General features: G+C 40.4%; 7 protein-coding genes and 2 pseudogenes across 7 annotated transcripts; 3 read left to right on the plus strand and 6 right to left on the minus strand.

The window, feature by feature from the left end:
* Positions 1-8648: 8648 nt before the first annotated feature.
* LOC139454897 (uncharacterized) lies at positions 8649-12614 on the minus strand (annotated as a pseudogene).
* A 9375-nt stretch (positions 12615-21989) lies between these two features.
* Positions 21990-23762, plus strand: LOC139455484 (uncharacterized). Its single transcript, XM_071237036.1, has one exon. The coding sequence runs from the start codon at positions 21990-21992 to the stop codon at positions 23451-23453; it is 1464 nt and encodes a 487-aa protein (XP_071093137.1). The 3' UTR covers positions 23454-23762.
* Positions 23763-66106: 42344 nt separating this feature from the next.
* Positions 66107-71476, plus strand: LOC139456274 (uncharacterized). The gene is made up of 3 exons (XM_071237898.1): positions 66107-66187; positions 66341-66718; positions 70957-71476. Exons 2-3 carry the CDS (start codon positions 66390-66392, stop codon positions 71105-71107), a joined length of 480 nt encoding a protein of 159 aa, XP_071093999.1. The 5' UTR covers positions 66107-66187; positions 66341-66389; the 3' UTR covers positions 71108-71476.
* Positions 71477-81182: 9706 nt separating this feature from the next.
* LOC139455485 (aspartate beta-hydroxylase domain-containing protein 2-like) lies at positions 81183-84839 on the minus strand. Its single transcript, XM_071237037.1, has 2 exons — positions 83820-84839; positions 81183-81947 (listed from the first exon to the last, which is right to left on the minus strand). The coding sequence occupies exons 1-2, from the start codon at positions 84577-84579 to the stop codon at positions 81724-81726; spliced, it is 984 nt and encodes a 327-aa protein (XP_071093138.1). The 5' UTR covers positions 84580-84839; the 3' UTR covers positions 81183-81723.
* Positions 84840-86492: 1653 nt separating this feature from the next.
* Positions 86493-186358, plus strand: LOC139456275 (dynein axonemal heavy chain 10-like). Its single transcript, XM_071237899.1, has 74 exons — positions 86493-86793; positions 87680-87832; positions 88981-89132; positions 89568-89792; positions 90073-90893; positions 92301-92499; positions 93534-93650; positions 95073-95321; positions 96980-97156; positions 97677-97938; positions 98495-98545; positions 102855-103069; positions 105501-105614; positions 106401-106544; positions 107845-108033; positions 110120-110280; positions 111526-111757; positions 112206-112460; positions 118536-118694; positions 120044-120160; positions 120298-120400; positions 121551-121729; positions 122598-122809; positions 123782-123938; positions 126136-126369; positions 127365-127487; positions 129439-129672; positions 129944-130167; positions 131313-131481; positions 133052-133152; positions 134565-134748; positions 135452-135586; positions 136133-136285; positions 136902-137090; positions 138619-138765; positions 139316-139507; positions 140136-140254; positions 141260-141554; positions 142358-142615; positions 143326-143530; positions 143795-144069; positions 144470-144622; positions 145279-145604; positions 147042-147249; positions 148256-148420; positions 151036-151357; positions 152565-152653; positions 153019-153169; positions 154227-154315; positions 155326-155523; positions 157057-157290; positions 157634-157731; positions 158386-158567; positions 159902-160038; positions 160619-160836; positions 161161-161382; positions 162164-162311; positions 163632-163767; positions 164572-164726; positions 165945-166033; positions 167561-167690; positions 169719-169992; positions 171898-172001; positions 172323-172478; positions 174662-175000; positions 177179-177379; positions 177665-177970; positions 178214-178385; positions 178993-179124; positions 180797-181008; positions 181885-182052; positions 183126-183306; positions 183902-184047; positions 185116-186358. The coding sequence occupies exons 1-74, from the start codon at positions 86577-86579 to the stop codon at positions 185260-185262; spliced, it is 14085 nt and encodes a 4694-aa protein (XP_071094000.1). The 5' UTR covers positions 86493-86576; the 3' UTR covers positions 185263-186358.
* Positions 186359-188397: 2039 nt separating this feature from the next.
* On the minus strand, positions 188398-195185 carry LOC139455487 (macrophage migration inhibitory factor-like). The gene is made up of 3 exons (XM_071237038.1): positions 194969-195185; positions 190551-190723; positions 188398-189220 (listed from the first exon to the last, which is right to left on the minus strand). The coding sequence occupies exons 1-3, from the start codon at positions 195074-195076 to the stop codon at positions 189148-189150; spliced, it is 354 nt and encodes a 117-aa protein (XP_071093139.1). The 5' UTR covers positions 195077-195185; the 3' UTR covers positions 188398-189147.
* Positions 195186-203353: 8168 nt separating this feature from the next.
* On the minus strand, positions 203354-205544 carry LOC139455486 (macrophage migration inhibitory factor-like; annotated as a pseudogene).
* Positions 205545-210271: 4727 nt separating this feature from the next.
* On the minus strand, positions 210272-218147 carry LOC139455489 (macrophage migration inhibitory factor-like). The gene is made up of 3 exons (XM_071237039.1): positions 217880-218147; positions 211062-211234; positions 210272-210503 (listed from the first exon to the last, which is right to left on the minus strand). Exons 1-3 carry the CDS (start codon positions 217985-217987, stop codon positions 210425-210427), a joined length of 360 nt encoding a protein of 119 aa, XP_071093140.1. The 5' UTR covers positions 217988-218147; the 3' UTR covers positions 210272-210424.
* A 4924-nt stretch (positions 218148-223071) lies between these two features.
* LOC139455490 (macrophage migration inhibitory factor-like) lies at positions 223072-230018 on the minus strand. The gene is made up of 3 exons (XM_071237040.1): positions 229695-230018; positions 224309-224481; positions 223072-223780 (listed from the first exon to the last, which is right to left on the minus strand). Exons 1-3 carry the CDS (start codon positions 230016-230018, stop codon positions 223702-223704), a joined length of 576 nt encoding a protein of 191 aa, XP_071093141.1. The 3' UTR covers positions 223072-223701.
* Positions 230019-231007: the final 989 nt, after the last annotated feature.

Consider the following 231007-nt stretch of genomic DNA (forward strand, 5'->3'; position numbering starts at 1 on the left):
GACTATTTTAATGTATCTTCAGATCAAGATGAGTAAAATATTGACTACATTGTCGTTAACTTCATTAATCTTGGGTATCATAAAATCATTTTACAGTAATCCCCATACCACCGTTTTGCGATTCATGTACAGTCACAATGCGCCAAACTAATGCACTATAATATTAGTGACAATATACAAATTATTTTGAAATTGATTTTCTACAAACCTGTCATGTTCACGAAACGAGTGCAGGACGAACCGACGAAAAGCACCAAATGACCAACTACATATATGTACATGCGTGCAACGTCCATGGCTCTGGACGTTTATATACCATTTAACTGTAACCCCTATACCATCGTCCAACTGTGGACGTACTAAAGGAAATGAAGGAAAAGTTGGGTTAATTAGATGCTATTATCATTTAAGTTGTATGTTTTATGTACATGGATGGCTAGGTAAATATGAATACCCTGGTAAGCCACATCTCATCGAACTGAGAGAGAAGTCAGCAAATTGTGCATTCGTGGCGAGCTGGCTCGTGCGTTCAATACTTCATCAGTGTGGTGTTTTTGAAAAGGCGAAATCAGCGAAAGGCTAGTATAATCTGGTGAGTCTGTTACTCGATTTACACAGCAAGATATAATGAAAACACGTTAACAAGCAGAAACTTGACACATCCAGAAACACAAAGGCAATTGAGAGATGGGTCAATTAAAAAGAAATGGCAATGAAAGAGTATGCATACTGTATTCCCTAAGGTTAGTGTTGTTCACCATAGTAACTGAAACTATTTCAAATATCTTAATGAAACGAACTACAGGACTTCTGGTGATATGCATCAAAGTAGTTTTGATCGAATACCCATATATGACGTTGTGTATGTGTGTTTCAGTTATCTTTAAATGGATGCCAAACTATTTCCAGAATCTCTTGCATAAAATAGAAAACATTCCTTGTTCTATCGTTACTGAGTGTGTAATGCATAGATCAGAAAACGACACAGATTTGCAGTGTAAATTGTATGTTTACACAGATTCATGTGACGCCACAATCCACACAGATCAATCGATAAATAACAGGTGTTTTTAACTGCAGACATATTTTAAATATTCGAAATGAATAAAACCAAACGATTAATATCATGACATGCGTCACCAATAATGAGGTTAAATATTTTATCATATGATGGTCAAAGGTCTTTGTTTATCTGGCCCCGTGGATAGGTTATTGAATTGTAACCATCAAATAGATAAATCAGTTTTAGCAAATACCATGTCATTAGAATGGTATCATACAGTATGGAACCGTTCAGAGGCAAATACTATGTTTTAGGATCAAAAGAACTACATACATATTCTACTATACCACCGACGTTCGAAGCTTTACCATCGCAGGATCAAATATTTCAAAAACGAAACAAAAGGTGATTCCTTATAAAGAATCATACTGAATGCAGATAGATGCTCTTATGTTATAAACATCAATATTTTAAGATGATTATTTCTGGAAAATGACTGGAAAGTAATCGTGGTGGTCATTCAATGTTCAACGAACCTGCATTTATTCAAGGAAAATGGCACAGACGACCCGGTCTTGTCAGTGGAATGAGTCTCTGTACATCCACGTCTTCCTGAGAGAGGAACTAATGTTTGAGGAAAGCCCATATTAATGCTGGTCCTAATGATTACCAAATGTGGTGAAACTAAGGAGCAGAGGTATGGTAAAATGACAGACTTAGAAACATAATCGGGGCGAACCGGGATACGAACCCATGATCACAGGTACGTGTATGATGCACATAAAACCTACCCTCATTGTGTGTAGGTAAGGCTGAATCTACATTGCAATTTGTTCTGGTGAAGTTATAGGCTAACGAGTCTGAGACTACAGCTTTATGTATATCATCCGTGGCACGAGTAATAATAACAATGTGTTCGCATGGCGTTCTGTTAATAATATTACATTTATTTGATTTGGATACACTTTTACTTATTATTGCTGGATAGCATTTGTAATAGGTGCATTATTTGTCTGTTTAACACATGTGATGTGGAGATAACTTGAGCACTACGTTCCTTCTATTATTGTCGCCATGTTGTATCCAAAGTTGCCCGAATATTTGGCAAATCAAAAAGTGTAATTTGTCGACTGTGGGACAAGTGAGGTCATACGGGCGGAGTTTCAATGAGACATGGGCGTGGCAGGCCTAAAATGACAACATCTAGGCAATATCGTCTCATTACATTAATTTCACTAACTTACAGATTTAAATCTGCTCCGGGGTTCACTTGAGAATTCTGTACAATAACAGGAAGGCGTATTTCAACATCTACCACTAAAATCCGGCTCTATGCAGCCCGACTGAAAGCAATGCGCCCCGTGAAGGGGGTGACCCAAACAGCTTACCAAAAGCGGCAAAGATTGAGGTGGGCTTGTCAACACGAGGGACGGGCTGTGCGCCAATGGCGTTACACCATGATTACAGACGAATGAAGGATTTTGCCTACGGTTCACAGATGGCAGAAACCGTTGCTGGCGACGTAGCGGCAAGCAGTATGCAAGGGCAACACTTCTGTACCATGCTCGGTATTGGTGCGGAAGTGTCATGGTGTGTGGCGGTTTCACCCATGACAGACAAACTGATTTGGTTATTGTGAATGGACATTTGACTGGCCAGCGATATGTTGAAGAAGTATTGCATCCTGTCGTTGTTCCATTAGCTAGAATCATCGGCAGAAATTTTGAACAACAAGATGACGATGCCTGACCCATCGTGCACAGTTCGTCACCGATTATCTCCTAGCCCGCGAGGTCCCCTGATATGTCCACGATGGAGCATCTTCGGGGTGTTCTCGGGCGGAGAGTGTACGCCATAGACCCAGCACCCAGCACAACACAGTTTTGATATTAAAGCTCCTGACATAAAAATAGAATGTTGATCTAATACCACAATAACTCAAACTTTAACATTGAAAACTGTCTTCCTTATGGTTACTACTACTCCAAGTATGATAAATCTGTAATACTTGTGTAAAGTTTTAATCGCTACAGACCAGTCTTAATTTATAAAAAACAATTTGATTAAATCTATTATAAAATGATTAAAATAATCTATGCACATCACTCTTAGCCGGAGTTTTTGATATTTCGAAAATTTGTGAACGCTTTCTTACAACGACATTTATCATGCAACCTATTCCAGTCAAAAATAGCAGAAGTGAAACTATTATTATATAATTAAGTGCGATAAAGAGGATTTTGGAGTATGTTGGATAATCTAGTATTATATCTGGGTCATCATCTTTATATTGGTTCTTTATATTAAAACATTCACTAGTCAGGAAGTACTCTTTATAATTGTATTCATATTATTAATAATATAATTTCTTATCAAAATAAATCCATTGAATTACCAAAAGTTACGTTAATGATCGACATGTTCAGATCAGATAGTTATAATTCGCCAAATATGCCACTGATAAGACAATAACACCTAGGATCTATCGGGAGCATATGTTAACTTTGTTCAGAGGTCTGATATAACTTGACTATCGCCTGTCTGTTAAGTGCGACTCTCATGACGCCGTCATTTATTGGAAATATCAAGGTAATGTTTTAAAATAAGCAAATAAACTAACATCAATATACATGTGATTTCTACTATTACATGTGTTCGTCATTGTGAATATTGTGATTGTGATTGTCCTACTTAAACCACTGGAGTGACTCCGGTTTTCATTTCGTGTGACTGATAATTGCATTGCATCATTTCAAGTACCACAAAGGGTGAGGCATTAATATATTCTTACACCCTTCACGTACTTTGCTGCCTCGTCTCGATTAACAAATCAAAGCAAAGCTTGTGTAATCGGCAACAATGTAGTCTCCCTAACAGACGGGAGAGAAGCTTTGGTGACAATACCCTAATTACTTCATGATATACATGACGATGGATGAGCGGCTGCACTCGGTTCAAAAGTGTGCCTTTGTTGTCTATGCGTACGCTTATAGCACCTGGTCGTGAGAGAGAGAGACAGACAGACAGACAGACAGACAGACAGACATAGAGAGGGGGTGGTGTATTGGCGAGTCACGCGTTACAATGTTACAGATTAATTATATACAAATTCAATATATACACTATTCAAAAAAAGAAACGCACAAGTAGTATGTAGTTTAGTTCATTGCATATGTTACTGGAAAATGTTGGTGGTATATGGTGGATATTCGACAAACGGTGCATCAAAACGCAGCCATTGTCGATTTGTAATGTCTTAAACGGCATTGTTTTCACAATTGTTAAAAAATATCATGAAGGAAAACAGTAAAGCAAAAGGCACGTGCAAGTTATGGCATTCGTAACTCGTGGTAGTGGATATAAAAAGGCAAGCATAAGCCAATAATTTGTCATTAAATTGTCAACATTTTCGAAATGTTCAAGTTCGAAAATGTCGAGACTCAGTGTTGCCGATCGGAACATCGCCATAAGACGTATCCAAAGAGGGGAATCGCAATCTTCTGTTGCACGCCACTTCAAGGTCCACCACAGCACCATTTGCCGCCTTTGTGACCGTTACACACAGTTCAATTCCACTGCAGATCGCCCGAGAACCGGCCGACGAAGAGTTACCACCCCTGCACAGGATCGCTACATTCGACCGTTCCGACTACGTCATCGCAATGCCACAGCTACGGAGACTGCTGGACGCATCCCTGGTTTGAGAGGATTTCGGACCAGACTGTCAGGAACCATCTTCGCGAGGCTGGAATCCAACCCAGAAGACCAGTTATCGTCCCTGTTTTGCAACAGATCCAACGACAGCGACGCTTGCGTTGGTGCCATACCTTACAGCCTTGGAATTTGAGAAACTGGAGACGAGTGTGGTTTAGCGATGAATCGCGATTTCTTCTTCACCGGCGAGATGGAAGACAACGTGTTTATCGACGTCGAAATGAGCGATTTGCCCCACATTGTGTACGTGAATTCGACAAATTCGGTGGCGGTAGTGTCATGCTGTGGATCTGACTTGCTTGTGGTTCAGGGAAATTTAACAGCAAATTGCTACTTGAATCAAATTCTTCAACTTCTTTCAGTCATTGACCGCCAGAGGGAGCTCCACTGTACATAGCTCGTGTCACGGTAGACTACCTTCATAATGCCAACATCAACGGCTTGCCCTGGCCGTCGTGTTCTCCAGATTTCATCCAAATCGAACACCTCTGGGATGAACTCGTTCGACGTGTTTGTCAACGTCTGAACACGCTGCAGACACTCCCACAACTGGCCAACGTGTTACAAGCAGTATGGCGCAGAATTCCGCTGGACAAAATTCGTACACTTATCCAGTCAGTGCCGAGGAGATGGAGAGCCGTGATTGCTGCCCGGGGCGGTCACGCGAGATCTTGAGTTCAGCGCTACCATGTGGCCTTATGTGACATGACACTGGACAGTTTTCGATGCTTCTGTACAACGACCACATGTGACTAGCGAGCTCGAAAATTTCATATTTGTATCTGTGATATTAAATCAAATATATCGACTTCATTAGGGACAATACATTTACTACAAATGTACCTGTGCGTTCCATTTTTTGGAAGAGTGTATGTACACAGTCTATAGTGTCCCCTCTGCTGATTCCCTTTCTTCATAGAGAAGTTGTATGCTCTGAAAATTAAATTCAAAAACATCTCCGGCGATGGAAGTGTGGAGGAGCGGTCTGCAGATAGTGACACACTGGGTACAACGTGTCTCCTCTCACATTTTACTGAAAAGAAAGACTCGAAGTGGTGAAAAGCACCCCACCCCCACCCCCCTGCCACTTCACCAATATTTATCACATTTTTTATTTGTGTATGAAACTCCAGGGCCAACTTGCACATGGTATCTAAGATAGTTATATCCCCAACACGCTTTGACAGTACATTATTGACTGAACATACTGTGGGAAGATTATTAATTCTGCAAGATTGTATTTCAAGTAATATAAAATACCACTGGCAGATGATATCATTAGATTTTGATAATATATGTAAAAAGCAAACAACATGAACAGGATGAAGACATTGTTGTGAGATATCTCAATTATTTAATGGTTAAAATCTAATGGCAATGGCGTAATTTCAATACTTCCTCCTTTAACATGGTATAATATACATTTATGGTATGGAATATATAATTAGTCTTAGATAATTCATTTGGATAATTCACAAACAATGTAATGTTTTACATATATCTAGCTTTAAAGAATGATTGTAATATTTGCATATTTTATTTTACACCTTTATGAAAAAAAAATTGATATTTTTGTTTGGTTACGAGAATTATTAAATCATATATTAATCTGCATGAACTTCCTTATTTCGGGCCCGTGGAGATCCGGGGTAGAATAGGTCCTCAGCAACCCATGCTTGCCTAAAAGGCGACTATGCTTGTCGTAAGAGGCGACTAACGGGATCGGGTGGTCAGGCTCGCTGACTTGGCTGATGCATGTCATCGATCCCAATTGGGTGGATCGATGCTCATGTTGTCAATCCGTGGATTGTCTGGTCAAGACTCGATTATTTAGAGACCGCCGTCATATAGCTGGAATAATGTTGAGTGCGGCGTTAAACAACAACAAGCAAACAAATCATTATTTCGACCAGACACACTTACTGTTACATAGGAGATCTGTTTCACGAACTCTTGTCCTGGAGGTTGTCAAATTTAAGCGTGATATTCCACAATAATTGTGTAATTAATTTTAGTAGTTATAATGTATAAATAGTTTGGTTGGTGGTGGTGTCAGGATCAGTGTCAAAGGAAGATCATGCAAAAGTTTGTCAAAAGACATGTTATATATATTTGTTTGTCACACTTAACTGAAGTGTAACAAAATATATCTACAGACCTAGGGTTTAATTGACACCCTGAAATTAAAGAAATAATTTATTATTATCTTGCTAAATGGGAACCACCAACTTATAATTTTGTTTCCAGTTTGACAGGGGTTGGTATTTAGTTATTAGTTTATTTTGTCTCATTCTATCTACATAATTAATACATTTGTTTTATCTTGGTTTGATTACAGAATGAAGTTGATTCATTTTCATCTTCTATTTGCTATATGTTCCTATATCTGATCATGATATTGTCATGCAATTCAGGATAATTTTATAAGTAGCCTCCTTTTGGTGTTCAGTTCTCTATCATCATAGGGTGTTCAAAACGTTGATTTCTGTACCTGCTCTATTATTTCTTAAATTTCTTGTGATGTTTATTCTTTGTTAATTTTAAGTTTTATTACAACTTATTTTAAACATTCCACACATTCTCACTTGGTAATTCTTACTGCGTCATGCACGATGCAATATTAATCGGTTAAGTGGGTGATGTTTAAAGGAAAAGTAAATGTGTTCATCTGCCATTTTACAGACTGAATAGAGTTATCGTCCCTGAATATATGTTTTAACACCCGAGATATTAGTGAACTATTTTTATTCACATTGTAATTTGTTTGAATGAATCATACCAGGAAACGTGCCTCATGTCTCCTGGACTCACGATACTGGAAACTAGAGAAACAGCTTTCTCGAGCTTTCTCGAGCTTTGCGGTACTCGTTTCAACCTGGCGACTACGCTTGAAATATATGTTGACACAGTTCTCGATTTAAATTTGGAAAACTGAACAAAGGAACATTCAGGAATGTCTAATATATAGTTGAGATTGTATGGCAGTGCTTCCGAAGTACTAAGCAACGCCTCCTGCGTTCAAATTGGTATCCCACAGAAGCGAAAGATAGACGATAATTTTGACGGAATTTCGTACGGACCGTAACTGTCGTTCGGAATACACCGTGTTACCGTTTTCGAGGTTGCATGATTAGAAAACACATTCCGACTGTCACTTTCATGATCTGGTAACCGACGCTTTGATTGGTAAGATGAAAGGTCGTTCTTACTTGACCCGTAATGGGATGTCCTCAGATCTTTGTTTAGCGATAGCGAGAACTAAGATATGATTTTAATGAGTTTGAGTTCGCCACGTCACTCGTTACCTGACAGAATAAGCAAAATATGCGGAAGTGTGTTCTGTCAATTACGACACATACATTCTATCATTTACTATACTCTCACATTGTTTTATCACAACCTCGGCAGCATAGGTGTACAATCTTTTTCGGAAATACGTATCTCGCAATACATCAACTTTACACAAAATGATGTTGCTGTGCATAGAGGATATTCAATGTTTTTTCACAAATACCACTTTTATCTCATCGAGTGAAGTGGGGAGAGTCTAATATTTTCACGAGTGACGCATCCGTGGCAGGATGTAGCCTGCAACCTCGGGGTATCGTGGTACTTGTCATGTACGCTGAACGGAACAAAATGCACTCACCAACCTTTTTGATTATTTGTGTTCTCTGTATCATACGTCATTTATTTTATCCAAATATGCACATTTTACTGATAAAAGTTCATTATTTCCATTCGTAGCGCCGAGTAAAACTAAAGCCAGGCCTCGCGCTCGGTTTGACAAAGGGAAAAGTTGTGTATGGAGGCCCAAATCAGACAAAAATACGACAAATTTTTACCTGCCACAAAGTATGATGATGCCAGACTTCGTGATTTATCCAGACAAGTGCAAAGACAGCATAAAGGAAGAAAATGCATAAAAAGTTCAGTAGTCCCGAAATTTCTCAAAATCTAGAACAATGAAGTAAATAGGTTAACAGTTAAATAGTCACCATGGAAACAGTTTAAACACAGTGTGGGCACTGGAATTCATCATGACGCCTTACAAATGTGGTATTTGTACAAAATGACAGATGTGTCCAGTGTTGACATTTGTCACACTGAGCCCACTTGACAATCACCAGATAAGGGCCCGACCTTAGTCCTGGTGGGGTGTGCTTGCCACAAACACAGCAGTTCCCTGAATCATCATCAGACACATCAGGTGATGAATCTTGTTCTGAGTCAGAACTGTTAACCCAAAATGAAGATGGACCTGGCTGAGGAGTTGGAGGTTTGGAATGCTTGACACAGACAGCGCGTTTAGTCGAAGTAGTAGCAGATCTCTTCAAATGTGTACTTCTTGCTGGAATGTTGGTTTGATTCTGTAGCTTTTTTGTGCTTTTTGAGGACTGCATAATTTCAACATTTTTTGTGCTTCAGAAGATTTCCAGTCAGAAACGGTGGCACAATTTTTTTCTTAGGTTTACAGAAAACTTTTGTGATGCTCCCCTCTTGAAGAAACTGGCTTGTACTGGAAGCTGAAGGAACCTGAACTGGTGGTGTAACATCTGAACCTGGGGTTTCATGCGTGGATTCCAAAGGTGGAGCATCCAGAGGTGCTTCATTTTCCTGATTTCCTTTGTCTGAGTGAGGATATATAGTTGCAGGTGCTACGGACAGATCCTCAATAGTCTTGTTGGAAAAAGGATACATCCCAGATTTCCGGAAAGCTGACGCCAAATTATCTGGAGACATTGCCCTCAAATATGGTTTAGCTGTGAGCTTGGCAACCTCGTATTTGGTGATTTTCACACCTGGATTCCGTTGAAGATACAACTGACGTTCCCTGCTGTACATAGATTTAAAGGACCCAAACACTGCAACATCCAGAGGCTGGGTGATATGACTGGTATGTGGTGGCAGGACAAACAAAATCACGTTGTGCTTCTTGGCCCATTCAACTAGAGTTAAAGACACATGTGATCTATGGCCATCAAAGAGAACTAGTGTTTTCGGTGACATCGGATCTGTGCTTATCCCTGCATGCTTCACAAAGTGCGTTGTGAGATAATTCTGAAATATCTTTGCATTAGACCATCCACTGTCTGACATTTCTCCAGAAGATCCAGGTGGCGCTCCATCCAGGAACTGATCATTCCACCTCTTGCCAGGGAAAACAAAGTAAGGAGGAATGTGGTTACCAATGGCATTACCACCACCGATAATGGTAACTGTAGAAGATCTTGGCGATGTTACTGCTTGTGGTTGGGAAGTGGAGTCACATACGATTTAGGAGGGGCATGCTCAGTACTGATCCCAGTCTCATACATGTTGTAGATCCTTTCTGGATTCTCTCTCAGTTCATTAAATGTCAAAATAGTGGCCAGCTCCTTAAAGTAGGAACGCAGTGCTTTGCGGGAGGCATATTGTGCTCTCAGCATGGATAGCTTCTGGGGTTTGGCAAGCTTAACCTCGGGCCATCGCCTTAGAAACCATTAGAAACCAGTTGTCACTAAGAGGTCTATCACTCTTAGTTTTTCTGCCACATGTCACTGTAAAATCAGCTGCCAGGTATTGGACATTGAGCTTTGTATAGCCATGTCCTATGCTGGACATGTACTTTATGTGAGTGACTAACTGTTGCTCCTCTTTGCAGACAAAAGCGTCTCTCCGCCGGGCTTGGCATGGACAGGAACATTACCCCTTGTTCTGTCTCGAAGAGTTGACTCCGGAACTGTATACAAACGAGATGCACTATATACTGAAATTCCATCGCGAGTAGCATCAAATGCACGCTGCAAATTGGCAGCATCATACTGGCATCTAACTTTAACTGTCTGCTGAAAAGTTAGATGCCTCCTTACTTTAACAGTCTTGCTATCCTGAAAAGAGAAAAGGTAAGTAGAATTCAGTCTGTGCAATAATTAATAGGTATTACATGCATTCTTACCATTTTACCCCAAAAAAAGTAATAAAAAACAAAACAAAACAAATATGAGTAAAATATTGTAAGAGTTTTATTAAAAAAGGATAAACATTATTCGTCCAAAAAGTTGAAAAAATGTGTAAAAAAATGTTTAAAAAAATTATAAATATATACATAAAACGCAATACAGAAAACTATAAATACACATTTTTCGAATTTTACCACTCCTTTTATGACAACATATTGTATTCATCATATTTGGCTCCAAGTCAGGAACGTATTGGTAAATATGGCATTATGGCCCTTATTATGTACCATACATTTCTGACCACTTAGCGGAAACAAATGTGTGGACTACGTCACTTCCGCTACCTTATTTGTCAACATGAATATGCAGACGACCTTGTTCAGGTCGACCGAGAAAGTTTACTTGAGAAAAAGCGGGTTATATCGAAGTCATTTGAAAGATAGGGGTAAGGCACTATTTCAAAACATGCCAGAACTAAGTATCAATCTGTCTATAAATGCTTACTTACCAGTAGACGGAACATTCTGCAGAAATTGCAATTGTTTACGAGGCGAAGACTTCCTGGTTGCTGATTTGCATATGTAAACAGCCGCGAGGAGGCGTGTCCCGCGTGAACTACCGGAAATCACAAATGCCGCGATACGATGAATGCCGCGATACCACGGGGTCCGAGTATACTGATCTCGGACTCAAATGCCGATCCTTGTTTTGTCAACACCATGACCATGCTAGTTAGTTCGACAAAGTGGTAAACGTCAAAGATCTTCATCCCTTCGGGCTTTGCTTCCGCATCAAACCAACACACTGTGTTACATTGAGCTACTGAGTATGATTTTACGCCGCTTTTAGCAATATCCAAGCTATATCACGATGGGGCTTCACGCCAGGAACGGGCTTTACACGTTGTACCCCAATGAAAATTCGAACCCATGTCTAAGCTACCCTACCGCCCCTTATTGTGTTATACGTAAACACTGTCACTGACTGGTGTCCTCACTTTGAGTTAATCCGTTATTTTACATATTTACCTCCATAAAGGTACACAAGAATATTAAAGTCAACATTACTAACTTCACAGACTTGCCTATCTAGTTAGTAACACAAAAGAACGAAGGTGCGAAACTCGTGAAATTATAATGCCACACAAGACCCGTCCATTCTGTTATCAGCCAATTGGGAAACAGCAGTGCTGATGTGCACGTGGCTCTATTCTTTTTGGTATTTGGAAACACAAAAGCAAAAGAATTGCTTGGTTAGCCAAAAAAATGGAATTAATTTGAATTTATCTAATGTAAAGTTAAACACAACTCGCTTAACATTCCTTACCTAGGTAGACTGACAATGATTATTTTCCCTTCCGCAACAACCCATATTGTAATGCTTTAACCCTGAATGAAACAAGTCCAGATTTTTTAAATTAATTGGAGTTGTTTGTTTCTGCCAACATTATATATTTTCAGAGACTAAGGGTTAGTCAACAAGCGACTGTGCGGATTCGAGATAGAAACCAATAGTCGCACTCAAGACGAGTCCTGGATTCGAACCCGCGACTAACGGATCCTGACAGAGTTAAGGGATCGATCATTTTATAGTCCAGGGCTCATGGGAACGTTGTCAGAATGAATGTCATCTTGTCACTGTTCCATAACATACTTTATTTTGTCATGACTTCATAGCATTGTTGTTATAAATCCTGAAATGAAACGATTTTCCACAGCATAGTTCTGGTACAAATACAAAAATCTCCAATATTTATTACATTCACACAAAAATTTCACACTGAATGCAGTTAATGAAACCAACCAGTATAGGTTCTCTTCCGCCATCTTTCGAAACGCATGCGCAATTGCCCGCTGTTCCTCTGTCAGGTGACTGTTGAGGTCAATGTTCAACTTCCGGTTCAGATACTCCACACAGAACTGCGAGTCCTCCACGGCCTTTCCGTCGTATTTCATCCAGGGAATCTTGCCTTTAGACGACTGCGTCACGCTGAAGTCGCCTGGAATGCGTCTTTAAGATGTCATTGAGTGATGTTTTACGCCGCTTTGAACCGTATATCAGTTATATAATGATCAATAATGATCAAAGGTTTAGGTACACAGCCATGCACGGTGAATGTGGGCGTCTTGGACGACTGAGACACCCTTTCCCGAAGTCTTCAATGATTTTGCAGTAGTACAGTGCATGTGTATGTACGTTATGTTATGCGCGTGGTGTACGTAGTCCTGTGCCTCTTGTACCCTTAAATATGCACTACCGGTTTAACCGCGCCTGTTTTGGAGCGAGTTATGCCCAATGCAAGACAACATTAAAACAGAAAGTTCCATTTCTGTACCTACATTATATGAAAGTTAAATGCACTTCCCGTTTAAATATGTCTCTTTCTCGGAAACCCAATGCCAGACAACTTTAAAACAGGAATGCCCATGCCTCCAGCTTCCTTAATAAGAAACTTATATGCACTTCCGGTATAATGACCTTGACCACAGTTTCAGCCAACCGCTTGCTTGATTATTTCTAGTTGAAAACATGGGTATTACCTCTTCCGGACAAACAACACAGGGTTGGTTGAGTACACAAAGATGCAGAACTACCTAAAGTTAGTGAGTGAGTGAGTTGGGTTTAACGCCACTTTTACAGTATTCCAGTTATATTGTTGCGTGTCAGCGTAATGTGGGAGGAAATCCCGAAGTGATGCAGGTCTCAGACATTAACCACTTCGGTGAAACCCACGAGCACGGGTATGGTGCTGACAAACCTAGAAACAATCGGGGCGAACCGTGATTCGAACTGACAATCATAGGTTTCTGGTGTGCCCAAGGGACGCAACTCTGCACAGCGAATCGCAGCGCCTTAGACGACTGGGCCATCCGAGCCCCTACTACCTGAAGAATGACCACTCTGGTTACTGTGGCCTGTCGATCAAAACCACCTCCTTGCCCCTACCCACTCCTGCTACAAGGATTGCTCCTTGAGTTATTGTGAACTTGTGACATTAGCGTATGACTTTGAGAGTGAGTTTGACCTTCAATATCAGTTGAAAGAACTTTTAGGACATACCAATGGACAACAAAGAGTAGGCTTTCCAGAATTTGTCTCACGTTTACAATTTCCATATGTACAAGATTGACACTCTTCACTTGCATATGTGGCTCTAAAAATGTTTACTTACACACTGTTCAAAACTAAATTTGTTTAAACTTTTATAAAAAAAACATGCCACGAAGGACAGTAAAATTACTAGACATATCACAGAAAAAGATATAAAACTTGTACGGGATCATAAAAAAAGGATAGCACTATACATAACAATAACATGATAAAAACGGGTAACAGATCGCCATCCCCTGAAGGTAGATATAGTAGTGGGACCATGGGGACTTACAGTACCTTTGCTACCTGCATGGACCATGGCAGGATTTACATCATCCCTTCAGTGGCTGGCGATTGTACGTAATTTAGCCATCAGTTAAAAGAAACAAATATACTACTTTGAATAAAAGTACTTTCAGGATGTGTGTAGAGATGGGAAGATGGGGAAGAGAATAGAGCAAAGAATATGTCACGTTTGTAAACAGGGTTACATTGAAAATGAATATAATTTTTTATTAGTGTGCATCATTATTTTCGTAAATAGTATATACCTTCGAAGTACTATGTCCATCTTCAAAAATTAAATATAATCATGACTCATGATGAGAAATATCGCTGTATACATTATATACGTCATGCGATGCGCTTATGTTATAGCATCCATGAAGGACAAAGATCTGTATTTACATTCTAAAGTTTGTTCAAGCTGTGTTATGTATATTATTTCATATTATATGTGGACCAAGGTTGTACCATGGACCGATGGCCCATCTACATGCAAATGAAGATATTTTCGCCTAATTTTCTTGTGTCATGTGATAATAACTAGTGAAACTAGTGAATCTATTCCATTATTGATTCATCCCAGTGCCATCCGAGATGACATATGGGATGGAGCTGAACTGACTGCTCTGTGTCATTATCATGGCCTTGGAAAATTCCTGTTTCACAAAGCCATATACTCAGTTAACGAAGGCACCAAAACATGTTCACAATTTGCGGGGCCGTTGACAACAAACATCAACTCCTGCATTAGCGCTTTAACGCCAATCGGTTGAGGGTCAAGGTGACCCGGCCACAATGACATAGCATTACCAAGTCACAACTGTGCGATACTCTCCACAAGCCCGTGTATACATTCACCATACTCACAGCAGCGATATCACAGTTATCGTAGTGACACCATATTAAAATGATTGCTGATGAAAGCTGAATCATGTTATACACCCCTAGAACGTTCAGCATTTCCAGGGCGGTCGGGTAGCCTAGTGGTTAAAGCGTTCGCTCGTCGCGCCGAAGACCCGGGTTCGAATCCCGACATGGGTACAATGTGTGAAGCCCATTTCTGGTGTCCCCCGTCGTGATATTGCTGGAATATTGCTAAAAGCGGCGTAAAACCAAACTCACTCACTCAGCATTTGAAAGACGTATAATTTTTTTTGACTTACCTCATTATTGACTGACGCAGCCTCTCTGCGGGGAACATATGCACTGTGTACTACGCGTATTGCCAAAGATAACTCCCTCTTTCACATCTTGTGACACTCGTACGCCACAATACAATAAAACACACTCGTGCGTGTGCCTCGGTATGGCTTGTGGTGGCATAGGGTATTGCGATTAGCAATCGAACTATTCATACAAATATTTTGCTTTGATCTTTCAGGACTTTAAAGTCCCACGAGCAGGGACACCGTTTGTTACTGACGAACCTAGAAATATGATCAGGGATCCTGGGAATTCAATCCACGCCCAGGGTTTCTGGCAAGCCTAAAAGACGTCAGTCTGCACAACGAATTGAGACGACAGGAGCACCCGTACCCCGAGAAAATATCGTATGTAAGCTTCTGGGAGGGGACTGCCTTGAACTCGGGCCGGGTCGGGCCGGGCCAATAAGTTATATTGGCTAATTACTCCATTATCGACAATCATACCTACATACTATTGATGCAACATACACACATGACATTAATGAACAACCACAAACCAAAATTATAATTATTGCAAAACTTAGCTAATGCGTGTATTCGTTTGTGAAGTCAAAAACTCTATCAGAAATAAGAATCACATCATCGGTGAAGAACAGTAGAAACAGTTGGATACTATCTGGAAGAGATTTGTAATTCTGTTTCCAGGAAGTTTTCTATTTTTTTAGCTCGATCATTAAACAAATACAATTCAAAAGGGCTTAATACACGTGACGTTCAAAGATCACAGACTGGTGGTTATCAAATCTTACACTTAGAAGAAATAACACATCTCATGCTATCTAATCTGCCAACATTGACAACAATCGCTGTTCGCAATCACGGCAGAACTAGTGGAGGCCTAATATTTTATTGTAATGCATTTGGGTGCATTAAAATTTACATCAAATCAAAAGTCATGGAAATTTGAATTTGTTTTATTTGTTGGATTGATATCACAGAACGGCCAGACTCACTTGCTAAAGTATTTCAGTGAAGAGGCCAGATAACAGCCAAATACTTTGTCAACTGAGCTGTTGAATATTTACGTTAAATGTCGCCGTGATTGTATCGATATTGCCAAATAGTTTGTCTCGCTTGTGTGCCCTTTAATGCTGCGTGTGCGCGTATCTGTCTGTCTGTATGTGTGCATGTCTCTCTGTGTGTGCCTCCATGTGTGTATGTGTGTGTTTCTGTGTGCCTGTGTATACGTCTGTATGTCTGTGTGTATATCGCTCTGTGTGTGCCTGCATGTGAGTTTGGGACCGCCTCCGTGGTGTAGTGGTAGAGCGTCCGCCCGAACAGCGGAACGTCCGGGGTTCGATCCCCGACCGTGTTATATCAAAAGACGTTAAAAGATAGTACTTGTTTCCCAGTCGAGCGCTCGGCATTAAGGGTCTAAAACAAGGACTGGTCGGCTCGGAGTCAGTATACTGTGTCTGAGTGGGGTAGTCATGTTAAAACTGCAGCATGGTATCTCAGTGGGCTAGCACTATAAATCGGCATCAGTCCGTCAGTGTGTGTGTGGGAGGGGGGTGTTTGGCCCTCACTCTATGAAGGTTCAAACTCCAATGAACTCACAAAGTGAAAGTCAATTCTTCTGATTATTTATATCACTCTTTTTACATCAAATGACGTAGACCTAGATCCATGCACAATGATATTTAGTACGTGTGACTTCATGCATGTTGTATCGCGGAATGAAAAATTTCCTCAAAACGAGAGGTGACATGAGCGTGTGTATGCTTAACATGCTCTATAGGAACAACTTTCAGTTTCCTTACAACAAAATTATTCAAATAATATCCACATTGGACGAGGAAGATCTGTTAAGAACTACCTCAGTAAGTCAGTCACAATGACAGCGCGTCGTAATACATTGACATCAAGGACAAGACGTCAAAATGGACGAAACGATAAACGTGACGGGAGAGATTTCCGAAGTTGTTAATGAACCTGTGGCTTTTACAAGTGTTACTCGTCACACATCAATTGGCCTATCATAGAAAAATGAATGTAAAGATGTTTCCAATAGATACTCGGGTAAATTGATAGATTGCTGTAGACTGTCAATATAGTCAAGAGACTAGCGAGTCGATACTACGATACTTTGGATGTGCTTTTCTTCGTTTTGTTCTCTAGGATTGGTTGTAGTGAGGATATCCTTGAAAGGGCATGTGGTCAAACTCTCTGACTTATCCCAATGTATGCTAAAACGCGAAGTTCAAGATTAAATGTCCTAAATGACGAGAAACAACGCTTCTGTAGTTATTCGTGCTAGGGTATTCCCAGGGATTTCCCCAGGAATGAGCAAGTAGTCCGTCAGTATTTACGTTATTTCATGAATAAAGTCTCGTGAAAAATGTGTCGTTCATACACTTATGAACTTCAGTTTCGCGGCCATGTGACCGATCTCTCGTCCGTATATCGTGTAACCTTCACATTAAAAAATTATCTAATGATAACCCAGTAAAGGTATACTTGTACCTTACGCCAGCCAATCAGAAGCAGAACATGTCATGTACACGCATACATCTCTCTAAAAGACGTCTGTGTGTGGCTGTGGCTGTGTGTGTTGTGGGTGGGGGGGGGGGGGGGGGGGTGTCTGTCTGTCTGTATCTGTCTGTTTGTGTGTCGGTGTGTTTGATTGCCTTGTGGTGTTTGTGCATGCAGATTCTGCAACTGTCTGTTGTAAACTTTGCATATTTTGGAGAAATATTCAACTGATTATTTCAGGAATGTTGCCAGAAAAAGGCTCATTTACTTCTCGCTGTCATTGTTATCAGCTGACCGAGTAAAGAAGCTGTGTACCGTTTGTTTCCTTCTTTATGGTGGCGCGAAATCGTTTTGTAGATTTTGTAAAAAGTGTGACAATGAGAAAACTGCAGTACACTGATAGAAGGTAACGTGTTACCTGTGCTGCACATATGTCTGTATATTATTGAAATTTGGTACATGTATTCCTACGATAGGGTACAAAACTAAATACATTATCGCTGGCAATAGAAAGAGAAGGTGCAGCATGCAGACAACTGAAGTCAGTGACATGTAAGATTGAACACCTTTTCATCACCTGCCCCGGTGGCTCAGTGGGTAAACAGTCACGAATGTAAACGTGATATGTCAAGTTGCATGTTCGATTCGCGTCACGACATGTGAAAAAAAGTCTAAACCAGTTCAAACCATTATATGCATAAAGAAGGATGTTAATTCACATGTAAAACCCAGTTCTTACACTTTTCATGTAAAACCTACAAGCAGGTCTTATAATTCCTATGTAAAATCTTTGAGCATGTCTGACACATACAATGCGATATGCAAAGGTGGCGTTAGGGTTTATAGATATAGACCACCACACCATGGGCCATGGGGACTTCCGGTACCTCTGGTAACTACATGGGTCCCCGGCAGGATTGACACCATCCCTCTGCAAGCCAAATATCATGAAAACATATATTCTTCTACTAAACAATAGAAGGACCAGTGAAACTAGATAGACGTTTTTGTTTGTAAATTGTTTAACGCAGCACTTTTAGATATATGGCCGTGGTCTAAATAATCGTGTCTGGGCCAGATAGTCCAGTGGTAGAAATCATGAGCATAGATCCATGCAACTGCAATGTGATGATATGCAACAACCAAGTCAGACTGACCTCCCGATCTCGTTAGCCACTTACCACAAACATTGATTGCTGAGACCAGTTCTAACCCGGAACATCATTGGGCCAAGATGAAGGGAGTTGCGGGATTACATAGATGTCTTAACACGTATTTGGGTAGATGAAAACATGTCAAGAAATGTATCATGTGGTATCCCGCATTCCATACACTCGCTGCAAATCAAATTGCATGATGCTCAATGCAGAAATGACTGATAGATGGGCACAAACAATATCTTCAATATGACAGCCGTGGAATTATTCCAACGATATCAGTCTGGAACTGTAAATGACAGTGTATAATCGTTCTACGTAACCTGTAAATGACCGGCTACAGAACAGGCACATTTCCTACGAAATTGTTGTTGATCAGTAGTACGTTCAATACTTCATTGAACTTTCAACGGCTTACCTTGATCAATATGTAACTTGAACTATAGGAAAATATGAAATGAAAGCCATTTAGAAGTGGTACACCTAAGGGAGAGAATATATGGATGTCAACTTCTTTATTATGAGGAACGGTGGCCATCTACCTGTACTCTTAACACTCTAATCAAAATTTTCAAAGAATCAGCAGACTGAATTGATGGAGGGGTTCGCAAGAGACGTATCACTAAGCTAGACTTAATGTGGGCCTCGAGCACATAATGCCTACATCATTTTGTTCATTTGGGTATTTTTTGCACTCAGCAATATTTCAGCTATAGGACGGTGACCTATAAATAATCGACTCAGCACCAGACAAATCCGTGATAGATACGAGTAGTATGACAAACGATCCACGCCACCGGGGCAATTAACCAAGTCACCCATCCTGCCCATCCGATCCATTAAGTCACCTCGTACGATATAAGCACAGGTTGTTATGGAGCCAATCCCCACGGTAGCTATCTACATGCACTCTTAACTCTCTAATCACGGGATTTCTCTGACGCCCTCTTCTTCACATGAACCTTAAATAGAAGTATCATCCTGTATTCAGGCCAGGTTTAGACTCCGAAGTTTGCGTGAAACTGATACACTGACACAATGTCCTAACTGTTTTTGTTACCAGTTAAGATTGATATCAATAAGTCGTACCAAATAAAGAGAGTGATGTTGAAACGACTTTAAATCAAATTATCTCGGACCATCAATGTGCCCGAGCCTTGTCGACATACATGTTTGACCAGTGAAGGTCCGCTTTAGAATAGGTCTTCAGCAAACCATGCTTGCCATAAAAGGCGACTTTGCTTGCTAGAGGCGACTACTGGGATCGAATGGTCAAGCCTGCTTGGACGCTCATGATGTCAATCACTTGATTGTCTGGTCCAGACTCCATTATTTACAGACCGTCGTCATATAGCTGGAATTTTGCTGAGTGCAGCGTTAAACAACAAACATACCAAACCAATTAATCATGGCTATCGTCGGCTATGTGTACACAATACTAATACATTAAGAGTGAATATGAATATGGGTAATTACTAACCGTAAGATTGACAACCACAAATGAAGTGGTTTGAATGACATGATTTTTTTTCCCAGTTTTCCCGAAGCTAGTTCCCATTTGTTCACACGCATACTGCTGTCACCAGGTGAATATTATAAGAGTTGATAAGAGATGACACATAAACTGACTACTCACCGACATGCCCTACCTTCACGTGGATACCCTACTCAGCTACAGTATACCTACCTACTCAGAGGCGACCAGTCCTTGCTTCATCCCTTTAATGCTGAGAGCAAGGCAGGATAACATCAAGTACCATCGCTTAACGTCTTTCGGTATGACGCGGCCAGGGGATCGAACCACCGACCTTCCGCTCGCCGAGGAGACGCTCTATCCACTAGACTACGGAAGCGGCCTCCGCGAAACTCTCTCGTTCAGACACGCTATCCACTAGACCACAGAGGCTGTCTCCACGCAGGAACGCTATCCACTAGACCATGGAGACAGTCCGATTGCAGACACACTATCCACTAGACCACGGAGGCGGTCTCCGTGTAGACACGGCATCCTCCAGATCACGAAAGCTGTATCCGGGCAGACGCTCTATCCACGGATGCGGTTCTGTTTGTTAGGGAGAGTGATAATTATGTTTTCCTCTGTGTGTATCTTTGCCGTGCTCATATTCACAAGGCATGGGTTCGAAACTCATATTCTGCCCGATTGTCACCAGAAACAATTCAAAAGAGCAACAATTCATTAAAATGAGCAGCACTTTCGGCTGACGTCACACTTCAAAACAAACAAAGAAAAGATCAGTTCATCCTGATCAGTCATTAAACAAGGTAAAGTAAAGCATACACCCTAAGGTTCAGCAGACAGGAGGGTCAAACCTTTGTTATTGAAGTGCGTTCAGAAATATAACTACATCCTGAATTGATACCAGACCTCGCTGGAAAACGTTTTACTTTTGATTCAACATGAGCAGCAGTGAGAAAACCGGAAGCATTGGGTTCGAACAATATAAAGTCAAGCTAACAACTCCTCAACAACATGTCCATCTCACTGAGAGCAGGTTGTCTATCTTGTCGATTCTATCCATATTTATCTATATTTTTTATTGAGATTTCTTATGAATATAGAAAGAGTTGTGTCGCTTTTTCAGATTTAATAAGCCAGAAAATGCGAACGTCATCCATAGGTCATTTAAAAGCCCTAATATTTATTACATTATATTTCCATTAACAATTTTTGTTAGAAAATAATGCTGATTTTTAACGACAGCATCCCTTTAATGTACATAAAAGGAGAAGGTGTTTTTCACACAATTCTGTATATTGAGGGTATCACGCGAGTAGAATTTGAGACGGTAAATATCCTCTATTATGAATATACATTGTATTTAGCGAGTTATGTCTGGGTTTATCTGTATTTGTGTGTGTATGTGTTTCTGAGTGTGTATGTCTGTCTCTATGTGTGTTAAATGCTACTTTAGGTACATAGTGATAACGGAGTGTTCTTTACACCCAGGGCATGCTGGCACGCCGATTACGTAATGATAACCCAGTAAATGTAAACTTATGCCTCACGCCGGCCAATCAGTAGCAGAACACTTCGTGTACACGTACACATCGCTCCAGTGGACAAGGGCATCTCAAAGGAGTTTGTACAATCCCAAAGATGGTCGACTTTAAATGCTTCTACTGGTTACTGACATGTACCTCCCTGATCTGTGTGTGTAGCAGCCAGGACTGTATTGTGTCTGTCATACACAAAATGAAACAGTTTGAGGAGGAACTGCTTGATACTAAGGTGGGTATCCTCCGTATAGAAAAAAAGGTACTTAACACTATAGATGTCGCCATTACATCATTGAAAGCTGAGTTAAAGGAGAGCATACAGGAACAAGTGAGAGAAGCAATGGCCGAAATTCTACAAGGAGAGTCTCTTCAGGATATGGTGAAAAGTCAGGTTGTCTCAGATTTGCAGCATCTCAAACAGGGCTACCATCAGATGAAGAGGCAGTTGCGTCATGTCTCTAGATCCCTCAAAGACTTTCAGGACGAGAAGGATGAGTTTCATGAATCTGTGCTGAAGAAGGCAGATGTGTGGAATCGAGAAAACTCAAGTGATACCTGTGTCAGAGATAAACACAGACTGGAAATAGAACTACAGAAGTTTGATGTTACTGCTGCCGAGCTCAAGGCTGACATCAAGCGATACATGGCACTGAATGAAACGTGTCAGTCCCAAATGTTACAGATGAAAACAGCTCTTGGTGCGTCTTCTTGTACCCCCGCCCCTGTAAATTTAACCACAACCTCCAGGCCACCTGTGTCGACAACGTCAGTGATGACTCCGAGACCAGAGGAGGAGAAAAGTAGGATCCTGATTGCTCCAGCCTGGTCAAACACCCAGCACCACTTCCGTCAACTCAACATTCACAGTAACTCACTTAGTGTCTATCAGTATCACACCATGAAGCAGGTGGGATATGTTGCATACATAGCTAAGACAAAGAAACTTCTGATAGGATTACGGATCCCTCCTAAAATAGTGTCATCTCCACTGGATACAAGTCACGTGACGGTGCTAAGAGAAGGTGTAGATACATATGGCATGGCAGTGGATGAAGATCGGGACATTGTATTCATAGCCACAGATCAACCACAAAAGTCAATCAGCCGCATGTCTACACAGGGCAAAGACTTTACAACCATCATTGACTTATCCAAGTACGGAAGCACCCCATGGCAAATAACTCTTGACACAAGGAGAAAGAGGATATATGGGTGTAATACCGGGACACTGTTCACAGTGACCTATGATGGTCAAGGTCTGGCAACATTGGCCACAGGACGTCACATGTATGCTGTAACCCTAGATCAGACAGCTGGTGTGTTGTATTATAGCATTGACAAGAAACTGATGAACATGACAGTGTCCAATAATGTGAGTACAGAGGTGACCACACTGAACGCCAGCCCCTGGAACATGAGACTGTATAGAGACACCATCTACTTCAGTGGCTGGACTACTAATACTGTAGGTGTAGTGGATGTGACATACAACACTGTTGCATCCACTCTCCAGTCAATATCTATGAATGGGGCTCATACTTTGCTTCTGTGTTTGATTCCCTGAATTCTATAACGGATATGTTACCATTAATTCGGGAAATAGTTAATTCTGTTTCAGATCACAATAACAACCTTTGATTTAAACAGCTGATTCAATTACTATATCTAGGCGGGAGCATATATTCATAGACAAAATTTATTTTTTCAATCATTGTTGGTAGAGATCTTGAAATAATGATATTAACAATTATAGGTTAAAACATGCAGGATAGAGTAGTAAGCTCCCTTGTTTGCATTTCGCTTTGTCTCTCTAACAAATTGAAAAATATTGACATCGGAACCTAGGCCAACCTTATCCGGCACTTTTAGACAAAATGGGCGTCTTTATAGACGTCTGGAGCCAGTGTTGGATGTTTTGTACTGCCCCGAGGACACAGGCAGATTGAGAAATTCAATACATGTTTACATATCATATCGAATTCCTGACCGAGGTGGAGTACGCCTGTTTTGTCCTTGTGTATCATTGCTAATACACCTGTCAGGTGATGTTGAATCGAACCCTGGCCCATTTAGTAAGGATTTGGATGATATGAAATCTGCAATTATTCAACAAATCAAGGCATCTGAAGACAAACTATTAAAGGAAATTGGTTCAATGAAAGAAGAATTACAAATATTACTGTGTGACGTCACAGATTTACGACATCAAATGAGTACGAACAAGGGAGAACAAGATAGTATTAGGCTTGATGTGGATGTGGTCTGTCATAAACTAGACAATGTATATTATGACCTGGACAATGTTAATACACGTCTGGAGAATCTAGAGACAAGGGGTCGAAGAAATAATATCATTTTGTATGGTATTCAAGAGGGACCGAGCCAATCCTATACAATCTGCAAAAACAAAAGTTTGGAAGTGTTGAACTATGCCAGGGAAGCCAATAATATAGATCTGCTTGTTCCAAGAGACAATGAGCGGACACGCCCTGTGATCGCTAAACTTGTGCACTGGGAAGATAAGATGAAGTCGCCAAGTTTGAGAGATTCCCTTAGGTCAAAGAGATATGGCATTTCCAATGCCTTAACTTTAAAACAGAGGCAAGAATTAAGGAAATGTAAAGATTAAGACCAATCTAAACATGCTATTTTAAAAAGTGGTAAGATTGTGTCAGCACCCAAACAGGTTACGGATGCCTCAACCAATGTCTCGGATGGGAGAAGAGGTGGGGTCTCTGACAGAATCAACAGTCCACCAAGGAACGAGGGGAGTTCGCGCTCCACTACCCACAGTCAGGCTACCAGCTCTAGGGACAGCCAGCAGGATTGCACTACCTAAGGGTGTGGTCGGGGCCCATACCAAGACTTGGAGGACTTAAAAAGTGATGATTCTCCTACTATGAAACACTTATATTGGAATATATCTGGATTGAAATCTAAATTAGAAGATTTGTGACTTTGTTTCATATTTACATTCATTTGACATTGTAGGCCTCACGGAGACATGGATTCAGTTAGACTTTCGGAACAAGTTGGCTGATTATTTATATTATACTAGACCAGGTGATAAGTTATCAAAAACAGGGAGACTCTCTGGCGGTATCATAGTTATGGTTAGAAAAAAGCTGAAAAAAATTATATAAAACCGGTTTGGATGAAAGAATGTGGTATTTACATTCTATTAGATAAATTACTGTTTGGTTCTGAAACAAATGTGCTGTACTGCTGTACGTATATACACCCAGAAGGCTCAACCTATTGTGATAAACGTGCTACTTCTCGAAATGGTGTACTGATGTTTCAAGACGAACCCCTGGGTACTTTAAATCAGATCGATGACGTTTCCTGTATTTTGGGGGACATTTTAACTCCAGAACAGGGACAGAACCCGACTTTGTGAAAGACGACATTTTGGATTATCTTGAAGGGCGTGATAACTCGTCTTGGGATTTTTTGATAGACCATTTTGATTTACAGAGATACTCTGCTGACAATATTTTGAATAGGTTTGGTAAATGTTTGTTGAACCTATGCTCTGTCTTAAATATTTATATTATGAATGGTCGTTGTGGCATTGACGCTGGTATTGGGGACTATACATTCATTAGTAGTACGGGGAAAGCCGAAATAAGTATATTATCTCCACCGTACATATGTTTGAACTCTGTAAAACATTCGACATAGAAACACGTTACGCGTCGCAACATTTTCCATTGGCGATGACTTTACGTACGTGTACGTTTCACTCGGGCATCGATGGTTGTCATGATATCAATTATGCAAGTACATTGAGATTTAAATGGAGAATTGATAAAGAAGAAATATTTCTTTGTAAATTATCTTCAGACAAGTTTGTATCACTTGTTGAAAATGCAGTTGATGCCGTATTCACAAATATTAATGAAAGTATCGAGTTTTTTAGAGAGGCACTCTCCTGTGCTGGTGAGGAAATGAAGAAAATCGTTCATATGTATAGGAAAACACAACAATGGTTTGATTGGGAATGTCAGTTACTAAAAAAGAGAGATGTACATGCCTCAACAAATTCAGAGGAGATAAAGATTTGCAGTCGTAAAGGGAATATACAGGAATTAGAAATCTTTACAAAACCACGTGCAGGGAAAAGAAGCTTGTATTTCTGAAAAGAAAAAAATATTATCTAGAAGATAACATTAAGTCGTTGAAAGAATTTTGGACAACCTTTGGAAAGCTAAATCCACATTGTGAGTTTAAAAACGATATTGAAATTGATAAATGGTATGATTATTTCAAAAATATGTTTAGTGGTAATGGTGTTAGGGATGATAAATACTTTGAATTATCAGATCAGGAAACATGTGACAATGACATAACGGCTATAATTCTTGACTGGCCAATAACAAGAGAGGAAATTCAAAAAGCTATCTACGATTTGAAAAATTTTATGCAATTTTTGTAGATTTGATTCTGTAAACAGAAATATAATGAGGTCATTGTTACTTTCAAAAGGTGTGAATAACAAAATGGGTAAATTATCATACAATATTTATCAAAATACCAAGTCATGTGTTTAAAATCGGGGAGAATATTCTGATGTCTTCACATGTAACATTGGTGTATGCCAAGGATGTATTCTTAGCCCCTTCCTTTTCTGTTTTTACTATCAGTGAACTGCCTACGCAAATTAAGGATAACTGTACAGATGGTATACAGCTGCATCCAGATATTGTCAAGATATTTCTATTGCTTTTTGCTGATGACATAGTTCTGTTCTCTTTTACGATAAAAGGTTTACAGAATTTGATAGATCAACCGGAGCTGTACTGTTCTAATTGTAAACTCCAAGTGAACACTGAGAAAACGAAAGTTTGAGGTTTTAAAAAGGGAAATAAACTATCAAGTAGGGAAAATGGTTCTTCAACGCACAACCGTTACAAATTGTCACTTCTTATAAATATCTGGGGGTAACCTTCACATGCAGATTATCGTGGAATTACCGGACCAGTAATGCAGCAATGCAGGCAAAAAAGATACTAATGGGAATCTTACATAGTTTAAAAACTTTCCCTGATCACTCATATAAAACCTTTTTAAAATATTTGATACAAAAATTGCTCCAATTCTGTTTTATGGAGCATAGGTCTGGGGTCATACGGAATACAAAACTATTGAACTGGTCCATCTATATGCTTGTAAACGATTCCTTGGCGTAAAAAACTGTACATCGAGTGTTATGGTATATGGTGAATGTGGACGTGTACCACAGTACATATTTCAACATATTAGAATTCTTGGTAAGTATTGGTTCAAGATTCTTAAAACGCCTATTGATAGATTACCTAGAAAATGTGATAATATGATGTTATTATATGAAAAACATGGAATCCGCAATTGGGTATATGATGTAAAGTCGTTATTAAGTGAATGCGGCTATCGGTATGTTTGGCATAATCAATGTGTGCCTAACAGTCCAGATTTGTTTTGAGTATCTATACGCCAGAGACTTAAGATATATACTTACAAAAATGGTCATCGCATGTTTAAAGTTCAGAAAAATGCAATTATGACAAGCTTTTTGTGACAACTATTTCCCCAGAATACTATTTGTTTCATATCAATTTTAAAAGGTTTAGAATAAGTTTAGCACAATTTAGATGTAGCTCTAATAGAGTTAGGATCGAAGTAGGCAGACATAGAAACATAGCCAGAGAATTGAGAATATGTGAGCAATGTGGTTTAAATGTGATTGAAGATGAGTTTCATTTTCTGTTAGTTTGTCCAAAATACGACCACCTAAGAAAACAATATATTGATCTGTCTTTTTATGTACATTCCACTCGACAAAAAATTATATCGATCATGTCAACAACTGATAAAGATACTCTAAAAAATCGATCAATGTTCATTTATCAAGCTATGTTAATTAGAATATAACCTGTTAAATGGCTCTGTAACTGCTCCCGGAAACAGAATTGCACTATGGGCCTGAGGCCTTTCAGTATGGAATAAAACTTATCCTTATCCCTATCCTCATCCTTATCCTTAACATGCAGAGGTTCGGTTACAGCATTGTCGTGATGTGTAGAACTGAACCTTGCAAGGCTTGCTTCATTCTTTAGGGGTGTCAACGTTATGTCAGCTTACGAAGTCGCTCTACTACAGACCTTCAGTGACTGAAACATATGTGGGAATAGCCAAATGATGTCAAACAACAATATTTTTTTTATATTCATAGGCTTGTGGCGGTGTTTCCTTAATTCAGATCGTAAACCCACTCACAACACTGAACTCAACCACTGCTGAGTCGCTAACAGCAAAGAGTGTTCCTGTTTAATTCCTTCACATTTACAGGCTAATTTCCCAAAAGACGAATATTTAAATTTCCATATATGCTCATCATATACTTAACAGCTAAAGTCCCTGTGACATTGAATAAGATTTAATGCAAAGTTAAGTTTTTTACCAAATATGAAACAATTTCGGTTTGCAACAGATAAAAGACTCCTGTAAGTGTTCAAATGGTGTAATTGGCCATACTGACTTCAGAAAATGCGTGGTTTCATTAAAAAAACATGAACATGCCAAAATGTCAATTTACAAATCAACATCTTCGTGTCATGTTTGGACCAAGCGTCTCACAATGTAGTGTGGGATATCTGTTCATATGTGGACATTATGCTATAGATATGAAGATAAATCTCATAAATGCTCATCATATATCTATAACTTATTGGACTCTTTGTTTGAGGTTGGCAACAGCATTTATATATATAGCTGTACATCATTGGTTCCTGATATATATATACAATAGGAAATATGTATGATGTAACAAACGTGATTTCAAAGACGTATCTTGTCACTCCTAGGAAAATGATTTTCAGACTATAGATTTTTGTCAATAAATACCTTTTTTAGTTCCATTGCTATTATCGGTGTTTCCAACATACACAAAGCAATCACTTTTTAAGGTAATCACTGTTTTATATTCTAGTAGGGGACTTGAATTCTTTAGTGTATTTTGAAGCAGTGACAGAAAACATTCTGTTTTTTAAATAAAATATAATCTCAGTCCCAGAATACTAAATGGTCGGTCACTGAAGAGTTCGCATATAGTTTAGAATGGAGATCAACACACTGTGTTTCAATGTTGTGTTACCTTTAGATTCAACAACTCAATCGAACTGTCATTATGTTTTAGAATCAGTTTTGTGGGAAACGGATAAAATTGTGGAGGAAGCAACTGAGCAGTCAGCAGCATATGGACAACTATGTCCAAGTATTTTGTAGATGAGCGCGAGTGCATACACTCTTAGGTTTACATGTGTGTGCATGCATGTGTGCTCGTGTTTGTGTGTGTGTGTCTGCCTGTGCGTGTGTGTGCATGCATGTGTCCTCGTGTTTGTGTGTGTGTGTGTGTGCATGCATGTGTGCTCGTGTTTGTGTTTGTGTGTGCATGCATGTGTGCAGGTGTTTGTGTGTGTGTCTGTGTGTGTGTGCATGCATGTGTGCTCGTGTTTGTGTTTGTGTGTGTGTGTATGTGTCTGTGTGTGTGCATGCATGTGCTCGTGTTTGTGTGTGTGTGCATGTATGTGTGCTCGTGTTTGTGTGTGTGTGCATGCATGTGTGCTCAGGTTTGTGTGTGTGTGCATGCATGTGTGCTCGTGTGTGTGCTCGTGTGTGCTCGAGTGTGTGTGTGCTCGAGTGTGTGTGTGTGTGTGTGTGTGTGTGTGTGTGTGTGTGTGTGTGTGTGTGTGTGTGTGTGTGTGTGTGTGTGTGTGTGTGTGTGTCTGTGTGTGTGTGTGTGTGTGTGTCTGTGTGTCGTTCTTTCTGTTTGTCTATCTGTGTCTGTGTGTGGCTGGTTGTACTAGCCCGTACTATGCCGGGTTTATAGTGCTAGCCAATTAAGATATCATGCCTCAGTTCTTGTTTTTTGCCCCGTAATGCCGAGCGTCAGACAGGGTAACAACAGTTTAACTGGGATATACCACTCAGACACATATTGTACTGACTCCGAGGCTCACCAGTCCTTGTTTTATTCCTTTAATGCCAAGTGCCAGCCAGCGTGACAAGTACCGTCTTTTAACGTCTTTTGGCATGACGTAGCTAGGGATCGAATCACCGACGTTAACTTCCGTGCTCAGGGCAGACTATTCAAATTATATTTTTTTAAAGCATTGGAGAAGAATTTTGTTCCATCTTTGCAACTGTTTCCAATATTAACAGGGACAAAGAAGTGTTTTTTCGGCGATCGACCATACGAGACGGACACTGCTTTGTTTCTGGCAGGCGTGTCAGATTTGCTGGCAGTGTCCAGGAAGCAAAGGAGAACAACCCGTGAATGGTACATATCTTCCAAAAATTGCTCGGCAGTGCCGTCAGGTCGCGCGAGCCTCGCCACTTTGGTGCAGAGTGAGAGTTGAACAGAAGGTTGACATACACATGTTTCGTGATTCCTATTGTGACTGTATGCTGATTTCAAAGAATTCTATGCTCAATGGTTCTGTGGTTATTTCCAGGCTGTTTGAAACTCTTTCACATATATAACTATCAGTAATACTGACACCTTGAAATTTATATACACGTTAAACAGAAAAGACCGAAGGGTTGTGTAAGCAACATGTAAGTGAGTGTGTGTGTGTGTGTTTGTGTGTGTGTGTGTGTGGGGGGGGGGGGGGGGGGGGGGGGGGGTCACCGGAGTTATATGCGCACGAAGTAGTTTTAAGCTTGGGCATTCAGTCGTAGGCATTTGTGGCAATTGGTCATGCACCTTCCCGAGGCAAGGGAGTTTACTGATTATGAAAGTCAAGTTTCCACCCTTGCTGAACTATAGGCTGCAATTTCTAACGAGTCAATAAGAGATCTCGAAACATGACGATTGCCGTACATATTTCGTTCGAACGCAGGATTTGGAAAGGAAAAGCACCGTCCACTAGGCATCGACAGATGTCAATGGAATATGTTTTCAATGAACGCGCTAAAGTAGGACAGTCCAGGTTGTTTAGCTACTCGCGCTGTTCTACCATGATGTCAGCGGTGCGAAACGAACATGTCTTTTCAATCTTGCAAAGATTTGACTGATTGAGGCAGGGAATGTGAAATTTCTTATTTGATCATATCGTCTCGATTGGGCACCGCCATATTGTTTGGAGAAAATGATAATGATGTGAGAGGTGGAATCTGCTTGGTCAATAGGAGGGACATAGAAAGAACATTACTGTGTTTTCTGTCCATCGTGTTGTGACAGCATCATCCCTTTGTTGTCACACCTACCAATGTTATCCCACTCATGTATGCTATTGTTGTTACTGTTAATCCTCTAATGTTAATCCTCCACCTACTATATATATTCTGCACCATGCCCCTCTTTCAGTCTTGCTTGACAACGGTATAAGGATCTGTACCGAAACGTCGCTTTTCACAGTATTAAAGCAGTTGTTATCCATAAAATTGTGTCTATCTTGTCAGTTTCTACTTGGTAAAATTCAGCCCCTCTTTTCTCGACTCGGAAATGTCGATATGAACACAGAACCACACACGCACACGCACACGCACACGCACACGCGCACGCACACGCGCACGCACGCACACACACACACACACACGCACGAACGCACGCACGCACGCACGCACGCACGCACACACACACACACACACACACACACATATATACATACATACATACAACACAAAAACCAAAATGTCCTCCCACTAATATTACATTTCATATGTGATGACATGACGCTCAGAAACGACGGAGTATTATAGCATCGTGATATATACCTGTAATATTGCTTCGGAATTTCGTACATAACGTCATGGACCATTTGTGACGTGACAACAACGGAACGACGTCACATATTTAATACGTCTTTGACGTGACGTTACTGGCAGCGATACCTTTGATCCAAGATGTCAGGGGATAATGTTGGCGGATAATGGGACCAATTAATTAAAACAAAGAAAACATAAATTCTGGTCCCTTAAAATTGAATAAACTTCAGATGGAGGGTGAGGTGAAGAGGGGTTTAACGTCGCGTCCAAGATTATTGCACTTATATAGCGACCTGCATGTACGTGTGTGTGTGTGTGTGTGTGTGTGTGTGGCTGCTTGAACAAGGCGGGCCTGGTGCCGATTTACAGGGCTTGCACTTGCTTGCCTACTGAGATACCATGACGCAGTTTAACATGTATACCCCACAGAATACTGACTACGAGCCGACCAGTCCTTGTTTTAGGCCCTTAATCCCGAGCGCCAGACAGGGTAACAACAAGTACCATCTTTTAACGTCTTTTGGTATTACGCGGCGGGGAATCGAACACCGGACCTTCCAGTCTCCGGGCCGACGCTCTACCACTAGACCACAGAGGCGGTCTTCAGGTGAAAGGAGTACGAGTGGTATAGGAGCAAACTGAAATATGTGTGCATAAAGAAACAAAACATGAACATGGCACAGGTGAACTCAATATTCAGTGATAAAAATAGTATGATTTCCATATCATGCCAGGCCTAGGTGTCTTCCCTCGACCCGCATCAGACCTGGACCTGATCGCCTCTGACTGATATGGGTGTCCCGGGATGAACATGATATCACAGGCTGATAATCTCTACGTAAAATAGGTCATTGCGTCCTGATGTATGCAGGTAAGATAACGCAATTTAATGTCGTGATATATACCTGCAATAGTAGTGCTGACGTCGTGATATATACCTTCAATTGTGCTGACGTCGTGTTATACAGATGTAATAGTGCTGTCGTCGTGTTATATACCTGTAATAGTGCTAACGATATGATATATACCTGTAATAATGCTGACATCATGATGTATATATGTAATAGTGCTGACGTCGTGATATATACTTGTAATAGTGCTGACGCCGTCGTGATATATACTTGAAATAGTGCTGATGTCATGATGTATACCTGTAATAGTGCTGACGTGATGTATACCTGTAATAGTGCTGACGTCGTGATGTATACCTGTAATAGTGCTGACGTCGTGTTGTATACCTCTAATAGTGATGACGTCGTGATGTATACCTGTAATAGTGCTGACCTCGTGATATTTACCTGTAATAGTGCTTACGTCATGATGTGTACCTGTAATAGTGCTGACGTCGTGATGTATACCTGTAATAGTGCTGACCTCGTGATATCTACCTGTAATAGTGCTTACGTCATGATGTATACCTGTAATAGTGCTTACGTCATGATGTATACCTGTAATAGTGCTGACATCGTGATATCTAAATGTAATAGTGCTTACGTCATGATGTATACCTGTAATAGTGCTGACGTCGTGATGTATACCTGTAATAGTACTGACGTCGTGATATATGCCTGTAATAGTGCCGACGACGTCGTGATATATACCTGCAGTAGTGCTGACGACGTCGAGATATACTTTAAATATCGCTTGCAATAGCGTAAAATACAACCTGTGTCGTTTTTTGAACACCACCTCGAAAAGGGATCTTTTTTCAACGAGGACTTTTTTAGAGTTGACAAATTGTCAGATGATATGAAAAGAAGTTCGTGCCACGACAGTGTGTGGATCTTTGGTTATTTCCACGGGCTTAGGTCAACGTTGAGTGACCACAAGCGGCAAAATACATATTCCGCAGTCCTGTAGCGTGTGGAAGGGCTGGTCCGGAATGAGGTATGTTGTGACAGATCGTATACCCGCAGTGTTTACTCTTGATTTCCAGTTCAAAATTAACAAAAAATATAATGTCAAATACCTCTGTGGGTGTGTTTGTGTCCGTGGGTGTGTTTGTTTCTGTGTGTTACCAGCTCGAGTGCTCGTTGCGCCAACGCCAACACATGCCTGTTGTCGACAGCGCAGATGTTATGTACGTAACCTCATTGCTGACAGCTGGGGCAGGTTAACCTCACCTCAGACAGTAGGGCGTACAGGGGTTAAATGAGGAGGCCGTTTTAGGCCGTTTATATATCTTATGCTCAAGCCACGCCTACAGATCACGAATCCGTGTTTAGCACATGTTTTATAAAGTCAATTCAGGTATAGGAATTTTTATGCAAATAATAATAATAACAATTATTATTTTTATTATTATTATTATTATTTGCATAACAATGGGGGGGGGGGGGGGGGGGGTGTGTGCAGACACAGTATACTAACTCCGACCAGTCCTTGTTTCGTCCCCCTTGTACCATCCCCAATTTTTTAACCCCAACGCCTCCAACGCCTCCGGACAGACGCTTTGTCCCAAAGACCCAGAAGGTAGTCTCTAGTCTATGAACGTTTATGAAAAGGTGTGTGTGTGTGTGTGTGTGTGTGCGCGCGCGTATGCGTGCGTGCGTGCGTGCGTGCGTGCGTGTGTGTGTGTGTGCGTGTGTGTGTGTGCTTGTACCAGTCCGTAATAATGACTATTTTATACTGCTTGCCACAGGATAAACCATGCCGCAGTTCAACATGAATACCCCACTCAGACACAGTATAAACTTTCTCCGAGCCGACCAGTTCTTGTTTTAGCCCCTTTATGCCAATCGCCAGGCAGGGTAACAACAAATACCATCTCGTAACGTCTTTTGGTATGTCGCAGCCGGGGATCGAACTCCGGACCTTCCGCTCTGCGGGCGCACGCTCTACCACCAGAAAAGGGAGGCGGTAGTGTCATTTCAGAATAGCTATAGAGGGAGATACACCAAAGGCGAACATACCATAGATGAGATAAATGGGGAACCCGTGGCCGACTCACAGGCCGATCTTGACGCAGGAACAAAGGGCTATTACACATGAGTTCAGGGAGACGGTGGAGGTAAATCTCCACTGGTTGGTTTTATCATCTTGTGTTGCCTTTAATTTATGTAAGTGAGTATTGTCCTACGATATGGAGAGTATTGGCATATTTTTGCCTATCTGGAGAATATAACACGGATCGAAAAACCGGTTATGAAAACGTAAATGGCGTAAACTCGAAACCACTGCTGGTTTTGAATTGGGTCGGTTTTCGATCAGTAGCCCTGATTCAAAGATTATTTAGATGTATACGTGCTTGGAGGCTCATGTTGGTTTTTTTCGGAGGTCATTCATGCGAGACCATGCTGCTTATTTGGTCTGCTGGGTCAGATTTGCTGGCTGTCACCGGGTACAAAAGGGGAACAACTCGTGCACGGCATGCAAGACAGGGTTATGTCCCCTACATCAACATCCGCACGTAATGGTGCGTTTATTACATACATAGGCCCCTATGGTAAAAATGGTATATGACGTCACAATATTTCGTTTTAGAAAATGTGCTGGTAAATGTTAACGAAAATAGAATATGTGAAATAATCGTCCAAAATAAACAAAATTACTAACGCTTTGTTTTCTCTCAGAACAGTTTACAAATCGGACCCCGTGAAGATCTGGTTATATAAGCATATATACAGCAAAACTACAGCAAATAGTCGGGACCAAAAAAGTAAGTTCGTTATATCCGTCAGTTCGTTATAAGGGTGTTCGTTATAACCGTAGTTTACTGTAGGTGATATGTTGATGGCATGTCATCGTACCCCGATGGCGTGGATTGTTTCTCAAGATATCAATCACTGGATTGTCTGGTACATACTCGATTATTTACATCCTGGCTTCTTACTGCTTGAATATTGCTGAATATGCACAACAAACAACAAATTAATGATATATATTCTTAGTCGTATGAACCCTGTGTGTATTCCAGGCCACAGAAGGTATGAAGTTATCCAATGTCTGCATGTGTAAAGAGACGACAGCTACGAGGATCGGATGGTTACAATGGAGGACCTGTTTGAATGTCTTTCTGTTCATGTTATCGGTCACTGGATTCCTTCGAGTTGACTCTAAATAATTATGTACAAGCCGCCGGTGACATCATTAAAATCTCGCTCACAAGCGGCTGAAAATTCATTTTAGACACCTTGTTAATCCTGACGACAGCGTTTTCCTAGAAATCGTCAGGATCACACTTTGATTCAAAAGCTGCATTTGTGTGAAGCGCATTCTTAAGACTTCAAGAGTTACCTCCCTTGACACAGATAAGTACAATCCCCCGACCCGTCTCGTCAGCATCATTCACGGTGAAAATAGGTCCGTCTCCAATTCCCCTGAATCTACAGAATCCCTGCCGAATGCATCTTTATTTCATATGGTAACTGTAGGGTTTCTCTTTACAAACGTGGGGACTCGGGCCCGAAAGTAACCAATGCTTGTCGTAATCTTGATCAGGTGGGCCAGGCTCGCTGCATGTCATCGAATACCAATTGCATGGATCGATGCTCATGATGTCAGTCACTGGATTGTCTGACCCAGACTCGATTGTTTACATACTGTCGTCATATAACTGGAATATTAAAAGACAAACAACCTAATTTCACAAAAGAATTATTTTATCTTCGGAATTATTTTCTCAAAGTGGATTCTAACGATACAATTATAGTGAGTGAGTATTTTTTTACGCCGCTTTCAGCAACATTCCAGCAATATCACAGCGGAGGGCACCGGAAATGGGTTTCATACATTCTACCCATGTGGGGAATTGAACCCGGGTCTCCGGCATACACTTTACCCACCAGACTACCCCACCGCAACCGATTTCTTTTAAAATGACATCAAAATAACGTTTTGAAAGTTTTGAGTCAGTAGGATTTGTTTCGCCAACCTTTTAAATAACCGTGATATTACTGAATAAAAAGTAAAAGTGTAGGACCTCATCAGTGAGAGGGGAGGTCGGGGGGACTAGTTGTTAAAGTGCTAAAAGCGGCGTAAAACCATACTCACTCACTCATTCATCAGTGAGTTAACGTTGACGCCACTCATCACGTGACAGCTGTCGAGGTAAGGTAGGTAGCAGAAGAACATGGCATGTTCCCATTCACATCACAGAAGAAAATAAATTCCGATAAATAATCAAACACATATCCGCAATTTTGCACCATTATAACTTATACACTTTGAGGGACCGGTCATTTATTACAGGGATGGGTGGACCAGAGGATTTGGATACATTGAGATTAATATCATCCCCAGTACTTATCGTATTTTTGGAAAACCCTCCCCATGTCCATTTTTTTCATGACGCTAGAAACATGATTGTGGGTTCGAATCCCGGTTCGCCCCGATTATGTTTCTAGGTTTGTCAGCACCATACCCGTGCTCGTGGGTTTCACCGAAGTGGTAAACGTCTAAGACCTGCATTACTTCGGTCTTTCCTCCCACATTATGCTGACACACCGTGATATAACTGTAATAATGTTATAAACGGGGTTAAACCCAACTCACTCTCTCATGACAAAAGCACTGTATATTTTATTTTAAATGTTCATTTTGTCATGACCCTCAACAAGTATGTGTATTATTTTTTTATGACCCACCCTTATCATAAATGGCCGGTCCTTTTGTGAGAAATATCTGTAAATATTCTCATCATAACGATATCTAGAATCAAATATTTTAGTTCAAATGTCGTGTTTGTTGCGTTGCGTGTAAAGGGAGGTAACTCTTACACCCCTAACCGGACTACAGTGCGTTTGTTCTTCAGCCAGATTCGGGGGAGGAAAAGCATCGAGAATTATTTTTAAACCTGTTGCTTTTAAACCTGAGAACGGCGTGTAAGGGATCAAATGTAAAGATATACCCCTTTCACCACACAACTAAATCATGACATGAGTACTACTTGGAAACATTACTCCTCGTACACGGCGGAGGGACTTCCTACTTGAGGCGTGATTGGTCAGAGGTCATCTGATCTTTGCTATACTTGACACCTGTCATCGCATGGTCGGATACGACGAGAATAAATGTGACCGGCATTCTATCATTTTGGGGTGTGAGTCTGACTTACTCTTAAACTTAAAGTTTGCACGATTATACAAAAGTTTTGAATTACGTTGACACAAGGTATATCCCACGTATGTCAAATTAATGGACACGTAGTCCAAGGTGTGGGTGGTGGGAGAGATATGTCAGTTCAACACTACACAGCTCTTCACCACGGAAAGCACGTAACTAAGCATTATGTCTTGAAAGGAGAGGTTTGGGCGCCATGCTAATTTCTTGTTTTCTGTGTGATTGTGAATACAAAACCAGGGAGTGGGTGAGTATGTTTTTTAGCCGGATCTAGCAATATTCCAGCAATATCCCGGCGGGAGGGGGGGGGGGGGAATACCGGCGGATACAGCTTTTTTTAAGGTGTGTGTGTGTGTGTGTGTGTGTGTGTGTGTGCACAATTAAGATCTATTTATTGTCTTTGGTGGTAATTTATACAGATAAAGATTTTTTCGAAATAAAAAGGAGGGGTCGCGCATCCCCCCTCTGTATTCGCCCATGGGGGGATTGAACCTGGGTCTTAGATGTGACGACCGAACGCTTTAACCACTAGGCTACCCCAACCGCGTTGTGGGGAAATTTAGGGACAATATCCCGCGGCAGACAGACCGTGATATAAAGACAGAGAGAGTGAGGGAGGGAGAGAGAGAGTGTGTGTGTGTGTTATATTCCCCTGGGGCCTGTAGACCAGAAAATCCAGTGATTGACATCATGAGCATCTCTCTCTCTCTCTCTCTCTCCCTCTCTCTCTCTCTCTCTCTCTCTCTCTCTCTCTCTCTCTCTCTCTCTCTCTCTCTGTATATACATGCACGTATGACCTGAAAATGGAAGAACAGACTATACAGAAGTTCTTGTTGGGAAATCAGTATATATGCAGACTGCATCAAAAACTAACAATATAACCGTAGAATGTGGATTGTTAATTGTTGACGAGGGAACTCCATGTGTAGTAATATACTATTCCAGTTTAAATGACCTTCTGGGGTCATGCCTTGTTTTACGTGTTGAGATAACGCATGTATATCGCAGTTAGTCATTATCAAGGTAGGGGGTGTTTTCTTAGTGTACAGCATGCGCAGTCCGGACCAAGATAACAACTACTCCTGTGATTAATCATACTAGCAGCCTCAGTTGGAGTAGGATATAGTCAGTTTCAGGGGAGTAGTGTTTATCTACAGCACTGCGGGGAGGTCGCGATATACCACAGGCTTGTCTAGACACATTGAGAATTCAAAGGCGCCACAAATAAAATGTTGTACATTGATACTACAGTTTATGCTACATGATATAAATATTTAAAATATAGTATACAAGTGAACAAATTTGGAATGCACAATGTTTTTGGAAGATTCTTATATGTACATTTTTTTCACGGCATACACCGAAAAAGCATGTACAGTGGTGTCTCCACCTCCCTATGATAAATTAGTCCCTGAATAATATTCAAATTTAGAACTATAAATTTGAAAAAAAAGAACCGTGTCATTTATTCGTGTCTGGTTGTGTAAACAGTCCTCCGTAGCAGAAATGACGTCATCATCAAGCTTGTATGACAGTTCTTTCTTATAGTTAGGGTAAAGGTGGAACAAGTCGCTCAATAAAATCAGCTGTCCCTGCTTCAAAACGACGCAAATTCTCGCGAGAGGTGATGAGCTCTGACGTCACCAGTATCAAAGGAAAGATCATCATACCCTTAAGGTCTCTCACCTGAGAGTCTTGATAGCGCAGTAGCCAAATTTGTCCATTTGAAACAACAGAGAATGCCTACTAGACACATAATTATAACTTATGCCTGCAGACAAATTCGTTTATTTGTTGTTAAACGCCGCACTCAGCAATATTCCAGCTATATAACGGTGGTCTGTAATTCAAATAATCGAGTCTGGATCAGAAAAAAAACGCGATAGATGTTATGACGGTGACTGACATCATGAGAATCGATCCAAGCAATTAGGATACGATGACATGCATCAACTAAGTCAGCGAGCCTGACCACCCGACCCCGTGACTCGCCTTTTACGACAAGAATATGTTGTGCTTAATTCAAGCGGGGCGGTCGGGTAGCCTAGTGGTTAAAGCGTTCGCTCCACACGCCGAAGACCCGGGTTCGATTCCCGACATGGGTACAATGTATGAAGCCCATTTCTGGTGTCCCCCGCCGTGATATTACTGGAATATTGCTAAAAGCGGCGTAAAACCATACTCACTCACTCACTCATTTAATTCAAGCAAGCTGTTAAGTGTGTACCACCCATTTATTTCAGGGGTGGGTGGTGACATTGGCCTATGGACTATCATTTTCTGCCGCCCCCATTTTTTGTGACAATATTTCATGACAGACACACCTCAATACATGTAACATCGAATTTGTGATATAAATATAATTTTCTTTTATCAATAATAAGTTTATATCATAAATCGAATTGTGATATCAATAATAAGATATTGGTATCATAAAGTAGGTACAAAATAGTAAAACGCCGCCTCAACGGGCACCCCCATATCTACTTTGAAGCAGACTTTAGCTTTAAACCTGCGAGGGAATACCTAGCGATTGTGTAATGACATTGTATGACCGTGGGCTTCTTAATAAACACTTGTTATAACAAGGAACATGTTTCACTGACCTATATTTAATAAGCGTATCAGCAACTCATGTTTGTCGTAAGAGGCGACTACGAGACTGAACGAGACTTAATGATTGGGATGGTCAGGCCCGCTGACTTAATTGATGCATGTCATAGTACCCAATTGCGAAAGATCGATCTTCATGACGTCAGTCACTGGATTAGCCTGGCCCAGACTGGATTATTTACAGGTCGCCGTCATATAGCTGGGCTATCGCTGAATGCGGCGTTGAACAACCAACAAACCAACAAACACAAAATGATTCTTACTGAGTATGTCTTGACGCTACTTGTGTCAATATCAAGACAGGACATGTTGTAAACGGTTTCAGCGAGGCACGAGGTAACACACCACGATAACAACGTATTCGCTGACGTGATGGACGTTCACGATTAGACAACGGCTCGTCGTATACATATATCTATCTGTAGTGTCAAATCCTCCGTCTCCGCTAACATTTTGCGAAAGTCGATCTTTGTAATATGCTGACGAAATTGAAAACGCAACTATACAAATGAGCATCGTAGATATATATTTAGAGTTTGACTGTTTAAAACCGGGCAGGTTTCTGTTCAGCACTGGAACTCCACGGAATGTCCACTGAGGTCAACATGAGGTGAGGTGAAGTGAAATTGGGTTTAACATCGCGTCCAAGATTATTGCACTTGTATAGCCACGTGCATGCACGTTTGTGTGTATGTGTGTGTGTGTGAGTGAATGTGTGTGTGTGTGTGTGTGTGTGTGTGTGGCTGCTTGTACTAGTCCAGACTGATACCGATTTGTAGTGCTAGCTCACTGAGATAGCATGTTACAGTTTAATATGAATATCCAAATCAGACACAGTTTATGGAGTCCGAGCCGACCAGTCCTGTTTTAGCCCCTTAATGCCGAGCGCCAGACAGGGTAACAACAAGTACCATCTTTTAACGTCTTTTGGTATGACGCGGCCGGGGATCGAACCACGGAGCTTCCGCTCTCCGGGTGGACGCTCTACCACTAGACCACGGAGGCGGTCAGGTCAGCATGAAGAACGAGAACGACCAAGGTATATGTTGGTCACAACTCATTCGAACGTCGAGTTTTCTTTGCCGGAGAAATAGTCGTTTCAAAGACTGAAAGAGGTTGACATTTTCTCTGCATTCTTTGGGCCGAGATCCATAAAGGCTGTCAAAATTTGAAAGTGCTTCAACATGCAGGTGAATACTAGAACACTGTATCCAAAGAATCAATGGAACGAACTTTATGTTCTGCTACAAATATGTACTCATTACCGAATAGCGTAACAGTTTGTTGAGGGTCCGATCTGTTGACTATGACGTAATGACATAACTTCCTTTCATTTGTCATATGCACCTAATGATTTTGTTTGTTTGTTTGTTGTTTAACGCCGCACTGAACAATAGTCCAGCTATATGACGGCGGTCTGTAAATAATCGAGTCTGGACCAGACAATCCAATGATCGACGTTATGATCACCAATCTACGCAATTGGGATACGATGACATGCATCAACCAAGTCAGCGAGCCTGACCACCCGATTCCGTTAGTCGCCTCTGACGACAAGCATAGTCGCCTTTTACAGCAAGTATGGGTTGGTGAAGACCTATTCTATCCCGGATCTTCACGGGTCTGCTCCTAATGAAGCTGCATGTAATCGTTTAAGCTGAGTTTCCTTCAATATAGATTATACACAGTATTTTCACATTTTAAATTAACAAAATAATGAAATTTAGGGTTTAAAGTCATATTGTATTTTTTTTTAAAGAAAAGATCGCGTGCATGTCAAATCCACACCCGTTACTTAAAGTGATGTTTTCCTTAAGATGCCTTGTCACTTGAAAGATAGGTCTATATCCAGTCCTTTCTCAGTCCTCACTATCAACACTTACTATCACTGGCAACGTTTAACATCGTCGCCTCCTTGCATTATGCGATTCTCGCAGTTAGAACGTCTGTGGATTTAATGCCTGCCTTCTTACACAAGCGTTTGGTCGAGTTACAATAGAACTTGCTGCATCTCCTCTAGGGGCTTTTGGCAGGTGCAGTTGAGTCGACATGGCATTCCGTATAATGTTAAGTCCTGCGTCTGTCGTTGTTCAACCCTGACCCCCTGAAGATGGTGCAGATGTATGTTATTGTAGACAGCTACGGATGATCGTTGCTTAATAATTGGCTCTTAGGATGTGCAGTTTCAAGCTATCACTGTTCGGTGGCCAAATCGAAAGCAGTTGCAACGAACATTGTTCACACGCCTGTATCTGCCACACAGTCAAGGATACAACAGTCGAGAATCTTTGGTAAAGATAGCCACGCTTTCTCTTGTAGAGCTTCAATAGTAGAACTGACCTGCATGGCAAGGTGACCGTGTCCTGGTGCTGGTGGCTTGGAGTCCTCGTGCTGGTGGCTTGGTGTCCTCGTGCTGGTGGTTAGGTGTCCTTGTGCTAGTGGTTGGGTGTCCTCGTGCTGGTGGCTTGGAGTCCTCGTGCTGGTGGCTTGGTGTCCTCGTGCTGGTGGGTTAGGTGTCCTCGTGCTGGTGGCCAGTTGCCCTTGTGCTGGTGGTTAGGTGTCATCGTGCTATTGGTTAGGTGTCCTGGTGCTGGTGGTTAGGTGTCCTCGTGCATCGGTGGCTAGTTGTCCTCGTGCTGGTGGTTAGGTGTCTTCGTGCTATTGGTAAGGTGTCCTTGTGCTGGTGGCTTGGTGTCTTCGTGCTGGTGATCAGGTGTCCTCGTGCTGGTGGTCAGGTGTCCTGCTGGTGTTTAGGTGTCCTTGTGCTGGTGGCTTGTTGTCCTCGTGCTGGTGGTTAGGTGTCCTCGTGCTGGTCGTTACGTGTCCTTGTGCTTACTCATATTTAAGTGGATTTAGATTGGTTCGATGCACAAGCGAACATACTGGTATGTTGTGTGAACCGATGCTCATAAATGTATAACATGTGGTGTCATAGATCCATGACTCGAGATGCACCATTTGTCTCGTGCAGGATTAGCGTGTGAAGTTTGAAAATCACGTGCTACACATCGCGTAAGAATAAAGACACTCTGTGATAACACTCGACTGATTGTTAGTTTTGCAAATCATTGGTACACATTGGAAACATCTCTTCTTAACGTACATACGTTTCTATATGTTTCCATGGTTTGCGTTTCTTTTGGTGGTGAGTATATAAAAATTATTTGGCTTTCTACATATTGAATAATATACAAGTACCTGCTTTACAAAAGAAATCAATTGTAAAATGAACTGAAGAGATGAGAGGGCATTAATTGTTTCAAACGCAAATCACACTTTGCCATGTATCATACTCCGATAGAGTAATTTGCAAAATTGGCCATGTTTTTATGTTATGTAAACACCATGTCCAAATGAGTTCAGTAACTGTTCAAATTGCAGCTTCGGATATCTTTTAATCAGGATATATTTTAACTGGAACTTAGGTTAGTTACTGATGTCAACCCCATCAATGTTCTTTACAGTGATGACGTAAAGTGTAGTTACAGTACAAATTATAATGACCTCTCCTTTTAAATGCGTCATATTTTGTTTTGTTTCTTTGTTTGTTGTTTAACGCCGCAATATTCCAGCTATATTACGGGCGGTCGGGTAGCATAGTGGTTAAAGCGTTCGCTCGTCACGCCGAAGACCCGGGTTCGATTCCCGACATGGGTACAATGTGTGAAGCCTATTTCTGGTATCCCCCGCCGTGATATTGCTGGAATATTGCTAAAAGCGGCGTAAAACCATACTCACTCACTCACTCACTCACTCATTCATTCATTCATTCATTCATCAGGGTCCACGCTCACGACCAATAATCACAATTAAAATTAAAAAATGTCATATTAAAACCACAACTTACTATAGGGTCCCAGCCGGTGGTTCCAAAGCATCCATTTCCGACGCGAAAAGTTGTCTCCCTTAACCGTGACATGATCCGCTGGTCATGTGTTTAAATCCGATATTTGAATATGACTTGTTAACTGAAGTCGTCATTTATATAACAAGTCATGCAGGTCTTATGTAAGACGATCCTCTTCTCACGTGTAATACGTTATATGTGGAATCACCTCATGTGGATGCCGGGTTATAGAATATGGCCCCAACAATCTATGCTGGTCGTAACTAACAGGTGACTAAATGGATCGGGTCCTCAGACTCGCTGACTTGGTGACGTGCAATCGTGGCGTGGGTCGTTTCTCATAATATCAATCAGTGGGTTTTCTGGTTCAGACTCGGTTATTTAACTTGAATATAGAATAGAATATAGAATAAGGTTACCGCCGTCATTTAACTGGAATGGTGCTAAATGTGGCGTTGAACGACCAATAAACAAGACGGACAATGTGTGTTAAAGGGGTGCTATGCTTGGGTCAGTTGGCAGTACCAGCAAGTTTGATTGAGACATTCAAGACGAACTTTGTCTGCAAACTGACATATAGTTTACGTTAATCCTGCAGTTAATCCCCACAATGTTTCAACTTCGAATTATATTTATGTTTTTTACCAAATGGCGACAATGCGACAAATGGTTAAAATGTCTCGTCATATTGTCGCGATGTCGCGGATTTATTCATTTGACACGGACCCGTGTCTTCAGCAACCCATGCTTACCATAAAAGGCAACTGTGCTTGTCGTAAGACGCGACTAACGGGATCGGGTGGTCAGGCTCGTTGATGCATGTCTTAGTATCAGTCTGGTCCAGACTCGATTATTAACAGACCGCCGTCATATAGCTGGACTTTGCTGAGTGCGGCGTTAAACAACAAACAAACAAACAAACAAACACAAGGAAGCTAAAGTAGTGAATGGTTCCAGGGTGATAGAGGATGGGCGTTGCCTGGCGTACATACAATGAGTGAGTGAGTGTTTGTGAGTGAGTGAGTGAGTGTTCAGTGTTTACTCGAACTTCTAATCGATGAAGCATTACCGTATTCGACATAATAAGCGCCCAGGGCGCTCTTAAAATTAGAAATAGGGGGGCTCTTATTATTATTATACACGAGAGATATATTTTCCAGAATTTAATTGCCCATAATTAAGGGTGCGTATAACACACGTCGAATACGGTAAGTGATGTTACTTTTTTTACAGGTTTAATTTCCATCAGTAATGTGGGTTTTTTTATCGTCACTCCGCTTATTTCGAACTGCTGCTCCATAGATGCATTTTCGAGTGTTTCCATGGTAACCAGCTAACCAGTTTTTGATGGATCTCGAATACGTTGCGTTATATTTATGTGGGAGTTTTCAAAAGACCAAGCTTTACATATTTCTAAAATCCATTTTTTACTATCAGTTAATTATATTTTTCTTTTCTATGGTTTTCATTATTTTTCAGTTTTTCAAGATTGGGTGAAATATAACAGGAAATACAATACCCCATTTATTGTCTTGAGCGTTAGATAGCAGAGCAGTGGGGTGTGTGCGTGCGTGCGTGCGTGCGTGCGTGCGTGCGTGCGTGCCTGTTGAAGACATGCTCTTCTTTCTCTTACATTTTTCCGGGGTTACGGATGGCGGTTCGCTGTGCAGAGTTGCGTCCCTTGGGCACGTCAGAAACCTATGATTGTGGGTTCGAATCCTGGTTTGCTCCGATTATGTTCCTAGGTTTGTCAACACCATACCCGAAGTGGTAAACGTCTGAGACCTGCATCACTTCGGGTTTTCCTCCCACATTAAGGTGACACGCCGCGATATAACTGGAATACAATAGGCGTTAAGAATGTACATTCTTTCCTGAAACAACTCAGATGCATTACAATTCTAAAACTACGATTGCTGTGTTGTACAGAGCCCAGTCCAGACAATCTGTCTGCTGTTAATATCGTGTTCTGATCGGAATTCAATATGGCTGCCGAGACGGCCATATGGAAATCCCATTCACACAATCTCTTCTCAACCATGTTTGCAAGTAATTGTGTTTAAATTGGTGTTCAGTATAATGTTTCTCAGCACATATCCGAAATGTTTGTCGTATTTCGATACTCCGGTCTGAGATTCACTCATCGTTCTGTACTCGCTGTACGAGTACAGCGATATCGTATTCCAGACTGCTTTCAACCCTGTCAGGAGGACAGACACGGCAGATAAAACCCTAGCTATTACGACACTGAGACCTAGATTCAGACCAAGACAGATAGTTTCATCGTGTTAACAGCTGCTGTAGCACAAACTACAAACCATCTTCGATTATCCAGGGTATTAAATCACATTCTGTTATGATAAATATCCTAGTCAATTCGCTACGATAGCCTCGTTTTGAACACGACGCTAAAATAAAGCCGTCCAATGAAACTACTTTCACGAGCGTGAGAAATTTGGTACGGGTTTTAACGTCGCGTCCTAGATTTTGGCACTTATATAACGACATGCATGTGTGTTTGTGTGTGCATGTGTGTGTGCGCGCTACACTAGTCCAGACTGATGCCGATGTATAGTGTTATCCCACTGAGATACTATGCCACAGTTTAACAGGAATATCCAACTCAGACACTGTTTACTGACTCCGAGCCGACCAGTACTTGTTTTTTAGCCCCTTTATGCCGAGCGTCAGACAGGGTAACAACAAGTACCATCTTTTAACGTCCTTTGGTATGACGCGATCCCCGGGCCTACCGCTCTCCGGGCGGACGCTCTACCACTAGACCACGGAGGCGGTTTGGTGGCGGCGTCACTTGCGGACGGAAGTTATGGTGGGGGGGGGGGGTGGGTTCAAGGTATTTAAGCACAAAAGTAGGAAGATATAATACACAGAGATTGCTTTGACACCTTTACCAACATTCGGGGCTGCAGAGGGTCGGGACAGCTTATCTTGTGGACAGATAATGGAGACCATATTGCTGCGCAAAGACATTGTGTAACAAAGTATGTTGTAAGAATACGATATATATACGTCTCGAACAGATTTACTTACATGAGGTAAACAACGAGTCTATACCCTCTGGGGAAAACCTAGCACACAAACCACATAACCACAAGGAAATTATTACTTATCTATAATAACTTAATGACTGGCTTCCATACCATCCCCGCTAATTACTGTAAAGTTTTGGCTTCCATTGTCTATTGCTAATCACCCATCAGCGCCAATCATCTGTTGGCTTCCCTTGTTAGTTTCTACCCTTTGTTATTTTCTACCTTTTGTTATATTATTCATTTTGTCGTCCTTACATGTACATATATATATGCTCTCTGCCTCATGGCATTCATTCACCCGATGAAGGAGTAAACATGTACTCCTAAACGTAGTGTTCCTCATAATAAAGAAGCTGACATCCATATATTCTCTTCCTCAAAGACAATATTATCAATGACCACTCGTCTGTCCACTCTGACAGATATTTGAGGACCCGTGAAGATCCGTGGTAGAATAGGTCTTCAGCAACCCATGCTGGCCGTAAAAGGCGACAATGCTTGTCGTAAAAGGCGACTAACGGGATCGGGTGGTCAGGATCGCTGACTTGGTTGATGCATGTCATCGTGTCCCAATTGCTTAGATAGATGCTCATGATGTCAATCACTGGATTGTCTGGTCCAGACTAGATTATTTACACCGCATTAAGCAATATTCCAGCAATATTCCAGCAATATCACGCCAGAAATGGGCTTCACACACTGTATCCATGTGGGGGAAATTGAGAATCGATATGCAATCAACCAAGTCACCAGTCACCCAGACCACCCTATCCATTTTGTCGCCCTTACAAGCACCTGTATTATTATCCGGAAATCCCACGGGTCTGATGTACCTATAAGGCGGCAAGGGTGACAATCTAATAAGTATTTTTTTATGGACTTAGGAAGTAAATCCTGTTAGGCAATCTCGGCCAACATTGTCAATGTCACTCCATTGTTGTATGACAGTATGTATGTTTCAACGGTCATCAATGTCTGTTTCCTCTCGGCGCATTGTGTACAGCGGGAAGTTAAACTAACAAAGCTGCGTGAAGAACATTTTTTATATTATATATCCTAGTGGTTACGTCTTTCGATTGTAAGGTCGGTACTTGGTCGGCTCAGAGTATCTGAGCGGGGTATCCATGTTAAACTGCGGCGTAGTATCCCAGGGGGGAAGCACTCATTCGTCTTGCATCTAAAAATATACCCAAGACACAGCGCAAACGGGCATACATAAAACAATTGTCAACTCGTTGCGTAATGGTTCACATATATTTCCCCATATTTCAGATGCAATTTAAAGCACATCGGGACATGCGGAATTATACAGTATGATTGGACACATTTAAGTGTGTCTTGGGTATATTTTTAGATGCAAGACATATGTAAAATCAAAAGTTATTTCTGAGGGATTCTTTGACGAAGAACTTGAAATCTTACGCGCATTCTGATTGGTTTGTCGTATTTTCGCACATAACATTCATCGATAGGGGGACGAGTCTTCTTGCAGGTTACGGAAAGGGGCGAGTGGTGACGAATGCCATGAGATGGGCACGAGTTGCTATCCGGCTTGTCCCGGAATAACACGAGTTGGTCACGAATGGGGAAGCGCTATGAAACCGGCATTAGCCCAGACTTATACAAGCAGCCACACGCACGCACGCACACAAGCACATACGCACGCACGCACACATATTATGCACGTTTCCTTAATAAGTGCAATATTTTTTAACACGACGTTAAACCACCTTTTAACCTTCACCTAGTTCAACGTTGAAGCTGAGGACAGACGATTGTGTTAGCAAGTGGGGTGAATAGACGGTCTTATTAAACAGTTGTTTTCTTTCAGTGGTCTGGGTTTTTTCATAACAGAGCCTGCTTTGCACGTATCCCATGGTCTGGGATAATAATAATACTGAGACAGTAACGTCTAAATGGCGACAAATACCACGTTGAGGTAATCGTGCTTCCTATGGGCCGTTAGTTGAAAGGTGTATTCTTACAACATGTGTTGGGGCACGGGTGGTCCTGTCGTCTAAGGCGCCGCGATTCGCTGTGCAGAGTTGCGTCCCTTGGGCCAGAAACCTATGATTGTGGGTTCGAGTGAGTGACTATGGTTTTACGCCGCTTTTAGCAATATTCCAGCAATATCACGGCGGGGGACACCAGAAATGGGCTTCACACATTGTACCGTTGTCGGGAATCGAACCCGGGTCTTCGGCGTGACGAGCGAACGCTTTAACACTTCGCCCTGATTATGTTGCTAGGTTTGTCAGCACCATACCCGTGCTCTTGGGTTTCACCGAAGTGGTAAACGTCTGAGACCTGCATCACTTATGACTTTCATCCCACATTAAGCTGACACGCCATGATATAACTGTAATACTGTTAAAAGCGGAGTTAAACCCTCCTCACTCACTCACTCACTCGCTATAACATTTGTTATATATGTATATCATGGGCGGATACAGCTTTTTTGAAAAGGGGGGGGGGGGGGGGGGGTGGTGTGTGCACAATTAAGATCTATTTATTGTCTTTGGTGGTAATTTATACAGAAATAAGCTTACAATTTGAAATCGTTACAAAAATCTTACTTAAATAAACCTTATTAATAGAGGGTTTCTTTTTTCAGTCTTGTGTTATTGTTTCGTGATCTGGGTTAATTTACAGATTGACCCGGCCACAAGTCAATCTCATTAAAATCAGATCTTAGTTCTCGCTACAGTCAGAGCAACCATTCATCCGACCAATCAAAGTGTCGCTTACCAGATCATGAAAGTGACAGTGGGAATGTGATTTCTAATCATGCAACCTCGAAAACTTAAACACGGGGTATTCCGAACGACAGTTACGGGCTTCACGACTGAATCTATACAATCTCGACCATCCATTAGTATTCCAGAATGTTCTTTTGTTCAGTTTTTAATTTTTTAATCGAGTGTATGTCAAAATATGTTTCGAAGCGTAGCTCGACTAAGCTGCCTTCTTGTTGACTTCTTGTTAGTCATTCCACCCGTAATGGGATGTCCTCAGATCTTTGTTTAGCAGTAGCCAGAACTAAGATCTGCTTGGTTCGATATGATAGTCTTTGTTTGTAGCATTAGCGTTTGAAGTTGTTGGATTTGATCACAATGATCAAACTATGCTTGACTAAAAGTGTGTTGTGTCCAGCACGTGGAACGCGGAATAATAATACAGTAAACTACGGTTATAACGAACACGCTTATAACGAACTGACGGATATAACGAACTTACTTTTTTGTCCCGACTATTCGCTGTAGTTGTGCTGTATATATGCATATAACGAACCACGGCCACAACGAACTAAAATTAGTGGTCCCTTTGAGTTCGTTATAACCGTAGTTTACTGTAGTCCATTGGTAAGGCGCTTTTTTCCACACTGGATAAAGCGTTAGAAATCGGCACTAGTCCTGTTGTCCTTGCAAAACTGGCCAACAGTCAAGGTATCATAAGGACTAGTAGAAATGTGCTATTTTTAAGGGTTTTGCTATATGTTGTCATTGTAAGGACTAGTGGACTAAAAATGTTAATTTCTACCCCTGCTGAAGCGCATTCAATTACATTAACATATTACCCCAGTCAGTGGATCGGTGTGAACTTTTCATTTTCAGCTCCCTGGGGAGTATGCGACCCAATCTGCCCGCGAGACGCTAGGATAACAGCCATATTGCCATCTCATCCGACCAGGTACCCATATTCACATGAATTGTGTAAACTGAAATCAATTACAGCCAAATAAATATTATCGCGCATGGCATCAATATCATTATATAGGAAACTACCAGTGGACTTATGATTCATAACAGAGGCGGATACAGCTTTTTTGAAAAGGGGGTGTGCACAATTAAGATCTATTTATTGTCTTTGGTGGTAATTTATACAGAAATATAAAAAAAATCCCCCCCCCCCCCCTCTGTATCCGCCCATGCATAAGTAGGTACAGTAAACTACGGTTATAACGAACTGAAAGGGACCACTAAATTTAGTTCGTTATAACCGTAGTTCGTTATAAGCATATTTACAACATATATACAGCAAATGGACGGGACCAAAAACAGTGCGTTATATCCGTCAGTTAGTTATAAGCGTGTTCGTTATAAACGTAGTTTACTGTATTTGTGTACGACTGTTTGTTTGTCTGTTGATCTTACTTATCGTCTCTATATATAACCCTGTCCGCTCTTCTCATCAAACACACTAACGTGTCAGTTGTAAATGTAGCAACAGCCTAGCTCGCACCTGCTACAGCAATACGTTGTGATCACCGCGGTTTTTACAATGTATGTAAAACCCAGTTAATGTACGACGGTCAAGGACAAAGATCAAGGCTTTTCATTCAGTCCTCTGTACGCTTATACCGCGAGGGTAACCCGACCTGCGTTCAACCACTTGATAACAGGGGTGATTTGTCATCGGTAAAGTTTAATTCAGCTGGTCAATGCACAAAAAATGTGTCGTGCTCGTAAATGTTGACCAGTCTCCAAGCCGAGGTGACCGAATACCTGGTATTAATGAGGCATGACCGGAGCCGACCGAGGACGTCTGAGTGTTGTGTATGGTGACCTCCCGGTAACGAAGGCTCGTTTCTGGTAGTGTGAACACTGTTGTACTGATAGGTAGCTGTATGAATGAACAGGAAACTCGTCCAGGCAGATGCTTGTCAAGAAAAAAAACGTAGAAAAAAAACACAAGTTCAGGATAGGTTAATGGGCATGTAGATAGATAGAGATGATAGGGAGGTAGGGAGATAGATGACAGGGAGGTAGGGAGATAGATGATAAGGGGTAGGGGGGATAGATGGTAGGGTGGTAGGAAGATAGATGGTAGGGTGGTAGGGAGATATATGGTAGGGAGATAGATGGTAGGGAGGTAGGGAGATAGATGGTAGGGTGGTAGGGAGATAGATACTAGGGAGATAGGTAGATAGATGATGGGTAGGGAGATAGGTAGATAGATGATAGGTAGGTAGACAGATGATTGGTAGGTACACAGATGATAGACAATAGGTAGATAGATGATAAGCAGATGATAGCGGGATAGGTAGATAGATGATAGGTTGATAGATAATAGGTAGACAGATGATAGGGAGATAGATGATAGATAGATGGTAGATAGATGATAGGGAGATAGATGATAGATAGATAGATGATAGGGAGATAGATGATACGTAGGTAGTTGATAGGGAGATAGATGATAGGTAGATAGATGATAAGTATATAGATAAAAGGTAGATAGATGATAGGTAGATAGTTGATACGTAGATAGATTATATGTAGATAGATGATACGTAGATAGATGATAAGGAAATAGATGGAACGTAGATAGATGATAGGGAGATAGATGATACGTAGATAGATGATAGGGAGATAGTTGATACGTAGGTAGATGATAGGGAGATAGATGATAGGTAGGTAGATGATAGGGAGATCGATGATCCGTAGATAGATGATAGGTAGATAGATGATAGGGAGATATATGATAGGTAGATAGCTGATAGGTATAGATAAAAGGTAGATAGATGATAGATGATAGGTAGATAGATGATACGTAGACAGATGATACGTAGATAGATGATAGGGAGATAGATGATACGTAGATAGATGATACATAGATAGATGATAGGGAGATAGATGATCCGTGAGAGATGATCCGTAGATAGATGATAGGTAGATAGATGATAGGGAGATAGATGATAGGGAGATATATGATAGGTAGATAGTTGATAGGGAGATAGATGATACGTAGATAGATGATACGTAGATAGATGATAGGTAGGTAGATGATAGGGAGATAGATGATAGGGAAATAGGTAGATAGATGGTAGGTAGGTAGATGATACGTAGATAGATGATAGGGAGATAGGTAGATAGATGGTAGGTAAATAGATGATAGGGAGATAGATGATAGGGAAATAGATGATAGGAAGATAGATGATAGGGAAATAGATGATAGGGAAATAGGTAGATAGATTATAGATGATAGGGAGATAGATGATACGTTGACAGATGATAGGAAGATGATAGGTAGATAGGTAGGTAGATGAAAGGTAGACTGATGATAGGGAAATGGGTAGATAGATGATAGGTAGGTAGATGATAGGTAGATAGATGATAGGTAGATAAATGATACGGTGTAGATGGATGAAAGGGAAATAGGTAATTGATTGGTAGATAGATGATAGGTAGATGGATGATAGGGAGATAGATAGATGATAGGGAGATAGACGATAGGTAGATAGATCATAGATGATGGATGGATAGATGATTGGTAGGTAGACAGATGATAGATATATGATATAGGTAGATAGATCATAGGGGATAGATGATAGGTAGATGATGAGAGATAGGTAGATGATAGATGATATGTAGATAGATGATTGGTAGGTAGACAGATGATAGATAGATGATAGGGAGATAGATGATAGGCAGATAGATGATATGGAGATAGGTAGATAGATGATTGGTAGGTAGACAGACGATCGGTAGATGATAGGCAGATAGGTAGATAGATGATTGTTAGGTAGACAGACGATCGGTAGATGATAGCGAGATAGGGAGATAGATGATATGTAGATAGATGATTGGTAGGTAGACAGATGATAGGTAGATAGATGAATGGGTGATAGATGATAGAGAGATAGGTAGATTGATGTTTGGTAGGAAGACAGATGATTGGTAGATAGCTGATAGGGAGATATGTAGATAGATGATTGGTAGGTAGATAAATAATAGGTAGATAGATGATAGGGAGATGGGTAGATAGATGATTGTTAGGTGAGGGAGTTGGGTAGAGTGAGGTTGGAACTGACGAGGTGAGGTAGATAGAGTGAGGGGTGAGGTAGATGGTGACGAGGTGAGGTAGATAGTGTGAGGGGTGAGGTAGATGGTGACGAGGTGAGGTAGATAGTGACGAGGTGAGGTAGATAGTGTGAGGGGGTGAGGTAGATTGTGACGAGGTGAGGTAGATAGTGTGAGGGGTGAAGTAGATGTGTGAGGGGGTGAGGTAGATTGTGACGAGGTGAGGTAGATAGTGTGAGGGGGTGAGGTAGATTGTGACGAGGTGAGGTAGATAGTGTGAGGGGTGAGGTAGATTGTGACGGGGTGAGGTAGATAGTGTGAGGGGTGAGGTAGATTGTGACGAGGTGAGGTAGATATTGTGAGGGGGTGAGGTAGATTGTGACGAGGTGAGGTAGATAGTGTGAGGGGGGTGAGGTAGATGTGTGAGGGGGTGAGGTAGATGGTGACGAGGTGAGGTAGATAGTGTGAGGGGGTGAGATAGGGAGTGACAGCGAGTGGCTGACGTAAGCTCCTTGCCACGTTCGAACTGATCTGTGTTGCCTGACAATACCGCTCCGTTGGATGAGTGAATATCGATGCACCAAACTACTTCCTCACATAAGCAGCGTCACACCAGGGGCGTGGCGCAATCACGTGCAACCATGACAGATCACGATTACTCTCGTCCAGGAGGGGATTGTATGATACATATTGTATTTTTGTACTTCGGAGATCGTCTACTGGTTATCACGGGCCTTGGCAGAAAATATAAGTCATCTTCAAAAATATCTTTAAAAATCATATGTTTAAACGCATTCGGGTGTGCCCCAAAACAATTCTAAAATCAATTTCCATCATAAACAAAACTGTACCCTAAGGGGTGATATTACAAAGTGTCCTATACGACATCAGAGTACGACATTTACATGTCATCCTAGTAGGTGTTTGTTTGTTTGTTGTTTAACGTCACACTCCGCAATATTAAGCTATATGACGGAGGTACATAATCGAGTCTTGACCAGACGATCCAATGATTGACGTCATGACAATCGATCTACGCAATTGTGTATATCCGGGTTATTAGTCTTTAGCAACCCATGCTACTATCGGGATAGGGTGGTCAGGTTCACTGGCTTGGTTCATGCATAACATCGTATATCAATTGCCATCTTCCCGAGGCAAGGGAGATAACTGGATAGGGTAGGATTACCAGTCTCGATCGTAGCGCCACCAGTGGCTATTACGAGTTATGTCCCTTCTATGCTCCTCCTCTTGACCAATCAGATTCAATCTCTCATATGACTTGCATTTGCTTCAAACAAAATGGCGGCGCCCATGTAAGGCGATCTGCTCGATAATCAAGATCTATATTGTAATAAAACGGGTCTTACCCCGCGAAGTGCATCAAATCACTAGAACACCTTGATTAAAAACATGAAAGAATGTGTTAAATATCTGTCGACGCCCAGTTCGAAGTACACATAATATGCAAATCCTGCAGTCGACCGAAATCTGCACGTTGAAATCCATGATGTTTACGAACCGAATGTCTAGTTCGTTACGAGATTTTGATTGGATTATTCATAGACTCGTTAGTGCAGCCAAAAAAACATGGCTGCAACCTAGTTCGGCAAGGGTTGAAACTGGACTCCCTTGCCTGGGGAAGATGATCACGTGTACAATGTGTGTGTGTGTGTGTGTGTGTGTGTGTGTGTGAGAGAGAGAGAGAGAGAGAGAGAGAGAGAGAGAGAGAGAGAGTCATTTCTCATCCGTGCATGTGCTGAGCATGTGATTCTTAACAAGGTGATTGATATACTCATATTAGTTCAAAACGTTTGTTTGACTGAGTGAGTGAGTGAGTATGGTTTTACGCCGCTTTTAGCAATATTCCAGCAATATCACGGCGGGGGACACCAGAAATGGGCTTCACACATTGTACCCATGTCGGGAATCGAACCCGGGTCTTCGGCGTGACGAGCGAACGCTTTAACCACTAGGCTACCCTGTTTGACTGGGAGATTGTTCACGACACAAATCAATCCTACACACAACTCTGTCCCCCATGCAGCAGACCAAACATTGTCGATGTGATGCCAGACTATCTCCTTCATGTCGTCCTGTTTCCTGATGGCTGACTTCCGGACAGACAACGTCCCGTTACCAGATCACCTACACGTTCAAGTAGAGATGACGAGTCTTTGTCCTTGATGCAAAGGCTGGCTTATTTCAGTGTATTTACGAATTAATGACTGTGATTTGTTTGAACTAGACCGTGTATCTTAACTTAAAACAGCCAAACATAATGTAATGTTATATTTAATCGGACATCTTCACACCGCCCATCCGGATCCCAACGGTCGTACGTCACAGTCGGGCTCTGACCGACGAACCAATTGCAAGGTACCCGGATGCAGAAGGCTTAGAAGCGTAATGATATAACCTGATGAACGTTAGTTACGCAATATAGTCCGAGAGGATGGTCATTGTCGCCGATCGAGCTATCGATATATGCTACTAAAAAAGTAAAGGACCACCCGACCCTTTCATATTAGTATTGTTATAATCTGTCGCGGCATGTTGTCCTTAACCCTTTTTAGTAGTATACTTAGTCGGGTGAGTGAGTGAGTTTGGTTTTACGCCGCTTTTAGCAATATTCCAGCAATATCACGGTGGGGGACACCAGAAATGGGCTTCACACATTGTACCCATGTCGGGAATCGAACCCGGGTCTTCGGCGTGACGAGCGAACGCTTTAACCACTAGGCTACCCGTGTGTCCCTATATTAAGTCGAATCGAAAGACTAAAATACATGGACTCTTAGCAGGAAACGTGGTTTTTCCTTGGTAATAACACGGAAGCGAAGTCCTTAAGCTACAAGGTTGTATTTTAAAAGGCACGCAATATTGCTAGTGGAGTACTTGTGGCCCGTGAAGATCCGGGGTAGAGTCGGTCTTCAGCAACCCGTAAAAGGCGACTATGCTTGTCGTAAGAGGCGACTAACGGGATCGGGTGGTCAGGCTCGCTGACTTGGTTGATGCATGTCATCGTATCCCAATTGCGTGGATCGATGCTCATGATATCAATCACTGGATTGTCTTGTCCAGACTCCATTATTTACAGACCGCCATCATATAGATGGACTATTGCTGAGTGCGGCGTTAAACAACAAATAAATAAACAAAAACTGGAGTACTGATATAACTGCTTGTTTCAATCGTGAAAGAGCAGTGTCAACCGCTGGGACGACTAATTTTAGAGTCGTGTAATTCGAACAGGACTAAAAACGAAATTTTGGTATTGAGTCGATACATGGTATTTATCATAATAAAATGGATATAAATTTACTGCATAATCGAGGATGCAATACGTTCCGCGTTGCTAACATATTTATGTCAGGTGAGATGAAATCACATAGCGACGTGCACGCTTGTACTAATCAGATACGGTACATCGGCTGCACTCAGTTTATTCCCTTAATGCCGAGAGCCAGGCAGGTTAACAAGTACCATCTTTTAAAGTCCTTTGCTTTGCTTTGATATCCAGCCACTGACCTTCCGTGCTCCGGACATACGCTATATCCACCAGACAACTAAAATAGTATATCAGGGGCATTGTGGGTATGTAAATACACCTTCATCGAATTTAAATCAATAAAACACACACACTAACACACACACACTCGCGTATTATGTTATTGTTTTTTTAATGTACATTGTATACCAACGAACAGCTCTCTCTCTCTCTCTCTCTCTCTCTCTCTCTCTCTCTCTCTCTCTCTCTTTCTCTCTCTCTCTCTCTTGGCTGATTACTAATAAAGGAATAACACACATATCATATGCTTTCAAATGCCCCGTCGCAAGTGATGTTACCCGATTGTTCGCTATTGATTGCGGATCATACCTCACGCACGACGCATTTGCGTCCATTCAACATACGTCCATGGCATAATGCCCGTCAAATAGGAGAATAAATAGACAGTCATTTGTTGGGTCTAACGCTGCCTTCAGGCTCTACCTAAAGGACGCAACTATCTAAAGGGAATTACGCTGTCTTAAATGCCTGGGCCAGCAGTACATAAAGATATTCGTCTGAATGTTTTGACAACATTTATTGACGCATTCACATCAGCCCGTTATTAATTCATAATTCCGAAACGCGGCGGAATCCGGGTTGGAAAGCTATGTTGGTCGTCGTAAGGGGTGACTAAACGGAACGGGTGGTCAGACTCGTTGACTTTTGTGTTCTGTGTAGCGCTCACTTCAGTGACGAGATTGTATATTGTATAGGCTGTTTGTTGTCAACGTTCGGTGATTTCAATGCAGTGCATATCTGTGAAGCACAGGGTGTGCACTATGGTGGCCGAGAGGGGACATCGTTATCTCGCCTGTAACTGAGCCCGCGAGAAAGCGATAGCACGAGACGAGAGAGCGATAGTACGAGACGAAAAAGCGATAGCACGAGACGAGAAAGCGATAGCACGAGACGGGAAAGCGATAGCACGAGACGGGAAAGCGATAGCACGAAACGAGAAAGAGATAGCACGAGACGGGAAAGCGATAGCACGAGACGATAAAGCGATTGCACGAGACGAAAAAGAGATATCACGAGACGAGAAAGCGATAGCAGGAGGCGAGAAAGAGATAGCACAAGACGAGAAAGAGATATCACGAGACGAGAAAGCGATAGCACGAGACGGGATAGCGATAGCACGAGACGAGAAAGCGATAGCACGAGACGGGAAAGCGATAGCGGGAAACGAGAAAGCGATAGCACGAAACGAGAAAGAGATAGCACGAGACGGGAAAGCGATAGCACGAGACGAGAAAGCGATAGAACGAAAGGGTGGTAGTCATGCTGTTGTTTTCTTCCTTTTTGGGTGGAGGTGGGCTGAGGTGAGTTGTTTGCATAAAAATTATATCGATGGAGGGAATGTTGAAATGTTCTCACAAAGTCCATAAACATACTTTAACTGTACAAACGTAGGTGATGTTAAAACAATCCATGGATTCCTGCGTTCATTCAATAGGTAATTGATCAAACTATCTTCGGAAAATAAATTCAATGCGAATGTGGATGGAAAATAGAGTTTGGCTTTCCCGTGAGACTAGAAATCCGATTCTATGGTACAGGCTCTTTGTTCAAGCAGGATATTCATAGTTATGTAACAAGTCTTTATCTATAAAACTGTCTGATTCAGTGCTGATGTGAGTTATGTAATCTACCACATTTATAAACAGACATTTATACAGACAGACGGACACACACACGCACGCGAGAAGGCGAGAAAGCGATGTCCCCTCTCGGATATCATAGCCTCGTGCTATCGCTTTCTCGTCTCGTGTTATCGCTTTCTCGTCTCGCGTTATCCCTTCTCGTCTCGTGCTATCGCTTTCTAGTCTCGTGTTATCGTTTTATCGCTTTCTCGCGGCCGTAATTGAAGGCGAGAAAGCGATGTCCCCTCTCGGCCACCATACAATCAAACTGTCGCTAACTGTCGCTATCAAACTTTCCCTCGAATGATATTTTTTATACGGTATATAATACTAGATATAGAGGAAAAATCTGCATCTGTAAACATGAAAACTATACAACAATTATACTTTGAGGTCTGTTCAAGGATCAGTATAAAACACACGGGTGATGTGAAGTTTTTAAATGACAGTTTAAAATACAAAGCCGATAAAAGGATAGATCGATACACTGACGGCCAAATAGTTTTGTATTATAAAGAAATAGTAGTTAGAAAAAAAAATTGATAGATCGATAATAAAAAGATAGATCACAATCATATCAATTGAAATAGATCGAAACAAATACATGTACCAGATATGTAGATCAATAGAAAGACAGATACGTTGATATCAGATATAGAGATCGATACATTGACAGACAGGTTGATAACATAAATAATGAAGGATACACAGACAGATAGGTTGATATCAGATATAGTGAGTGAATGAGTTGGGTTTAACGCCGCTTTCAACAGTATTCCAGTTATATCACGGCGTGTCAGCTTAATGTGGGAGGAAAGCCCCAAATGATGCAGGTCTCAGACGTTTACCACTTCGGTGAAACCCACGAGCAAGGGTATGGTGCTGACAAACCTAGAAACATAATCGGGGCGAACCGGGAATCGAACCCACAATCATAGGTTTCTGGCGTGTCCAAGGGACGGAACCCTGCACGGCAAATTGTTGCGCCTTAGACGGCTGGGCCACCCGTGCCCCATGATATCAGATATAGAGATCGATACACAGACAGATAGGTTGATATCTGATATGTAGATCGTACACAGACAGATAGGTTGATATCAGATATAGAGATCGATACACAGACAGATAGGTTGATATCAGATATGTAGATCGATACACAGACAGATAGGTTGATATCTGATATAGAAATCGATACACAGACAGATAGGTTGATATCTGATATAGAAATCGATACACAGACAGATAGGTTGATATCAGATATAGAAATCGATACACAGACAGATAGGTTGATATCAGATATGTAGATCGATACACAGACAGATAGGTTAATATCAGATATAGAAATCGATACACAGACAGATAGGTTGATATCAGATATGTAGATCGATACACAGACAGATAGGTTAATATCAGATATAGAAATCGATACACAGACAGATAGGTTGATATCTGATATGTAGATCGATATACAGACAGATAGGTTGATATCTAATATGTAGATCGTACAGACAGATAGGTTGATATCAGATATAGAGATCGATACACAGACAGATAGGTTGATATCAGATATAGAGATCGATACACAGACAGATAGGTTGATATCTGATATAGAGATCGATAAACAGACAGATAGGTAGATATCAGATATAGAGATCGTACACAGACAGATAGGTTGATATCAGATATAGAGATCGATACACAGACAGATAGATTGATATCAGATATAGAGATCGATACACAGACAGATAGGTTGATATCAGATATAGAGATCGATAAACAGACAGATAGGTAGATATCAGATATAGAGATCGTACACAGACAGATAGGTTGATATCAGATATAGAGATCGATACACAGACAGATAGGTTGATATCAGATATAGAGATCGATATACAGACAGATAGGTTGATATCAGATATGTAGATCGATACACAGACAGATAGGTTGATATCTGATATAGAAATCGATACACAGACAGACAGGTTGATATCTGATATAGAAATCGATACACAGACAGATAGGTTGATATCAGATATGTAGATCGATACACATACAGATAGGTTGATATCAGATATATAGATCGATATACAGACAGATAGGTTGATATCAGATATAGAGATCGATACACAGACAGATAGGTTGATATCAGACATAGAAATCGATACACAGACAGATAGGTTGATATCAGATATGTAGATCGATATACAGACAGATAGGTTGATATCAGATATGTAGATCGATACACAGACAGATAGGTTAATATCAGATATAGAAATCGATACACAGACAGATAGGTTGATATCTGATATGTAGATCGATATACAGACAGATAGGTTGATATCTGATATGTAGATCGTACAGACAGATAGGTTGATATCAGATATAGAGATCGATACACAGACAGATAGGTTGATATCAGATATAGAGATCGATACACAGACAGATAGGTTGATATCAGATATAGAGATCGATACACAGACAGATAGGTTGATATCAGATATAGAGATCGATACACAGACAGATAGGTTGATATCAGATATATAGATCGATACACAGACAAAATGATAACAGATCGATACACAGACAGACGGGTCGACAGCAGGTATATGGATATATATACATGAAAAGGGTGCAAATATGTCGATACACATGAAGATATATTAATACATGAAGAAACAGGTTGAAACAGGGACACAGTTCAATCAACGGGAATTATGTACTGACAGATATAGACATATATAATAATACATAGTTTATGTGATCGGTACACGGATAGATACAGGCAGACAGGTAGGCAGGCGGACAGGCACGCACAGACAGACAGACAGATAGATAGACAGGTCATGCGCAGTTGTCCTTCAACTAAATTATTTATCAAGAGATAACATATATGTACGTCATTTCATGCACCTTAATCTGATTGTAAGACGTCGAGGGTCTATTGAAGTTGGGTGTAATCTACGTGATCTGTCAGTTGTTCATAATGACACTTCATTCTCCTTTGTTCATAATTCCTCATTTATAATGACACGAAACAACCGGGAGGTGTTTATTGTTTGATTTACCATGTTTACCTGCTCACACTTCTTATCTGGAGGTATAAATGCAGAACAAAACGTAATTGTTATAAATAAACTAACATCATGACTAAATACAAAACTCATTCATAAGAAAATATTTGCCAACATTTTACCACGCCTTAAAAGGAATTCGTACTAAAACATTCATTGATTGATCACTAGTCCCCGACATGATTATGAATCGAACATATTACTTCCTACTTGCTGATAACATACGGCGATCAAATGTCCATATATGGATCTGCCGGTGGGCGTGTCGCGTCATCGTGCATGTGAGCAAAGATATCCCGCTGCCAATTTGACAGCATGGGATTAAGGTGTGTGTTTGTCGCATATCTTGAGGGCTGCTTAATCGCCGTATATCGCCTTATATGGGTGTAACTATGCAATGATATGTCGACATAGGCGTTCAGCAGCGATTTGATATTCCCGTTGTTCAAGACTCTAGTACAAAAGTGATGGAAAGTCAAGTGACCACTTTACCTTTCTACAACCCTTTGGAATAGTTTAATAAACCGTTCGTATCTAGATTTCTTAGTTTCACTGACTGAATGTTTTACAAAGTCCGTGTTTTTTGTTATTTATAAATACAGAATTAACAAAACAGCGGGAGGAAAATAATTTTAATGCACAGAGCAGTTCAATGCAAGACTACATTCGGGTGTTTCCGGATTCTTCCGAAAGTAACCGAATGTAAACAATTTGTGGAATTTCGTGCAAGAGCTATTTTTAACGCTTGTCCTTGTGGCGTGTCAACACAGGTATGGCTGCAAGTCACCTGTTTTCCTGGTTAACATGATCAGGTAACAAGTTGATCACGAACTATCATGCACGAACGCAATGAATAGGTTTTAAAATAAACTTCAATATGTTTTCGATTAACACCTCATACCAGGTGGATTGTTTATTTTTCAAAACGCCCTTTCATCTTATCAAACAGTTCATATTTGTATTTTCAGATACCAAACTTGGTTAAGATTAATCTACCAAAGATAAATTATAACTATTGTATATAACACAAAAATACAATACAAAAAAAAAATAACAATACGTTCCTTCAATTTCGAAACAAAACTTATTATCCAACACTAAAAATGTTATTATTATGTAAATTATAGATATTATTAAACACATATATCAAGTGTGGTGCCAATTTGAAAATTGCTTAAAGTTTTATATTATATTCATGATTATATCCGTGCAATTATTAGGTTGATATTTGGTTTCTGTTTCACTGCCAATATCCATTGTTTAAACGTAATAACTGTTTCCCTCCCAAATCGAGCATTATATTCACAATTATACCTGCTTTCGAGGCTAGCTTCGTTGCTTTCGTTATCACTTTAAAACCTCAAATAAATGTCATTCTTTTCACCAAGTCGAAGCGCCATCTTACAGATATATATCGCAGGAGAAATCTTGAGAGTTATCCGCTCTTTGCAGACGCACTTAACCCTGCTCAACAAAATAAGCAAACATATTTTAAACACAGGCACATGTGTCGGCCTTCCTGATCAATACGAATACATAATTACACGGAGACTAGTATATACAGTATGCCAATTTAACTATCCCACTTACTTTCTTCATTATGCAACAACGACAATAATTGATCAATATTCTAAAAATATATGCTTATGTTACCTTCGTTTAACAGGGAAGTGTTCGTTAATCAGGAATTTTGTTTCCATGGTAACGGGCGTATAAACAGAATGTACACACGTTCAGCGTATTAGCAGTATCGAATGATGATTCTTTTGGGAAATTCTTGAAAAAATATATTATCTTGGGCCATATGCTATTAGATGAATTTAAAGGATTCGGAGATTTCTCTTGTGGCATCTCAGATTCTTAGGTTGACGTGATACCTTTCAGAAACAGAATGAAGATCGGATAATTAATCTGCATGATTTATATCTGGCCATTCTCTGAATATTTTACGGGACACATTCACAGGCCATTTTTGCCTTAATTGTGTTTGTGTGTGTGTGCGGTGGGGGGGGGGGGGGTGGGGGGTGGTGAAGGGATCATGCAGCACTTCTTTGATATTTCCTTAATATTTGTGATTTTCCCCCAATGCTTGAAGTTCCTGTCATGCCTTACCCAAAATGCCAATTCCTCCAGCACAGGCAGGTACCATGGTTACAGCAGGTTCGCCATCATTGCAGGCTTGTTTTGTCTACGGTTCGAGTTATAAAAAGCTGAAAGGATTCTGAGACAACAATTTAAACGTATCTATTGCAGGTTTAGCTGAAGAGTAGTAAATATTTTGTCACGTGACCGAAAGTGTTTCACTTCCGCCTACATATAGATGGAGTGCGGCGTGTGGCGTTAAACAAGAAACAAGCAAAATAAAATCATATCCATAGAACGCTTAATAGTAAGTTTATGAAGGTGGTATTGTCAGAGACTGAATAAATTATCTGTTATTGGAAAGTCATTATTTCTAAACCAATAACTCATTTTTTTGTTTCTTCAAACGTTTAGCGTTTGGTGTATTTTCTTGTAGACATGTTAACTAATTAGACTAATTAACCGCATAGATCTTCCCGAGGTAAGATTTTGTTTGTTTGTTGTTTAACGCCGCACTTATTCCAACTATATGACGCGGTCTGTAAATAATGGAGTCTTGACTAGACAATCCAGTGATTGACATCATGAGCATCGCTCCACTCATTTGGGATCAATGACAAATCAGCGAGCCTGACCACCGGATCCCGTTAGTCGCCTCTTACGACAAGCATAGATATGCACGCGTGTGTGTGTTGTTTCGTTACTAACGCTGACATTAAATACATACATATTATAACTTTAATGACTTATTAGTCATGTCCTAACATTGTCTATATATGCTTATCATTTCGTTATCAGTAGCCACACACGTTATATCTACCTTATAATGTGTAAATGAAATAATATAATACAGAAATAATACAGAAAACTGTGTTATACATCAGTGTTAAATGTTCAAATGACCAACTCATGGGCGGATACAACTTTTTAAAAAAAAAAGGGGGGGGGGGGGGGGTGTGCACAATTAAGATCTATTCATTGTCTTTGGTGGTAATTGATACAGATATAAAGATTTTTTTCGAAATAAAAAGGGGGTGCACCCCCCCCCCCCCCCTCCCCTTCTGTATCCGCCCATGCAACTTATTACACTTTTCTAATGACAATAAATATCTATGATGATGATGATGATGTTGTTGTTGTTGTTGTCATCATCATCATCATTATTGTCATTGTTATCTATAGAATAATACTTATTTCCGGCATTTTATTTTACTAATAATGTATTTTTTTATACAATTATCTTCGATTATGTAATTTGCTTTTTTTTTAAAAAAAACAGGTTTTCTTTTCAAGCTTTCATGTACTTTTCCGATAGAAAACAAAATGTTTATTTACGATATAATATTAATTTCTATACATAGACTTGACACGCAATATGTTTTGATCAAGGTTTCTAGGAAGTTATGTTGACATAAGGTTGGTCGACTTCAGCATACTCGGTGACTCCCTGTTTAAGCGGCTAATTCAAATTTAAAATATAAGGCATCTTAAATCATTATAAAATAAACGATTATTTGTTAAATAAAATCGGGTGAACACACGTGTAGCCACTGGAATATTGTAGCCGTGTGACATTTTGAACCCCCAGAACTTAATCTGCCAAATATTACCATTTGCAGTTCTCTACTATGCGTATTTACGCCAAATATGGTTTGCGATGGCGACCTCAGAGAGCGTGAGTCACAAAACCATATATGGCGCTTGTGTTGCAATAATGGTATGCGATATGGATATTAGTCGACCAATCAGTGACGAATAAGCTGACCTCGTGGTTTGAGGAGCACCGAAGGGACCCTTCGTCACACCGCGGCTAAGAAATCGCATAAAAGGTACGTAGTGACATTAGGAGACACTTTATTTAGTTTTTAGTCATTATATAAGCGTTTTCTATCCATTTTAGGTGAGATCACTGGTGTCTTACTCCTTATAAATGTGACATCTCGGCGTTGAGGTTTTATTTGTGTTCTCTCATTTTCGAACAGCCCTTCATCAACCTCACTCCTGTAGCTGAAATACAACCAAAGCTTCAAAATGGCGATGTCAGGAATTGCTGTGTCTCAAGAGTGTGAAAAAGCTCACGAAAGGCAACACAAGAAAGAAAAGGACATACAGTGGACAGTGTACCGCATTGACCAGGCCGGTAAAAAGGCTGTGGTTGTAGTTGATAGTCAGAAAGAGAGAGTGTTCTGTGCCAACACGGCATCGCAGCAGCATTGCGATGAGGTTAAAAAAACAAATAAGCAAATATGGCTTGACTTTATTGATTGTTTACCCGACTTGGAAGGTCGATATGCTGTCTTCGATTTCGTACAACCCACATCATCTGGAGCTTACAAAGACGCAATTCGCTTCGTTGCATGGTAAGTAAATAAGATCGAAGTAGGTCGACAAGCCGGAAGAGCCGTCATTCTTGTCGGCAAACGAGACGCATTGTCCTGTCAAAGACACCGGCCACAAAATCGATTATTTTAGGAGAATTTGTGTATGGGACTTTCTGTGTTCTGCTCTGCGCATCAACTTGTTTTGAAATTATATAGGAAAAACCGTCAATTGTCCAGAAAATACCGGTGAATATTCCTATATCACGTGCTTGTCAGATAGATACACCCATTACATGTAGCCTGCTCTCAAAACTGCACGTGGCCCGTCTCAGACTGATAACAAAGTTATAAGATTTTCCTCAATGGCAAGTCCACAAATTTAATGGATTAAAGTTTGAATGTTATATCTCGTGGAAAATATGCGTTGGAAGCCTACTAATATCACCTTTCCTTTGTATGGATAATTGAGGAAGTTGTGTAGTGGGCGTGTTCAGTTTGAATTACTTCCACCCAAAGCGTTATGTAATCGAAAATTAGCAGTTTTTGCTGTACATTCACAGAGCCGAGAAGTTTTGAACCACTACATAAATATTGAGAAATGTCTAAAACGAATGTTTTAATGGAGTTTTCATGAAATTAAATAGAACACATGGTACAAGCATTTGGTGACATTTTCAAATATCAAACGCATAGAGGTTATCACGTGAGTGTGTTTGGGGATAGTAAATATCATGCATTAGGAATAAACATTGAATTTAGCGAGCTAAATACACAGTGTCTATTCCTAATACAGGATATTTACCATCCCCTAACACACAAGTGTGATAACTTTTTTATCATATGATGTCATTCTTTAATTCTGTGCTTGAAAATCGCTTTCCCTCTCTCACAAACATTACCGAAACATTGCGAGTTTTCCTGGAATGCGCACATTAATATTTATTGCGTCAAAGGGTAAGTGATGTGTCAGTCGGACAGTGACAGTAGCCAATATAGTTCCAACTGAAATCCGTTTCTTTAATTGCCTTTCGTGGCAATCCATCGGTCTGTCCGCTAGAGTAACTGCCCTTTGTCAAAGGGAAGCTACTCTAACCCTAGTCTATGAGACGTCACAGCCACGGTCAGACGTTGTTGACAATCGGTCTGTCCTGTCATAACGTTTAGAAGTGTAGTCAGATGTACACACAGTGACAAAACGAAACAAGGTAACAATTCAAACATACTTCGGCCAACTCCAACTATTTTAATTTGTGGAGAAGGTTTCAAGCCGCAGAGGTCTATACTGATCCCGCTTATCATTGTGCATATTTGTTGAAAAGGTTAACATTGGAACTGTATGTGATGTTGACCATTTGTCCAAAGTATAAGTCTGTTGGCCTTGTATTAGCCTCAACTAGTAATAGTCTAATCAATTGAATAATAACATCAAATCTATGAAAGAAAATGATACTTTCAGCCCAGTTAGACTTAGTAGACTAGGATGCCTTTAGCACTCTCTTCAAAGGAGGCTGTGCTTTCCAAATATTAACTAAATCCAACACATGGTAGGTAAAAATACGAAACTCAAGACAAATATATTGGTCAACACTGGGAGAAACAAGGGATGTCACATGAGAATTTACAGAAGTTGTAGTCCTAAAAACAAGTTTCGGTCTCCATAGGAATTGTACTACACTACAATACAATGGGTTATCATGTTTTGCAGCAAAGTATGGATAAGTTGCAAAATTATTTCATCGTGTTGTTGCTCTCACTAGACGTTTTAAGTGTTCATTAGAACTAGTACATTGAAACATGTTTTACTCGTACTACACAAGGTGTTAAAAGTATCTGGTGAAAGTTGGTAAATGATTCATTGTGTTTTATGAATTTGGTGTCAGTGGATCGAAGAAGTAAACTACAGCTTGACTACTTTTTGCAGTATGTTTAGTCAAGTGTGAAGCAACCTGTTTTTGTGAGAATCAGTTGGACGCAAACTCGCAGCCTTCGGAGTGTTGGCCTGACAGCTAACTGAATGGGCTACTTCAACACTGTTAAACTAAGTGCAAATTTACCAAGTCATGCCTATGACATTACAGAACTGAATGTTAGAGTTACGGGTTGCAATGGTTACGGGTAGGCATGATGTCTCATCACTTTAGTCTATGGACACTTATGAGTGATCTTGAGGTCATTTCGTAAACCTGTCCCATTCCGTAATCTACAAGACACTAAAGTAGTAAGGAATAAGCCAAGATGATGCGAACTGAGAACGGCTCCAGACAATATGATTGTAAAGAGGATCCAAGAGCTAAGGATAGTTCTGGGTAACCGACCCTAACACAATTATCTATCTAACCCTAAGGATAGACAATATATAAGGCCACAGTCACAAGAACCGGTGCTTACTAAGGCTGCAACAAATACTCTGAGGCGAATGCGATTCGTATCACGAATATAGAGTAACGAATACGAATATTAATTCATGAATACAATAACAAGTCAGCAGTTGATGTATTATTTGTTATATTCAGTGAAACAAAAAAACACAAATTATTTGACATGGTTTGTTAATCATTAACATATTATACATTTATATACTGTACTTATCCAGGTGCTCGTATCTGCTCAAATGCAACAATGACCAGTGACCACATTACTGTCAAATTAAATGTTATAAGAGTGTTGTCTTTCAAAACATCTATGCATATAATATGTTCTTATGGATATTTTTAGATACAGGGTATGTAAATGAACATGACTGCATATTCATGAATATTTGATTCTATTGGTCACGAATAACAAATTCAATTCATGAATGGAATGGTTTGATTCACCGAATACGTGAGTGAATCAATAACAGCCCTAGTGCTTGATTTATTGCAAAAGATGTCAGTGCTCAGACTGGCGACATTTTGATGTGTGCAGCATCAACATAAGAAACCCAATAAATACTGCAATAGGGCTGCAACGAATATACTATGAGGCAAATATGTTACTACATTCATTCTTCTGTGGATGAGCAGGTGGCCTCTTGAATCACGGATAGTGTATTGTCTATGTTGCTAGCGGGAGACATAATATAAAAAATAAATTATGTTTAGTCTATTTCTTAGTGCTGCTTTTCAGTGGCGGCGGGCCTATGAAACGAAAAATAAAACGTGTGGCCTAAGACATACACTGACAATGTATGGGGTGTGGGGATGCTAAAAAATGAGTGATATTGTATTCTGCCGATAATGAAAACTTCAGTCAATATTGTTACCCGAATGCCAGTTTCACCTGTTTATGGTTCATTCTATTACATGTATGTTTTGAAGCGAGATCAAAGGTGCCATCAGTCATTCATAGACAACAGACAGAAGTGTCGTCCTACTTTTATTCAGAATGTCATGAGTTTGTAGTTTGTTTAATGCCATACTCAGCTGTATATGGCAGCGTCTTTTACGTAATCAAGTCTGGACCAGACAATCCAACGACTTGAGAAGATCCGGGGTGGAATAGGTCTTCTTCCTGTGCTTGCTGTAAAAGGCGACTATGCTTGTCGTAAGAGGCGACTAACAGGATTGGGTGATCATGATCGCTGACTTTGTTGAGGCATGTCATCGTGTCCTAATTGCGTGGATCGATGCTGATGTCAATCACTGGATTGTCTGGTCCAGACTCGATTGTTTACAAATTACAGACTGCAGGAATATTGCTGAGTGCAGCGTTAAACAACAAACAAGCAAACCTCATGCTAGTGCTGAACTGGTGCCATTGATGTTTTAATTATTTCTCCATAGAAATTTTCAAATGTAACAGGCTAGTTTGGCATAACCACAGGCACGTCCCATCTAATCAGCATTTTCTCAGGACAAAAACACATCGCTATATAGGTGCAATATTCTTTGATGCGACGTTAACCCCATTTCACCTCACCTCACCTCACCTCACCTCACCTCACCTAAGGACCAATTAGTTATCTTTAGTCAAAGCTGTGGTTCTCATAAGGATAGATATTAACAAAGAACATCTCCTAGCCTGATTAGTGGTAACGTATAGCAATACTCTCCCCCATCCCCCCCACGACCCCCCAAATCTTTTTGTTTAAAATTGAAATTCTACACGATCTTAGGCTACCTTTAACATGGGTGAAACTAATGTGGGCTAGCGGGCCTGTGATAATTTCTATCCCTGTGACCTTATTTGATGTTTTGAGTTGTATTTTTTAGATGTGTATGTGTCCAGTGAAGCAATATAGTATTTTAGATTGACTAGAAGGAAGCACTGTAAAACAGTCTGTGTTCCTGTTACAGGTCCCCAGAACAAGGTCCAATTAAAAACAAGATGATCTACTCCTCAACCAAGGATACCCTCAAGAAGAAGCTTGATGTCCAAAAGGAGGTCTTCCTCTCCACAAAGAGTACCGAAGATATAGAGGACGCTTTCGCACAGCTGATGGTTTAAATTGGCTATTGTTACTCAAGAACTTAAGTGTCTAATGCCTGGCAACTAAGGAACAGTTTCCTGCAAGCTGTACATTGAAACGATGACCTAAGTTTTTTTGCACATGATCATTAACTAATTGCTGATTATGTTGTTTCACAATGCCGAATAACATTGGCTCTTGAATTACCAAATACTTAACCCTAATCAACACAACAAGAACAGATAACTGATTTCAAATGTATCCACTTTTGTATATTGTAAGTAAATACTTTCAATGACTTGTCAGAACAAATTGTCTGAAGCTATCTTCAATCATGTTGGAATGAACATCCATGTTAGAAGAAACTTTTGATGCAAGTAATAAATATTTCTATGAAAGCTTTATAATTTCAAATCTTATATTTTACTTCAATCCAAGGATGACTGCCCTTGTCTGTTACAAGTTGTCTTTAGGCAATATTTGGTGGAACACAAAAAAATGAGAATGGATCAACAAATGTATTCTGTTTCTTTGTGGCTTTCATGGGGGGGTGTCAGGTTCCTTGGATACCTCAACTGGATTAGAGATTGGATTAGCAGTAACATTTTGTGATCCTACAATGTTGACCAGATTTGGAGGTGGTCACTGTTTTCTCTTCTTCCAGAGGCAAGGGAGTAAACTGAATATTGAAGTCCAGTTTCGACCCTCAGTTATTTTTTGGCTGCACTAATGAGTATGCAGAGTCCAACTTCAAGCTTAAATATTTAGAAAATATCTGTCAAGGCCCAGATGACTGTACAGATGTTTTGCACATCCTGCAATCAACTGAAATCTGCACGATATTTGCAATGTTGTTACAAACAGGATATCGATTTTGTTATGCAATTTTGATTTGTTGTGTAAGACCGCTAAGAGGTGACTAACGGGATCGGGTGGTCAGGCTCGCTCACTTAATTTATGCATGTCATTGATCCCAATTGCGTGGATTGATGCGCGTGATGTCAATCACTGGATTGTCTGGTCCAGACTCGATTATTTACAGACTGTCGTCATATAGCTGGAATAATGCTGTGTGTGACGTTAAACAACCAACAAATAAAAAAATTTCGGAACAAAATCTATATCCTGTTCGTAACAACATGGCGAATATCGTGCAGATTTCAGTTGATTGTATGATGTGCCCATTTTCAGAATTACTTGCTCGCATTCAGATATTGTTAACATGGTTAATATTGAAAAGTCGCCAAAAATAAGAGACAAATCGTGTCTTGATTAAGTAGAAATAATGCAAACAACTACTGGAGAATCTACAAGTAAGTAGTCATAAAGTTATCTGACGGACAGTCGGGGAAAATTTAATGCAGCGTGTCAAACGTCACCAGCCATGTGCAGGCAGTTATGTCCAAGACTGGGACTACTTGTTTCTCCCAGAATCTTAAGTGATACATAAATGAGTTCAATTTGAGCCATGGGGACACAGGTGTCCCAGTCATCATAGGCACCAATGTGCTGTGCAGAGAGCATCCGTTGGGGACACCATAAACTTGTGATCAGGGGTTCGCATCCCAAGTTTGCCCAGGTCAGGAGTCATGGTTTGTCAGCACCATACTCATGGGTTTCACCAAAGTGGTAAACATCTATGACCTGCATGACTTATGGCATTAATCCTACCCAAGGCTGACATGCAGTTTCACAACTGAGATATAGTTCAAAGCAGCATTAAACCAAACACATCACTCAAATATGGCATTAAAGGGCTAAAACAAGGATTGGTCGGCTCGGAGTCGGTATGCTGTGTCTGAGTGGGGTATTCATGTTGAACTGTGGCATGGTATCTGAGTGAGCTAGCACTATAAATCGACATCAGTCCGGACTAGTACAAGCAGCCACACACACGTGCATGCACATCGCTATATAAGTGCAATAATCTTGGACGCGACGCTAAACCCAATTTCACCTCGCCTCACCGTGCTCATGGATTTCGCTGAAGTGGTAAATGTTGGAAATGTGTTTCACTTTGGGCTATCCTCCCAAAGCAAGCAGTCACTCTTTGATATAACTGGCTGGAATGCTGTGGATTGAAAACCAATTAATTCACTCAAATTATTGACTAACATAGAAGTAGAACACAGTAGAAGTGAGCTTTATCCAAACACCTAAATTTACAGTGCACCTATGTAAATATTTGAAGAAGTCTTTGGATAAAATGAGTGTAATTAAAACCTGATTATGCAATGTCTAAAATTGCCATTCTATTGTTATAAGTACCATGAAGAGTCCAGTAGATTCCTATACACGAATGAGAACATGGTATTTATCAAAATAATATGGAGATAAAATACCCTGGATGGAGGATATCCAAAACATGGCTCCCGAGAAAGAACAAAATATCAGTTGCATCAATAGAATGCTTTAATAAATAAAACACACCACATGCATTTACACCAATGTAATATGAACACAAAAAACATGTGCAACTTGGATTAAAATGACTCAGCAAGACTTTGCTCTGAAATGGAGAATACATGATTGATGAGAACACCCTGTTTCAGCAGCAATCCTTCCTTTTAGGATATCAACAAACAGTGAGACCTCTGTATTGTCTCAATCAATGGTCATTCTGAGAGTGAATCAATGAATCATTCTTATCACAATATACATCTGGCATTGTGATCATCATTTTACCCTGTTATTATTATATCTTCATGCACAACACATCGCATGACTATCGGCATTAAATGAAGCATTCATAATAACTGGATGAAAATAACAATTTTTAAATGCAAACAAAATTGGTCATAAACATTCTAACCGTTATAAATAGAACAACAGTAGGTTGTACCACCCTCGTGCAAGGGTTCACACTCCATATGTTAATTTGCCAGTGGAGAAAGAGGTTTCAAAAATGTCCATGAAGAATCCACATGGATTACATATGTCTCATGGTCTGGTTCGAAAGGATATCTGTCAGTTTCTGCAAGGATTTGTAGAAGATTACACCAGTTTACGACTCAAACTTTAGCCAAAGTTAGATTGGATTCTGTTTAGTCCAGTTTGCTGAGCCTAAGATATGACAACACTATTATCTACTGAAAATGAAGCCAGGAGCCAAGTTCATGCAACTACACTCCCAAAAGTTTAACCGACTTGCATGAGGCTGAGGTTGTTTTGACTTCAAGACCAAGACCAATTTAGGAATTGTTGGAAGCTAATGTGAGAATTGGACACAGACGAATGAATCAACTAAGAAATATCCCCAAGCAACTATCACAATGAGACCTGGATTAAGACCTTCAACAGTTGTTCGAGAACTGCTGGTCTAATATCAGATACAGATATGGTGCTCACTAAACTGTCCATCTTCACTTTGAGAGAGTGAGAGCCCTCTTCCATTTCCAGGGATAGCATTTCAGTTTCAGGCATAACACCTGTATCCATTCCTGTGCTTCTGACAACGTTAAATTACTCTCCTTGATTTTTATTAACATTTTACGAACATATCAAATGTCGAGTCAGGAAAAAGGGAGGTAACTCGTATAGCCTAGAAACCAAAGCAACAGCTCGTTTTAATGGACATGAAGACATCCTTTCTTTAAAAAATACTTTTGAGGGCGTTATTTTGTATGTCACTTTTTCAATGTTGAATTCCTTGCCGCCATGTTGTTGATATTGCCAACCATACACTGATGCTGTTTTGTAACTTGCATTCTGATTGGTCCATTAGACTTAGTCTCGTGGCTAATGAAAATCAGGTGCAGGCAATCTGAGATTGTGGGGAATCGATCCAGGGGTTAATGTAGGTTTACTGAAATGCAGTGGAGATACAGAGGATGAGTGTGTAAGCGAATGTTTCTTTAAGCCCATCAGCAATATTTATGTAAATAGTGAATGGGCCAGGCAAACCAGTGATAGAGAACATGTGAGCTATCAACATGTGATGAAACACAATTATTTACAGGCCACACATTGTACCAATGTAGGGAACCAAACTCGGGGTAGCGGTGTGTTGAGACAATGCTTTAACCACTAGACTACCCCACCGCCCATTCCTCATTTGAATAAAGCAATGACGTAGTCAATCACATCAGTCAACAGTTAATGTAACTGCCTTATACAATTCAAACTAGAAATATGCCTTTGACTGAAATACAAACATTTACGAAAATCAAATAATGAATTTATTGTGGACAAAACAAGAAACCAAAAATGGGTGTCATCAACTGTCAGGAGACAAGTGAAAAGTCATCTTTCCGAGGCAAGAGAGTTAACTGACTTTAAAAGTCCAGTTTCCACCCTTGCCGAACTAGGCTGGAATTACTGGGCTCGATTGTAGCGCCACCAGTGACTATTACCAGTTATGTCCCTTCTAAGCCTCTCCTATGGACCAATCAGATGCCATCTCTCGTATCACTTTCGTTTGCTTCACACAAAATGGTGGCACCCGGTCAGGACGATCTGATCGATAATGATAAGATCTATATTGTGATAAATTAGGTCTTACATCTCGAAATGCATCAAATCACGTGGGCACCTTGATTTAAAACATGAAAAGATTTGGAAAATATCTGCTGACAACAAGTTGGCGGTGCACATGCTTTGCAAATCCTGCAATCGACCAAAATCTGCACGACAGTTTATGTGCCGGATTTCGATTTCGGTGCGTGAGTTTAATTGGACTATGCATAGACTCGTTAGTCCAGCCAAAATGTAACTCCATAATACCAGCCTAGTTCGGCAAGGGTTGAAACTAGACTTTTATAGTCGGTTAACTCTCTTGTCTCGTGAAGATGGTGAAAAGTCAGCTGCCAATCATAAGCACCTGTACATTTGAACACAAAACAAACCTGAAAACAGATGACAGAGTGAGACCAGATCTAAATAAAACTATACCGCTCTTATCAACTCTGTAAACTATGAACACACAATGCCATTTAGAAAGTGGTCAAATGTAATATTTGGGATAACTCATAGTCTAGATCAGGTACCATGTGTACCCCTCTGGCGATTAGGTGCCTCACTCTGGCAGTGTCGGTTGGAATCCCGGATAGGACTCTACCCAAAAAAGTACAAGAATCTGTACTTTACACAGAAAGTGTTATCCCAAATATAACATTTGTAATTCCGTTAACATTCTAGAAAGTCATACAAATAAAGAATTGCTTCTGAAAAAGATAACACTGCATTGTTTTATTGTATAACAAAGTATTGCAACTATGCTTCTATAAAAAGAACATGCAAACCCAAGACAGATTCTCATGAAATATTGATTCTCCACAGTCATACTTTTCTGTAAACTGTCAACCCATAACATTATAGCTAACATCTTCAAGGGCCCCGCAAAATTAGTTTCTTTTATCTAATGTTTGTTATATAAATGAATAATACCAATGAATACCATAATCTGGCAATTATACATAACATGTCGGCTGATTATCATATCTGACTGTGTAAACTGCATCACTGACTTTCCTCCCATGAGCTGAAGCAGGGGAGATAACTCACCAAGATTTTGTGACAGTTGATACCTTGAAGTTATTTTTATTGATGATACTGAACTGAGTTGTGATACCATCGATTTTAAGTTTTACGTAATATTCAAAAATATTTCTATCACATTTTGAGGAGTGAAACTGATGAAGATAAGCTGATAGTGATGCTGGTCTTAAATGTTTACCACTTTGGTAAAAGACACAAGTATGGGTATCCTGCTGTCAAAACAAGGATCATCATCGATGAATCAGTGAATCGAACCCATGGTCATCAAATCCTGGCATACCTAAGGGATGCCGTAAAAGGCGACTAACGGGATCGGGTGGTCAGGCTCGGTGACTTGGTTGATGCATGTCATCGATCCCAATTGCGTGGATGGATGCTCATGATATTAATCATCGGATTGTCTTGTCCAGACTCGATTATTTACAGACCGCCGTCATATTGCTGGAATATTGCTGAGTGCGCCGTTAAACAACAAACCAACCAACTACCTGGGTACCCGATCCCCTATTACCCATCCCTACCCGGGTCTCAAGAGCTGGGAACGAAATGTCTGATTGGGACTTGTTCTGTCGCAGCCCTGGCCTAAACTATTTAGATACATGTATCAAATGATCAGTACACTGAAGTTGACTGAAGCTTTATCTTTACTCAAACATATACAAGTCAAAAGGAATGTGTGCATGGTCAGAAAGAAATGCGAACATTAGCGACTTGTGGTGTAACCACTGAGCTATAGTGAGTTTTTTATCAAACAATATATCATGTGACTAACCATGGGTCCGGGTAGTCCTGTGGGTATCTGGGTCCTACTCGGGACCCACCCGACCCGAGTACCCATGTTACCCGTCCCAGCCCTATTGTAAATGTCCAGGTGATCTTACTGTACTTTGTAAGGATAAGATTAATGGTTGAACAACTCGTTTATTACAATTAGGAGCGACGTTTCAGTGTAGGTTCTAACACTGTTATCAAGCAAGTGATGCTCCGAGTATGGCAGTGTTTATACAGTAGAGTAGATGTCAGATGTAGTTACACTGGAGTGGAGAAGTCTGTTATGTACACAAAAGGATAGTATTATAGTAAGGGTTCAATGGTAAGGCTTAAAAAAATAAAAGAATTGGTTCTCAGGCAATGACTTTTGAAAAAATAGTGTGGGCAGTCTGTGTTTTTTTTTTTGCTTGTTCAAACTAGTATGTACTCAAATAAACAGTTATGTACCATCAACCTGGGAAAGGGCCACCCTACATGAACAAGCATGCTGCCATTACCAGAACACAAGATGCGCAGTCAAGCTGTGTGTATGTTAAGGGCAGTAACTGCATGCTTTATTGGATTGCATTGTTTTTAAGTATTAGAATTTTTATATATTTTTTTAAAATGGAAATAAAAACGAAACGTGCGGAAGACTTTTTGATGATGCGGGCTCAGCCTGAGCACCAAGACTATTTTTTTTTTAGCCTATGTGAGTGAGATGTGTTACAATTATTCATGTGATAAGCGAGAAAACTATAAATGTTTTTTTATGAGTCCCAACACACCCAATACGAGGATCCATATTTTCAGAGACTAAGCATTATCATTGGGACCACATCCTACCCATTCCCCAAGGGGGAACACAAAGTTAGAAATCCCTGATATTTCTAAAATTCCAAACTTCCTGACCATTCCCAGAACGAACAAAGAACTTCTGAGGTTCTGACAATGCCAAGGGAAACCATATACAAGTACTGTATTCAACGTAATAAGCGCCCCACTCCAATAAGCACCCACTGCGATATTTGCTAATGTATTGGCTAGTGAACAATCCCAATTAGCACCCCTTCCGATTGATCAATGTACACAAGACTTCTTTATTCGTGTATGATATGTGTGTTATATGCATCCTTAATTATGGGAAATTAAATTCTGTAAAAATATATCTGTCATACATAAACATTTCAGGCTGTCAGCATAAACCACGAAATTTACGGTCTTTCAACTCTGTTGTTTTTCACCAAAATAATATTCTAATGAGAGCCCCCTATTTCAAATTTTGAGAGTGCCCTAGGCGCTTATTATGTTGAAAATGGCATGCACCTTTAAGATTGATGAAAAATACCACTATATATATATATAAATATAGAAATTACAAAAGGTAGAAGAAATATAACTCAGTGCCTGAAGCACACCAAGTTTTTAATGAAAGTATCTTTCATTTTCGATAAAAATATGTTTGAGTTTCACAACATGACATACATAAGAAACTTTTTCATAAACCCATGTAAGATAAATATTCAAAAACACAAGTCAGTTAAATATTCATTAACAAATGTCAGATACATATTCATAAACACAAGTTAGTTAAATATTCATTAACAAATGTCAGGTAAATATTCATAAAACATGTCACTTAAATATTCATTCACAGATGTCAGATAAACAAATCATAAACACAAGTCATTACAGTATTCAAAAACAAGGTTTACTAGCAATATGTGAGTTATATGCACTTCAAATAGAACTGCATTATTACGCCTGAAATGGTTGGAATTATTTTTGGCTACATAAAACGTATTATTTCTTAATTAACGTATACATGGCAGTTGAACCCTTTTGTCTCGCACTCCTGGGGGGGGGGGGGGTAGCCTAGTGGTCAAAGGTCGCTCGTCACGCCGAAGACCCGGGTTCGATTCCCGACATGGGTACAATGTGTGAAGCCCATTTCTGGTGTTCCCGCCGTGATATTGCTGGAATATTGCTAAAAGCAGCGTAAAACCATACTCTCACTTGCACTCCTGGGACCAGGGAAATAGTTTAACTTATCCGGGGTTCAACACATCCACCATGACCTCACTACTGTCTGACGTTGCCATCATGAAGCAAATGCACCATATTGCACATGTTATGTAAACAACATTATATATAAGAAATAGAAACAGGAGCATTCTACATTTAATTTTATGCACCTAAATTTAATTTTGTTCATATCACTGGTTTATCAATTTGGAGCTCAACTTATCCGGGACTACTGGTATAAAATGAGTTCGAGACTACCAGGAATTGAACACATCCAGTTAGACACAGACAGGATTTCCTTAATGACACACTCAGCAATATTCCAGTTATATGATGGCGGTCTGTAAATAATCATGTCTGGACCAGACAGTCCAGTGATTGACATCATAAATATTGATCCATGCAATTGGGATGGATCGATGACATGCATCAACCACGTCAGCGAGTCTGACCACACGATCCCGTTAGTCACCTTTTATGACAAGCATAGTCACTTTTTACAGCAAGAATGGGTTGCTGAAGACCTATTCCACCCCTGATCTTCACGGGCCGACCGAACTGTGAGTTTGACACAAGCAGAGATTCAACACATCTGAGTTCGAGACAATAGGGTTTCGACAGTAGTTTCAAAACGTCATGACAACAGGTCTACTCTTTTGTTTCTTATTTCTAATGTCAACACTGATTTTAAACATAGATCATCATCCTTTAAATATCTCATCAACCGACACTTATCATCGATTTCAGATTTTAGTTTGCTGTTCATCTACATCTCCTAGCACTTCACTAAGCTTGACACATTTCCTTCCAGAATTTCATTAGTAATCGAACTGCCAACTTAAATACACCTTGTAAAACAGGTACCCAATTCTGTCACAACAGATTTGGAAGGAGCTCCTAATTCAGGTGTGAAAAAACAATTTAGTTAATGAAGTAAAATACCATTGCTGAAAAATACAATGTACCATCTCTAAAATATTTTTGATTGATAAATATGGTAACAGCCAAAATACTTAAAAAGATAAAAACAACGGATGAAAGCTGAATTAACAATTACTCACGTAATGTCATAATGATGAAGGAACTACACATCCATAAAGTATAATAAACATGAATATTAACCAAACACAAAGCATTTTACTGGACATTTAAAAAGAAATTTCAAAATGTTATTGAAAACATTGTACAAATACATCATGGGAACTTTAAACACTCCAAGTTTGGGTGAATTGGACTGGTATTTCATCACAAAACATTTGTTTATTAATTTTGAATTATATGATCACTATTGGTGTAACGATACGGCGATACAGTACTGTCACGCGATACGAGGTCTACCATACAATACATCGATTTACGACCCCTGCATCACGGTACATCATACACTTCATTACAAGTTAATATACTGGTGTAAAAACATGATTAAAATAACCTACTGTTCAACCACCAGCTTATGCCGATTCTCTAGTATTTCATGGTTGGCTATAAATAGCATAACAATCACAGTGCCCTCTACCAATTTGTTTCTGCCATACAATATCCCATCTCTGATCTTTGAAACAATTTATTCAGGGTTGTGAGTGAGTGAGTGAGTGAGTTGGGTTTAACGCCGCTTTTAACAATATTCCAGTTATATCGCGGCGTGTCAGCTTAATGTGGGAGGAAAGCCCGAAGTGATGCAGGTCTCAGACGTTTACCACTTCGGTGAAACCCACGAGCACGGGTATGGTGCTGACAAACCTAGAAACATAATCGGGGCGAACCGGGATTCGAACCCACAATCATAGGTTTCTGGCGTGCCCAAGGGACGCAACTCTGCACAGCGAATCGCGGCGCCTTAGACGACTGGGCCACCCGTGCCCCTTCAGGGTTGTGATTCCCCTGCAAAAAGAAAGAATATAACTGCATGGATATACCCATGAAGATCTGGGTTAGAATAGGTCTTCAGCAACCCATGCTTGACGTAAGAGGCGACTAACTGGATGAGGAGGTCAGGCTTGCTGATCCAATTGCATGGGTCGATGCTCATGATGTCAATCACTGGATTGTCTGGTCCAGACTCGACTATTTACAGACCGCCGTCATATAGCTGGAATATTGCTGAGTATGGCGTTAAACAACAGACAAGCAAGCAAGTATGGAGATACGAATTGCATCGCATGCATAGTATCGGCATACATATATCATGACCTCACGTATCGCTGCACCTCTAATGATCACAAATATCCAGCATCGTGATTGCTTTTGGAAAAAAGAGAAACGGCACAAAATCAGAAATATATTTTAATATTTAGATATTGCCATTAAAATTATTCACCTTTTTTTTGTAAAATCCCTTTTGATCAGTGTTGATAGAACCCATAAAATATCAAGTACCCTTGAATCAGAGATCAGAGGAAAAAATGTAGCTGAGCACGTGTTTGAGTTCATCGTCGATGTGAGGGTGCCAGATGTCAATCATCAAGACAGCTCGTATTCCTTCTTCCCTTGCTCCTTTGTGCATGACAGAGTGAGAGAAGGAATCATCAAACAGCACAACATCTCCTTCGGAGTATTTTCTTTCTTCCCCATTGACCATCAACATACAGCCGGGAGGGACCATGATGCCTGGAACATGGGAAACACATGTAGATTACATCACAGTTGTACATCATGTACATTGTACGGCTTACCCACCAATTCCAACACATTCCTCCTGCTTTTGATATTTTTTCGCCTCTGCGTTACGCATGGAAGTTGGCGAAAAACATCGCGTTACGTTGCGTTGTAGTGTTCCTTAAGCATTTGCGATTCTAATGATATAAGTTTTATAACAAAATTCAAAATATGAAGTTGCAGTTACCAGTTGAAAATACCCTACAGTTTTCCATGATTTTTTAAACATTTTACGTCCCCAAAGTCAAGATTACTGTTATATTTTTCAAAAGTACATTAATACAAACATTATGAATGTATGTTACTATTTGTGTCTTTCTTCAGGCAAGTTAATACTTTTTTGATAACAAAAAGGGGAAAAAAATGTAAAAACAGGACAAACTGAATTTCTACACAGAGTTATGGGAATTGAATTGCCGTGCGGGCAAGAGGCCACCCTAACTGTTGTAAGACATTATTAATTCACAGAGCAGTGGTGTAACATTAGTTTTGATAATCTAGATAATGGTATCTGGTGTAATGTGATGATAGCTGCATGCTGATTTGATTGAAAATGGATGAAGCTTATCATATATTCTCCACCTGCCCTATGAATTGTATTTAATTGTATTGAATTGTATTACATTGTATTCTGTCATCATGGTCATGTTCTCATGGTTATCAAATTAAAAAGATGCAAAATTTTGTACATGCAATTCACACATTTTACAATACAAAATATGTCAAACCTTTTTTGGAAACAAAAGATTATGACTGTACCTGAAACAAAGAGATTTAAGCCTGGGACTCGTCAATTCCCATAACATTTGTAATTTGCATAAATCAAATCCATACTAAAACATTTTTAACAGGGTTTTAATGGAAACAAACTTTACACCCATGACACAGACAAATTGAGCATGGAGGAAAACAATGTGCACTGCAAGTGTCTTGGGATGCAAAGGGTAAAGATGTCTGAATCTTTTAAACTATTTCAATAGCAGCATGGACATCAGCATTAACTGATATTCCTTTTCGGATAAGATAATAATCAAAGTTTGGACATGCCATGTCCAATTTTCTTCACTCAACCACTGAGTTGCATATCAACTAATTAATGTGTATACATTTCCCAAAGGAAACCGATGAAAAAAAATTTGTTGAATAAACTGAGTACATTGTGTGAGATGCAATGAGTTTTCACATCTCGCTGTACCATGTGTACACAAGTATGTGGCTGACTACAAGGAAATCTGGGTAGGAATGCTCAGGACTCACAAATAAACAGATCCCTGCCTTAATAAACAAGTGAGAAAACAATTGACAAGTATATTATCAGGTTATAGCTAGCTACCAGTTAGCATGGTTAGTTATCATGCTTTATAATCATTAAAATAGCATGTCCTTTGTTAATTGCGGTTATGGATTAGGCAAGTACATGTTTTGTCATGTTTGTTACCCACACAGACAGCAACCAAACCACTCAAGTTATGATGATACAGTTGAAAATCTGTTTGTTGTTAAACGTCGCACTCAGCAATATTCCAGCTATATGAAGGCAGACTACACGAGACAATCCTGTGATTGATATCATGAGCATCGACCCACGCAATTGAGATATGTTGACATGCAACCATGGCCACCAACTAAGTTACTGAGTACAACTATCTGATCAACTTAGTCACTTTACAACAAGCATAAGTTGCTTCTGGCCGATATTCTTACCCCTAACCCCCACAGGCTAGTTGATAATAATGATAAAATATAGTATTGATGGTATAACTACATTCATGAAGTCACAAATACCAAGATGCCTGGATGAGCATCAGGCCTAAATATACAAACCTATGTGGCACCGAAGTCTAATATTGGTGGGTCCATAATGCGGGGTGATAACAGTACCAGGGACAATTACGGAAAATGCAACATTTCCAAATAGATTGTTCTTCATTAATAAGTGTGACAGTTTATGAACAGCATTCCATGTTTTAGGACACTGTTCTATTGCTTTTGTTGGTCTGCCTTGATCCATCAGGTGACAAATTGACCACATGCCATCAGGAGTAGAATTCACCTTCCATAATGATTGCACAGTATCTTCTGTGTTCGACTTCTTCATCAACTCAAAAAACTCCGCTTTAACATCATCTAAAACTTTGTCACTAAACTGCAGACCATGGAAGTCCTCAATTTCGTGTTCATCCCACCATGGCTTGGCCTCCAGGCCAGACATCTTGAAAACACCTGGCTTCTGATCTTCATCTTCCACTTGTGTAAATCTTTTATGCAAACTGTTTTCAACGTCTGTGCAAAGTTTTAATATATTGTTATCCCTCTCTTCGGCTTTCGGTTTACCAGTATATGCCTGATATGACAGTCTGGTTCTTGCACGCACCAAAATCTCCTTATGAGTTCGGCATCTGACACAAGAGGGTGAATGGCACTTTTCAAAACCATCATCGTCGGTTCCAGAATTGCCTTTGAGATTATCTTGAATTTCTATGAGTCTTGTTTTGAAATAGAACTTCGACAGCATGAAGCATACGCATGTTATAGACAGCACCCAGATATTTTCACAAACCGTTTCATATACCCACTCCAACATGGTTAAAGCATCACTAGTGTATGTATTGGCAGACTCTCAGTACACAATGGCGATAGATCTACAGGTTGCACCGTTGTATGATAATGATATATCTATCAAATTCAGCTGAAAATATGTGCAATGTGAAGTTTAGCCAGTGCACATAAATTTAATTGAAGTTATTTGAAATTAGGCATGCCAAAATTGTTCCATATGAAAACAGTGAAACAAATTCAGAGAAAAACAAATATCACCGATTGACATGACACATTTTTCTTCATTTTGTACCGGAACATACTAAGGGACGTAACTCTTATGGGAAACATTCAAAGAACGGATCAGTTGTTTGTCGAAAATGGAGTTCAGGGAAAAAAACATCACTATTTAACATGTAATGAACACAATGTGGGAATACATTTGAAAAAATAAAATCTACAGTACATGTTGCAATATTTTGAATGTCTTGACTTTGAATAATAATTAAAGAATATGGAAGGCTCTCTTTTCAACCTCAACTCCTTTGCACCGCAATTCAACATCTCTTGACATAGACATTTTATATCAAATCGCTCTTTGAGAAATTAGCACAAATAACTATATAGTCATACATATTTCAAATACATAATTTTCCATATTAAAATATGAACACATCAAGGTCTGAAGTTTTTGTCGGAATATTGTGTCTGCAAGGCTAAACCAAAGACGTATATTGTATATACGTCCGTGGCTAAACCGAATCGCGAAATTATTTTCATATTGTTTAATCAAGGAGTATATATACCATTTACAAAACACTAGAATAGCCTCCATTAATCCGTTATCAGGTTAAGCCTCACGTCTGTAGCAACAGAACCGGGATAAACACTAAATATATTTATATAATAACTTGTGTATCATTCTGTGAACTATATGTTACATTAGTTACACACCATCTTAATCCATTTCAATGAATGTATCATTGTATCATCCATCATGTTGATCCCTTAATCCAGTCACACTCTATTGATGATAAAGTCGGTTTCGCGGCAAATACTCTGCACTTATGTAGGGAATGCCAATGGATGGAGGGCGTGGAGCAAGTCTCTTTGTAAACATTCGAGAAAATTCATTTTATACATATTTGGTTTTTATGTAGTAGAAACTGTTGATAATTGTTTTCTCTCCTTAATTAATGATGATCAAATAAAACTCATCGCCAATGTCTGATAACATTGAGTGAGTGAGTTGGGGTTAACGCCGCTTTTGACAGTATTCCAGTGATATCACAATATATCGAATATTTGTACAAGTATCACTTGTCCCCAACTTGTATTTTCATGATTCAAATAAAAATGTTTTCTATAAAATAACAATGCTTTGAGTGGAAGCATAATGTATCTATCTTTTTGTGTTTGGCGATTTCTTTTGTTTCAACAGAATATATATAACCACGATTAAGATAGAACTTTTCTTCATCCTCAAATGGGCCTCACGTACGCACCGACTCGCCGGAAACCAACGAGTTATCATATTTTTATGATTGGATTAATATTTCAGGAATAATTTATCTCAGAAATGAAAAAAAACTGAAGGTATATTTCTAAGTAAATATTGGAGAAAGTCTACCTATTTTAAACGCATTTTACCTTCGGCGAATTATTGGTTTCCCATAACAACAGAATATAACAACATGGCTGCCACCATGTTTACGCGAAAGTAGTTCCTAGTTTCATCCGCGGACACCTGCTTTTAGCCTAAATTTAACAATGAAGCTTTAAAATGAAATGTCGACATTTTCATTACAATAATCGGCACAAAATAGCAGGTTTCATATGTAAATTGTGATATAAAAGAAACAGATTGAAAAGACGTATCTAGGTGTAGACGGATCTATTTTATATCTCGTATGAATATAGCATTACCGTCGTCAACGCTAGTGTTTATGAAATGTCCGGTAGAAGACCTCAGTTCCCCAAAGAACATTCAACATGAAATAACAATCGGTGACATGCATTTGTGAAACACCTAAACCGATAACTATGGATGACCCTCGAATCGAATGGATTCGTAATCGAGTGCATCAATCACTTGATATCAATGAAGTAGAAGTTTTCGAAGAACTATTGGAACGGGATGACGGCGAAATAGAAAGACAACTTGGAAAATTCTTGAACGACACTCCAGATGACAATGAGTCCTCGATTTTGTTTTACAAAATTGTTCGAGAGGAAGAGGAGGAAGTTGAAGTCGAATGCGGTATATACATTTATCTAACAAATATTTATTAACTCGTGTAGCAAAATTAATAAAAAAAGAAGAATTTTACCTCAATGATTAATGAAGCACTAGAATCTATATCTTGTTATTCTGGTTCATTTGTTGTTGAGTCATAGTAAGAATACCTTTGAGAATCTGTACCAGGCGTGCCGAATGTATTAAAAAAACATATTTGCAATCTTGTATGTTGTAACACCTGTCTTAGTTGTTGGATCAAAAATATCCAAACTGATACAAAAGTTTTGCTACATTTTCTGTTGTCAAATAAATTTCATCATTAAGACTGCATGACCTGCATATGTAAGTCTCCCCCAAACACCTGTTTATTATATCGCCTAGCTGGTCCTGTCTTAATGCAATTTAGGAAATCAACCCTAATTGTTTTTCTTTTAGCAAATGAATAAACCGTCCATGATACCACACCTTTGTATGAATCGGGTTACTATCTTGTAACAGCCAATGATGCTTACAGGCGGCACAACTCCTCATTACGGTCTAGAGATCCTTCATTAATAATATTATACATAACGCAATGACCGAGAGTAATATAACAAGATTGTGTGTTGACGGACATGTTGAATGTTTTGACATGTTTCAACTACTAAGGAAATGAGCATGTTTCCATCCGTATCCTCCCCCCCATCCCCACCCCCCAAAAAAGCAACCTGTTCATTTATTGGACAAGTTACATGATAACAAATATAGAATTGATAAATTTAGTGTAAAAGTCTCAATTTGTCAATAATATCAGTTTTCTTTTTCATTATCTATCGAGAATCTTGTTCTGAAGTGTTTGCTGTTAGAAAACATGTCATTTTATAATTGTCACTAACATGTTTAACCGAGTATCATTAATGTGATTCAGAGCCGGAGATTCCTGACATTCAGCAGGAGGAGGAAGGTGGGGAGGGGGAGGGGGATACTGCAGCTGGGGAGGACGATCCTGCAGCAGAACAAGCTCTTCCAGTCTCCACCCCCACAGGCACAGAGAGGGAGGAAGAAACACCCAGCAGAAAAGGTCAGTACTAATGATGATAATAACAATGGTTGATTGTTTCTCATCTCCCGTCCTAAATTACTGTCTCACTGAAAAAAAAAGAGGAAAATGTTTGATTAATATCTATCCATCTATCTATTAAAAAATTTCCCATATTATGAAAATATTTTGCAATTGGTGATATAATGTAGGGCAAGGTTCCATGCCACTGGGATAGGATGACATGCACTGAGCCAAAATACCAACCCACCAGATGAATTAGGTGGTCGAAAGTGACCTGAAAGTTTGGATAGTAATCAGTAGATAGTTTGGATAGTAGATCAATCACTGGTTTGTCTGACTCAACTACTTCCATGTTCTTTTGGTAAGACTGTAGACATACTGTAAATCTTGATCTTGACGGTGAATTAAATGCGAAAAATTGCAAGTGGTCTTTGCTCGCATTATTACACATCGCATTTATATCAACAATAAGACATGTTGGTTAGCAGAAATACCAACTTAGACATACTCTGAAAACAAACAACTATGTATTCCACATCACTGTTTATTGAGCAGCACTTGTTACAAGTATATAAACAATTTCATTCAAACACTAATTACATCCTGTGAATTGTCACTGCTTGGGTCAAGACAAGCGTTCTACTCACTCATGTCATCACTGATCGCACCTGCAAGTCCAGACAGACGCCACCCAACACAGTGTCTTTGACTGTTTGCGACTGCATCAAAGGCCGACACGAGCCAGCGGGCATGTATTGTTTTAGCTGAAGTACTCTACTCAGCGCTAATAAGCGGTGCTATTTGGTGTGTGATTGGATTAATTTAAGGTTGGATTAAGGTGAGGATTCTCCTGTAAACCTGACAGAGGACATTTTTAGATAGAAATCCACTGATGCTTTAGAGGAGGGGGTGTTGCATTCATATGGAGTCGCATTTTTGGCTAGGGACCAGCGGTCGCATTCTTTTGGAGACGCATTAATTTCACGTTTTACAGTATATTGCTATGTGCACTGTTAAATAAGAAACAACAAACAAATTAATTAATAGTATCTTTGCATGTTGCAAATCAAGTTTGCATATGAGATACCTGTTCAGACATGGCAACATTCTGAAATAATGTTGAATATTATTAGAAACAGTCATTAGGAATGATGTTTTTACTTCAGGTAAGAAGAAACGTAAAGGAAAAGAAACACCCTCTGAGTTGGAGGCTGACACTCCACGAGAATCTGAGCCTGAAGCCAAACCTGAGGCTGATCCTGCTACAGAGGAAGGACAGGGAGAAGATGGGGAAGAACTAGACGTTGTTCAGAGGACAGTTAGTACAGATTAATTCAAATCATTAATGACATATGTTGAATTGAGGATACAAATAGTCTACTAACATATGTACACATCAATTGCAATGTCCCCCCCCCAATTTGAAAGTCCTGGTCCTTATAACCCTAAAGTTAACAGAGGGGTCCCTTGATTCAAATATTATAGCTGCAAACCTCAGGGATCCCGGGGCACTCGGGTAGCCTAGTGGTTAAAGCGTTCGCTCGTCACGCCGAAGACCTGGGTTTCGCTTCCGACATGGGTATAATGTGTGAAGCCAATTTCTTCTGGAGTCTCCCGCCGTGATATTGCTGGCATATATCTAAAAGCGGTGTAAAACCATACTCGCTCACCCAAGGATCCCAGGGCCCCTCGTTTTATAAAGAAATGAACTGGTATAACACCACACTCAACCATTGTTTGCTTTGATTCACAGAAGATCATCATTCAGAAGGTATGGCGGACATACTTGTACATGTGCTACCAGCACCTCCCTGAGAAAGTCTCAGACCAGGATAGTGTCTACTTCCTGCGTAACACCGCCGGCATGGTGCCACTACCAAACACACTGGACGAAGCCAATGAGATGCTGCCGGGATACTTTGAGTTCGGTCTTCTTAATGGTCATTCACTTGTCATGTTGGAGCAAATCATCACTCAGGTAACAGGCCACTAGTCTTTAATTGTTGTTTGGTTGTTTAATGCCACACTCAGCAATATTCCAGCTATATGACATTGGTTAGTAAGTAATCAAGTCTGGACCAGACAAACAAGTGATTGACATTAGTTTGTTTTTCTGCTGTAATATGTGTGCAATGAATTATTTAATATTTAAATGATAATGGGTTCATAATCAGTTCATATTCTTGGACACTGACACAAAGTCCTAAACATTCTTTTCAATATTGGTATTAGTAATGACAAGCGCCCTACACTTTCAGGTTTATATGCCTCTCCTCTCCTACAACCAACACAAAAATGGAGATAGTCGAACAGGGACTAAGATGTCTGACCAGAGGTCAATGAGTCGGCAGGACACTGAGGTCAGCCAGTCAGAAGGTGGCGATGAGGAAAAGGATGAAAAAGAGGTCAACGTTGCTGAAACACGAGCTCGGGCACTTCTGAGAGATGAGTTCCTTATATCAATGCAGAAATTTGCTTCCAGCATCAGCCGCACCTTACAACAGATTGAAGGGGAGGTGCGCCTCGAGATACCTGAGGTCGTGATCCCGGAGAATATCGAGGAGATCACCAGCAATCAGGAATTGCTACAGCTTGTAACGGATAAATGCAATGAGTGGGCTAAGCAGGTCCAAACAGCCCTGGAACAACAACTAAGGAAAACCCCTCTTGGGAAAGGGCCCCTCGCTGAGATTGACTTCTGGCGAGAACGAAACGCAGCTCTTAGCGCTTTGACCGAACAGCTGAAACTTTCGACAGTTCGTCAAATGTTGGACATGTATATACAGATTGACTTAGATTTCGAGGACCCAAGGACGGGGTTGAACAAGTATTATGTGGAAGCGAAAGACAACGTTCGTTTTCTGTCCACTCTTGAAAGACATTTCAAGAATATTGCTCATGGTGCTACATTCCAGATAGTCATTGAGACGATTCCGTCCATGATGAATGCGTTACGCATGGTGTGGATCATCTCGCGGCATTACAACAAAGACGAGAGGATGGTTCCTCTGATGGAGCGGATTGCCTTGGAGCTGGCTGACCGGGTGGCTAAAGTTATCGACATTCGGACCTTATACAGGTACAGTTTAGATTATACTTCGTTTAAATTATTCGCTTTTTTCGGAAATATTCAATAGGTCTTTCTAAGGCAGCAGTATGTCAATTCAGTCGATGAATAATCTACTCTGGGCCAGACAAACCAGTGGTTGATAGCATGTGTAGGGGACCTACACTTCCAGGTCAAGATAACACACAGTAAACACTTTAACCTCTAGATCTAGATCCGACCTTTATGACAAGGGGCAGTGGAGTAGCCGTGTGGTTGAAGCATTCACTCGTCACGCCGAGGACCTGGGTTCAATTCCCATTTCTGGTGTCCCCTGCCATGATATTGCTGGAATATTGTTAAAAGCGGCGTAAAATCAAACTCACATACTCACTGGAATCACTACAACCTGATTATAATCGACCCATGAGGATCCGGGTTAGAATAGGTCTTTAGTAACCCATACTTGCCCTAAAAGGTGACCATGGTGACTATGCTTGTTGTAATAGGCGACTAACAGGATTGGTGGTGAGGCCTTCTGACATGGTTGATGCATGTCATCGTATCCCAATTGCGTGGATCGATGCTGATGATGTCAACCATTAGATTGTGTGGTCCAGACTCAATTATTTACAGACCTCCATCATATAGTTGGAATATTGCTGAGTGCTGCGGTAAACAAGAAACAAACAAACAAGATTATAATCCTTGGTTTGTTGGCATCATATCCAGGCTCATGGGTTTTACCAGAGTGGTAATTGTCTGAAACCTGCTCCCCTTCAGGCTTTCCTCCCACATGAAACTGACACCCCTGAGTGAAACTGAAATATTGTTACAAGTGGCTTTAAACTCAAATTGCTCATTCTCTCATTCAGCACCATACCCGTGCTCGTGGGTTTCACCGAATTGGTAAACGTCTGAGACCTGCTTCACTTGGAGCTTTCCTGCCACATTAAGCTGACATGCAGTGATATAACTAGAATACTGTTAAAGGCGGAGTTAAACACAACTCACTCACTCACTCATGCCAGGATCTACTGCTTACCTGCTTTCGTCCCACATTGAGCTGATATGCTGTGACACGACATGATGTAGTGAGTGAGTGAGTGAGTGAGTTGGGTTTAACGTTATATCGCGGTGTGTCTGCTTAATGTGGGAGGAAAGCCTGAAGTGATGCAGGTCTCAGATGTTTACCACTTCGGTGAAACCCACGAGCACGGGTATGGTGCTGACAAACCTTGAAACATAATCGGGGCGAACCAGGATTCGAACCCACAATCATAGGTTTCTTTAGTGCCCAAGAGACGCAACTCTGCACAGCGAATCGTGGCGCCTTAGACAACTTGGCCACCCGTGCCCCCTCGCACAATGTAACTGTCTATTCTTTCTGTTAATAAACCTTAGTTACATGCTTCTTTATGATCGAAACTGGTTTTCCAGAAATGGCACAGAGGAGGTAAAACAGAAGACAGAGGAAGCAAAGAAAATGTTGATAGTCTGGAAGGATTCTTACTTTGAAGTGCGAGCAAAGATTGAGCAGTCTGGGCGGGACCAGAGATGGGAGTTTGATCGGAAGCGACTGTTTGATCGGACAGAGTACATGGCCGGAATATGCCAGGACCTATACAACGTGGCCCAGGTGAGTTCTGGAATTACTCTTCAAACCCTTCTGGTGAATACAGATGTATCTTACTTAGAGAACAATATTTGGCCCTAAATCTGCAGTAAACATCTGTGAGATTCTTAAAAGGGAAATATACATTTTCTAACTCATATTAATATAGTTTGATTTAATGTGATGGCTTAGCCAAGGTCACTGAGAACAGGATTAATAAAGAGGAATGCATAGTTAACATTAATCCATTGAATGCAATGTTAAAATGCATTGTGAAAGGATCTCTGAATTAAGATGATAAGAAGTATTAAGACATCCTAATATTATATACCTGAGTTTCATCCATAGATATATATCCGTAGTTCCGTAGGATTTAAAATTCAGTTTGTGACTTGAGCAACTGGTTCGGAACCCGAGTCTAGTTCAATTTCATTTGGTCTAGTAAACTCAGCTGGCACTAGTTCATATAATAACAACCCGGGTAGAATAGGTCTTCAGCAACCCATGCTTGCCATAAATGGCGATAATGCTTGTCTTAAGAGGTGACTAACGGGATCGGGTGGTCAGGCTCGCTGACTTGGTTTGATACATGTCATCGATCCCAAGTGCGTGGATTGATGCTCATGATATTAATCACTGCATTGTCTGGTCCAGACTTGCTTATTTCCAGACTGCCGCCATATAGCTGCAATATTGCGGCGCTAAACAACAAACCAACATCATACAATAACACTATTGTCAGGAGAAAATGATGCTAAGAAGCACGTTCAAACTGGGTAGATTTCAAAGTGTTTGGTACAGATTGAAAGTTAAAAATTAATTGTCTTTTTATACTCATTGGTTAAAAATATGGCAACCCTATTCTAAACAAAAAGCTAAAACACTAACTTTCTTGTAACCTGAGTCTTGATGTCACTGTTATGTGAAAGTCAATGTATAAACTCCACCCAAAAGTCACTATGATAGGAGTTTATTATAGATTTGTTGTTGTTCTATTTGGTAGTTGCAAAATGATCTGCATAGCTACATTTGTGTATATCTATGTTTTTGGTGCGCAGGTCCTGGAGGAATTCTACAACATCTTTGGTCCTGAGTTGAAGGCTGTCACTGGGGACCCCAAAAGGATTGAAGATGTGCTAACTAGAGTTGATGCCCTTGTCACACCACTCGAGGAGGTAACACCCTTTTGATCTTCCTGATGCAATCCAATGCTTCAACATTTATGTATTTGGCCTCATTTATTCAATTATTTTGTTCATTGATCGTGTTGGTGGACAAAATAAAAAATAAAAATAAAATTTCAAATATTTCCTTAAATTGATACTTCATAAGTATTGATACTGAAGCATTGTTTGCGAACAATAGCTGATAACCCACGAGCTTACTTGGCTCAGATTGCCTTATTCGGCAAGAGAAGTTTCTGCTCCAGTGACCACAGCATGAGTAGGCTCATTAGCAGGTCAGGAAAGGCTTCTGATGAGAATCTCCCTGCCTGGTTGCTGCAACATGGGTGACTTCATATGACTGAGGACCGCCTCCGTGGTCTAGTGGTGGAGCGTCTGCCCGGAGAGCGGAAGGTCCGGGGTTAGATCCCCGGCCGCGTCATACCACAAGACGTTAAAAGATGGTACTTGTTAACCTGTCTGGCGCTCTGCATAAAATGGCTAAAACAAAGACTGTTCGACTAGGAATCAGTATACTGTGTCTGAGTGGGGTATTCATGTTAAACTGCGGCATGGTATCTCAGTGAGCTACCACTATAAATCGGCATTAGTCCGGACTAGTACAAGCAGCAACACACACACACACACACACACACACACATGCACGTCGCTATATAAGTGCAATAATCTTGGACGCGACGTTAAACCCAATTTCATCTCACCTCATATGACTGAGACATTTATATTGCAATCAAGGTTTTGATAAACACTGACTTCTAATCCAATCAAGCTGTCAATAAAGATTTTGAAACTCGTTTGTAAGGAAAACACACAGCTTTCTCTTCAATTTGCCTCTTATATTAAAACATTAGTTTATTCTGCGCAGGGCTTGGGTTGTCAGCTCTGCTGTGCGGAGCGCTACTGTTTCAGCTTGAGAATAGAATCGTGCATGAACTATTGGTGTAACGTCACACTCGATAGTAATTTCATGCTTGATGTTATGACACTCAGAACGGTCGATGTCCTGGCCCTTTGAGGGTTGGGAAACTAAAGAAAAAACAACTAATGTAAAAATGTTTTGGGGATTTGAAAAAACAAAGGGTAATGTCACATCTCCTATTTGCCTATTTTCCTAGCTTCTTTTCATCAATGAAATTGGTTTGTAGATTTGGCAGTTAAAAAAGTTTTTAACAGTTTTGTTGGTGTTAAGTGATAGATTTGCTATTTGGAAAAAGAGTTCTTTTGCAAGGTCCAAAGGGTAGAGAAAGTGGCATTGAGCCACTCAATTTGGGAGATTCAAGGGGAGATAATTTTACAATTTTGTTTCAAAGTTGTCTCCCTTGAAGACTTTTTTTTAGAAATTGTTTACATGTCGTGATGACAGAATATGTTTGTTTTGATTAAGTTTTATGGAATTTCAATTTCGATTTTCAGGTGACCTTTGACCCCTTCAGTCAGCAAGACCAGAAGCACTGGAAACGGGTGATGGAGTCCTTCAACAAGGAGGTCCTCGCTATCGAGGGAGAAGCCAAGATGTTCATTGATGAATCTTTCCAATCACTTCGATCTGCTGAAGGAGCTTTTGACATGTTGCTCAACTTCAAACACATCAGGTCACGAGAGGCCATTAACAACCAGATGATGCAGAAGTTCACTGACATTTTGTCCCAGTATAGCAAGGAGGTGATGGTCTTTGTCAGCTTGTTTTTTATATGACAAAGAGTAGGTAAGGGTGTTATTGATGGGAAATGTAGTATCATACATGTGATACCTCCCGATCCGTCCATGAGGCTCACGGATTACTGAACCTAATCATGGTCTCCCCCTCTGGGGTCCCATTTGACATTCATGGGCCTTTGTTGAGTAATCAACTGGTAATTAAATCCATACGGTGAACAATCTAACAATATAAAGTGTAAAGAAAACATGGATAGTTGCAACAGCTAGGTGCCTGAAGGGTTGAACTTGAAACGGATCATCAGCCATGTGCTTATCACTTCCTGTTGTCAGCGTGTTTATTTCTGCATTATTTTACCCGTGAAGACTCCGGGGTAGAATTGGTCTTCAGCAAGCCATGCTTGCCGTAAATGGCGACTATGCTTGTTGTAAAAGGCGACTAATGGGATCGGGTGGTCAGGCTCGCTGACTTGGTTGATGCATGTCCTCGATCCCAATAGCGTGGATCGATGCTCATGATATCAATCACTGGATTGTCTGGTCCAGACTCGATTATTTACAGTCTGCCGTCATATAGCTGGAATATTGCTGAGTGCGGCGTTAAACAACAAACCAAACCAACCAACCTGCATTATTTGAAACATACTTAGATACATATGCTGGCCCAGTTTTACATGACGTCATTGGTTATCAGATTTATCAGAAACTATGCTAAAACGTCACTCTATCGCAATGTTACGCCGTTAAACTTGCGAGAAAAAAATATATAAGACCAGCAAGTGCTGTCTCCAGAAAGAACACTGTACACGACTGGTTCATTTGGTTATCCAAATAGTGCGTTATATGATCAGGGTTCCTCATAGGGTGTCAAAGTTAAGTAAACCTCATGTTAATTTTCCTTATAGCTGACATCCTGACTCCTTTGAACAGAAATATCAACACATCAAACTTTGTCAGATTTGGCGAGAATGTATCATGTTATTAAATTACGCAAATTGATTGGCTAATAGTTAGCTTGCTTCCCAGATCGGAAATCTAATTTGCATACAACGCTGTTAGTCAACCTATGAGATTTATACACCTTCAGGTCAGAATTGTCTTTGGCACGTGGTCCTATGCACAGCGCACAGGTCACAAGTCAGGTGAAGTTAAGCAATGTCGGTCACGGAGAGTCCTTGGATGGGTTAAGTCCTGCGCCACACTGAAGCACATTTAACACATGTGGTGTCTCTTTGGGCATGGGACTTTGTTTGAAATATGCCTCTGTCATTACCCATTTAGTCCTGCAATTAATCAAATTAATGCTAAATATGAAACCGCAGGGTTAGAAACTAACAGTTTTTGTCCACTACTCCTTATAATGATAACATATAGCAAAATCCTTAAAATGGGACAATTTCTACTAGTCCTTAGGATACCTTTACTATTGGGCAGTTTGGTAAGGACTATAGGACAAGTGCCAATTTCTAACACTGAACCGGCTGATCAATTAATATTGTACGTAACTGAATTTCTTTTTCTGAGTAGGGCAAACAAACTATCACTTGAGAAGGGCTGAATATTACCATGTCATCTTGTTTATAAGAAATGCAAAATACATGTTATTTTACAGCGAAAATGACCAATCCAGAACACTGAAAATAAAACGTTTGTTGTATTTTCAGGTAGAGATAATGAACAGCCTATTCAGGAACTACCACGAGAGTCCGCCTCTACACAAGAACAATCCCCCTGTGTCCGGCTCCATCTTCTGGGAACGCTCACTCTTCCATCGCATCAAACACACAGTCATCCGCTTCCAGTCCATGGAAGATATGATGTCATCAGAGAGAGGGAAGGCGGTAAGTTAGGGGTAGTAATGGTCTTTAGCAACCCGTGCTTGTCATAAGAGGCGACTAACAGGACTACCAAATTGTGCTGAGGACAAGAGAAAATACAGAGGAGGTTCTCTTTAACAAGTAGCATTTGAGGGCTTTAATTCTGAACCGACAGTGCAGATTTTTTATATTTTTCTTTATTTCTTTAAAATGTGAAGTAGGTTTGCAATAAGGAAATGTTGAGGCATGAGGAATAGGGAAAGAAACAAGTTTAGAGTTACCTCCCTTCTGTTAAAGACACTGATCTGTTATGAACCGTCAAAATTCCTTGTGTTTTGAAGCTTTTGAGATAAATTGTCAGCAGGTTTTGATTATATTTATTCAACTAATTTATCATCTTGATAGGGACAGTAAATGCTGTTTTATTTTTTAACATTTTACTTAGTTTTGAAAAAAAGTCTTGCCTTATGCATTTCAATATATGGCTATGTCGTCAGATGCTATAGAGATATAAAACCGTTCTCTCTCCTCTTCATAACTCCAGTCCCGAGCCAACTACCTGCGTGTAGGCAAACAGATGAAAACTTACGAGGACCAGAAGTATGAGATGTGGCGAGAGACGGTGGAGCAGGTGCTGCCATCGCTGCTGAAACGGAATCTGCTGGTGAAACCATCCCATCTACAGAGTCATCAGCTTCATCTACAGCATCAGCTGCAGATTCAACAGCAGGCTGTTCAACAACAGCAACAACAGCAGCAGCAGCAACATCATGGTGCTGGTGATGAAGCTGGGGAAGATGGAACAGGTTAGTGATGGGTTTTTTAAATAAATTTTTATATTTATCAACCCCTTTGGTCATGGACAGTTGGAAAAAGAATGGTCAGTGATTATATGACATGATACAGGGTTTACAAGAAATAAGATGTACACATGTTCAATGTCTTCAAATGAAATGTTTGTTGGTTTTGTAATTGTCATCATGAGTTGTTTATTGTTAAGGTTTTGATCTCTGATACCAATATTACGTGTTAAATATTTTTGACTCTCTTGCTCAAACACATCAATTCTAGCATATTTCATATCATTGTAGCATGATATTCCTTAAGCTCTATGAATTTTCACTCAATTTTTCTGTTCATGTTTTCCACAAATGATTTGCAAAATGTTATAGTTCTACATTATAAGTTACATTGATGTTAAATTTCACTCATGAGCACAGCGGTTTTGGCATGATACATGCTTGTTTTAAAAATAATCTGAAGTATGCCTCTGTATTGCCTGTTATGAAGTATTTCTCACATCTAAAGCTTGGTCACTTGGTCACTTGTTACTTGTCACATATGTATTCTGTGCTTGTCCAGTGGTGCAGTCAGAATTGACCGAAACAATAGCACAAACGCAGGATCAAGATGGTATGTCAAGGGTTTGGCGTGATGTGTGCACGTGGTGGCAATGTTTTTCTTGTATTTTTTAGTCTTGATCTAACTGGATCATGGTGTTATTTTCACTGCATGGGGCACTTGTGTTTTTAGTTACACAGTGAAAATCGAACTGCAAAAACGTCACAATTCAAAAGTGGGTCAACATATGTGTTTTGAAGCAAGTTGAGACACATCAGGGAAAATGATGATTTCTCATCAGTAGCCTTCATAATGACAGTGGGCAATCTAAATGAAGTTGAAATCTCTGCTGGCAGTGTTCTAAATTCAGTAAAGGGATCCTTGTCATAACCCTTACTTAAAAACAAAGTTCTAGAAGGACCCTGGATTCAAATACCACAGGAGCAATCCTCATGGACAGACACCTGGTCCCACTTGCACAAAGCAATCTTAGCGCTAAGATGATCATAACTCCCATACTTTAACATAGGCTTAAGATAATCTTGACCCTAAAATGGCTTTGTGCAAGTGGGCCCAGCACTTCCTTTTGAACACTGACTGGTCTTAAGGATGCTTTTAATGTGGCGCTGGCTGCTTTGTGCGAGTGCTAAATAGTTTTCCGAATCATTCCACTTAAAAGTCATCAAGTCTCCGCCATTCATTCCTTGCATGATGTTATACCATGATACTTGACTCATTTTTGAATTGTGATGCAAGCAGTCTCTCAGTGTGTCTTAAATGATTTATGTACAGATGTATGTCAATCTCATTCAAATTACATTTGTTACTCCGATTCCATACCTTTCCATCAAGATCTGACAAGCCCCTGTGTCAGGTGAGCTTTCTAATGAGCAATCAGCGTGAAGGCTTCTAAATCCTCAGCACGATTCAGAGCAACATATCTAACCTCAGAATCTTGAAATGAACTTAAACTGGCAGTTCTGAATGGAGAAAAATATATAGGCTGTTGTGATGTGAATATTTCACACCCTGAATTTCAAAATTGAGTTTCTTAAACAAATGAGATCTGAATTTCTATTTAAAACAACCAGTTTGGCAATGAAGCATTTTTAGAAAACTGACACTGATTGGCTGAGTTAATCAATCTCTTTCACAAGTCACTGAGGGTTCATCTGATGCGACAACCTATTTAGGGTTTGTCAGATCTTGATAAGGAGAGGCATCATCTCGGATTAAAAGCTGAATTAAATGAGATCGAGATGCATGTCCATGGAGCAGCAAACATTCACATTCACTTTTGCAAATATATTTTATATACAATAAACAAATATTTTCTGTGTCAAGTGTTTATAATTAAGACTAGGGAGATATTGGTGAGGTTTGGATCCTTAAGTATTTTTATCAAGAGATTTTCATCATTAAAAGGCAATATTGAATTACGAATGTAGTTCTAACATTTTTATGCAGATTTTTGTAAAACGATTGAGATTGGAGGCATTTTTATTTATTTTCAATTTTTTTATACAAATTGTCAAGGCATCTGTCTATGGATGTGATTTATATGAAACATGAATGTGGTTGGGCTTATTATGTATTTTTCTCAGACAGACAGACAGAAGTTTATTCAATATTTAGGCCATATGACCTATAGTACAGAAGTGGGTTTTTTGGTATCAACATTGTACAGTCACGTGTAGGTAATAATAAGTTTACATAAAATATTAACGTCTAATTTCAAAAATCTTCTTCAGGAATATTGACAGAGATGATATTGTATTAGCATTGCGGGAGTTCAACAAATTTTTTAATCAGTTGTTCATCTTCGTACATAGTTGAAATAATAGGGAGGTATCTATTTCTAAGAAACTGATAATATTTACAAATGAGAAGCACATGAAACTCATCCTCAACATAGCCTTCATTACAATAACGGCATAAACTACTTTTTTTATCTCGTACATTTTTCTTTCTGAGATTATTAACGTTAAAATTATGTAATGATATACGTAATTTACACAAAGATCTTCTCAAAGTTCTATCCTGAAGTACAGATACATATTTTTCAGGAACAAGTAATGATTTTATTTTTGTATAATGGCATAAAAACCTTGAGGATGATATTTGACAGTGCCAATCTCGTGCAAATATATCAAGTAATTTTTCCTTAAGCATGAAGATAAATAATTTATCATTTCCAACATCTTGAGATATCCATGCAAGAAAAAAAACAGACATACAAAGAATATTCCTGATATCAGACACCCATAAACAATATTTAAATTATGTATGGTGTATTTCACCAAGGATGAAGGGAAGACACATAGCAAGTTTCTTTAGCTGTAGTTACATCATTACATGGACCTGTGAAGATCCGGGGTAGAATAGGTCTTCAGCAACCCATGCTTGCTGTAAAAGGCGACTATGCTTGCCGTAAGAGGCGACTAATGGGATCGGGTGGTCAGACTCGCTGACTTGGTTGATGCATGTCATCGATCACAATTGTGTAGATATATGCTCATGATATAAATCACAGGATTGTCTGGTCCAGACTGGATGATGGACAGACCACCTTCATATAGCTGGAATATTGCTGAGTGCGGCTTTAAACAACAAACCAAGCAAGCAACAAGCAAGCAAGCAACATCATTACATGGGGAGAATAAAATGATGCGAGGTGGGATGCTTGGTACTGATGCTAGTGGGGATGAAAATGGGATAATATATTATGGCCTTATGTGTTAAATTAATTGAAAAGCTTGAAGTCTAGTTCAACTCTTCAAACACCAATGGATGGATTTTCATGTTTTAACTTTGTGCAAAAAGAATGATTCTCATGTATGTTTTTTTTTAGAAGTGATATTTTTATGTATTTTCTCTTACTAATTTTGGTGAACATGGTTTATTTTAACAATGGTCATGGGCAGAATGGAAACTCAGTTATGTCAAGTCATTACAAAATTATTAATAATTCAAAATGGTTGCCAGTATAGTGGTGATATGTGATGTTTTGCACGTAGCTCTGGATGTAGTTATGTAGAGTAGAAGTTTCAGCTGTGTAGATCCTGTAGTCGGGTGTTTGTTCCATGTTGTGCTGTGTTCATACAATACTTCATCATCTGTCACACTGTCCTTCATCATATCAGTATCAGGGGTTAAAGCGTTCGCTCGTGATACCGAAGACCCAAATTTGAATCCTGACATGGGTACAATGTGTGAAGCCCATTTCTGGTGTCCCCCGCCGTGATATTGCTGGAATATTGCTCGAAGTGGCGTAAAGCTATACTCACGCACTGATGTGAAACATTTATCATAAAATCAATCACAGGTTTGTATATTCTAGAGTCATATTTTTCAGGACATTGTCATTCATCTGGAATATTGCTGAGTGAGGCATTAAACCATAATGTTTAGGTGTCTTTATTCTTGGGAGTCATGTCTGTAAAGTTTTCATTTTTGGGGGGCATTATTTCACATAAACAAAACATGTGAACAGAATTTATAGTTAAACAAAAGATTTGTGAATTTGGTATCCTAATTCAGAATGATCACAACCCCATGTTATTGATGTCTTGTTTATTTGTTGTCAATCAGTTGTGTCGGTGTTAGTTCCCTGAGTGTCACGACCCCAATGACGGTGTTAGAATATGTAGAGATAGTGTATGTAAAACAAAATGATTAAAAAATCAAAATAAGTAAATTTAGTTCTATTATACAGCAACAGACTATATGAAACGTACATTCCTTCAAACAGAATGGCACTTTCAACATCCCAATATTTTTATCTATCTGAAGAAACATTTCTCCCCTGCAGACAAGCTGTCAGCCTTTAGCCTAAAATACACTTACTACTGTAAACATTGTCAAGACAAAGCACACATACAAAGGCAAGCCAGGATAAGCTCTAGCATTTTTGCTAACATTCATTCATAACATATTAAAGCTTCCAGGAAAGCTTTTTGAATAACTTTCATTCCCATGTTAAACTGTAGAGTATCAGTAGTACTCATAACCAATAGTCAGTATTATAGTACGCCAAACAGTAAGACTAACTGTTGCAGTCTCCTCCTGCAGACACGGGTGGCCCAGTGGTCTAAGGCGCCGCGATTCGCTGTGCAGAGTTGCGTCCCTTGGGCACGCCAGAAACCTATGATTGTGGGTTCGAATTCCGGTTCGCCCCGATTATGTTTCTAGGTTTGTCAGCACCATACCATACTCGTGGGTTTCACCAAAGTGGTAAACGTCTAAGACCTGCATCACTTGGGGCTTTCCTCCCACATGAAGCTGACGCGCCGTGATATAACTGGAATACTGTTTAAAGCGGCATTAAACCGAACTCACTCACTCACTGACTCCAACTGGTAATTAACGGGTCTGTTCACAGGTAACTCGTTCCATATTAAGTATGTGGTGGACTTTGACCCCCAACTGGCGGAGATTGTGGCGGAGACACGCTACATGGAGCAGCTGGGGTTCCCGGTGCCGGAGTTGGCACGGAACGTTGCACTCCAAGAGGAGAAGTACATCAAGTATGTGGATGGACTGAAGCATATGCTCATCCGCTACCATCTGCTCCTGGCATCGCTGGACAAAGCTGAGGTGAGATCAGAGCTCCAGATAAGTGTCAAATACACAAAATAAATCACCACAGCCCAATAAATTTTGAGTTGCTTAATTTCAAAACCAAATAGGGCGAAACCGCATTGTCGGTGGATCGAGAAGGGAGCTAACTCCGTTTGCCTAATCGAAAGTTTGAGGCGGGCCAACATTCGAAACTAAACGCACTTGTTGAGAATATGTACTACGTAAACAAACCCGCATTACGAACTGCTATTTTGTCTGTTTAAAATAAGTTTTATGGCTTATTATTGGATTAAAATGTACAAATGTGATGGCAATACAACAGAACTCACTTCTACGAACATCGCCAAACTAGGTCGTGGGGTCATTAATATTCATGATTTATTCCTTTTATGGAACAAGCTCTCGGAAACGTTTGAGGCTTGTATCATGTCCGAGATTAATTCAAGTGTAGACATATTTTCAGGCTTATATGTATATCGCCACCAACACTTTTGATTAGATTGATGTGTTATATACTGGAAAAAGTAGAATGAGTGGTATTGCCTCTGTAAATTTAATTTGAAGTAGATTTAAGTTTCTTGCTTTGTAACCATTTTTGTAAAAGTAGTGTGGTCAGCTATGATGACATTATTCAAACTTCAAAGACTTTTGTGCCTTTTGTGGAATTAACGTCACATTAAATGTTTTATAAAGATATTTCCCATCAATATTACAAAATATGAATAATATATAATGTCACATACCCATGCAAACTAATGACAAATGTGAGCCCACTAGCCTAAACGACTTTGTCAACCCAATGAAACCCAGCGATTTACAAATGTGGGCCCACCTGTTTCGATCACTATAAGACAGGAACAATGTGGGCCCATATTTTAGAAAATAGTTTTATGTAAGCCAAGCTAATGAAGCTTAGCAAATTTTTAATGTGGTCCCTCCTGTTGCAATCACTATGATGGAAGAATGTCTACCCACTAGGAGATATACAAATGTGGGCCCACTTGTTTCGATCACCATATATGACGGGAACAATGTAGGCCCAAATTTGAGAAAATGATTATCAATATTTAAGTAGATTTTCGCGATTAATAAATGTGGTCCCTTCTGTTGCAATCAATATGACGGAAGAACTTCTGCCCACATTTAGGAATTGATTATCAGATCTAACAAAACAACCTAACGAAGCTAGGCGAAATACAAATGTGGTCCCACTTGTTTCGATCACCATAGATGATGGGAAAAATGTGGGCCCACATTTTAGAAAATGGTTATCAGCACTAAACCAATCTTAGAAGATGTACGGATGGAAACAAACATATAATGCATTCAAACATTTAATTAAGAATATGTTTTACCTTAGGGATAAGCTGGGCATTTAATAACTGAACCAACAACGTACAGCGTGGGTGACACCATTTCTCGCAAATACGAAAACATAGAGTGACCTCCCTTTCCCAATATGAACCACTGATAATGCTGTTTCGCCCCAAATAGTGTAACAATACAGTATTATTACCCAATGTAAACACAAACAGTATTGTGAACACGAATATCTTTGCTCACCTTGATTTACTATTGAATACTGACGTCCAGTGGTAGAAACTGGCACTGGTCCTATAGTCCTTGCCAAACTGCCCAATAGTTAAGATATCATAAGGACTAGTAGAAATTTGCCATTTTTAAGGCTTTCACTCTATGTTATCATTATAAGGACTAGTGGACTAAAACTGATGGTTTCTATGGCTGATTATATAATAAACTCCACTGTAGTGAATATTGCACACATGTGCCTTACTTGCTTATTTGGAACAGACACTGTATCACTGTTGAGAGTTAATGTGACATCTTACATACTTGGGGCAGCACATGAACAGACGAAGTTACCGCATTCAACGTAATAAGCGCCCCGCTCTAATAAGCACCCACGGCGATATTTGCTAATATATTAGCTAATGAACAATCCCAATTAGCGCCCCTTCCAATTGATCAATGTACACAAGATTTATTTATTTGCATATAATACGCACTCATGTGTTATATGCACCCTTAATTGTGGGCAATTAAATTCTTGAAAAATATATCTGTCGTTTATAAAGGCTGTCAGCACACACCACGAAATTTATTTTTCAACTTTTTTTCGCAAAAATAATACTTGAATAAGAGCCTCCGTTTTCTAATTTTGAGCTCCCTGGGCGCTTATTCCGTCGAATACGGTATTCATTGGTTTCAAAGTACCCAATAACCTGGATCCAAGGGAGTGAAATGCATTGAGTAAAAAAAATAAAAAAATATCAAAGACCCAATTGGAATGATAACGCGTGAATAATTTCTCACGGCTTAAAACATTATCTGGAGACCTGTGAGATAATCAGTACAAGCTCATATTTGAAATTTAAATGATAAACACAGTTTAAGGCTTTTAAGTATGAGAGAATATCTATTTCAGTCTGCCCTATTAGAAGATCACCAGCGAGAGCTGCGTCGTGTTTTGCGACCAGGATCCAAACGTCTCAACTGGAACTCCCTGGGCATCAACGACTACGTTCAGAAGTGCATTTCTGTGAGTTCTTAAATTATTTTGTGGCCATTTTATTTTGAGATGCAGAACGTGGAAAAGGGATTATGGAACCAGAAAATATTGTCATTTAGGCAAGAATTCCCCCCAAAGAGCTTTGTGGATTCTGTTGACAATTAAAAAAGCAAAAAAGAAAACAATCTGAAAAGCAAGAGTTGTTTATTCATCTGAAAATGTTCACCACCAAAAATTGGGCATTACCCCGGATAACTGGAAGACACAAGCTTAACTAACACTGCACACATTTTCAACTTTATTGAAACAAGGAGAATCATCAGAAATGTTTTTATGTTCAGTTTATTTTTTCCCCATTTAGGGAGCCAGATATTTCTAGAAAAGACTCTACGCCTTCGTCAAAGTCTGACATCTGGAGCCTTATGACCAACCCACCCACCACCCCACCCACCACCCTACTTCTCACCTCACCGACCACCCCACTTCCCATCCCACAACTTTCCGCCATCACCGACCACCCCACTTCCCACCACACCACTTTCCACCCCACCCACCGCCCCACTTCCCACCTCACCGACCACCCCACTTTCCACCACACCACTTTCCAACCCATCACCCCACTTCCCACCCCACTTCCCACACTACCCACCACCCCACTTCCGACACCACCCACCACCCCACTTCCTACCCCACCCACCACACCCTTTTTGGTTGAAATTTTTTTTTTTCAGTTAATTTGACAATATCGATCTCCCGGGAGGTCTTTATGAAATCATCATCTGATATTGGTTCTTTATACTCTCTTGATATTTGCAGGCCACTGCGAAGTTTGAGTCTCTAGTCAACCAGGTTCAGAAGAATGCTCGTGACATCAACCAGAGGCTATTGATGATTGAGAATGCAAACCTCTTCAAGGGCCCACCACCCCTGAAGGTCCAAGACCTCCTGCCCAGCTGCAAGGTAGTCATGGTTACGTTTGTCAGTGCACTGTGGACATACAGTAGGGCTCATTTTTACAGTAGGGCTAGGGTGGGATAGTCAGGTACTTAGGTCGAGTGGGTCCAGAGTAGAATCCGGGTACCCACAGGACTACCCCGATAAAAGTTGCTTATGTTTGCAATTCTTTCGGACTATGCACACATTGTTTCCGACTTTTGTACGCTTGAGTAAAGATATGACTTCAGTGGACTTCAGTGTGTGCTTGACCTGATTGTTTTATATATATGTGTGTGTAAATAGCATTGCCAGGGCATCAGTTAAACAATGCTCATAATATCAATCACTGGATTGTCTGGTCCAGACTCGATTATTTCAGACTGCCTTCATATAGCTGGAATATTGCTGAGTGCAGCGTTAAATAACAAACAAACAAACAAAACCCAATGGAACATTATGTACCCAACTCTTGAGACCTACAGCGGGTACCTGGGTATTGTCGGGGAATATGGGGGTGGGTACCCAGGTCGTACATTTGGACTCGTCTCAGCCCTTGTGTACAGGCTGCAGACATCTGCAATAACAGGTCTATTACAAATCTTTGCCCAGTGTATGTTAAAGAGCATTAAGGATGAAAAACTATATTATAAAGATACTGTTATCTATATTCTTTCATGTAACTTATAATGCCTAAAGGAGATATAGACTGGAAAAGGTTTCTTGTTTGTTTGTTTGTTTGTTGTTTAACGCCGCACTCAGCAATATTCCAGCTATATGACGGTGGTAAATAATCAAGTCTGCATCAGACAATCCAGTGATTGACAACATGAGCATCAATCAACGCAATTGGGATCGATGACATGCAAGCCTGACCACCCGATCCCGTTAGTCGCCTCTTACGACATAGTCGCCTTTTATGGCAAGCATGAGTTGCTGAAGACCTATTTTACCCCAGATCTTCATGGGCCAGGAAAGGTTTCTGTGCAGATGACAGTTTTAGTCATACACCTTCATGATGCTGTACCCCCTTGAAGATCTGGGTTAGAATTTGTCTTCAGCAGCCCATGCTTATTGTAAGAGGTGAAAAACAGGATCAGCTGATCAGATGCACTGACTTGGTTGATGCATGTCATCATATCCTAATTGCATAGATCGTTGCTCATGATGTCAGTCACAGGATTTGTTTGGTCGAGACTCGATTATTTACAAACCGCCGACATAAGGCTGGAATAGTACTGAGTGTTACTTCAAACCAAAACAACTGATGCATTTACACAACCTCTATCCCATAGATATTAACTGTGACATTAATTTTTTCAAACAGGAGTTCTTTGAACATATTGAGCGTGAGCGAGGGAAGGACTTTGAGATTCTGGCCAGGAAATATCGTGCAATAGGTCCTCTGCTGACTAAGATGGAAGGACTGGTTGTCCACACTAACACTGGACGCTCCCCCAAACTTACTCAGTATTACTCCTACTGGGAGAAAAAGGTGTATGAAGCTCTCACAAAGGTAGGAATGTGCTTCATTGGATTGATTTGTGTGTGAAAATTAGCATCAAGTGATTGTTTAGAGTTACTACTGTAAGGCCCTGGGGAGCCGTGTTTGGATTATTTACAAGTTAGGCTCCCCTGGACACGCCAGAAACCTATGATTGTCGGTTCGAATCCCGGTTCGCCCCGATTATGTTTCTAGGTTTGTCAGCACCATACCCTTGCTCGTGGGTTTCACCGAAGTGGTAAATGTCTGAGACCTGCATCACTTTGGGCTTTCCTCCCACATTAAGCTGACACGCCGTGATATAACTGGAATAATGTTAAAAGCGGCGTTAAACCCAACTCACTCACTCACTACAAGTTAGGCCAGAGCAGACGCATGTTAATATTAAGTATCTGCGACCCCCAAACAAGATCGCCAGCTTAAATTACACCTTGAACACACAAATATATAAACAACAAAGATTTAATAACTTTACAAGATTTTAATAGATCTATCACTTATAAACTTTTTGACTAAACTATTGTAGCGATTATTATTACGATTACTTCTAATTTACATTTAATATTTACCCAAACTTGATGGAAGTTGAAATCTGTGACCCCCACCTCAAGTAAAACAAAAACATGGATACCCCCAACTTGCGATGACATCATCATCAATTATCAATCGCACTATTTGGTGCTATGTCTAAAAATAGATAACCCCCATTGTATCACTACCATAGGTACAAGACACAGTTACTCTGGGTTCCCTCGGCAACCATTGTTAACCATGTTAACCACCAAGTTAACTGATGTAGTCATGGTTGGCTGTTTTTTTTCGACAAATTTTATTAGCCATTGATAAACAAATTGATAGTTTTGAATCCTCTTCCTTAACTTATTGGAAAGGAGACTTCAGTATTATCAAATTAAAATCTCCTTTCCTTCCTTATTTGGGGGGCACGAGTGGCCTATTCGTCTAAGACGCCACGATTTGCTATGAAGAGTTGTGTCCCTTTGGCACGCCAGAAACCTATGATTGTGGGTTCGAATCCCGGTTCGCCCCGATTATGTTTCTAGGTTTGTCAGCACCATACCCATGCTCATGGGTTTCACCAAAGTGGTAAACGTCTAAGACCTGCATCACTTGGGGCTTTCCTCCCACATGAAGCTGACGCGCCGCGATATAACTGGAATACTGTTAAAAGCGGGGTTAAACCGAACTCACTCACTCACTGACTCCAACTGGTAATTAACGGGTCTGTTCACAGGTAACTCGTTCCATATTAAGTATGTGGTGGACTTTGACCCCCAACTGGCGGAGATTGTGGCGGAGACACGCTACATGGAGCAGCTGGGGTTCCCGGTAAACGCCTGAGACCCGCATCACTTGGGGCTTTCCTCTGACATTAAGCTGTCACACTGCGATGTAACTGGAATACTGTTAAAAGCGGCATTAAACCCAACTCACTTACTCACTCACACATTCCTTATTTCTAACACCTCATGGATTCCCTGTTCAAATAGCTTTGCAGTCATCTTCCCAAGGCAAGAGAGTTAACTGACTACAAAAGTCCAGTTTCCACCCTTGCCGAACTAGGCAGGTATTATGGCTGGACTAATGAGTCTATGCATCGTCCAATCAAAATTGCGCACCGAAATCGAAATCCGGTTCGTAAACTATCATGCAGATTTTGGTCGATTGCAGGATTTGCAAAGCATGTGCATTGCAAACTCTTTGTCAACAGATATTTTCCAAATCTTTTCATGATTTTAATCAAGGTGCTCACGTGATTTGATGTACTTCACAAAGCAAGAACCGTTTAATCACAAAATAGATCTTGATGGTCGATCAGATCGTCTTGACTGGGCGCCACTATTTTGTTTGAAGCAAATGCATGTATACGAGAGGTGGAATCTGATTGGTCCATATGGGAGAGGCATAGAATGGACATAACTTGTAATAGCCACTGGTGGCGCTACGATCGAGCCCAGGAACTCCAGCCTAGTTCGGCAAGGGTGGAAACTGGACTTTTAAAGTCAGTTAACTCTCTTGCCTCGGGAAGATGAGTGTGTTGCTAATTCTACATCCAGAGTTATGTTATGTTATTTTCTAGCTTATCAACAACAACCTGCGTCGGTTCAACTCAGCGCTAACAGGAGAGAAGGCATTATTCCAAGTTGACACACTACTCGCAGCCCCCGATGTCATTCTTCACCCTCAGACCAACGAAGTCTACAAGCTAACACTACAGTGTGTTCGCGACTGTGTTGAGGGGTGAGTCATGCAATAATTTAACACAATTCATTTCTTTTTAAAAGACCTGGCATTTATCATAGGGAGGAAAATGGATGGTGATGTTTGGGTGGTGTTGATGTTTGTTTAAAAGTTGTTTTTTATGGTGTTCGTGTGGTGTTCGTGTTGGTGTTTGGGTGATGTTGGTGTTTGGGTGTTGGTGTTTAGATGATGCTTTTTGGGTGTTATTTTTTTGTGTTTAGGTGGGGGTGGTGTTTGGGTATTTGTGTTTTTTAGATAGGTCAGTGTTTTGGTATTTGTGTTTAGATGGGGCAGTGTTTTGGTATTTGTGTTTAGGTGGGGCAGTGTTTTGGTATTTGTTTTTAGGTGGGGCGGTGTTTAAGTATTTGTGTTTAGGTGAGGGTGGTGTTTGAGTATTTGTGTTTAGGTGGGGGCGGTGTTTGAGTATTTGTGTTTAGGTGGGGGCGGTGTTTGAGTATTTGTGTTTAGGTGAGGGTGGTGTTTGAGTATTTGTGTTTAGGTGGGGGCGGTGTTTGAGTATTTGTGTTTAGGTAGGGGCGGTGTTTGAGTATTTTTGTCTAGGTGGGGGGTGGTGTTTGGGTATTTGTGTTTAGGTGGCGGTGGTGTTTGGGTATTTGTGTTTAGGTGGGGCAGTGTTTGAGTATTTGTGTTTAGGTGGGGGTGGTGTTTGGGTATTTGTGTTTAGGTGGGGGCAGTGTTTGAGTATTTGTGTTTAGGTGGGGCAGTGTTTGAGTATTTGTGTTTAGGTGGGGGCGGTGTTTGGGTGTTGGTGTTTGGATGTTGGTGTTTAGTTGATGTTGGTGTTGGTGTTGAGTTGTTGTGGTTGTGTTGGTGGTAGTGTTTAGATGTTGGTGGTGGTGTTTGTTGAGGTGTTGGTGGTGTTTAGGTGTTGGTGGTCTTGGTGGTGTTAAGGTGTTGTAAAGGTTTTGTGTTTGTTGAGGTGGTGGTTGTTTAGGTGATGGTGGTATTTGGGTGGTGTTTGTGTTGATCAATACGATTAAGCTGAAATATGTAGTTAAATAAGAATCTAGAAAAAGAAACATCACCACTAAAAAAGACTAATCATTGACCTTGATCCAGGTACTGTCACAACCAATTAATAATCATTTGTCGGGAGAACAGAGTTTAGGTATGGGCATAGATGATCTATTTTTCATCAAAATCCACAGTCATTTTAAATTAACAAATTTAACTGCCCCAATTTGAGGTTAGTATCTCACATGCTGTTTTGTTTATGGATTTCAGTACAAGGAGTTTTGTGCGGTGGATGAACGGCACCTGTATCGAGACGTCACCACAGAAAGTTGATGGGGAGGATGAGCTGTTTGTGTTCAGCTTCTTTCAGGACATCTCCCAGAACCCGGAGATCATCGAGCTGGTTCAGATACTGGCACAGAACATCAAGAACACGCTGACCACTCTCCAGCGCTACCTCAACAGATGGAAGAAGTACCGGAACATATGGAAACCAGAGAAGGTAACCTTGGTTTTGGGACCTGCTTCAAATGTCCAGATGATTGTTGGTAGTTTGAAACCTGCAGTCAATGATCTATTGAGCATTTAGACATTAGAGTTGAAAAATGGTAAATCTAAAGCGTTCTCTTTCAGTGTTACATATAAATAATAATCATCTTTGCTTTTGATTTTTTTCAAAAAGATGTTTCATTTTACTTTGCATTGCAAACTTGTAACCTGCCAAATTTACTTTTTGCATTAAACTTATCACAAAATTTTAAGGTTGTAGCTAATATTTTGAGAGCAGTCCTTTTCTTACTGAAGAGTTAATGAATTTCAGCAGTGGGGAAATTGGGTCAAAAAGGGAGGTATATCGATATATTGTTACAATCCTAGGCTCAAGTGAAAAAAGTGTTGAAAGTAGCTTTAAACCCAACTCAGCCATTAACATCACCTATTTCTATCAACAGATGCAGATAGCAGAAAAGTGGTTTCAGAAGGGCCCCACAGTAGTAGCCTTTGATGAGAAGCTCCAACACTACTTCAAGACAATCGACGAGGTGGCGGCACTGCCTGTCATCAAAGATCAGGAGTGTATACGGCTCCACATGGAGCCACTGTGTCGTGCTGTCAAAGAAAACGCAACTCAGTGGATTGACTGTCTGGGCAAACTGTTACGAGATTCGGCTAAAGAAAGTCTGTATGAACTGCAAGATTCTTTAGAGGTGAGAGATCTGCTATTATCTTTTGAGACAATGTCAACTAGTCTCATGTGCATTTTTTCTTATCAATAATCATGATAATATGATTTGCATATTGTTTACAATAATGACAGTTTGTGTACTAAGTCTGTTCAAGAGGCTTCATCAATTGAAAACCTTTTTTTGAAAGAAATACTTATATTTTATCTTATCCTGACTCATACATATGAGTAATAAGTATGAGTCAGGATAAGTATAAATGATATTTCTACTCTAAAAAATATGTTATTCTCAGGCTGCAGTGTATAGCTGTAAGATTGCTGACTGTGTCCTAGAACAATATTCACTCACTCTTGGACAAAAGGAAGAACAGTCTGTGGCAAGTGACAAGACATGCCTTCGTTAACAGTTGTCATCTCATCAAACTAGTCAGGGTTAATGTTCAGGATGTCAAAATCGTCACCAGAAAGTCAAGTCATGTTCTGATATCAATGATGCCTCCGTGGTCTAGTGGTAGAGCATCTGCCCAGAGAGCGGAAGGCCCGGGGCTCGATCCCCGGCCGCGTCATACCAAAAGATATTAAAAAATGGTACTTGTTGTTACCCTGCCTGGCGCTCAGCATTAAGGGGTGAAACAAGGACTGGTCAGCTCAGAGTCAGTATACTGTGCCTGAGTGGGGTATTCATGTTAAATTGTGGCATGGTATCTCAGTGAGCTAGCACTAGAAATCGGCATCAGTCCAGACTAGTACAAGAAGCCACACCCACACATGCATGCACGTCACTATATAAGTGCAATAATCTTGGACGCGACGTTAAACCCAATTTCACCTCACCTCTGATATCAGCAGTATTTATACAGTCCTGAATAATTATGCTCAGTCATTGCTTTATGCATTGATGTGTAGGGGCGGTCGGGTAGCCTAGTGGTTAAAGCGTTCGCTCGTCACGGCGAAGACCCGGGTTCAATTCCCAACATGGGTACAATGTGTGGAGCCCATTTCTGGTGTCCCCCGCCGTGATATTGCTGGAATATTGCTAAAAGCGGCGTAAAACCAAACCCACTTACTTATTGATGTGTAAGCTATCGATAGATCGATGTATTTTATGTGTATTTCATTGTGTTTTATGAATGTTTTATTCAGAGGTATTCCGTTTAAACCAGTTTTGACTAATCAGAAACAAGCATTCTTCAATCAAGAATGTCTGTTGTAGGATGTCCCTGTAATATAATCAGGTAGTCATAATAGTTGCTGGGTATAATACTTGATGTAATACTTGAATGATACTATGAAGGTAAATGTCTTCATACCACTGCAATTGTTGCTCATTCTGTTGACCACTGGTTTCTCTGGTCCAGGTTTTATCATGTTCAGAATATTATTGCATAGCTGTAACAGCTAACTGCAGAATGAAGTCTCATGTACTCAAAAATTTAATTTCCAAAATACCCTGTGATTGCGGAAAGATTGCTGAAGTTTGCTCACTGTCGCAATAATTCTTTCACTCTCTAGGGCATTCGGGTAGCCTAGTGGTTAAAGCATTCGCTTGTCACGCCAAAGACCCGGGTTCGATGTACATTGTGTGAAGCCCATTTCTGATGTCTCCGTCGTGATATTGCTGGAATATTGCTAAAAGCGGTGTAAAACCATACTCACTCATTCACTCACTCACTCACTTTCACTCTCTCATATATTGGTCATGCCCATGAAGATCTGGGTCAGAATTGGTCTTCAGCAACTGATGCTTGTTGTAAAAGGTGACTAACAGGATTGGTTGGTCGACTTGCTGACTTGTTCGATGCATGTTATCATATCTCAATTGCGTGGATCTATCCTCATAATGTCAATCACTAGATTGTCTGGCCCAGACTCAATTATTTACAGACTGCCATCATATAGCTGGAATATAGCTGAGTGGGACGTTAAATAACAAACAAACAAACAAACAAACAAACAAACAAACATGATCATGATGATGGATGCCTTGATTGACAGAATATTGTCCTTTTATAGTTTTCAGCCTGGATTGATGTTATCGTAAATATGATGACGATGAATAGTGTAGAATGTTATACATGTAATAGATTACAGTGGCAGGTGATATATCCGTTTCACAGAGCATGTCGACTGATAGCAGAAGTTGGCGCTGAGCGATTAAAGATCATTATTCCATGTTTTGTTGCTGTATGCCATGCCATGAACTAATAGTTTAAGTTACCGAATGTTAGAATCATTTGTTTGCGAGAGTGCATGCTATGTGGCTGCTTGCTGAATGACGTTAAGAGGAATATAACAAAGATTGTTTAGTTGAACCTCATGCGTAGATATCATATATTATGGGGTATTATCGAGTGGTCACATTAGCTTACATCTTAATTTCCTTTGAAGTATGCCCTAAAGTTAAATTTATTATATCGAGACTAGGGCTGGGACAGATAACTCGGGTACCCGGGTCGGGTGAGTTATGAGTAGGACCCGGGTACCCACAAGACTACCCGGACCTGTGGTTAGTCACGTGATATATTGTCTAATGACTAAAATTATCTGGAACTCTATGGTTACGCTACAAGTAATTAATGTTCGCTTTTGTTTCTGACTATGCACCCATTCCTTATGACTTTTCATATGGTTGAATAAACATATAACTTAAGTCAACTTCAGTGTATGCATGACCAGATTGATACAGGTATCTAAATACGTTTTGCCAGGGCTATGCTAAAAACGTTACCATTCGGACATTTTGAGACATCTCCTAAGACCTAGAGTGGGTACCCGGGTAGGGTAGGGTAATAGGGGGGCGGATACCCGGGTAGTAAATTTGGACTCGTCCCAGCCCTAATCAAGACAAAGATCATTAAAATACAATGAAGTATATGCTGCACAAGCTGTGGAGTTACGTTCATCTTTAATCACCTTCTGTTCAATATGTCCACTACTATGGGGTCCATGGATCGACTTGTCAGAAAAATGTGCTAAAGTCTTACCACACACTACTACATCTTCGGTTCGCACAAATCATAAATTATAAAAATCTACATACCAATCTCAAATTTGTTATGAATGAGGATTTCAATAATGTTTATATTTTAAGCCTTCAAAACTTATATGGAATTACTATTTTTCACACAAAAAACCCAAATGATGAATTATCGATTATGAAGCTGATAAAGTGACTTCTTGCAATTTCTATGTGTAAACATTGTATATCATAGAGACATTGGCCATGTGGCATCTGTGCCAGAATGTTTTGAATGATCTAGCCAGAACGTGGCTCGATGCATAATTTTAAATGAACTATCAATGAACTATTATTAGGTGAACATGCAAGACTGAACTTAACTAGACTCAGGCTTGGACTAGTGGCTAACATCGCAGCCTGACATAATGTACGATTCGGTGGAAGATGTCTCTCAATTTTACAAAGGATAATATGTTCAAAGTGAGGAAGTCTACTATAAAGGAGTATCCCCTTGACCCTTCATGCTCAAATGTGACTCAGGTAAAACCCCATAATATATGGTAAGTGATTGCTACTAAAATTGGACCTGTCTAAGCAATAGCTGCTGAGTGTTAGATGTTGATTAAGTGCAGACATTTCTGTAAACGATGCAACACAGACGTATACCACATAGAACTGCATTGGGCATGTGTCGAATGACGATCAGGATCAGAATTGAGTGAATAGGCTGAAAAATTAACATGATTGTTTCTCAGGCAGTGTGTGCCAAAATTATTTGTATTTTCTTTTCTTAAATTTGGTATCTGAGTGTAAACTAGGGGTGAAATGATACAACAAGATCACGATACGATATGTATCGGGATACATAGGTCACGATACGATACGCATGTCGCGATACGCATGTTTACATCAAATTGCACGGAAACTTCTGGACAATAAATATTTCAGAGCAAGTTCAAAAGAAAAAGCTAGCTGTAGATACATGTTCGTAGTAGTGAACTTGAAACATCTTGTGACATCTGACTGACAAAAACATCAGGGATCGTTAAATGAGTTGTAATTATGTTATTTCCGCAAGTGTATCGTCTTGCATCGATACAGAAAAAGACGTATCATGTATCATATCGTGTATCATATCGTCACATGAAAACTCATGAAACTCATGTTCATACTTTGTCTTTAAATAGAAATAAAATGTCATGTTGCTCTTGACTGACACAACATTGCCAGAGAACCAAGAATTTTAGTTTTTCAGCCCTGGGTAGTATTTCAAAGAAGACGATTATAAGCATCTGTGTAATGAATGTGTCATCACTTGCATGTATCAATTAGGGCTGTAATGATCCACTTTGTCGCGATATGATCTGTATCAGGACATTGAGGTTGATATGCTACACAATACTGTATTGGATGTAATAAGCGCCCTGCTCTAATAAGCGCCAACAGGCGATATTTGCTGCTAAGTCTGCTATATTGGCAAGTGAACAATCCCAATCTGCACCTCTTCCTATGGATCAATGTACACTAGAGTTAAATTTTTTCGTGTATAATATGCACCTGTGTGTTATATGCATGGGCAATTAGATTCAGGAAAAAGATATGTCATATATAAACATTTCAGGCTGTCAGCATAAATCACGAAATAAGCAATCTTTCAACACTTTTTTTTTCACCAAAATAATATCCTAATAAGAGCCCCCTATTTCTAATTTTGAGAGCACCCTGGGCGCTTACTATGTAGAATATAGTATATGATCCTATGAACTCAAGACAAGCCATCTTGTATTTTAGCATGAAAGCAATGACTTGTGTCCAAAAATAATACTAAATAAACATGAGTCAAACTTACTATGACTTCAGTCTTGGCAAAATCAGAAAAATATATTTACAATTCCTTTTCCCACAAAATGTCATACTTCTTATATATATATATATTGTTTTGAATTGATACACAGCCTCAATGTCCGAAACACATATTGTGATTCACTGAATCTTTGGTGAATCCTTACAGCCCTTGTGTTAATACAGAAAGATGTGTTAGAAGTAAGTAAATCTATGTAAGCTTATGTAATACAAGGAGCAGTTCAAAAACTTGACGTTGGGTGAACATTGTGGTTCCATTAGTGTGGGCTGGGGAAGGTTAACAGATCTGTAAGTGCTCGATGATCTTAGCAACTTGTTTTAATAATTATTCAAGCCTGAACAGGCAAAGATAGCATCTGTAATCATCATATTTTTACTCTGAAAATAAACATCATCATTGTCAAGTATGATGGTGCCTGAATAAAATCTTCTTTGCACATGTTGGAAAGTGTGTAAATACTGGCCTACAAGTTCTTCATGCAAGGTACTGCAAGGGCGATCCAGCATTTTTAAAAGGGAGCGATTCTCTCTAAAAAAAGGGGTTGGGGTTCGCGGAGAGGATGGGGGTTGGGGGGTGGTTTGTGGTGGGGGGTGATTGTATCCTATTTCAAAGGGTGGGTAGGGGGAGTGGGACCCCCTTGACCCTTCTCGATCCGCCTATGTACAATGATTTGTGAGTTTCTTGTTTCTGAAAGTATGTTTTTCACCAAAATATTTTATGAGTTGTGTGGCATCATTCTCAAATTTTGAGGAATTATGGTTTTTATCCCGCATCAAACCTTTGAACTGCTCCTCAAATAAAGGAAATGTGTAGCTGTTGATGATAATGCAACATTTGGGGAAAGTGTAAATTGTCATATAACATACAATTAAATTTTGTTTGATGTAGGTTATATGCCTTGACGCATGCATTATATACTTTGTAAGGGTCAGCCTTTAAGGGATTAATTCAACATGTTATATGATAACTTGTTAATAAGTTATATCAAGAAAGCATTTATAGTTGGAGAACAAATTGACATCCCACATTTGTGGGTATAGTTTGCTGTCAACTTATTAATCTGTGTCATAACTAGCTGATATGTTTCTTAGACATTAATCATATCATCTTAAGATTTCATTCAGAGTTCCTTGTGTGTTGATATAAGGATTGTAAAATGCATATGACATTGATTCATGACTACATGCTTTGGTTCAAATATTGTATAATATGTATGCTCTGTATGATCTGTATGTTTTGTGCTGTGTGTCACGTTGATCTGTACGTGTTTTCAGACCAAGTCTGATGATCTAGAACAGACCCCAACAACTCTGGAAGATCTCAAGTTTGTGCTGTCCACCATTAATGACATCCGGACCATGTCGCTTGACGTCGAGACCAAGATCCGAGACATCCAGGAGAGATACCGGACGCTCAGTATTTATGACATACAGGTAGGACTAGGTGGAGTTGAACAGATCTCAAAGTCATAGTCTCTCCTTACCTCTTGATGGGACCCGGATTAGAATAGATCCTCAGCACTCTGAAGTAAGCACAGTAATTTGGTTGATTGTGTGTCATCATACCCCGTTGATGTGGGACATTGCTCATAATGTCAGCCACCAAGCATCTTCCCGAAGCAAGAGAGTTAACTGACTATAAAAGTCCAGTTTCCACCCTTGCCGAACTAGGCTGGTATTATGGAGTTATATTGTGGCTGGACTAACGAGTCTATGCATAGTCCAATAAACAATCTCGCAACGAAATTGAAATCCGGTTCGTAAACTGTCATGCAGATTTCGGTTGATTGCAGGATTTGCAAAGTATGTGCACCGCCAACTCGTTGTCATCAGATATTTTCTAAATCTTTTCATGTTTTTAATCAAGGTGCTCACATGATTTGATGCACTTTGCGATGTAAGACTCATTTTATCACAATATAGATCTTCATTATCGTGCCGATCGTCTTGACTGGGCACCGCCCAAGTGATGCAAGAATTGGAATCTCATTGGTCCATAGCAGCGGCATAGAAGGGACATAACTCTTAATAGCCACAGGTAGCGCAATGATTGAGGACAGGAATTCCAGCCTAGTTCGGCAAGGGTGGAAACTGGATTTTTAAAGTCAGTTAACTCCCTTGCCTTAGGAAGATGGCCACCGGTTTGTCTGGCTTAGACTCAACGGTTTATAGGCTGCTGCGATATAGCTACAATATTGCAGACTGCAGTATAAATCAAACTGACATAGGTATCTAGTAGGTATCTGACAAACAATCATTCCATGTTAATTGTTCTGTAGGTAATAGATGAAGCATTATTCTGGGTAATTGTACTGAGGTAATGGAAGAAATATTTTGGGTAATTGTCCCAAAGGTGTCAGATGAAGCATTTAATATTCTGGGTAATTGTTCTATAGGTATTGGATGAAGCATTAGTCTGGGTAATTATTCTATAGGTATCGGATTATGCATTATTCTTAGTAATTGTTCTATAGGTATCATATGAAGCATTATTCTGAGTAATTGTTCTATAGGTATTGGGTGAAGCATTATTTTGAGAAAATGTTCAATATGTATTGGATGAAGCATTATTTTGGGTAATTGTTCTATAGGTATCGAATGAAGCATTATTTTGAGAAAATGTTCAATATGTATTGGATGAAGCATTATTCTTGGTAATTGTTCTGTAGGTATCATATAAAGCATTATTCTGAGTAATTGTTCTATAGGTGTTAATAATGCATTATTCTGAGTAAAAAGTCAATGGGTATTGGATGAAGCATTATTCTGGGTAATTATTCTAGGTATCGGATGAGGAGAAGCAAGTCCAGCACAAGCTGCCGTACATCTGGGAGGAGCTCGTCCTCAAGTCAAAGAATGTGGACGCCAGCCTTGTGGTTGTCAAGAAGAAGTTTACAGAGGTGAGCAAACGCTAAATGACCAGTGACCAAGAGATTTAAATTCCCATTTTGATTCCTTAAATAAAGTAGATCCATAGAACCTTTGAAGGCCATCATTCAATTTTCTTCCTGTCATTAATGTTTTTCTTATCTGCCAGATCACACAAGAACATATCAAAGACTACCGCCAGGCTCTGGAGACATTTGCAGAAAGATTCCATGCTGAAGGCCCTGGCGCTGTGGCTTATGATCTTGATAAAGGTGAGCATGCTTATAACTGAATGGACCGGTCACCTGCAGTGTTGCACTAATGTTGAAGGATGTTTTTTTTCATTTGGACCAACCATTTGAAAGTCTTGGTTGGGCTGGGTGAGTGGGAGGGTGGTTTTACTGGGATTTTTGTTGAGATTGAATGTTCTTTCTGTCACTGCTTCAAAACTGATAATTTAGGGTAACACAACATGTGTTGTCCAAAAAACAATATATCTTATTTTATACATAAAACATGGGGCAAAGATATATTCTCCGACATTTTCTGGAAATCCCGGTTAGAATTTGTTTTCAGCAACCCATGTTTGTTGTCAGAGGCGACTGACGGGGTGGTCATGCTTGCTGACTTCATTGGTGCATGTCATCGTATGCCAATTGCGTGGATCAATTTTTATGATGTAATTCACTGGATTGTCTGGTCCAGACTCTATTATTTACAGACCACCGTCATATAGCTGGAATATTGTTGAGTGCAGCGTTAAACAACAAACAAACAAACTTACCGTATTCGACATAATAAGCGCCCAGGGCGCTCTCAAAGTTAGAAATAGGGGGCTCTTATTAGAATATTATTTTGGTGAAAAACAACAGAGTTGAAAGATTGTAAATTTCGTGGTTTATGCTAACAGCCTGAAATGTTTATGTAGGACAGATATATTTTTTCCAGAATTTAATTTCCCATAATTATGAATGCATATAAAATGGGTATTATACACGAATAAATAAGTCCTGTGTACATTGATCAATTGGAAGGGGTGCTAATTGGGATTGTACGCTAGCCAATATATTAGAAAATATCGCAGTGGGCGCTTATTAGAGCGGGGTGCTTATTACGTCAAATACGGTAATTCTGAACCAGGTCTCAATGCTTCGTCTTTGCCTTGTTCAAGTAGGACAAGCTACCGACTCTGAGGACCAGTGTAATTAGCTATAGGTCTTAAGGAAAGCGATTTCCTAATTCTCCTTCAGTGTGGAAGTGAAATGTTTAATGAGAATTGAACCTAAGAACCAAGAAGCTGAGACTTGATTCCTTGATAGTCCAGATGGGATCCTTCAGCATCCTAGCCACCATCCCCATCATCCCCATTTATCTTCATCCCATTGATCTTCATCCCATTGATCTGTATGTTGTGTGTTGTAGGTGTGGAGCTGATGAAGACACACAGGGAGGAAGTTGCTCAGTATGAGGCTCAGAGGCAGGAGTTGGCTAATGCTGAGAGGCTGTTCGACCTGCCCATAACCATGTACCCCGACCTGTTGCAGGTCCAGAAGGAGATGAAGGGCTTTGAGCAGATATATGCCCTGTATGAAGAGCAGAAGGTAGGCAGGATATGTTGCATTGAGGGCATCACTGGTGTACTAGACATACATTGTGAAGATTCAGGATAGAATAGGTCTCCAGCAACCTATGCTGGTTGTAAGAGGCGACCAAATGGATTGAGTGGTATTGCTCAGTGATTTACTTGATTATGTATCTTTGTGCCCTGATGGAGCGGAGCGTTGCTCATAATATTGATCACTGGATTTCTAATCCTGACTGAATTATTTGCAGGCCACTTTTATTTAGCTGGAATATTGCTGAGGGCAGCTTTAACAAAGAAACATGTAAACACAGGGTTAGAAATTAACACTAGGCCGCTAGCCCGAGGCAAGTAAAAATTCCTGTGGGCTAGTACATGTTTCTCACTTTCCCATTGTTGTAACACTACATTGGCATTTTATGCTTACTCGGACTAGTAAAGCTTTTGAGTTTAGATCTAACCCTGGTAAACAGTAGTAGTATGTTTTTATTCCCATTAGACAACTTCATGCCAGAAAGACCCATGAAGATCTGGGGTAGAATAGGCCTTCAGCAACCCATGCTTGCCGTAAAAGGCGACTATGCTTGTCGTAAGAGGCGACTAACGATCTCATTTGCGTGGATCAATGCATCGTGTCAATCACTGGATTGTCTGGTCCAGATTTAATTATTATTCAGACCGCCATCATATAGCTGGAATATTGCTGAGTGCGGAGTTAAACAACAAACAAACAAACAATCATGCCAAAAGTATGTGAGAAAATTAACCTATGCAAATTCATTTTTATATTCATTTTTTAAAATTTCAACTGACCAAAGCTATTTGGTTAACAAACCTATAAATCATGAAGTGATGAAAAGTGATGGTGATTTATTGTGTGTCCCTAGGCTGCACGTGAGCAGTGGGCTGAGACGCTGTGGGCCAACCTGAACGTTCAGCTGCTGCAGGAGGGTATCGAAGGCTTCCTCAAAAGTCTCCGCAAACTCCCCCGTGATGTCAAGTCCATGCAGGTGGCCAGAGTTCTGGAGGAGAAGATGAAGGAGTTCCGAGACTCCCTGCCACTGTTTGTGGATCTGAAACATGAGGCACTCCGAGAGAGGTGAGACGGAGGGAACTGTTCTAAGGCTTGACCTTTAAATGTCCTTGAGTCAGATTTGGATAAGAAGTCAATGACGTAATTCAAGGCAACTTTTAGTGAACAGAGCTGATGCAAGGTAATTAAAGGGAGAACAGGTTTCTGTCAAATTCTATCTATACTACTCAAAAGAGGTTAAGGACTACCCAATTCTTTTCATATTACTTTAGGGGGCAAGGGTGGCCCAGTCGTCTAAGGCGCTGCAATTGGCTGTGCAGAGTTGCGTCCCTTGGGCACGCCAGAAACCTATGATTGTGGGTTCGAATCCCGGTTCTCCTCGATTATGTTTCTAGGTTTTTCAGCACCATACCCATGCTTGTGGGTTTCACCAAAGTGGTAAACGTCTGAGACTTACATCACTTCAGGCTTTCCTCCCACATTAAAGTGACATGTAGTGATATAACTGGAATACTGTTAAAAGCGGCATTAAACACAGCTCATTCACTCATATTACTTTAGTTAGTCTGTCATTGCTGGACCAATTAAATATACCGTATTTGACGTAATAAGCGCCCAGGGTGCTCTCAAAATTAGAAATGGGGGCTCTTATTAAAAAAAATGGTGAAAAAAAACAGAGTTGAAAGATAAATTTCGTGGTTTATGCTGACAGCCTGAAATGTTTATGTACGGCAGATATATTTTAACAGAATTTAATTGCCCATAATTAATGGTGCATATAACACAGGAGTGCGTATTATACGCGAATGAATAAGTCTTGTTTACATTGATCAATCGGAAGGGGTGCTAATTGGGATTGTTCACTAGCCAATATATTAGCAAATATCGCCGTGGCCGCTTATTAGAGCGGGGCGCTTATTACGCCAAATACGGTAGTAATTTAAAAAGAATTGGGTGGTTCTTGACTTCTTTTGAGTGGTATGTATGGAATACCTATGGGATGTATGTAACATCAAATGTTACAAATTAATGTTTCAGACATTGGAAAGAACTGATGACAAAGACAGGTCAGAAGTTTGACATCAATCCCGAGACCTTCACCCTGGCTAATGTATTCTCTATGGAGCTCCATCGCTTCCAGGAAACAATCCAAGAGATTGTCACATGTGCCAGCAAGGAGATGGGCATCGAAAAGGTGAGCCTTAACATTTGAACTGAAGAGCAATCTCATTAAAATCAGATCTCAGTTCTCGCTACCGCTAAACAAAGATCTGAGAACATCCCATTATGGGTCACGTCAGACCGACCTTTCGCAAACTTTGACCGACCAATGGTAGGGTTAACAAGAAGTCGACAATAGCTAATCAGAAGGCAGCTTAATTGAGCTTTATGGAACCAGTTTCAAACTGGCGACTACGCTTCGAAACATATTTTGACCTACACACGATTAAAAAATTAAAAACTGAACAATAGAACATTCAAACATTCTGGAATGGCTAATAGATGATCTGGATTGTATGAATAAATTCATCAAGTCCATAACTGTCGTGCGGAATACCCTGTACCCTGAGGTTACACGTTCAAAAATCACATTCCAACCGTCACTTTCATGATCTGATAAGCGATGCTCTGATTGGTCAGATAAAAGGTTGTTCTGACATGACCCACAAAGGGATGTCCTCAGATCTTTGTTTAGCGGTAGCGAGAACTAAGATCTGATTTTAATGAGATTGAACTGAAGAGTCAACTCTGTGTAATGAAGTATAACGACCAGTGGAACAATCTGGGTCCGAGGCTTCTAATAATGGCCTACTTCATCTCCCTTATCCTTCTTTGTTGTGAAACATGATAAACAAGGATGATTAAAGGATCAATGGCTATCACACCTAGCAAGGGAACGCTATACTGATGCATCGGTTGATCACGATTGTTGTGTATGTATTATGTTATTTGTCCGACCCGCACATTGGAGGAACATCAAATCTTCAATACATAACAAAACCGTAGTTGGCTCAATCACTGTTTAATGGAGAACTGGCACTGCCTCACACAGCTGCCTAGGTTACCACAACATAATGACGTCACACCTAAAGTGACGTCACTGCACGTGCGCATTGGCGCACTTACAATGTAAACATACCTAACATGCACAACATTCCTCCCCCTTAAAAGAAATTACTTTCTACTTCTCTAACCAATACATTTACAATATTCAGAACACAGTACTATGAGCTATTTTCTAAAGTTATAATTTAACAATGTTACAACTTTCAACCACAACTTTCAACCACAACAATGTTGTGTATGTATTATGTTATTTGTCCAACCCGCACATTGGAGGAACATCAAATCTTCAATACATAACAAAACCGTAGTTGGCTCAATCACTGTTTAATGGAGAACTGGCACCACCTCACACAGCTGCCTAGGTTACCACAACATAATGACGTCACACCTAAAGTGACGTCACTGCACGTGCACATTGGCGCACTTACAATGTAAACATACCTAACATGCACAACAACGATTTTTTACTTCTCGATCACAATTGCTGCGTAAGTTAAAAGTATTGATTCTTACCTTAAATGTATTCTTTAATAAATATGACACCAAAAACTAATAACTAGTGAAAATGAGTAGTGTAAACGTAAATATTTTCATCCGTTGCGCCATACTTGATACTGCCAACAGTAAATTGTTAGTGTGCCAGGTATTTGGTCATCCTGTCTATGAAAAAGATGACTTACGCACCACAGAACAGAGCACATGCATGTATCGTGATACGTATTGGATCGTGAGCAAGGTATCATGATGCGTATCGTATCACATAGTTGGTGTATCGCCCCAGCCCGAATTTCAACCCAGCTGTAATAACCAAACACATTGATAACCGTTCATTTTTCTGTGAGTGATGAAAAAATGATGAACATCTCACTCCGGGAGCAATCAGCAATTGACCTTGGCATTGATTTTATTCAGATTGTGTTATATATGGACAACTTGATTTTATCACATTGTTAATTATGGTATTTTCATAGGCTTCACTGATTTTTCTTATGATATTTTCTACAATCTCTGTTTATTCAAAATGGCTGTCTTGTTTTAGCTAAACATGCATGCAAGCTATTACTTAATCAATTGGAAATATTCTCATTAAAAACTCATCAACAGCAGCACTTACCTAATACTACTGTTTTGCCCTGTCGCTGCTTAGCTAGATTTGATTTACATCGATAAAAGACTACACTGTCTACCACTTTTGATGCCAACATACAAAATTCCATGAAAGACAGGCGGCATTAAAACATGTCCTTGATGCAAGGATTAGACAGTATCATTGATAATCGACTCAAAATTCAAGGCACTTTTAAAATCAATTAATTTCTTTGTAGGGCGTGAAAGAAGTTGAGGAGACGTGGAGCAACATGAAGTTCACCGTGCAGGCGTACATGAAGGGAACATCTCACCGAGGCTTCATCCTGGGCTCCGTGGACGACGTGCTGCAGATACTGGACGACAGCGCCATGAACCTACAGAGCATGTCTGCATCACGATTCATCGGACCCTTCCTGAACTCCGTACAGAACTGGGAGAAGAGCCTGTCTCACATCTCCGAGGTCCTTGATGTAAGTTGATAGAAATTTAGTATAGCTAAAATGGATAGAATTATCATTAAACCGCCCGCACGTTATCAGAAATGAGCGGGCCACTGTAACTTGATAATTCCCTCATTTTGCTTGACGACAGGCCATTATCACGCCTGTGTTAGGTGATGTCATAGGGTAGAGAAAATGACGTCACATAATATAGTGACGTCATCTGGTTTATTCTATGACGTTTCCATATTTGTAAAATGTGGTCAGTGACATTCACGTTGATTGCAGTAAATGTTTCAAAACCGATGTTGTTGTTTCTTTTTATTTGATAAAAAATTCCATCCATTTTAGCTAGAATAACGGTAACGCTCTTTTTCAGGTCATTATCATTTGCAGAAGCCCTCGGCCTCGCCCTGAAAAATAGCGTTAGCCTTATAGTATGAAATGTGTTGGGGTGAATTGTTTGAAAATCTGATGTCAATGACTTAAAAAAATGAAGGCCAGAAAGATGACAATGCAGTTTGATGACTGGGCTCTTACATTCATGTGATTTGCTGTTTAGAATGTAGAAGAAAAGGTTGATTTATGTCTTGTTTCAACAAAGTACAGTAAACTAAGTTTATAACGAACACGCTTATACCAAACTGATGGATAAAACGAACAGTTTTGGGGTCATGTCCATTTCCTGTATATAGACTGTATATGTGCCTATAAGGAAACTACGGTTATAACGAACTGAAATTAATGGTCCCTTTTTGTTCATTATAACTGTAGTTTACTGTATTTACATGGGATGAATAATATGTTGAAAAAAATTGTTATTCTGTCATTTTTTGTAGAAGTTCAATATTGATTTAATTTAGTAAATTATGTTTTTAAATTGTTTTGTAATTATAGTCTTTTTTTTACAAATTTTGTCATATAAATATGCTTTGACTTACTGTTACCATTCTTCACTTATCAAAATGACTTACAGATAAAACTTTGTTGTGTTCAGGTGTGTTTACCTGTTTGTTTGTATTCAGGTGTGGATGGTGGTTCAGAGGAAGTGGATGTACCTGGAGGGTATCTTCATCGGTGGTGACATCCGATCTCAACTCCCTGAGGAGGCCAAGAAGTTTGACCAGATTGACAAGACATTCAAGAAGGTGAGCTGTAGGCCTGAGATCATTCTCTTGTTGACCATGTAGATTTTTGTACACTTGATGTATAAGGTGTGTCTGTGTGTCTGTGTGTCTGTGTCTATGTCTGTGGCTGTTTGCACTAGTCTGGAGTAACGTCAGTTTTACGGTGCTAGCCCACTGAGGTACCATGCTGCTTCTTAGCATGGAAACCCCACTCAGACACAGTATGTTGACCCCACTCAGACGCAGTATATTGACCCCACTCAGATACAGTATATTGACCCCACTCAGACACAGTATATTGACCCCACTCAGACACAGTATATTGACCCCACTCAGACACGGTATATTGACCCCACTCAGACACAGTATATTGAACCCGAGCAGACCCAGTCTCACTGAATTCAGATCTTAGTTCCCGCTACCGCTAAACAAAGATCTGAGAACACCCCATTAGGGGTCACGTTAGACCGACCTTGCGCAAACTTTGACCGACCAATGGAATGAATGACAAGAAGTTGACATTAGCCAAACAGAGGGAAGCTTTCTCATGTTTTATGTCACTAATTTCAAATCGGCGACTACGCTTCGTAACATATTTTGACAAATTCACGATTGAAAATTTGAAACCTGAACAAAAGAACATTCTTGTGAGTAAACATGGACTCGTCCCAGCCCTATTCTCAGTTCGTTTTTACATTCATTTGTGTTGGATGTCATGTGACAAACATACTGATGTGAAAAAAAACACAGCTTGTCACATATAGTGTCTCATTCACAGAACAAAATTACCTGCCTTAGTCTTACCAGGATCAGCACCATTGGTTTTGCCTAATTGGTAAACATCTAAAACCTGCATCACCTTAGTCTTTCCATTTGCATTAAACTAACACAATGGGATATAACTGAAAGTTTTGTAAGACAATTTTAAACCATTTCTCTCAATTACCCAAGTACAGTAGAACATGGATATGACAAACTACTAGGGGCCGGAGAAATCAGTTCGTTAGATACGTTGTTCTATATATATACATTTTCACTCAGAAACATCTGCCATCTTGGATAAAACAAAACGCAATACACGTGATTGCAGCATTGTGTTCTACTGGATGTACATATTATGTTGTGTTTTCACTCTATCCGTGTTCGTTCTATCTGTGTTCTACTGTATGTACAAATCATGTTGTGTTTTCGCTCTATCAGTGATCGTTCTATCCGTGTTCTACTGTATGTACAAATTATGTTGTGTTTTTGCTCTATCAGTGATCGTTCTATCTGTGTTCTACTGTATGTACAAATTATGTTGTGTTTTTGCTCTATCTGTGTTCGTTCTATCTGTGTTCTACTGTATGTACAAATTATGTTGTGTTTTCGCTTTATCAGTGATCGTTCTATCCGTGTTCTACTGTATGTACAAATTATGTTGTGTTTTAGCTCTATCAGTGTTCGTTCTATCTGTGTTCTACTGTATGTACAAATTATGTTGTGTTTTTGCTCTATCAGTGTTCGTTCTATCCGTGTTCTACTGTATGTACAAATTATGTTGTGTTTGCGCTCCAATAGCCTTCGTTCTATCTGTGTTCTACTGTATGTACAAATTATGTTGTGTTTTCGCTCTATCAGTGTTCGTTCTATCCGTGTTCTGCTGTATGTACAAATCAGGTTATGTTTTCGCTCTATCAGTGATCGTTCTATCCGTGTTCTACTGTATGTACAAATCAGGTTATGTTTTCGCTCTATCAGTGTTCATTCTATCCGTGTTCTACTGTATGTACAAATTATGTTGTGTTTTTGCTCTATCAGTGTTCGTTCTATCCATGTTCTACTGTATGTACAAATCATGTTGTGTTTTTGCTCTATCAGTGTTCATTCTATCCGTGTTCTACTGTATGTACAAATCATGTTGTGTTTTTGCTCTATCAGTGATCGTTCTATCCGTGTTCTACTGTATGTACAAATTATGTTGTGTTTTCAGATAATGACAGAAACCCACAAAACCCCTCACATCAAGCTGGCATGCCATGCACAGAACAGACTGTCTGACTTACAGAACCTCAGCACCGGGCTGGAGAAATGTCAGAAGTCCCTCAATGATTATCTTGACTCTAAGAGAAATGCCTTCCCTAGGTTCTTCTTTATATCAGATGATGAGCTGCTCAGTATTCTTGGCAGCAGCGACCCTGAGTGTGTGCAAGAACACATGATCAAGGTCAGTGGTAATGATAATTAAGGTGATGATGATGATGATGATGATGATGATGGCGATGGCGATGACGATGATTATTATGATGATGATAAAGAGTATAGTATGATGGATGAGGATGATGATAAATAGTAGAAGAATGATGATTGATGATGATTTTGATTATGATAAATAGTATGAAGTATGATTGTTGATGATGAGGATAAATAGTAGAAGGATGATGATGATGATGATGATGATGATGATTTTATGTTTTATTTCCTTTGTCTTTTTGCAGATGTTTGACAACATTTCAGCCCTGAGGTTTGCCAAGGGCGCCAACAATGAAGCCACGGCTGCTGCCATGATTTCTGCAGAGGGTGAGACGATGGAGTTCCGCAGCAGCATTCCGGCAGAGGGTCGTGTTGAGGATTGGATGACAGGGGTCTTGGAGGAGATGAGGAGGACCAACAGACTCATCACCAAGGAGGCCGTCTTCTTCTACTGTGACAAGAGGACAAGGTGGGAAAGAGAGAGAATTGAGTTGGGGAGGGGATGAGGACGACCGAAAGGCTCATCACCAATGAGGCGATCATCTTCTGTGACAAGCGGAAAGGGTGAAGGAGAGAATCAGATAGGCGGGGTTTAGGCTGCTGAAGGGTGGAATGATGGCGTTTGGGATGAGGTGTGTGATGAAGAAGTGGAATATGAATCAAAGGGTTGTCTGTCAGGTGTGGTGTTATATTGATTAGAGGGGTAATGTGGAGTGAGGAGTGATAGATATCGGGGGATCTTTAAGTTGGAGGCAGATCCAGGATTTTGTAAAAAGGATGGGGGTGCACACTATCTAAGTCATGAAGTGAAGAAAACATGAAAAACTCCAAGTTGTTGTGGTTGTAGAAGTATGGAGTGGTGGGTTAGATTTGGGCTAGAGTTGCATCCCTTAGCTCTGCTAGGATCTGCTGTTTATGGGTTTGAATTAAAAACTTATTCCAGTTATGGCCATGATTTTCACCAAAGTTCTAAACATCTACATAATGCATCAATTTTGACTTTCCTCCCACATTAAGCTGACACACTGATATATCTGAAATATTGTTCAAGTTAAAACAGCATTAAGTCCAACTCACTCCCTCTACCTTGACATAAGAATTAGAAAATTATAGATTTTAGACAGAGTTCGTATGTGTAATGAAATCCTTAAAAAGTCAGACTTTGAAATTCCCAAGTCTGGAATAGCTTGGGAAATATAGAAAAAAGTTATAAAGTCATGGGAAAATTTATATCCACTTTTAAAATATGACAAACCAATCAAAAATGCCTCTGACTTCCAAGTACTTCAGTCAAAGAATCCCTCAGAAATAATTTTTGATTTTGAATATGTCTTGCATCTAAAAATACACCCTTGTTACAGCTAAATGAGGTTCAATTATACTGTATACGTACTGTAAGTCCCGATGTGTTTGAATTTAATCTGGAAAATATATGACATGGGGGAACTATATGTGAATCATTACACAACAAGTTGACAATTCTTTTAACTATGCCCGTTTGCATTCGGCTTGTCCCGGAATAACATGAGTTGGTCACGAATGCATGGGATTCAGTAATCACTGCACGGTATGGTAATATGTAGTGAAGTGCTGACAGCTAGCATCCTGCTTCAGAGTGGAGTGGATGATGAAGTACCAAGGGATGGTGTGTCTGGCTGGCAACCAGGTCTGGTGGACGTGGGAGGTCGAGGATGTCTTCAAGAAGGTCAAGAAGGGGGTGAAGACAGCACTCAAGGACTATGCCAAGAAGCTTCACAAGCAGATAGATGAACTGGTAGTGCAGGTAAGAGCTCCATACAGCTTGTTAGAACATAAGGTTCAGTACATACTGGGCACTCACCAAAGCAATATAACCATTATTTTAGGTATCGTTGTTGAAGATTGAACTTTACATATTTTGTTTGATAGGCATTACTTAGAAGTTGGCGGATGACAAGATAGACACAATTTTATGGATAACAACTTCTTTAATACTGTAAAAAGCGACGTTTCGGTATAGATCCTTATACCGTAATGAAAGTAATATGAAAGGAATACATCACTCGTCGCAGATAAATTTTAGAATAGTAAACAAAAACTGAAGGTCTAAATAAATCCAAAACGGGAGCTCCACTGGTACACGTCCTAGCTGCAGCCCGACAGACAGTGATGTCAAGAGGTGACCTAGGTCACGTGAGGTCACACGGACGGCAATGGCGTGGTATAAAAGTCGGACTCAGGAACAGTTTATTTAAGCAGTGAATGCATGAAGGAGTAATGCAGGAAAAGTATACAAATGTAAAAAATATTTAGATTTTACTAAGATTTGTTCATGATGTCAGTCACTGGATTGTCTGGTCCAAATTTGATTGTTTTACAGCCTGTCGTCATACACCTGGAATATTGCTCAGTGCAGCGTTAAACAAACAAACAAACATAAAGACATGAGTGCCAAGAAGAATTACCTTATTTGACGTAATAAGCACCCTGCTCTAATAAGTGCCCACGGCGATATTTGCTAATATATTGGCTAGTGAACAGTCCCAATTAGCTTCTGATTGATCAATGTACACAAGACATGCACTCGTGTGTTATGTGCACCCTTAAATATGGGCAATTAAATTGTGGAAAAATATATCTGTTGTGTATAATACGCACAGACTTTTCTTTTGTATTATTTCAGGCTTTCAGCATAAACCATGAAATTTATGATCTTTCAACTCTTCTTTTTTTTTTCACCAAAATTTTATTCTAATAATTTCTAATTTTGAGAGCGCCCTGGACGCTTATTACTTTGAATAATGTAGTTTTCTCCTCAGAGGTCATTCATGGTAGCAACTTAAACTGAAACGTACTGGGGGATTCCGGATTAGAACTGGTCCCTAGCAACGTATGCAGGTAGTAGGCGGCGACTAAGTGGATTGGGTGGTCAGACTCGCTGACTTGGTTGATAGCATGTTATTGTATGCCAATTGCGTGGATTGTGGCTCAAAATATCAATCACTGCATTGTCTGGTCCAATGAGTGAGGATTTTAAACATCAAACACACACATACTGGCCTCAAAAGTGATAACATACAAGGAAACACCCTAAATAGACTAAACTTCTACTAGCCATAACGGTATACACAGTGACTCATGCTAGAGACTCATATGCATCTCTGCAGTTATTGTTAATAAATTTTTAATTAATTTTCGATATGGTCAACATTTGTTTTATGTATTATCAGTATATGAGGTTTGAGTATGATCCGTTTAGCATTTACACATTGGCTTTTTCAAAGAAGCCATAAATAATTTATGTTTGAAAGTGTATTTTTCGATTTGGCAATACGCACTTGAGGTTTGATGATCTATTTTTTCACCTTCTGTAGGTGAGGTCACCTTTGTCCAAGAATGACCGAAGCAAGTTCAACACAGTACTCATCATCGACGTACACGCCAGAGACATTATTGACGGCTTTGTCAGAGACAGGTAACACTTGTTCATAGTAGTAAAGTTAAGAATGGGATGACAGCTTATATGTATTTCTATGTTAATTATGTCAAAAGATTGAGATTCTACCGAAAACGAAAATCTGAATGCAGCTTTAAATAAACAAATGATGCTACCATATTTGAAGTATTACCGGTAAGCACCTGTACTTACTTTTGATAACATTTGAAGCGTCCTTATTAACATAACCAATAAATGTGTCATGTCGTTTATACTATTTTTATTGTCATGTCATGGCTGAAATTTTGCTGATGTGACTTTACATTTTAACTCGCTCACTATATGTTTTTTGTGTTGTAACAATTCACAGCTATAGCCTACAGTCACAAAGCACCTCTGTTTTGAAATGTTTTTTGTCCATTCTGTGCTTATTGAGCACTACCGCCCAAACTACAAACATTGAATCCTGATTCTGTGCTGAAACTTTATGGTTTTGATGTATAGGAGAGAACTCAAATGAACTAGAAGTATGTTTTTATCTGGAACAACACCCTAATTACATTTTAAAAAAAGCATGTTCAGTACTGGTTTACTGCCCCTGTAATTCCAGGGCAACCAAGACTAGTCACCAGCAACCTATGCTAATGATAAGAGGTGTTCATGTGGTCAGGCTCGGTGACTTGGTTAAATACAAGTCTTCATATATTGACCCATGCAGCATTAAACAAAACACACACACACACACACACACACACACACCACACCACACCACACCACACCACACCACACCACACCACACCACACCACACCACACCACACCACACCACACACACACACACACACGTTTAGTGTTTCTGCTGACGATCTTATTCATACTAGAAAGGGGGCGGCCTAGTGGTTAAAGACCAGGGTTCGATTCCCGACATGGGTACAATGTGTGAAGCCCATTTCTGGTGTCCTCCGCCGTGATATTGCTGGAATATTGCTAAAAGCGGCATAAAGCGGCATAAAGCGACACTCACTCTATCACTCATAATAGAACGTTAACATTGAGTTAACAAATATGCATGATCTTCTAACAATGTCTACTCAAGGCTAGAGCTTTACTTCCAGCACATGTTATTACCATAGTTCCGTGTTTTGTCCCTCAGCATCATGGATGCCTGAGAGTTTGAGTGGCCTAGTGGTTAAAGCGTTCGCTTGTCGCGCTGAAGACCCGGGTTCGATTCCCGACATGGGTACAATGTGTGAAGCCCATTTCTGGTGTCCTCCGCCATGATATTCCTGGAATATTGCTAAAAGCGACATAAAACGACACTCACTCTATCACTCATAATAGAACGTTATCATTGACTTAACAAATATGCATGATCTTCTAACAATGTCTACTCAAGGCTAGAGCGTGACTTCCAGCACATGTTATTACCATAGTTCCATGTTTTGTCCCTCAGCATCATGGATGCCCGAGAGTTTGAGTGGGAGTCTCAGCTTCGCTTCTACTGGGAGAAGGAACCCGATGAACTGACCATCAGTCAGTGTACAGGATCGTTCGGCTACGGTTACGAGTACATGGGTCTCAATGGGAGGTTGGTCATCACACCGCTCACTGACAGAATCTACCTGACACTTACACAGGTAAACTTGGAAATCATTCACGGCCATAGAATATTGGCGTACAATGTTGGGGGTTCTAGTCATCATCTAGTCTGTCGGTCCATTTGTCTGTCCGTATTTTGTTTTCGGAACATAACTTGAAAACCGTTAAAGATTTTTCATTCCAACTTGGCACATGTATTAACCTGGATTGAAATGGTTCCATTTTTCTAAGAAGGGATTTTAAGAATGTTTATTTTTTTCCATTTTCCGTCGATCCCAGGATTTGCAAGGCATGTGCACCGCCAACTCGTTGTCAACATATATTTTCCAAATCTTAATGTTTTTATCAAAGTGCTCACTTGATTTGATGAACTTTGCAAAGTAAGACCTGTTTTATGACAATATAGATCTTAATTATCGATCAGATCGTCTTGACTGGGCGCCACCATTTTGTTTGAAGCAAATGCAAGTGATACGAGAGGTGGAATCTGATTGGTCTATAGGAGAGGAATAGAAGGACGTAACTTGTAATAGCCACTGGTGGCGCTACAATCTAGCCCAGGAATTACAGCCTATTTCGGCAAGGGTGGAAACTTTTAAAGTCAGTCAACTCTCTTGCCTCGGGAAGATGAACTATTACTGAATATCAGTAACTAGTTCAATGCTAGGTGCACGAATCAGACTGACCGATGTGAGCAGTGAAGTCTATCATTCTGAAGGCTAACATTATGTCTCCCCCCAGGCTCTGTCGATGAAGTTGGGCGGGGCTCCGGCTGGTCCCGCTGGAACAGGGAAGACGGAGACGACCAAGGATCTGGCCAAGGCTCTGGGACTGCTCTGTGTCGTCACTAACTGTGGAGAGGGGATGGATTACAAGGTATGTGCCGGAACATTCCGTTGATCAACCACATCACTTAACAGCTTTAGCTGTTTGCGGTGGTTGCTTTTTAGAATTGTTAACAGTAGTCTTTAGATGGCCACATTATGAAATTTATAATGTCAATTAACTAACAATTTGTTTTGTCATGTATTTGGTCATTGCAATTAACAGGTGATTTTCTAGTTGCAGTAAACGTACCTCTGTGTTGCTCCCTATAAACAATTTTGATAATAACCGTCTCTCTACAGAGCTACGGACTGTTCCATAGTGTTTTCCTAATAGGTTGTTGATGCGGAACGTACCACACTAAACAAACCCTGCCATAATGTACATGAATTGTATTCCCATGAAAACTGCAACATGACTCGCTTCCTAAAACACTTGCCTTCAAATATGTGTACTTATATTTTTGATCAGTCAACTTTTTATGTACTGTAAATTGTGAAATTCTGTAGCTTTACAAAAATCATAAAAATCCCAGACCTCCGGAAAATAGAGGCCTTTTTCTTTAGGTTTTTGTACTATGTAGAATGTTTGTTCCAGGCTGTGGGGAAGATCTTCTCTGGGCTGTGCCAGTGTGGTGCATGGGGCTGTTTTGATGAGTTCAACCGTATCGACGTGTCCGTATTATCTGTCATCTCAACACAGCTGAAGACAATCCAGAATGGACTGCTACTCAGCCTCAAGAGATTCCATGTAAGTCATTAACTCAACAAACTTGGACAATTTTTTCGGCACCAATGACTTTGGAGATGTTAGTGTAGTTGGTTTCTTAAAATGCCAGAAAGTTTTCAGAATTATATGTCTGTGTGTTAGAATGTTAACTGTTTGTCTTGAGGCAAAGAAACTGTTCTCACACAATGGCATTCTGCTTATGACTTTGGTGCTTGAAAATTAAAATACCAAATTGTTTTCTTCGGTTTTCAGAATATTTTAGAAGGCTATATAACACACGAGTGCGTATTATATGCAAATAAAAAAGTCTTTTGTACATTGATCAATCGGAATGTGTGCTAATTGGGATTGTTCACTAGCCAAAATATTAGCAAATATCGCTGTGCGTGCTTATTAGAGCGGGGCGCTTATCACGCCGAATACGGTAATTGCAATTAATTAAAACAATTTCATAACTCATGCTAAGTAAATTATTTCTTAAATTCACACTTTATGTAATATGTTCACCTTTATGACAAAATGTAAAGTGGTTGCAAAGCTTTGATTTCTTGGTTCACAATTGCAGTGTATAAACATTTCTAATACATTGGTCTGTCTTGATATGTAATACACATATGATAATTTGCTTTCAATGCAGTTTGAAGGTCAGGAGATTGACCTTGACAGTCGTGTGGGTATCTTCATTACCATGAACCCTGGTTATGCCGGACGTACAGAGCTCCCCGAGTCGGTCAAGGCATTGTTCCGGCCAGTGGTGGTCATTGTCCCTGATCTGCAGCAGATCTGTGAAATCATGTTGTTCTCTGAGGGATTCCTGCTTGCCAAGGTAAGCTGCTTCTTTAGCTGATGTGCCACAAGGTTCAGTGCAGAGTATCCTCCCTTAGCCTTTTCCGGATCTGCTTGTCGTGGGTTCTAGACCCAGATTTGTTCTAATCATGATCTTTTGTCTGTCATGCAAGTGGTAAGAGTCTACGTTCTTCATCACCTGTGCTTTTTCCTTCTACATTAACTTGATATTTCATAAACAATAAGGGGGCATGGGTGGCCCAGTCGTCTAAGGCGCCACGATTCGTTGTGCAGAGTTGCGTCCTTTGGGCACGCCAGAAACCTATGATTGTGGGTTCGGATCCCGGTTCTAGGTTTGTCAGCACCATACCCGTGCTCGTGGGTTTCACCGAAGTGGTAAACGTCTGAGACCTGCATCACTTGGGGCTTTCACGCCGACACGCCGCGATATAACTGGACTACTGTAAAAAGCGGCGTGAAACCAAACTCACTCACTCACTCATAAACAATAACCTATCTCAGTCGACTTAGCCTAGGTGATAAATCCCCAAATACAAATGATCTCAGGCTGCCAAAATTATTTATATGTACCTTGATATTTGTTTCATTTGTTCATGTGATGAATATTTACTTTTGACTGACTTTCTCACCAGGCACAGGTTATTTTATTATTTGATTGACTACCTTGCCAAGTAAGTCTCTAAAAACATGAATATATGGAAAAGTCAATGGTTTCCGGAGAGTTTGTCTAATTTTTTTGTTAGATTGGATGTCGGGTGTGCTTAGTCCATCAGTGAGAAACATGAACCCCAGTACACCATGCTTGTGTAATACAGTCACTAAAAGGATGAACCTGTAAGAACAGGACCCGTGAAGATCCGGGTTACAATAGGTCTTCAGCAACCCATACTTGTCATAAGAGGCGAGTAACGAGATCGGGTGGCCACTGACATGCTGACTTGGTTGATGCATGTCATCGTATCCCAATTGTGTAGATATATGCTCATGATATCAATCACTGGATTGTCTGGTCCAGACTAGATTGTGGACAGACCGCCGTCATATAGCTGGAATATTGCTGAGTGCCGGAACACCTATTTTGTTGAATTCTTGTCACTACTACAAGCCTTTTCAAGGCTATATTTACACATGCCAGAGAGCTTCAGGAATTAGAAGGATTCATTAGATATTTTTGCATTAACTAACCTATAGGCCTAGAGCTGAGAAACTGATGAGTATAGGATGCTAGAGCTGAACAGGGGATGAGTATCAATTGCTACAGCTGAGAAGGGACGAGTATAGGTTGCTAGAGCTAAGAAGGGACGAGTATAGGTTGCTAGAGCTGAGAAGGGACGAGTATAGGTTGCTAGAACTGGGAATGGGATGAGTATAGGTTAGCGCTGGGTTGGTTGGTTTTTGGTTTTACGCCGCACTCAGCAATATTCCAGCTTTATGACGGCAGTCTGTAAATAATCTAGACCAGACAATCCAGTGATTGACATCAAATGTTTTATTACACACATGCTCTGGAGTTTCTAAGAGAGACTAATGCTAGTGCTGTGATGCAGGTACTGGCCAAGAAGATGACTGTGCTGTACAAGTTGGCCAAAGAGCAGCTGTCCAAGCAGTACCACTACGACTTCGGTCTGCGTGCTCTAAAGTCAGTGCTAGTGATGGCCGGAGAGCTGAAGAGAGGGGCGGCTGAACTCCATGAGGTGAGTCACCTGGAAAGAGTTGATTATGTTGTCAAACGCTGTTGTGTAGAAGTTGAAGGGACCAAAGTAAATACTTCGAGTTATCCGAGTTTCAACACAACCGAAAATGATGAATAAAGAAGGGACACACAGGGACCAAGCTTTTACTTCAAGACAACCATAAGTTTGACACATCAAAGTTTGACACATCAAAGTTTGACACAACAGTGTTTGAGTGTAGTTCTAAGATTTTACATTACAAGACTCCAACTTGCACAGTCACTCTGACAAATGTATTTTGACATACAAGCTGGATTATCAAAGGTAGTCTAATTGGCATTCACAATGTGATTCAAGTCGTTAATGATACTCTTGTTAGTCTCCTAACTGAGAATTGACTTGAAATGGGCACCACACCATGGAACAAAGTCTTCATTTTTGAAGAATCTTTGGGACTGATTAGTATAGTTTCAAGAAAATAATGGCGCTGACTAGAGAGACTTTGCTCACTTGTTTAACCTTGCCCCATATTGACAAAACTACAATGCTGCATTCATTGTTTGTTCCCCAGGATGTTGTGTTGATGAGAGCTCTGAGAGACATGAACCTGCCCAAGTTTGTGTTTGAGGATGTGCCCTTGTTCCTGGGCCTCATCACTGACTTGTTCCCAGGGCTGGACTGTCCCCGAGTCAGGTATCCCAACTTCAACGATGCTGTGGAGGGAGTCCTGGAGGAAAACAACTATGTCATGCTGCCGCAGCAGGTAAGGAGGATGGTGATGATAGAAAGTGATGATGATGATTACAATGAGAGTGATAGTGTTGTGAAAGTGTGATGACAGTGTTATGATGACAGTGTTATGATGACAGTGATGATGATAGTGTGATGTCAGTGAGATGTCAGTGTGATGTCAGTGATGATGACAGTGTGGATGACAGTTTGGTTGACAGTGATGATGATAGTGTGATGATTGTGTGATGTCAGTGATCATGACAGTGAAGATGATAGTGATGATGACAGTGATGATGATAGTGATGATGATAGTGTGATGTCAATGATGATGACAATGATGATGATAGTATGATGTCAATGGTGATAGTGTGATGTCAGTGATGTTGACAGTGATGATGATAGTGAAGATGACAGTGATGATGATAGTGAAGATGACAGTGAAGATGACAGTGATGATGATAGTAAAGATGACTGATTATGATAGTGTCATTTCAGTGATGATGATAGTTTGACGTCAGTGATGGTGATAGTGTGATGACTGTTGATGACTGTTGATGAAAGTGAGGATGACACTGATGATGATAGTCCTTTAGTTCATGTCACTGTTGACTTTCTTGACCTGAGAGACTAATATTCTCTGTATATATTCCATGCTTCAGGTTGACAAGGTGGTCCAGATGTACGAGACAATGTTGACCAGGCACACCACCATGATTGTAGGACCGACTGGAGGCGGGAAGTCTGTGGTCATCAACACTCTGGCCCAGGCACAGACAAAGTGAGTGGACAGCTGTTACCAGTCGCAGACTAACATATACGCAAGATGGCCTTCAGTTTCTTGTATACAAGATGGGTGCAGTCCACAGTACTCAGTGAACATCTGCACACAAAGGAAAATCAATCAAAGTGTCGGACCTACAAACTAGGGCTAGGACAAGTCCAAATTAATACCTGGGTACCCGACCCGACCCGACCCGACCCGACCCGACCCAGTATTGCCCAACACTATCCGACCCTACCCAGGTACCTATTGTATATCTCGATAGTTGGGTACAAACTGTCCGTTTGGGAATTGTTTTACGGGTGCCTTGACACACACTATTTAGACACACATATAAAACAATGTATACACTGAAGTTGACTGAAGCTTTATCTTTATTCAAACTTATAAAAGTCAGAAGGAATTTGTGCATAGTCAGAGAGAAACTTAGTGTAAGCAAGAAGTGAATTTTTGTCATTAAACAATATATCACGTGACTAACCATGGGTCTGGGTAGTCCTGTGGTTACCTGGTTCCTACATGGTACCCGAGTTACCCATCCCATTCCTATTACAAACATGAAAATTATTGTAAATCATAAGTGGTCCGTAGGTGTCCCAGTCACAGATGGGGCAATTTTTCGCCATTTGGTTTCATGGGATAGTTACATGTTCATATTTAATGACAGGCTTTTGTCCCACATTAGCTCTCTTGCCGTGATTTAACTGGAATATTGTTCAAAGCCGGAGTGGACCCAACTCACTCACTCTTTGTTAAGAGGTGATCTGTTCTAATCTGTGAGTAGAATGGGGATCCAGGGTAGAGTAGGTCTTCAGCAACTCATGGTTGACGGAAATGGCAATTATGCTTGTCGTAAGAGGCGAGTAACGGGATCGGGTGGTCAGGCTCGCTGACTTGGTTGATGCATGTCATCGATCCCAATTGCGTGGATCGATGCTCATGTTGTCAATCATTTACATTCATTTCAGCCATTTATTCTGAATGTACTTTTGTTTTTCACAGACTGGGCCTGACGACCAAGATGTTCACCATCAACCCCAAGGACAGGAGCGTGATAGAGCTTTATGGAATCCTTGATCCAACAACCCGAGATTGGACCGATGGTTTGTTGTCCAACATCTTCCGAGACATCAACAAACCTACTGACAAGAATGAGAGGAAGTACATTGTGTTTGATGGAGATGTTGATGCATTGTGGGTTGAGAACATGAATTCGGTTATGGATGACAATCGGCTACTGACCCTTGCTAATGGAGAGAGAGTTCGCCTGTTGAAACACTGTGCTCTGCTGTTTGAGGTAATGATTCTGTCATATGCATTCTAGATGTACTTTATAGATTGTGTTTGTTTGTTTGTTTGTTTCATGCCACATTCGGCAATATTCCAGCTCTATGAATATGGCCTCTAAATAATCAAGTCTGATCCAGACAATCCAGGGATTGATATTATGAGCACACAATCAGCTAGGTCACTGACCCCGACCTCACAATCCACTTGGTCACCTCTTATGACTGGCATAGGTTGCTAGGGACCTGTTCTAACCCGGAGTCCCAACTTTTTTTAATATGAACACCCCTAATGCTATTTCAGTACAACTAATTCCAAAGCCAAAACATAAAGAAACTTTGGGATTATTTACTGTTACAAAACATGGACTACTCCAGATAAGAAGTATTTCAATTTGATCATGGGAGAGAAACAAATTAAAAAAAATAATATTGTTTAATTTTTTCCCTAATTCCTACAAATACAAACATCTATTACCATCAGTGCCAAAAATTCTGTATTTCGGCTGTCATCACACTATAGAATCGTTACATTTTCGACAGAAGTCCTCTTCACTGTCAGCTATCCATTATCAGTTGTGATACTAACAGTATCTCCCTTCCTAAACCTCTGCACCTGTGCAGGCGGGAAGTCTTCCATTCTTTCCTGTAAAACAGTATGTGCTTCTTCCATCATCAAAAAAGTTCTTAGTTGTCGTAGCACATTATTTAAGGTTGTATCTTTGTTTACGTTGTTTACTCAGTCTAGATCGTATTTTCACCTTCGATTGAAGCTTAGAGTATTAATTTGATCCATTTCTCCTTTCCTTCTCAGGTATATGATCTTCAGTTCGCCTCCCCTGCAACCATCTCCCGATGTGGTATGGTGTATGTTGACCCCAAGAACCTGGGCTTCAAGCCTTACTGGCAGAAGTGGGTCAAAGGCCGGCCGAACAAGACTGAGAGAGATGAGTTGACTCGTCTGTACGACAAATATGTGCCCTGTCTCATCGATATGGTGGTTGAAGGCATTGTGGATGGTAAACAACAAGAAAAACTGAAGACGATTGTGCCGCTTACAAATCTGAACATGGTAAGCTGAGCTCTAGATAAGCTGCATATTTGCATAAAATATACAAAATAAACCACTACTACCCAATTAATTTTGCGTTAGATATTTAAAAAACCCATAGTAAAACAACACTCTGCATAATCAGTCAAGGCTTAAAAAAATAAAAGAATTGGTTTTCAGGCAATGGGTTTTAAAAATATAGTGAAGGCGGGTGGTGGAGTTTTGTTTGTTTTGGATGTTCAAGCTAGTATGTAACCAAATTTTGTTCACAATAATTTCGGCGAAATCACCTTGTTCTTAAATATTGTAGCATTTCACTGCTGTGGTCATGTGTTCGAGATGCAGAATATGTAAAGATTTTTATTTCTTTTGAAAACTGAAATAAGAACGAAATGTGCAGCAGATGATGATGCAGGCGGTGCCTGGAAACCAAGACTATTATTTTTTTTAGCCCAATGTAGCCTTTTTAACTTGTGTGTGTGAGCATATATTTTTTTACAGTCATCACAAAACACACAAGACCAACATGAACTCTACTGCAGTAAAGAATGCATAATATGGACGCTATATCTCTTATTATACCCTTAAACAAAAATAAGACATTAATCATGAAAGAACTGTGTAAATTCAAATCTATTAGTATTTAGCCCAATATTGGTGACATCTTATAAGAAAATGTGATCGATAACACTATTAATGCATTCTTCCTTTGTTTCAATCTATTCTCTCAGGTGACCCAGCTGTCGATGATGTTGAATGCCCTGCTGGTGAAGGAGATCCCCGAATCAGCAGAGGTAGAGGCTATATTTCTCACTGCTTTGTACTGGTCAATCGGAGGTGGTCTGCTTGAAGATGGACGTATCAAGTTTGACAACTACGTCAAGTACCTGGCTTCTCTCAACATGATCACTGACGACAATGCCATGCCAGGGCTAGGTATGTACTGCAATTTGGAAAATTTGGAAATACCTGATCCTGATTGGTCAATCAGAAGTCTCAAACTCACAATAACCACTTCTAATTCAGATGGAAATCCACTCAAATCATAGCACCCAAACCATGCTGCTACTCTCAGTATCTAGGGGCGGTCGGGTAGCCTATTGGTTAAAGCCTTCGCTCGTCATGCCAAAGACCCAGGTTCGAGTCTGGATAAGTATAGGAACATCTTGAATTTAATGTGACATTTCTGTTTTGTTCCAGGTGACCTGCCCTCCAACTCCACGCTGTATGAATACTACTGGGACATGGAGAAGAAGGGATGGATCCAGTGGTCCAAGATGGTGCCCAAGTATATTCACAGTCCGGAGAAGAAGTTCAACGAGATCCTCGTCCCAACTGTCGACACTGTGAGGTCAACATGGCTGCTGGAGCTTATGGTGGGCATCAAGAGACCTGTTGTCCTTGTTGGCGAGACCGGAACGTCGAAGACAGCCACTACTCAGAACTTCCTCAGAACCCTGGATCCGGAATCACATGTAAGTTGAGGCCTATTTCTGTAGGACATGATGATGATGATGATGATGATGATGATGATGATGATGATGATCTATTTCTGTAGGACATGATGATGATGATGATGATGATGATGATGGTGGTGGTGGTGGTGGTGGTGGTGGTGGTGGTAGTGGTGATGATGATAGAACTTAAAATAGAACTTAATCATTAAGTGGCATGTTTTCAACAAAAATAGCAATGAAGTTACTAACTTTTGGAAGACTAATGAAACACCCCTCTCCCCCCACCACCATTCCAAAAAGCTTTGTCCACGTTTGTGACCTACCCACTATCATGTTAAGCCTATTCTGACATACTACCAACTTTTGTAGTACATTAAGCACCATGCTGGAGATGAATGTCGTCTTCTCTCTTCCCCAGTTGCTGCTGAATATGAACTTCTCCAGTCGGACCACATCCCTGGACGTCCAGCGAAACTTGGAGGCTAATGTAGAGAAGAGGACGAAGGACACGTATGGTCCTCCACCGGGAAAACGCCTCCTCATCTTTGTTGATGACATGAACATGCCACAGGTAACATTCAGTTGGATGTAGGCAGTCAAGGATTTCCCTAAATATTGCCTACTTGTGGAGGCGAATATCCTTGGTAAGGCTTTATAGTTAGCAGTGAATCACCCCTGATATAAGGTGAGCAGCTCGTGGCAAAGTTTCTTCTTGGATTCATGCCACTGTGAGGTTTGGTTCTTTGACATTTTGTTACAAGGTATTTCCAAATTGAAATGAAGAAACTAACCCAGAAAAGGGTTCGTACAGAACTTAATTGTGAAATCAGTGAATGACCACACAAACTAATGGAATAATCAACAAATTTATTTGCAAGGACACAGTTTTAGGTTTACAGGCAATACAATGAGTCAAATAAGTGGCATCAGCGATCAGTACATGAAGGAATATATAATATATGTGCACTTACGATTGTCCGGAGTCTTAACCGGTCAATATGTCTTGAAACTGGCCTGTCTCTGTTCTTGAATCTGGAACAGTGTTGAAAGCTGGCAGGAAATTGGTGTTTATGGCTAGGTATCAAATCCGCACTTCGCAAGTATTGACCTCGAATCGAATTGAATTGCCCTTGTGTTGCTCTTATGATGGTTAAGCCAACCTTCTTGAAACTGTCACATCACGAAACCTCTAGGACGATCAAACTTGTCATGTCTGTTTGCATCCAGGTTGACACATATGGCACCCAGCAACCCATCGCTCTCCTCAAACTGCTGCTTGAACGTGGCGGCATCTACGACCGTGGCAAAGACCTCAACTGGAAGAACATGAAGGACATCGGCTACATAGCCGCCATGGGCAAGGCAGGTGGAGGTCGTAACGAGACGGACCCCCGATTTGTGTCGCTGTTCAGTGTGTTCAACATGACATTCCCTGACGATGAGTCTCTGTACCATATCTACAACTCCATCCTCAGCGGGCACACACAGCCCATGAGCAACGACATCCAGGACCTGGTGTCCACCATCACCAAGATGACCATGTCGCTCTACAGGTGAGTTTTTGAAAACCATGAAAATCGAATTAATTTTCCATGAGATAATGCTATGTGTTGAGAAAGGCGAGCTGTACTTTCAATAAGCCAAGGACCGCTGATGCGGCAGCAGTGTCCAAATGTTTCCGAATAAATGAAGTGCCTGTTGTGCATCCTGCTAGGGTGTTCACGCATTCTGAGGAGCAGGTATGCTGAGGGGTAAAGATGGCGGATGTGGTCTAGTTAAGTCTAGAGGCAAGAGAGTTAACTGATTATAAAAGTCTAGTTTCCACCCTTGCCAAACTAGGCTGGTATTATGGAGTTACATTTTGGCTGGACTAACGAGTATGCATAGTCCAACAAAATCGCGTAACGAAATTGAAATTCGGTCAGTAAAATGTCATGTAGATAGATTTTGGTCGATTGCAGGATTTGCCAAGCATGTATACCGCCAACTCGTCAACAAATATATAACAAATCTTTTCATATTTTTAATCAAGGTGCTCACGCAATTGATCCACTTTGCGATGTAAGACCTGTATAGAACTTGATTATCGATCAGATCGTCTTGACTGGCGCTGCCATTTTGTTTGATACAAATGCAAGTGATACGAGAGGTAGAATCTTACTGGACCATAGCAGAGGCTTAGAAGGTTCATGACTCGTAATTACCACTGGTGGCGCTACGATCGAGCCCAGGAATTATAGCCTAGTTCAGCAAGGGTGGAAACTGGACTTTTGAAGTTAATTCCCTTGCTTTGGGAAGATGTTACTTGTGATGACAACAGTCTGCATTGGAAAGGGTGATGCCAAGGTAAAATTAGCGCCCTTCCAGCTGCTTCAGATGCTTTCTGTTAGCTAAGTCTCATAGGTGCAGACTAGAACTGCCTTGGTTTAGCAGACTTTACTGAAGGCTCCTCTAGTTTAATTCTACATTGATGCAATGTGTGAAGACAAATAAACTTGTTATTGACGAAAAAAATCAAAGTTTATATTGTTTGTTTTTTTTGGTCTGATGTTTGTCTCCAAAATAATATCACTGAGAGCATGTTGACAGCATAATTATATAAGTAAGCACAGTAGGTAAAAAGTTGTTCTGACATGAATATGTTAGAAAATTAAATATGTGATATAATATCTGATTTGCATTGGGTAATAATAGGGCTTTGATTTCTTGGCTTAGAGGTTTGTAGAAAAACATGTAAAGAAAAAATGAATTCCCTTGATGGTAGTAAAGTATTGTCATTGTCATGTAGATTATTATTTGTGATTATTTTATATGAGGTTGAACAATATATGTGGCCTTAGCTGTTTTTGTGTAAAAATGGTTGGGGAAAAATGTGGTTTCCTTAATATGATCATGAGCTTTGGGCTTTCTGACTGTATAAGACTGGCTTACTTTACAGGAATAAGAATGTATTTACAAGTGTATTTATTCGATATTCTCTTTGCTTTCAGCTCCATCGTAAAGGAACTTCCTCCCACACCATCCAAGTTCCACTACATCTTCAACCTGCGAGACTTGTCTCGGATCTACAACGGCCTGTGTCTGTCAACACCCGACAGGTTCACCAAAGTCGACCAGTTTCTCCGACTCTGGAGGAACGAATGTTTGAGAGTTATTGGGGACAGACTCATCAGTGAGACCGACAAGGAACTAGTCAATGTAAGTCCACGAAAGTATGCTTCAGCAGTCTTCGAAATTCATGCTAGTCCTCAAGCCCAAGACTACCAAATTGTGCTGAGGACAAGTAAGAATACAGAGAAGGAGGTTCTCATTAACTAGTAGCATTTGAGGGCTTTAATTCTGAACCGACCTGTAAAGATCCGGGGTAGAATAGGTCTTCAGCAACCCATGCTTGCCGTAAAATCCGACTATGCTTGTCGTAAGAGGCGACTAATGGGATCAGGTGGTCATGTTTGCTGACTTGGTTGATGCATGTCATCATATCCCAATTGTGTGGATCGATGCTTATGATGTCAATCACTGGATTGTCTGGTCCAGACTCAAATATTTACAGACCACCGTCATATAGCTGGAATATTGTTGAGTGCAGCGTTGAACAACAAACAAACAAACTTAATTCTGAACCAGGTCTCAATGCTTCGTCTTTGCCTTGTTCAAGTAGGACAACCTACCAACTCTGAGGACCAGTGTAATTAGCTATAGGTCTTAAGGAAAGCGTTTCCTAATTCTCCTTCAGTGTGGAAGTGAAATGTTTAATGAGAATTGACCCAAGAAGCAAAGAGACTGTTATACAATGTTCACTGACATAAGGAGGTTTGAGGTGGCCCAGAGATTGACTCATTTGTTGGAATCAAACTTTGATTCCCCACATGGGTACAGTGGGTAAAGCCCATATCTGGCATCCCAGATATTGCTGTATACTCCCCAGGGAGGTGAGAATGAGTGCACACTAATCCACTGACCAAGGTAATAATTAAGGGTGCTTTGAGCAACAACACATCGGCCTTAAATAGCGCCTAGCAAATGCAACAAATGTAAAAAAATGGTTCCTCTTGTTACATTGCCTGGCGCTTGACACGCACATGTACGTGCATGCATGTCGCTATGGAAGTGCTTAATGTTGAATGCAACGTTTAACCCCATTTCGCCTAACCTCATCCCACGTCTCCCAGGAACGTTAAAATTTATGCATATTTTCCCCCAGAAAACACTTAAAGGTCTGCTGGAGGAAAACTTCAAGGCGGAGGTTGAGTTTGTGCAGAAAGATCCAATTCTGTATGGTGATTATCGCACAGCGCTGGACGAGGGAGAACCTCGACTCTATGAAGATGTACAGGACTATGAGGCCAGCAAGGCTCTCTTCCAGGAGGTAGGTAGTAAGGCTGTATTAAGTATCCACTTCTGGACATGAGAATTTACATTTCTTCAAAGTTTTCCTTAATTTTATAAAAAATGTGCTTGTGATGGTTGCTATGTTAGAATTAATCAGAATGTTATTTAACACTAAGGATTATAAAGTTACTTGGTATCATAGCTAAAATAACATTCAACCCAATCTCGGAATAGGACATAATCTCATTAAGATCTCATTTTACTCCGATACGATACCTCATTGTATAAAGATCTGAGGTCACCTGCATAGGAGGTCTCATCATGTGAACCCTGAGTGAACTTTGACTACCCAATCAAAATGATGGCTGTATATGTTTTTGAACCAATCAGATGTCAGCTTTCTAAAATGGTTTGACTTTATTTCTTTAGAACACAGTAAGCCCTCCATTCGCTCAGACATGACTGATTATCTTAAATATCCACAATATAATAGCACTGCTTTAATTTGGGGGATTCAGAAAAGCCTGGTTATACAGTCAAGTCTCGTTCATCCGACATTGTTGGTTGCATATGATTATGTCGGATTAACGAGGATGTCGGATAATGAAATTAGGTATTATCAACGTTCGTGATCGAAAATTGGACAACTACACGATAGATTAAGATTCAAACATGTTGTAATAAAAAAAGTAAAAGGAAATATTCATATTGTTGCGTTACATTGTTCACGGAATATGTTTTCTAATCATGCAACCTCTAAAGTTTAACACAAAACACAAAGTTTATCTCTGCAGCCGTTTAAATATGCAGCTACTCGCCGACTCGTCTCGCATCAAAACACGGGCTATGTACTCGCGGGCAGATGACCATGGAGTACGCTGATCACCGTGTCGGATTAACGATACTGATTAATGAGTGATTTCAGCAAATCCTTGCAAATTAGGTGTGTCGGAGTCGGAGTGCGAGACTGTCGGATTAACGGGTCTAAACAGCACTGATTTAATCGGTTCCCGTGCTTTGTGTTGGATAAAGCCAATTGTCGGATTAACGAGTGTCGGATAAATGAGACTTGACTGTATTTGTTTTCTGTTACCAATTGGACCAATGAAATGACTAAAAAGAAGTCACCATCAGACAATAAGAATGAAGCTTTCTCAAAGTTTTACAACTTCCATTTCAGACTATGCTTGAAAATATGTTGACCATTTGACAACTGAACAAAAGAACATTCTGTAATGTCTAATATATAGTCGAGATTGTATGGCAATACTTTCTACGTACTATGCAACGTCTCTTCCATTCAAATGTTTATTCCATTTTGTCGGAATCAACTGACAGGCAGTAATTGTCATTTGGAATATCCCATGTTAACTCTTTGTGGTTGCATGATTAGAAAACACATTCCGACTGTCACCTTCCTGATCTGGTGAGTGACACTCTGATTGGTCATTCTGACATCACCTGTTATGGAATGTCTTCAGATCTTTGTTCAGAGTTAGCGAGAACTTCGATTTTGTTTATTGAGGGTGCAACACGGATTGACTAATCAGATAGTTAACCCATCTTGACTTCCTATGCAGGTGTCCTTAGATCTTCCTGCAGAGATGTAACGTATCAGAGTGAAAGAATTGATTTTAATTATACTGGCTCATCACACATGAAGATCACAATAATCAAGGGAAGATCCGTCATACTTCTGCCAGCCATGTGCAGACCACTGCACATACACAATAGTTATAAATACAGACATACAGATTTATCATATATTGGGTAGGTTTCTCGGCAGGATAAAGCCAACGGATAAAAACGATATCCGTTTGGGTCATATGCGGATAGGGACTACTTTCACTGTATATTAACAAACATGGCGTTGCCCTCGTCATTCGGCGATCGAGTCAGAATTAACCTTCGGGAATCTGGATAAACCACAGGGATAATTGCTATCATTATCAAAAGCACAATCTAATATACTGAAAATCAGTGTCTAACTGTGACGTAGCTAAGGCATTTTATAAGTTTATCAACTTTGGCGATATAAATTTCGAAACAATTTTGCGAGGGCACAAGGCCTAGCCAAGCGGGATCAGTGGCCATATCTCTGCTTCTGCAATTCTTTACGTTATGACAGGACAGACCGACTGTCAACAATGTCTGACCGTGGCCATGACGTCTCATGGACTAGGGTTAAAGTAGCTTCCCTTTGACAATGGGCAGTTACTCTAGCGGACAGACCGATGGATTGCCGCGAAAGGAAATTAAAAACAATTGTTGTTTTGCATATATGTTGCTTCGCCACTGTATAAGAAACAGATATTGGCTACTGTCACTGTCCGACTGACACATCACTTACTCTGTGAAGTAATAAATATTAATGCGTGCATTCCAGGAAAAGAATGACATTATATGATAAAGAGGTTATCAAGCTTGTGTGTTTGGGGATGGTAAATATCCTGTATTAGGAATAAACACAATGTATTTAGCTCGCCATCCCCAAACACACTCGCGTGATAACCTCTATATACACTCAAACAAACAATAGTTGTCTATGTTTACATTAATACTGAGATTATATTGAAAAGTGTTTATGGCTTTGTGTATTGTGTCACATTTTGTCTTGCGCATTGTATATTGTACATTGTATTCCTTCTGCAGATTCTGGAAGAGTACAACGAAAACAACACCCCTATGAACCTTGTTCTCTTTGACGATGCCCTGGACCATTTGACCCGTGTCCACCGTGTCCTGAGAATGGACGGTGGTCATGCCCTCCTGGTCGGTGTGGGCGGGTCCGGCAAGCAGAGCTTGTGTCATCTTGCGTCCTACGCTGCTGGATGCGAGGTGTTCGAGATAAAGCTGAGCCGGGGATACAACGAAGGATCCTTCCGGGACGATCTGAAGATCCTGTACAACAAGCTGGGCATGGAGAACAAGAAAACAGTCTTTCTGTTTACTGACCAGCATGTGGCTGAAGAGGGTGAGGTCATTTAGAGCCATTATGAACACTTAATTGGACTGCGTATAATCAAACATTTGTATTGCAACGTGTTGCCATTCTTGTATCTCTATTGTGATATGTATTGCAACATGCTGGGTAGCTAAAGTGTTAGACAGATTGACTCTGATCGTACATGCAGATCCTATTTTCTACATACGTAAGTATATATTACTCACCATGGTCAGACCGTGAAGATCCGATTGAGAATAGGTCTTCAGCAACCCATGCTTGCCTTAAAGGCGACTTTGCTTGTCGTAAGAGGCGACTAACTCATTGACTTGATGCATGTCATCGCATCCCAATTGCAAGGATCGATGCTAATGATGTCAAACACTGGATTGTCTGAACCAGACTCGATTATTTACAGACTGACGTGATATAGCGGGAATATTACTGAGTGCAGCGTTAAACAACATACAAATAGCATGGTCCGTTACTGTAAGTTTGTAGTCATGGATACAGGGGAGATAACAATATGAGAGTCAAATCAGTTCCCTGTTTCAGCCATTTTGTCTATCAATTTCGAAGGGAACTATTATTTGTAAATGAATTTTAGTGTAGATTTTATGTTTAACAATACACAATATAATAAAACTTGTTATATTCAATTTACAAAATTTAGTCATTATCCATGGGAGGAGCTTCAGGGCAGAAAAGGTGCAAGAAGTTGCCTTGAAATGTTGTGTTTTTTGAGTACAAGAAGGATTCACATGATTAAGCTGCGTTTGTGCTTTAGTGATACTTTTGATTGTTTGTATTACATGTACTTTTAATCAAAGCTGACGGCCTCCGTGGTCTAGTGTTAGAGCGTCCGCCCGGAGATCGGAAGGTCCGGGGTTCGATCCCCGGACGTGTCACACCAAAAGACTTTAAGAGATCTTACTTGTTACTCTGTCTGGTGCACGACATTAAGGGGCTAAAACAAGGACTGGTCGGCTTGGAGTCAGTATACTGTGTCTGAGTGGGGTATTCATGTTAAAACTGAGGCATGGTATCTCAGTGAGCTAGCACTATAAATCGGCATCAGTCCGGACTAGTACAAGGAGCTATATAAGTGGAATAATCTTGGATGCGACATTAAACCCAATTTCACCTCACATATAATCAAAGCTGGGACTTGGCTTGACATTCTGATTAAGATGGTAATATTTGTAAGTGCTTGACAAATGATGTCTTTCTTGCCCAGGATTTCTGGAACTGATCAACAACATGTTGACATCCGGCATGGTGCCTGCATTGTATGCTGATGATGAAAAGGAAGGCATCATTGGATCGGTAAGGTTAAGAATTATCTTTTGAAACAAAAAGTACCTTACTTAGGGAAATACGGCAGTTATTGAGTCACATACACTAATTTGATTCTGGTGTAAATACCAAATAATATTCTTGAATTATAGAATATAAATTCGAAATCAGTTTTCTCTCCCGGTCTCTCCTGGAAAACCCATCTGTAAGATCATTGACCATTTTTGTCCGAAAAAATGTGTGAGTGTTCATGTGTTTTAAATTGTCTTGTAGTCTTAAACTCTGAGATAATAGTATTTCATCCTTTAACACTCCTGTCTGTGCTTGAACTATAAACGCTGTGACATAGAGACAATGTGATCATTAGTGTGAGTGACTTCCCCTGGTGTGTGCAGGTACGGAATGAGGCCCTGGCGGCCGGATGTCCACATGCAAGAGAGAGCATCTGGCAGTTCTATGTCAACAAATGTGCCAACAATCTCCACGTTGTTATGGCGATGTCACCAGTGGGAGACACACTAAGGACACGATGCAGGAACTTCCCAGGTCAGTCTCAGTCTCAACTCCAGTCTCAAACTTCAGTTTCAGTCTCCATCTCAGTCTTAATAACAGCTCCAGCCCCTGTATTCACCTCAGACTCAATTTTCATCTCAGCCTCCATCTCAGTCTTAATAACAGCTACAGCCTCTGAATTCGCCTCAGACTCAATTTTCATCTCAGCCTCCATCTCACTCTTAGCTTTAGATCCCTGTCCATGTCATACCTAAAGACGTTAAAAGATGGTACTTGTTGTTACCCTGCCTGGTGCTTGGCCTTAGGGGCTAAAACAAGGAATGCCAGCTCGGAATCTGAGCGGGGTATTCATATTAAACTGTGGCATGGTATTTCAGTAGGCTAGCACTATAAACTAGGCATAAGTCCAGACTAGTATAAGTAGCCACACACACACGTGCATGCACAACGCTATGGAAGTGCAATACTCTTGGACGCTACATTAAACCCCATTTCACCTCACCTCATCCTAGCCTTAGCTACAGTCTCAGTAGTGTAACAATAAATCTCACAGAGTCTGCTGCTATTTTTGTGTTGTCAGAATTTGAATCTGGTGCAGGTAACCCATGTTACTTGGGGACCACCAGACAGTTGTTTCATCAGTAACCTCATCACCCGTGACGATCCGGGGTAGAATAGGTCTTCACCAACCCATGCTTGCCATAATAGGCGTCTATGCTTGTCGTATGAGGTGACTAACGGGATCGGGTGGTCAGGCTCACTGACTTGGTTGATGCATGTCATCGTATCCCAATTGTGTGGATTGATGCTCATGATATCAAACACTGGATTGCCAGGTCCAGACTCGATTATTTACAGACCACCGTCATATAGCTGGAATAGTGCTGAGTGCAGCGTTAAACAAACAAACAAACAAACAAACAAACAAACAAACAATAACTTCATGTACACCAGACAGTCAGACTGTTCCTCAGCAGTCATTGTTAAGTCTAAGGTTTATAAGGGATATCATCATAGAAAATATTCCAATCTGAAATACCATTTCTTCATTTAATGCCAGAATATTTGTAGATGTTGCAATGTTTTCCAGGAATGGTAAACAACGCCAGTATTGACTGGTTCTTCCCCTGGCCGGAGCAGGCTCTGTATGCTGTAGCCAGCGTCTTCATCTCGCCTGATGTAAGTTAAATGGAATGGAATCTAAGTGAGCCCCATACATATTATGTTCGGCGCTAAAATATTGGTCATTAGATAATTGTTCCTGCCCACCTGACATTTTCATGTTTGTTTACGAACCAGATGTCTTGTTTGTTACGTGATTTTGATTGAACCATGCACAGACTCGTTAGTCTAGCCAAAATGTAACTCCGGAATTCCATCTTAGTTCGGCAAGGGTGGAACTGGACTTTTATTGTCTGTTAATGCCCTTTCCTCGAGAAGATGACCACGAGTAAGTCAGGCTGCGCGTAAAGATTTGAGAGGCAGAATGAATCCCTTATACTCCGCTTCTAAGCAAAAAGCAGCATGCTTTTTGCAAGTCAATGAAAGTCACATGACATAGCACAAGTTAACCTCAGCTCAGTTCAACAGCTGTTTTCTATCAGTTTTGAATTTGTTTTAATTCTTTTACTATGTCATTTTAGAACATGTCTGTAAGATAAGATTACTTCGTTTTAGCAGGACCAGGAGGGGTACATGGGGTTTATACCATAAAATCTGATGCAGGTTGCATAAAATCCCATGTACCTCATGATCCTGCTACAACACATAGTATGCCTCCTGTCTATGTCCTGGCACTACAGACCCGTGAAGAAGCCGGGGTAGAATAGGTCTTCAACAACCCATAAATGCCGTAAAAGGCGACTATGCTTGTCGTAAAAGGCGACTAACGGAAACGGGTGGTCAGGCTCGCTGACTTGGTTGATGCATGTCATTGATCCCAATTGCATGGATCGATGCTCATGATATTAATCACTGGATTGTCTGGTCCAGACCTCGATTATTTACAGACCGCCGTCATATAGCTGGAATAATGTTGAGTGCGGCGTTAAACAACAAACCAACCAACCAACAACCCTGACACTACACTATTGATGATTGAAAGTGTTTTGCAGCAGCTTGAAGATTCTTTTTACAGTTCTCTGAAGCAAGGCGTGTTATAATGAACACCAACATTTTGTTGTTGACAGCATAGTCTCATCCCCGACAATCATCGCGAAGATGTCGTCAGCCACATTGTGTTGGTGCATCAAAGTGTTGGTCAGTACAGCAAGAAGTTCCTGCAGCGTCTGAGACGTAACAACTACGTCACACCCAAAAATTACCTGGACTTCATCAACACTTATCTGAAACTCCTGGAAGAGAAGGACAAGTTCATCCTGGCTCAGGTGGGTTGGATAATCAGTGACACCTTGGACTACCATGTACAAGTATGTTAACAGAGAAACATGGCGATATGAACTTCTTCATATATGTACAAGACAGTTCAAGGTCACTTCATCACCTTTCATCAAATTGGTGGCCAGGAAGGGCAGTCATTTTGCTGTTCAGAGTTGCATCATTTTGACGTTCCTGAATCCTATGATCAAGGGTTTGAATCCAATATTCGCCCAGATTATGATGCTTGGAATGTCCCCTCATGATGATTATGGGGTAGAACTGGTCTTCAGCAACCCATTTTTGTTGTAAGAGGCGACTAATGGGATCTGGCTTGGTTGATGCATGTCATTGCATCCAAATTGAGTGGACCGCCTCCATGGTCTAGTGGTAGAGCGGAAGGTCCGGGGTTTGATCCCCGGCCGCGTCATACCGAAAGATGTTAAAAGATGGTACTGGTTGTTACCCTGTCTGGCGCTCGGCATTAAGGGGCTAAAACAAGGACTGGTCGGCTCGGAGTCAGTATACAGTGTCTGAGTGGGGTATCCATGTTAAACTGCGGCATGGTATCTCAGTGTGCTAGCACTATAAATCGGCATCAGTCCGGACTAGTACAAGCAGCCACACACACACACGTTCATGCACGTCGCTATATAAGTGCAATAATCTTGGACGCGGCGTTAAACCTCATTTCACCTCACCTCACCAAATTGAGTATATCGATGTTTTATGGTGTCAATCTCTGGATTGTCTGGCCCAGACATGATTATTTACAGACAGCTGACATATAGCTAGAATATTGAGTGCAAACAAACATACACACAAAAAACAAACATGGTTTGTCAGCCCTATTGCAGTGTGATAAGTCGGCTACCTTGCATCACTTCTGGCTTTCCTCCCACATGAAGCTGACATGTTGTGATATTTCTGAAATATTGTTCAAAGCAGTGTCATAGCTATCTCACTTACCCCTTGCATCAGAAAGGACAAGTAGCTTTGCAATGTTGTGCACCTGATGAAGGTGAAGTGTTGTAATGAAATTATTCACCTGGTGGAGAGTGGGTAGTCTTGATGATTTGATGCTTTGAATATTGTGCACCTGATAAAGGGGCACCCACGAAGATCCGGGGTAGAATAGGTCTTCAGCAACCCATGCTTGCCATAATAGGCGTCTATGCTTGTTGTAAAGGGATAGGGTGGTCAGACTCACTGACTTGGTTAATGCATGTCATCGATCCCAATTGCGTGGATCGATGGTCATGATATTAATCACTGGATTGGTACATCCAACCAGGCAACAATGAGCTGATAGATTTAAAATAATAATAATAATGATATAAAAAAACAAACAGTAATAATAAAAAATGACAATAATAATAAAAAAGAATAATAAGGCAAACCTTTATCTCCAAGCCCTTATGTGCTAATTTTGCCTAATATCTGTATGTCCATCAGTAAGTCGAAGAGCTGAGGTTGTGGCACTTGATTCACTGCTGGATCTGCCTCTGTGAAAGTATCAGGCATGAATTTTCTACATTTGACAGTGCGAGCGTCTGGCGGGAGGTCTCCAGAAGATCGCAGATGCCAGCGAGCAGCTTGCTGTGCTCAATGAGAAGTTGGCAGTGCAGAAGATTGCCGTGACGGAGAAGACTGTCGCTTGTGAGGCACTGCTTGAGGAGATCTCATCTGGAACCACCCAAGCCACAGAGAAGAAACAACTGGCTCAGAAGAAAGGGCATGAAATTGCAGAACAAAGCAAGATCATTGTTGTAGAGAAGGTAGGACTACATTTAATGTCCAGTAATGTTACGTTGACCCCCCAGTGGTCTAAGTCGGGGGTGGGGGGGATAGGGGACAGTTCACTTTACAGAGGTGCATCCTTCAGAAACCTATGACTTTGGGTTGGAATCCCAGTTTGCCCTGATTAATTTTTTTAGGTTTGTCAGCACCATACTCGTGGGTTTCACTAAAGTGGTTAACGGTTTGAGACCTGCATCACTTCGGGCTTTCCTCCCACATCAAGCTGACATGCTGTGATGTACTGGAATACTGTCCAAAGCAGCATTCAACTGTAATGAAGGAATGACTATGTTTCATGCCTATGTTGCTGTCCTCCCACAGAAAGAAGCTGAGGATGCCCTGCAAGAGGCCCTGCCTGCCCTGGAGGCTGCCAGATTTGCCCTGGAGGACCTCGACAAGTCAGATGTTACTGAGATCAGGTAAGGATCTGCAGTTACTCATATCTGGACTGAGTTCATTTTCAAGGGCAGGGAAGGTGTGTTCTAAAAAAATGAGTCAAGCCCCTGATTTACTGAAAACAAATTGCCTCACATTGTAGGAAAAAATTATGTGCGCTATATGTGGCTAAATGTGGCTATATGTGACTATATTTGGCTATATTTGCTATATGTGACAATATGTGACTATATGTGACTTTATGTGGCTATATGTGACTATATGTGACTATATGTGGCTATATGTGACTATATGTGACTATATGTGGCTATATGTCACCATATGGGACTATATGGGACTTGATAATAGTGTCCAAAGAATACAGTTTGTTAAGCGCACGCTAAATCTCAAAAGTAAGTAAGTAATAAACAATGATGTGGAATACATCAGCATATGTCTTAGTTGGTATTTTTTACTATCCAAAATGTCCTTTTGTTGATGTAAATGCGATGTTTAAAAGTGCGAGCAAAGACCACAGGCATATTTCGCATTTAATTCACGCTCGGGTTAATTTCAAGATTTACAGTATCCCTATTCTCTATCTCAGACTCGTTTTCTTCCTTTCTGAGATGATGGCAAAGAAGTAGATGAGACAGTTGATGCAGTATAACTCACAAATTAACTGATTCACTTGCCAGGTCTTTTGCCAAACCCCCGAAGGCTGTGCAGACAGTGTGTGAATGTATCGTGGTCCTCAAGGGCATCCGAGAAGTGTCCTGGAAGTCAGCTAAGGGAATGATGTCTGAGGCCAACTTCTTGAGAACGCTGACAGAGTTGGATGTGGACAACATCGGCTCCAGACAGACCCAGGCTGTCAAAGGTACTGATCTATTCAGCAGTCCTTGCTTATTTTTGTTTGTTTGTTTATTTGTTGTTGTAATTTTTTAATTTTTTTTATAATTTTTTTTTGGTTGGTTGGTTGGTTGTTTGGTTGGTTGATACCGCACTCAGCAATGTCCCAGCTTTATGACAACAGTCTGTAATAATCGAATCTGGACCAGACAATCCAGTGAATTACATTATAAGCATCGATCTATGTAATTGAGATATTAAGAAATGCATTAACCTAGTCTGCGAGTCTGACAACCGAATCCCATTAGTCGCCTCTTACGACAAGCATGGGTTACTGAAGATCTAGTTTTCATATGCTCATTTTTGTGTGAAAAGGCTTTATTCATATATATAGATACAGGATACCTTTTTTTAACCAATCAGAATCAAGCATTGTTCAGTGTCATAGTAGAATGTACCTTGATGGCGTGGATCGTTGCTCATAATATCAATCACTGGATTGTGTGGTCTAGACTCGATAATTCACAGGCCATATATACCATCATATAGCTGAATTATTTCTGAGTGCAGCATTAAACAACAAACACACACACACATATTGATATAGTTACCTAAATATTCTCCGATGGGGGCGGTCAGGTAGCCTAGTGGTTAAAACGTTCGCTTGTCACGCCGAAGACCTGGGTTCGATTCCCGACATGGGTGCAATCTGTGAAGCCCATTTCTGGAGCCCCCCGCTGTGATATTGCTGAAATATTGCTAAAAGCAGCGTAAAACCTCACTCACTCACTTCAACAATCTCATTAAAATCAGATCTTAGTTCTCGCTACCGCAAAACAAAGATCTTAGGACATCCCATTATGGGTCACGTCAGACCGACCTTGCGCAAACTTTGACCGACCAATGGAATCACCAATCAGAAGGCAGCATTCTCGTGCTTTACAGCACTAATTTCAAATTGGCGACTACGCTGCGAAACACATTTTGATAAATTCTCGATTACAAATTTGAAACCTAAACAAAAGAACATTCTGGAATGGCTAATAGATGGACAAGATTGTATGGATTCAGTCGTTAAACCCGTAACTATCGTTCAGAATACCCCGTGTTAAAGTTTTCGAGGTTGTATGATTAGAAATCACATCCCGACAGTCACTTTCATGATCTGGTAAGCAACGTTCTGATTGGGTTGAATGAAAGGTCGTTCTGACGTGACCCCAAATGGGATGTCTTCAGATCTTGAGCGGTAGCGAGAACTTAGGTCTGGTTTTAATGAGATTGCTCACTCCAATGGTGTCCAGACCTTGGTGACATGTGTAACTCTGCTGGTTATATCCACTGACTGTTTGGTTTGTGTGTCAGGGCTGTTGAAGGACATTGATATGAGCCCTGATGAGATGAAGAGCATCAGTAAAGCTGGGTCGGGGCTGCTCAAGTTCGTGGAGGCCGTCATGGGCTACTGTGTTGTGGCCAGGGAGATCAAGCCCAAGAGAGAAAAGGTAGGCATTAGGGCTTGGACGGGTAACTCGGGTACCCGGGTCTGGTGGGTACTGAGTATGACCCGGGTATGCACAGGACTACCAGGACCTGTGGTTAGTCACATGATATATTGTTTCATGACAAAAATTCACTATAAATACATGCTTACACGACAATTTTAAGTCTCTAATGTTCACATTTCTTCATGATTTCTTCTGACTTTGTTTGAACAAAGCTGAAACTTCAGTCAACTTCAGTGTATGCATGACCACATCGTTTTATACGTGTATCTAAAACCATTTTCCAGGGCTACTGTCAAACTATTACCAATCGGACATTTTGTACCTATCTCTTGACACCAACAGCCGGTACCTGGGTACGGTCGGGTAATAGGGGTGGGGGTACCCAGGTACGGTTGGGTAATAGAGGTGTGGGTACCCGGGTAGTAAATTTGGACTCGTCCCAGCCTTAGTAGGTATGTTGTTTGAAACTAAAATTAATTTCTTCATTTATTGTATATGGCGAACAGAATAAGTCTCCTCATGGTAACGGTATTAACACTTAACTAACAAGACGGCAAATTGTCCACTTACTTTACAGGTGGCTAAGTTGGAGAGGACATATCACCAAGCCAAGCGAGACCTGGATAAGATCACGAACGAGGTGAACTCCCTGGAGAAGCTGCTGAACACGCTGAACAAGCAGTACGAGGAGGCTATGGCCGAGAAGAAAGCCCTCCAGGATGAGGCAGAGATTATGGAGAGGAGGCTGATCGCTGCAGATAAGCTCATCTCCGGTCTCGGCTCTGAGAACGTTAGGTAAATCACTTTTTTATCATATTTTTGTGGATAATAGAATAGTGCCAAAAGACAGGAAAATTAAAATTAAAACTTAAGAAAATAGGAAAAGTCGGGATTGATTGGTGGTTATAGTGTTCTAAATACTGTACTTGAAACAAAAGACTATAAAAATAAAAACAAAATAATTTTCTTTATTAGCACATTATTTATCAAAAGGTCATTGTGACTCATCCTTTAAATAGTCACATAAAATAATCACGCCTTCCGGAGTTATGTGAGACAATGTTAAAATATGATGTAGATGCAGGACTCAGTGCTAATGCTTCAACATCCATTCTCCAGGTGGACGAAGGACTTGGAGGATCTGAAGCAGATGAGGATCCGACTGTTGGGAGACTGTCTGGTCAGCTCCGCCTTCCTCAGCTATGTGGGCGCCTTCAGCTGGGAGTTCCGCTATGACCTTGTACACAAAGACTGGGTAAATGATCTGCGTGACCGGGGAGTTCCACTCAGTGACCCCTTCAAGGTGGAAGACCTGCTTACTAATGATGTGGAGGTCAGCAAGTGAGTAGCTACCATTGTTGCTGATCAAGATTCTGGGTTAAAGTAGGTCTTCACTAACCTATGCTCACCTGTGAAGATCCGGGGTAGAATAGGTCTTCAGCAACCCATGCTTGCTGTAAAAGGCGAATATGCGTGTCGTAAGAGGCACCTAACGAGATTGGGTGGTCAGGCTTGCTGTCCTGGTTGATGCATCTCAACGTATTCCAGTTGAATGTTCATGACGTCAATCACAGGATTGTCGTGTCCAGATTTGATTATTTTCAGACTGCCATCATATAGCTGGAATAATGCTGAGTGCGGCGTTAAACAACAAACAAACAAACAAACCTATGCTGGTCATACTTTTACAGATCAGGCTTGATGACTTGGTTGATTGCGTCATCATACCTCCACGACGTGGATTGTTACTCATTTTGTTAATGCTATGTTTGGGATTTTAGATAATAACATTGGATATCAATGGATTGTTTTTTAATTTCGTATATGAATAGTCCTGTATGAAAAACATGTATGAGAACCAACCAAATCAATCAATAAAATAATTGGTTTCTGACAATTACTGCAACAAATATTGATGAATTTAATATGTACCTACATGAAAACTAAAAGTGTCATTGATAATTGCTTACACTCATTGTATGCCAGGTTTGGAGTTTACTTATGACACAGACCTTTTTTAACTGTGGCAGAAAAAACAAAAACATTTTGTCCAAAATAAAGATTGAGGTGCTCCCCACACCAATGTGACAATTCGATGGTTAAACATACATGTTTGATGCAGATGGACATCGGAGGGACTGCCGCCAGATGAACTGTCAATCCAAAACGGTATTCTGACCACTCGAGCTAGCCGCTTCCCTCTGTGTATTGACCCCCAGCAGCAAGCTCTCAAGTGGATAAAGAAGAAGGAAGAGGCACACAACCTTAAGGTAGGACACAGCTGTTTTCTGCATCTTTCAATGTGCTGCAACATTTCATTGATGACATGACCGCCTCCGTGGTCTAGTGGTAGAGAGTGAAAGAGTGGAGAGCCCAGAGAGTAGAAGGTCCGGGGTTCGATCCCCGGCCGTGTGATACCAAAAGACGTTAAAAGATGGTACTTGTTGTTACCCTGTCTGGTGCTCGGCATTAAGGGGCTAAAACAAGGAACTGGTCGGCTTGGAGTCAGTATACAGTGTCTGAGTGGGGTATTTGGCATGGTATCTCAGTGAGCTAGCACTAGAAATCACAAGCACAAGCACACACACACGCACGCACGCACGCATGCACGCACACACATACACACACACACACACACACACACACACACACACACACACACACACACACACACACACACACACACACACACACACACACACACACACACACACACACACACATCGCTATATAAGTGCAATAATCTTGGACGCGAACCCCATTTACCTCACCTAATTGATGATGTCATATGGTGCAGTGACATCACACCTCAAGGTGAAAATGCAGTGTCGTGATAGTTGAATGTTGCAGTGTAGCTCTTATTCAACATTGACATAAGCTGACCTCTTGTAAGACGGTTTGTGAGAAATGAATTTGGGTTGGTATATATAATGTTCGTCTTTGAGTTCCCTTTAGCCTATCATTCTTGGCTACACTGAAATAATTCGATTTAAATAGGTCATTATTGGATTCCTAATGCTTGACAGTTGGCAAAACGTAACATCAGACATCTTAACAGACTATCAGCCACGTACACTCTCTGCTGCACAAAGTATTTACCACATGTACTATCCACTACACTCACTATCCACCAAATGCACTATCCACTACGACATGGCCTAATCAGATTTGTAATAACTATCATGGATCCAGTTAAATGCTGGGTTAGAACTGGTATTCAGCAACCCATGCTTGGCGTAAGAGGCGACTAATGGGATCGAAGGGTCAGACTCACTGACTGGTTGATGCACGTCATCATATCCCACATGCATAGATTGATGCTCATGATGTCAATCACTGGAATGTCTGACCCTGACTCAATTATTTATTGACTGCCATCATATGCTTGAATTTTGGCCGAAGACCCGGGTTTGATTCCCAACATGGGTACAATGTTTGAAGCCCATTTCTGGTGTCCCCCGCCGTGATGTTGCTGGAATATTGCTAAAAGCGGCGTAAAATCAAACTCACTGACACTGCTTGAATTTTGCTGAATGCAGCTTTAACCAACAAACAAATACTATGATGGATGGTTTGTTTGTTATTTCTAGGTGTGCACATTCAATGACCCTGACTTCCTGAAGCAGCTGGAGCTTGCTATCAAATACGGCTTCCCCTTCCTCTTCCAAGATGTGGATGAATACATCGACCCTGTCATTGACAATGTTCTGGAGAAAAACATTAAAGGTATTTTTTTCTTAATTCTTGTCGTGGGGAATTTGTTTTCTTATGTGGTGTCCATTGAATGATTCTGACTATAGTAATTAGTATATCACAAGCATGTGTTTCTGAATCACAATCAAAGTGATGATACGAGGTATTAGCATTAACTCACTTAGTATATCCACGACAAACTTTTTCTGGTGAGTTCCAATACTTGGGTTTCTGCCTCATGTGGCGATCACTTGACAAAGGAGGCTCCAAAAGACAAAGAGGCAACTCTCAATGTCAAATATAAGTATACAAAGTCTATGTCTTCCCAATTACCAGCTAATTACTGACAGAATTTCTGTCAAGCAATGTTCAGACGGGTTGCTGCGTCTGCTCCTGGGTCTTTCCACGTCTGATTGGAGGCCATTTTGTAAGGATAGCATGACCCGTGTCCTGACCTGTGTCATGCGATTGGCAACAGTTAGAATCATGGGAGGTGCGGTGAGGTTAATTTGCACTTACATGGCGACCTGCATGCATGTATGTGTGTGTGTGGCTGCTTGTACTAGTCCGGACTACTGCCAATATCACATTCCAATCCCACTGAGATACCATGCCTCAGCTTAACATGAATACCCCACTCAGACACAGTATACTAACTCTGAGCCAACCAGTCCTTGTTTTATCCCCTTAATGCCAAGCGCCAGGCAGGGTGACAACAAGTACCATCTTTTAACGTCTTTTGATACAACGGAGGTCTAGAATCATGGGAAATCTGACTGACATAGGTATGGACTTTCTGTTGGTGATCACCTCCAGCACTGTATGTGTGTATTTCAGGGGCCCAGGGCAGGGAGTTTGTGGTTCTGGGGGACAAGGAGGTAGACTATGACCCAAACTTCCGTCTTTACCTCAACACCAAGCTGGCCAACCCCAAATATGGACCCAACATCTTCGGCAAGTCCATGGTCATCAACTATACTGTGACACTCAAGGTAGGTGGAGAGTGCGGAGAAGCTTGTCAAAGAAAACTGTTTCTGTCTTGGATTATTCTAGAGAAGCCCGGGTGCCGTTGTACAAAACAAGCTTAGCGCCTCGACTGTCGTAAGTCTATGTTAAGGCATGGGAGTTACGATCATCTTAGCACTAAGATCGTGTCGTACAATGGCACCCTGGTCTTGTTTTTTTCCACGAACAGATGTAATCAGATCTTATTCTGCATAGATCAGCCAGTCAATGATAAGTCTCTTAAATTCTACAGTGAAGCATTAGGAACAGAATAACTGAATTCTATATCTCAAAAATGAACATAAATGAGCAGCTCTGAATGGAGTGTTTTTGGTGAAGTATGAGAGGAAGGAGCTGCTGTTCATGTTGTATTGTTTGTGTACAGGGTATGGAGGACCAGCTGCTGAGTGTTATAGTCAAGTATGAGAGGAAGGAGCTGCTGTTCATGTTGTATTGTTTGTGTACAGGGTCTGGAGGACCAGCTGCTGAGTGTTATAGTCAAGTATGAGAGGAAGGAACTGCTGTTTATGTTGTATTGTTTGTGTAGAGGGTCTGGAGGACCAGCTGCTGAGTGTTATAGTCAAGTATGAGAGGAAGGAGCTGCTGTTCATGATGTGTTGTTTGTGTACAGGGTCTGGAGGACCAGCTGCTGAGTGTTATAGTCAAGTATGAGAGGAAGGAGCTGCTGTTCATGATGTGTTGTTTGTGTACAGGGTCTGGAGGACCAGCTGCTGAGTGTTATAGTCAAGTATGAGAGGAAGGAGCTGCTGTTCATGATGTGTTGTTTGTGTACAGGGTATGGAGGACCAGCTGCTGAGTGTTATAGTCAAGTAGGAGAGGAAGGAGCTGCTGTTCATGATGTGTTGTTTGTGTAGAGGGTCTGGAGGACCAGCTGCTGAGTGTTATAGTCAAGAATGAGAGGAAGGAGCTGCTGTTCATGTTGTATTGTTTGTGTACAGGGTCTGGAGGACCAGCTGCTGAGTGTTATAGTCAAGTATGAGAGGAAGGAACTGCTGTTCATGATGTGTTGTTTGTGTACAGGGTCTGGAAGACCAGCTGCTGAGTGTTATAGTCAAGTATGAGAGGAAGGAACTGCTGTTCATGTTGTATTGTTTGTGTACAGGGTCTGGAAGACCAGCTGCTGAGTGTTATAGTCAAGTATGAGAGGAAGGAACTGCTGTTCATGTTGTATTGTTTGTGTACAGGGTCTGGAGGACCAGCTGCTGAGTGTTATAGTCAAGTATGAGAGGAAGGAACTTGAAGAGCAGAGAGAAAGACTCATCCAGGAGACAAGGTCAGATAAGTTTATGTGATGATGACGCTTATTTCAGGAATTAAATGGGGGCACTGGTGGCCCAGTCATCTAAGCCGCCACGATTCGCTGTGCAGTTGCATCCCTTGGGCATGCCAGAAACCTATGATTGTGGGTTCGAATCCTGAATCGCCCCGATTATGTTTCTAGGTTTGTCAGCACCATACCTGTGCTCGTTGGTTTCACCGAAGTGGTAAACGTCTGAGACATGTATCACTTCAGGCTTTCCTCCCATATTAAGCTGACATGCCGTAATGTAACTGAAATACTGTTAAAAGCGGCATTAAACCCAACTCATTTATTCACTTATTCAGGAAATACAATAGTGTTGTGTACAAACATTTTCAAAGCTTTAAATTATTTTTTAGAAATCAACTAATAGCCACTTCACTCTGTTATGATAATTGTTGAGTCTCAGAGACATTGATCTCATGACCTTGCCTTAAAGCCTATTGGGGTGGTGGGGTAGCCTAGTGGTTCGCTCATGCCAAAGACCGGGGTTCGATTCCCCACATGAGTACAGTGTGAGAAGCCCATTTTCCGGTGTCCCCAGCCGTGATATTGCTGGAATATTGCTTAAAGCGACGTAAAACCATATTCACTCACTCACAGTAAGCCTATCATGGTTCCTCTTTGTGACTGCTTCCCACATTTTCACCATCATGGGGACCGGAATTAGAATACCAGGTAGGTCGCTAGCATCCCATTTCTGGTCGTAAGAGGCGACTAAATTGGATTGCATGATCAGACGCTGTGTCTTGGCTGATTATGTTTACATCACTCATACCCTGATGCAGATGCTCATTATATCAACCACTGGTTTGTCTGGTCTTTACTTAAATATCTACCAGCCACAGTGACATAGCTGGATTATTGCCTACTGCTGTGTTAGACATCACTCATTCCCAAGATTAACGCAACACTACCATCCTCATCATAATTTACTGGTCTGTCCATATATTAACATGAGAAAATATCATAGATGTTGCTGTATGTCATATGGTAGATCAAAGTAGCCCTCCTATGACATCTGCCTGTGACATTTTATGTTCAAAGTTCAGCTTGAAAAGCAAGGGTTCCTATTCATTATTGTAATGTTAGAAATCGAAGATGTAGCCAAGTGTTTAAAGTGTTCGCTTGTCATGCCTAAGACCCAGATTTGTTTCCTGACATGGGTACAATGAGTGAAGCCCATTTCTGGTGTCCCCTGCCGTGATATTGCTGTAATATTGCTGAAAGTTGCGTAAAACCGTACTCACTCACTAATGGGTCCCTAGATCAGCGTTAGAAATTGGCACTAGTCCTATAGTCCTTGCCAAACTGCCCAATGGTAAAGGTATCATAAGGACTAGTAGAAATCTGCCCTTTTTAAGGGTTTTGCTATATGTTATCATTATAAAGACTAGTGGACGAAAACTGTTAGTTTCTAACCCTGTAGATGCAAATACTATAGCAGAAAACCTCAAGGGACCCAGGATCCCCATTAATTATAAACACAATGTGTCCCAGTGTCAACAAGCGTCTACTGAAGGACCTGGAGGACTCGCTGCTTAGGGAGCTGGCCACATCCCAGGGCAACATGCTGGATAACGTGGAGCTCGTCTCTACTCTGGAGGAAACCAAGTCCAAGGCCACTGAGGTGCGTCTTCTCAATCACTTTATATGCCTCAGTTTGGGATAGCATAGTTTACTTGAGGGTCCTTGATCTCACGTAAATTTGATATAATGGCAAGTTTTTTTAGAATTTGTAAATTTGGTAGAATGTATATTGTTTTAGTATCTTATGGTAAACCTTCATGTTTGAATAGGGGGCACGGGTGGCCCAGTCGTCTAAGGCGCCGCAATTCGCTGTGCAGAGTTGCGATCCTTGGGCATGCCAGAAACCTATGATTGTGGATTCGAATCCCGGTTCGCCCCGATTATGTTTCAAAATGTGTCAGCACCATACCCATGCTCGTGGGTTTCACCGAAGTGGTAAACGTCTAAGACCTGCATCACTTCGGTCTTTCCTCCCACATTAAGCTGACGCGCCGTGATATGACTGGAATACTGTTAAAAGCATTGTTAAACTCACTCACTCACTCATGTTTGAATACCTGAGTCGGAGTACAAGCACTTTGTTCCAATAAGTGCCCCAGGACCAAGTTCTAGACCAATCTGAAAGTAATCTTTATTAGTATTTGAATTTGTATGCATAAAACAGTAGCATAGGATGGGTATATAATTGCATTGTAACTTTTATTGAGAAAGTTTCATCTATGTTTGAACAAAGTTTGTTCACGACTGTTTGATCTCTGAAAACAACTTTAACTTGTGTATGGTTTAAATAAGTGCCCCCTTTCGTCAATTTTCTGAGTGCCCAGACCGCTTATCAAAGTGACTATGGTAAATACATAGGTTCATTGGACACCTGTGTTTAGCAACTGTGTATTTTAAGTCTGGGATATATTCCAAAACTTTTGACTAAATGTTTGCATGTTGTCTTAAGACATAAAGAGGAATTATTGGATAGCACATATTTAGAAAAGTTAAAAAAGAAACAAATGTTCAAAAGTTCATTTTCAGAGAAAAGTTGTTAAAGTTTAATTTTGTAATAGTTGAGTCACTGCTGGTGTCTAATCCTGACTAGTATGATTTTGATTGAATTAGACTGAAACATACATCCTGTTTCGATAAAGAAAACATTCAATGGTTCAGATCAGTTTGTATTCTACTGCAATGGCTGATTGCTATACAAAATATCCTAAATAGTCTTATCAAATAAGGGATAAAGTAGAATGATGAAAAAAATCCTATGTAAAATCATAAACACTTGTCCAAATCTCCAGGCAATGGCTAATGTTAACTTTCCCAGAATGTGTCAGCTGACAAGATGAAACTAATATCAAAGCAACAAGATTCACCAAATTCACTACCCGTTAAATGTTAAATCCCTTATGCTGGAGTAAGTCCACTGAGATGCTTCTGAATTACTGGGGGCAATGGTGACCCAGTCGCGTAAGCGCAACATGCTGCTGTGCAGAGTTGCATCCCTTGGGCACGCAAGAAACCTATGATTGTGGATTCAAGTTTCAGTTCGCTTAATTATGTTTCTAGGTTTGTCAGCACCTAACCCATGCTCATGGATTTCACTAGAGGGATAAACATCTGAGACCTGCATCCCTTCAGGCTTTCGTCCCACATTTATCTGAGATGGTGTTATGGTATTGGAATACTGTTAAAATCAATGTTAAGCCCATCTGACTCACTGTGAACCACTGGCTCTCTTTTTTATATCAGGGTGGCCCAGTCATCTATGGTGCTGCGATTCGCTGTGCAGAGTTGTGTCCCTTGGGCACGCCAGAAACCTATGATTGTGGGATCGAATCCTGGTTCGCCCTGATTATGTTTCTAGGTTTGTCAGCGCCTACCCTGCGCTCGTGGGTTTAATCGAAGTGCTAAACGTCTGAGACCTGCATCACTTTGGGCTTTCCTCCCGCATTAAGCTGACTCGCTGATGTAACTAGAATACTGTTAAGAACAGCATTAAACCTAACTCACTCACTATTTTTTATCATACATGTCATATTTGAGTTGAGAGTCCCTGATCTCAGAGTTGAACTAATATCATGACCTGACTCAAAGGTACACTTAATTCACTACCCATGACAATTTATACCCCTTGCAGGTGTCGGAGAAGTTGAAACTTGGAGCCAAGACAGCAATCGATATTGAGAAACTGCGTGATGGCTACAGGCCTGCTGCCAAGCGGGGAGCCATCCTGTTCTTCGTCCTTGCGGAGATGTCGCTTGTCAACACCATGTACCAGTACTCGCTGGCATCCTACCTAGAGGTGTTCGAGTTCTCACTGAGGAAGAGTCTCCCAGACTCCATATTGGTGAAGAGACTGAGGAACATCATGGACACCCTCACTCACAATGTGTACAACTATGGCTGTACAGGTGGGTAGTTTGTAGGGCTGGGACGAGTCCAAATTTACTACCCGGGTACCCACCCCACTATTACCCGACCCTACCCAGGTACCCACTGTAGGTCTCAGGAGATGTCTCAAAATGTCCGAATGGGAACATTTTTAGGACAGCCCTGGCGTATTTAGATACATGTACATGTATTATTAGTAGAATACAATCTGGTCATTCAAACACTGAAGTTGAATTTAGTTATATCTTTATTCAACCATATGAAAAGTCAGAAGGAATGTGCATAGTCAGAAAGAAATGCGAACATTAGTAAACAGTAGTGTAACCATAGAGTTCTAGATAATTTTTGTCATCAAACAATATATCACGTGGCTAACCACGGGTCCGAGTAGTCCTGTGGGTACCCGGGTCCTACTCAGTACCCACCCGACCCGGGTACCCGAGTTACCCGTCCCAGCCCTAGTAGTTTGATTGTTGGAACTCTGGAGGGATTGTGGGGAAGATCTGCTACCGTGTACCCTCATAACTGTCAACTCTCGCACATGTATAATACGACATTTTGTGAAGAATTAATACTTTTTGGAGTTAAAGAGAACATAAAAACAGATAAGGTGTTTGATTTTCTTTTACTAATTGCAAAATTCTATATCTATAGATGTAAATTCCAAAATACAAAACCTTATTTTCATGTTTATAAAAAGGAATCTTTTTCATGATACAACATTGAAAAAGATATTGCTTTCAAGACAGGTAGTCAACAGAAATTCTATGGAGCTTGGATGCTGTATCATTAACTTTTTGAAATGAGGAGCAGCTTTCAATTTAATTTTAGTTGTGGACTTAAGACTTTAATGTTTGAGACCTCGTACTTTCCTACACTGCAATATGATATATAAACTTTAATAGTTTATGCATACTTGATATATGCAGTATGTTTGTATTACTAGAGTGAATGTGTGAGTGAGAAGTAGGTTATTTTCTGTAAAAAAAACAAAAAAACTAAGATGTACCAATAAGTTGTGCTTGTGTCATGGGCTTTCTGCCACCCTGGGCAGAAGCAAGTTTTATGTAACAGGTACTTCTTTTTAAAAACAATAAAAGAAAAAAATAACACAAAAACTCTCACACATTTGGTGTGAGACTCGCACATTTCCATCACAGGTCACTCTCTTTTGACCATAACAGGAAATTTCAAGGATTTATTATAAAATATAGATAAGAGCAATTCATAATACCGTATTCGACGTAATAAGCGCCCAGGGTGCTCTCAAAATTAGAAATAGGGGGCTCTTATTAGAATATTATTTTGGTGAAAAAAACAGAGTTGAAAGATAAATTTCGTGGTTTATGCTGACAGCCTGAAATGTTTATATACGGCAGATATATTTTTCCAGAATTTAATTGCCCATAATTGAGGGTGCATATTACACACGAGTGCGTATTATACACGACAAAATAGGTCTTGTGTACATTTATCAATCGGTAGGGGTGCTAATTGGGATTGTTCACTAGCCAATATATTAGCAAATATCGCCGTGGGCGCTTATTAGAGCGGGGCGCTTATTACGTCGAATACGGTAAACTTAAATCCAAATCCAAAATTCTGCTAAAAATACTTAAAATCATTTTCAGATGGAAGGCAGGGAGCATTCAATCATATATCAATCATAGCTGCCTATATTCACCTCAACTGTGGTTTTGATTAAAAATTGTGATGTTTAGTATTCTTTTGGATCACTTTTATAACTTAGATTTTAAATATGTTTTTGAATGTTGTTTTCCATGATGATTCTGTAAGTTCTCTAATCCTCATGCTAACCAGTTATTTTAAGGAGCCTTTTTTTTGTGAAATTTGTGCAACCTTTTCTGGAGTGAAGTTCAAATGATGCAATTGTTACATTAAGAGACCCTCACTGACTATTCCAGGTATATTTGAGAAGCACAAGCTGCTGTTCTCGTTCCAAATAACCATCAAACTGGAACAAGACCAGAGCCATGTTACCCAAGAAGAGCTGGATTTCTTCATCAAGGTACACAAAACATTGTCATCTGAGGTGATGCTACCTGCCATGCAGAGTTGTGTCCCTTAGACATACCAGGATCCAGTAACCAGGGTATAAATCCCAGGTCCAATATGATTGCATATTGCTATATCTACCGGTAGTCATATTTAACAATGTGTATAATTGATGAAATTTGGACCAAATATGGTTTGTATATGCTCGAAATATGGTCACCATTTATCATTTAGAATAATAAATTTGTCAAACTGATCTTGAAAAGCAGGAGAAAAGTAGCATTACTCTGACAGCTAATGCAACTATTATCAGTATAGTTTTTGTGTTGTTCAGGGTAACATCGCTCTAGAAAAGAGCAAGCGACGTAAGCCGTATCCTTGGATACCGGAGGAGGGATGGGAAGACTGCAACCGCCTGGTAGAGGTATTGCCAGAGAAGTTCAGTACACTACTTGATGATATTGAGAGAAACGAGAAGGTTTGGAAAAAGGTTAGTTGATCAACTTGTGGTACTACTGTTGAGATAATTTAGAAATTATCGGATCCGTGGGGATTCAGCATTTGAATAGGTCCCCAGAAACCTATGCTTGTGTCAAGAGGTGACATAATTGATCAGGTTGTCAGACGTGGTGACTTTCATTTAGCTTCATCTAAGTCAAGATGTGTCCAGACAAATATATCCGTTTTTCTTCCATGTCTTTAACGCATTTTATAGAAGTGAAGATGTGAGTTATCTCCCTTGGCAGGGTACTTGAGCAAGCTCCTCACAGCGATAGCCCGTTCACGGAGCTCTCTATACTATCGCTGCCACCAGTCAAAACTCCCCACTGTGAATAGGTGGCCACAACCATGCTTGGAGTTGAACTCGCAACCGAATGACCGTTATGTTTACAAACAAGTGACGATTGTCGTGACGCCGAATACACTTATCGCTGCTAAATTACTTTCTTCGTTTGTCAGTTTGAATTTCTGTTTCATTTGAACTACTGTGTTATTGATATAGTAAGAATGTAAGAGAGAAGTTGGTTGATTTTCTGTTAGTCTGCAATCTCGAACCAATCTGATTAATAAAACAACAAAGTAAATTCATCTGGAAAACATGGTCAGTCGTAAACCTTTTCAAAATGAAATATGATGGCATTCCCAAAGACAAAAACAAAAATATCAACATTACTACGTTTGGGGTTAGAGGGCAAATTTCAAGATTCTTGAAAGGCCGCGCCCACACTCGTGGCAGCGATGTTACCGAGAGTGTAACGAAGGTGTCACGCGCTGGGAAGGAGCTTGGGTACTCGAGCCCTGGACGTACGACTCTATACCAGACCTGTACTTGAGTACCGGAATGCCCATCAGTGCCTTGTACAGCATAGTGAATGTCTGTGTCATCACTGGCTTCCAGTGTCTTTCACTAGTTTGTCTGGCCAAGACTTATACACGATATAGCTGTATATATTGTTGAGTGTGGCGCGAAACAAGAAACAAACAGTGAATTATAAAGTTGTAGTTTCTCAAGAATCATTCAGACTTTACTATTATTACTCTCCTTTCAGCATGTGTAGGGATTGTCTAGGTAGTATATTAATGTTACCATTTGAATTTTTTTAACTGTTACTTCCAGTGATTACACATTTACATTTCATAACAGTAAAAACTAAACATAAAACTATTGTTTATTGAACTGCTTGTTTCATAGATAGATGTTGATGAAGACAAACACTTAGTCAAAAATCGTCTTTGCTGACAGGCTTGCTCATAGTTAGATTCACTCATCTTTTGTCACATATGTCCTAAAGTGCAGGTGTTAGAAACAAAAATGCTACTTGTCAACCATTTGAAATTTTTATCCCCCGCTCCAACGAAGATATTGAAATGGGTTCCGTCCCTGTGTGCATGTGTGTGTGTGTGTGCGTGTGTGCGTGTGTGTGTGTGTGCATGTGTGCATGAGTGTGTCCCGAAATCGTTTCCGGAGCATAACTCAGAAACCGTTAAATATTTCTCTATAAACTTTGCATGTTTACCAGACACATACTGAACTGGTGCCTTTTGCTATTTAGGAGTTTTATAAATTTTTATTTTTTACGTTTCCATTGCAACAAGTTGGACTTAGGTTCTACAGGGGTGGTGTTTGTTTCCAGAGCGTAACTCAAAAACCGTTAAATACTTTCTTACAAAACTTTGCATGTCTACCAGGCACATACTGAACTGGTGACTTTTGATATATAGCACTTTTAGAAATTGTTATTGTTTATGTTTCCATGACAACAAGTTGGATTTAAGTTTTGATATAGGATTGGTTTACTTAGGGAGTATAACAAATAAACTGTTAAATATTTCCTTGCCAAACATTACATGTCTATCTATAAAGCACATACTGGACTAGTGCCATTTGATATTAAGAAGTTTTAGAAATGTTTATTTTAGAATTTCCATTGCAGCTATTCTGACATGGGCTAAGAGAAATGTTGGGTCATTTACCTGTTTTTGGACCATAACGTGTTAAAATGGGCGGGGGATATAGATGACTTTGTCAACTATACGCTTGTTATATCAATATTTCAAAGTTTTCCTTAACATTAGAATTTTACATTTCCAGTGGGTCAGTGGAGGGCTCTTATTAAACCATCTTGTTGAAATAAGGTTCTAAATGTAACAATATGCTCTGATTTCTTGCAGTGGTACGACCATGACACTCCAGAATCTCAAACCTTCCCTCTGAAATATGAAGAATCTCTCACACACTTCCAACGTCTCATGCTCCTGAGATGTTTCCGAATTGACCGTGTTTACCGAGCCGTGACAGAGTTTGTTACCAAGGTGATGGGCGAGAAATATGTGACTCCACCAATCATAAGCTTCGAGTCGATCTTCGAGCAGAGCACGCCAATGTCACCAATTGTGTTCATCTTGAGTCCAGGGTCGGATCCTGCAAGTGATTTGATGAAACTTGCGGAGAGGTTGGAGTTCGGTACCAACAAACTAAAGTTCTTGTCCATGGGTCAAGGTCAAGAGAAGGTAAGCATGTTGAATTTATTAACCCTTTAACAAAGACAGTTTGTTGATAGTGAGGTAGGATTTATCAGTCGCAGACGTAACGTGTACGCGTGACGGCTCTGCCGTCTCTTGTACGCGAGACGGGTGCGGTCCGCAGTACTCAGTGAAGCGCTTGATACTAATTAAGTTGTCACCTGCGACCTCCGCAAAAGTAATTAAAGCGCTATGTAAAATCACCCACTGACGAGAGGGACCACAACAATCCACCCAAGGTCGTGACTGGCGGCTCGCGTGTGCATCGGGGCATCCGCCTTCCTATTTTCACATACCCTATTTTCGAACAGTTAAAACATGTCAACATGTCATTCTTGACTGGATACACTTGAAAGTGTACACGTCGAAGCTAGCGACCAGTTATCGCCATTTTTTCATGTTATTTCTGAAATATTCCGTGTATACTCGGACCTCGTGGTACCGCGGCATTCATCGTATCGCGGCATTTGTGATTTCCGGTCACGCGGACACGCCTTTTAGCGGGTGTCTGTTAATGACAATCAGTAACCAGGAAGTGCTCTCTCCGTAAACAATTTCAATTTCCTCGGAATGTTCCGTCTGCTGCAAGTTAGGGGTTATATATATATAAACAATAACAAGCTACCTGGATTTGTGGAATATGTTTCACACATGAATGAATTCTGTAGTTCCTGAGCTTTGACAAAAATAATTCAAAATATATACAGAAAAGACAAATGGCCATGGTCTTTTTTGTAAATTGGATGTTGCGAAATGACTATGTCCTGATCAGACCATGTGGCCCAGTCGCCTTAGGCGCCACAACTCACTGTGCAGAGTTGTATCCCTTGGCACACCAGAAACATATGATTGTGGGTTCGAGTCCCAGTTTGCCGTGAAAGGTGTGGGTTTCACCGAAGTGGTAAACATCTGAGACCTGTATCACTTCGGGCTTTCATCCCATGTTAAACTCACTCACCATAATATAACTGGAATACTGTTCAAGCTGCATCAAACCCATCTTCCTAAGCATGAGAGTTAACTGACTTAAAAGTCCAGTTTCCACCCTTGCCGAACTACCTCGATCGTAGCGCCACCAGTGGCTATTACCAGTTATGTCCCTTCTTATCATCTCCCTTGGACCAATCAGATTCCACCACTCGTATCACTGTGCGTTTGCTTCACCCAAATTGATGGGCGTCCGTCAGGACGATCTGATCGATAATCAACATCTATATTGTCATAAAAGGGTCTTACATAGCAAAATGCATCAAATCAAGTGAGCACCGTGGTTAAAAACATGAAAAGATTTGGAAAATATCTGCTGAGAACAAGTTGGCGGTGCACATGCTTTGCAAATCCTGCAAATGACCGAAATCTGCGCGACAGTTACGAACCAGATTTCAATTTCGGTGTTGCGATTTTAATTGGACTATGCATAGACTCATTAGTCCAGCCAAAATGTAACTCCATAATACCAGCCTAGTTCGGCAAGGGTGGAAACTGGATTTTTATAATGGTCAGTTAACTCTCTTGCCTCGGGAAGATGTGGGTAGGTCAGCCTGACTGTCACTGATTATGCAGATGTTGATCAGATCAGATGAGATCAGATCTCTGAGAGAAGTTTAAGAAGAACCAAGGCATGTCAGATTCACTGATGTAAGCAGCTGGTTCTTTCAATACCTTTATTTATAGCTAAAATGGATAGAATTATCATTAAACCGCCCGCACGTTATCAGAAATGAGTGGGCCACTGTAACTTGATAATGCCCTCATATTGCTTGACGACGGGCCATTATCAAGCCCGTTGTGAGGTGACGTCATAAGGTAGAGAAAGTGACGTCACGTATTATAGTGACGTCATCTGGTTTGTTCTATGACGTTTCCATGTTTGTAAAATGGGGTCAGTGACATTCGTGTTGATTGCAAAATTTTTAAAAACCGATGTTGTTGTTTCTTTTTATTTGATAACAAATTCCATCCATTTTAGCTATAATAACGATAACGCTATTTTTCAGGGCATTATCATATGCAGAAGCCCTCGGTCTTTTCAACTGCCCTCCTTCGTCGGGCAGTTAATGGAAAACCTCGGGCTTCTGCAAATGATAATGCCCTGAAAAATAGCGTTATCCTTATAATACAACTTGTTCAGGTGTCGGTGTCTGACCCTTATCCCTTTCTTTCCAGGTGGCCCTTCAGCTGTTAGAGACTGCTATTGCCCGTGGTCAGTGGCTGATGCTGCAGAACTGTCATCTGCTGGTCAAGTGGCTTCGTGACCTTGAGAAACAGCTTGAGAAACTGAACAAACCTCACCCGGATTTCCGTCTATGGTTGACCACTGAGCCGACACCAAGTTTCCCCATCGGTATACTGCAGAGGTCACTGAAGGTAGGTTGACTGCTAGGTACCAAGTTTCCCCATCGGTATACTGCAGAGGTCACTGAAGGTAGGTTGACCACCAGGTACCAAGTTTCCCCTCTGTATACTGCAGAGGTCAGTCAAGGTATCAAGTTTACCCATCAATATAGTACCAAGTCACTGGAGGTAGCTTTGCTGCCAGGTACTAAGTTTCCCGATATAGCTTGTAAATTATTAGCTAATTATAAACGTTATTTTCCTTTGCTGGAAGTGACATAGAATATATTTACTGTTAAAGTGAATCATTTTTTGCAGGTTGTGACTGAGCCTCCAAATGGCCTGAAGCTGAACCTACGTAGTACTTATCACAAGATCCCAGCAGCGTCGCTGACAGAGTGCTCCCACCCTGCCTTCCCTTCGCTAGTCTTCGTACTGGGGTTCTTCCACGCCGTGGTGCAGGAGCGCAGGAAGTACGGCAAAATCGGATGGAATGTGTCGTATGACTTCAACGAGTCTGACTTCCGTGTGTGCATGCAGATTCTCAACACGTACCTAATGAAGGCCCAGGAACAGGGGGATTCCAAGATACCCTGGGCCAGCTTGAAGTACCTCATCGGGGAGGTGAGCAGGAATTATCTTACAACGGGCCAGTAGTGCAGTAGTTGTAGAAACAAGTGCATTTATGGCTGGTTTATCTTGATCAAAGACAAATTTCATCATTTCCAAACTGTTATTGTATTTTTCATCAATTAAGATTTGGTTTACAGAATCTAAAAGTTTACAGAATTTGAATGCTTTTCTTCCTATTAATGTCTATAATATTCTGACGAATGGTTGATGAATGTTTTCCCATCCTCTCACCAGGTGATGTATGGTGGCCGGGCTATTGACGACTTTGACCGCCGCGTGCTACGGACGTACATGGATGAATACATGGGTGACTTCATCTTCGATACGTTCCAGCCTTTCCATTTCTATGTAGGAGAGGGCGTCGACTACAGGATCCCTGAAGAAGGATCCAGGGATGTGTATGTTGGTGAGTTTTGGAAACACATTCACCACATAGATTTTTGTGATGATTATGGGGGATGAATGTGCTTGATGGGTCAGGTGTGTAATGTATGATTGATAATGATTAATTGTGGTTATTGTTGTTATTATTATCATGGTGATGGTGATGATGATGATGAAGATGTCACTTTTCTTTCAAGGGGGCGGTCGGGTAGCCTAGTGGTTAAAGCGTTTGCTTGTCACGCCGAAGACCCAGGTTCGATTCCTGACATGGGTACATTTCTGGTGTCCCCCACCGTGATATTGCTGGAATATTGCTAAAAGCGGCATAAAACCATACTCACTCACTCACTCTCTTTCGAGGGGCTCAGTTAACACGCCAAAATCTGCTGTACAGATTTGTCTCCCTTAACCGATCTAGGATCAGCTGATTGTTGATTGTAATCTCTGATTCGACCTGTTCATGATCCACGATTTATCAAAACCAGGCTGAGGCATGTTAGTTTCGGTCAACATGGCAGATTTAGTAGTAAACCGGCATCACTATTAGCTTTCCTTTCACATGAGGCAAACATGCCATGACATAACTGCAATACTAATTATATAACTGACACGAATTCAATTTCTTCCAGACTATATTGAGTCCTTACCTCTTGCGAACACGCCAGAAGTGTTTGGCCTTCACCCCAATGCCGAGATCGGCTACTACACCCAGGCTGCCCGTGACATGTGGAGCCACCTGGTGGAGCTACAGCCACAGACAGGTGAGAAGGGAGATAACTCACTTGAATTGTCCATTTACCTTATTCCATAATCTACATAATACCTATGACAGGTCCATGATCGAGATGCAGGGTTTGCCCATACTACCCACCTTGTTCAAGCATATCATTTATTTTTAAAGTTTCATCAATAATAACGCAACTGCCAAACACAAATGGGTCCACAAAATATTTGCATTGATCGAGCATGTGTCATGATAAGTGCCTGCTTGCCGTAAAATTAGACTATGTTTGTCATGAGAGGTGACCAACGGGATCGAGTGGTCAGGTTCGCTGACTTGGTTGATGCATGTCATGGTATCCCAATTGTGTAGATTGATGCTGATGATGTCAATCACTGGATTGTCTGTCTTGATTACTGACAGAGCGCCGTCATATAGCTGGAATATTGCTGAATTCAGCATTAAACAACAAACAAACAATCATGTTAAGTGCATCACCTTTTAAAAAACTGTATCCTCGCTTCATACCTAACAGACAACCACATTACGACCGATCCCTCCACATATAGCTTATAAAACATGATAGTGATTTGAGAAAAGTTTTTTTAGGGGTAATAGAAATTTGATATCAAGAGCATTCTTGACTGCCATCTGATTTTGCTGTGAATTGTGATCATGATCCACAATTCATCAGAACCAGACCGATGCATGCCTGTTCACTCCACATCGTCATAAAGCTGCAGGGTGGTGGCGTAGCCTAGTGGTTAAAGCGTTTGCTCGTCACGCTGAAGGCCCAGGTTTGAATCCCAACAATGTGTGAAGCTAGTTTTTGGTGTCCCCCGCTGTGATATTGTTGGAATATTGCTAACAGCGGCGTAAAACCTCACTCACTCACTCACTCAGAAAGCTCACTCACTCACTTATAAAGCTGCATCACCCTGGGTTTTCTTTCCATATAAGGCGAACGCCTCCATGGTCTAGTAGATAGAGCATCTGCACAGAGAGTGTTAGGTCGGTGATTGGATCCCTGGCTACGTCTTCCCAAAAGACATCATTATGGTATTGTTTTTCACTTGCCTGGCTCTCGGCATTAAGGGAATAATGGTCGGCTCAGAGTTGGTACCGGTATGTCTGAGTGGGTATCCATGTCAAACTGCAGCTTGGTATCTCAGTGGACTAGCACTGCAAAACTGGCATAAGTCGGGGTTTATACAAGCAGCCACACACACACGTCGCTATGTAAGCGCAATCGTCTTGAACACAATGTTAAACCCCATTTCACCCCACCCCAAACAATAATGACATGTTTTATTGCACATACTATCACCCAGAGTTACCTGTCATTGCGATGCAGCTGGAATAATTTCAAACTAATGTATGAAACTTCATTCACCTACACACTTTAGTCTAGTGAAGCTGGGGAAAGGTCGCCCAGTCACCCAAGGGACCAGTCATTATTACAAGGGTGGGTGGGTCAGACGTTTTTGATGTACTGAAAATAATTATGTTCCCCTAATATGTGTATCATTTTTTATATATTTAGTCTCTCCTAGAGACTGTCCTTTTTTTGTTGACCCTCTCTGAATCCTTCTGTCCCATCCAACCCCTACAATAAATGACCAGTCCTTAAGTCGCCACATTTGGCTTTACGGGGTTTCAACCACTGTGCATATTATGCATGTTTTTTAAACACTGTGTATTTCTGTCTGCAGGTGAAAGTGGGTCTGGGGTGAGTCGAGAAGAGTTCATCGACAAGATCGCCACTGATGTTCTCAACAGATTGCCACAAGAATTTGAACTGGACAAGATTCGTAAGAAGTTTGGACTGGATATCACTCCTACGACGGTGGTCTTACTACAAGAGTTGGAAAGATTCAACAAGCTCATCAACAGGATGAGGAGATCACTGGCCACACTCAAAAGGGTATTTCTTTTGCTTTAGTACTTAATGTTTTCAAAGTACCGTATTTTCTTGAGTATAGTGCGCACTTTTTTTTCAAAAAAACACAGTTGTATAGAAGGGGATGCGCATTATACATGAATTAATGAGTTTTGATGTTTGTTCCCCCATGGAAAGACATTAACGTGAGCACATAACACCGGAAATACCATGTCAACAAATCCATACTAAAGTTCGCAAATTATTCATGTAATTACACTGTCTGGCTATAAAAAGTGTTCTTTGTATATCTGGACTTATGTTTGTAACTTATTTCATTAATTTCATTCAAAATTCCTTTTAATATTGTTTTAATTCATTTCGGCGATATCGTGTGTGAAGCAATCGCACAACTCACCGTTATTAACAGCAACCACGGTCAGATTACCGCTATTGACGCCTTGAAACGAACTTTAGTTGACAGAGAATGGATACATATATCATAAATGCCATACTTTGATTCGTTAAAAGTCATATTTGTTTTTGTTGGACAATTCTATGTCAACACATAATTCTCGCGATCACGTGCACGGGATCCTTGACGGTGACTGGTCAGACTGGTTCCATGTAAAAAATAGTACCCGGCAGCGATCAGCTGCTTCGCTTAGGGTTATTATTATTTTAAATATGTTTAGTAAAAGCTGCATCTAGATTAACAAGATATTGGAATATATTATTCCTGATAAAAAAATAGTTTCAGATACAACTTTTGCCGATCCTTGTATTAAAGTACTTTAAAGTACTGTATATCATTGGGTGTGTCTTGACCAAATCACCGGTAGATTGAGTGCGGCGTTAAACAACAAACAAACAAAACCTTCAAAACATGTTTGATACCTGAACTCCTGCCTTTCTATACAGGCTCTTGCTGGTGAGGTGGGCATGAGCAGTGAGCTGGACGATGTCTCACGGTCACTGTTCAACGGTCAGATTCCATCCATTTGGCGTAGACTGGCCCCCGATACACTCAAGTCCCTTGCCAACTGGATGATCCACTTTGAGAAGAGATACAAGCAGTACAACGCATGGGTAAGTCTTTCTCCGCATGTGTAAGGGATCTGTTACATAATGGAGCTGTCACGCATGGCTGGAGAGGAGTCATTTTTTGTCTTAAGCACAAACAGTTCTGAATATTAACTGACCTGAGTGCAGGGCTCTGTTCTACAAAGCGATCTTAGCACTACAAAGATTGTAAGCCTATGTTTAGCAGTGGAAACTAACATTTTTAGTCCACTAGTGAGTGAGTGAGTATGGATTTATGCCGCTTTTAGCAATATTCCAGCAATATCATGGCGGGGGACACCAGAAATGGGCTTGATACATTGTCCCCATGTCGGGAATCGAACCCAGGTCATTTGGCGTGACGAGCGAACGCTTTAACCACTAGGCTTCCCGTCCGCCCCTAGTCCACTAGTCCTTATAATGATAACATATAGCAAAATCCTTACAAAGGTCAAATTTCTACTAATTATGATGCATTTTGAGCGTGCCACTTGTTTGGGGGGAATTTTGCGTCTATAAGTGGCTTATTATCATTATTATTATTATTATTATTCCTACATTGACACACAATTAGGCAAATCACATATTGTAACACAAATTTTCTGTGTAGTATGCTAACAAGACAAGCATGAGATATTTACCTATTCTGCACATTATTATTTGTATTGTATAATCTGCCAAGAAACTTAATAACAAAGGACGTTCCCCTTCAAATTGATAATAAAAAACACTGGTAACGTTGAAGTGATTTTACAATCTCCCCTGTATTCACAACTTCAAAATGGTGGCAAATAAAAATATTTACTTTAGTATGTGGAACATGGAACATAAAAATATTTACTTTAGTATGTGGAACATTATAATCTGCATGTATAATCAGTGTTACATCACTGTCAAACACTGAAGCGCCGATTATGCGTATCGCAGTACGATAACAGTGCAATATGTTGCAAGACATCCTTAATCATTATTTTCAGTGGTCAACATTCATATTGGTAACACTGGTTTTCAATGAACTCATTAAATATACATAGTTGTTATTAGTGTTCTTAAAATGTACACAGGATAAATATTTGATTGTGAACGTCTGTTTGTGGCAGGTGAATGAAGGTGAGCCCTCTGTGATGTGGTTGTCCGGTCTGCACATACCGGAGTCCTATCTCACGGCCCTGGTGCAAGCGACATGTCGTAAGAACAGCTGGCCACTGGACAAGTCGACTCTGTACACCAGCGTCACACAGTACCAGGCCGCGGAGGACGTCACAGAACGGGCACATGCTGGTCAGTATACTGTGGACCCGTCAAGATCCGGGGTGGAATAGGTCTTCAGTAACCCATCCTTGCCGTAAAAGGCGACGATGCTTGTCGTAAGAGTCGACTAACTGGATCGGGTGGTCAGACTCGATAACTTAGTTGATGTATGTCATCGTATCCCAATTGTGTGGATCGATGCTCATAATGTCAATCACTGGATTATCTGATTCAGACTCGTTTATTTAAGACCCCCGTCATATAGCTGGAAATTGTCGAGTGTGGCGTTAAGCAACAAATAAACCAAAAAATAGCACACAGTGACATTTATAGACCCCAATTTTCAAACCCTTTTATATTATCAGATTGATCTGTAAGTTTATTTCTGCATCAAAATGAAAATTATTATATGTTTTTCTTTGAGCTATATCATAACCCTACCAAGAGTAGCCTGGCACTATTAAACTGGCATAGTTTGGACTAGTACAAGCAGCCACACACATGTGCATGCATGTCACTATGTGAAAGAAACAATCTTGAATGTGATGTGAACTGATTTCATCTCTCCTCTTGGAGCCATAAGCCTATACAATGCCGTGAAAGTTCCATGCGTTGCTGCCGTCAGGTTGTTTCGTGTACGGCCTGTGTCTAGAGGGCGCTGCCTGGGACAAGGAAAACACCTGTCTCATCCGTCAGAAACCCAAACAGCTCATTCAAGAACTACCAGTTCTAAAGATCATCCCCATCGAAGCTCATCGGCTCAAACTCCAGGTGAGTAGGTCACTTCGAGATAACTGGTATCAAACAAGTGAAATTGAATTCCAGGTCTGTGATTGGCTACACCAAGGTGATGACCTGAGGTCAGATTATGACAGACTATTTTCTTGACTGTAATTCATTGATGTTTCTCATGAGAGTGAGTTGAGTTTAACGCCACTTTTAACAGTATTACAGTTAAATTGTGGCATGTTAGCTTATTGTGGGAGGAAAGCCCGAAGTGATGCAGGTCTTAGACGTTTACCACTTCGGTGAAACCCATGAGCAGGGGTATGGTGCTGACAAACCTAGAAACATGATCGGGGCGAACCGGGATTCGAACCCACAATCATAGTTTTCTGACGTGCCCAAGGGACGCAACTCTGCACAGCAAATCACGGCGCCTTAGACGACTGGGCCACCCGTGCCCCTGATGTTTCTCATGCTTTAGTCAGAGTCACCTATGTCTCTGAACAGTTTATGCTTTTAGAGTGTTCCTGGATGTTCTAGCATCTTATCTAGTTTGCATTATCATCATTGTCTTGATAATCCACATATCGTGGAAACATTTTGTGAAGGCATCAGTAGTAAGAGAAAGATGGTGTTATGTATTAATGCACCACTGAAATCATGAAAATGTACAAAATGTGCATCGATTTGATGCTGAAATGGTGTGATTTTCAGGGGCTTGTTAAATACATTTTGAATCAACTAAGATAAATGACATCCGACAGACACTCGTGTAGTAATCTCTATAAGTCTGTGAGTTCCTGGTTTGGAAAGTGTTGTCAGGGTAGTTTTTAAAAGGATTTTAAAACCATGATAGCACTGACAAAAACTGAAAACAGTTTCTCCTAATTAAAGTGAGCAAGCTGTTTTGAAAAGGGTGATCGTGTAGTTTCGCTTAGTTTTCTTCACAATTGTCTTACATGTAATATTACATTTAAAACATCGAAAAGAAGTTTCAAACATTGATTCAGATATAAATAAATACCTGGTAATCTTTAAAAATGAAAAAAAAAGGATAAAAATGCAATGCTGTGTTGCCATGTAACATTGAGATAAATCTGTTTTGTTTTGCAGAACACATTCCGTACGCCTGTGTATGTGACCTCACAGAGGAGGAACGCCATGGGTGTCGGGCTGGTCTTCGAGGCCGACCTCGCCACATCAGAACACACCAGCCACTGGGTGCTGCAAGGAGCTTGTCTCATTCTCAACACAGATTAGATCACAACATGTTCGTCTTATAAACTCCCAACACTTTAAGCTTTCCATAGAACCTAAATCCCAATCATTAGAACCAAATAACTGTCAGTTCAGGTGATTGTATAGAAATGTTTTTTCATTCAAACAGAATGTTTAATCAATTTCTTATTTTGAAATGATTCATGGTCCATCATTGTCCAAAATGGAGAACTTATTCAATTAGAAGTTGTCGACAGGGTCATTAAAAAGGTTTATGCACATAAAATGTCCAAAGCCTGGCAAGAGATTATTTTCACTGGTCATCAGTATTAAATGTTACATTGTCTATAAATAATGATATAAGTGTTAAGTGACTGTTGTTTATGATGCTAATTGGTGTCATAGTGCTCTTAAATGTCAATTTCATTTGACCTGTTGTTGTGTTCAATTTTGTACATAGCTTCAACCGTGAAGCAGTATTGTATATTTCTTGTTAGAGTACTGTTGTGATATTTGTATTGATAATGTATGTTCTAAAATGTCATTTATTGATGTAACGACGGAGATATATGCATGAAACTCCATTCCGATTAAATCATTACAGTAATTCACAAAAATACAAATATTTCATCCAGTGTCTACAAAGTGTGTATATTTATTTGTGTACTTTTGTGCGTAGAGCTTTAGCTGTGATATGTTATATTTATTTATATCCATTGAAAGTATTTCTATCAAAGCATTCATTTATCATGTTTATCCTGAACTTGCCATGCAATATGTTGAAACATTCCGTCCAAATATGGTACCAAGATTTATGGTAAACACTATTCTATGAAAGTTCTAAAAGAGTTTGTATTATTGGGTATGGTTTGGAGAGTTTTTTTCCACCCATCAAAACCTTCTCAAATCAGTATTTACTGTCTTCAGATGACCTCAGTTGGTATTGTGACAATGAACTGTACTAAAATTCAATGGTCAGTTCCTTTAATTCAGAATTATAAGAACTCACATTGTGCCAAACATATAAATTCATTTGTCATGAAGTACACCTTGTGGGATTTTTTTGTTGATATTGAAACAGTTTAAATGTTTTTTGATTTTTTTTGTTATTCATCTCACACAAAACTGTGTTTTATTTTGTATGAAAAAGAAAAAAACCTAAAAAAGAATGAATGAAAATAAAATAATAAAATATTATCGGTTTAGTGTTGTGAAAAACATGGGGACACGGATGGCCCCGCGTACATTCACTGTGGATTGTGAGACCCCAGATTTCTCTTCATTATAAGCCTTGGCAATATCAGGTCTGTGTTCACTGGCTTCACCAAAGTGGTCAATGTCTAAGATCTGTGCCTTTTGAGGACTGACCTCCTCCATGCATCTGCCCGAAGAGCTTGAGGTTGGGGGTTCGATCCCGTCCTTGTCATTCCAAAAGACGCTAAAAATTACTCTGCCTGGCGCGCCGCCTTCGGGTCTAGTGGTAGAGCGTCCGCCTGGAAAGCGGAAGGTCCAGGGTTCGATCCCTGACTGTGTCATACCAAAAGACGTTAAAAGATGGTACTTGTTTTAACCCTGTCTGGCGCTCATCATTAAGGGGCTAAAACAAGGACTGGTCGGCTTGGAGTCAGTATACTGTGTCTGAGTCGGGTATTCATGTTAAACTGCGGCATGGTATCTTAGTGAACTAGCACTATAAATTGGCATCAGTCCGGACTAGTACAAGCAACAAACACACACACACACACACACACACACACACACACACACACACACGTATATGCACGTCGCTATATAAGTGCAACAATCTTGGACGTGACGTTAAACCCAATTTCACCTCACCTCACCTCTGCCTGGCCCTCGGCATTACGGGACTAATAAGGACTGGTCGGGTCGGAGTCAGTATACTGTGTTAGTGGGGTATTCACTGGGGCATGCTATCTCCATGGGCTAGCACCATAAAATTAGTCAGGACTAGTACAAGAAGCCACACACACAGACACACATACATGGATTTTGCTATATAAGTGCAATAATCTTGAATGCTACATTCAACCCCATTTCACCTCACCTCACCTCAGCTCAAATCAAGACAAGGGTAAATATTAAACTGAATAGAATGAAAATATATGTGAAGGGTTGGAAAGCAAAACAGCCTAAGTCCTACTTAGAACAAGCTTTCCAACCCTTCATGTATCCATTCCCTGGCAACAACGGTTCATTTCAAGGCGTCAATAGCTGTAGTCCGGTTGTGTTGTAATTAACGGTGAGTAACGTGATCTGCCGTTCAGTTCACACGCGATAAAAAGATTACATACATCCAGATATACAACGGGCAACCTGGTGGTTAAAGCGTTCACTCATCACACACAGAAGACCCAGGTTCGATTCTCCACATGAGTACAATGTGTCAAGCCCATTTCTGCTGTCCCCCTGCATGATTTTGCTGGAATATTGCTAAAAAAAGGCGTAAAACCATGCTCACTCACTCACCTACAAAAAACACTTTTTATAACCAGATAGTTAGACTAACATTTAGTCTCTGAAATCTTATATTACAACAATGTGTATCGGTGCTTGTATTGTCAATCACTGATGTGTGTGTTTGTTGCACAAAGCAATATTCCCGCTAAGGCGAATCAAATCTGGACCAGGCAATCCAGTGATGGATACTGTGAAAAACGATCCAGCCGTTGGGGTATGTTGACACACCGTCAACAGAGTCACAGAACCTGACTACCCGATCAATTAAGTCACCTTTTGTTTGTGTCTGTTTGTTTGTTGTTTAACGCCACACTCAGCAATATTCCAGCTATATGATGGCGGTCTGTAAATAATGTGGACCAGACAATCCAGTGATTGACATCATGAGCATCGATCCACGCATTTGGGATACGATGACATGCATCAACCAAGTCAGCGAGCCTGACCACCCAATCCCGTTAGTCGCCTCTTTACGGCCAGCATGGGTTGCTGAAGATCTATTTTACCCAGCATTTTGACGGGTCTGTCGCCTTATGACCAGCATAGGCTGCTAGGGACCAGTTCTAACTTAAATCCCCATGGGGGTCAATCATAGCTTGACAAATAAGATGATCATATTTACAGCTGCTGGTATAATACTGACTGCTGCATAAAACAACATTCACTCACATATATAATTGAACCCATGATTCCAGTTTTACACATTTAATACAAATATCAGACTTCATCTGTGCATCAACTTACACACAGTACTGTATCATGCATGGAGAAGTATGAGACAGCTTGATATCTCTTAACCCTTGGACTGTGTGACAATGGTCGTACTGGAAGCTGGACATTTTTTATCAGTTTCAGTGGATAATCTAGACTGGGTATTCTCTTGGATTAACAATTTATATTTACAATAATATTAAATAATAATAATTTGAGGGATTTTTCATCGAGATAGAGATTGAAAATTACCGTTAATTAGGAAAGTATGGCATATTAAAGATGGAGGAATTAGTGCAACATGCACAGGTCATGTTAAAAACCCTAAGACTGGTCATACAAAAGATGACAAAAATATAAATCTTACTTAATGAACTGTTCTACATCACTAAATGACACTCTACAAATTAATTCAGCAGACTAAGAGTTAATATGTTCAAGAGAAATACCACATTGTTCGACCTGGTACATCTCAACGACAGATGTTATATTACTTTGATTTCCCCAACTGAAGTGATGTGATTTTAAAGCTTTTCACTGGCATGTATCGTACTCTTACAGAGCTGTCATAGAAATGGATGCTGCTGTGACAAACATATTTAGGTTTTAACATGAGTATGAAAGTAACCAGCCTTCACCACTGATACTATGGTTCATCGTAAGTTGATTAAAATGAAGATTTTGCAGTCAATATTTTGCCAAATCCAGCTGTTTATTTCCACTAGTGCGTGATCCCTACAAGGCTGCAAATGTGGTCCCGCCATACCCGACCTCAAGTCGTTCCATGTTGGTAAATTTGATGTAGTTTCTGAAAATAACCAAAACCAGAAATCTGAATTCTACTCATCTGTGGATCTGTGTGGCAACTGACCACCCTAATACTGACCTTGGTCACTAGTGAAGATGACCAGGAAACCAGTACCAAATCCATTCTTATGTGACCTTTGACCTACTTACTATTGACCCTTTGGGTGGTAAGTTTTTTACATAACAAATCTTTGTTCAGCCTGGACATGCCTTTTGAAATCTTCCCGGAGCAAGAGAGTTAACTGACTACAAAAGTCCAGTTTCCACCCTTGCCAAACTAGGCTAGTATTATGGAGTTACATTTCGGCTGGACTAACGTGCACCGAAACTGAAATCTGGTTCGTAAACTGTTGTGCAGATTTCGGTCAATTGCAGGAGTTGCGAAGCATGTGCACAGCCAACTTGTTGTCAGCAGATATTTTCCAAATCTTTTCATGTTTTTAATCAAGGTGCTCAAGTGATTTGATGCATTTCGCGATGTAAGACCCGTTTTATCACAATACAGATCTTGATTATCAATAAGAACGTCTTGACTGGCCGCTGCCATTTGGTTCGAAGCAAATGCAAGTGATACGAGAGATGGAATCTGATTTGTCCATAGGAGAGGCTTAGAAGGGTCATAACTGGTAATAGCCACTGGTGGCACTACGATCAAGCCCAGTAATTCCAGCCTACTTCAGCAAGGGTGGAAACAGGACTTTTGAAGTCAGTTAACTCTCTTGCCTCGGGAAGATGGCCTTTTTTATAGATATAAACCTTACCTACAACCAGTACAAACCTATAAAATTACCAACAGGATAACAGATCAAACATCTTCGATTATACAGGTTTTATCCTCTTTCTATTAGGATAAACACCCTGTACTCATTTGTCAACAAGGCTTCATATTTATTTCCTGTCACAATAAATCATGATAAATTTTTCAGCATGTCAAGTATTGCAAGGTATCGTATTGCAACCTTACAAGACTATCAAGATATCTATTGTAAAGCCAATAAGTGTATCGTTACATGCTCAAGCCTTAAGCAGTGGCCACGTGTTGTCTTGATTTACAACAAGCATAAAGTACGCAATATATTCTCCCCCAGAACTCCACCAACATGACGGATACTTCAGCAATTCAATGCAGAACCATTTGCTATTTCTAACCTTTTGGGGTCAATACCAAGCTTTTGTTGCAGGAATTCTGAAATTTCTTTGGACATCTGAATGTTTTCCTCTTTCCCCATGTTTCCAATACTCTGCAGCTCTGCAATTTATTCTCCCCCAGAACTCTACCAACACGACCAATACTTCAGCAATTCAATGCAGAACCATTTGCTATTTCTAACCTTTTGGGGTCAATACCAAGCTTTTGTTGCAGGAATTCTGAAATTTCTTTGGACATCTGAATGTTTTCCTCTTTCCCCATGTGTCCAATACTCTGCAGCTCGGAGTTGGCACATGGATCAGTCGTACCCCCGTGGCTCATCATCTGATCTGGATGAATCCTCACCGTCACATACTGAAATAAAGCAAAATACTTAGTCAGGGTGCATGAGTTGAGTATATGATTTATTGATTTGTGTGAACAATTGAGTCAGCTGAGCAAATGGTTGTGGAGGTTGGGTGAATGATTGAGTAAGCTGAGTGAATGAGTATTGAGTGATGGATTAAGGTGATTAAAACATTGAGTTGGTTGAGCAAATAATTGAGTAGATTTGGTGAATGATTGAATAAGCTGAGTGAATGATTGTGTTAATGATTGAGTAATTTAAGGGAATCATTGAGTAGGTTGAGTGAACAATTGAGTAGATTTGGTGAATGATTGAGTAAGCTGAGTGAATGAGTGTGTTAATGATTGAGTAAGTTAAGTGAATGATTGAGTAGGTTGAGTGAATAATTAAGTCAAGTGATTGAGTGAGCTTGGTTAATCACCGCTTTGAACAGTATTCCAGTTTTATCACTGCGTGTCAGCTTATTGTGGGACGAAAGCCCGAAGTGATGCAGGTCTTAGACGTTTATAACTTTGGTGAAACCTACGAGCACGGGTATGGTTCTGACAAACCTAGAAACATAATCGGGGTGAACCGGGATTCAAACCGACAATCATAGGTTCCTGGTTGTGCCCAATGGACGCAACTCTGCACAGCGAATTGTGGTGCCATAGATGACTGTGCCACCCATGCCCCGATTAAGTCAAGTGTATGATTAAGTGTAGCAATCAAACCACCTCATTTGAAGGTTTGAATTTACTGTCGACACCTGGCTCCCTTACCTTATTAAGAGGTGAAGGATTTCTTAATGACCAGTGGTAATCTTTCACAACTGATAGAAACGTTTGCCGGGTCCTGGAATGCGTATTTGCATAACATATGCAAACAATATACCCATTTCCCAATTACTTTTTAGCTCAAATGTGTACAAATATGCACGAAAAACCGAAAAGGGGACCAACAATGTGCATTTTAGCCAATGTAGTCTTTTTATTTTCAGTTTGTCTTTCTGTATTTCGGTTCTTTTCTGCTGATTGAATAAATGCATCATGAATACACAAACAGATGCAAATTCACCTGGAACTGCATCCGAAGCAGAATTGTTATTTAAAAAGGCCTACCGTTACTTGTTGGTTCCTAAATACCCAACTAAAGTAGCAGTAACAATATACTGAACACCCAAAGTGAGTGAGTGAGCTGCTTTTAACAATATTCCAGTAATATCGCGGCGTGTCAGCTTAATGTGGGAGGAAAGCCTGAATTGGTGCAGGTCTCAGATGTTTACCACTTCGGTGAAACCCACGAGCACGGGTATGGTGCTGACCAACCTAGAAACACAATCATAGGTTTCTGGCGTGCCCAAGGGACGCAACTCTGCACAGCGAATCACGGCGCCTTTAAGCGACTGGGCCACCCACGCCCCGAACACCCAAAGAGAACTGACAATACCAGATGTGAATGATAATGGGAGGAAATACCCAGTGGTTCCAAACATTATCTGGATCACTGGTACACTATTGGAAGCTTTATGGTTGTACCATATTTTCTCCATTAAACGCCTGAACATATATTTCTTTCAGACACTCTTTACCCCCATCGTTTAATCGAGAAACAATGATCGACTAACCATGTGCTCAAACACATCTTCGTAATCTCTAAATTGCTTCTGTTTAGCGGGTTTAGTGTTGAACGCATGTAGCAGTCAAAGTACACTACGGAGAGAATTCTGTCCATAAAAGCTGCCTTTTGTTTAATAGAGGCCGGGGGTGTGTTAATTTCATGTACCCTCTTCCCAGGCGTTTAATCAAGGAAATACGGTAGCCTGCATCCATCCAGGCTATTTAACAAATTGTTATCAGAGGTCACTACTGATAACATATACGTAGCGTCCTACTTCCAACATACTTGAGATACAAGATAGACCCAAGTAGGGCTGGGACGAGTCCAAATTCACTACCCGGTTACCTGATCCCCTATTACCTGACCCTACCCGGGTCTCAAGAGTAGGGAACAAAATGTCTGATTGGTAATTGTTTTACCACAGCCCTGGCCAAAACTATTCAGATACATTTATCAAACAATCAGATCACGCATTCACTGAAGTTGACTGAAGCTTTATCTTTACTCAAACATATACAAGTCAAAAGGAATGTGTGCATCATCAGAAAGAAATGGGAACAATAGCGACTTGTTTTGTAACCACTGAGCTACAGTAAGTTTTTGTCAATAAACAACATATCATATGAATAACCACGGGTCTGGGTAGTCCTGTGGGTACCCGGGTCCTACTCAGGACCCGAGTACCCGAGTCATCCATCCCAGCCCTAGACCCAAGCTATCTGGCACAGTCACATCTAGTGGAGTCTGTTTTCCACACCCTAGAGAAAAAAATTCAAAAAGGAGTCCAACTCAAGATTAGAATGATTTGGCAAGTCTAGATTGCCTCATCATACATGTACATGCAAATTAATATTTTCCTGGGCTCCATTTGGATTTTATTTTTTAATTTTGTAGATGTAATCTTTAAAAAAGATAACCATATAATCTTGGTCTAAATGTAAGTCTACATCTAGTGTTAAAGCTATTCTTCAGCCTACGTGACATGAAGCGTGTTGTAGTTTTAAATGAATGCTTTTGCTTCTCAGGCGCCATCAGGCTGTTCAAACCCTGTTAGGACTAAACCATGGAAAACAAGTGGGAATAATATTCTGTTTTTTTCAGTGTTTCTTTTAATACTGGTAATACACATCTTTTTTTACATTTAGAATTATCAGAACATACTTTGCTGGTAGTTGTCTCATGCAATTTTTTCTAAATCTGAATTTATAATTATGTTTGTCATTAAGCAGAAAAAACAACATTATCCTATCATACAAGCATGGTGAGCACGGTCCTTGCCATCTCAAATTACCCACCCTCCATTTATATTAACACTGTACCCACCAACCGAAAGTCGAGATAAGGAAACAAGGCATCTGTAAGGGAGGACTTGCTACCGCCAGTTTTAACGGACATGAAGACATTCTTTCCATCAAAAAGATTTTTAAGGGCTTTCTTTTGCGTGTCAGTAAATGTTTCAAATTTAAATTTCTTGCCGAGAACTCTTCGTACTCGTACTTTTTGGGCTGAGTCCCGTCCGAGGATTCAAACCCACACTGCCAGAGTGAGGCACCTAATTGCCAGCACACAAAGTCAGCGACCTAACCCACTCAGCCACCGAGGCTTCCACAAAAATGGAAGTCTGACAACTGGTAGTCTAGATCACGTACTTTGAGTACCCCTCTGACAAGTGTATATTGGCACGGCTCCCATGGCTGAAAGCTATGAACACACAATGCAGTGTGGGTTTGAATCCCGGACGAGAATCTATACTTTACTGAGAAAGTGTTATCCCAAATACCATATTCGATGTAATAAGCGCCCAGGGCGCTCTCAAAATTAGAAATAGGGAGCTCTTATTAGAACATACTTTGGGTGAAAGATCGTAAATTTTGTGGTTTACGCTGACAGCCTGAAATGATACAAAAGAAAAGTCTGTGCGTATTATACATGACAGATATATTTTTCCAGAATTTAATTGCCCGTAATTAAGGGTGCATATAACACACGATTGCGTATTGCACACGAATAAATAAGTCTTGTGTACATTGATCAATCGGAAGGGTGCTAATTGGGATTCACTAGCCAATATATTAGCAAATATCTCCGTAGGAGCTTATTACAGTGAGGCGCTTACGTCGAATACGGTATAACATTTGTAAGTTTTGACCACTTTCAAAATGGCATTGTGTGTTCAGGATGAACTTTCCACCACACACACAGTGACAAGACACGTATTCCCAGTCACACACACAGTGACAAGACACGTATTCCCAGTCACACACACAGTGACAAGACACGTATTCCCAGTCACACACAGGGAGAGACAGACATGTACAGACACACATACATTCTTGCTGAAGCATGACCGTTTTAACCAGCTTGATTTGTTGTGACACCCATTATGAAATGTTCATCAGTTATTACCATGTCATTGTCAATGTGAGTTTTAGAGACAGGTTCATAATTGTTTTCCTGAGTCATACATGTCCTGATATTATAAATCTTGACGTCTGGTTAATTAAAAACAATAAGTTTCCCTCCTTAGATTTGATAATACATCGTAATATTCTGAAAAACTATTCAACATACTAATATAAAGAGCATTGACTAATCACAACATAATTGTGGTTTGGAAAATAATGTTCTTCTTGTACGTGATAGCTTGAACTTACAGTTTCCGGTTTCCGTATAGCTTTGGCGATGACATTTGAGGTTTCCAACAAAAAACCCTTTGGGATGGCACTTGCTGGCAGATTCGTGAACAGAAGAAAACACGGCATGGCTGCACTGACTCCGAGACTCAAGCTTTTCTGCTGACACACGCCGCTGTCCTCGCTTGATAAATCGAGAGCCTCGTCGTCGATCTTATGAAGCGCGTTGTTCAAAAGGTTTAAGCTACCTCGCACTGCACTCCACGACAATATGCGCACCCACAATATTAAAATGTAACAGGTCGACACATCAGACGAATCTGCATGAACTACCTGTCGTTATGTGTTCTTCGAACTTTGACAAAACAAAAATGTATTGTCTAGCACATCTGGTATAGTCAAAAACGAGAGAAAGATTGTATTGATTAATCAATAAAAGTTGTTGATAACACTTACCAGAAATCGTATACAGTATATGGCTAGTCTTACAGATCCTGATCCAAATGTATAAAAAACAGCCCATGCAAGTGTATAATGTTTGGCAAGTCTAGATTACTGCAGTATCTGAAAATAAAGAAATTCCCTGGGCTCCTTTTTATTATATGTTTTAAGATAATTGAACAACTGTTGTTTCTTCTGTACGATATGTACATTTCAGGGATTAGATGTGAGTCTAGGTATATGGCCTATGTCTGTACATAATTATATCAATCACATCAGCGCCTGCATCATGCTATTATTATACTACTTGATATGATATTGAAAAAGGTTTTAAGCACAGCGTAAATCTCGGAACATTCCTTTCATTTTTTACTTCAATGTACTCATTGGTAAGTTAGTTTCAATGATACTTCACCATCATATATGAGACCGTCTAAATCGATATTTGAGAGGTGATCGACATTGTATATTGCATGAAGATATGTATCTCGCAGTTTAGATGTTATATTTTCAGTTTAAGTGTGGACCTTGTGCGACACCGTTCCATTCCTCATGATGACCGATTTTGCGATTTCTCTTCTCCTAAACGTCAATGTATTGAGGATGAATACCATGTTATGTTTATATGTGAACGCTATGCCTCTATAAAAAGAAAGTACCCCTCGCCATATTACACCGAATATCCATCTCTAATGAAATACACACGGCTAATACAAACCGGTGATAATCTTGTCCTTCATAATATGGTGTGTTCCCAGCAAAAGCCTACAGATTCAGAAACACCGAATTTTTAAAACAAATCAAGAATGAAACTGTTATATATTTCACTCCATCATGCGTGATTATCAGCCCTTATCATATACGTGCATATACGTATCGATGATACGAGGCATTTTGATGTGCCATCGCGCCAACATAGATACGGTCGTATCACAGGGGTTTTATAACTATAGATTCGTATTTACATCCCATGCCGGCCTGAAATGGCTTGTCAAAGCATTTTGAACTCGTATTACAACCCCTGCCTGGATGATATGGCTTGTTAATGCATTTTGAAAGGGCGATCGGGCGGTGTTGTACCCTACAGTGGTTAATTCGTTCGCAGGGGTGAGAAGTGTGAAAACAATTCAGCAGGCTAAAGGTTAAAGTGCTCGCTCGTCATGCCTAAGCCCCGGGTTCGATTCCCTATATGGGTACAATGTGTGTAGCCCATCTCTGGTGTCCACAGCCGTGATATTGCTAGAATATTCACCCACTCACTGAAAGGGCGCTCAATATCAGCCCGGGTGGTAGGAAATGGGAGTTACGTCCCTTGGTGCGTCGTCTGCTCGGCAATCTCATTAAAATCAGATCTTGGTCCTTGATACCGCTAAACAAAGATCTGAGGATAACTCTGATAAAATGTCCCACAAACTGTTCTGAGTTATCCTCAGATCTTTATCCTCAGATCTTACGAGATGCTATTGTTATTTGTGGTGGAGACTATAACGCAAGTCGGATTTTGTAGAAGATGGCATTATTAAATATAGCGAAGGGCTGGGGCATTAACTCAAGCTGGTATTTTATGTGCAATTGTTTTAATTTAAATCGTTTCTCAGAGGACACTTGCTCCGAAGTTGTTGGATCAAGGTTATAACATTCAAGGCCTCAGTAAAACTTTCAAAAAGTTTTGTGGTGTACATATGGAGGACATTTCAAATTTCTGACGCATCAGTGACCAAAGTCATGCCCGATGCAATTCCCTATTTGACTTGTACCATATGTTTCCGTGTTTTTTTCAGGTGATCAAGTTACTTGCCTTTGCATGTGTTTGTGACCGGTGCCACCGGTGGGCAGGAAACGTTTACCTTTTCGATATCCATCCGTCACCACTCGTCCCTTTCCGTAACCTGCAAGAAGACTCGTCCCCCTATCGATGAATGTTATGTGCGAAAATACGACAAACCAATCAGAATGCGCGTACTTCAAGTACTTCGGTCAAAGAATCCCCCAGGAATATTTTTATATTTTACATATGTCTTGCATTTAAGAATATACGCAAAATACAGTTAGATGTGTTCAAACATGCTGTATAATACAGTAAGTCCCGATGCGTACAATAACATCTGGAATATATTTGATATATGGGGGAAAATTAAGGGAATAATGACGCAACGAGTTAGCTATATGCCCGTTGCGCTAAGACGGAACCCAGTCTCAAAATGGCCAGTTGCTATTTGGCTTGTCCCGGAATAACACTATAGATGGTCACGAATGACCTGCTTTCATCTAGTAGTGGAGACTATAACGCTAGAACAGAGCTATTTCGGATTTTGATGATATTGAATACAGCGAAGGACTGGGGCAAGGTAACTCAAGCTAGGATATTTTGTGTTATTTTAGTTTAAATTTCTCAAGTTATATAATTGTAAACAACTTTGGTAAATATTTGTCAGAGTTGTGCTCGTTATGCAACATTCATGAGACAACTCTGCACGTGACTGGATAGAAAAGTTATTGGCAAGCTCAAACACTGCAATTATAAAATCAATTACGCTTGCCCCGTTTGGCCCAGTAAATGTATACTGCCCAATTTCACAAAAAGAACCAGCTTGAGTTATCTTGCCCAAGCCCTTCGCTGTATTCAATATCATCAAAATCCGACATAGTTCATAATGCTGTATTCAGGCATAAAAGGAATGAATAGTTTGGATACAAAAAGCAATATGGAGAAAAACAAGAACTCAAAAAAATTCTGGTCTGTGTTGAAACGTTTGAAATGTAAGAATTATGTTCAAAATATTATTAATATTGCTAACTTATTGTGTACATTTTAGAGATGTGTTTGCTGGTGAGCAAACATTAACTGTACCGGGGAACTTTCCGAATATTTTACAAGGTATGATTGTGCCAGTGATGATGTTACTAAATAGTGAGTGAGTGAGTGAGTTGGGTTTAACGCCGCTTTTACCTGTATTCCAGTTATATCACGGCGTGTCAGCTTAATGTGGGAGGAAAGCCTGAAGTGATGCAGGTCTCAGGCGTTTACCACTTCGGTGAAACCCACGAGCACGGGTATGGTGCTGACAAACCTAGAAACATAATCGGGGCGAACCGGGATTCGAACCCACAATCATAGGTTTCTGGCACTGGCCCAAGACACACGTCTCTTATTAATAATAGAAATAAATCCTCTACATAAGATACACAACAGAGTTATCCCTCTGTTGTTGTTGACATCATTAGAAGCACCTGCTATATAAAGCGGAATTAAAATACCAATAGACCATGTTTCCGGGAAGTGTCCCTCATCAAGACCCGTGAAGATTCCGGGGTAGAATAGGTCTTCAGCAACCCATGCTTGCCGTAAACGGTGACTGTGCTTGTCGTAAAAGGCGACTAACGGGATCGGGTGGTCAGGCTCGCTGACTTTGTTGATACATGTCATCGATCCCAACTGCGTGTATCGATGCTCATGCTATTAATCACTGGATTGTCTGGTCCAGACTCGATTATTTACAGACCACCGTCATATAACTGTAATATTGCTGAGTGCGGCGTTAAACAACAAACCAACCAACCAAATCCCTCATCAAACATCACATTAAATAACAATTCTCAATATGGGACAAGTAGATCTGCCGACTAAATCAAACAAATAATTCAGAAATGCTATTACAAGCGATTTGTTACATTTTAGATAATAAATGCTATTAATTACTTCGTCTTTTGTGATATGCACATTGCGAATATCCTCTGTCACATCTTTAGTAACATGGGGTACGGGTGGCCCAGTCGTGTAAGGCGCCACGATTCGCTGTGCAGAGTTGCGTCCCTTGGGCACGCCAGAAACCTATGATTGTGGGTTCGAATCCCAGTTCGCCCCGATTGTGTTTTTAGGTTTGTCAGCACCATACCCGTGGTCGTGGGTTTCATCGAAGTGGCAAACGTCTGAGACCTGCATCAATTCGGGCTTTCCTCCCACATTAATAATGTTATAAACGGCGTTAAACCTAACTCACTGACTCACTCATCAAGGAAGAGGGAAAGTTTTATGCATTATTTGTTGAGTTCTCTAAAGCATTTGACTTATATACAGGTGTAAATTATGGAGATTATTTAATGCACGTGGACTTAGTTCCAAAATGTTGACATTACTTTGTAGAATATATGACAATGTTAAAACGTGTATACCACAGAAGGGTGTAATGCAATGTTTGAATGCAAGTTTAGCCTATGCCAAGGGTGTATATTACGTCTGTTTTTATGTTCCTTTTTCATAAATTAATTAGTTCAATAAATCAATAATAGTTGTACAAAAGGTATTAACCCTTTCTGTATTATTTGGCAGATGATATTATCATGTTCTTAAGCACAGCTGGTGACCTGCAATTAATGTATTAGAACATTACCGTGATATATGTAAACTCACTGTTAATAGTCAAAACTAAAATTATTGTATTAAACAAATAGCTGTAAACTTAAAATTTTGGATGTAACTATGCGCTATAAATGTTTGGGTGTTCATTTCAGTAACAATCTAAACTGGTCTACACATGCGATAGAAGCATTAGTCCAGGCCAAGAAGATTTAATTTGGCATTATGAAGAATATACACATATTTTTAAGTAGAAATTTATGAAGAATACACAAATACATATAATTTGCACGTCATTATTTAATATTTTTCATGTTAAATAAACCAATATGACTTTACGGTGCTGGAATATGGGGATTAAAACAATTCAATTTTTTTATAAAAGCTTCACTTGTATGCGTGCAAAATATTTTGTTTGTGTAAAACTATATAAATGCTTAATTTAATAATTAAACACGAACACACACACACACACACACACACACACGCACGCACGCACGCACGCACGCACGCACGCACGCACACACACACACACACACACACACACTCACACTCACACACACACACACACACACACACACACACACATTCTGTCTTGCAAAAGCATTTGGTATGGGTCTGGTCTAACCTTTAGGTCCAAGGTTCAAATCCCACTTTTATTTGACCTGAACGACGAGTTTATCATTTTATGTATTCCAGCAACTAACACCACAGTAATCTTTATCACACTATTGAAACACTATTTCTGATCGCTTCTATTTGACAAGTAAAAGCTGATAAAAAATATCACATAAACAAAGAAACATCACAAGCCTAGACACACCACGAGTGGTCGAGTGAGTCAGCACTATTTTATCCATCATAAGACATTGTGACCGGCCCGTGAAGATTCCGGGGTAGAATAGGTCTTCAGCAACCCATACTTGCCGTAAAGGCGACTATGCTTGTCGTAAAAGGCGACAAACGGGATCGGGTGGTCAGGCTCGCTGACGTGGTTGATGCATGTCATCGATCCCAATTGCGTGGATCGATGCTCATGCTATTAATCACTGGAATATCTGGTCCAGACTCGATTATTTACAGACCGCCGTCATATACCTGGAATATTGATGAGTGCGGCGTTAAACAACCAACCAACCAACCAACCAACATTGTGACCAGGTATGGACCCTGCAACCTCATGGAGCCTCGCCCCACGCAAACCACGCACTATAATATAGAACTTATCTATCAATATAGATTCCACTGGGCGTAAAAGGCAAAATAATGGTGAAAACCAATGATGGCACCAGGTGTTCGCTTAAATGGTAAGTATTTCCTTCTCTACCTGTTGCAATCACAACTCACATAAATCACTGGTATAACAGCATCCTCTTGTTATTGTCGCCAGAGGTTCGCTTTATACAATTTGTATTCCTTACATCTTTACGTTACGGAAACACAAGTTGTCTATTTATCTTTTCAGACTATGAATATTGAGCGGTTACTATTTCGTGAGTGAGATTGATTTTGCACCGATTTTAGCAATATTCCAGCAATATCACGGCGGGGGACACCAGAAATGGGCTTCACACATTGTACCCATGTCGGGAATCGAACCCTGGTCTTCGGAGCGACGAGCAAGCGCTTTAACCACTAGGCTACCCGACCGCCCCGTTATTATTTAGTATTCGATACGCGTATAGTTGAACTTAAGCATAGCGATGCTGGCGTTTGTTGGCAAATTTAGCCGATTATCAACACATTTCCTACGATTAAAAGATGTTTCAGTAATACAACTACAGTAAAGTACGTTTATAACGAACACGCTTATAACGTACTGACGGATATAACGAATTGATTTTTTGTCCCGACTATTTGCTATAGTTATGCTGTATATATGCGTATAACGAACTACGGTTATAACAAACTAAAGTTAGAGGTCCCTTTGAATTCGTTATAACCGTAGTTTACTGTACTTTGAATGGCGTGTCATTACATCCCTACAGATCAATTACTGGATTATCTGGTCCAGACTCGATTATTTACAGACCGCCGTCAAATATCTGAAATATTGCTTAGTGACGTGTTAAACAACAAACGAAATAGTGTGTATCTGTGCTTGTGTCATAGCACCCCAAAAGTGTGTATCGGTGCTTGTGTCACAGCGCCCCAAAAATGTGTATCAGTGCTTGTGTCATAGGGCCCCAAAAATGTGTATCAGTGCTTGTGTCATAGCGCCTCAGCAATGTGTATCAGTGTTTGTGTCATAGCGCCCCAAAAGTGTGTATCAGTGTTTGTGTCATAGCGCCCCAAAAGTGTGTATCGGTGCTTGTTTCACAGCGCCCCAACAATGTGTATCGGTGCTTGTGTGTCATCGCACCCCAAAAGTGTGTTTCAGTGCTTGTGTGTCATCGCACTCAACAATGTGTATCAGTGCGTGTGTGTCATCGCAACCCAAAAGTGTGTTTCGGTGCTTATGTGTCATTGCACCCCAACAATATGTATCGGTGCTTGTATGTCATCGCATCCCAAAACTGTATATCGGTGCTCGTGTAACATCGCACCCCAACAATGTGTATCAATACTTGTGTGTCATCGCACCCAAACAGTGTGTACCACTCCTTGTGTGTGACAGCATCCTAAAAGTGTGTTTAGGTGCTTGTGTGACATCGCGACCCAAAAGTGTGTATCAATGCTTGTGTGTCATTGCACCCCAAAAGTGTGTATCAATGCTTGTGTGTCATTGCACTCCAAAAGTGTGTTTAGGTGCTTGTGTGACATCGCGACCCAAAAGTGTGTATCAATGCTTGTGTGTCATCGCCACCAAAAAGTGTGTATCAGTGCTCGTGTGACATCGCACCCCAAAAGTGTTTATCGGTGCTTGTGTGACATCGCACCCCAAAAGTGTTTATCGGTGCTTGTGTGACATCGCCACCAAAAAGTGTGTTTCAGTGCTTGTGTGACATCGCACCCCAAAAGTGTTTATCGGTGCTTGTGTGACATCGCCACCAAAAAGTGTGTTTCAGTGCTTGTGTGACATCGCACCCCAAAAGTGTTTATCGGTGCTTGTGTGTCATCGCACCCCAAAAGTGTGTTTCGGTGCTTGTGTGTCATCGCATCCCAAAACTGTATATCGGTGCTCGTGTAACATCGCACCCCAACAATGTGTATCAATACTTGTGTGTCATCGCACCCAAAAAGTGTGTATCAGTGCTTGTGTGACATCGCACCCTAAAAGTGTGTATCGCTGCTTGTGTGACATCGCATCCCAAAAGTGTGTATCGCTGCTTGTGTGTCATTGCACCCCGCGGGGTCAATCACTGATCATATTAAAGTAACCTAAAACAACATTCACTTACATTGAAAATTGAATCCTTGATTCCAGTTATACATGTTTAATACCTGTTCACAATATGCATCATTCTCTGTTTGGACATTACATATCTTTGCTTTAAAATAATAAAATTTAAAATCAAACTTGCCAGCTTTCATTATCTGTCACCACTGTTCTGTTTCAAAAATCAGTTCAACGTGATTAGAAAGAAATACCAAATTGTTGCCTCAAAAGAATTCTTTAAAAAAGGATCAGGATCATAGTTTTCAATAAAAACTTTATCTGTTTTTGTAGCTGTAGCAACGATATATTAAACATGATAATATAAGTGACAAGTCTTCAACACTGATACTATGGACCATCATTAGTTTATTGGAAGGTTTTGAATTTGAATATGTTGCCCAGCCAATTCATTTATTTCCACAAGACTTCAAACGTGGTCCCTTCAAACCCAACCTCAAGTGGTTTCAGGTTGGTGAATTTGATGTAGTTTCTGAAAATAAAGAAAACCATATATCAGAATTCTGCTCAGCTGTGGTTCTGTGTGTGACAACTGACCAGCCTTATACTGACCTAGGTCACTGGGTGTCATCGTGTCATCGAGTGTCGTGATGTTTGTTTGTTTGTTTGTTTGTGGTTTAACGCCGCACTCAGCAATATTCCAGCTATATGACGGCGGTCTGTAAATAATCGAGTTTGGAGCCTGACCACCCGATCCCGTTAGTCGTCTCTTACCACAGGCATAGTCACCTTTTACGGAAAGCATGTGTCGTGATGTAAATATAGTAGTAAATGTCTATGTTGAATCAATACAAATTTATGAATATCGATAAAGTCAATAATTCACTGTCACATAAATGTCTACAGATTACCCTGGGTTAGATTGGCAATGAGGATGCGAAAAGTCAATGGACTCACTCGCCAACAAGGGTTCATATTCATGTACTCTTATGATAAATATTTCAACATGTCAAACATTGAGTGTTAATGTATCGTATTGTGTTTCCTGTTGCAACCTTACAAGACTATCAAGATATCTATTGTATAGCCAATAAGTGTATCGTTACATGCTCAAGCCTTAAGCAGTGGCCACGTGTTGTCTTGATTAACCACAAGCATAAAGTACGCAATTTATTCTCCCCAAGAACTCCACCAACATGACGGATACTTCAGCAATTCAATGCAGAACCATTTGGTATTTCTAACCTTTTTGGGTCAATACCGAGCTTTTGTTGCAGGAATTCTGAAATTTCTTTGGACATCTGAATGTTTTCCTCATTCCCCATGTTTCCAATACTCTGCAGCTCGGAGTTGGCACATGGATCAGTCGTACCCCTGTGGCTCATCATCTGATCTGGATGAATCCTCACCGTCACATGCTGAAATCAGTTCCGTAATTTAAAAGTTCTCTAAAACTTTAATGCATTTATTAATTACAGATACCTCGCACACGGGCGTTTCATCGATGAAATACGGTAACGTGCATCTATTCAGGCCACAGCCTTGTTATCCGAGGTCACTAATAGTGTTACCCTCTCGCAATCTCATCGTGTCATCTTGACAATTTCAAACCATATTTTACATTTCCAAAGACCTCGAAATGTAAACATCACATCGTCATGTTTGACGGTGACACCGAACACTATTCATGGACAATGCAAATAATGACTTTGTTTCTATACACTGCGAGGTATCCCCTTTTCAAAATCACACTGTATACAATATGAGCTGTGAAAGAGCTATTTACATATATTCTTACATCGATTCTATGAACAATAACTGTAGGCTTTACTCCTTATACTTATTGCACAGTTTCATATATCTGTAACTTTAGAACCACTTTCTTACCGCACAACAATTGCGTGGATGGATGCTCATGATATCAATCACTGGATTGTTAGGCCCAGACTCGATTATTTACAGACCGCCGTCAGATAGCTGGAATATTGCTGAGTGCGGCGTAAAACAACCAACCAACCAAACAACCAACCAAACCGCACAAGAAATTTCTGCCATATAGTTGAGATTGGTTCTGACACCCATATTAATATGCTCATAAATTATTTCCTTGTGAATGTATGCGTTTTAGAGAGGGGTTTACAAAGGGTTTTTGTCCTGATATGATAAATCTTGACATCTGGTAATTTTCAAAAAACAGGTTTCCCGCCATCTATTTGATAACACATTGTAATATTCTGATATGCTTTTCACAATACTACTATAAAGAACATTTACTAGTCACAACACATGTTGTGGTTTTGATAAAAATTATTCTTGTGCATGCTAGCTTGAACCTACAATTTCCGGTTTCCGAATGGCTTTGGCAATGACTGTTGAGGTTTCCAACAAAAAAACCCTTTGGGATGGCACTTGCTGGCAGATTCGTGAACAGAAGAAAACACGGCATGGCTACACTGACTCCGAGACTCAAGCTTTTCTGCTGACACACACCGCTGTCCTGGCTTTGTAAATGGAGAGCTTCTGTCGTTCTGATGTGCGTTGTTGTGACAGGTTCAAGCTACCCCGCACTTCACCCCACGAGAATGCGCTCACACAATATTAACATGCAGTACCTGTTCGTGTGTGTACACTCCTGATCGGGCTCGGGGTCAGAACAGGTTTTGTTTGTGTTTTGCTTGTCATCTGTGTTAACTGAACATGGGGCGAGGCTCCATGACTTTGCAGAGTTCATACCTGGTCACAATGTCTTATGACGGATATAATAGTGCTGACTCACTCCACCACTCGTGGTGTGTCAGACTTGAGATGTTTCTTTATTTATGTGATATTGTTATCAGCTTTTACTTGTCAAATAGAAGCGGTCAAGAATAGTGTTTCAATAGTGTGATAAAGATTACTATGGTGTAAGTTGCTAGAATACATAAAATGGTCAAATAAAATTGCCCAAGTGGGATTTGAACCTTGGACCTAAAGGTTACACCAGACCCGTACCAAATGCTTTTGAAAGACACAATGTGCGTGTGTGTGTGTGCGTGCGTGTGTGTTTGTGCGTGCGCGTGTGTGTGTATGTGCGAGCGTGCGTGTGTGTGTGTGTGAACACGTGTCTGTTGCTGTGTGTGGATGTGTGTGCATTATTCATTGTTATTACAGGTGACGTAGTATGTGGTATTGATGTAGACTATTTTGTAACAGTATTAGTATTGATGACATCATGTAAATTGGAGCAGAAAACAGACAAAAACAATAAGATGAGAGGTACTTTTTTGTTATAGAAGCATTGTGTTCACATATAAACATAACATGGTATTCATTCTCAATACATTTACGTTTGGGAGAAACTGAAACCGCAGAATCGGTCATTAAGAGGAATGTAACAGTGTCTTACAAGCTCCAAACTTCAACGGAATATATAATATCTAATCTCTAAGATACAAAGCTAAATGAAATGTAGAATGTCACTTGTTAAACAGCGATTTAGACGACGTTTTATATGACGGTCTAGGGTCACTAACCTTCTCAAGAGCACATTGTAGTAAAAATTGAAGTGATTGATTTTTTCACTTTTCAACATCATAATATTACATTGCCCCATACACAAACCAACCAAACTGGAGATGGGACTTGCCCCAGGGGGAGGCACAGAACCCATCCAAGAATATCTTTGATGTACCAACATAACTCCACACTTCTTGAGTGTGTGAAAGCAACACGATGGCCAGAAATACCACGTATAAATGGCAAATTTCTGAAGCAGCATTGGGACAAAGCCATGCAAATATATGTATACTTATCAAAGTCAAAACACCAAAAATCATTTTGGAAACAATTATAACAAAATACAAGACAACAAAAGAGAAAGTTCTGAATCAAATTCCTGATTCTCTGAAGGCAAAGTTAAAGGTTTGGACAGAAAGAAAAAGAAAGTGGGATAAGAAAAATAATTTCATGAAACAAAATAAATTGTTCAAATCTAATGAAAAGCAGTTTTACAGGCAATTAAATGCAACCAATGGCAGTGATGAGAAAATACCCACCATGGATTCCAATGAAAGGTTTTGGAAACAGTTTTGGTCTATACCCGTCAACTGTAACCTCGAGGAGCCATGGGTAGAGGATTACAATGATAGTGTACACGAAAAACTAAGGTCACCATTGTTGTGTTTCATTTCATCTGATTGTTTGAAAAATGTAAGTAACATTCTTCAACGTGGCAAGGTAGAAGAGCAAAGATCATTCGGTTTACTTGGGGAAGAAGTTTTTGACCATCTCGTGGAAGGTCAGGCCTACACGTATTTAGGGATGCAGGTTAGGGACAAACTCCAGAATGCCCATATCAAGGAAAAACTTCTGGCAGAGTACCAAATGACTGAAGATTATGAGTACCAAATGACTGAGTTCAGAGCTGAACGCTCACAACAAAGTTAAAGCCACAAATACTCGTGCTGTACCCGTCCTTTCATATTCTTTCGGTCTTGTTGATTGGACGAAGCAAGAAATTTAGGGTATTGAACCCCTCACACGAAGAATCATGTCAGACAATTGATACCACCATCCCCGCTCTTTCCTCAATCGCTTATATTTACCAATCATAATGGGGGTGGGGTGAGTGTGTGTGTGTGTGTGTGTGTGTGTGTGTGTGTGTGTCTGTGTGTGGTTTGATTTACGTGGATAGAATTGTATTGTGCACTTTAGCACATATTTATTTGTCTGATGATGCACCTGTGAAGCATGTCAAGACTCATGATGAAAACAAGGCATTCCACAATTGTCTTAAACGAGCCAAGGATGTGGGACATAATCTCAATGTCGGTGTTGATTTTGTTGATGGTTCTGTACTGCTGGAATGTACAGAAGTGAGCGTCAAGCAAGAGAAGTGCCATATCAAATCATCTCAGGCTATCTGAACGACCACTGCATCGACTTTATGTGCAGTGTGTTGAGAGGGTCAGCAACCCTGCAGAGTCCTTCGCTTGGATGAAGTTAGCTGGCCTTAAAAGTGAAACAGGAGGCTTTCTGTTTGCTGCTCAGGACCAGTCACTTTGCACTCGAAAACGTCAATGTGTGATTATGCATCAAAATGTAAATATGAAATGTAGAATATGCAATGAATATAATGAGACAGTCATACATTTTGTCAGTGGATGCCCAGCGTTGGTACAAACACAGTATCTTAAGCGACATGATTGGAGTGGCTCGATCATTGTTTACACTGTCTTTGCCATGCTTATGGTTTGACACAGACGTGGATCCATGGTACGACCCGGAATATGTAAAGGGCGTCATGGAAAATGCTCATTTCAAAATTCTTTGGAAAAGGCCCGCATACAGCCTCAGACCTATCCAGGCCAACAAACCTGATCTTGTCCTTTTTTATAAATCAATGAAATCATTCTTATCATGTAGTTTTCTGTCCTTTTTGACACCAATGTGATTGACAAGATTCAGGAAATACATGGCAAATATTCGGACCTCGCTTTCGAAATATCCCCGCTTGCATCCCAAGTACAAAGTTGTCCGACTCCCCATTGTTCCCGGTGCCTTAGGTTTGGTATCTCCCAATCTGCTGACTGATTTTGGGAGAGTATCTGGGTTTACTACCAGGAATACAGCCCTTCTGACAATCTGGGTAATGCAGAAGGCTACAATGTTTGGGGAGTCTTCACATTTTCCGAACATGTCTAGGTGGGTTTGACAAGGCAGCGCTTCCTGGGAGAAGTCCCATTCGCTGTCTTGGCTGCATGTGGAGGGGGCAAGGGCCCTGACCAGATGATGAGGCTAACCAGCCAGGATCACCCAAACCCTCTTTACTGCATTTTTTATATTAATCTGTACATTATAATAACAATATGTAAGGACAATACAACGTGAAAAAAACAATCTCATTAAAAGAGAAACACTTCTGCCGCTAAACAAACATCTGAGGACATCCCATTGCGGGTCATGTCAGAACGACCTTTCGCGAACTCTGACCGACCACTGAAATGACTAACAAGAAGTCGACAACAGCCAATTAGAAAGCAGCTTTTTCGAGCTTTACGACACTCGTTTCAACCTGGTGACTTCCATTTCAGACTACGCTTGAAAAAAATGTTGACACAGTTCTCGATTAAAATTTTGAAAACTGAACAAAGGAACATTCCGGAATGTCTAATATTTGGTTGAGATTGTATAGCGGTGCTTCCCACGTACTGTGCAACGCCTCCTCCGTTCAAATGTTTGTCCCATGGAAGCGAGCGATAGACAACGGGATCAGTCGTACGGGCCGTAACTGTCGTTCGGAATACCCCGTGTTAACGTTTTCGAGGTTGCATTTATCAGAAAACACATTCCGACTTTCACTTTCCTGATCTGGTAAGCGATGCTTTGATTGGTCGGGTGAAAGGTCGTTCTGACGTGACCCGTAATGGAATGTCCTCAGATATTTGTTTAGCGATAGCGAGAACTAAAATCTGATTTTAATGAGATTGTGATAAAAACAAGCAAACAAAGTAAGGCCACCAAACTTGGGACCATGGGGTCTTCTGCCATCTGCATGGAACTCCCAGCAGGACCATCTATCTAACTGCGATTGTTGGCACATTTAGCAGAATATTAAAAGAACGATTAAAACCGTGTGTATCAGTGCTTCTGGTGTCAATCACTGATGTGTGATTGTTGTATAACGCCACACTCAGGAGTAGTCCAGCTATATGGCGGCGAATCAAGTCTGGACCAGACAATCCAGTGATTGATATTGTGGTTGGTTAGTTGTTTTACGCCGCATTCAGCAATATTCCGGCTTTATGACGGCGGTCTGTAAATAATCGAGTCTGGACCAGACATTCCAGTGATTGATATCATGAGCATCGATCCAAGCAACTGGGGTCCATGACCTGCATCTACCAAGTCAGCCTGACCACCCGATCCCGTTTTTCGCCTCTTACGACAAGCATTGTCGTCTTTTACGGCAAGCATGGCTTGCTGAAGACCTATTCTACCCCGGATCTTCACGGGTCGATTGATAATGAGACCCTCATGGTCGGGGTACGTTGACACGCCATCACACAAGTCACTGAGTCTGACCTCTGGTCCATTAAGACACCTCCTACAGCATAGGTTGTTTGGGACTTGTTCTAACCCCGGAATCACCATGGGGTCAATCACTGGTTGACATATAGCAATGATCATATTTACAGGCTGTTGTACAGTTGGAATAATACTGACTTCAGCGTAAAACAACATTCATTCACATAGAAAATTGACCAAATAATTTCCAGTTGCACATGTTTATTAATCGACCACAATTTGCACAATTCGTGGGTAAACAGGCAAATTTAATAAATTTGTTTTTAATTTATTCAACTTCCAAATCAAAAATCAGTTGATTGGTAGGTATTGAAGTTAATATTTTGCCCACACTGTTTTATTTCCACAAGATTTCAAACGTGGTCCCCTCACATCCAACTTCAAATGCTTTCATGTCGGTGAATTTGATGTAGTTTCTGAAAATAAATAAAACCAAAGTCCTGTCAACCAACAACAACAAGTAACGACAAATAAAAATAAAAGAAGCCATTCACGTCAGGAGACACCAGCCAACCATGAACTGTGACCAGGGAACCTTTCTGCCCAGTGCTTGGGATTTATTGCTTTGATCATTGTCTCAGTTTATCATCAAATCCTCTAGCCTTAAGCCACGTGTTGTCTTGATTTACAAGCATGACAACACGGCGATATATTCTGCCTCAAAACACCAACTTTATATTTATATAGGGAATATGTATAATCAGGGAATATGTATAATCCCTGAAAATTTCAGGGAATACATTAAATGTCTGATTCACTCAGGGAATATACATAATCCATACAATTTTCAGGTATTATACACATTCCCTGATTTAACATCAAGTTTTTTAGACATATTCCCTGCAGTTACTTTTGAGGCTCTCATATGGTCAAAACAAACAAACAAATTCCCTGATTATACATATTTCTTGTAACATATACATATTGTTGAAATACTTCAGAAATTCAAAACAGAACCTCGTCCTATTTGTTACCTTTTAGGATCAATACCGAGCTTTTGTTTCAGGAATTCTGAAATGTCTTTGGACATTTGAATGTTTTCCTCATTCCCCATGTGTCCGATACTCTGCAGCTCGGAGTTGGCACATGGATCAGTCGTACCCCCGTGGCTCATCATCTGATCTGGATGAATCCTCACTGCAACACCCTGAAATATACATGAGTAAAAGAGTTATTAAGTTGAGTGAAAGACTGAGTAAGTTGTTTGAATGATTGAGTAAGTTGAGTAAATTATATAATGTATGATTGAGTGAATAATTGAGAAAGTTGAATACAAGGCTGAGTGCATGACGCAGTATGTTGAGTGAATGATAGAGTCAGTTGAGTATGTGACGCAGCGTTGTTGAGTAAATGATTGAGTAAGTTGAGTACGTGACACAGTTTGTTGAGTGAATGATTGAGTAAGTTGAGTACGTGACACAGATTGTTGAGTGAATGATTGAGCCAGTTGACTAAATGACGGAGTAAGTTGAGTGAATAATGGAGTCAGTTGAGTTAGTGAGTAATTAAGTATGGTTTTACACAGCCTTCCAGCAATATCACAGGCTTCACACGTTGTACCCAACTGGGGAATCGAACCCGGAGCTTCAACAGGAGCTGTCGCTTTTAACCACTAGGCTACCCCACAACACCTTGCGTAAGTTGGGTGAATCACAGAGTGAGTTAAGCAAATGATTGAATAAGTTGATTGAATAATGGAGTAAGTTGAGTGAATGACGGAGTGAGTTTAGTAACTGATCAAGTTAGTTTAGTGAATGACGGAGTATGTGGAGTGAATAATGGAGTCAGTTGAGTGAATTACAGGGTAAGTTGAGCGAATGACAGGGTAAGTTTTGTAAATGATTGTGTAAGTTGAGTGAATAATAGAGTTAGTTGAGTGAATGACGGAGTATGTGGAGTGAATAATGGAGTCAGTTGAGTGAATTGCAAGGTAAGTTGAGCGAATGACAGGGTGAGTTTTGTAAATGATTGTGTAAGTTGAGTGCATGACGGAGTAAGTTAAGTGAACAATGATGTAAGTTGAGTGAATGATGGAGTCAGTTGAGTGAATGATTTGCTAAGTTGAGCGTTTGATTAAGTAGAGTAATTGAGTGACCAAGTTGAGTGAATGATTGAGTGTATCAACCAAACTACATCATTTGAAGGTTAAAATTTACAGTCGACACCTGGCTTCCTTACCTTATATGACATTAATGGGGGTTTTATGACTACTTTGAATCTTTCACAGTGAAACGTTCAGTGGATAGAAATGTTTGTGATGTCCAGGAATGAACCAGGTACACAAGCAATCTAGATAAGATGCTTGATATGTGCATACAATATCCAAAATAACCATTTTCCTATTACCTTTAAATTCTTCACATGCGTACAGATATACATGAAAAACCCAATAGTGGGCGAATATTGTGTATAAATTAGCCAGTGCAGTATTTTAAGTATGAATTTCGGTATTTCTGTGCAGATCCTTTCTGCACATCGAATAAAGGCATCACGCATGCATATGGAAATATGAAAGTCAACTAAAACAGCATCCAAAGCAGAATTATCTTTTAAAAAGGACTACCTGAACTCATTGGTTCATAAATACCTCATAGTGAATGAGTGAGTTTGGTTTTACGGCGCTTTTAGCAATATTCCAGCAAACGCACGGCTGGGGACACCACAAATGGGCTTCACGCATCGTACCAATGTTGGAAATGGAACCCGGATCCTTGGCGTGACGAGCGAACGCTTCAACCACTAGGCTACCCGACCACCCCAAATACCTCATAGGCTGGACCCAAAGAAGTTAAAATATGTTAAAACCCAAAGAGAACTATCAATGCCCAATATGAATGATAACGTGAGTGAATACCCAGGGGCCCCAAACATGTATCTGCAGCACAAGTACATATTGGAAGTTTCATGGTCGCATTATATTTCCTCCATTAAACGCCAGGACGTTTATTTTGTTTCAGACACTCTTTACCCCTGGCGTTTTATCAAGCCCCTGCGTTTATAATTTCAATTTCCGATAATGATTTCCTCAGACCCATCCTCGTAGCTTAAAAGCTTTTCAAAATGCTTGCCTGCTTGCGTTTAATGAAGGAAATACGGTAACCTGCGTCCATCTTGGCTATTGAACAAATTCTTGTTATGAGAGGTCACTACGTATACTTACTTCCAAGGGGCGGTCGGGTAGCCTAGTGGTTAAAGCGTTCGCTCGTCACGCCGAAGACCCGGGGTCGATTACCGACATGGGTGCAATGTGTGAAGCGCATTTCTGGTGTCCCCCGCCGTGATATTGCTGGAATATTGCTAAAAGCGGCGTAAAACCATACTCACTCACTCACTCACTTACTTCCAACATACTTGAGATCTTGATAGACCCAAGCTATCTGGTACAAGTCGTACCTTGTGTTAAAACTATTCTTCAGCCTACGTGACATAACGCCTGCTATGTATTGTAGTTTTCCATGTATGCTTTTGCTTTTCAGGCTCCATCTGTATGCTCAAACCTTGTTAGGAAGACTAAACAAGGAAAAACTAGTTCCTAGCTAGTTCTAGTTTATGTTCCGAATTGTTTAACATTTAGAATTATCATATCTGAATTATATATGAAATACGTTATGTCATTAAGCCGAAAAAAACTAATTTTGTTATTATCATAGAATTATCATTGAACTATCCATTCAAATATTTCTATTTAAATTCACGCAATAAAAAAAAGTTACTCTGAATTGTTATTTTTATTTTAAGAAACATAAAACAATCTTGAATTAGTATGGAACTATCCATTCAATTTTTTTTATTTAAATTCACGCAATAAAAAAAAGTTACTCTGAATTGTTATTTTTATTTTAAGAAACATAAAATAATCTTCATATATTGGATTTATTGTATGACATTCAAAGATAATTTAATTCCAATTGTGAGTGAGTGAGCGAGATGCGTTTAACGCCGCTTTTAAGAGTATTCGGTATTTAACAGTCATATCACGGCGTGTCAGCTTAATGTGGGAGGAAAGCCCGAAGTCTTAGTGTTTACCACTTCGGTGAAACCACGAGCACGGAACATGCGTGGCCGAGCCGTCTTATCATAAGGTGTTGCAATTCGCTCTGCAGAGTTGGCTGCCAGATACTTGTGAATGTGGGTCAGTGTCCCTGCTGACCCGTGAAGATCCGGGTAGAATCAGGGGTAGATCCGGGTCTTAAGCAACCCATGCTTGCCGTAAAAAGGCGACTATGCTTGTCGTAAGAGGCGACTAACGGGACTCGGTGGTCACGTTCGCTGACTTGGTTGATGCATGTCATCGTATTCAAATTGCGTGGATAGATGCTCATGATATAAATCACTGGATTGTCTGGTCCAATTTGGATAATTTCCAGACAGCCATCATATAGCTGGAATATTGCTTTGTGTGGAGTTAAACAACAAACAAACAAACAAACAAACAGTATCCCTGCTCACCCTGATAATGTTTCTTGGTTTGTCAAAAGCACTTTGTTGATGCTGCAGTCACCAAGGCTCCAGTTATATGATTGAAGCCTGTAAAAAATAGTCTGGTCAAATCGGGATCAGACAATCCAGTGATTGATATTGGGAATAATCCGTTCGGTCGCCTTTTATGACCAGCACAGGTTGGACCTGGAATAACAATGGGGAGCAGGGAAAGGGCCATCTAAGTTGGAGAACTTTTGCCCAATCCTGTTGACCATATATGTCAATAAAATATGTTTAAAACAAAAACACAATGGGGATCATGTGATCCTGTGATCATGCCGTAACCAAAGCGGTAAACATGTATAATCTACATCACTTCAGGCTTTCTGGTTACATTAAATTAACACTGTAATACTGTTCAAAGCAGAGTCGTACCAAACCCGCTCATTTAGTTGAAAACGGACATTTTCTCTATAAAATAAATGGTTTACTCAATACCACCACAAGCTGCGTGGTAAGAGCGCCTTCCTGGAGAGCGGGTGGACCGTGGTTTGATTCCATACCGTGCAATACTAAATGAGGTTAAACGATTGTCTTTTTGTTTCTCTGCCTGACAATCTGCAGTTAGGGGACTGGTCAGCTAAAAGTCAGTATGATGTGCGTTATTCATGTCAAACTGTGGTATGGTAACTCAGTGAGCTTGGACTTTTTCACCGGCATAAGTCCGGACTAGAACACCCTGCCCCACCTACCCACACGCAGACAGATAGACAGACAGACAGTCACAGACACGCACACACATTCGCACACAGACAGACAGTCACAGACAGACAGTCACAGACACGCACACACATTCGCACACAGACAGACAGTCACAGACACGCACACACATTCGCACACAGACAGACAGTCACAGACACGCACACACATTCGCACACAGACAGTCACACACACGCACACACATTCGCACACAGACAGACAGTCACACACATGCACACTCACAGATAGATACACTCGCGTGTAGACAGACACATAGCGACACACACACGCAGACAGATAGACAGACAGACAGTCACCCACACGCACACACATTCGCACACAGACAGACAGTCACACGCACGCACACTCACAGATAGATACACTCGCACGTAGACAGACACATAGAGACACACACACGCAGACAGACAGACAGACAGACACTCACACACACGCACACACAGACAGACAGTCACACGCACGCACACTCAGATAGATACACTCGCACGTAGACAGACACATAGACACACACACACACACGCAGATAGACAGACAGTCACACACACGCACACACATTCGCAGACAGACAGACAGTCACACGCACGCACACACACTCACAGATAGATACACTCGCACGCAGACAGACACATAGAGACACACACACACGCAGACAGATAGACAGACAGACAATCACACACACACACACATTCGCCCACAGACAGACAGTCACACGCACGCACGCACACTCACAGATAGATACACTCGCACGCAGACAGACACAGAGAGACACACACACGCAGACAGACAGACAGTCACACGCACGCACACACACTCACAGATAGATACACTCGCACGTAGACAAACACAGAGACACACAAACACGCAGGCAGATAGACAGACAGACAGTCACACACACGCACACACATTCGCACACAGACAGACAGTCACACGCACGCACACTCACAGATAGATACACACGCACGTAGACAAACACAGAGAGACACACACACGCAGACAGATAGACAGACAGACAGTCACACACACGCGCACACATTCGCACACAGACAGACAGTCACACGCACGCACGCACGCACGCACACACACTCACAGATAGATACACTCGCACGTAGACAGACACAGAGACACACACACACACAGGCAGATAGACAGACAGACAGTCACACACACGCACACACATTCGCACACAGACAGATAGTCACACACACGCACACTCACAGATAGATACACTCGCACGTAGACAGACACATAGAGACACACACACGCAGACAGACAGACAGACAGTCACACACACGCACACACATTCGCACACAGACAGACAGTCACACGCACGCACACTCACAGATAGATACACTCGCACGTAGACAGACACATAGAGACACACACACACGCAGATAGACAGACAGTCACACACACGCACACACATTCGCACGCAGACAGACAGTCACACGCACGCACACACACTCACAGATAGATACACTCGCACGCAGACAGACACATAGAGACACACACACACACGCAGACAGATAGACAGTTAATTATTGATAATGCATTTCACCCAAGTCTACATTGCAATGGTGCAATGAGTTAGAACTGTTTTATCTATCTCATAGGACATTGTGACCTCATTTTCAGCCGAAAGTGCACATGCTCCCAATGAATGACCTACATATTCTGACCTTGAATCTGATCCGTGATGAATCAGTTTGTTTCTTGCAGAAACATGCATCCGGCCAGACTGGCTGTGATTGTCAGTTACTGTACTGTGTCAATGTGACATTCACAGAGGGATTCGTGCAGTACGGGAGCGAAAACTCCCGTTGCATGCAAAAATCCGGTTTAACCGTTCAGCCTCAATTAGAAATGTAGGACTCTTAATACATGTAAAGTACATCCTTCGAGTTAAGAAAACCATTTTTGAATTCATTAAAACTCTTGCAAACCTTACCTGGGGTCATCTTTAATGATATCACTTGGTAGTATATAAATATATATTTTTTTAGGAAATTTAGGTTTTAGGATAGGGTCCAAAGCTTCTCCTAAGTGTGTTTGTGTTAACTTTCAACTACATCGTACCTGTGTGTACTGGTTAACTAAATACACTTTCAGAAAAAAGTGGCAACCAATGAATTAGTAAATAAATTAAAAATGACCGAAAAAATAATGCTGACATTATTTCCAAATCTTAATGATCGTAAATGAAAACGTTGTTGCAAGAGTGTTTATTTGCCCAAGGAAGCCCTTACTTGACAATAATAACCTTCATGTTGAGATACACATATAATTAATAATTGTAATGGCTTTAATGTCAAACCTGATATGACCAATCTTGACGTGTGATCACAAACCTGCAGTTAACTTATCTTTACAAATATTTGTACAAGTATCACTTGTCCCCAACTTGATTCAAACAAAACTGTTTTCTAAAAAAATAAAATCCCCCTGCCCCCCGAAGCTCCCCTCTATCTATTTGATAATCGCTGTAATATTCTGATAATTTATTCAAAATACAGCTACAAAGAACCATTGACAATTCACAACAGATACTGTGCTGCGGAAACAGAATTTCTTCTTCTGCATATTTGCTTGAACTTACCTCTTCCGGTTTCCGAACAGTTTTGGAGATCATTTTTGTGGTTTCCAACAGAAACCCCTTTGGGATGGCACTTGCTGGCAGATTCGTGAACAGAAGAAAAATAGGCATGGTTACACTGACTCGGGGACTCAAGCTTTTCTGCTACCACACACCGCTGTCCTCGCTTGATACATCGAGCGCTCAGTTGAGTTACTCCTGAAGCGTGATCACACTCTTCACTGACTTAGCATTACACCACTGCCAAGCATTATTTTGCATATCACGTGACCGGAACCTTCCCTTGTTGGTGCACACTCCGGTGCATTGATAACCTAGAATCACACCACTGCCACAGGACAATTTGGATATCTCGTGAATGGGCCTTTCTTCTTTTTTTTTTGTAAACAAAGTAGCTTTGCAATAACCAGACCAGTATTACACCCCCTGCCGGGCTGATATAGCTTATCAGTGCATTTTGATGGGAAGTTGATATCAGACAAGGAAGCAAAAAAATGGAGTTATGTCCCTTAGTGTGTCGTCTGCTCAGCGAAAGGAATAATGTCTGTTTTATTGTGAAAGCTCACTGGTCGAGATACTATGCCGCAGTTTAACATGGATGCCCCACTCAGGGAAACAAGTTCCATCTTTCAACGGGCGCCTCTCCGGGGAGACGCTGTATCTACTTGACCAAGAGGGGATCCTATATTTTAAACTCATGTCCCACACGTACCAATGGAAACACAAACAATAATTTGTTTATATATCTGCCTAGTAATGGACATCGGTTCGGCCCTTGTCTGACGTCATAAATATCGAACAAGTAATGAAGGCAATCGCCATTTCCATACGAGCCCGACTTGCATCCTTGGAATTTTAACGCAAACATTTAAAAATGAATAGCAAAAGGCACGTTCAACACTTTATTGGTGTGTTTGTAAGACTTTCACTTTGTGGGAGATTGCTGGAGTATGAACCATCATTGGGCGAGGGACAAACTGTGAACTTCGGAGCCTGCGACGACCTTCACACAATCTTTGGCCCTCACTTTTATAAGTTTTTATATTCTTATTAAAAGCAGCGTAAAAACTCACTCACTCAAGCTCATACTGAAATACGCACAAACAGCTGCATCACGGAAACAAATAGCAATGACATGATGAACGTTTGTATATTCAAATTGTTCTTCAGTGAACTCATTTGTTGTTTGGTTAAAAGAAGTAAAATTTAAATAATATCGTCATGAGACAATGTCTACCTCTACCACAGTCACTGTGGTAAAACATGTCGTTCAACTACAAGACGTCAAAATGGCCAACAGGATTATCGTGACGCAGGGAGATTTCCGAAGTCCCGATTAGGCGTCATTAATCTTTAATAATATGGACATTAATTCAGATGTGGTTATAAAGATGTGTCAGAAAGATACTGAAGTAGATATATAGATTGCTGTAGAATATTGATGACTGTTGCTGTCAGTCAATGCATGGATCGAGTCGTCGATAGTGATCGGTTTACTATTAAAATTTGCCCTGTGTGCACACCGACATCTCAGGGAGATCATACAAAGATTTTTGGATTCCATGCAGTTGTACGCAGAGTTTCGTGGCCACATCGTTTTGTACCTTGGCCATATTTTCATCCGATAAAATAATTGTAGAAATAACGTAGAAATACGATTCCGAGTGAACCGATCCATTTATTTGTATACAGTGTCAAGTGCAGATATGTTGGCTTACATAATCACTCGCACGTCGGGAAACCGAGATTAACTTCTAGAATATTTAGCAAGCTGCCATGATATCTAAGCATGGATTTATTAAAAGTTTCAACAAGGTGACTTCATCTGCATATTTATCTGATCGTGATACCAAGTTTATCGCACTGGTTTATTGCATCCGTAACACTATCCAGTATGTGATAAATAGTCGGCTTAAAATATGTATTTTTCTCACCACAGCCTCGCTTTATACAGTTGATATTCCTAGCATATTGTCTATACGATACGGAAACACACTCATCTAATAATCTTTATTTATCTTTTCAGACTATGAGTATTGAATGGTTATTATTTAGTATTCTATAAGCGGATATTTGAACATAACCATTTAAACCAGACAAAGTTGAAAACACAGATGGGCTCTCAGGTAGTTCATTGGTTAAAGCGTTCCCTATTCACATTTATATTTTAGATCCAGTGATTCCAAGGTTTGACAGAGATTAATCATGTATTGGTGGACATCTGGTGGTATGAGAGTAAGTCGGTATGGGGATGTCTTACATACCCTCTCAGGGGAAAAACTAACATGAGAATCAGATGGTTAGGTTACTATGTGTAGGCTCGTGAGTAAGTCGGTAAGGGGATGTCTTACACACCCTCTCAAGGGAAAAACTAACATGAGAATCAGATGGTTAGGTTACTATGTGTAGGCTCGTGAGTAAGTCAGTAAGGGGATGTCTTACACACCCTCTCAAGGGAAAAAACTAACATGAGAATCAGATGGTTAGGTTACTATGTGTAGGCTCGTGTGTAAGTCGGTAAGGGGATGTCTTACACACCCCCTCAAGGGAAAAACTAACATGAGAATCAGATGGTTAGGTTACTATGTATAGGCTCGTGAGTAAGTCAGTAAGGGGATGTCTTACACACCCTCTCAAGGGAAAAACTAACATGAGAATCAGATGGTTAGGTTGCTATGTGTAGGCTCATGAGTAAGTCGGTATGGGGATGTCTTACATACCCTCTCAGGGGAAAAACTAACATGAGAATCAGATGGTTAGGTTACTATGTGTAGGCTCATGAGTAAGTCGGTAAGGGGATGTCTTACACACCCTCTCAAGGGAAAAAACTAACATGAGAATCAGATGGTTAGGTTACTATGTGTAGGCTCGTGTGTAAGTCGGTAAGGGGATGTCTTACACACCCCCTCAAGGGAAAAACTAACATGAGAATCAGATGGTTAGGTTACTATGTGTAGGCTCGTGAGTAAGTCAGTAAGGGGATGTCTTACACACCCTCTCAAGGGAAAAACTAACATGAGAATCAGATGGTTAGGTTACTATGTGTAGGCTCATGAGTAAGTCGGTATGGGGATGTCTTACATACCCTCTCAGGGGAAAAACTAACATGAGAATCAGATGGTTAGGTTACTATGTGTAGGCTCATGAGTAAGTCGGTAAGGGGATGTCTTACATACCCTCTCAAGGGGAAAAACTAACATGAGAATCAGATGGTTAGGTTACTATGTGTAGGATCGTGAGTAAGTCGGTAAGGGGATGTCTTACATACCCTCTCAAGGGAAAAACTAACATGAGAATCAGATGGTTAGGTTACTATGTGTAGGCTCGTGAGTAAGTCAGTAAAGGGATGTCTTACACACCCTCTCAAGGGAAAAAACTAACATGAGAATCAGATGGTTAGGTTACTATGTGTAGGCTCGTGAGTAAGTCAGTAAGGGGATGTCTTACACACCCTCTCAAGGGAAAACCTAACATGAGAATCAGATGGTTAGGTTACTACGTGTAGGCTCATGAGTAAGTCGGTATGGGGATGTCTTACATACCCTCTCAGGGGAAAAACTAACATGAGAATCAGATGGTTAGGTTACTATGTGTAGGCTCATGAGTAAGTTGGTAAGGGGATGTCTTACATACCCTCTCAAGGGGAAAAACTAACATGAGAATCAGATGGTTAGGTTACTATGTGTAGGCTCGTGAGTAAGTCGGTAAGGGGATGTCTTACACACCCTCTCAAGGGAAAAACTAACATGAGAATCAGATGGTTAGGTTACTATGTGTAGGCTCGTGAGTAAGTCGGTATGGGGATGTCTTACATACCCTCTCAAGGGAAAAACTAACATGAGAATCAGATGGTTAGGTTACTATGTGTAGGCTCGTGAGTAAGTCGGTAAGGGGATGTCTTACACACCCTCTCAAGGGAAAAACTAACATGAGAATCAGATGGTTAGGTTACTACGTGTAGGCTCGTGAGTAAGTCGGTATGGGGATGTCTTACACACCCTCTCAAGGGAAAAACTAACATGAGAATCAGATGGTTAGGTTACTACGTGTAGGCTCATGAGTAAGTCGGTAAGGGGATGTCTTACATACCTTCTCAGGGGAAAAACTAACATGAGAATCAGATGGTTAGGTTACTATGTGTAGGCTCGTGAGTAAGTCGGTATGGGGATGTCTTACACACCCTCTCAAGGGAAAAACTAACATGAGAATCAGATGGTTAGGTTACTATGTGTAGGCTCGTGAGTAAGTCGGTAAGGGGATGTCTTACATACCCTCTCAAGGGAAAAACTAACATGAGAACCAGATGGTTAGGTTACTATGTGTAGGCTCGTGAGTAAGTCGGTAAGGGGATGTCTTACATACCCTCTCAAGGGAAAAACTAACATGAGAATCAGATGGTTAGGTTACTACGTGTAGGCTCATGAGTAAGTCGGTAAGGGGATGTCTTACATACCTTCTCAGGGGAAAAACTAACATGAGAATCAGATGGTTAGGTTACTATGTGTAGGCTCGTGAGTAAGTCGGTAAGGGGATGTAATACACACCCTCTCAAGGGAAAAACTAACATGAGAATCAGATGGTTAGGTTACTATGTGTAGGCTCGTGAGTAAGTCGGTAAGGGGATGTCTTACATACCTTCTCAAGGGGAAAAACTAACATGAGAATCAGATGGTTAGGTTACTACGTGTAGGCTCGTGTGTCATCGCGCCCCAAATGTGTGTATCAGTGCTTGTGCTGTCAATCACTGATGTGTGTTTGTTGTTTAACGCCACCCTCTGCAGTAGTCCAGATTTATGAATAAAGCCTTGACCAGAAAATTCAGTGATTGATATTGTGAGCAGCGACGATCGTGGTCGGGGTACGTTGACACGCCATGATGTAAGTCTCTGAGCCTGACCTCTGGTCAATTAAGACACCTCCTACAACCAGCATAGCTTGTTGGGGACCTATTCTAACCCCAGAATCCCCATAGAGTCAATCACTGGTTGACATATAGCACTGATCATATTTACAGGCTGTTGTACAGTTGGAATAATACTGACTGCAGCGTAAAACAACATTCACTCACATAGAAAACTGAAACCATAATTTCAGCTGTACATGTTTATTGATATTCTTGTTGAGATTGTTTATTAATTGATCACAATCTGCACAATTCTTGCGTAAACAGGAAAATTTAATAAATTTGTCTTTATAATATTCAACTTTCAAATCAGTTTCTCCTTATTTTTGTTCACTGTTCCGCTTCAAAAATTAGGTCTATAGAAATCATCCTATGAAGTTTAGCGTGGATAGATAGAACTCTAGATAAAATAGTTTCTTCATACCAGTGAATGCATATGAGAAATTATCAGACTTCATCTGCGCTTTAACTTACATGCAGTATCATGCATGGAGAAGTGCTAGACAGCTTAACCCTTAGACTCTGTCTGCGTGACATTTGTTGCACAGGAAGCTGGAAAATTGCATACCCAACTTTGGGACATCGTAGATGGAAAATTACAATTAGTTAGGAAGTATGGCTCATGAAATGTGACTCTATTTTAATGAACTGTTCTACGTCACTTCAAGGCACTCTTCTAAATAATTCAGCAGAATAATATGTTCAAGGGAAATACCACACCTGCTCCACCTGGTACATCTCAACAACAGATGTCATATTACTTATTGCAGTGATGGGTTCTTAGAACTTCTCACTGGCGTGTATTGAACTGTTACACCCCCGCCATATGACATAGATGCTGCTCGTGCGTCTTCACCACTGATTCTATGGATCATCATGAGTTGATTGATTGGTTTTGAAGCTAATATTTTCCCAAACTGTTTCATTTCCACAGTACTTCAAACGTGGTCCCCTTATACCCAACTTCAAATGCTTGATTCCTGGTGAATTTGATGTAGTTTCTGAAAATAAAGAAAAATAGCAATCGGAATTCTGCTCCACTGTGGCTCTGTGTGTGACAACTGCCCACCCTAATACTGACCTAGGTCACGGGGTATCATTGTGAGTAGGGATTTAGTCACATCAGTAAATGTTAAATGTTGATGTCGTATCAATAAAAATTTATGAATATCGATACTAAATGAGCAGTTGACTGCGGCATAAATGTTCACATATCTATAGATTACCATGGCTAAGATGGACAATTGAGGATGCAGAAAACTCAAAGGACTCGCTTGCCAACAAGGCTTCATATTCATTTCCTCTCATGATAGAATATTTTAATGTATGTATTTTCTTACTGCGACCTTATAAGACTATCAAATATTTATTGGATACAAAGAGGTTTATGTCACATCCCCTTACCTTATAAGCAGTGGCCACGTGTTGTCTTGATCTACCACAAGCATAAACTGCAGTGACTTTATTTTTATGGACAGACTGTTGAAATACTTCAGAAATTCGAAACAGAACCATGTATAATTTGTTACCTTTTAGGGTCAATACCAAGCTTTTGTTGCAGGAATTCTGAAATGTCTTTGGACATCTGAATGTTTTCCTTATTCCCCATGTTCGTGATACCTTGCAGCTCGGAGTTGGCACATAGATCAGTCGTACCCCCGTGGCTCATCATCTGATCTGAATGAATCAACACTGCAATACCCTGAAATATACTTGAGTAAATAAGTTAATAAGTTAAGTGAAAGACTGAGTAAAATGATTGAACGATTGAGTAAGTTGAGACAATGATATAATGAATGATTTTGCTGAATAATTGAGAAAGTTGAATAAATGATTGAGTAAGTTGAGTGAATGATGGAATAATTTGGGTGACTGTTTGAGTAAGTGACATGAATGACGAAGTAGGTTGCCTGATTGAATGAGTACATTGTGTGAATAAAGGTTCAGTTGAGTAAATGGTGGAGTAAGTTAAGTAAATGACGGAGTAAGCTGAATAAATGACGGAAGTTGAGTGAAGGACGGAGTAAGTTAAGTAAATGACGGAATAAGCTGAATAAATGACGGAAGTTGAGTGAAGGACGGAGTAGGCTGAGTAAAAGACGGAAGTTGAGTGAATGACGGAGTAAGTTAAGTAAATGACGGAGTAAGTTGAGTGAATGACGGAGTAAGTTAAGTAAATGACGGAGTAGGCTGAGTAAATGACGGAAGTTGAGTGAAGGACGGAGTAAGTTAAGTAAATGACGGAGTAAGTTGAGTAAATGACGGAGTAAGTTAAGTAAATGACGGAGTAAGTTGAGTAAATGACGGAAGTTGAGTGAATGAGAGATTAAGCTGAGTAAATGAGTGGAGGTGAGTGAATGACGGAGTAAGTTGTGTAAATGATTGAGTATGTTGAGTAAATGATTGAGTATGTTGGGTAAATGATTGAGTATGTTGAGTATATGGCGCAGTAAATTGAATAAATGATTGAGTAAGTTGAGTGAATGGCATAGTAAGTTAAGTGAATGGCTGAGTAAGTTGACTGAATGATTTGGATGAGTGAATGATTGGTTAAGTTGAGCAATTGATTAAGTTGAGTAATTGAGTGAGCAAGTTGAGTGAATGATTGAGAGTAGCAACCAAACCACCTCATTTGAAGGTTAGAATTTACAGTCGACAACTGGCTGCCTTACTTCATGGGTTTATGATGCCTACTGGAAATCTTTCACAGTGAAGCTTTCAGTGGATAGAAATGTTTGTGGTGTCCAACAACTCTCCAGATAAGCTGCGTATACAATATTCACAAGAAATAACCATTTCCGAATTACTGTTAAGTTCTTCAAACGCGTGCACAAATTCTTGGAAATAAACAACAGTGTACGAATATTGTGCATAAATAAGCCAGTGCAACATTTTAAGTTACAGATCCTTTCTACAGATCGAATAAAGACATCATGTATACACGAACAGATGCAAATATAGAAGTCAACTGAAACAGCATCCAAAGCAGAGTTATCGTTAAAAAAAGGTCTACTTGTACTCACTGGTTCATAAATACCTAATAGACTGGACCAAAAAATGTCTAAATATACCACTCAAAGTTTGCTAAGGATAACATTTTCCGAATATGAGAAAAACATTCCAATGACAAATACAAATGACCATGTACAAAATCGTGCAGATAAATGTTTAATTGAAAGGAAATGATTGGAATGTATTTGAGAAAATACCAAAGCAAGACGGTGGCAACTGTGGTTATCATGCATCACGTGCATCACGTGCATATGGTGTCCTTCACAGCATTCCTTCACCTTTTTAGTGTGGTACTGTTGCTCCAGTGGGGGCACCCAATCATTGTGTACCGGGTTTTACTAAAATAAGACTTCATATCATAATTTCATATTGCATTAAGGATGTGATCCTACAGCAAACTTTGAATAGTATGAATGATAAATTGAGTAAATATCCAGTAGATCCAAACATTATCTGGAGCACTGGTACATATTGGATGTTTTATTGTAGTACTGTATATCCTCCATCAAACGCATGGACGTTTATTTTTTCAGACACTCTTTTATCCCCGGCGTTTTATCACGGCCCTGCGTTTATAATAATTATATTTCAATTTCCGACTAATGATTTGCTCATACACATCTTCGTAGTTCTATCAAATGCTTCTGTTTCGCGGGGACGCATACTGTAGTTGAAATACAATACAACCATATCAACCATCCGGCGTTTAATAAATCCCTGCATTATTCGAGGAAATAAGGTAACTTGCATCCATCCAGGTTATTGAACAATATCTTATGAGAGGTCACTACTTACTTCCAACATACTTGAGATCTTGATAGACCCCAGCTATCTGGTGAAGTCACACATAGTGTTAAAACTATTCTTCAGCCAACGTGACATGAAGCATATTTTGTGTTGTAGTTTTACAGTTTGTATACTTTTGCTCTTCAGGCTCCATCAAACCCTGTTGGGAGGACCAAACACCGGAAAACTAGTTCCTAGTTAATTCTAGTTCATGTTCCGAATTGTTTATCATTTAGAATTATCTTATCTGAATTATAGCTGAATTTTATCTGAATTATATCTGAATTATGTTTTGTCATTAAGCCGAAAAAAGAACAATTACTATCATTATGGAATTTTTTTTGAACTATCCATTCAAATATTCCTTAATTTCATGCACACAAAAAATTAAGTTACTCTGAAGTGTTATTTCAATTTTAAGAAATACCAAATAATCTTTAAATATTGGATTTATTGTATGGTATTCAAAGATAATTTAATTCAAATTTATTTGGTGCCACTCGCAACGCAAAGTTGCATACCAGAAACTTGGGAATGTGGGCCAATTTCGTGGTTTGTCAGCAGCACTTTGTTAATGCTACAGTCAGCAAGATTCCAGCTATATGACAGTCTTAAAATAATTAAAGTCTGGATCAGTCAATTCAGGGATTGATATTGTGAATCCGTTCCGTTTGGTCGCCTTTTATGACCAGAAAAGGTTGAACCTGGAATCGACATGGGGATCCTGTGAGTATGTCTTCACCAAAGCGGGAAAAGATCTAAAATCTACATGACTTCGGGCTTTCTGACCATCTGTGATATAACTGAAATACTCTCCAAAGCGACATCATATCAAACCCGCTCATTTAGTTGAGAACAATCATTCCTCTATATAAAATTGGGGGCACTACTGCCACTTTTGCTCATTATCTCGTAATGACCTATTTGGAGGTTTCAGTTTTTCTTCGGAAGACCTGGTATGAGGTTTTACGTTCCCAAAGTAAAGTGAGGTGAAATGGGGTTTAACGTCGCGTCCAAGATTATTGCACTTATATAGCGACGTGCATGCACGTGTGTGTGTGTGTGTGTGTGTGGCTGCTTGTACTAGTCCGGACTGATGCCGATTTATAGTGCTAGCACACTGAGATACCATGCCGCAGTTTAACATGAATACCCCACTTAGACACAGTATACTGACTCCGAGCCGACCAGTCCTTGTTTTAGCCCCTTAATGCCGAGCGCCAGACAGGGTAACAACAAGTACCATCTTTTAACGTCTTTTGGTATGACGCAGCTGGGGATCGAACCCCGGACCTTCCGCTCTCTCCGGGCGGACGCTCTACCTTTAGACCACGGAGGCGGTCTCCCATAGTAAGACCTCATGAGTTGAGTAGTAGATGAAATTTATCTTCGTAGACTTGGAATGAAAGTTTTCATTATGGATTACGGGAATCGAACCTGCAACCTCACATTTCGTGTTAAGTTTTGTTTTCCTCACTGAGCCACCGGTGGAGATGATGACAAGTAGTTCAGTTTTACTTGTCAAGACCTCTGTTTGTGCTGCATGCTGCACGTGGTCTTTCTCTCGCACGCATCGATTGCTCGTACCAGCCACGTGGTATAAAACCGCGACACGAGCACGAAATTCTCGTGCCGCGACTGCTTTCGCTAACAGTTGTACACATGAACAGCTGTACAATAGTCTCGTTTTTACGCCCTAAATGTATTATATTTTTGTTTATATCAAACAAACTCTTCAGACTTTCCCTCGTGTTTACATTTTCAACCAAAGGCTCGGAGGCATGTTTTCTCCTATATATATAGCTCCCTACGGTTATTTGTAATTTCTAATAAAACATTATTAATTCTAACCTGAACTTACTGAACAATTTGAGTCTTTCAATATGGCTGCCAAGTATGGACGGACGAAAGATATGCGATGTTGAAACTCACCCTTATTGTTGGGCTTAACAACTCATTTTCAGAGCACTTGTCCGAATAACAGCATAAAGGCAAACAATGAAATGTAGTCATTCCCCCTCGAACCCTGCCGGGATTCAGATTGAAATTTGTTTCAAACAATCTCTGCTGGTTGTAGTTGGTGATTAAAAGGACCAAGTTGTCAGGCTTGGTCACTAAGTTAATTGTGTGTCAACGTACCCTGACGGGTTGTGCTCATAATATCAATCACTGATCACTGGGCCAGACTCCCAGGTGTCCATCATACAGCTGGAATTCACGGCATTAAGCAATAATCACACACAAAATTATGCAACAGATGCCATATGTGCGTTATGTGTTCCCCGTTATCTGGCTCCCATTTATAAATATCAGAGTCTCCATCTATGATTATAAGATCAAAGATTAAATGTATTAAATTATCATAAGATTATTTGGATTCAGGACAGAAGATGGATGCGTCGAAAGCAATGCTTGACGTCAGAGGCAAGTAAGTGGATCGTGTGGTCAAGTTTGGTGACTTGGGTGACTGTGTGTTGTCGTAACCCAATTGTGTGAATTGATGTCAATCACTGGATTGAAAGTATAATTATTATTTTCATCATACTTTTTTTTTTCTGTTTTCTATATAATTCATATATTACCGATACTAATACTGTTAAATGTTACAAAATACATCATCACATCATTACTGCAAGAACTGAAATACATTCCAATACATCTCCTCTTACAATAATGAATTACACTTTTCACTACACACACAGCAACACACACACACACACACACACACACACACACACACACACACACACACACACACACACACACACACACACACACACACACAATATATGACCGAAAACATAATGATGACATTATTTCCATCATGAATGAAAATGTTGTTGAAAGAGTGTTCATTTGCCCAAGGAAGCCCTTACTCGAGAATAATAACCGTCATGTTGAGATACACATATAATCAATAATTGTAATGGCTTTAATGTCAAACATGTCCTGATATGACCAATCTTGACGTTTGACTCCCCTCTATCTGTTTGATAATACATTGCAATATTCTGAAAATTCATTCAAAATACTGCTACAAAGAACTATTGACAATTCACAACAAATACTGTGGTTTAGAAACAGAATTTCTACTTCTGCATGTATGCTTGAACGAACCTCTTCCGGTTTCCGAAGAGTTTTGGAGATCATTTTTGTGGTTTCAAACAGAAACCCCTTTGGGATGGCACTTGCTGGCAGATTCGTGAACAGAAGAAAAACAGGCATGGTTACACTGACTCCAAGACACAAACTTTTCTGCATACACACACCGCTGTCCTCGCTTGATAAATCTAGAGCTATGTTGTGGAACTTCTGATGCGCGATCACACTCTGGGACAGTGATGACTTAGCATTACACCACTGCCACAGGACAATTTGCATATTACGTGACCGGAATTTTCCCTTGATAGTGAACACTCCGGTGCAGTCATAACCTAGCATCTTACCACTGCCACAGGACAATTTGCATACTTTATTCCTTATTCAGAACAGACTGGCCCTATGCAAGCCTTTCGGTACGCGATACATATTGTTTTGCATAAGTGTATAAATATGCTTCGAAAACTATGACAGTGAGGTGCATGACAATATATCCTCACACATCCAAGTCACCATATCGCCAGCTCTCCCAGGGGCTTTGATGACAGTACGTGAGGCTGTACAACCAATGTGAAGATAGAAGAAATAAGATATTGATTTGAAGCATTTTGCATGTGGGAGCTAACATAGAGACGGTCACATCACATGGGGTCACATCATATGGGGTGCAATAACCAGACACGTATTACACCCCCCTGTCGGGCTGATATAGCTTGTCAGTGCAGTTGACAAGAGACTGGGAAGCAAGTAATTGGAGTTACGTCCCTTAGTGCGTCGTCTGCTCAGCGTAAGGAATAATGTCTGTTTTATTGTGCAAGCCCGCTGCTCGAGATACTATGCCGCAGTTTAACATGGATGCCCCACTCTGGGAAACAAGTTCCATCTTTTAACGGGCACCTCTCCGGGCAGACGCTGTATCTACTTGACCAAGCGGCGGTCCTCTATTATGAATGTATGTCCGACATGTTGCCTTGGAAACACAGACAATAATATTCCTTCATATTCCCTGCCTGATTTCCCCGGGTATGCTGCGCTGGCGCAACACTGACCCAGGCAATGACTGAACAACTGCGACCTCCACTAGACAATCAAATATGGCGGACCCGACATGTATTTACTATAGAAAAACGCTAGAACAGGTGGTAAAGATGTCTTTTAACATTTTCATCACTGTTGTTGCAATGTATACGTCACGAGAATAACGTCCCTTGGTACTTACACCCGTTCTGGCGTTTTTCTATAGTAAATACATGTCGTGCCCGCCATGTTTGTTCGTCTAGTAGAGGCCGCCATTGTGCAGTCATTGCCTGGGTCAGTGTAGCGCCAGCGCA

This window comes from Haliotis cracherodii, unplaced genomic scaffold (assembly GCF_022045235.1).
Source record: "Haliotis cracherodii isolate W230 unplaced genomic scaffold, xgHalCrac1.p SCAF_11, whole genome shotgun sequence".
NCBI classification, from domain to species: domain Eukaryota; kingdom Metazoa; phylum Mollusca; class Gastropoda; order Lepetellida; family Haliotidae; genus Haliotis; species Haliotis cracherodii.

Bases quoted from the DNA above. Each gene is read 5' to 3' on its own strand.
- LOC139455484 (XM_071237036.1), top strand. From the start codon at position 21,990: ATGGTCGACTTTAAATGCTTCTACTGGTTACTGACATGTACCTCCCTG.
- LOC139455490 (XM_071237040.1), bottom strand. From the start codon at position 230,018: ATGCTAGGTTATGACTGCACCGGAGTGTTCACTATCAAGGGAAAATTC. The intron at 224,482-229,694 runs GTTCGTTCAAGC...AGTATATTTCAG, and splicing joins CTCTTCGGAAACCGGAAGAG to GGTATTGCAGTGTTGATTCA. The intron at 223,781-224,308 runs GTAACAAATTAT...CTTTATTTTCAG, and splicing joins CTTGGTATTGACCCTAAAAG to AAACTACATCAAATTCACCA.
- LOC139456274 (XM_071237898.1), top strand. From the start codon at position 66,390: ATGGCGATGTCAGGAATTGCTGTGTCTCAAGAGTGTGAAAAAGCTCAC. The intron at 66,719-70,956 runs GTAAGTAAATAA...TTCCTGTTACAG, and splicing joins GCAATTCGCTTCGTTGCATG to GTCCCCAGAACAAGGTCCAA.
- LOC139455485 (XM_071237037.1), bottom strand. From the start codon at position 84,579: ATGTTGGAGTGGGTATATGAAACGGTTTGTGAAAATATCTGGGTGCTG. The intron at 81,948-83,819 runs GTTTGTATATTT...CCCATGTTCCAG, and splicing joins TAGACTTCGGTGCCACATAG to GCATCATGGTCCCTCCCGGC.
- LOC139455489 (XM_071237039.1), bottom strand. From the start codon at position 217,987: ATGCCTATTTTTCTTCTGTTCACGAATCTGCCAGCAAGTGCCATCCCA. The intron at 211,235-217,879 runs GTAAGTTCAAGC...TGTATATTTCAG, and splicing joins CTGTTCGGAAACCGGAAGAG to GGTGTTGCAGTGAGGATTCA. The intron at 210,504-211,061 runs GTAACAAATAGG...ATTTATTTTCAG, and splicing joins CTCGGTATTGATCCTAAAAG to AAACTACATCAAATTCACCG.
- LOC139456275 (XM_071237899.1), top strand. From the start codon at position 86,577: ATGGATGACCCTCGAATCGAATGGATTCGTAATCGAGTGCATCAATCA. The intron at 136,286-136,901 runs GTAAGTCATTAA...CTTTCAATGCAG, and splicing joins TCAGCCTCAAGAGATTCCAT to TTTGAAGGTCAGGAGATTGA. The intron at 164,727-165,944 runs GTAGGTGGAGAG...GTTTGTGTACAG, and splicing joins ACTATACTGTGACACTCAAG to GGTCTGGAGGACCAGCTGCT.
- LOC139455487 (XM_071237038.1), bottom strand. From the start codon at position 195,076: ATGCCGTGTTTTCTTCTGTTCACGAATCTGCCAGCAAGTGCCATCCCA. The intron at 190,724-194,968 runs GTAAGTTCAAGC...GCTTTATTTCAG, and splicing joins CTATACGGAAACCGGAAACT to TATGTGACGGTGAGGATTCA. The intron at 189,221-190,550 runs GTTAGAAATAGC...GGTTATTTTCAG, and splicing joins CTTGGTATTGACCCCAAAAG to AAACTACATCAAATTTACCA.